We start from the raw sequence: 288358 nt of genomic DNA on the forward strand, positions 1-288358 counted from the left end.
TCAACAGGGCGTGCATATGTGATATGTGTGCCAGGTCTGCTTTCGGTCCCAGCCCATGTCTGTCTGTGTATTCCTGCCACTAACCCGGAATACGCGCCAATAACCTCTTCCAGCATTAAGACGTAATCGTATTTCCATTTTAACAATGAGTTCCTGTAAATGGACATATAGTTACCGTATATCGTTTAGATGCATGGGCACAGAAACTGTGCTATATGGCAAATATCCCAATGCCATAATTTTTTAAAATCTAATCGTAAAATTATTAAAAATGACAAATGAGATTGGCTCCAAAAATACATAGCACACCTCTCAGTGCCGAGAGCTTTGAAATGCAGTTTGAACAGAGTCTGTACGTTAAGTGGTTTGGACACAAATACAATATAAGAAGATGAGGAATAACAATATACGGTAGTGCCTGTTCAAGCATTATCATTAAATGTGTTGAATCAGGTTTATTGGGAAAAAAGTGTGGCAGTCAGGGATCATGACAGTGCTCCCATCACTGCCATCTTAGAACTCTTAGGCCCCTTGTAGACGAGCGTGTCCGGATTAGGTCCGGATGCGTTCAGTGAAAACTGCGCGATTTCGCAAGCAAGTCCATTCAGTTTTGTTTGCGATCGCGTTTAGTTGTTATCGCGTTGCGATAATGCGATTTACTGCTTTTTGCACGCGTGTGATAAAAAATGGAATGTTTACAAGCAACATCTCTTAGCAACCATCTGTAAAAAAAAAAGGCATCGCATCCGCATTTGCTTGCGGATGCGATTTTCACGCAGCTCCATTCACTTCTATGGGGCCAGCATTGCGTGAAAATCGCAGAATATAGAACATGCTGCGATTTTCACACAACGCACAAGTGATGCGTAAAAAACCAAAACACATGTACACAGCCCTATTTAAATGAATGGGTCCGGATTCCGTGCGGGCGCAATGCGTTTGCATCACGCATTGCACCCGTGCGGAATACTCACTCGTGTGAAAGGGGTTTTAGAGGCAGGACCTAATACATGCCTGTTTGTATTTCTAAACAGGCATAATACACTGAAATACCTAAGTACTGCAGTCTATTATACTAGTGATCAAGACAACTAGTGCTGAATTACAGTCGTGGCCAAAAGTTTTGAGAATTACATAAATATTGGAAATTGGAAAAGTTGCTGCTTAAGTTTTTATAATAGCAATTTGCATATACTCCAGAATGTTATGAAGAGTGATCAGATGAATTGCATAGTCCTTCTTTGCCATGAAAATTAACTTAATCCCAAAAAAACCTTTCCACTGCATTTCATTGCTGTCATTAAAGGACCTGCTGAGATCATTTCAGTAATCGTCTTGTTAACTCAGGTGAGAATGTTGACGAGCACAAGGCTGGAGATCATTATGTCAGGCTGATTGGGTTAAAATGGCAGACTTGACATGTTAAAAGGAGGGTGATGCTTAAAATCATTGTTCTTCCATTGTTAACCATGGTGACCTGCAAAGAAACGCGTGTAGCCATCATTGCGTTGCATAAAAATGGCTTCACAGGCAAGGATATTGTGGCTACTAAGATTGCACCTCAATCAACAATTTATAGGATCATCAAGAACTTCAAGGAAAGACGTTCAATTCTTGTTAAGAAGGCATCAGGGCGTCCAAGAAAGTCCAGCAAGCGCCAGGATCGTCTCCTAAAGAGGATTTAGCTGCGGGATCGGAGTGCCACCAGTGCAGAGCTTGCTCAGGAATGGCAGCAGGCAGGTGTGAGCGCATCTGGAAGATGGCCTGGTGTCAAGAAGGGCAGCAAAGAAGCCACTTCTCTCCAAAAAACATCAGATACAGATTGATCTTCTGCAGAAAGTATGGTGAATGGACTGCTGAGGACTCATCGGAGTCATATTCTCCGATGAAGCCTCTTTCCGATTGTTTGGGGCATCTGGAAAAAGACTTGTCTGGAGAAGAAAAGGTGAGTGCTACCATCAGTCCTGTGTCATGCCAACAGTAAAGCATCCTGAGACCATTCATGTGTGGGGTTGCTTCTCATCCAAGGGAGTGGGCTCACTCACAATTTTGCCCCAAAACACAGCCATTAATAAAGAATGGTACCAAAACACCCTCCAACAGCAACTTCTTCCAACAATCCAACAACAGTTTGGTGAAGAACAATGCATTTTCCAGCACGATGGAGCACCGTGCCATAAGGCAAAAGTGATAACTAAGTGGCTCGGGGAACAAAACGTTGACATTTTGGGTCCATGACCTGGAAACTCCCCAGATCTTAATCCCATTGAGAACTTGTGGTCAATCCTCAAGAGGCGGGTGGACAAACAAAAACCCACTAATTCTGACAAACTCCAAGAAGTGATTATGAAAGAATGGGTTGCTATCAGTCAGGAATTGGCCCAGAAGTTGATTGAGAGCATGCCCAATCGAATTGCAGAGGTCCTGAAAAAGAAGGGCCAACACTGCAAATATTGACTCTTTGCATAAATGTCATGTAATTGTCGATAAAAGCCTTTGAAACGTATGAAGTGCGTGTAATTATATTTCACTACATCACAGAATCAACTGAAACAAAGATCTAAAAGCAGTTTAGCAGCAAACTTTGTGAAAACTAATATTTGTGTCATTCTCAAAACTTTTGGCCACGACTGTACATAGTGGTGATGCCCAACCTACGGCCCGCGCAGTGACCGAAGGCGGAGCTTGCGCACAGTTGCAGAAGAGCCGCACCTGCGCCGCCATTCCTAATTATGCTGTGGGGCAGTACTAATATTAGTTTTGAGGTGACTGACAACCCCATCTCCCCACACCCGCCCGTACAGACCCCCTCTGGACTCTCAGCCAGGCATCAGAGCACGTCGAAAGAGAAGGTGAGGACGAGTCAGATGGGAGCAGGAGGTCTAAGGAGGATGTGACTGGCAAGGTGTGGTAGTGGTGGACGTTATTGGACCAGAGCCTATTTCTTAATATGTGATTACTATGTCTGGTGCCCGTGTGGGCCGCCTGGGTTGCTCCTCAAGACGCGCTTAGCAATATTAATGAGGGAGAGAGGACTCATAATATTGCCCCACAAGGCATTTCTAGAGTTTCCTGCATTCCACTCCTTAGTCTTGCTATTCCCAGAGATGTGTCACCTTCACAGTAGTAATGCCCAGAGATGTGCCCCCTTCACAGTAATGCTCACATGCTCCCTTCACAGTGGTAATGCCCAGATGTGCCCCCTTCACAGTGGAAATGCCCAGATGTGCCCCTTTCACAGTGGTAATGCCCAGATGTGCCCTCTTCAGAGTAGTAATGCTCACATGCCCCCTTCATAGTGGTAATGCCCAGATGTGCACCCTACACAGGGGTAATGTCCAGATGTGCCCTCTTCACAAGGGTTATGCCCAGATGTGCCCCTTTCACAGGAGTAATGCCCAGATATGCCCCCTTCACAGGGGTAATGGCCAGATGTGCCCCCTTCACAGTAGTAATGCTCACATGTGCCCCCTTCACAGTAGTAATGCTTACATGTGCCCCCATTCACAGTAGTAATGCTCACATGTGACCCCTTCACAGTAGTAATGCCCACATGTGCCCCCTTCACTGTAAAAATGCCCATATGTGCCCCATTCACAGAAATAATGCACAGATATTTGCCCCTTCACAGTAGTAATGCTCACATGTGCCCCCTCACAGTGTTTGCATTTTTTTCTGGCAAAGCTACCTGGTTCTGGCCCGCAAAATTTATACCATGTCTAGTGCGGCCCTCAGATGAAAAATGGTTGGGCACCACTGGCCTAGACCTGTGATGGCTAACCTCCGGCACTCCAGCTGTGGTAAAATTACAACTCACAAGATGCACACTTGCTTGGCTGTTCTCAGAACTCCATAGAAATGAATGGAGCATGCTCAGAGTCGCAGTTTCACCACAGCTGGAGTACCGGAGGTTAGCCATCACTGCTATAGGCGTACTTTAAAAAATAAAATAATCAAATTTAGAAAATGAAATAAAAACGTATGAAAATTATCTTCCCCATTAAAAAAGAATTCTAAACACACTGTATAAAAAAAGTATAAAAAAGTACAGATAACTGGCATCACTACATCTGTCGGGTGAAATAAAAAATAAAACTAATTTCTGCCATGGTTTTTTGGGTTTAGTTTTTATGGCATTCACTATTCTGCAGGTCAGTCGGTGATACCAAATTTCTATAGTTTTAATTTTGTTTTACTACTTTAAAAAATAACTTAAAAAAATATATATATTTTCTTTGTATCGCTATATTATGACATGTTTTTCTGTACAGAGCAGTGCGAGAGCTTATTGGGGTGAGCTATGGTTTTTACTGATACCATTTTGGGATACACATGACTTTCTTGTCATTTTTTTTTCAGTTTTTTCGTGAGGAGCAAGGTGACCAAAAAAATGGCAAATAGAGAAAATTTATAGATTTTTTCCATTACCACACAGGAAAACATGTTTGCATTTCAATAGTTTAGATATTTTCTAACGTGGCAATACCGATTATATTTTTTTAATTATTTATTTTATATTTAAAATTGAGAAAGGAGATTTGGGAGGTTTGAATTTTTTATATGGTTTAAATTTTTTATTTTTTTTTTCATTTGTACTTGTACATGTGATCTTCTGTTTGTTTGTACCATAGGTTACAATAGAATACTATTGCCGTGTATGGGATTCTGACAGGTTGCCTGCCTGCAAGCAGCTCAGTATGACAGGTCTGGGAGCCTTCACAAGGTCCCAGGCTGTCATAGTAACCAACCGGAGCCCCGCAATTTTGCAGAGGGGGCTCTGATCGGAGGGCAGAGGCCTCCCTCTGTCTAACTGTTCAGACTCCCTCTGTCTAACTGCTCAGATGCTGTGCTCGCTATTGACTGCAGCATCCGAGGCGTTAAATGACAGTGATCGAAGTTATCTCCGATCCAGGTCATTGCAGCTGAGTGCTGGCTGTAATACACAACCGACATCCGTCAGGTATGGAATGAGACCCCACTTCATTTACCTCTTTTTCCACGCTGTTGTTCAATTTCGTCAGGGGGAGCAAATGGGTTAAAATTCCTATTAAACTTTTGAGCTCTGTAATCTGCTCAATGCACTAAAAAGGCTTGGGAGTCCTCATATTCATGCTCTGGCTCTTCCGATGGGGCAGCATAAAACTGGTGACAGATTCCCTTTATTAATACGCCAAAGACCTGCAGATGTCACTCTTGCCGTAGTAATTCAGTGACAGAGACATTCATCTGGGATACTATAGCTGGCATTCGGTGTAACAGTTTATTTATAGCATTAGTTTCATTCACTAGATAAGTTTACGTGATGAGAGGACATACTAACTAGCCAAACTGAAGAACAAAACAAATTACCGGTAGATTGTGTTCACAACATCTACCATGTGTCAGAGTGGAAAATTACAGGTCAAAAAAACTGACTGCAGAGAGCAGGGTTGTCATATCTGATATCACGATTGTATATTTTTAGACAGTGTGAAAGAATGTGTCAGGGTAAGGTTTCCACTATCTACGCTGGAGTCATCTACGTAACACAGGAGCTTCTGTATAAACCCTCCATTAAGACCCTTGAAATACTCTTCTCAGGATCAACACATTTATGAAAAAAGGGTGAAAAAACCCCTCAAATCATTCTGACTAATATAGTTAAGAGTTCACAATGACATTTTGAAGTTTCATAAAATGACACTGCAGGTTAGTGCACACTAACGTATTTTCTTTCCGTGTCCGTTTAGTTTTTTTTTGTGGACCATATGTGGAACCATTAATTTCAATGGGTCCGCAAAAAACAAGTTACTCCATGTGCATTCCGTTTGCGTATGTCTGTATTTCCATTCCGCAAAGAAATAGAACATGTCCTATTATTGTCTGCATTACGGACAACGATAGGACTGTTCTATTAGGGACCAGCTGTTCCGTTCCGCAAAATACGGAATGCACACAGATGTCATCCGTATTTTTTTTCAGAACGCAAAATACATACGGTCGTGTGCATGAGCCCTTAGGGCTCATGCACACAAACATATTTTCTTTTTTCCGTGTCTGTCCCGTTTTTTGCGGACCATATGCGGAACCATTCATTTCAATGGGTCCAGAAAAAAAAAAAAATCAAAGTTACCCCGTGTGCATTCTGTTTCCGTATGTCTGTATTTCCATTCTGCAGAAAAATTGTGTTCGCATTACGGACAAGGATAGTACTATTCTATTAGGGGCCAGCTGTTCAGTTCCGCAAAATACAGAATGCACACGGACATCATCCGTATTTTTTGCTGATCCGTTTTTTGCGGATGGCAAAATACATACAGTCAAGTGCATGAGCCCTTAGGTCCCTTGCACACGGGCATCACGGTTTTTGTCCGGATGCGTTGCGGGTGCATTGCGGCAAACCCGCGTGAGCAGCTAAGCAATTTCAGTCAGTTTTGTCTGCGATTTCGTTCCGTTGTTAATTTTTTTCCGCACGAGTGCAATGCGTTTTGCAAGCGAGTGATAAAAACCTGAATGTGGTACCCAAATCCGAACCCGGACTTCATCACTGAAGTTCGGGTTTGGGTTAGGTGTTCTGTTGATTTTATTATTTTCCCTTCTAACATGGTTATAAGGGAAAATAATAGCATTCTTAATACAGAATGCTTACTAAAATGTCCATTGAGGGGTTAAAAAAAAATATATATAAACTCATCTCATCCACTTGATCACGCAGCCGGCATAGTCTTCTTTCTTCTTCATGCAAGACCTGCAAAAGGACCTTCGATGACGTCATGTTAGAAGGGAAAATAATACCGTCTACTGACTTTAATGGGGTCCGGGGTTGCTCATCCCTATTTACTACCATCATCCCCTGGCAACCATGCGTGGAAATCGCACCACATCCGTACTTGCTTGCGGATGCTTGCGATCTTCATGCAGCCCCATTCATTTCTATGGGGCCTGCGTTGCATGAAAAACGCAGTATATAGGACCTGCTGAGATTTTCACACAACGCAGAAGTGCTGGGTGAAAAACAACGCTCATGTACACAGCCCCATTGAAATGAATGGGTCAGGATTCAGTGCGGGTTCAATGTGTTCACGTCATGCATTGCACCCGCGTGGAATACTCGCCCGTCAATGGCATAAAAAATAAGTGGTATGTTATATAAGTTATTAAATGTTGGCTAAAATCTAAGTTTGATAAACCAGTCACAGAATACGTTGAAAGTACAAATAGAAGCTGCAAAAAAGACAAAGTAGAGAGCAGAAAAGTACAGGTGCAGGATGAAGACATAAGGCATGAGTCCCAGGCAGGGAGATTCACAAATCTCATGCCCAACCCACTTTGCCTGTTAGCAATAAATTAACTTGCTTCTCTTGCCCCGCTACTACTCTGCAGGTCCAGCAGTCTCTCCTGCAGTTGCTCTCCCTGGTCTTCTCCAGGCCCACGCTGCATTGTGTCATAGTGCGCACATCACGTCCTGATGCTGTACGCAGTCAGGACAGTGCAGCGTGGATCCAGAGAAGACCAGGGAGGAGCTCTCCTGCTTTCCCGGCAGCCCCTCAGCATGCAGACCCCTCTGATGCTCCTCAGCCTGGGGCTGGTCCACTCCCTCACCCTGCAGCCCCCCGATGAGTTCCTCTGGGATGGGGTCTCTCTCTTTTCCCGGGGACAGTGGTCGGAGGCCTGGGATAAACTTTGGGGGGCGGTGCGGAGCCTCCAGGAGGTGCGGAGAGTCCGGCTGAGACGCGGAGATCAATGTGGGCTCCAAGGGGCTCAACTGGAGGAGGCACTGATGGAAAGGGCCGAGTGCCTGCTGATCTGCGAGCGTCTGCAGATGGGGGAGCCCTCCCGGTACCTGCTCTGTACTAGTACTCACTATCGAAGTAGCGTAGCAGGCAGGCAGGCCGGCCGGCAGCGTAACGTCACTCACTGCATCATGTGCCTGCTCTTCCCACTTTATTAATTAAGCAGGCGCGTGATGAAGTGAGTGATGTTACACTGCCGTCCATCCATCCTGCTGCACTACTTTGATAGTGAGTAATGTACTAGTACAGTCATTGAATTTGTGCGCAGTGGCCAGCGGGGCTCAAGAGGCAGCTGCCTTGGTACCCCCAGGAGCAAATGGACCGGGGGCAGCTGCCCCTTTTGCCCCGCGTTAAAGACGGCCCTGGAGGAGGGGCGAGTACATCGCTTCACTCACCGCTCCCCCGCCTTTTCACTTTATAAGATGCACTGCGTTAACTGGCAGTGTGCCACTGGCAAGGGGGGGGGGGGGGCCTGCAATTTGGCATAGAAAGAACAACTCCCCAGATTTCTGATGAATCTACGTACATTTCTAGTAAAGAAGACAAGTCACACTCTGCCTCACCCACTTTATCTGACTTCTATGTTGCAAAAACTGGAAAAGTTGCTTCATAAATATGGAATTCATTCTGAACAGCATATTTCTCAATGTATTTACACCAGACAACTGGCATAAATGCATTGATAAATCTCCTGCTTCCCTTTACACCAGTGGTCTCCAACGACCTGGTCATGGCCCAGTATCAGACCCTAGCTGATTTGGTACTAGGGTACGGGAATGACCCGGACAGTCCGGGTTTGTGATCCTGTGCCGGGGTACAAGCCTTTCTCAGACCCGGGCACAGGATTAATTTCAAACTGCAGACAGCTGGCGGTGAGCCGCGGCGAATGATGATGACCGTGAGCGGCCGGCGTGTCAGTCAGCGGCGCTGGTGGCCGCGGCCGGCGAAAGGACAGGTGTCAGCAGTGGACGATCAGCTGAGCCTGTCACTGCCGGCGCGGCGATCAGCTGAGTCTGTGAGTGATGCTAGCAGGGCGGCGCGGTCTTCAGACACTCCCTCCCTCTCCATCTCTCTGCTAGTAAGTAAGTGAGAGGAAGTGACATCAGAGAGAGGGAGGGAGCGTGGGAGAAATCATTGTCCGGCAGCTTGCGCATGGAGGAGCTGCTCCAGCAGTTTCTTCTTCTTTTCGTCTGGGAGTCAGTAAAAAAGGTATTTAAAACATTTGAAGACAGTGTTTAATAAAAAATATTAATTGGAAGGGGGTGGGTGGCGGGCACATAAAACATACCCCAAAAATGCCACAGGTAACCAGTGACATCTTTTATGTGCAATAATACATATCGTCCAATACAGACATCCAAATTTCATGTTAGTGCAAAATCCATTTTATTGATAGTTGTCGTCTAATCGGCAAGGTCTTTTGGGGCCGTGCAGGGTCCCCTTCATCAGGCCCAGAAATGCGCTTGTCGTTTCAATGACAACTATCAATAAAATGGATTTGCACTATAGATGTGCCGAACTACCGATACCGATACTAATATCACTGCCGATACAGAGTATTTGGGCGAGTACTTGTACTCGCCCATGTAAGCCGTATACCGGGGTGGGCTCCCCAGGATACAGCGAAGTCACAGTCAAGGAAAGCGACAATGACACCAGCTTAATATGCAAGAACAGAAACTTTACTTTGGCAAAAGTAATAACACAAGTATAATCGCAACAATACAAACATGCACAGAAAATGCTATAACCCAGACCCACAGTCATTGTCCCTGCCCACTGGACAGGCCTAGCCGATGGCGGACACAGCAGAGCCTGCAAAGTCAATACAGTGCCGCAGAACCCTAACTATCTATCTAGTTTCAGGCCTAGGCTTAGTCTCTGTTGCTTCAGGCGCCACTAGTATAAAGCAAGGAGTAAACGGGTGTACTGACCTGCGTCCTTTCTGGGCCCTAAGATGCCGCTTACCCGGGATGGCCACTAAGCTCTCAGCAACCGTGCAGCCTTGCTTGATAAGGCTTTCTGTCCACACACTGGAACTGGTCTTCCTGGGACAACCTCTCTTTCACAGGACTGGATTCAGTAAGGGAACAGCTACTCTCCTTCCTTTGAGTGTCCATTCACTGCCGGATATCTGCAAGCCAGGATGGAATCGGATTCAGTCCCTCACAGCACAATCCTTCCACCATGTCAGATTAGCTCAGACTTCCTGGTTTTTAGAAGCAGCTTGCATAAGTCATCATCTGCTTTGCATATGCAGATCCCAGAGTGTGCTGACTGTAGCTGCAAAACAGTGCCCGGAATGCCAAATGACAGCTCCAATACAATCTAAGCAAACTCACACCCAAAGCTTTTCCACAAACTCACACCCAAATGCTCCGATACTTTCCCCAATATTGGAACTTCCAGTCGGAGGGAGATGTCCCTCTGACTGGCAGCGCCAAGGGAGGATACAGCCGACTTCCTTTCCAATCAGGAAGCCGGAAGGTGGGTTATCATCCGCCTCCTGGCTTCCTGATTGGCTAGGAAGCCTGCTTCACTTGTTGCTAGGCAGCCTGGCTTCCTAACCAATCAGAAAGCTGGGCAGTATGTCCTGACTTGCGTCCCGGCCTCCTGATTGGTCAGGAAGGTACGCTGCCTACAAAAAAGTGAATCCCGCTTCCTAGCCAATCACGAAGCGGATTGAAATCATGACTCGCCGCCCCTCTTCTTGACTGGTCAGTAAGCTAGGTTGCCTCTGAAGCCGCTGTTCTTTCACTTAAACGCCGTCTTCACAGGAAAGCAGGAAGCCAGGCGATGGGTCATGATCCGCCACCCACATGCATAGTGTATACTTTACCCAAAAAATTGCTGCGAGGTGCTAAAGTGTTCGGGTTTGGCTTGAAAAAAAGGTGGCAACCCTATTTGGTACTGGGCTGCGGGTAGTGAGAGGAGGAGACTACGCACAACGTGGCACATGCCATGCTTTCATCACTGTAATATAGCAGGCTAGTTTTTTAAAATCTGTAACAAAACAGATGGGCGCACCATAGGGTAATTCTGTGAGTGTATAGTAATATACGGAGAAAGATGGTAAGGCTCACCTTGTGTGGTTGTGCAAATGTAGGCACAACACTATTGCAGGTATTTTCAAACAAGCCTGGACGTCTGGATATGGTGGTCTGCAGCCACGGGACCACAAGAAATCTTCAAAAGGAGAAGCCTGGAGCCCCCAAGAAGATGATGATGCAAAAGAACAAACCACGTCCCACGGCGCGAATTACCGTCAGCCAGTCACCAGGATCAAGAAGGAATCTTTTATTGCAGCGATACAACGCGTTTCGGGGAATCACTCCCCTTCATCAGGTACAAAAAAAGCTGCACAAGGGTAACAGCACATGTGCTGTTACCCTTGTGCAGCTTTTTTTGTACCTGATGAAGGGGAGTGATTCCCCGAAACGCGTTGTATCGCTGCAATAAAAGATTCCTTCTTGATCCTGGTGACTGGCTGACGGTAATTCGCGCCGTGGGACGTGGTTTGTTCTTTTGCATGCTTTCATCACTGGCCACTCAGTAAGAGGGAGGAAGAGCATTCCTTCCCACTGCAATGCCGGCCCACCACTGCCAACCATGAAAAGGCTGAGGGCGGTTGTAATGGAGGAACTGAAGTTGCCAGCCACGGCCCCACCAATGTAAATACAGATGCGGAACCAGGGGGAGTGTCATGAAGGGAAGGGGAGAATAACCTGGGAGTTGAGGAGTCCCACATCCAGAGAGTCGGACAGAAGACATGAGTCCAGTGAGCACCAGTCCCTTCCCTAAATTACACCACTCCAGCCCTTAGTCAGCTTTGTGCAGTAAGTCAAGTAGGATTACTATGCCAGTCTGAAATAAAGGCAGGCAGATATGACTATAGCAGTCAGCAAAGCCTAGAGGTCATTTGGGGTTAATGTGGTTCATTACACCAACGTTGCCAACTTGCCAGTTTTAGTAGCCAATATGTGAGGAAATGGGGTCACCTATCATGTGAGGCACATGGTGTTTGTACTTTAGCACTCCCCCATGTCCCTCACACTAAAAGTAAGTGACCCTCATCAAGTACCTCTGCATAATGGCCAACATGGAGTTAATGTGAGGTACATGATGAGGTTACTTACTGTTAATATGAGGCACATGGGGGTCCAAATTGATAAAACAATGTTCCTCACATTAATAGCAAGTAATTCCTTCATTTACCTCCTGCATTAACCACATGTTGTCCATTATGTTAGGGTTACTAACCGTACTGTTAATGTGCCTGAAATTAATGGTGCTGACTTGTATGCAGAAAATATGCATGAAATCCACTCCAAAACACACTATTTATTGTGGTTTCAAGCATTTTTCTAAGCGGTTTTTGGTGTGGATTTGATGCAGGTTTGCTGCATATCTCAGGCTACTTTCACACTTGCAGTAGCAGGGTCTGGCAGGCTGTTCCAGCTTGTTTGCTGTGCTGCAGCTGGACCTCCGACCCACCCCCATTATAGTGAATGGGGCCGGAGCGGACTTCCGGCGGCAGGGTGGGCTAGCATTAGCACGGCTACCACAAGTGTGAAAGTAGCCTCACCCATTCAATTTACAAGGGTGAAATCTGCATCAAAATAACCCCACAAGAACAATTGACATGCTGCTGATTTCAAAATCCGCACAGTAGGTAAAATCCGCAGCTAAGAAAAAAAGAAAAGTGTGCATGAGATTTGTCTACTCTCATACTTTTTGTTCCAAAGGTCCCGGGAAAATTGTCTGGTGGCCATGTTCCGAACATAATCTTAAAGATAGGCCTCCTCACTCATTACTTATGGGGATATTCAGATATTTCATTTTCCCTTTCGTTTTTTAAATAAAAGGATGTTCTGAGACTTTTGACTTACAAAAGTATTTCAGGATTGGGAGAAGCAGTTCAGTGCCGACTTCCATCTCGCACCTCGGGTCCCATAGCAGTCACATGGTTTGCCTCTGTAACACCCCAGAGTTGTGTTACAAAACTCTTTTACCCTGCTACAATCTGTTAAGAGTATTTGTCTTGTCATCTTGTGTAAATTCACATAATATTCTCTCAAATCTGCATTGTAAAGCCTTGTTACATGTATATTGCTGTAATTTCTATGTTCGCCAGCAGGTGGCAGCAATGTTCTATCACGGACATAAGTCAGTTTAGTGTTTCTAGACTGGAATAGTTCATTCCAGTTTAGCTCCCCCCTCTGTGAGCAAAGTGGGTTGCTCTCACATCCTGCCTCATGGGGAGGGAAGGAAGTTAGAGCCAGTGTTCCAGCCACCCCGGCTAGGGGAAGGCTGTGCGTGAAGGAGCTCCCAGATATAGGGAATCAAGCCAGGATCTTCTCTCGGCTGAGACATTGATCATCATCCCCAGCCTGAGTCCTGCAGTCTCAGCTGGAAGAAGCAAGCAGATAACTCCAGAATTCTAGGAAGAAGCATACCCTGTGAAGCTAACTGTGAGTCAAAGTCCAGAGACCCAGGAGAAGCCATATTCCTCCTCAGCTAGTCAGTCCCCAGACAACAGAATATAGAAAGCGCAGAAGCCAAATTCCTGCCACATTACATTATACCCATATCCTGACCCACTGCATAATTGGCGTCCGTGTACCCGTACCACGGTCTGGCTCCATTGCACCTCTCTGGTGGGTTGGTGGGTACATCACTAGCACTCAGTGCTTTACTGAAAGATTATTCTGATGTGCCACTAAAGATGCTTCAGAGCACAGAGTGTTAAGGGTGTATTAGACTGGCAGATAGTATGCCAGAGCATTCGTAGTAATGCTCGTTAGCGATGATCTGGCAGTGTAATACTGCTGCTGATTAGCCGCTCGATTAAAAATCATTGTTTGCAGGTGGCAGATCGTGGTGTGTAATCATGATCTGCTGCCGGCAAACAACTAGTCAGTATCTGTACGAACAATGGCATAACGATCGTTCCTCCCCATGCTTTAGAGGAGATCACTACATGTAATAGGAAGAGATGGGGGGCACACAGTTTGCCTGTATGGATCCCCGGAGATTTCTGATGGCAGCCATGGATCCAAGCCTGCTTGAAGCCCTGCTGGGAAGACCGCAATCCACAAGATACAGAGCGGTGTGGAGTGGTGGCACGAAGAGGAAGCACTACAGCGTGCTTCTGTGGGATTTCGGTCCGTGCTTCTGTACTACATAAAAAATAGAACATGTTCTATTTTTTTGCAGTGCAGACAGAACATTGCAGATTGCAGACCCATTCATGTGAATGGGTCCGCATCCGCAAACGGCGGCCACATGAATGGTGCCTGTGCACAGGCACGGAGCACACATGATCGTGTGCATGAGCGCTAAGACACAGCATCATTGCTGACATCACATCTACAGGGCAGATTCCAGGAGAATGAGCAGAACACCGCCCTGAGAGGTAAGGCCACTGATGATGTGGTGTCTACAAGGCAGAGCCTTACTAGCTTTGCCGCGCCTTAGATGTAGATGTGATGTCATCGGGATAGGGAACCAACAGAGTGGAAAATGACCAGTATGGAGTGCAGGGAAACGGGGCATTACAGATAAACACTCACTATTGGTAAGTGATAATGTGTTGTTTCCTATGAATTGATGCTGAAAATTGCAAAACTGGAATACCCCTATTGTGCCTACCAATCAGCAGCATACATGATTGTAAGCCTATGGTGCTCTGTACCTTTACTGTAGAGTAGCATTTCTCAACTGAGCGTCATACAGTCCCCTGTGGGCCCCAGGATTTTCAAAGTGGGCCAAAGGTGAAAATTGATATTAGGAGGCTGCAGGCAGAAGTGAGAAGTGAAGAAAACGTGACCGAGAAAAGAGAACAAATGAAAAAAACAAAAACATAAATGAAGTAAATAAAAAACTGAAAAGTAGAGTCACCAGTGCTTCCCAGTAAATGGATTGTTACGCACACTCTGAAGAATGTCACTTCTGCTTCCTTCTCCCTCCGACGTCTGAACTCCACGGATGTACCCCCGCTAGGACAGGGGGGACACAGGAAGGAAACAAGGTTGCAAGGGGGTCAGCGTCAGAAAAAAGTTGAGTAACACTGCTGTAGGGCACCATTACCCTATTACCAATACCCAAAATCTTATCTCCCAGTCCCTGTTGCCATCACCATGAGGTTGCTTTACATGTTTCTGTATAGGGTTCTTATTGACCTGAGCTTTTTTTTTTTGCACTATAAATTATTATTGTTTTTTTTCCCCTAAGTAATAAATGTGAACATGTGTAGAACAATGTAACTAACTGCCGTCTGAGAGTAAGTAGTTGTGAAAAATTACACTGCCAAGTAATATTAAAGGGTGTCATCAGAAAATGACCTGCTGTTTAAATCACTTTTTTATATTTTATGTTTTTTATGTTTAACATATTTTTATGTTTAATCATATTTTATTATTTTGAGAAAAAATATGAAGTACGTTACAGCAAAAGAAACGCCTACACACTAGGCGCTCTTTATATAATCATAACAATTCTGAGACATGAAGGTACAATATGGGTTCACAGAAAAAACATATGACAAGTCAGTTTTCTTTTTAAATTCTTTATTTAATCACCAAGGGTGAAACAATCCGATGGGTTTACATCTTCACATGTCATTTTCATAAAGAGAGAACACAATATGAAACATATGATAGGACAGTTAGCGAGAAAATCGTCCCGTAGAAGCTTTTTCTTAAACAAGACACCAAAAAGAACAAGCACTAGTCGTGTTCCATCAAAACAGATCCGACATACTATTTTGTACGTTCCATCAAACACATTTTTAGACATTAATTGCAATTGACCAGACAAAACAGAAGACTCAGACAAAGACCAAACAACAAGGGGGGGATTAGACAAAAAAGGGGGGGGGAGGAAGGGTCAGAAGGGGGAATAAATGCTTATTGTGCCAGCAGGCCTTGGTACTCCTGTGTGCCCTGAAAGATAAGCCATTGGGTCCATGCCTTGACATGAGCGCTAGTAGTATGCCCTAAAGCCGACGTGAGCTCCTCCATTCTCCGTATCTCCTCAACCTTCTGAATCCAGTAATTAATCTGTGGGGGTGAGGACGACTTCCATCTCGCTGGGATGCAGGCTATGACTAGGGAACGCAAACAAGATTTACGTAACACCTTCATCGGTAGGTCTGAGTAAAATAGCAAGAAGAAACCCGGTGTATTCGGTATTTGGAAGGGAAACGTCTTGGCCAATGACCTCTGAACCCCATTCCAGAACGCGCGCAGCTTGTGGCACTCCCAGAAGATGTGCATCATTGTACCCGGCGCCGCAGCACAGCGCCAACATACTTGGGAGGTGGAGGGAAACATTCTCTGCAGTCGAGTCGGTACATAATACCATCTAGACATGATCTTATACCCCGCCTCCTGAAACTTGCTCTCTACTGACGATTTGTGTACCGGCAAAATCAGCTTAGGCCAGTGGTCAGAGGGGATGTCAGAGCCCAGGTCTTGTGCCCATCTGTGAATGTAGGAAGGACGGTACTCCGGATCTGGTTCGACCAGGGCTTTGTAACATTCCGATAAGGAGTGCCTGTATGTCCCTGAGCCTATGCATATCTTTTCGAAAGAAGTGAGGGATCTGTCCAAGCCACTAGGAGAAGGTAAGGTAGATAGAAAATGCACTAACTGTCTGGCCCTCCAATGACCCAGAGGGCAAGGGTCCGATCTTTCTTCTAATTCATTATATGTTAGCCATCTCCCAGAGGTCCGGAAGAACGGGGCACGACTTTTACCTAGTGTGCGCCATTGTTGGAACGGACCGCCCGAACATCCAGCTGGAAAATCTGGATGTCCCAGGATTGGGAAAAGCGGAGATGGGTTAGGAGATATCAGTGAGGTATCTCTAGACTTTTCAAATTGCACTAACGTAGGGCCTATGGTCGGATGCGTGGATAAGGTCTGGGGGAGTTTCGTCCCCGTCCAAGGGAGAAGTGCCAGTGGAGAGTTGGAGTAATGTTGTTCGATGGACACCCATTGTTTAACTTGGGTATGCCGACACCAATCAACTATTCTCTGTAATAGTGATGCCACATAGTATTTCCTAAGGTCGGGAACCCCCAGACCTCCCCTCTCCTTCGGTATATGTAACAGGGAGTGGGATAATCTATGTTTCCCCCCCGCCCATATAAATCTAAAAAGGCTACGGTGAGCCTTGTCAAAAAAGATTTTCGGCAGCCTAATCGGGAGGGTCTGAAAGAGGTACAGCACACGTGGGAGGACATTCATTTTATAAATAGCACAGCGTCCAAACCAGGTATAAATACCTCTGGACCATCTCTTTAGGTCCGCTTGGATCCGACCCAAGAGAGGCATATAATTCCGGCTGTACACCTCTCCCAGATCCCTAGGGATATAGGTGCCCAAATATTTAATTGCTCCCGTCACCCATCTGAACCTGAAGGCGACGGCTAGATCTGATTCTAGAGAAGACAAGTCAGTTTTCATGTATCCAAAAAACAATCCATAAACCCATTTGGCCTTAGATCCATAGTTTATAAAGCTAAAGGCGGAGAAGGAAAGAAAAGAAAGAAAAGGAAGAAGAGAAAGGTAAAAGTGGGAGGGGAGGGGAAAAATGGGGAGGAAAAGGATGGAGGATGGTGAGTTGAGTACATTATGGGTCTCTAGCACTTGAAGAGAGCCATACCGTTAAGTACACCGTATACTTAATAAAGTTTTATACAGCAAGAAAATCAGGAGATTCTAAAGCATTTATCCAAGACGCCCAGACCTTACAGTATTTAGTAGACAAATCATTTGCGTCGGCCGAAATTTCTTCCATCCTAGCAATCTGTTGCATTTCTTGGAACCATTCCCTCATAGTGGGGGCATGTGTCGAACGCCAATATCTAGGAATCACTGTTCTAGCGGCCGTAATAAATGTTTAACATATTTTTAAGTAATTTTTGATTATGTTATTTTTCATTTTCCATGTCACTTTTTATATTTAAACTAAAACAAAAAATCCAGCAGTTTTTGCACTGGTCACTAGGTCTAATAATTGGCACCACTTCTTGGTCTGTACAGATCACTGTACTGCAGTTAAATATCATTCTTTTTTTTTTTTGAAAATTTATTTTATTAGTTCCACCAATAAAAGAGAAATAAAAGCTTTAGTTACAAGTCCAGTAAATAGGTGTTACAATTTTCATTTTTCATATTGAAAACATCCCCCCCCCCCCCCCCAAGACCCATCCCACCCTCCCTCCCAACTGAGTCACCACTTCAATAGTCACCAGTATCAGACATTCATTCAATTGCTTTAATTACATAAAATAAACATATTGTCGGGGCAAGCGACAGCTTATCTTTCTATCACCTTATCCATCTAAATTGTCGAGAGACAATCTCCCCAACGTCCACTTAAGTGCTTCCAAGCTGTACCATTCCGTGTATTTGAACGTTTGCATGAGCCTCCCTATCTCCTCTGGGGTGAAACTATTTGTGATATAGGTCCTCCCCCTCCTAAAAAAACATTTAGTTTTTTTTATCCTTGTTTAGTTCCGCTTCTGATTTATCTAGGTACATGAAATGTGTCATCTGCGTCTTTACCTCTTGCAATTGAGGTACCTCTGTTTTCAACCACCCCTGCAATAAGCATCGCAGGGACACCACCAAGGCCGCATCTACTATTATATGAGGGGGAGAACCTGCATCTCCGTAGTCGTGAAACAGAACAACCTCAGGAGCTAGTCTCAAAGTACAACCCAGCTTATCCCTAATCCAACACCTGACCTGTTCCCAAAATCGTTGTACATGTGGACATAACCAAACGCAATGTACCAAGTCTGCTTTGTCTAACCCACATTTCAGACAAGCTACCAGGAAAGCTGTATTCTCAGACCTTCTGGGAAATGTAAAGGCATATATGGCCGAGTGCATCAATCTAAGATGCGTTTCTCTCCATACTTCGCACGGTACCGCCTTGCACACTCTGGCCCATCCCTGTAAGACTTGTTCAGCAGTTACCGCAATATTGAGTTTCTTTTCCCATTTTCTGAAAAGAGCTTGCGCAGACGCTTTGTTACTTGATTCTCGCAACTCTTGGTATATACGAGAAATGGAAAGTTTGGAATTTCCACCCCCTAATGTAAAAACCAGAGAATTACCTGTACATTCACCTGACACATCTCTCAGTCTGTCTCTACAGAAAAGGTACACCTGTTGGAAGGGGAGAGCTTGGGAGCTTTCCAGGTCATATTTCTGACGTAATTCTGTAAAAGTAAAATATCTTTTCTCAGGGATGTGAATAATATCAAGTAGGGTCCTGATACCTTTTGCTCTCCACACCCTGAACATCTTGTTTGTGTCCCCTTGTGGGAATTCCGGGTGTCTCCACAGATGCATGACCTTGGACGCTAGAAATGGTTTTTTCTACCGTGTCACGGATGATAGTGGAGTGTTTAAGGCTCCTTATCAGAAGCTGTCTCCTCGTATGAAGTAGATTGACTAACGGCCATGGACTGGACAAATGGGTTTCCAAATCAAACTTGGAGAAGTGACTAGTCCCATGTATCCAGTCCAGACAATGTCTAAAGAGACACGCCAGATTATACACTCTAATATTCGACACATTCAAACCACCTTTATCTCTTGGTAGCATTAGCTTCGTCAGTGCAATACGTGGTTTCTTCCCTGACCACAGAAATCTGGTGAACACTGAGTGAAGACCTTGGACATCGGAGTGTCGTAAAAGTATAGGAATCGTCTGTAGGGGATACAGCAGCTTAGGAAAGCACATCATTTTCAGTACATGACTTCTACCCGTTAAAGAGAGTGGGAGACCCTGCCACCTAGTAAGGTCGTCAGTAATAGTTTTAAACAGGGGGGATAGTTCAGATCATAGTGGGGTTAAATATCATTCTAATCCTGCCTGTAATGGTATCACCTCTGTGCACAGATAACACAGGATCCACCATTCACAATGGGTGATTGTCACAGCGTATCTATTCTTTCCTTGTAAAGTGACCTCTGCACAAGTCACAGAGCATGCCTAGAAGACTCTCCCATAGAAGTCAATGAGGTCCCCTCTTGTCCATTGTGTCTATGGACCATGTGGCTGCTGTAAATCAATTTTCTTAATGCTTTCTAAATGCTGTTCAGAACAGCTCAGGCAAGATGGCCGCCCCCATAATCATGTTCAGGAAATAGAATAAAAAAATCTACAATTAGAAAATAAAAAAATTAGAAACAAAGATTGTGTGTTACTATCTGGTTTTAACCCTTTAAGGACCTCTGCCGTACATGTACCGCAGAGGTCCGGTCCCCAAACATGGGGCTGATCGCATACATTTTCCCTTTCAGATGCCTTGGTCAAATATGACCACGGCATCTGCGCAGTCTGGAAGCGGAAGTCGCGCACTTCCGCTCCGCTAACAGCGTTCCCCAGCAGAGATCGGGAACCGGTTATCTTGCGCTAATAGGCTGAAGCCTCAAGCAGGCTTCAGAGCCTTTTACCTTGTTGATTCCCTTTATGTATTTAAAAGTTTCTATCATATCTCCTCTGTCTCTACTTTCTTCCAAGCTATACATGTTAAGGTCCTTTAATCTTTCCAGGATAAAACTTACCAGGAAAGATTAAAGGACCTTAACATGTATAGCTTGGAAGAAAGACGAGACAGAGGGGATATAATAGAAACTTTTAAATACATAAAGTGAATCAACAAGGTAAAAGAGGAGAGAATATTTAAAAGAAGAAAAACTGCTACAAGAGGACATAGTTTTAAATTAGAGGGGCAAAGGTTTAAAAGTAATATCAGGAAGTATTACTTTACTGAGAGAGTAGTGGATGCATGGAATAGCCCTCCTGCAGAAGTGGTAGCTGCAAATACAGTGAAGGAGTTTAAGCATGCATGGGATAGGCATAAGGCCATCCTTCATATAAGATAGGGCCAGGGGCTATTCATAGTATTCAGTATATTGGGCAGACTAGATGGGCCAAATAGTTCTTATCTGCCGACACATTCTATGTTTCTATGACTATGCCAATACAGGCCACTAGGTAGCAGCATTGTATTGATATAGTGCAAATGAAGTGTTCAATGATGTCTATATAGACATCAATGAACACAATAGGCAATCTAATGATTGCCAGGTATTGTCACCCAAGGTGACTTAAAAAAAAGTAAAAATTTTTTTTTTACAAATATTAAAAAATAAAATAAAAAATTAAATTTCAAATCACCCCCCTTTCCTTAAAATAAAAATACTTAAACAATAAAAAAATAAACATCATGGGCATCGCCGCGTGTGAAAATGCCCATACAATTTAAATATAACAATATTAAGAGGGGCAGTTTGCCAATGGAGGAGTGAGCAGCACGAGTCTCTGGCTCCTGAACGTCTCCAGCTTATTAAACGCTTATAGGGCACTATTGACTGCTAACCATCAATGAAGGGCCTGCTCCTGTGGACCGGGATTCAGGAGCCATTTCCCGCTTCTTCAGCTCGTCCGGTCAGCCCGCTGGGAATGCTGAAGTCAGCGCGTCGGCCAAGATGGCGGAGACACCACGCGGCGCAGCTTCTACACACTCCCAGCATTCAAGCTCCCTGAAAGGCGAACCACCTAAAAATCAGAAGGCAAAGATCACTGGATTCCCGGGCTCCTAAACGGCGGCAGTGTCCCAGCTCAGCAGCCCCATCCTCTCCAGCCTTATCCAGGTATGCGGCGGCTTCCTCTGGCTCCTCACCTCAGCAAGGAGGCTCACCAGCCATGACACCCAGGTCAGTGAGATCACCAGACCCCAAAGACCAAAACGGGGACTGGGACTGGAAAATGCACCTTCCCACCAAGCTTGAGATAGATGCCCTATTCATGAGATTGGAAACCTCCCATAAGCAAGATATAGCTGCCCTACATCAGGACATTAAACATGTCGGTCAGAGGGTAGAGGAGATAGAAGGGGTACAAGAGCAAGTCCTTGCAGCACTGGACTCTCACCACAAGGTCTTACAGTATATGACCATACTGCGCAAATTCAGGATATCTTAACCCATCTAGATGATATAGAAAACAGGAACCAAAGGAATAATGTCCGCTTGAGAGGACTCCCTGAATCAATATCCCCCCCCCCCCCCAGACCTAGAGTCTTGGGCACAAGAATATTTTGGCAAATTACTGGAGAGAGATCCAGGGCAACCTATAGAAATCGATCGAATACACAGAGCCTTGGGTCCCAAAACAGGAGACCTTTCTCGTCCGCGCAACGTCATATGCAGAATCTATTTTTATAAAGATAAAGAGACCATTCTTAGAGCAGCCAGAAACTCAGAAGCAACCCTTTTTAAAAATAAGGAACTCCTCGTCTTTCCGGACCTCGCAAGACGCACTTTAATGCTACGCAAGGCTCTAAAACCTCTCTTGACAAGCCTTAGGGACAACGCCATTATTTACAGATGGGGATTTCCCTCACAACTGATTGCCAAGAAATATGGAAAAACAGCTGTTTTTAAACATCTAGCTGATCTACCAAGTCTGCTGGAAACCTTCGACCTACCACCAATGGAACTCCCTGATTGGCCAAGACCACGAGTGGTATACTCTATCCCATGTCACGGCAGATATTGACGCCTAAACGCCAGAGATCTTCTAGAAATCCTCAAGCACCAGGGGACTGATAGCTTAACTGAATGCTAATATCATTTTCCTCTGTCATTTTTTGTTTCCCTTCCTTTGATTGCAGGTTTACTACTAGCTGGTAGCAGTTATCATATTCCATAACAGCCTAGCCTAAGCTGTCACCATGCAATTCTTATGCCCTGTCATTTATAGTGTTATCCACTTACTGTTTCTGGAGATTAGTATGGCTGCCGTTTAGCCCTTGACTTCTCCTTCCCCCACCTAGGGATCACAGCACCTAGTGAAGTCACTGTTTAGTATTTCCTAGAGCCGATTTGATTAGCTCTCACTTCCCCCTTTTATTTGTTTTCCTATCAATACATTTTTTTTTTGACTACTATGTTCTCATACTCCCAACCTTGTACATGTCTTTCCCTCCTTGTGTCCTCCCCACCTTTAATGTTACATTTCTGGGTAGGACATATGACCCTTCTGAAAATTGTGCTATCTACCTACCCACCATGATGGCGCCTCTCTCATTTTGCACCTATAACGCCAGAGGCCTTAACAAGCCAGAAAAACGTAGCCAGATACTATATCGTTTCCATAAGAAAGAGTCATGTTGGTTATTTTCCAGGAAACCTATTTTAAAGTCACTTCCATTCCCAAGTGTGAGAGCAGATACTATCCGACCTGGTTTCACGGTCCCAATCCAACTAAAATGGCAGGCGGTTTCTATTGCATTCCCTAAGAATTTTCGTCCTATGGTCTTGTCCTCAGATATTGACCTTATAGGTCGGTTTATCTTTCTTAGGCTCTCAGTTGACCATTCCATTATCACAGTAGCTAACGTTTATTTTCTTAACCAGGGACAGGCGACCTTCGGATCTAAAATCCTCAGGCGACTAGCCAGAATTGCAGAATGCTCTTCCATCATCTTAGGAGGAAACATGGTGATGGACCCTATCATGGATTCTTGAGCCGGTAGGTCTTCAGTCTCATCAGTGTCCTCACGCGTGTTCAGGGCTGACCTTGCGGCACTCATATTGGTGGATTTATGGTGTGTTTTGCATCCAGGTGTCAGGGACTACAGTTTCCACTCACAAGCCCACAATAGTTATGGAAGACTCGATCACATTTTTATCTCTCATAAGCTCTTGGATTCAGATCCTCGTTGCTCAATGGATGCTTTTCTATGGTCAGACCACTCGCCTGTTTATAGCTTACTGTCCCCCCATCCGACTCATTCACGCCAGTTCACCTGGAGATTAAATGATAACCTGTTAAATGACTTGGCCTGTGTGACTGAAATACGAAATGCCATCAGAGATTTCACTAAAAACCACAAATCAGACACTACAGCTCTGCCTATGGCATGGGAAGCACTCAAATGTGTGATTAGGGGTCTATTCCTATCCCATGGAGATGGACTTAAAAAAAGAACATTCACAAACTTTTCACACTTCTTATAGACCTGGATCAAAAAGAAACCCTAAACAAGACCTCCCCATCTGATCAACTTAAAGCAGATATATCCACACTGTGTCAACAAATACTTAAGATACTAGATTGAACATCCCTATGCATTCGCGACAAAATCAAACATGGTTTCTACGAATACGGAGATAAAAGTGGTAGGTGGTTGGCACTCCATCCCCGAATTTCCCTAACACGTGTGACATCTATAAACACAACCTCGAGAGGCCTAGTACACTCTTCTTTAGAGAGAACGTCTGAGTTTCAGGCCTACTACGCCAACCTTTATAACTTAAGAACTAGAGGAGATACCAACCCTGGGTCTAACCTTGAAGACATACGTCATTTTCTCAATCAGTTTTGCCCTTCATGTATTTCAGACACCTCATCCTCTGACATGGAGGAGGATTTCACCCCCTCTGAACTTTTGTCCACCATTAAAGATCTTAAAAATGGAAAAAGCCCTGGACCAGACGGCCTGACTCCCCTCTTTTATAAGATGTTTGCAGAGGAGATAGCCCGAATCATTATGACGGCATTTAATTCAATCTCAAAGGAATGCCCCTTCCCCTATCAGACCCTACAAGCCCACATCACAGTTATCCCCAAACCAGGCAAAGACGCATCCTTATGTGCCAACTATCGGCCTATCTCCCTACTTAATGTGGACCTAAAGGTATATGCCAAGCTTCTAGCCCTGCGACTGCACCCTCACATTCCTGGGTGCATTCATAGGGACCAAATGGCTTTTGTTCCAGGTAGAGAGGCTCGTGACAATACATTAAAATCCATAAGTTTAATAGTCAGATCACGGTTGATGAAAACTTCCTTATGCTTACTCGCAGTTGACGCAGAGAAGGCATCAGACAGGGTTAACTCGCAGTTCTTAGGGGAGACACTGGCCTTTATTGGATTGGGATATAGGATGATAGGATTCTTGCACTCTATTCATCTCCGTCAGCGCGGGTCCAAGTCAATGGCACACTATCCGACCAATTAATCATAAGGAATGGGACACGCCAGGGATGTCCCCTTTCACAATTTCTCTATATTCTAGTCATGGAGTCCCTAGAAAATGCAGTCAGAGCTAACCAGTCTATCAAAGGATTACAAATAGGCAAAACCGAACATAAATTATCATTATTTGCAGACGATCTCCTCCTATATCTATCCTCGCCTAGACTGGAATTACCCTCGGTCCTTCGTGAATTTGAGCTCTTTGGACGCCTTAGCAACTTCAAAGTGAATATTCAGAAGTCAGAAATACTGAACATCACTCTCCCCCAACGGGAAGTCACTTAACTTAAAGATACCTTCTCCTTTCATTGGGCCTCACAATCCATTGAGCACTTAGGAGTCCATATGCCTGTGAATCCCACTGTCATGGTCTTACCTGCTTGCTGCTCTCCTTCGTTTGACATGTGCTGGCGGCCATCTTGGGTCCTGGGTTTCTTGTAGCCTTCCACCCTGCGGCTCCTCCTTCCCCTGGGAGGAGCTGGATGCCTAGCTCATAGATAGGAGGTCTGTGGCTTCAGTTCCTTGCTTGGTCCTCTTGTGTTCACATGCTTCTAAGACTGCTGCTGCTTCTGGTTCCTGATCCTGGCTTCGTCTGACTACCCTGCTGGTTCCTGATCCTGGCTTCGTCTGACTACCCTGCTGGTTCCTGATCCTGGCTTCGTCTGACTACCCTGCTGGTTCCTGATCCTGGCTTCGTCTGACTACCCTTCTGGTTCCTGACCTCTGGCTTCGCAAAGACTCTGCTCGGTTTCACCATCCGTTTGGACTTTTGCTTTACAGCTTTATTTTCAATAAAGCCTTCTTATTTTCACTCATCTCTTGTTGTACGTCTGGTTCATGGTTCCGTGACATTAGGACCAAGCCATGAATTCTGACGGTACAGGGCCATCCTCGCTACCCACGCTGGTTGCCAGACTTGATCAGCAGGATCACCTGTTGGGTCGGTTCGCTGTGGCGTTGCAAACCCTGCTTGAACGCACGGCTCATTTCGCTCCCGTTGCCGATGGGTCGGTTGTCGCTCCTGGGCTCGCTCCTACTGCCGCTCCGGTTGTTGCGCCAGAGTCTACCCCGACACCTGTTGTTGCGCCTGCGGTGTTTCGGGGTATGACCGGTTCTGCCCCTCTTCCACAGCGCTTTGGGGGAGAGCCAACTCAGTGCCGAGGTTTCCTTAACCAGGTGGGCATTTATTTCGAGTTGCTGCCACATGCCTTTCCTACTGAAAGATCAAAGGTGGGCTTCTTGATCTCGCTGCTCTCGGACAAGGCCTTGGCCTGGGCCAGCCCTTTATGGGAGAACAACAATCCGGTGGTTGCCGAGTTTTCCGGTTTTGTTGCTTCTCTTCGGAAGGTATTCGATGTGCCGGCTCGTGCTGCCTCTGCTGCGAAGCTCCTTATGTCCATCAGACAGGGTTCACGATCCGTAGCTGAATACGCCATTGAGTTTCGTACCCTGGCAGCAGAGGTGGGCTGGAATAATGAGGCTCTGGTCGCTGCTTTCTCTCATGGTCTCTCGGATGCCTTGAAGGATGAGGTTGCAGCTAAGGACCTACCAGTTGAGCTCGAGTCTCTTATTTCTTTCCTGATTTTGATTGACACCAGACTCAGGGAGAGACCTTCCTTTAAGGAGAACCTGCGGAGGTCTTCTAACAGATTGGTGCCTACGTTTGCTGTCCCACCCGTGCCTCCCTCTCCTCCCACGCCTCCTGGGGATGACTTGTCTGGGGGTGAACCCATGCAGCTGGGGTTTGCTCGCCTGTCCGAGGGGGAGAGGGCACTTCGGAGACGCGAGGGCCGATGCATGTACTGTGGTCTCGGTGGGCATTTTCGGTTGGCATGTCCGAACCGTCCGGGAAACGCTCGTACCCTGAGATCCTGTCGGGGGCAGATCTTGGGTGGAGTCTCCTCGTCCCCGGTTTCCCGTGTTGACAAACCACTGATCACTGTTGTCCTCTCCTGGGTCGGGGGCTCGGTTACGACCCAGGCGTTGGTGGACTCTGGTGCTGGTGGTTTGTTCATTGATAGTGTGTTCGCTGCCGCCAATTCCATTCCTCTGCAGGCTCGAGGTTCCCCACTGGCTCTTGAGGCGATAGACGGCAGACCCCTTCTGCCGCCACACGTGACTCATGAGACCCTTCCAGTGGGGATAGCCATTGGTGCCGTTCACAGAGAGTCGGTCTGCCTCCAGGTTATTTCGTCTCCACACTACTCGGTGGTCTTGGGGTACCCCTGGCTCCAGAAGCATAATCCGACTTTCGATTGGAGATCGGTCGAGATCCTCTCGTGGTCACCGCAGTGTGGGGCTAGTTGCATCCATGGGTCTGTCAAGTTGCTGTGTACTTCCTCGGACTCTCTGTTGCCTCCTGAATACGAGGAGTACCGGGATGTATTCGATAAGGTGCGCGCGGTTGCCCTACCTCCGCACCGCCCATACGATTGTGCCATAGAGTTACAATCTGGTGCCGTTCCTCCTCGTGGCAAAGTCTATCCACTGTCGGTAGCGGAGAATGAGGCCATGGAGGAGTACGTGAGGGAGGCGCTTTCACGCGGACACATTCGCAAATCTTCGTCCCCGGCAGGGGCTGGATTTTTCTTTGTGAAAAAGAAGGGCGGTGAGTTGAGGCCTTGCATCGATTACAGGGGTCTCAATCGCATCACGATCAAGAACGCTTACCCGATACCCTTGATTTCCGAGCTGTTCGATCGCCTTAAAGGGGCCACGGTCTTTACCAAACTCGACCTGAGGGCGGCATATAACCTGGTAAGGATCAAGGCGGGCGATGAGTGGAAGACCGCGTTTAACACCAGGACCGGTCATTACGAATCCTTGGTTATGCCCTTTGGGTTGTGCAATGCGCCCGCAGTCTTTCAGGAATTCATCAACGATGTTTTCCGTGACCTGTTGCAGCAGTGTGTGGTAGTCTATTTGGATGACATCTTGGTATATTCTGAATCCATGGAGGCCCACATTCTGGATGTCAGACGAGTGTTGCAACGGTTACGAGAGAACAAGCTGTTCGGTAAGCTTGAGAAATGCGAATTTCACCGATCCCAGGTAACCTTCTTAGGTTACATCATTTCCGCTGAGGGGTTCTCCATGGATCCTGAGAAGGTTTCGGCTGTCTTACAGTGGCCCCAGCCCAGTGGTCTTCGTTCCCTGCAGCGCTTTTTGGGCTTCGCCAATTATTATCGGAAGTTCATCAGGGACTTTTCCATGCTGGCCAAGCCTCTCACGGATCTGACCAGGAAGGGCAGTAATTCCCAGGTCTGGCCGCTCGAGGCCATCCGAGCTTTTGAGGCCCTAAAGTCCGCCTTTGTGTCGGCTCCGATTCTGTCGCATCCCAACCCTGGGTTGCCCTTTGTCCTCGAGGTGGACGCGTCTGAGACGGGAGTAGGCGCCCTTCTGTCTCAGCGTAGAACACCAGAGGGTCCTCTGCTTCCTTGTGGGTTTTACTCCCGGAAACTGTCTTCCGCGGAGTGCAACTATCAGATTGGTGACAGGGAGTTATTGGCCATCGTGCAGGCCCTTAAAGAATGGAGGCACTTGCTCGAGGGTTCGGTGGTTCCGGTTCTCATCCTGACGGACCACAAGAATCTGACCTACCTTTCTGAGGCCAAGAGATTGACACCACGTCAGGCCAGATGGGCTCTGTTCTTGTCACGTTTTAATTACGTGGTCTCCTACCTACCCGGTTCCAAGAACATCAGGGCGGATGCCTTATCACGGCAGTACTGCGAGCTGTCCAGGGAGGAGTCGATTCCGACTTCGGTCATACCTCCGAATCAGATCCTGGCCGCCATTCGCACCAGCCTGACCTCTCCCCTGGGTGAGCAGATTTTGGCGGCTCAATCTGGTGCTCCCTCTGGGAGACCCAACGGCAGATGTTTTGTGCCTGAGGAGTTGCGCACTCGGTTGTTGCGAACCTACCATAACTCCAAGACCGCGGGGCATCCTGGAAAGAATCAGCTGTCCTGGGCTGTTTCACGTCTGTTCTGGTGGCCTTCCCTACGTTCCGACATCGCCGCATATGTAGCGGCATGCTCCGTTTGTGCCCAGAGTAAGTCCCCTCGGCACCTTCCGTTGGGCCTTCTGCAACCCATAGCCACCGGGGAGCGCCCATGGTCACACCTGGGGATGGATTTCATTGTGGACCTCCCTGCATCCCGAGGCCATACGGTCATTCTCATGATTGTGGATCGGTTTTCCAAAATGTGCCACTGTGTTCCTCTCAAGAAGTTACCCTCTGCACAAGAGTTGGCCACGATTTTTGCCAGGGAGGTCTTCCGGTTGCACGGTTTGCCTAAGGAGATTGTGTCGGATCGGGGGAGTCAGTTTGTGTCCAGGTTCTGGCGCGCCTTTTGCTCCCAGTTGGGGATTCATCTCTCCTTCTCCTCGGCCTACCACCCTCAGTCCAATGGGGCCGCAGAACGATCCAATCAGGCCTTGGAGCAATTCCTTCGTTGCTATGTCTCCGATCACCAAGACAATTGGGTTGACCTCCTGCCTTGGGCTGAGTTTGCCAGGAACACGGCGGTGAACTCTTCCTCTGGGACGTCTCCCTTCATGGCCAATTATGGGTTCCAACCTGCCGTGTTACCGGAGGTATTCTCTCCCCAGGATATTCCGGCTGTGGAGGATCACCTTTCCGTCCTACGTGCTTCTTGGGTACAGATCCAGAAGTCCCTTGAGGTCTCTGCGCAGCGCCAGAGATTCCAGGCTGATCGCAGACGAGCGCCTGCTCCTTCCTACCAGGTCGGAGACCGTGTATGGTTGTCCACCCGCAACCTCAACCTTCGAGTGCCCACTCCCAAGCTGGCGCCTCGCTTTGTTGGTCCCTTCCGAGTGCTTCGCAGGGTAAACCCGGTAGCCTATGCCCTTGCGCTTCCTCCTGGCATGCGGATCTCCAACGTGTTTCATGTCTCCCTGTTGAAGCCACTGGTGTGTAATCGTTTCACTTCCTCGGTTCCTCGGCCTCGTCCGGTCCAAGTGGGCAATCGTGAGGAATATGAGGTGAGCAATATCCTGGACTCACGCCTGGTCCGCGGTCGGTTGCAGTTTTTGGTCCATTGGCGTGGTTATGGTCCAGAGGAGCGTTCCTGGGTTCCCTCCGCAGATGTCCATGCTCCTGCCTTGCTCCGAGCCTTCCACGCACGCTTCCCTCAGAAACCGTTTTGTGCTCCGCGGAGGAGGGGCCCTTGAGGGGGAGGTACTGTCATGGTCTTACCTGCTTGCTGCTCTCCTTCGTTTGACATGTGCTGGCGGCCATCTTGGGTCCTGGGTTTCTTGTAGCCTTCCACCCTGCGGCTCCTCCTTCCCCTGGGAGGAGCTGGATGCCTAGCTCATAGATATAGGAGGTCTGTGGCTTCAGTTCCTTGCTTGGTCCTCTTGTGTTCACATGCTTCTAAGACTGCTGCTGCTTCTGGTTCCTGATCCTGGCTTCGTCTGACTACCCTGCTGGTTCCTGATCCTGGCTTCGTCTGACTACCCTGCTGGTTCCTGATCCTGGCTTCGTCTGACTACCCTGCTGGTTCCTGATCCTGGCTTCGTCTGACTACCCTTCTGGTTCCTGACCTCTGGCTTCGCAAAGACTCTGCTCGGTTTCACCATCCGTTTGGACTTTTGCTTTACAGCTTTATTTTCAATAAAGCCTTCTTATTTTCACTCATCTCTTGTTGTACGTCTGGTTCATGGTTCCGTGACACCCTCCCACCTTTTCGAACTTATCTATAAACCCATGCACACGGAGTGCAGTCCACATCTTTTGCGGCCCCATTGAAGTGAATGGGTCCGCATCCAAGCTGCAAAAACTGCGGCTTGGATGCGGACTAAAACAACGGTCGTGTGCATGTAGCCTAAAGCTGGGTCTCCATGGGATGTCCATGATGCGATGGCTGCAACTGCGCCATCCTGACACAGCCAATGGCATACAAATTTGGATAAATTATATTTGCTAGGGCTCATGCACACGACCGCTGGATGTTTTCTGGTCTGTAAATTGCGGAAATCGGCCATATGCATACTGAATTTTGCAGAACGGAACAGCTGGCCCCTAATAGAACAGTCCTACTCTTGTCTGTAATGCGGACAATAATAGGACATGTTCTATTATTTTGCGGAACGGACATATGAAAACTGAATGCACATGAGTCATTTCCATTTTTGTGCCCCCATTGAAGTGAATGGTTCCACATACGGCCGCAAAAAAACGGAATGGACATGGAAAAAAAATATGTTCATGTGCATGAGCCCTTAGCCTGTAAATCTGTGTGGTCACTGGCCAAGGTGGGTGGTCAGGATTGCGGCTGCTGCATCACTGCCCAACCATGGTGAATCAGCCTATCAAATGGGTGGTGAGACCTGCAAAGAAAGAAATCTGGCATTACAGGTCTGACGAGCTCATCCAAGACAGCGGAGTAGCAACAGAATCCAGAACCCAGTGAAATAACCATGGAGAGCAGAAGCATTGAGAACAAGTTAAGTACACAGGAACCTGGGGGGGAAGGGGGGGGGGGCATGTAACAGTATCCCCAATCTTAGGGCTCCTTCCTAAAGGAATCAACTGGCTTATGGAGGATGTCCCACAAAAAATATTCTACAGTTTTCAAATCAGCATCTAGATCTAAACACTTTTGTAATTGCATGTAATTAAAAGTTTTGTGCAGGATCTGAGTTATTCAATAACATGTATCTGTATAGCACCACCTGCTGTTTGTTCTTTTTCTTATTTCTTTGACCTGCTCACTGAGATGGCTGCACATGCTTAGTTTCATCCTTCAACTGCCCCCTGAGCTGTGATAGGTAGCGCTGAGACACGCCCCCTTAGCTGCAGAAAAGACACTCCCCTTGAGTGGTCAGCTTGATATAAATCTAGCAGAGCAATGAATGCTCACCCATATGAGGTACAGGGCTGGTTCTAGCTTTGTTAGGCTACTTTCACACTAGCGTTCGGAGCGGATCCGTCTGATGTTTCATCAGACGGATCCGCTCCGATAATGCAGACGTTTGCATCCGTTCAGAACGGATCCGTCTGCATTATAACTTAGAAAATTTTCTAAGTCTGAAAGTAGCCTGAGCGGATCCGTTCAGACTTTACATTGAAAGTCAATGGGGAACGGATCCGCTTGAAGATTGAGCCATATGGTGTCATCTTCAAGCGGATCCGTCCCCATTGACTTCCATTATAAGTCTGGACGGATCCGCTCGCCTCCGCACGGCCAGGCGGACACCCCCGAACGCTGCAAGCAGCGTTCAGGTGTCCGCTCACTGAGCGGAGCGGAGGCTGAACGCTGGCAGGCGGATGCATTCTCAGTGGATCCGCCTCCAGAGAATGCATTAGGGCCAGACGGTTGCGTTCAGGGCCGCTCGTGAGCCCCTTCAAACGGAGCTCACGAGCGGACATCTGAATGCAGGTGTGAAAGTAGCCTTAGAAAGATACTGCCATGTACTATATGATGTCTGATTTTCATTTTTTTACATTTTTTACATTAGTCATGGGATAACCCTTTTAAAGGGAACCTGTCATGGCGATATGTCATTTTTAGTTATTATAATTACCTTAAGGTAGTCCCCGATGCATCCTCCCTCTTATTTTTCAGTGAATTGGTTTTGGAGATTTTAATCTTTATACTGTGTTTTTGCCATATGCTTATTTTCCTTTTTAAGTCAAGGGGGCAGCGATTTGCTTCCTTGAAGTCACTGTTGCTGTGCCCTAATCCTGACTCCTGTACCATGTTTGCTGCTTTCCACCATGCCCACGTCATCCTGCTGCGTTGAGACATCTTATTCCGTTCTTGCGCAGGTACACTCGGATTCCTTCGTGTCCTCCAGCTGACATCATCGCTGGAATGGACATGTGCACAACAAACAAGAGTGTGAGCGTTTCTCCTGGTCGCACGCATCCCTACACTCTCGTTTGTCATGCACATGTCCATTCCAGCAAAAGCAGCGATGCCTATGGTTTTTTTTTTCATTATTTTAAATTTGTTCAATGATTTGAACTTTAAACCTTTAAAATATTTTTTTTTTTAACTGTTTCATTTTTAAACTATTTAATATTTGTTTCACTTTTTTTTTTCACCCTAAGTGACTATAACAATCAATCATTAGATTGCGAATTGTATGCTGTAATGGATATTTATCTATTACAGAATACAGCATTCTGTATATTCCAAGGCAGTGCTGCCACCTGCAGGCCTGTATTGGAATATACCAGTGATGGGCATCAGAGCCTCATTTCAGCTGGGGGAGGCTGTTATAGGTATGGGAACATGCAGCTCCTGCATTTTCACCGCTCAGATGCTGTTCTCACTGAGGTGTTGAATGTCTGCAATTGCCATTATTGGCGATCGCAGACATTAGCTCCGGGCCTCTGCTGTTTAAATCAGGAGAAACTCAGTGGCTATGGTGCTCGCTGCGCTCATGAGGCACCATATTTAAAGACCGGACTTCCACCATATATGTATGGCGGACATCCTGTAGGGGTTAATAGCATACTGTCCCACTGTAGATGACTCCTTGTGTACGAAAGCATGTGTCGCAGAATATGTATGGCCTGGTTCCTCAATCCTCCTAGACTCTGGAAGGCTAGTAACAAGAAGGCCATTGAGAACACCACCAGATGTGTGGCATGTCACCTGTAGATGCACACAGGCACAGACTGGCCCTCAGGGTTACAGGTGAACCCCTCGGTGGGCACCTGAGCAAGGTGGGCCCTTAGTCTCCCACCCCCTGCACAAGTGGCACATAACACAGTAGACTTACTGCACTACATACATATATTCAATGTACAGCACCTCAACCAGCCTGTGTTCATATATTAACTCCCCAGTTTATCATTATAGACACAATCATAGCTGATATGGCTTCTAGGTATATTTTCTCCAGAACCTACCTTCTCAAACTTGCTGCAGGGACCCCCATATTAAGTCATCTGGTAGCACCTTGCTGCTGTGTGAGCAGGTAATATTTGAATGTATCCGTATGGTGGGCCCCCAAAATAAATTTTACTGGTGGGGCCTAGGCACCCCATTCCAACACTAGATGCATAACTGCAAAAAACAATTAGCGGGCTATCCCAGGACCGCACATGCAATTCTGCTTGGGACCATGTACCAATGAGTAACTGTATTGGCTGATTCCATTCTTACATGGAAGGAGCAGATACAGTCAGGTCCATAAATATTGGGACAGCGACACAATTCTAACATTTTTGGCTCTATACACCACCACAATGGATTTGAAATTAAAGGGTTTCTACCACTTCGTTTTTACATATTTAGCTGTCAGACACTAGCGATCCGCTAGTGTCTGCTCTACCAAACCATCCTAATATAACAGCTTATTGTCCTGCCGTTTCACAAAAAAACGAACTTATATAGATATGCTAATGAGCCTCTAGGTGCTATGGGGGCGTCATTAGCACCTAGAGGCTCGGTCTACCTTCACAAACTGCCGCCGCCCAGCGCGTCCCTCCAGCCCGCACATCTCCTCCTGAATGCGATCCTCCCCGTGCGCGTCTGTATTCGGCGCATGCGCAGTGAATGTCTGACCGCTTTCTGCACAGACATCTCCACTGCGCCTGTTCCTCGGAGCACTATGACGTCATCGGCGCAGGCGCAGTGGAGATGTCTGAGCAGGGAAGCGGTCAGACATTCACTGCGCATGCGCCGAATACAGACGCGCACGGGGAGGATCGCATTCAGGAGGAGATGGGCGGGCTGGAGGGACGCGCTGGGCGGCGGCAGTTTGTGAAGGTAGACCGAGCCTCTAGGTGCTAATGACGCCCCCATAGCTCCTAGAGGCTCATTAGCATATCTATATAAGTTCGATTTTTAGCGAAACGGCAGGACAATAAGCTGTTATATTAGGATGGTTTGGTAGAGCAGACACTAGCGGATCGCTAGTGTCTGACAGCAAATTAGTAGAGTTGAGCGAACACCTGGATGTTCGGGTTCGAGAAGTTCGGCCGAACTTCCCGGAAATGTTCGGGTTCGGGATCCGAACCCGACCCGAACTTCGTCCCGAACCCGAACCCCATTGAAGTCAATGGGGACCCGAACTTTTGGGCACTAAAAAGGCTGTAAAACAGCCCAGGAAAGAGCTAGAGGGCTGCAAAAGGCAGCAACATGTAGGTAAATCCCCTGCAAACAAATGTGGATAGGGAAATGAATTAAAATTAAAATTAAAAAAATAAAAATGAACCAATATCAATTGGACAGAGGTCCCATAGCAGAGAATCTGGCTTCACGTCAGCAGAGAATCAGTCTCTTCATGCCATAGCAGAGAATCTGGCTTCATGTCAGCGCAGAATCAGTCTTCATGTCATAGCAGAGAATCAGGCTTCACGTCACCCACCACTGGAACAGGCCACTGTCACACATTTAGGCCCAGGCACCCAGGCAGAGGAGAGAGGTCCCGTAACAGAGAATCTGTCCTTATGTCAGCGCAGAATCGGTCTTCATGTCATAGCAGAGAATCAGGCATCACGTCACCCACCACTGGAACAGGCCACTGTCACACATTTAGGCCCCGGCACCCAGGCAGAGGAGAGAGGTCCCGTAACAGAGAATCTGGCCTTATGTCAGCACAGAATCTGTCTTCATGTCATAGCAGAGAATCAGGCATCACGTCACCCACCACTGGAACAGGCCACTGTCACACATTTAGGCCCAGGCACCCAGGCAGAGGAGAGAGGTCCCGTAACAGAGAATCTGGCCTTATGTCAGCACAGAATCTGTCTTCATGTCATAGCAGAGAATCAGGCTTCACGTCACCCACCACTGGAACAGGCCACTGTCACACATTTAGACCCAGGCAGAGGAGAGAGGTCCCGTAACAGAGAATCTGGCCTTATGTCAGCACAGAATCTGTCTTCATGTCATAGCAGAGAATCAGGCTTCACGTCACCCACCACTGGAACAGGCCACTGTCACACATTTAGGCCCAGGCACCCAGGCAGAGGAGAGAGGTCCCGTAACAGAGAATCTGGCCTTATGTCAGCACAGAATCTGTCTTCATGTCATAGCAGAGAATCAGGCTTCACGTCACCCACCACTGGAACAGGCCACTGTCACACATTTAGGCCCAGGCACCCAGGCAGAGGAGAGAGGTCCCGTAACAGAGAATCTGGCCTTATGTCAGCACAGAATCTGTCTTCATGTCATAGCAGAGAATCAGGCTTCACGTCACCCACCACTGGAACAGGCCACTGTCACACATTTAGGCCCAGGCAGAGGAGAGAGGTCCCGTAACAGAGAATCTGGCCTTATGTCAGCGCAGAATCTGTCTTCATGTCATAGCAGAGAATCAGGCATCACGTCACCCACCACTGGAACAGGCCACTGTCACACATTTAGGCCGCGGCACCCAGGCAGAGAAGAGAGGTCCCGTAACAGAGAATCTGGCCTTATGTCAGCGCAGAATCTGTCTTCATGTCATAGCAGAGAATCAGGCTTCACGTCCATGCCCGGTTCATTTTTATGAACGTCAGCTTGTCCACATTGGCTGTAGACAGGCGGCTGCGTTTGTCTGTAATGACGCCCCCTGCCGTGCTGAATACACGTTCAGACAAAACGCTGGCCGCCGGGCAGGCCAGCACCTCCAAGGCATAAAAGGCTAGCTCTGGCCACGTGGACAATTTGGAGACCCAGAAGATGAATGGGGCCGAACCATCAGTCAGTACGTGGAGGGGTTTGCACAGGTACTGTTCCACCATGTTAGTGAAATGTTGCCTCCTGCTAACACGTTCCGTATCAGGAGGTGGTGCAGTTAGCTGTGGCGTGGTGACAAAACTTTTCCACATCTCTGCCATGCTAACCCTGCCCTCAGAGGAGCTGGCCGTGACACAGCTGCGTTGGCGACCTCTTGCTCCTCCTCTGCCTTCGCCTTGGGCTTCCACTGGTTCCCCTGTGACATTTGGGAATGCTCTCAGTAGCGCGTCTACCAACGTGCGCTTGTACTCGCGCATCTTCCTATCACGCTCCAGTGTAGGAAGTAAGGTGGGCACATTGTCTTTGTACCGGGGATCCAGCAGGGTTGCAACCCAGTAGTCCGCACACGTTAAAATGTGGGCAACTCTGCTGTCGTTGCGCAGGCACTGCAGCATGTAGTCGCTCATGTGTGCCAGGCTGCCCAGAGTTAAGGACAAGCTGTCCTCTGTGGGAGGCGTATCGTCATCGTCCTGTGTTTCCCCCCAGCCACGCACCAGTGATGGGCCCGAGCTGCTTTGGGTGCCACCCCGCTGTGAACATGCTTCATCCTCATCCTCCTCCACCTCCTCCTCATCCTCCTCGTCCTCCAGTAGTGGGCCCTGTCTGGCCACATTTGTACCTGGCCTCTGGTGTTGCAAAAAACCTCCCTCTGAGTCACTTTGAAGAGACTGGCCTGAAAGTGCTAAAAATGACCCCTCTTCCTCCTGGGCCACCTCCTCTTCCATCATCGCCCTAAGTGTTTTCTCAAGGAGACATAGAAGTGGTATTGTAACGCTGATAACGGCGTCATCGCCACTGGCCATGTTGGTGGAGTACTCGAAACAGCGCAACAGGGCACACAGGTCTCGCATGGAGGCCCAGTCATTGGTGGTGAAGTGGGTCTGATCCGCAGTGCGACTGACCCGTGCGTGCTGCAGCTGAAACTCCACTATGGCCTGCTGCTGCTCGCACAGTCTGTCCAGCATATGCAAGGTGGAGTTCCACCTGGTGGGCACGTCGCATATGAGGCGGTGAGCGGGAAGGCCGAAGTTACGCTGTAGCGCAGACAGGCGAGCAGCGGCAGGGTGTGAACGCCGGAAGCGCGAACAGACGGCCCGCACTTTATGCAGCAGCTCTGACACGTCGGGGTAGTTGCGAATGAACTTCTGCACCACCAAATTCAGCACATGCGCCAGGCAAGGGATGTGCGTCAAACCGGCTAGTCCCAGAGCTGCAACGAGATTTCGCCCATTATCGCACACCACCAGGCCGGGCTTGAGGCTCACCGGCAGCAACCACTCGTCGGTCTGTTGTTCTATACCCCGCCACAACTCCTGTGCGGTGTGGGGCCTGTCCCCCAAACATATGAGTTTCAGAATGGCCTGCTGACGTTTACCCCGTGCTGTGCTGAAGTTGGTGGTGAAGGAGTGTGGCTGACTGGATGAGCAGGTGGAAGAAGAGGAGGAGGAAGCTGAGTAGGAGGAGGAGGAGACAGGAGGCAAAGAATGTTGCCCTGCGATCCTTGGCGGCGGAAGGACGTGCGCCAAATAGCTCTCCGCCTGGGGCCCAGCCGCCACTACATTTACCCAGTGTGCAGTTAGGGAGATATAGCGTCCCTGGCCGTGCTTACTGGTCCACGTATCTGTGGTTAGGTGGACCTTGCCACAGATGGCGTTGCGCAGTGCACACTTGATTTTATCGGACACTTGTTTGTGCAGGCTCTCTTAGAGAAGTAGTGGCGGCTGGGAACAACATACTGTGGGACAGCAAGTGACATGAGCTGTTTGAAGCTGTGTGTGTCCACCAGCCTAAATGACAGCATTTCATAGGCCAGTAGTTTAGAAATGCTGGCATTCAGGGCCAGGGATCGAGGGTGGCTAGGTGAGAATTTACGCTTTCTCTCAAATGTTTGTGAGATGGAGAGCTGAACGCTGCCGTGTGACATGGTTGAGATGCTTGGTGACGCAGGTGGTGGTGTTGGTGGTACATCCCATGTTTGCTGGGCGGCAGGTGCCAACGTTCCTCCAGAGGCGGAGGAAGAGGCCAAGGCGGCGGCAGCAGCAGCAGCAGCAGAAGAGGCCGAGGCGGCAGCAGCAGAAGATGTAGCAGGGGGAGCCTGAGTGACTTCCTTGTTTTTAAGGTGTTTACTCCACTGCAGTTCATGCTTTGCATGCAGGTGCCTGGTCATGCAGGTTGTGCTAAGGTTCAGAACGTTAATGCCTCGCTTCAAGCTCTGATGGCACAGCGTGCAAACCACTCGGGTCTTGTCGTCAGCACATTGTTTGAAGAAGTGCCATGCCAGGGAACTCCTTCAAGCTGCCTTTGGGGTGCTCGGTCCCAGATGGCGGCGGTCAGTAGCAGGCGGAGTCTCTTGGCGGCGGGGGTTCTGATTTTTCCCACTGCTCCCTCTTTTGCTACGCTGTTGGCTCGGTCTCACCACTGCCTCTTCCTCCGAACTGTGAAAGTCAGTGGCACGACCTTCATTCCATGTGGGGTCTAGGACCTCATCGTCCCCTGCATAGTCTTCCACCCAGTCTTGATCCCTGACCTCCTGTTCAGTCTGCACACTGCAGAAAGACGCAGCAGTTGGCACCTGTGTTTCGTCATTATCAGAGACGTGCTGAGGTGGTATTCCCATGTCCTCATCATCAGGAAAAATAAGTGGTTGTGCGTTAGTGTATTCTATCTCTTCCACCCCTGGGGAAGGGCTAGGTGGATGCCCTTGGGAAACCCTGGCAGCAGAGTCTTCAAACAGCATAAGAGACTGCTGCATAACTTGAGGCTCAGACAGTTTCCCTGATATGCATGGGGGTGATGTGACAGACCGATGGGCTTGGTTTTCATGCGCCATCTGTGCGCTTTCTGCAGAAGACTGGGTGGGAGATAATGTGAACGTGCTGGATCCACTGTCGGCCACCCAATTGACTAATGCCTGTACCTGCTCAGGCCTTACCATCCTTAGAACGGCATTGGGCCCCACCAAATATCGCTGTAAATTCTGCTGGCTACTGGGACCTGAGGTAGTTGGTTCACTAGGACGTGTGGCTGTGGCAGAACGGCCACGTCCTCTCCCAGCACCAGAGGGTCCACTAACACCACCACGACCATGTCCACGTCCCTTATTAGATGTTTTCCTCATTGTTCCCGTTCACCACAATTTTGAGAATGGCAAATTTGGGAATGCTTTTTCAACCCAGAACAAAAAGTCTGCTTTTACGGTCACTACAAATAACTTGACCAGCTAAAACTGTGCAGATTTGGTTGAATAGAGATGTGAGACCTGTTTTTTTTTTTGCGCTGTGTGACAGTTATAGGTTTAATCACAGAATGACACTTCTATCAGCACGCTAGCGTGTGTCTTAGGTTTTTCTGAATGATACTATCAATAACTTCAATGTAAGATTTTCTTCTTGGGGTAGATTTCAAGTAGGCCTGAAATACCACAAACTAGTTATTTTCAGAATGGCAAATTTGGGAATGCTTTTTCAACCCAGAACAAAAAGTCTGCTTTGACGGTCACTACAAATAACTTGACCAGCTAAAACTGTGCAGATTTGGTTGAATAGAGATGTGAGACCTGTTTTTTTTTGCGCTGTGTGACAGTTATAGGTTTAATCACAGAATGACACTTCTATCAGCACGCTAGCGTGTGTCTTAGGTTTTTCTGAATGATACCATCAATAACTTCAATGTAAGATTTTCTTTTTGGGATAGATTTCAAGTAGGCCTGAAATACCACAAACTAGTTATTTTCAGAATGGCAAATTTGGGAATGCTTTTTCAACCCAGAACAAAAAGTCTGCTTTGACGGTCACTACAAATAACTTGACCAGCTAAAACTGTGCAGATTTGGTTGAATAGAAATGTCAGGTCTATTTTTAAGGCGCTGGGCGACAGGCTCAACTTGCCCCTGATGTAATATATGGCCAAAAAATAACCACACTGTTGATGGTTAAATGCACTTGGGTGACACAGGCTCAGCCTGCAGCTGATGTAGTATATGGCCAAAAAATAAATCAGACTGTTGATGGTTAAATGCACTTGGGTGAAACAGGCTCAGCCTGCAGCTGATGTAGGATATAGCACAAAATAACCACACTATCGATGGTTAAATACACTTGGTGATAGCTCGTGCTGGCGCACCACAAGTCACAAAATGGCCGCCGATCACCCCAGAAAAAAAGTGATCTAAAAACGCTCTGGGCAGCCTCAAAAAAGTGAGCAAGTCAATAATAGCACTTCAATGATCCACAGCTGCAGATCGATCACAGAATGAAGTCTTTTGGAGGAGTTAATCTGCCTAATCTCGCCCTAACGTCGCAGCTGCAACCTCTCCCTATACTGATCATAGCAGAGTGACGTGCGGCGCTACGTGACTCCAGCTTAAATAGAGGCTGGGTCACATGGTGCACTGGCCAATCACAGCCATGCCAATAGTAGGCATGGCTGTGATGGCCTCTTGGGCCAAGTAGTATGACGCTTGTTGATTGGCTGCTTTGCAGCCTTTCAAAAAGCGCCATGAAAGCGCCGAACACCGAACCCGAACCCGGACTTTTACGAAAATGTTCGGGTTCGGGTCCGTGTCACGGACACCCCAAAATTCGGTACGAACCCGAACTATACAGTTCGGGTTCGCTCATCTCTACTAATTAGGTGAAAACGAAGTGGTAGAAACCCTTTAAACAAACAAGATGTGCTTTAACTGCAGACTGTCAGCGTTAGGCCTCCTGCAGACGAACGTATTTTTTTGCGGTCCGCAAAAACGGGTCCCGTTTTTCCGTGATCCGTGACCGTTTTTTCGTCCGTGGGTCTTCCTTGATTTTTGGAGGATCCACGGACATGAAAAAAAAGTCGTTTTGGTGTCCGCCTGGCCGTGCGGAGCCAAACGGATCCGTCCTGAATTACAATGCAAGTCAATGGGGACGGATCCGTTTGACGTTGACACAATATGGTGCCATTTCAAACGGATCCGTCCCCATTGACTTTCAATGTAAAGTCAGGAGTTAATATACCATAGGATGGGAGTTTTCTCCAATCCGATGGTATATTTTAACTTGAAGCGTCCCCATCACCATGGGAACGCCTCTATGTTAGAATATACTGTCGGATATGAGTTAGATCGTAAAACCTCATTTCCGACAGTATATTCTAACACAGAGGCGTTCCCATGGTGATGGGGACGCTTCTAGTTAGAATATACTACAAACTGTGTACATGACTGCCCCCTGCTGCCTAGCAGCATCCGATCTCTTACAGGGGGCCGTGATCAGCACAATTAACCCCTCAAGTGCCGCACCTGAAGGGGTTAATTGTACTATCATATCCCCCTGTAAGAGATCAGGGCTGCCAGGCAGCAGGGGGCAGACCCCCTTCCTCCCCAGTTTGAATATCATTGGTGGCCAGTGTGGCCCCCCCCCTTCCTCCCTCTATTGTAATAAATCGTTGGTGGCACAGTGTGCGCCCCCCCCTTCCTCCCTCTATTGTAATAATTCGTTGGTGGCACAGTGTGCGCCCCCCTCCCTTCCTCCCTCTATTGTAATAATTCGTTGGTGGCACAGTGTGCGCCCCCCATCGGCCCCCCCTCCCTCTATAGCATTAACAACATTGGTGGCCAGTGTGCGGCCTCCAATCCCCCCCCCCCCCCGATCATTGGTGGCAGCGGGTTACTAGCAATAGTACAATAGTAAAAGATTCATACTTACCTGGGAGCTGCGATGTTCGTGTCCGGCCGGGAGCTCCTCCTACTGGTAAGTGACAGTTCATTTAGCAATGCGCCGCACAGACCTGAGGCTGTCACTTACCAGTAGGTGGAGCTCCCGGCCGGACACGAACATCGCAGCAGCAGGTAAGTATGAATCTTCTACTATTGTACTATTGCTAAGTAACCATGGCAACCAGGACTGTAGTAGCGTCCTGATTGCCATGGTTACCGATCGGAGCCCCAGCGATTAAACTGGGACTCCGATCGGAACTCCGCTGCCACCAATGATCGGGGAGGGGGGGGGGGGGGGAGATGGGAGGCCGCACACTGGCCACCAATGTTGTTAATGCTATAGAGGGAGGGGGGGCCGATGGGGGGCGCACACTGTGCCACCAACGAATTATTACAATAGAGGGGGGGGGGGAGGCCGCACTGGCCACCAATGATATTCAAACTGGGGAGGGGGGGGGGTCTGCCCCCTGCTACCTGGCAGCCCTGATCTCTTACAGGGGGATATGATAGTACAATTAACCCTTTCAGGTGCGCACCTGAAGGGGTTAGTTGTGCTGATCACGGCCCCCTGTAAGAGATCGGATGCTGCCAGGCAGCAGGGGGCAGTCTTGTACACAGTTTGTAGTTTGTAGTGTATTCTAACTAGAAGCGTCCCCATCACCATGGGAACGCTTCTGTGTTAGAATATACTGTCGGTTCTGAGTTTTCACAAAGTGAAAACTCAGCTTTGAAAAAGCTTTATGCAGACGGATCTTCGGATCCGTCTGTATAAAAACTAACCTACGGCCACGGATCACGGACACGGATGCCAATCTTGTGTGCATCCGTGTTCTTTCACGGACCCATTGACTTGAATGGGTCCGTGAACCGTTGGCCGTGAAAAAAATAGGACAGGTCATATTTTTTTCACGGCCAGGAAACACGGATCACGGATGCGGCTGCAAAACGGTGCATTTTCCGTTTTTTCCACGGACCCATTGAAAGTCAATGGGTCCGCGAAAAAAAACGGAAAACGGCACAACGGCCACGGGTGCACACAACGGTCGTGTGCAGGAGGCCTTAATTTGAGGGTATTTACATCCAAATCAGGTGAACGGTGTAGGAATTACAACAGTTTGCATATGTGCCTCCCACTTGTTAAGGGACCAAAAGTAATGGGACGGAATAATAATCATAAATCAAACTTTCACTTTTTAATACTTGGTTGCAAATCGTTGCAGTCAATTACAGCCTGAAGTCTGGAACACATAGACATCACCAGACGCTGGGTGTCTTTCCTGGTGATGCTCTGCCAGGCCTCTACTGCAACTGTCTTCAGTTCCTGCATGTTCTTGGGGCATTTTCCCTTCAGTTTTGTCTTCAGGAAGTGAAATGCATGCTCAATCGGATTCAGGTCAGGTGATTGACTTGGCCATTGCATAACATTCCACTTCTTTCCCTTAAAAAACTCTGGTTGCTTTTGCAGTATGCTTTGGGCCATTGTCCATCTGCACTGTGAAGCACCGTCCAATGAGTTTTGAAGCATTTGGCTGAATATGAGCAGATAATATTGCCCGAAACACTTCTGAATTCATCCTGCTGCTTTTGTCATCAGTCACATCATCAATAAATACAAGAGAACCAGTTCCATTGGCAGCTATACATGCCCACGCCATGACACTACCACCACCATGCTTCACTGATGAGGTGGTATGCTTAGGATCATGAGCAGTTCCTTTCCTTCTCCATACTCTTCTCTTCCCATCACTCTGGTACAAGTTGATCTTGGTCTCATTTGTCCATAGGATGTTGTTCCAGAACTGTGAAGGCTTTTTTAGATGTCGTTTGGCAAACTCTAATCTGGCCTTCCTATTTTTGAGGCTCACCAATGGTTTACATCTTGTGGTGAATCCTCTGTATTCACTCTGGTGAAGTCTTCTCTTGATTGTTGACTTTGACACACATACACCTACCTCCTGGAGAGTGTTCTTGATCTGGCCAACTGTTGTGAAGGGTGTTTTCTTCACCAGGGAAAGAATTCTTTGGTCATCCACCACAGTTGTTTTCCGTTGTCTTCCGGGTCTTTTGGTGTTGCTGAGCTCACCGGTGCGTTCCTTCTTTTTAAGAATGTTCCAAACAGTTGTTTTGGCCAGGCCTAATGTTTTTGCTATCTCTCTGATGTTTTTTTTTTTTCAGCCTAATGATGGCTTGCTTCACTGATAGTGACAGCTCTTTGGATCTCATCTTGAGAGTTGACAGCAACAGATTTCAAATGCAAATAGCACACTTGAAATGAACTCTGGACCTTTTATCTGCTCATTGTAATTGGGATAATGAGGGAATAACACACACCCGGCCATAGAACAGCTGAGAAGCCAATTGTCCTATTACTTTTGGTCCCTTAATAAGTGGGAGGCACATATGCAAACTGATGTAATTCCTACACCGTTCACCTTATTTGGATATAAATACCCTCAAATTAAATCTGACAGTCTGCAGTTAAAGCACATCTTGTTTGTTTAATTTCAAATCCATTGTGGTGGTGTATAGAGCCAAAAATGTTGGAATTGTGTCGGTGTCCCAATATTTATGGACCTGACTGTATATGGTATCCCAATATTCTGTTTCATGATGATGGTTTAGGTCTTTCCCATTTCACTACATACAAGTATCTGTTTAAAGCAGGAAAGCGGGCAAGAGTTTTATGAAGAGTAGAGCAGAAACCACACATACATATTAGGCTGGGTTCACATCATGTTTTTCCCATCTGTTTAACCTAAACATTAAATGGATGCCTCAAACTGATGCCATACAGTAGAGTCCGTTCACTATATATATATATATATATATATATATATATATATACATACACATATATACAGTACAGACCAAAAGTTTGGACACACCTTCTCATTCAAAGAGTTTTCTTTATTTTCATGACTATGAAGGCATCAAAACTATGAATTAAATTGAATTGAAGCTCATCAAGAGAATGCCAAGAGTGTGCAAAGCAGTAATCAAAGCAAAAGGTGGCTACTTTGAAGAACCTAGAATATGACATATTTTCAGTTGTTTCACACTTGTTTGTTATGTATATAATTCCACATGTGTTAATTCATAGTTTTGATGCCTTCAGTGTGAATCTACAATTTTCATAGTCATGGAAATAAAGAAAACTCTTTGAATGAGAAGGTGTGTCCAAACTTTTGGTCTGTACTGTAGGTTGAAAAAAGATCACAGAGCCATCAAGTTCAACCTGTCAGATCAATTATACAACATTGCTACATTAATTATTAACTGAAGTGCCATAATGTCACAGGCTCTTTGCCCATAAAACAGAGGTGCACAGTACGTTACTGACAAATCTGTTCTTCTCAAGAAGATTGGTTAGTGTGAACCATGCCTTAATGCAAACAACTTTCAGAAGATCTCGAAAGATGTTTCATATAGAGACACATGAATCTGGAAAAGGCAACAAAACCATTGCTAAAGACCCGGGTGTACATAAATCCACATTAAAGGGCATCTGTAGCAGATTTGTACCTGTGAAACTGGCTGACCTGTTGCATGTGCACTTGGCAGCTGAAGACATCTGTGTTGGTCCCATGTTCATATGTGTCCACATTAAAGGGCATCTGTCAGCAGATTTGTACCCATGAAGCTGGCTGACCTGTTGCATGTGCACTTGGCAGCTGAAGACATCTGTGTTGGTCCCATGTTCATATGTGTCCACATTAAAGGGCATCTGTCAGCAGATTTGTACCCATGAAGCTGGCTGACCTGTTACATGTGTTCTTGGCAGCTGAAGACATCTGTGTTGGTCCCATGTACATATGTGCCTGCATTGCTGAGAAAAATGAAGCTTTAATATATGCAAATGAGCCTCTAGGAGCAAAGGGGGCGTTGCCATTACACCTAGAGGCTCAGCCTTCTCTGCTGCATCCTCTGCACTTTTTATTGACTTTTGGTGAAGCCAGGGCCAGGCGTGATGACGTTTACACTGCCTGGCCTTGTCAATCAAAGTGCAAAGAAAACGGCAGTTGCAGAGAGAGCTGAGCCTCTAGGTGTAATGTCCTTATTGCTCCTAGAGGCTCATTTGCATATATGAAAAAATCATTTTCCTCAGAAATACGGCATATATGAACATGGGACCAACAGAGATGCCTTTAGCTGCCAAGAGCATATGTAACATAGGTACAAATCTGCTGACAGATGCCCTTTAAGAACACTCCAAGAGCACAATGGACAATCCTGAAAGATGGAAAAAAAAGGGACATACAGAAGACTCTACAAAATAAGAACAACTCATTATGGCCCATCTCAAGCTTTGCCAAGACCATGACCATCCGAAAGTACTACAATGCTTTTAGGAAAATGTTCTATGGACAACCTATAACGTTTAACCAACTGTGAAGCCTGGTGGAGCGAGCATCATGGTTTGGCGGCAGTTTACTAACTCAGGGCCTGGACGCTTTGCGGTCATTGAGGGAATCATGAATTCTAAAGTTTATGAAAACTATTTACAGCAAGATGTAAGGGCAGTAGTCCATGGCCACAAGCAGAAGAGCTGTTGGGTGATGCAAGAATACAATGACCTAAGGCACACAAGTAAATCAACTAATGAATGGAGATGTTGTCGCATGACCTGAAGAGGGCCGTGCACCCAAGGCATCTCAGCAGGGACATGCACAGACATTTTAAAAGGCAGGGGCTTAAGTAAAAAAAAAAAAAAACATTTTCAAATAGCTGGCATTACATGTGAGATGAAAAGCTTGATTATGGGCTGGATCTGTTGGATATTTTAAGGATGACATTTTTGACATGGCCTCTTCTACACTACTCACAGCTTCCTCAGCCACATCCTCTTCTATTACTTCCTCAAGCCCAACATTAGCCACTGTTTCCCCTCCTGTGGCCTCTTCCTCTTCAACACTGACAGTGACTTCCTGATCATCTTTGTCAGGTGTAGCCTCCAAAGTCTTCTCCTGTATTTAATTTGCTTGAGGGATCTCTATCGTGTTCTCAGGTGTAACACTGTCGATATCTGGGTTATGTGTTCTATCTTGTGGTTTGGTACCTGGTTTTAACCATGCATTTAATGATCTACTACTATGGGCTGCTTTCTGGTGCTCTCTCTCCTTCATTTTCCGTATCCTCTCTGTTTTTGGCATTGTGCTGCAGGCATGATTAAAATTAATTGTTGTATCACAAGCGAGATAACCTTCAGTTTTACACAGCCAAATAATAGAACACTAAATAGCCAGCATACATTAATGTATTGATCAAAGAGACTAATAGAGAGAGAGAGAGAGAGAGAATCTGAACTCGATACAGTAATCTCCAGACGTGATGCCACACTGCCTGCCCACATATATAGGCCACACTGTCAGCAAACCCCACATTTTATTATGCCCACATACATAATCCCACACTGCCTGCCCACATACATGATGTCACACTGCCTGCCCACATACATGATACAACACTGCCTGCCCACATACATCATACAACACTGACTGCTCACATACATGATGTCAAACTGCCTGCCCACATACATGATGTCAAACTGCCTGCCCACAAATTACATGATACAACACTGTCTGCCCACATAGATGATACAACACTGTCTGCCCACATAGATGATACAACACTGTCTGCCCACATAGATGATACAACACTGTCTGCCCACATAGATGATACAACACTGTCTGCCCACATAGATGATACAACACTGTCTGCCCTCATACATGATGCCACATGGAGGGACACTTCCAGATTGTTTTGTGGTGGCGGACAGAAAATAATGTGGTGCTTATAGAACAGACTACACAGTGTAGCAGTATACTGTATATTGTGGGGCACAGTGTATTCTATTGGATAAAAGAGAATTATGTCGCTCTAGAGTGATCAGCGAACCACGTGAGGTGCTCCCCCTTGCAGATCACCAAGTCTGAAAAGGGGTTTGTATTAAATAAAATTTAGAGGGGCACACTCTAAAGCAATGGGAACAGTGGATATTGGTAAATAAACTTTTATTGATATAGCGAAATAGATATACTATTGATTCACAGTGTATTATACTTGTATATAGCAGCATAGATTATAAATAGCATGCTAAAAACCACATTGCGAATATGACGTATATAGCATATAAAAATCCAACAGTAAAAATGTCAATCCAGAAATAAAAGTAAGTCCAGAAAAATCGATCTAAAATCGATAAAAATTTTGGTTAGTAAAAGATGCCAGTCCAGCAGTAAGAATTAGTCCACAACAATCGATTTAAAATCGATAGAAATTTTGCATCTGATAAAAGCTTCAACCTTGATTAATAAACATCAGTCTCAGGTTTCTATTGATAGCACTCCAATAATAACTCTCGATTTAATGGTAGCTATACATAGAGTGGCATCCCACTCATTAGCCTGAAACAGCGGCGTCCCACTGTAATTTGCATAAGCGATCGCTAAATTTTCAAAGACAGTTCGATCTTACCAGGAGGATTTTTCGACAAAGATCTCCTACCCTCGTCTCGATGCACCTATTTGAATGTATCGGTGTTGCGGACTCGAGGGCTGTTTAGTCTTCAATGGAGACCCACGCCAGTGCCGGAAGTACACGTAGTCTCGCTGAAGGCAGGCTTCCCTTATCCAGCAAAGACCTCCTTGCAGTCGGCGTTCTCAGGGTCGTTGTAGTTTTAAAGTATTCACCTCCAAAATCGATAGATCGAAGTCTTAATTTCAAGTGCAGGGGTCCATTTACCAAACGCGTTTCGGGGTTAAAGCAGTTGACCCCTTCATCAATGGCTAGTGTTCCCCTATTTTAGCCCCTCCTTTTATAGGGCTAGTGATTATTGAAAAAACCTGGACCTGGATTGTTCGATTTTGATCTGAACTCTGTAGAATCTAATCAGAGCAAATAGTTATCATGCTGGTTTATATTTGTCCAATCGTACATCACAAAGTATTCTTAAGAACATATATTATCATTAGCAACTTAAAATTTCCAAATCTGGTACTTAGCAAACTGAGAGGAAAAAATCCTTACATACACTTGTTAATGAGTCAGTCCCAAATTGTATAGTATAAAAAACGCACCAAACACCTTGCAGTTCTTATGCGGTTTTGGTGCGTTTTTAATAAATTTCTATCAAATCCTTAAAAACAGTTAAGATGGGTAAGAGAAGTGTTAAAATGAAGATTCAACAATACATACAGTCAAAGTTATATAAGATGTTCTTTAAGCTTCATGTTTCAACAAACAATACATGCTAAGGCGTTCCCACTGGATTCCGAGTCTAAGACTTTAAGTGGGGAATAGATGGGGGCCCATCACAGAGGAAAAACTGGACAGATGTAAAAGTATTCTTAAGGACATATATTGTCATTTCTGGTACTTAGCAATCTCAGAAGAAAAAATCCTTACATACACTTGTTAATAAGTCATTCCCAAATTGTATAGTACAAAAAACGCACCAAACACCATGCGGTTTTGGTGCGTTTTTAATCAATTTCTATAAGATCCCTAAAAACAGTTAAGATGGGTAATAGAGGTGTTAAAATGAGGATTACAGCAAGACATACAGTCAAAATTATATAAGATGTTCTTCAAACTTCATGTTTCAACAAACAACACATGCTAAGGCGTTCCCAATAGATTCCGAGTCTGAGACTTTAAGTGGGGAGTAGGTGGAGGCCCATCACAGAGGAAAAACTGGACATATGTAGAAAAACTGCCCAGTTGATCATCTGCGAGGGGCGCCCATCTATAGAAAACCAAACAATTCGGCATTTAAGCCTTGTGGTAAAAGAGTATTTAGTTCGAAGATACGTTTGGTTTCTAGTCGGGACATTTTTTCTATATGGTTCCCGCCTCTCCAATCTCTATGAACTCGATCTATGGCCATAAATTTTAAGCATGTGGGGTCTTGTTGCTGAGCTATCTTAAAATGGCTTGACACAGAGTGATTTTCGAAGCCCTTTTTTATGTTCGCAATATGCTCCGCAATCCGCTTTTTAAGGGGTCTCTTAGTCCTGCCTACATATTGATAACCGCAGGGACACTCCATCACATAAATAACATCCTCCGTGCTGCATGTGAGAAATTCCTTAATTTTATGGCAGTATTTATTACTAAAGGACACTAATTCTGTTGTTTTTCTAGTGAAAGAGGTGATCTTACAACCACTACACTTTCCACAATGGAAAAAGCCCTGAATACCTGCCCAACTCTGAACAGATGGTCTTGTATCCTTCTTTTGCATGGTAGGTGCTATTTTAATATTTAAATTTGAAGATTTTGTAAATGTGATTTTAGGATCCTAGGTATTCAGTGTATTCTATATTTGTATAACAAACATATTTCACATGAAAACTTACAATTACTTGGCTTGGCCCTTGGGGATCCCGGACACCACTTCAACACTTTGGCCGGGGGCTCGGCGGAGCTGATGTGTTTTGTCCTAATGAGAAAGATTTCATAATAAGGATTTGGAGAAGGGGCAGAGGGATAGCAGAGCAGGGAGAGGCTGGTGCTGCTACTAGGGGGTCATACCATGGGGGAGTAATAAAGCCCACCATAATGCCCCCCCAGTAGTAATAATTCTCCTTATAATACACAGTGCAAAAATACCCCCTTGTAATGCCCCCAGTTGAGCTAATGTTCCCATAGTGTCCCCCATAATGTGCCAGTATAAAATACCCCTATATTGTGCCACCAGTAAATGCCCCATAGTGCTCCTCTTCCCCCTTCCTCCTAGTGCCCCCATAATGTACCAGTATAAAATGCCCATATATAGTGCCCCAGTAGATGCCCTCAGTGTCCCCCTATAATTTGCAAGCATAAAATAACCCTTCTTAGTGCCCCCATAGATGACCCCATAGTACTCCTCTCCCCCCTTCCCCATAGTACCCACCATAATGTGTCCCAGTATAAAATGCCACTGTACAGAGCCCTCCATATAACATACTCCTTCTTTGTTGCTTCAGTAGATGCCCCTATAGTGCCCACCAATAATGTGCCGGCAAGAAGTGACCCCCTCCATGATGGCACAGTGGCACTCACAGACAAGCACGACACAAGCTCACTCACAGACTGGTGAGCAGTCGCAGTCACAGTCAGCTCAGCTCCAGACATCCTGCGCGCCGCCCCACGTGACTACTACTGACTGAGTGACCCTGACTGCAGCTCTGAACACTGCTGCGTGGATGCGCCGCACGGGACTTGCGCAAGTGGGGGAAAAAGGCATTAAAGGGGCAGGAGGGGGCAGGGGCTCAAGCCCCCTTTGAGCCATATGTGTGCACGTCCCTGCATCCCAGAAATACTGATGAACTGAAACACGTTTGAAGGCAGAAATGGTTCAAATTTCTTTCTCAGCATTGTTTAAAATAAGGAAATAGCAGGCACACTCATAAATGGGATTAAAGATGGTAGTTTTATTTAAAATACTTAATTAAAATTAGGTAGGGATTTTTGGAGCATAAGGTGAGTGAGTGAGGGAATCTGGGCACTTGTTGTAGGTGCCAGATAAGGGGTGGCTGGTACCAGTTTTTTTTTTTAGGATGGATCCGTGGGAAAAAAAAAAAAAATCGGTGGTGTTTAGTCCATTAGGATAAATGGTATATAGAGTGGTGGGAAAAAAAGTGGTGAAAAAGATTAGGACATGAAAATAAAAATATATAAAAATTAAATGGTGAAAAATTATATACTTTTCCAGGATGAAAAAAGGTTGGAAAAATTAATAAAATTTAGTATTGGTGCTAATGACCATGTGTTGAGTCTTTTCTGGTGGGCTCCTGTGAATATGATATCCTTTCCCAGCACTTTGTGATCGGTCTATGTCCCTTTATTAATAGATGGATGTATAGGTTGCGCTAAAAAGGAAGAAAGTGTTGTACAGTCCTGTAAAGTATAATCATGCACAATATGGTGCCATGTGGGACTTTAGCTTGTGGATATAAAGGTAGCGCTAAAAAGGAAAAAATTAAAAGATGGGAAAAATAGCACTATCCTGTACAATGTACAATGTGGAACTTATGCTTGTGGAAAAAAGCCACAACTACCTGTGGGGGAATTGGTGTTCTGAACCTCGGTACGGCGTCCCGTGCTGTCTTAGGTTCAGAAATCACTTACCCACCACGCGGTGATGTCTTCCGTCAGTGCTCCAACCAGATGTTGCTTGCGGCTCTGTTCTCCGGCTGTCGGCGTCCCACGTGGTATCCGAGCGCGCGCGTCTGTTAGGTGTATAGCGTGCACGTGACCTAGTGTTGGTCACGTGATCGGGATCTGCCGGGCCGGTTTGAGTGTGGCAATAAAGTTAGGGGAGCGCTTCTACTTCCAGGTTCTTCTTTGTATGCTGCTATTGCTCTATTGGCAATGTTCCTCCGTACTCCTTAAACGCGTTTCGGGACTTCACTTGGTCCCTTCATCAGTAAGTGGAGGACTTGCGGCGTCTGCCTGGAATTTATTGGCTGACCCATTGTGAGTTAATCAATCAATTTAGGGTGCAGCCCATCATTTAGGGTTGATTAGAAAGTGGGTTGGTCTTTGGCTGATTGAGACAAATGTTTCATTATGAAACGTCAGGATCTGACAATGTAGAACCAGGAGTAAGATCCAGTGGGAGATAATACAGTTAGTGTTGGGGGTAAACATTGGGAATGGAGGTTAAATAAGAATTGAATATTAAAGAGTGAAGATTAAAAATAGGGACAGACTGTTGGCAGTCTTGAGGTATGATTGTACAGGGTATATGGGTTATATATAGAGAATGGATGGAGATGTAACTTGTATACGTCTTTGGAGTGGATAAGGCTGAGGGATTTGGTCTAATATAAGTGTATGTATGTATCTATGTTTCTGTGTACACATATATATAGAGAATTATGTGGCGCATGGTGATATATCTGGGTGGGTCCATGAGTCTCGACTTTCGTCCATACATCGTAAAGCTCAAAGGTGATGGAAATTTTTATTTTGTTTGTTGCCCCCAATATACTTAATTGGGGATGATGGGCATTGTGTCAGTTAGACTTCAAGGGTCTTGTAAATGTCCCATTTCGTTTGTGGGCCACAATACATAATTGATTACGGATGTTCGGACATTATATGTATTATCCTTATTGTGGGGCTTGGTAATGTGGTTATTCCCTACCAGGGGGTGGTTGGTCTTGTATTTATATCAGTCTTATATTAGGCTTCGATGGATGTTGGTCCATGTAGTGTGGGGTCTGGTGTTGATGGACTAGGGTGTATGGGAAGTGACTATCTCATATTGGAAAAGAAGTATGGACTCACTGATGGCCCCACATCTGTGTGGCATTACTGATTGTCCACACTGGTCCGTAGAACAATAGACCCAGCGTTGATTGACAGTGACCAACAGACTGTGGGGCAAAATGTGATGCCAAACTTGATCCACATAGTGAGATAGTGGAGAACCTGTTAGGAGTGGCTGGTATATCTATACGGTCATAGTGTATTGTACAGAGTATGGTATGTGAAGGAAGCAGTACTTGGTATTGTCATTATATCACACTGGAAAGTATCGAAAATTGGAAAGGCTATCAGCCCTGGGTCTGTATGGGTTAGTCGAATGTCAATGTTGATCCTGGTCTGTAGAGTAGAGGACCCAGCGATGATTAGGCAATGGCCGACAGAGTGTAAGGCCTAGCTGTAATAAGAAATCAATATGACTATACCATATGTAATGGCTATTTTAAATTAATGTGATGGTCTTATATGGGGGACTAGTGGTGTATATTGTTCTTATATGTTGTACACGTGGACAATGATTGTGACTATTAATTCCCAGTCTGATAATGGGGTAGTTGGGGATATCTGGGTGACTCTGATCGTCCATATTGCTATGGTGTGTACATATGGTCGGCCAGCCGGGTGTGACGTTTCAGAGGAAGCCAAAGATCTCCATCTCTGCGTTTAACCCGTTTGGTACAATTGAGTCGAATTCAAAAATTCTTATGGATTCTAGTCTGGACAATCTATGGATATGATTTCCGCCCCTCCAATCTTTTGTTACCTTTTCTAATGCTGTATATTTTAGTCCTGTGGGGTCTTTGTTGTGTACAAGTTTAAAATGGTTTGATAATGTGTGTGTTTCAAGTCCCTTTTTTATATTTGAAATATGTTCGGATATCCTTTTTTTCAGAGTTCTTTTTGTGCGGCCTATGTAAATCTTTTGGCATGGACATTCCAGGGCATATATAACATCGGTTAAACTACACGTTAGGAATTCTTTGATCTCCTGTTTATGTGAATTTCTCTTAGATATGACGGGTGTGGTTTTTTTAGGGAATGATGTTGTCCGGCAATTGTTGCATTTTCCACACCTATAGAAGCCTGTAATGTCCATCCATTTTTGAATTGATGGGTTTTTCTTTGAAGTCTGTTTAATGGAAGGGGCTACTTTTAGGCCTAGATTTGGGGCCTTCGTAAATGTTATTTGTGGGGTAGTTGGGATGGTGGGTCATATGATTTTATCTTGTTTGATGTGGTGCCAGTGGTTATTGATGATTTGTTTTCAGCAAACCCCCCATTGTTTAAATGTTATTTGCAGCTACAGGAAATGTTTGATGGAGGTGATTGCTGCTAAGGGGAGACTACAGAATATTACATTTAAAGGTTCACTTTTTCTCACTGTAGTGAGAATTTTACACAATAAGCTTTGTAAAAAACATGAACTGTTTTTGTGTGTTATTAGTTTAGTTACATTGTGTTTGTCTACAATTGTGACTTAGATAATGATTAGATCACATTTCATTAGTAATCGGTGAACAAAATCCAGGTCATTCCAAAGAGGTCACTTACATTTTCTTGCAGCTGTATAAAATAATAAATAAATTAGTGATCATTACTTACCTCAATGGCTCACCAAAGAGGGCAATGATTGGCTGCAGCGGTCATGTGATGTCAACGTGATATAACTGTTGCAGCCAGGTAAACAAATCACGGCCGGGAGACCTGCAGTGCAGGATCGACTAGGTCAGCAATAATCACAACTTTATTGCAGGCAGAAGCCCTGTGCCAAGGGGTTGTCCAACTTCCAAGTGTTTTTGTATGACCCCCCCACGCAACAGGGAATGGGGGTCAGGCTACTTTCACACTAGCGTTTTTACTGGATCCGGCAGGGTTCAGCAAAAACTCTTCCGTTACTGATAATACAACCATCTGCATCCGTTATGAACGGATCCGGTTATATTATCTGTAACATAGCCAAGACGGATCCGTCATGAACTCCATTGAAAGTCAATGTGGGACGGATCTGTTTTCTATTGTGGCAGAGAAAACAGATCCGTCTCCATTGACTTGCATTGTGGGTCATGACGGATCCGTAGTGCTCCGCATCCCAAAACGGAAAGCAAACCGCAGCATGCTCTCCCATATGAGAATGGAACGGAATGCATATTGGAGCATTCCGTTCTGTTCAGTTTTGTCCCCAATGACAATAAATGGGGACAAAACGGAAGCTTTTATTTCCGGTATTGAGCCCCTATGATGGATCTCAATACCGGAAAATTAAATCGCTAGTGTTAAAGTAGCCTCACTTGTGCTGCAGCAGTGACATATCCCCAAGCGGCAGGTCACTGAGGTCACCTGCTGCTTGTCATACATGTCACCACTGTGGCCAGTCATTGGCTGCAACACTGCACATGACCCTCGTCTGTACTGGGAGATTACATTTAGGCACCAAGGGTCCCTTGACAGGTCCTGCTGGGTGTGAGGAAATATAAAAAAAAAAAACACTGAAGTTTGACAACCACTTTAAAGGGTTTCTGTCACCCCACAAAACTCTTTTTTTTTTTGGGATAGTTAGATTCCTCATAGCGCGATATAGGAGAATATAATAGTCTTACTTACTTTCATGCGGCCGATTCTTTATAAAACGAAGTTTTATAATATGTAAATGAGGGCTCTACCAGCAAGTAGGGCGGCTACTTGCTGGTAGCCGCAGCAGAAAACCGCCCCCTCGCCGTGTTGATTGACAGGGCCAGCCGTGATCTCCTCCTCCGGCCGGCCCTGTCAGCAATTCAAAAATCGCGCGCCTCTGGTCATTCGGCGCAGGCGCTCTGAGATGAGGAGGCTCGTCTCCTCAGCACTCCCTCAGTGCGCCTGCGCCGATGACATCACCGAAAGAGCGCCTGCGCCGAATGACCAGAGGCGCGCGATTTTTGAATTACTGTCAGGGCCGGCCGGAGGAGGAGATCACGGCTGGCCCTGTCAATCAACACGGCGAGGGGGCGGTTTTCTGCTGCGGCTACCAGCAAGTAGACGCCCTACTTGCTGGTAGAGCCCTCATTTACATATTATAAAACTTCGTTTTATAAAGAATCGGCCGCATGAAAGTAAGTAAGAGCATTATATTCTCCTATATCGCGCTATGAGGAATCTAACTATCCAAAAAAAAAAAAAATGAGTTTGTAGGGTGACAGAAACCCTTTAAGGCTACCTGCATACAATGCAGATTAAAGTTTTTTCTGTGCCTATATTTATTCTGAAAAATCGAAGCGCAATACAGTACTAGCAAAATGTACTCATTGTTTTTCATGCAGATTTAGCAATCCACAGCATGTCAGTTGTTTATGCGGATTTCACCCTCTGAAATGCAAGCTGCAGAAAATCGTCATCAAAAACTGAAAGTAACACATACGGTTTTTAGGGCATGTAAGAGGGTGAAACAGCCACCATTGCTTAAATACGGTTTCTAATACTGTTGATGTGAATTTTTACTTGTTAGAGTTGTCATTGTGAAGTTTTACCACTAGAGGCCGCTGTTCCTCCACACAGTTAAAGAGGACCTTTCACCAGGATACATGTATTGAAATAGTTATATTACCTTACAGTGCGGCCCCTAGTGATGTCTTTCCGCTTTTTTTTTTTCAAAGGACCCCCCCCTACCTTTCGTCCGCTGTGGTCCCCATTTGTTTTGGCGCCTCATATGCCAACGAGGCGTTTCAGTTCAACTAGGCGGGGACTTGGCATTTGTCCTGGGCGCGGTTATCTTCTCCCTGGCTGCGAGTGCATCCAATCAGAGCGCCCCGCTCTTAGCCAGGAAGAGCCTATGTGATTTCGGACGGCCATGTTCCCGGCTTCTTCCCGGGGCCCCCGCTCTCTCCTCCCCTTCTATGTTTTTGCACGCTTTTCGCGTCCCTTTCGCGCCTGTTCCCGGACACGCCCGTTCCACCCTAGATCTTTTCCTTACGGCGGACAGCGGCTCCCTGGCATGCTCCGGTCTGGGGTTCAGGGAAACTCTCCCTAGTTGTACCCCCCTGGTCAGTACATTCCCTTCAGTACTACTAGATATATACAGTTGCAAGAAAAAGTATGTGAACCCTTTGGAATGATATGGATTTCTGCATAAATTGGTCATAAAATGTGATCTGATCTTCATCTAAGTCCCAACAATAGACAATCACAGTCTGCTTAAACTAATAACACACAAAGAATTAAATGTTACCATGTTTTTATTGAACACACCATGTAAACATTCACAGTGCAGGTGGAAAAAGTATGTGAACCCTTAGATTTAATAGCTGGTTGAACCTCCTTTGGCAGCAATAACTTCAACCAAACGTTTCCTGTAGTTGCAGATCAGACGTGCACAACGGTCAGGAGTAATTCTTGACGATTCCTCTTTACAGAACTGTTTCAGTTCAGCAATATTCTTGGGATGTCTGGTGTGAATTGCTTTCTTGAAGTCATGCCACAGCATCTCAATTGGGTTGAGGTCAGGACTCTGACTGGGCCACTCCAGAAGGCGTACTTTCTTCTGTTTAAGTCATTCTGTTGTTGATTTACTTCTATGCTTTGGGTCGTTGTCCTGTTGCAACACCCATCTTCTGTTGAGCTTCAACCGGTGGACAGATGGCCTTAAGTTTTCCTGCAAAATGTCTTGATAAACTTGGGAATTCATTTTTCCTTCGATCATAGCAATCTGTCCAGGCCCTGATGCAGCAAAGCAGCCCCAAACCATGATGCCCCCACCACCATACTTCACAGTTGGGATGAGGTTTTGATGTTGGTGTGCTGTGCCTCTTTTTCTCCACACATAGTGTTGTGTGTTTCTTCCAAACAACTCAACCTTGGTTTCATCTGTCCACAGAATATTTTGCCAGTACTGCTGTGGAACATCCAGGTGCTCTTGTGCAAACTCTAAACGTGCAGCAATGTTTTTTTTGGACAGCAGAATCCATTCCTGTTTAGTGTTTTACGTATCGTAGATTCGCTAACAGGGATGTTAGCATATGTCAGAGACTTTTGTAAGTCTTTAGCTGACACTCTAGGATTCTTCTTCACCTCTGAGCAGTCTGCGCTGTGCTCTTGCAGTCATCTTTACAGGACGGCCACTCCTAGGGAGAGTAGCGGCAGTGCTGAACTTTATCCATTTATAGACAATTTGTCTTACCGTGGACTGATGAACAGCAAGGCTTTTGGAGATACTTTTATAACCCTTTCCAGCTTTATGCAAGTCAACATTTCTTAATTGTAGGTCTTCTGAGAGCTCTTTTGTGTGAGGCATCATTCACATCAGGCAATGCTTCTTGTGAAAAGCAAACCCAGAACTGGTGTGTGTTTTTTATAGGGCAGGGCAGCTGTAACCAACACCTCCAATCTCATCTCATTGATTTGACTCCAGTTGGCTGACACCTCACTCTAATTAGCTCTTGGAGAGGTCATTAGTCTAGGGGTTCACATACTTTTTCCACCTGTACTGTGAATGTTTACATGGTGTGTTCAATAAAAACATGGTAACATTTAATTATTTGTGTGTTATTAGTTTAAGCAGACTGTGATTGTCTATTGTTGTGACTTAGATGAAGATCAGATAACAATTTATGACCAATTTGTGCAGAAATCCATATCATTCCAAAGGGTTCACATACTTTTTCTTGCAACTGTATATATATTATATATATATATATATATATATATATATATATATATATATCTATATATATATCAAGCACTCCAGCCAGCGCTGTCATATCTGTCTAGGTGACAGTTCTTTTCCCCAGTTCAGCTTCCAGCCTGACATATATTTAAGTGGTCTGTTCATATCTCATCTATCATGTCACAGCTGCATATGCCCCCCAGCCCGCTGGCTGACGATTCTGATGCAGAGGCTCTCCCACCTCATCCTCCCCCAGAGGTTTCTGTTGCCCTCTCTGTTCATATGTCCCGTGCAGACGCCTTGCAGCTTTCAGTCTCTGAAGCCATTGTTGCTGCTATGGGATCCATGTCTCAGACCCTCTCCCAATCTATCTCTGAGGCCCTTAGGGCTCTCCCTCCTAGGGATCCAACATCACTCCCACCTTCGGTCCCTCATGACTCCAGAAACAATCCGTTTGGTGTGCCACTAGCCACCCGTGAGAATGCGCTAAATCCGCGCAAACAAGCCTTATCCCGCCAGGCAGAAAAGGCACGGAACTGGAAATGTGCCAGAGCACAGACTAGCGCTGAGACCGATTCTGATATCGGCTCTGATGAGGAGGCCGGGTGGGAGGACCTAGAGGCACCGGATGAGTCCCTATCCGGATCGCCCTCCCATTTCCCTACCCCCATGCTGTCAGGTCCGTCCACGGGAATCTCGGTTTCCGTGCCCACACCAGCCCCAGCTGTCTCTTTAACTGACCCTTCGGGTGAGCCGCTTTTCGACCCTGACGCCCTACACCACCCCAGGTCCGCGGAGTGGATTCCGATGAACCATGTGGCTCAATATCTAGAAGCGCGGGCTCGCTGCCCTCTGAACAAGGAGGCGCGCAACAAACTATGGGCCGAATGCCCTCGTCCCCTTGTGGCCAATAAAGTGTGCGACACCCCCATTGTGTACCCCAAAATGGCCCAATTTTTATCTAGATCAGGGTGGAACCCCTGTAGGGGACTTGAGTCAGCACTCAAAGCTTGCCAGGACAAGCTCATGGACGTTTTCGGGCCATTAGCCAAAATATTTGAGTTGGCTGAGACCGCTAGAGCAGCGAATGAATTAGTAGACCCGGAAGAACTCCGGGGTTGGGCCCAGCGTGCAATCTGCATTGCCAGGAGCGTGAACACGTCACTCTCAATTGAACAACGTAAGTCCATTTTATACAAAATTGAGCCCAAGCTAGCCAACCTAGAACTCACTGAGGCAGGACGAGACGCCCAGGGTCTGTTTGGTGATTCCTTTATCAAGGATCTAGGCCGTTTCGTAGGGGCCTTCACAGCAGCTCGAGGGGCAGTCTGTCCGGCCGCTCCTCGTTCCAGACCCGCGCCTCGGGTCGAGGCTCCTTCGCCCACCGTTCGTTTGGGCATAGATCTACCTACCAGGACTCAAGACAGCTGAACAGTTTCTTCCCTTCCCGCGGGACTCCGAGCCGCAGAGGCTACAGAGGATATTCGGGCTCTCGCCGACCATTTGGTAAGTGTCATTCCTCCCCCTTCTTCCCAGGTTTGTGTAGGGGGCAGACTCAAACATTATTTTCATGCTTGGTCCGGAATTACCACAGACAGTTGGATTTTGTCCACGGTCCTCGGGTTCCACTCAGAGCTGGTGGGCCTCCCACACCTTTTTTCTCCCCCTCAGGTCCTCTCAGCGGCCTCTCGTGCCTGCTTGGACAGGGAACTTTCAGACCTTTACAACAAGGAGGCGATCGAACGTTCCCCGGACCTGAGATCAGGCGTCCTCAGCAACATCTTCCTGGTCCGCAAGAAGAACGGCCAGATGCGACCGGTCATCAACCTCCGTCTACTGAACAGGTTTGTCCGGTACCGACACTTCAAGATGGAGGGCATCGATCTTCTCAGAGACCTCCTACTCCGTGGAGACTGGATGGTAAAGCTCGACCTCAAGGACGCATACCTCACCGTCCCGGTCTCAGAGGCCTCCAGAAACCTTCTTGGTTTCCCTTGGAAAGACGAAGTTTGGCACGTCACCTGCCTTCCGTTCGGCCTTTCCTCAGCCCCATGGTGCTTTACCAAGCTCATGCGTCTGGCGGTGGCTTGGCTACGCAGCCGAGGGATTCGTTTGATAGTGTACCGGGACGACATCCTCCTGTTAGCCCAGGATCCCGCTACCCTTCTCCATCACTTGGATTCGATGGCAGCCCTCCTGTTTCGCCTGAGATGCCTCATCAATTTCGAAAAATCGGGAGCCTCTTACGCGGATTTGATTTCCTTGGATCCAGAGACCAGCTCCAGTGTTGGATCCACAACCTCGCGGCTTGGAACGGGAAGGCTATCTGCGGTCCACCACCTGATTTCACTGTGGATTCGGACGCCAGCCTCCTCGTCTGGGGAGCACATTGCGACGGAGTATCCACCGGTGGCCGTTGGTCGGAGGACGAGACCTCACTCCATATCAACGCGTTGGAACTTCTGGCAGGCTCCTTTGCCATTCGCAGTTTCACGAAGGGCATTGCCAGAGCTTTCATCAGATTACGTATGGACAACGTTGCTGCTGTCCGTTATGTGAACGCCATGGGAGGGACTCGCTCTGCCATGCTCTCTCATTTGGCCAAGGAGTTCTGGCCCTTTTGCCTTCATCAGGATATCACAGTTGTTGCGGAATACCTTCCCGGCCTACACAACATTCAGGCGGACTGGAGCTCTCGATATCTCAGGGATGGCAGCGACTGGAGATTGGACATTCAGGTGTTCTCCAACATCTCATCACTCTGGGGTCCATTTTCCATCGACCTCTTTGCCGCCCGCCTGAACACACAACTTCCCTGTTTCTTTAGTTGGCGTCCGGATCCCGACGCAGAAGCGGTGGACGCTTTCCTTCAGGTCCGATCCTCTACATTATGTCTTTCCCCCCCTTCTCCATGATTCCTCGGGTCCTCAATCAAGTTCGCTATCAGCTGGCCGAACTGGTCCTCATCGTTTCCTTTTGGAGTTCCCAGTCTTGGTTCCCTCAGATGTTGGAACTACTAATTCTTCCTCCCTTACTTCTTCCGTCGTTCCCGTATCTCCTCTTAGGCCCAGGGGTCCTTCAGCATCCACTCATCGTGGACGGCTCCCTGCGACTTCTGGCCTGCAGAATCTCGGGTGTTCCAGAGACAGCGAGGAGTTTTCGGAAGCAACTAGAAGACTTCTGGAAAATTCATGGGCCCCCGGCACGAGACGAGCCTATAGAGCGGCTTGGAGATCTTGGGCTAGCTGGGGCTTGGCTCGAGGTGTTGATCCCGTTTCAGCCCCTGTAACGGACATTCTTCATTTCCTGACATCCTTGTTTGAGGAGGGTAAAGCCTATCGTACCATAAACCTCTTCAGATCGGCAATCTCTTCGCTCCATCAGGGTTTCGAGGGTCGTCCGGCGGGCAAACACCAGTTGGTATGTCGTTTGCTTAAGGGTTCTAGGTTATCCCGTCCTCCCAGAACCCGTTTTTCCGCTTTGTAGGATGTCTCATTGGTTTTGGCTCTTTTCTCCTCTTGGCCGAACAATTCAGAGCTTTCCCTACGTCAGTTGTCAGCTAAGCTCGTCACCCTTTTCTGCCTCATATCTTGCAAAAGAGTGTCGGACATCCGGGCTCTGGACTATGACGCCAGATCCTTTTCTCCCGAGGGTGTTGTCTTTAATATCACCCGTTGGACCAAGACACATATCCGCTCTGTTGTTTATCCGAGTTTCCCGGCTGTTCCGGCTCTTTGTCCGGTGGCGTGTCTTCAAGAATACGAGGCTAGAACTTCCCCTCATCGTTCTGCCGACTCCCCGCAGTTATTTCTCTCCTATCGTCGACCTTTCGCTCCGGTCACTACTACCACGCTGGCCCAAGTGGATCATGACCTTGGCGGGAGTGGACACTTCCGTTTTTACCGCCCACTTTACGCGAGGCGCTTCCTCCACTTCTATGCTGGTTTCCGGTACTCGATTGGAAGATATCATGAAGATTGCTTATTGGTCCAGGGTTTCAACTTTTAGAGAGTTCTACTTTCGTCCTCAACATGCTTTTTCTTCTATTATTGCACAGCTTTGAACCTGCAATAGTAGCCTCCGTGTCTTGAAATAAAATTGTATGATTTTCCTAGTCTATGACGTAAAGTCATGATTTTATGAAAGACACGGAGGCGAGTATTGCCCACTTCTCTTGTGCTTCCCCCCCCCCCCCTTGTTTTTTTTTTTGTTGGGTTGTCATTGTTTATTTATCTGCATATGCCAGTAATTTCCAGATTGCACTTTTCTTACTGCGTGCTTATCTACCTCAGCGGGTGTTAACACACTCTTCATGCACTTTATATTTTCGCAGGATGAATATCTAGTCTGCTGTTCCTAAGAGGCATCCAGTCGGTTATCTGGTTCACTTCTAGTGTTCGGCTCCTGTGTTCGGTTCCGGTTCCTACAGTTCAAGTGGTCTTCTCGTTGAAGTGGTTTTTGTGTGGCATCAGTCAAGAAAGAGGTTCTCCTGGCCCATGGACACTATATAGGGGCTCAAGAGGGGTGGGCTGGTTGCCATGGTGATATGTTAATTTTCAGTATGTTTTTTCTTTGCTGCTGTGGTTGTCAGTAAAGAGAGATTATGCAATACTCGCCTCCGTGTCTTTCATAAAATCATGACTTTATGTCATAGACTAGGAAAATCATACAATTTTGTACCAAATGGAGACATGATGTAGTAGATTTGGAGGCCTCTCATGTGAGAGAACTGAGCCGCACGTGGCGATCCACAGTTGTTAGTGCCAGAGACCAACTTATACAGTTGAAATGGTTACATACTGTAGGGTGTATTATACACTTGGCAGGTTATTTAAGATGCGTAAATTAACTAGTCCTCAATGCACCCGTTGCAGATACCATAGTGGCTGTTTCTTTCACATGGTGTGGCAGTGCCCGATTATTCATAATTTTTGGACAGAGGTGCATGCCTATACAAATACTAAACTTGGCTTTCCAGGGGGTCTGCACGCCGAGAATGGGTCTCCTGGGATTAGTTAACGATGTTATCCTTACTAAATACGGTAGGCGACTATACAGGTTACTTCTACAGTATATTATGCAAGGAAAACCATCCTTCTGAACTGGAAGACCCCCAAAATACGTACTAAACAACATAGGGGGGGATCCCTGACAGTTTCCTTAAAATATGGCATCCTTGGATCAACGCTCAAACAGTAATACCTTGATTGTGTAGGACTTCTTTTGAATGGTCCCGTGGGGGACTGAGTGTTTGTTTGGATGTGTGTCTGAATGACTGTGTTTGTGAACTTTGTATTTAATATCGGGGTTTTGCTACCATTTTTCTTGAAGCAGCGCCTTATGCAAATTTAACCTTGTACAGTGATATGGACTCTGCTTAGGGGAGACCACTGGACTAACTGTGCTAGTGTGATTGCCTGTGTATTGTTCTATCTTAAGAGTTTGTTGTACTCTTTGAAATTTTATAAAAAGATACTATAAATAAATAAAAAGCACTGTATGTTCAAAATGTCCAAACATCTTCCCATTGATTTCAATGGGAAATACAAGCTCTAGAGCACATAGATGTTTATTTTTACACAGCAATTAAATAAACAACAACACACCAGAAGTGGCGTGTTACTTCCTTGAAATGGTTTTGAGTCTCCTTTCTCCATTGAAATCAATTGAAGAGTGGTATAACACATTAATGAGTGTATTTGGCGGCATAAATAGCCTGTTTTCAGCTACTGATAAGCCACTGCGTTTTCTACTGCATCTTTCACCAAGTGAACACAGCCATACACTGAAAGGAGCTTGTCAGTTAGGTGAGAGGAGAGCAATATTAAGCTTCTGAATACCCTGGACTCGTGACACTTAGGCCTCTTTCACACGGGCATCATGTTTTTGGTCCGGATAAGATGCAGGTGCGTTGCGAGAAAATGCGTGATTTTTCCGCGCGAGTGCAAAACATTGTAATGCGTTTTGCACGCGCGTGAGACAAATTGGCATGTTTGGTACCCAGACCCGAACTTCTTCACAGAAGTTCGGGTTTGGGTTAGGCGTTGTGTAGATTTTATTATTTTCCCTTATAACATGGTTATAAGGGAAAATAATAGAATTCTGAATACAGAATGCATAGTACAATAGGGCTGGAGGGGTTAAAAAAATAATAATATTTAACTCACCTTAATCCACTTGATCGCGCAGCCCGGCTTCTCTTCTGTCTTCTTCTTTGAGGAATAGGACCTTTGATGACGTCACTGCGCTCATCACATGGTCCATCACATGATCCCTCACCATGGGTCTCCATCCCGATCGTCTCCTAGCAACTGTGCGTGAAAAACGCACCGCATCCGCACTTGCGATTTTCACGCAGCGCCATTCACTTCTATGGGGCCTGCGTTGCGTAGAAAACGCACAAAGAGGAGCATGCTGTGATTTTCACGCAAGGCACAAGTGATGCGTGAAAATCACTGCTCATGTGCACAGCCCCATAGAAATGAATGGGTCCGGATTCAGTGCGGGTGCAATGCGTTGACCTCACGCATTGCACCGGCGCGGAAATCTCGTGTGAAAGGGGCCTTAGGTCTCTTGCACACGACCGTATGTATTTTGCGGTCTGCAAAAAATATGGATGACATCAGTGTGCATTCCTAATTATGTGGAATGGAACAGTTGGCCCCTTAATAGAACAGTACTATCCTTGTCCGTAATGCGGACAATAATAGGACAAGTTCGATCTTTTAGCGAAATGGAAATACGGGACCTTAGATTGTGAGCCCCATTGGGGACAGTTGGATGCCAATGTCTGTAAAGACAAAATACTGGAACACCGGATCCATCCTTCCGGTCTGCGCATGCGCAGACCGAAAAGAGGTAAAAAAAAAAAATTTAAAAAATGCTGGATCCGTTTTTCCGTATGACACCGGAAAGACGGATCCGGCATTTCAATGCATTTTTCTGACTGATCAGGATCCTGATCAGTCTTACAAATGCCATCAGTTGGCATATGTTTTGCTGGATCCGGCAGGCAGTTCCGTCGCCAGAACTGCTTGCCGGATCACTCTGCCGCAAGTGTGAAAGTAGCCTCAGTCATTTACAGAGACACTTCGGGACAATATAATAAGGGCATTTCTGGAATGGTTTAAAAAGGAATAAAAAAAGAAAGGATTGCCAACCTTATGTCAATATGTCAAAAGTTTATATATTTACAAATGGTCCCTAAGACCAATAGACTCCCTATTATTTCATGTGCCAATTACTAAAACATAACGTTCAATAAATCCATTATTAAAAGTATCCAAAAGAAAAATGAAAAAAAATATATATATTTAAAACCATCAGCTGTGTCACATGGTTTTTAGACATCTCTATCACTTAAGCATGTACACTCACCTAAAGAATTATTAGGAACACCTGTTCAATTTCTCATTAATGCAATTATCTAGTCACCAATCACATGGCAGTTGCTTCAATGCATTTAGGGGGGTGGTCCTGGTCAAGACAATCTCCTGAACTCCAAACTGAATGTCAGAATGGGAAAGAAAGGTGATTTAAGCAATTTTGAGCGTGGCATGGTTGTTGGTGCCAGACGGGCCGGTCTGAGTATTTCACAATCTGCTCAGTTACTGGGATTTTCACGCACAACCATTTCTAGGGTTTACAAAGAATGGTGTGAAAAGGGAAAAACATCCAGTATGCGGCAGTCCTGTGGGCAAAAATGCCTTGTGGATGCTAGAGGTCAGAGGAGAATGGGCCGACTGATTCAAGCTGATAGAAGAGCAACGTAGACTGAAATAACCACTCGTTACAACCGAGGTATGCAGCAAAGCATTTGTGAAGCCACAACACGCACAACCTTGAGGCGGATGGGCTACAACAGCAGAAGACCCCACCGGGTACCACTCATCTCCACTACAAATAGGAAAAAGAGGCTACAATTTGCACGAGCTCACCAAAATTGGACTGTTGAAGACTGGAAAAATGTTGCCTGGTCTGATGAGTCTCGATTTCTGTTGAGACATTCAAATGGTAGAGTTCGAATTTGGCATAAACAGAATGAGAACATGTATCCATCATGCCTTGTTACCACTGTGCAGGCTGGTGGTGGTGGTGGTGTAATGGTGTGGGGGATGTTTTCTGGGCACACTTTAGGCCCTTTAGTGCCAATTGGGCACCATTTAAATGCCACGGGCTACCTGAGCATTGTTTCTGACCATGTCCATCCCTTCATGACCACCATGTACCCATCCTATGATGGCTACTTCCAGCAGGATAATGCACCATGTCACAAAGCTCGAATCATTTCAAATTGGTTTCTTCATGACAATGAGTTCACTGTACTAAAATGGCCGCCACAGTCACCAGATCTCAACCCAATAGAGCATCTTTGGGATGTGGTGGAACGGGAGCTTCGTGCCCTGGATGTGCATCCCTCAAATCTCCATCAACTGCAAGATGCTATCCTATCAATATGGGCCAACATTTCTAAAGAATGCTATCAGCACCTTGTGGAATCAATGCCACGTAGAACTAAGGCAGTTCTGAAGGCAAAAGGGGGTCCAACACCGTATTAGTATGGTGTTCCTAATAATTCTTTAGGTGAGTGTAGCTTTTCCACTACTCAGTACCGCCAGCTATTTGAGCAGGTAGCCGGTATCCGCACGCTGATTGACGGCTCACTGCTAGCTATTCCTGTGCTGTAGCGCTTCTTATCTCATTCTACATACACATACTGTGTTAAAACTCTCAAACACTGCCCCCCGACATGTTTCAACAGTTACACCGGCGTCTTCAGGGGAATCGGGCAGAGTCATAGAAGTTGGTATTAGAAAACGAATATGTCAATAGGAGACCATTAAGCATTCCCAATCAGAGGAAGCTGGAGATACGAGACGGATTTCCAGAAAAAACTGAATGCAGATTTGCCAGATTTCAGCCTATGAATTAGGCCTCTTGCACACGAAGAAAATCAATACAATAAGGTCTAGCTCAGTGAAGGCTTATCCTGTATACTCCCAAGAGGCAAAAGAAAATGAACTGATCCCCTTGACTGGGGACAGAGGGAATAAAACTTAACATTTAATGGGTAATATTTAGAATAAATGGCACAACAAAAAATGTACAATACACACATATATGACAGGCCCGAGTGGGGCTAGACAATTGCACGGTAATACCAGTAAAGAAAAGGAACGCTCTCACCCATGATGGACACAATAAAAGGACTCGTCAGGAGGGAACCGATTCTGGACCTTGGGAAAGCGTCATCTATTTCTTTCTGGAGGCGATAGCTGGATACCATGCAGAGAGGATGTCAAGTAAGAAGTTGCTGTAGGCATGGGCAGTTGTCGGGAACGATTTCCCTAGTCAGACCCTGGGACAAGGAAGGGGCTAATAAGAACCTGCCTACCTACACGGAGTTCTTGCCCCGCAAGGAGCGACCCTGTCCGGATACCTGACCCTAGTGGGGGCCGGTATCCCTGATATACCCTAAACAGTTCCCGACGTGTCACGTTTCATTTGCATAAAACTCATCAGGGGAATATATATTTAAGGGTAACAGGCAAACCAAGCCTGCATTTAGGGGAAAAAGGAAAAATAGCAACAATAAAGCCAAAAAAGGCTTTTAGTTCTGAGCTGGGCTAGTTAGAGCTGGTGTGGCTCAGATCAGGCAGGAGGGTGGACCAGTGGGACCATCCAAGCTCAGAAACAAAACAAATGGAGTCGGGCCAGTGGGACCGAACAACAAAAACAATACAGGTCGACCTGAGGTGCCGGCGTGCCACATCAGCACAGTGGTATGCGGCAGTGAGGCGTACCAGGGTCCCTGTAAGGCCCAAAACGTTGTCCTTTTCATCGTGTCCATCATGGGTGAGAGCGTTCCTTTTCTTTACTGGTATTACCGTGCCATTGTCTAGGCCCACGCGGGCCTGTCATATATGTGTGTATTGTACATTTTTTGTTGTGCCATTTATTCTAAATATTACCCATTAAATGTTAAGTTTTATTCCCTCTGTCCCCAGTCAAGGGGATCAGTTCATTTTCTCTTGCACACGAACCGTATGCCCTCCATGATATACGGTGCGTGAGCGGCATTGATCGTGTGCACGGGAGTACACATCATCATAGATTACAATGATGCTGTGCACGTTGGGCCGATGGCAGGGCTATTGTCCTGCAGTCATAAAATCATATGAGTGCGGGACAATAGTTCCGCGGGTGGCCCGATGTGTACAGCATCATTGTATTTGTAATCTATGATGCTGTGTACTCCCGTGTGCATGATCAATGCCGCTCCGGGACATATGGCCCGCTCACGGACCGTATATCTCGGAGGGCATACGGACGTGTGCAAGAGGCCTTACAAAGATTGAAATATTTGGTGAAAATCCACATCAGGTGATATGCTGCAGATTTAAGATCCGCACCGGTCGGAAAGTCTGCAGCATATCTGACCAACGTGACACTCTCTTAGGCTTCCTTCACCCTGTTTTCAGGCTACGTTCAGAAGGCCGTGGTTTATACTTTGGAAGCTGTGGACCTGCTGGCCCTTTGAATGGAGCCAAGCTGTGGCTTTAAAAACCACTCACAGAGCAAATCGCAGTGTTGCCTCCCCTTGAAAAAATGGAAGGTGAACACCATGCATCCACTGCCGGAATTTTTGTGTGGAGTGCCCACTAAAATTCTGGCGGCATAATCCACAGTGCGAACGAATTGTCAGGGCTCTTTCATATGAGCGAATTTTCCGTCCTGATGTGATGTATGTGAACACATGACATCCGGACTGAATCCTGACCCCTTCATTTCAATGGGTCTTTGTGCATGAGTGGTTTTTCACGCATCATCTCTGTGTTCAGTAAAAAAAAAAAAAAATTATATATATTGCATATTGTGCATTTTTCAAGCAGCTCTGGCTTCATAGAAGTGAATAGGGCTTGTGGGAAAAACGGAAGGCAACCGGACGCAATGCATTTTTCACTGATGGTTGCTAGATGTTGAGTGCTATTATTCAGGAGCGTGCAATCCGGATACAATCCAGATGGGAAAAACGCACACATTGAATGCAATCACAGAAAAAAAAACATCAGTGAACATGTGTGCAAAACCCTCCGTTTTTCCCTGAACAGACCCTGACACTATCCCTATCACTAACGTGAAAGAAGCCTTAGTAGGGTTTTTTGGATGTTTAAAAAAAAAAAAAAAAAAGCCCCAGAATATATTTAGTAACATTTTCTTTTTATACAGAAATTTTTGTTGTGTTTCTTTCTGCCTGTTTTTACCCTATAGAGAAGCCAATGGGAAAAACACCTAAAAAAACAAACAAACCAAAACCTACCCAGAGCATATTGTGTTTTAAAAAGTTACACTGAAACAGAGGGGGAAAAAACTAAATAAAAAACAAAACACACACTGTAAGGAGGTAAAATCTGAAAAATGAAAAGCTTAAAGGGTTTCTATCACTTGGTATCACATATTTAGGTGTCAGACACTAGCGATCCGCTAGTGTCTGCTCTAACAAACCATCCTAATATGATAGGTTTTGGGGCAGCCGTTTTGCTAAAATAACAACTTATATCTATATGCTAATGAGCCTCTAGGTGCTATGGGGGCGTCATTAGCACCTAGAGGCTCCGTCTACCTTCATAAACTGCCGCCGCCCAGCGCGTCCCTCCAGCCCGCCCATCTCCTGCTGAATGCGATCCTCTCCGTGCGCGTCTCTGTTCTGCGCATGCACAGTGAATGTCTGACCGCTTCCCTGCTCAGACATCTCCACTGCGCCTGCGCCGATGACATCATAGTGCTCCGAGGAACAGGCGCAGTGGAGATGTCTGAGCAGGGAAGCGGTCAGACATTCACTGCGCATGCGCAGAACAGAGACGCGCACGGAGAGGATCGCATTCAGCAGGAGATGGGCGGGCTGGAGGGACGCGCTGGGCGGCGGCAGTTTATGAAGGTAGACGGAGCCTCTAGGTGCTAATGACGCCCCCATAGCACCTAGAGGCTCATTAGCATATAGATATAAGTTGTTATTTTAGCAAAACGGCTGCCCCAAAACCTATCATATTAGGATGGTTTGTTAGAGCAGACACTAGCGGATCGCTAGTGTCTGACACCTAAATATGTGATACCAAGTGATAGAAACCCTTTAAAAACCCATTTTCTACCGAAAAACATGATGTGTGAAAGGAATAAAAAGAAAATCTTAAAACAAAACATTTTTCTGAATAACGTGTTGCAGGCTGGAAACCCATCACAGTCAATGGGGTCCACCTGGTGCCGTTTATGTCTGTCGTGATGGAACCAGTGCTTCTGATCCTTTCATTGTTCTGCTCCTATAACGGAGCAGAACATACTGTAAAGGATTAGTGCCAATGTGAATTAGGGCTCATGCACACAGCAGTTGATCGGCAGTTCCGTCCATTGGGGACTGCAATTTGCGATCCCGAATGCACAGGCAACATCCGTGCAGATTCTGCAGATGGATCCAGACCCATTCAACTTGAATGGGTCCGTGGTCCGTCTGCACCGCAAAAGAGTAGTGCATGGACTACTTTTTGGCGTTGCAGAGGGACGGACAGAAACTACAGAGTGCTTCTCTGGGGTTCCGTGCCTCCGTTCTGCACTGACTTTCTGGATTGTGGACCTATTCACATGAATGGGTCCACATCCATGATGCAGGGTGCACACGGCCGGTGCCCGTGTATCGCGGACCGCAATACAGGCACGGTCGCCCAACGGACGTGTGCATGAGCCCTTAGCCTTAACACTTCACAAGCAAGGGTTAAAATAAATTAAATGTACATCTATTATTTGGTGTAACTGACGTATAGAATGTCTACAAAACCTCAGCATAACATAACTGATCTGTAGAACCGCAAGGAAGCCATAAGAGACCACAGCAATGTTCTTGAGTGGTAGCGAGAGTATTCTAAGATAGGTTGCCAGGGGCAGGAAGAAAACAGTTCAGGGCCACCACTGGGTTCTGGAGGCTGAGGTATGGTGGACCACAGGGGTCAAAAACAGTGTTGCCTGTCAAAAAATCATTGTCCAGTAAGTAAATGATGGAATTTTTAAAGGTGAACTCCGTCTGAGTTTGAGCATCCCGATATGATTCGGTCTTTCCGATTTGGTTGGCGATACTGCAGTTTCCTATGGTACTTTCAGCGGATAACGGAAAATTGTCCAGAACTTCTACTTTGATGGATTCCACTGACTGAGGAGTTACGTCGGAAGACGGACTCTGTGATGGCACCCCGCACAGCGGACTGTTCTCATCGGGGGTCTTGTTTTCTCTCTTCCTTTTGAAAGCTTTTCTTAGGGATAAATCTTCATTCATCTTTTCTGAAGAAGGCGCTAGGCCGTGAAAAATGGTGGGCAAAGCGTTTGGACGTAGAGTTCGGCCATCAGCATTTATGATAAAGCTGTCGTCGGAGAAGTGCAGGGAGCACAGGCGATACTTGTTGTATTTCTTCCGCTTGTTATCCAGGATCTGGTTGGCGATGGCGTCAATGTCGTGGAAGTGTTGCCCCAGCTGTAGAAGCCATTCTTTTATTCTCTGCAATGAGTTTGGGAAGCAGTGTAGTTTGATTTCATAGCCGTTACAATGCCGTCCTGGGACAAACGTGCAGCCGTTAATCGAACAAACCGGCATGTCTGCACTGCCTGAAAAAGAGAAGACATGTTGAAATGGAAGGAATCACTGCATGCTCCCCGTCACAGGAAACTGCTCAAGGTCCTGGGTAATTGCCTGTATAATATGCGATTTACATGGGACTATGCAATTGTCCACGGCATTGAGGCTACATGTTCACATGGCAAAAAAATCTGCAGCTGAAAACAGATTTTTTTTTTTTGTGCCGTAAACACCGCCATATACACTTCAGGTACCCCTCCAACTCATCAATGCGCTTTACCCCTTTGCCCTCGACTTCCATGGAAAAGGCAGCCTCAAAAGTGCTTCCACATTCTGCCACCTCAAAGCGGTTTGTAAAACAGCTGTGTACAACTACATGCCCACGAGCAGGCATTTCCCATTAGGATCAGTGGGAAGTTTGGCAGCGTTTTACACAGCATTTTTTTGGCTGTGTGAACACGGCCTAAGGGTAGAGCTACACGTGGCAGAAAAGCTGCAGATTTCTGTATGGAAAGTCTACAGCATGTTGACAGTAGCAGCAAAGCGGGTGACATTTTAAAGAGATATTTCCATGTCAGACATTGGTGGCATATCGCTAGGATATGCCATCTGTGTTAGATAGGAGCGAGTCCCAGAACTGGGTCTCTAAAGTGAAGGGGGGCACACCATCCTGTGCTGCTACCTTCCATTCACATCCGGAAATCGCTGAGCCAGCGCTCGGCTAATTTCAGAACTATCATAGCGGTGAAAGGAGGGTGGCCACAGGTGACTGATCCACTGTAGGTGTACCACAGCCACAAAAACCTCTTTAGAAATGGGCTGTTTTTTTTCCCCAGCAGCATCGCGGTCAGTATCACAGCAGGTCTCCTGCCGAATCGCCATGCTACAGATTTATATCGCAGGCTTGTTCCGCAGCAGGTGACTTCGCTGCTACTACAATCGCTACTGTGCATTTTCTGCAAGCATTTCTGCTGTGGAGCATCTACAGCATTTATACCCCCCGTATGGCCATACCATAGAAGATGCCATCTAAACAGCCTCTGCTGCCAGCAGACAATGTTTCTGTATGGGGACGAGCGATGCCATTAGTGATGGAGGTGATCACTGCATGTCTTCTCCACTGACGAGCAAGCGCTTTCCAGGAAGAAACCCTTCCCTCCCGACAATCATCTGCTCAATTGAGCAGTGTTACTCAGTCAGTATTTGATCAGTGATTTCCATCAGGGACTGAGCCAAAACCAGGAACAGAGGGTACACAGAACAGATACAGATTTTTCCATTACACCTTATTGTGTAGCCTCCGCTCCTGGTTTTGGCTCACAATCACTGAAGGAAATCACTGACGTGTGAATAACGCCTGATGCCGTGGATGTCCACCCCTTACAATGTAGATGGTGAAATCTGCAGCAAAATCCACAAGTAACGCGAGTATTCTGCTGCAGATTTCTCCCAACAAAACGTGTGGACGCACTCAAAGGGTCAATTCCCACGTCCGTATCAGTTTTTGCCCTGTGATACAAGGTGGCCCACGGAAAAGTAGCCCACCTCCAGCGAAAGTATGACATGATGAATGAGCAAGTGGATTGTTTTTTATTTTTTTTATTACCCACAAGTCACAAATGATGCTGAACGTGGGCACGTTGGATTATGTTGGCTGATACTGTGGATCATGAGAGAACACAGTGTGCCATCTGCATCTTTTGCGCCCCTGTAGAAATGAATAGGTCCACATCCGATCCACAAATTTGGACGACGGATGCATAAGGAAAAATATGGTTGTGTGAATGGGCCCCAAGTCTCTTGATCAGGCAGTGGATCGGCCATAGACCTTACAGGGAGATTTCCCAGTGGGCTGCCCAAGCTCTCCTGTTGGCCACAAGCCAGGTAAATAATGATCTGATGCATGATGGCCACAGGTGCCCTCCTGAACTCGGCTGGATTGCAGTCTTCAGTTGGATAATGTGGTGAGGGCGGCAGTATTTTGTGCTGTACTATGGTATAGCAGGCCCCTCCTACTTCTGTTGTTCCGTCTTCTGTCAATTTGGACTCGCCTACAGCATGGGGCCACTTTTAGGTTTTTTTCCAGTTCCCAAGCCGCCCTTGCTCTTAACCCTGGAATTTTGGCACAGATTCCATTCTCAATGGACAGGACTGAGCTGCAGTACCAGGCACTGCCACTACCAAGTGTATGGTGCTGTAACTAGTAAACAACGCAGAGGCTGTGCTGATCCTAATAGGTAAGTCCCAGAAGGCCCCAGGGTATTGTGGGGTAAGTGACTACTGTCCTGTGAAATTACTTATTACCCTTGATTGTAAGCTCATGAGCCAAGGAAACCAGAACCACTCGCCCCACACAAAATTCTCATCTCCATGCTACAACTGCTCGCTGACGAGGGCCCACAGATAATCCTCGAGGGTTGGCAATGGCATGACACAACTTTGCCTAGGCGGAAGATAAATAGTAAAGATGCCCGCTGCCCTCGGGTTTCCAACACTCACCTGGAGCCCGAGCTGGCCTAGAACTTCTGCTTCCCCTGCAGGGGGCCGCTGCCTGCAGTTCAGCGCCCCCACTCCCCTCTGCGCCCGCAGCAGTGTGCACAGAACGGGATCTCGCGAGAAGTTGTAAGTGTAACAAAATCACGCTGCCTGCAGTGCTCTGATGCTGATTGGCCAGTGACAGAACGGATCATGTTCCCGCCCCTTTTACGCGGCGCGCAGAAGAGACCGCCCACTTGTTAATTTATTCATCTATTGGAATATCAGTCACGTGTGTTGTTATGAAGATGAACATTACTGACTCGTCCGCCCCCCGACTTGTATATAATGTCCGGTTATAGGTGCCAGGATGACGGTGCACTCCACGCCATGGAACCCTGCACTCCCTGTGAGTAGCCGGCGTGTCCAGTGCGCATGTGCAGGCTCCGCCTCTCAGTCTGGGCTGTCGCAGGGAGCTGGAGAGGAGACGTCAGGTGCGAGCGTGGCTGAGGAGGCCGGGGAGCTGCTCGTCTCCAAACATGTCCTTGCACAAGTGCCAGGAGGAATGGGAAGAGCTGGAGAAGGAATTCAAGCAGCTGCAGGTGAGAGGGCGCAGTGCCTCCGGGGGTCTGTGCAGGCGGCTCCGGGGGGCGCTGTGTGCTGCGGGGCTTTGTCCTGGTGCCCAGCACTAGATGACTGGCTCAGCAGGAGGCACAAGATCCCTCTGGCCATAGGTAATGATCACCAGTCACAATGCAGACTAGATCACGAATCGTGCTTTACGGCTCCATTGCTTCTTCAGTGTAATGTTACTATTGTCCTCGCACAATCTGCTCCTGGATGGGAATAGCCTCCCATTATTATGTCGGCAGTACGTGTCCTGTGCTGGCTGAGTAGGTATACAGGGGGTGCGATAAGCTGTCTGAACACACATCCCTCATTATTTTCATGGGTAAAAAGGGGCAATTTATCAGCGCTGCAGAAAGGGAGGATTATTGGCTTTCAGGCCAAGGATGGCGGTATTTCTGAAACTGCAGTTTGTGAACGGTTCACGTGCTGCTGTGGTGAGTGTGTATTGTGAGCGGACAAATGGCACCATTCGAATAAGGGAGGCGAACGTCGGCTATGAAGAGGGGCGAGGGCAGACCGAAACTACAGAGGAGCAGCTCACCACCAAAATGAACCAGGGGCAAACCCTACTGCGCATGGGGCTCTGAAGCAGACGGATGGTCACTGCACCTCTGCTAACAAAGTTGCATCGGCAGAAAAGGATTCCATTTTCATGGCCGTATCAGAATTGGAGCTCCGCTGATCAGCAAAGGGTTGCCTTCTCCGATGAGTAACATTTTCTGCTTCATCATCTGAGGACAAACACCCTGGAAGAGCACAAGCCGGTGGTGAGCGCTTTATGCTTTGGCTAATGTTTGGGTATCAATCCTTACTTGCAGATTACACACACCCATACATGCTTATTGTTTTTCTTTGGAGCAGATTGGATCTTCCAGCAAGACAATGAAACACCTCAAATGGCTAGAAATGGCTGGCATCGGTTGGAAGAGCATGGCCAAGACTTCCAAGGACTACCCTAGACCCCTAATTCCCCAGACTTGAACCCAATTGAGCATTTGTAGGACCACGATTATTGTTTGCTCTATGGATCCTCCCCCATGCACTGCAGTCAGCATAGCTCCAGATATCTGTGACAACCTACCTGTACTGTACTGAGTCACTCAACCCGTCTAGCTGCTGTCAGTGCTGCACACGGCGGTTACTCTGGATATTGCACCTAACAAAAATATAAACGCAACACTTTCAGTTTTGCTCCCATTTTGCATGAGCAGAACTGAAAGATCTGAAACCTTTTCTACATACACAAGACCCATTACTCTCAAATATTGTTCACAAATCTGTCTAAATCTGTGTTAGTGAGCTCTTCTCCTTTGCCGAGATAATCCATCCCACCTCACAGGTGTGACATATCAAGGTGCTGATTAGACAGCATGAATATTGCACAGGTGTGCCTTAGACTTCCCACAATAAAAGTCCACTCTGAAATGTGCAGTTTGATCACATAGCACAATGCCACAGATGTCGCAACGTTTTGAGGGAGTTAGCAATTGCCATGCTGACTGCAGGAATGTCTACCAGAGCTGTTGCCCGTGCAATAACTGTTTATTTCTCTACCATAAGCCGTCATCAAAGGCGTTTCAGAGAATTTGGCAGTACATCCAACCGGCCTCACAACTGCAGACCATGTGTAACCACACCAGCCCAGGACCTCCACATCCAGCAGGTTCACCTCCATGATCGTCTGAGACCAGCCACCTGGACAGCTGCAGCAACAATCGGTTTGCCTAACCAAAGAATTTCTGCACAAACTGTCAGAAACCATCTCGGGGAAGCTCATCTGCATGCTCGTCGTCCTCATCGGGGTCTGGACCTGACTGCAGGTCGTCGTCGTAACCCGTCTGTTCAGGGCAGATGGCAGACAGCGTGTGTGGGTGAGCAGTTTGCTGACGTCAACGTTGTGGATGGAGTGGCCCTTGGTGGCGGTGGGGTTATGGTATGTGCAGGCGTATGTTATGGACAACGAACACAGGTGCATTTTATTGATGGCATTTTGAATGCACAGAGATACCGTGACGAGATCCTGAAGCCCATTGTTGTGCCATTCATCCACGACCATCACCTCATGTTGCAGCATAATAATGCATGGCCCCATATTGCAAGGCTCTGTACACAATTCCTGGAAGCTGAAAACCTCCCAGTTCTTGCATGGCCAGCATACTCAGCGGACATGTCACCCATTGAGCATGTTTGGGGTGCTCTGGATCGGCGTATACGACAGCGTGTTCCAGTTCCTGCCAATATTCTGCAACTTCACACAACTATTGAAGAGGAGTGGACCAACATTCCACAGGCCACAATCAACAACCTGATCAACTCTATGCGACGGAGATGTGTTGGCAAATGGTGGCCACACCAGATACTGATTGGTTTTCTGACGCCCCCCCCCCCCCTGTGCAATATTCATGCTGTCTAATCAGCACCTTGATATGCCACACCTGTGAGGTGGCATGGACTATCTCGGCAATGGAGAAGTGCTCACTAACACAGATTTGTGAACAATATTTGAGAGTAATGGGTCTTTGTGTATGTAGAAAATGTTTCAGATCTTTGAGTTCAGCTCATGCAAAATGGGAGCAAAACCAAAAGTGTTGCGTTTATATTTTTGTTCAGTGTAGAGGGTGGTCATATTAATGTGACTTGACTGTGTATTCTCCAATGAAAATAATTGGAACATTGCTTCATCATAAAATGTTGGTAGCCAGCCTATGCAGCGTGAAGGTGGACTTATTCACCATTACCAAGGGTTGACCTGCAATAAACTGATGACCTACTGGGACCCCCAATGATCATAATGGTGATCCCATGTCCCCTATTTGAATGGAGCTGTTGTCAGCAGGCACACTGGCACTCTGTTCAGTGTCTGTGGATTGAATGGATCAGTATTGCACATGTGTGACCACCGCTACTTTCCATTCAGAGACATGTGACCAAGTTCTTGTTCCATTCTGTGAGACTGCTCCGTTCTCCCAAGCACTCAAACCCCCGGAGATGCATTTCTTCATTATATACTGTATTTACTGCGAGACCTGAACAGCCCCTTCTAGGCTGGTTGGTAATTAGTAAGGCTCTGTTCACTCTAGGGGTGGGCGATATGGCCTAAAATCTATATTGCGATATATATTGAAATATATTTTCTTCTGTATGTATACAAATTACAAAACTGCCATCAGACATGTCCGCCAGTGCCATCAGCCCCATGACATTTGCCATCATCTGCCATCAGACATGTCCGCCAGTGCCATCAGCCCCATGACATTTGCCATCATCTGCCATCAGACATGTCCACCAGAGCCAGTGTTATCAGCCCCAAGCCTTATGTCATCTGCCATATGTCCTCCAGTGCCATCAGCCCCATGACATTTGCCATCTGCCATATGTCCCCCAGAGCCAGTACCATAAGCCCCATGGCCATCCTTTGCAAATAGATCACTCCAGCCCCCCTAGAAGAATCGCTATACTTACCTTTCCTGCAGGGTGCTCGGCGAGTCGTGGCCCTAGCCACTCCAGTACAGTGTAGAGTCGGGAGCCGGAGCCACAGAGCGGTGAGAAGCTTCTTCAATTCACTACCGCTCTGTGGTCACATCGCGGTCCGGCGATATGGACAAAATCTGTATCGTTGCACAGATTTAGATCGTCTATATCGCCCACCCCTAGTTCACACTAGAGTCTTCACTTTCATTCATAATGGAGCCATGACTAGAATGGATGGACCCCTTATTTTATTTTTTATTTTTTTCTCCAAACAAATCCTGATTGATCCCTTACATGTGAATTTGCAGGGAATCTCATCCTTTGGTGCCTTTCGGGTGAGTGAGTTCCACGCATCGGACTTGCAGCGTGAGTATGCGGCAGCTCTCGTCCTGACCTCCTAGCACTGACGTGTCACATATTATATTGATTTATGATGATGCTGTGTAACCCTTAGGCCCCTTTCACACGGGCGAGTTTTCCATGCGGGTGCAATGCGTTCACCTCACGCATTGCACCCGCACTGATTTCAGACCCATTCATTTCAATGGGGCTGTGCACATGAGCGGTGATTTTCACGCATCACTTATGTCGTCGCAATTCATGCGACTCTCCTTCTTTGTGTGGTGCCAAATCAATTAGAAGAATAAGTATGTGTACAGCATACTGCTTTATAATGAGACCAGACACTATGTGGTTTCATGAAAGCATCTTCTCATCCTCTTTGACCCATGGTACCAGAGGGCAGGCGAGAGAGCGTTTTATTCACAGTACATTCACTTAAATAGCAGACATGACATCACAAAAGGGGTGTTCCTTAAGAAGAGGCTATTGGCTCCTTAACCTGATAGGAGTGGTTTTAGAATCCCCTCTTCCCCCTCCCTCATTGACCTTCTCATACATATGGTTTGCAGCCATCTAGTGGACAGAAATGTGTACTACAGAATATTCTCATTATATATTCATAAAATCATAAATCCTTCTCTCACAAATCCCTCCTTTTGCGGGAAATAGACCAGAGGTGAACAGGCAAAAGTGAGGTACTCTCCCAACGCCCTAAACAGCGAAGAGCTGGACTTTCTTTATTGCTTCACCAGGTCCCCTCAACTCCCTTTCGGGTTTGCCTTCACCTTGTCCTATTTACACCGCAACCATCAACAAGGTTTTATTTACTTAAGGATGGAATAATCTTTGTCTTTGAAAGGGGCACAGCACATATACATAGTGTGGGCATGGATGTATTATACATTTTCAAAACAATTTTCCTAAAATGTAGAACTATATGACAGCCCATTAAAACCAAATTCTAATAACATTGTAGTCACTGAACCAGTTCCCAAAACATTATTCTGGCCATGATATTAATTTCAGAATTTTTCCCATCAGTTCATTTGATAAAGTTCATCAGTTTCTTCAGATCCTTGGTGATCCTTCTATCAGGTTCTTCAGATCCTTGGTGATCCATCCATCAGGGGCAGTGTTGTCCGGGATGTAGATGCAGCAGTTCCTGTAGATCCCTCCTTTTTCTGCTGTCAAGGACCAGTCGGTTCTGTAGAGTCATCACTGGAAAAGCTCAGTTGTTCCACCATTCTCTGCACAGCATCACAGATATAATTCACAAATCTCTGTTGATGACAATAGATATGTTAATCCAATCAAAAAAATTATTATTAATTTTTTTTTTATACTCTAATCCTGCAACTATCTGACTTTTTGCTTTAAATTAATCAGAAACTCTACTACAGACTCCTATGGCATCCATGTATCCATGTATAAACGTGAGTCAAAGGATGTAGGCAATGACCTCCTTAGTCGTGACCAGACAATGTTTTCTGATTTTGATCCCACTCAGGAGGTGAGAATAGAACAAATGGCATCAGTACCCGATCAGGACTTGATCAGGGTACATTGGCCACTTCATTCTACCTGCATCCTGGGTCGGAGTTTCAAATCTCCACACAATCACCAGATATCTGCGTTTTGATAATTTTGGTTGATAAACCAACTGTCAGAGTAAACGTTAGAGTCACTACTTGTCTTCTTCAGCTGAATTATGTAAGAACAATATCCTGGAGGGAAAACACCAAAGGGCTTTCCTGTATAAATCCTGTCTCTAAGGTCAGTTTGTCATTATATTTTAAATTTGGCCAAATATTTAATGTCAATTATAGGTAAGGATGTAGGAGCCACAGAAGCAACTAAACTTTGAGATTTCTCCCTTACCAACATTCTAAATTTGCCTAGGGGATCTTGGTCACTTACACATGCTCCTAACACATATATCCCCAAATCCTGTTGTATAGGATTTCTAATGGACAGGAACAGAGGATTACATTCATCATGTTTACAACTGTTTGGTGGTGTTCCCTTCAGGATAGTCATTCTTTGGGACAAACCTTCACCTTTACTGACTCTAGAGGTAGTTTCCACGGGTATATATTCACAACACTTCAGACTAGTACTCCATTCTTGTTAATTTCCAATTTCCACAGTTGGTATGGTCATATTTAAATACAATTACCATAGACTGGGTCAGTCCCCGTCACACAGATGTACTTATCAGACCAAAACCAAGTGTCCTATCTGTCATCTGTCTTACAGTCCACTATACTGCAAAAGTCAACTTAGTTGTTCCTGACTCATCTTGATAATATAACACCGTTGGAATTAGATTTGACTGTGATTTTCCCTTTGTACAATATGGAACAAACAATAAGGCATGAAACAACATTATGGCTCTTATAGTCCTGGCACTTGATTGCAATACGATCAGTTTCTCCTTGCAATTCGACAGCAGTGGCGGCGGTTATCAGGACTTGATGTAGATCTTCAAACCGTAGCTCTAGGACTTTCCACCCGTCTCTTGTTTCACTATCCAATCTCCTGATTGTGAAGAATGAATCGCTTCTATACAGTCTGGATTCTAGGAAACAACTAAAACTTGGAAATACACATTAGACAATAAATTGTGCAACAGACAACATCATTTTGGAAAACTACTATGCTGCATCTGGAACTATTGGGGAAATAGACACCTAATCCAGGAGCATTCCCAAAGAGTACTTCATAAGGACTTAGGCCTATCTTCCGGTTAGATGTATATCGGAGGAAGAAAAACCCCAGGGATAGGTACTCTCACCTCAGTCAGTATCTTTTAGCTGTAGCCTTTGCTACAGGCCAAATCTCCGAATATCCTGGAAAGAGATCAATACAGACACAGACATATTCACACTGTTCCAACTTTGTTCTGAATGTAGTCAATCCGCAGTCTCTGAAATGGGTAAGATGACCTTGGCATATGCCTTCCTGGAACTCCCATAGTTCTCCCATCATTATTACAGCAACTAACCTAGTGGCAGCATTGTTGAACCCAGGAGTCATCCACCACAGAACCCAATCACACCTTCTCTCTCTCGATTTGCCCATGTTCTAAATCCATCCTCTTTAGGTGGAGTGCCCTCTGAAGGAAGAGTTTATTACCAACTCTCCAGAGTCCTATTATCACTTCTACCTTTATCCTTTGTTTCCTTTCAGCCTCTGTAACCTGTATCTGAAGAAGGCAAACTTTTTGGAAATCCACTGGCCATAAGCCATCCTTTATCACACAGATTTCCACTTAGGGTAGACTTCAGGTAATAATGTAACCTATACCTTCTCAGGCAGCATCAGGGCATCAAACATCTTTCATACACTCAGCATTCATTATTGATGGGCTTACCAATGGATCAAACAAAATCTCTGCTTCACTAGATTAGACCATAACAATGAGTGATACCGAAGGCATACCTGGATGTTAGCAGTCTTACCCTCAGCCATCTTACCAACCTCAGCGAGTGTCTTCAGCTCGGTCTCCTGCACTACCATTGCTGGACGGAGTGCTTCTTTCTTGACAACATCAGATTAAGTAGGAACAGCATATCCTGTCCGAAATGATCCATCTTCCAGGAACCTGAAATGATCTACCAGAAACTCAAAAATGTGGTTATTAATTGGAGACATTAAATTTGAATTTTTATATTTTTATTTACTACTCCCAGCCTCCCCCCTTCCAGATGCAGCAGAGTGATCGGATCTAATTTTGCACACCCTTAAGACGGTGATTAATTGGTGACAGGAGTAGGAATTGCATTACTAGATGCTCCTACACATGTGATACTACCCTCAGTCATGAGAGATCATGGAACATGTTTGCTATGAGGCAATGTAATTAGATCCCAAGTGTTATATAAATAATAGGGATCCAGTATTTGATTCTGGGTTGTTAATTTCCTATGGGTGTTTCATTTGAATGGGCTGAACATTTGTCTTCCTCCCACAGGCGAGGAAGTGGGCAAGTACATACAAAGTCTTCCTCCCCCCCTTGTGGGGAGGACTGATTGGCAGCCACCCCCGCCTTAGGTCTTTGTTTGATTTAACTTTAACAATATGACATAATAGGGACAAAATTAACTTCTCTCAAGCCTAGCCAACACTAGACCTTTCTAGATAATTCTCAAGATCATACACAAAGGCAGCACTTAGGATCTTCTCATGCATAGATAAGGTAATCTCAAAAATCCAAATCCACCCAACTTTTCTGGAGTCTAGTGAAAACTTTCTCCACACTCTCTGTCCTGAGGACAATGTGACTGACTGATGATCTAAACACTTCATCACAGACTCACTAATCTTCACTATGTATTAAATCCCCAGCTCTACATTGGACTCAATTTTCCAAATCTCATAAATAATATGAGAAAACTCTCCATATTTTAACTAATTTTCTATAAAGCAGCATAAGTAAGTCCTCTGAATTGGGAATTCTATTCATCATGGCAAAATTGATGTTACTACTGGGTGTAATATATGTCATATATCATATGCAGGTACATTTTTAACTGATGGGACATACAATTGGGAAGGGTTATTTTCAGCCTAAGGAAAGAGCAGAAGGCACAGTGGGTGGTGCTGATTAGCACATTCCAGCACCTGGTGTAGAGGAGGAGCTGACAGAAAAAGCAATAGGTAGTCTTTGATGGACCACAAGACCCAGGATTACTTAGTTACAACACATGTGGTGGGGGGGAAGGGAATGCCGCATGGCCAACTCTCTTTGTTCCCTTACCACACCCAAATCCTCCATTTTACTATAGCCATATTGTCCATTCTTCTCAATTACTTTCAACTTTCCCTCTACACTTTTCCACAACTTTAATTTAATCTATCTCCTACTGCATTTGCAAACTCTAGGGGGAACTTTTACACAAAACTGCATATTTACGGATAATACCGGAAATCGCTGCTACTTAGTATGACAGAATGCTTTCAACTTTTATTTCTAACTGAAACTTTTCCTTTCTTTTCCTCGCATCAACTGAGCCGCCGTTAATATCTCTTTTCACTCTGTCCTGCAACATTAGAATTTCCCATTATTGTAGTTGCACAAAGCTCTAACAATTGCTACTTATCAAACCCGCAAACTTAAGCGTAGTTGCACAAAGATCAAACGGAATCCGATTACTATAAGTAATCGCCACCGAACCCACAAACTTAAGCGCAGTTGCACACAGCTCAAATGATATAATAGTATTGACCCCACAATCTCTCAAAGTGAAGACCCCTCGTCAATTCACCGGGATACAAAATCTTAATAACTTCCAATTGCCTATGGCAATTAGTATTAACCCTTATCTCCAGATATTCTCGTCAGAATATTGGCTGGGAAACAATCCTACGTCACAGGATATCCGGCTCAGCTGTCTAACAATTTCCGTTTAGTTTCAGCATGTTCTACCACACAAAGAAGGAATATTTCAATAGGTTCTTTCTAACAGACAGATCAGCTATAATTTGAACCCTTATATCGCGATAACACCAATTCAACTCTTGAGAACCCACAAAAACGGAAGTTACCGAGGAGATTTGTAAGAAATAAAGCTTTCTTACCTTGCCGGCATTTGATCTCGTCTGAAGGTTCCGTTTAAGTCGCTCTCGTGGCGTTTGAATCGGAAGTTACGCAAGCTATCTGCCCCACGTTGGGCGCCATTTTGTCGTCGCAATTCATGCGACTCTCCTTCTTCTTTGTGTGGTGCCAAATCAATTAGAAGAATAAGTATGTGTACAGCATACTGCTTTATAATGAGACCAGACACTATGTGGTTTCATGAAAGCATCTTCTCATCCTCTTTGACCCATGGTACCAGAGGGCAGGCGAGAGAGCGTTTTATTCACAGTACATTCACTTAAATAGCAGACATGACATCACAAAAGGGGTGTTCCTTAAGAAGAGGCTATTGGCTCCTTAACCTGATAGGAGTGGTTTTAGAATCCCCTCTTCCCCCTCCCTCATTGACCTTCTCATACATATGGTTTGCAGCCATCTAGTGGACAGAAATGTGTACTACAGAATATTCTCATTATATATTCATAAAATCATAAATCCTTCTCTCACAAATATGCGTTGCGTGAAAATCGCAGCATGCTCTATATTGTGCTTTTTTCATGCAACCATAGAAGGCCCCATAGAAGTGAATAGGGCTGCGTGAAAATTGCAATTGCGATTTTTCACGCGCGGTTGCTAGGAGACGATCGGGACCCGAGCATTATTATTTTCCCTTTAACATGGTTATAAGGGAAAATAATAGCATTCTTAATGCAGAATGCATAGTACAATCGGGCTGGAGGGGTTAAAAAAATAAAATTTAACCTGTGGTAACGTCACTGCGGTCATCACATGATCCATCGCCATGGTAAAAATCATGTGATGGACCATGTGATGAGCGCAATGACATCATCAAAGGTTCTATTCCTACTGCACAGCAAAGATGAAGACAGAAGAGAAGCCGGGCTGCGCGAACAAGTGGATTAAGGTGAGTTAAATTTAATTATTTTTTTTTACCCCTCCAGCGCTATTGTACTATGCATTCTGTATTAGGAATGCTATTACTTTCCCTTATAATCTACACAACACCTAACCCGAACTTGTGTACCAAACATGCCGATTTTCCTCACGTGCGTGCAAAACGCATTACAATGTTTTGCACTCGTGCTGAAAAATCGCGCATTTTCCCGCAACGCACCCGCATCTTATCCGGGCCAAAAACATGACGCCTGTGTGAAAGATGCCTTACAGTTCTGGAATGTATTGCATAATACTGGTTACAAAAAATCTTTACATCAAATCTTTACAAACTTTTTACATCACAGAAACCTGACATTTTAACAGGGGTGTGTAGACTTTTCATATACACTGTATATGTGAAAGAAGAAACACCGCAGCAAGTCCTTTATTCACCCACGCAACCTTTCAGTACTCTTTCTGGGACCGTTCTCAAGCAATGCATACATTGATTTGGTGCATATTTATAGAGTGTCTATACAATCACATAATCAATTAATAGTGGTTTACAAAATTTTATTCTAAGTTATGTTAAAAATTCATAGTATATTTAATCTTGCATTTTGTACAAAAATAAAGTGCATAGTGCTGTAGTCTAAAAAGTATTCTGTATAAATACATATAAAAAGCAACATAGTGTATAATTAATAATTACTGTGCATAATCATCAGGTGTAGAGGGTGGTGACCGATGGGAAACTCTGATTGCTCACCTGTAAAGAATAATCAGTCGGCATAATTGTTCAGCGTCTCAAATGTGGCACTGCGCGTCATGGTCACCTGACATGTCACATGATCTGAATAAGTATCGCGAGATCATATAAGATTCTCATGTGCCAGTATGGGCGTCACTCATGTGATAAATCACATAATCTATGTAACCATAGAAGCGTGGCGTATCCTAGTAACACGAGGTTAGTAAGTCTAGTAGTATAGTTTTATCGGAGGGGCATGCAGAGAGGGCGGGAGGAGTTGCGATCAAGCGCATCTATCCCGATCTCAAATCGGGAGGCACATGTGTCGGATAGCTTTCTGCTACCCCTCACCTATAGGCCAACCAATCTAATCTGCCTCCCACCGACAGTGATAAATAAGTAAAGTGTCTTAATCACGGACACGTTATATGAACACACTGTAGGGTACAGGATACTTCACCACATGTATAACAATATGGGAACCAACTCCCAAATTTATAAAGGGAGTTGTCAAAATACATCATTCCTGTCGTGCTTCAATATCAGACATTTTATTTCAGATCAGGCACCAAAATAAAAATATAAACAAAGTCAAAAAAAGAGAAAAACCTCTTCATTGCTCAATACTACCAACTGTTACTCTCTAGATGGTGAGACTGTCATATGTTCACCCACCGGAAAGACTCTGTGAAAAAAAAACAACGATTTGATACATATGCAAATTAGCATAAAAGTCATCTTACTTGTGTGACCAGAGAAGAGTCATATTTTCAAGCTCTGACTCATCTCAGGTTAATTTGCATATGTATCAAATCGTTTTTTTTACACAATAAAAGCACACAGAGCTATGGGGACTGGGTATTGCGGATGTGCTAGCCAGGTTATAGCCTGGCTATGAGCTGAGCGCTGGGATTGGCCAGCGCTACAGCATAGGAGAAAGAGACGCCGGCAGGTTCCCCTGGGTGGAGCCTAACTATGAACATACCGGAGGCTATAACCGGAGAACGGAGCGGCACCCGGGGATAACAGTAAGTGCAGGGGGATCCCTGGGCGCCGCTCTACACGTCTGTATAGTCAGTTTAGATACTTTATTCTGGTGAAAGGTCCTCTTTAAGATTCCTAGCTCTCCTGTAGGACATAAGTGGTTTAGATCAGAACTCTGTGACATCTGTATGGTTGCTGGCTAAAATAGACCAGTGTTTATGTATAATCTTGCTAATTAACGTACTTTTATCATTATGTCGCTATAAAAGGTATACGTTGTTTTCGATTATCTCTAACGTTTTTTTTGTAATATTTTAGATCCATCGATTGTATAAGTTTATGTTCACATAATTTTTTGAGGATAACAGCCAGCCTTAAATGAGTGTATCATTGTTAATGTTTTATCTATCATCGCTAGTGATCCTCCTAGCTCTAGTGAATTGACTGAAGGGTAGGGATTGGATCATCTTATGGGGATGTGCACTATCATACCTTACAACCGTGTTCTTGTCCGTTGGTTTAACGTATAAACTGGTATGTAGTGTAGTCCCTTGAAGAGATACCTTTACATCCAGAAAGTATCTTTTCCCGTGAGAACTCCAAAGTGTATTGTATATCTGGAAATAGATAATTTAGAAAGGCATGGAAGGACTGTGTGTGTGTGTGTATGTGTGTGTATGTATATATATATATATATATATATATATATATATATATATTGTGTGTGTCAGGTCCATAAATATTTGGACATTGACAAAATTCTAACATTTTTGGCTCTATACACCACCACAATGGATTTAAAGTGAAACAAACAAGATGTGCTTTAGCTGCAGACTGTCAGCTTTAATTTGTGGGTATTTACATCCAAATCAGGTGAACGGTGTAGGAATTACAACAGTTTGCATATGTGCCTCCCACTTGTTAAGGGACCAAAAGTAATGGGACAGAATAATAATCATAAATCAAACTTTCACTTTTTAATACTTGGTCGCAAATCCTTTGCAGTCAATTACAGCCTGAAGTCTGGAACGCATAGACATCACCAGACGCTGCGTTTCATCCCAGGTGATTGACTTGGCCATTGCATAACATTGCACTTCTTTCCCCTAAACTCTTTGGTTGCTTTTGCAGTATGCTTTGGGTCATTGTCCATCTGCACTGTGAAGCGGCGTCCAATGGGTTCTGAAGCATTTGGCTAAATATGAGCAGATAATATTGCCCGAAACACTTCAGAATTAATCCTGCTGCTTTTATCATCAATAAATACAAGAGAACCAGTTCCATTGGCAGCCATACATGCCCACGCCATGACACTACCACCACCATGCTTCACTGATGAGGTGGTATGCTTAGGATCATAAGCAGTTCCTTTCCTTATCCATACTCTTCACTTCCCATCACTTACTCACGTACAAGTTGATCTTGGTCAGACTCTCATCTGTCCATAGGATGTTGTTCCAGAACTGTGAAGGCTTTTTTTAGATGTCATTTGGCAAACTCTAATCTGGCCTTCCTGTTTTTGAGGCTCACCAATGGTTTACATCTTGTGTTGAACCCTCTGTATTCACTCTGGTGAAGTCTTCTCTTGATTGTTGACTTTGACACACATACACCTACCTCCTGGAGAGTGTTCTTGATCTGGCCAACTGTTGTGAAAGGTGTTTTCTTCACCAGGGAAAGAATTCTTTGGTCATCCACCACAGTTGTTTTCCGTGGTCCTCTGGGTCTTTTGGTGTTGCTGAGCTCACCGGTGCGTTCCTTCTTTTTAAGAATGTTCCAAACAGTTGTTTTGGCCATGCCTAATCTTTTTGCTATCTCTCTGATGGGTTTGTTGTGTTTTTTTCAGCCTAATGATGGCTTGCTTCACTGATAGTGACAGCTCTTTGGATCTCATCTTGAGAGTTGACAGCAACAGATTCCAAATGCAAATAGCACACTTGAAATTAACTCTGGACCTTTTATCTGCTCATTGTAATTGGGATAATGAGGGAATAACACACATCTGGCCATGGAACAGCTGAGAAGCCAATTGTCCCATTACTTTTGGTCCCTTAAGTGGGAGGCACATATGCAAACTGATGTAATTCCTACACCGTTCACCTGATTTGGATGTAAATACCCTTAAATTAAAGCTGACAGTCTGCAGTTAAAGCACATCTTGTTCGTTTCATTTCAAATCCATTGTGGTGGAGTATAGAGCCAAAAATGTTAGAATTGTCGGTCCCAAAATTTATGAACCTGACTGTATTATATATAATTTTTTTTTTTTATTATAATATCTCCATATTCTGACCCCTTAACTTTTTTCATAGTTATATCTACTGAGCGATGTTGGGGCTCGGTTTTTTCAGGACAATCTGTAGTTTTTATAGATGCCTTTTTAGGAGTGTGTGACTTTTTCATGACTTTTTTTCTATCGATTCTCTTACAAAAAAAAAAAAGGCAAATTGGCCATTTTGACCCTCTTCTCTGTTATGCCATTCGCAGTATTTAAAAAAAAAAAATAAATAAAAACTTTCAATAGCATGGTTATTTTGTTCTCTCTCCCCTCCCCCACTGAAAGGGACTTTAATCATGTTGGCCTGCTGGCCAAAATAAGAATTGCAGCTTAAATGCCCCGAGTATCTTCAGTGAGATCAGCGCATTTAAATTGATTACCAGCATCCTCATTGGCCGCAGAGGATGCCGGTAAGAAGCCCAGAAGCGCGAGTTTCTGGGTTTTTCACTTTATCACGGCATCTAAAGGCTTTAATTACTGTGTTTGGCATTGTTGCCAGTCGCGGTAATTAGCCGCGGGTGTCTGCTGTTTCAGCACGTTTGAGCGGGTGCCATGTTTGCCCATCATTCCAGCGAGATTGTTTTTCATGCTAAAAAGTTCAAACAAGGTGGACATTAAAGAGCCAGAACTGGAAGTAGAATACATGGTGTGACTTAGGGGTGGGCGATATGGCCTAAAATCAAATCTATATTGCGATATAATTTTAAGCATGTGCGATATATATCTCGATATATTGTTTTCTATATTGGGGGGGTTAAATTTTTATTATTTTTTTACATTTTATTTAATAACTATTAGCCTCCTTAAGGGCTAGAACCCTTGTCATATTCACCCTAATAGAGCTCTATTAGGGTGAATAGGACTTTACACTCTCCTTGCTGCCCTGTGCTTTGTGCACACAACAGCAGGGAGCTGACCATGGCAGCCAGCCTCTGATGTTGCCCCCTCCAGCCTCTGATGTGCCGCCCCCCCTGATCTGGCCACAAGGTCGTCCCCCCCCCCCATCATTGGTGGCAGCGGGCAGTTCCGATCGGAGTCCCAGCAGTGTAATGCTGGGGCTCCGATCGGTTACCATGGCAGCAAGGAAGCTACTAAAGTCCTGGCTGCGATGGTATGTTGGTGAGCAGCATTATACTCGCGTGCGCCGTGGCCACCGGGCGCTCCTTCTCATAGGTCTGTGCGGCGCATTAGCACTCCGCCGCACAGACAGAAGAAGGAGCGGCCACGGCGCACGTGAGTATAATGCTGCTCACTAACATACCATCGCAGCCAGGACTTTAGTAGCGTCCTTGCTGCCATGGTAACCGATCGGAGCCCCAGCATTACACTGCTGGGACTCCGATCGGAACTGCCCACTGCCACCAATGATGGGGGGGGGGGGAGGAGGGGGACTCTGTGGGATATGGCCGGCACATTCATTGGTGGTGCAGTGGCCACAGTCCCTCCTCCCCTCCTCCTCCTACTCTGTCCTCATTGGTGTTCAGCGGCAGCCGCGCACAGTGGGGAGGGAATCCCTCTTTCTCCACTGTGCCGTCTCATCAGGAGAAAATGGTGAGCACGATCATATCGCGGTCCGGCGATATGGCGAAAATCCATATTGTGGCCCAAATTTATATCGTATACCGCCCAACCCCTAGTGTGACTTAAAAAAATTATATATAAATCAAATTCTTGATGTAGAAAAAAAAAAAGTACATATAGGCTGCTAAAAGTGTGTGTGGGGGGGGGGGGGGGGGGGAGTTATTTTATTTTGAATTTTTGTACTTTAATGCTAGTTTGAAGTTTTGTGGTATTGAGTTCCGTCATAAGGGCTCAATACCAGGAAAAAACGCTTCAGTTTTGTCCTAATGCATTCTGAATGTAAAGCAATTCGTTCAGGATGCATCAGTTCAGTCCCTTTTATGGTATTTGGCTGGAGAAAATACCGCAGCATGCTGCAGTATTTTCTTCGTCCAAAATTCAGTAACACCGGATCCGGCATTAATATCCATTTTAAAATATATTTATGCCGGATCCGGTACCAAGTGTTCCGGAAAAAACGGATTCCGGTCTGCGCATGCGCAGATTTTTAAATCTGAAGAAGATAAATGCCAGATCCGTTTTTCCAGATGACACCGGCGAGACGGATCCGGTATTGCAATGCATTTGTCAGACTGATCCGCATCCAGAAACAAATGATATCCGTTTGCATATGGATTTCCGGATTCTTCTAACGCTAGTGTTGAAGTACCCTTATGCAGTTGAATTAACCAGATTTGGAGAGATCAAGGTTGCTGATAATAGCCCTCTGTACTTTGAGCAGCAGTTATGCTGGGTTCACACACTCCAATTATTGGTATGGAACTTTTCCTTCTTGATGAGGCCTCTTGCACACAAACGTTTTTTTTGTTACCTTTTTAGTGCTGACATTCTGCAGCGCTTTACAGGCATTATCATTGCTCTTTTAAAAAGGAGTAGCCTGCGGCTTGTACTTTAGGCCTTTCTGTTCCTTTTTCTTAAAGTAAAATAACACTCCCACCCAGAGCAACTCGCTTTTGTACTGACCAGACTTGTGTGTGTGTGTGTGTGTATATATTGTATTTATGCCATAAGGTTTTGGTGGAAAACCCAGTTGGCCTACAAGATTGTAACTTGTTCTAGATTTGACTTTTACACACAGTATTAACTGATGGCTGTTTATAAGTGACCTTTAGATTCACTGCCAAGATCTGTTTTCTGTCTTCATTAGGAAACACACAAAGTCTACAAACAGAAGTTGGAAGAACTGAACACTCTTCAAAGCTCATGCATCGGTTATATTAACAAGCATAAACGGCGCCTGGCAGATTTGAAAAGCACCCTGAAAATGTAAGAGCCGTATCCTAATTCATAATCCATATCCGAGTTCCAGAAGTCGTTTATTGATAGATGAAGTATGTTATTCATATTCTATGCCTCAATATGATTAACGCAATAATACTATATATTTTATTATTTTTTTGACTGATAGCATATATCATAAAAAAACAAGTTTAGCCCCATTCACACAACTGTATGGCTGCCATGTTGCAGACCACAATGAGTCCATGATTCCCCCTCCCTTTCCAAGATGCGGTGAAAGATGGGACATGTCCTAGCTTCTGCAGAGCGGAGGCATGAACCCGGATGCACACAGAAGGGTTTCCGTGGGCTTCCAGGTCTGTGCCTCTGCTCCGCAAAAGATGGGACATATCTTATCTTTTACCCTATCTTGGGTATTACAGACTAGGGATCGACCAATTATCGGTTTTACCGATATTATCGGCCGATATTGAGGATTTTGACCGTTATCGGCATCTATTTTGCCGATATACCGATAACGTATTGGGAACACAGAACGCGCTGCTCTCAGCGCTCTGTGTTCCCTCCGCAGCACAGGGGAGAAGGAAGCAGTGTCTCCCTTCTCCTGTGCTGCTGCTGCCGCTGCCGCCAATTAGAGGAGAGAGGACAAGAGAAGGGGAGGGGCTGTGGCCACTGCTCCACCAATGAAGATAAGTCTTTCATTAATTCCTATACAGGAGGCGGGAGCTGGCTGCAGAATCACATAGCCGGCTCCCGACCTCTATGAGCTGTAGCTGCGGTCCGCGGTAGTTAACCCCTTAGGTGCCGTGGACCGCAGCTACCGCTTAGAGAGGACGGGAGCCGGCTTTGTGATTCTGCAGCCAGCTCCCGCCTCCTGTATATGAATTAATGAAAGACTTATCTTCATTGGTGGCGCAGTGCGCCCCCCACCCCCATCCCAATAGTAAAAACGTTGGTGGTGCAGTGCGCCCCCCCCCCCCAGTATTAATCATTTGTGGCAGTGGCCACAGGATCCCCTCTCCCCTGCTCCTCCGATCGGAGCCCCAGCTGTGTAATCCTGGGGCTCCGATCGGTTACTATGGCAGCCAGGACGCTATTGAAGACCTGGCTGCCATGTTCAGCTCCATGCTGCTGTGTGCACAAAGCACAGAGCAGCAGGGACAGTGTGAGATCCTAATAGGACAAGGGTTCTAGTCCCTAAGGGGGCTAAAAGTTAGTAAAAAAAAAAAAAAAAACAACACATAAATATTAAGAATAAATGAAAAAGATTTACAAAAAATAAATAATATACACGTTAACAATAAACATAAATTTTCAGCAGATTTGTGTAGGAAAATTTTATTTTTCTCAAAAATAAAAATACCCAGAATATCGGTATAAATTATCGGCAATCGGCCTGAAAATTTACAAATTATCGGTATCGGCCCTAAAAAATCTATATCGGTCGATCCCTATTACAGACCCATTTAAGTCAACAGGTCTGCAGCACAATGGGGAATTCAGTGTTTTGCAGACCGGAGGTTTGCTGTCTGCAACATGGCAGCCATACGGTTGTGTGAGTGGGACCTACCAGTCCTGCTCACAATCTAGGACAGGTTGCTGGTGGCAATTTAAACCCATTCCAGATAAAACCCTTTAGATGCCTATTGACTGCGGCATCTAGGGAACTTCATGGCTAGGATTGGCGTTCTCTCTGTTCTGGCTGTTACACCGGGAGCCTGGCTATAGATAATGCTGGACTCCCACTGTGATCCGGATTTCTACATCAGCGCAGCCAGTCTGTCACCCACTCCAGGGTTAATGGTGCTGGCGCCAGGGACTGCCAACACTATACAGCGCACTGGTAAAAAATTTGGATTATTTGATTTTTCAGAAAACGTCATGGGGCTCTAAAAGAGTGAATTTAATTAATTTGATTAATCGCCCATGCCCGCCTTTAGGGGAACAAAAAAGCATACACTTGACAACCATTGTAAAATAAGGGTACAGGTGCACACACGTATTTTGTGGATTTTCTGCAGCGAAATTGCTTGCAAAAAAATATTTTTGAAAACCACCCCTTTTGCTGTAAGAGTGCATGCTGGCATGATTTGCAGCCACCACTTGTACCCTAATCATGCTACAAGCATGTCACATAATTCATACATTTTGACTGCCATGTCCCTTGCACCAGGTTTTGATTTGGTGCAAAGGACAAATGGCGTAGATGCCATAACAACCAATTTACTGCTTCATTTTCCCACTTTTCACTATCAGTTTTTATAAATCTCCACCTTAATGCGTAATGTTATAAATGGTGGTCAGCATTGCGGTGTAATACTCTTCTGGGTAGATAAAGCTCTGATTACATCTGTGCTTATCACGTTGGCACTTGTAGAATTCTCCTGAGATACACAAGTACAACTCACACAGCGAGGCCTCAGCTGCTTCTGTGTGCAGGAAGAAGTAATCGTACAATAAGTATTTTGGGCACATCATGTTAATGTAATTGTGGTGCAGAAGAGTCACCAGGACAACCTTCTTTAAATTGGTTTTTCTTTAAAACGCACTAGCAATACAGAATCGACGTCTGAGTGCAACCACTATATACTACCCTCATGCTTCTCCCTTCGGTAACCTGCTAGGGCTAGTAACTGGCAGTTCGGTAATTTTATGCCAGTGTCTCTATCACTCCCCCGATTTTTATAAAATATAATCACTGAACAAAAATATAAACGCAACACTTTCAGTTTTGCTCCCATTTTGCATGAACTGAACTCAAAGATCTGAAACCTTTTTTTTCTACATACACAAAAGACCCATTACTCTCAAATATTGTTCCAAATCTGTGGTAGTGAGCACTTCTCCTTTGCCGAGATAATCCATCCCACCTCACAGGTGTGGCATATCAAGGTGCTGATTAGACAGCATGAATATTGCACAGGTGTGCCTTAGACTGCCCACAATAAAAGGACCACTCTGAAATGTGCAGTTTGATCACACAGCACAATGCCACAGATGTCGCAACGTTTGAGGGCGCGTGCAATTGGCATGCTGACTGCAGGAATGTCTACCAGAGCTGTTGCCTGTGCAATAAATGTTCATTTCTCTGACATCAACGTTGTGGATCGAGTGGCCCATGGTGGCGGTGGGGTTATGATATGTGCAGGCGTATGTTATGGACAATGAACACAGGTGCATTTTATCGATTGCATTTTGAATGCACAGAGATACCGTGACGAGATCCTGAGGCCCATTGTTGTGCCATTCATCCACGACCATCAGCTCATGTTGCAGCATCTTAATGCAAGGATCTGTGCACAATTCCTGGAAGCTGAAAACCTCCCAGTTCTTGCATGGCCAGCATACTCACCGGACATGTCCCCCATTGAGCATGTTTGGGGTGCTCTGGATCGGCGTATACGACAACGTGTTCCAGTTCCTGCCAATATTCTGCAACTTCGCGTAGCTATTGAAGAGGAGTGGACCAACATTCCACAATCAACAACCTGATCAACTCTATCCGATGGAGATGTGTTGGCAAATGGTGGCCACACCAGATACTGACTGGTTTAGGCCTCATGCACACAACCGTTTGTTTTGGTCTGCATCCGAGCCACAGTTTTTGCGGCTTGGCTGCGGACCCTTTAACTTCAATGGGGCTGCAAAAGATGCGGACAGCACTCCGTGTGCTGTCCGCATCCGTTGCTCTGTTCCGTGGTCCACAAAAAAAAATATAACCTGTCCTATTGTCCGTTTTGTGGACAAGAATAGGCAGTTATATTATCAATGGCTGTCCGTACCGCTCTGCAAATGGTGGAACGCACACGGACGCCATCAGTGTTTTGCGGATCCGCAATTTGACCGCAAAACACAACAGTCGTGTGCATCAGGCCTTAAACAGATTTGTGAACAATATTTGAGTAATGGGTCTTTTGTGTATGTAGAAAATGTTTCGGATCTTTGAGTTCAGCTCATGCAAAATGGGAGCAAAACTGAGTGTTGCGTTTTATATTTTTGTTCAGTGTGTGTATAATTTTATATATATTTTTGAATAATACTTCCATTTTAACCTTTTTTTTTAATTATCTTTATTTTTTCTCCATCAAGACATAAACAGTCAGCAAGCCTAGGAGAGACTGACCTAATCCAGCAAATAGATGGCACCATTAAAGAGAGACACAATGTGTTTTTTGACATGGAGGCCTATTTGCCAAAGAAAAACGGGTAAGTTTGGAATTGTAGTTTGTATTTGATCATTTTGAGAGCGAACTCAAATTAAAGATGTATTTTCCATCATACGTTCATGGCATAAAGTGTGATCAGTCGGATTCCGGTTTCCCCTACTTATGCACCTGACATCATTATGGAATATTTATTAGAAGGGGTTTTGAAAACCTATATGCACATATAGTAAGTGGTGAGTGCATATATAATAACATTACATTAAAGGGTTTCTGTTACCTGAGAAATTAGTAAGCTGGCAGACATTAGCGATGTGCTAATGCCAGCTGAACATAACTATATTAGTGCCATCTCACTGCGTGCCGCCATTGAGAAAAACTAACTTTTATAATATGCTAATTAGCCTCAAGGAGCAGGGGGGTCGTTGCCCCTGCTCCCAGAGGCTCCGTTCTCCCACCTTTTGCCACGCCCTGCTACACTAGATTGACAGGGCCAAGCAGCGTTCACCTCCTCCTGTCGGCCCTGTGTGATTGGGAGATCTCGCACCGTTCAGTATTCGGCGCAGTGAGGAAGCTGGCAGCCGGCGAGCGCCCTTCACTCACTGCGCCTGCACCGTATACTGAACGGGACGGCGCAGGCGCGAGATTTACACTGCAGACGGGGCCGGAGGTAGGAGACCCAACTGCCTGGCTCTGTCAATCTAGTGTAGCAGGGCGTGGCCAAAGGTGGGAGAACGGAGCCTCTAGGAGCAGGAGCAACGACCCCACTGCTCCTAGAGGCTAATTAGCATATTATAAAAGTTAGTTTTTCTCAATGGCGGCACGCAGTGAGATGGCACTAATATAGTTATATTTCAGGTGACAGAAACCCTTTAAAGAATGCGACTAAGCATTGGATTGAAGCAGTAATGAGGGGGGGGGGGCAAAGGGGGGGCAAACCCCCTCCACTTGTCAAGACCTGTAAAGGATCGATTACTTACCTGCTTTCCAGCCTCAGCTACTCTCCTCTTTTCCTCCAGGCCTACAACGGTTTGCTGGGCTCCATCAACGTGCGGTTTGACATCACCGCAGCCAATCACATGTCATGGCAAAGGAGAGCTGGTCACCGCTGCAGTGACGTCAAACTGAATGTTGAGATTGAGGGAGCCTAGCGGAGCATCACAGGCCTGGAGAAGGAACGGGAAGCAGGTAAGTAATCTTTCCTTTGCAGGTGCGTGTGGTGGTGGGGGGGGGGGGGTTAATATTGTGTCGAGAACTGCCTCTGGTGGATCTTCAGCTTTTGGGTCATTAATAGGGATGAGCAAATTGACTTTGGATGCTTCATCTGAAGTCTATCTGTATAAAACTTTGTTTTGGTACTGAACGGAGCGGGCGGCCTGTACAGTATTAGAATGTATTGCTCCGATGAGCCGAAGTTATTACTTTGCGAAGTGTCGCGAGACTGTGTAATAACTTCATGAATTAATAATTACTGTAAAAATCCCTGATACCTAAGTAGAGTTCTGTTCCAAGGTACCACTTGGAACTAAACCTGAGTTCGGTATCAAGGATTTTTACAGTCCGTCCGCTCCGTTCAGTATCAAAACAAAGTTTTATGCGAATCTACTTCGGATGAAGCATCCAAAGTCAATTCACTCATCCCTAGTCATTGATATATTAGATTACTGGAGGTCTGACATACCAGTCAAGTATAAAAATATAAACTTACACATAATTGTGTAAGTACAAACCCTGGTATGAACTTGCCATCTCTTGCACACACTGCCAATAAGGTCTTGGTTGGTGCAGCGTTCATTTATTTCTAGTGAACATCGTGTACTACGTGAACCTTATCAAAGGTCAATGCCAAGTTCAGATAAGGCGAGGAGTGCTCTCAGAATGTGCTTAGTAAGACATGACTTGTCACGGTATCTGATAGTCTTAACCTGTAGGTCAAAAATATTGATTGTGTTACATATCTAAGCTAATAAAAGGGTTTTGCATTTAAAGGGAACCTGTCCCCTCCAAAACAAATTTTAAACCGACATCATTACCTTACAGTAGCCCCCAGTGTGTTCCTAATCATGTTTTTCATTCCTCCACTGGTTGTTGTATATTTTTATAAAAACGCTGTTTTAATCTTTGTTTTCGCTATACTCAGTCAGCTTGGAAGTCAAGAGGGCAAGCAGCCTCCTTGCTTCAAGCTAAGCCCGGCCCTTACCCGTCCTCTCTTCACTGTGATTGACATCCTGCTGTGAGGCTGGGATCGTGCAAGTCTCGCGCATGCGCAGTGTGCTCCTTGTCACTGTACGATCTCGGCTCCTGCACTCAGCCGGCCACTTTCCTCTCTGCGCATGCGCAGGGCTTTTCCATCGTGCGCAGAGGGTGGAAAGCAGCCGGCTTAGTGCGAGACTTGCACGATCCCAGCCTCACAGCAGGATGTCAATCACAGTGAAGGGAGGACAGGTAAGGGGCGGGCTTAGCTTGACTTGAAGCGAGGAGGCTGCTGCCCCCTTGACTTCAAGCTGACTGAGGATAGCGAAAACACTGATTTAGGCCTCATGCACACGACCGTGCCATTTTTTTGCAGTCCCCAAACCACGGATCCGCCAAAAAAAGGCCCATTGTAGACCTGCCTATTGTCCGCAAAATGGACAAGAATAGGACATGCTATAATTTATTTATTTATTTTTTGCTGTGCTGTCCGCATCTTTTGCGGCCCCATTGAAGTGAATGGGGCCGCACCCGAGTTGCAAAAAACCGCGGCTCGGATGCGGACACGAAAATCGGTCGTGTGCATGAGGTCTAAAACAGCGTTTTTATAAAGTATACAACAACCAGTGGAGGAATGCAAAACATGATTAGGAACACTGGGGGCTACTGTAAGGTAATGATGTTCGTTTAAAATGTGTTTTGTAGGTGACAGGTTCCCTTTAAGAACTTTTATAGAAATACAGATGGACCACAGGAACCCTTTAACCTCCAGTCACATTAAAATTGGAAAAACTCTCCCCAAATTTTTTCTTTTTTGTAAATTTTTAATGTGTCTGCAACTAATCTTTTTGGTGCACAACTCAGGGGACACAATTGCATTAACCCCTAAGTGACATAATTTTAGCCTTAAGGACAAATATTTTCCCCCTTTTGTGTTCTAGCAGTCATAATTTTATTTTTTACTTCCCAATTTTTTTTTTTTTGTTTAGTTGTAGTTTTTTTTGTGTGTGTGTGTGTGTGTGTGTGTGTGATCAAACTGTCCACTTAGGAAGCAACACTGAGTGACAATCAATTTCACATGCTGTTGTGCAAATGGGATAGACAACAGGTGGAAATTATAGGCAATTAGCAAGACACCCCCAATAAAGGAGTGGTTCTGCAGGTGGTGATCACAGACCACTTCTCAGTTCCTATGCTTCCTGGCTGATGTTTTGGTCACTTTTGAATGCTGGCGGTGCTTTCACTCTAGTGGTAGCATGAGACGGAGTCTACAACCCACACAAGTGGCTCAGGTAGTGCAGCTTATCCAGAATGGCACATCAATGCGAGCTGTGGCAAGAAGGTTTGCTGTGTCTGTCAGCGTAGTGTCCAGAGCATGGAGGCGCTACAGGAGACAGGCCAGTACATCAGGAGACGTGGAGGAGGCAGTAGGAGGGCAACAACCCAGCAGCAGGACCGCTACCTCCGCCTTTGTGCAAGGAGGAACAGGAGGAGCACTGCCAGAGCCCTGCAAAATGACCTCCAGCAGGCCACAAATGTGCATGTCTGCTCAAACGGTCAGAAACAGACTCCATGAGGGTGATATAAGGGCCCGACGTCCACAGGTGGGGGTTGTGCTTACAGCCCAACACCGTGCAGGACGTTTGGCATTTGCCAGAGAACACCAAGATTGGCAAATTCGCCACTGGCGCCCTGTGCTCTTCACAGATGAAAGCAGGTTCACACTGAGCACATGTGACAGACGTGACAGAGTCTTGAGACGCCGTGGAGAACGTTCTGCTGCCTGCAACATCCTCCAGCATGACCGGTTTGGCATTGGGTCAGTAATGGTGTGGGGTGGCATTTCTTTGGAGGGCCGCACAGCCCTCCATGTGCTCACCAGAGGTAGCCTGACTGCCATTAGGTACCGAGATGAGATCCTCAGACCCCTTGTGAGACCATATGCTGGTGCTGTTGGCCCTGGGTTCCTCCTAATGCAAGACAATGCTAGACCTCATGTGGCTGGAGTGTGTCAGCAGTTCCTGCAAGACGAAGGCATTGATGCTATGGACTGGTCCGCCCGTTCCCCAGACCTGAATCCAATTGAGCACATCTGGGACATCATGTCTCGCTCTATCCACCAACGTCACGTTGCACCACAGACTGTCCAGGAGTTGGCAGATGCTTTAGTCCAGGTCTGGGAGGAGATCCCTCAGGAGACCGTCCGCCACCTCATCAGGAGCATGCACAGGCATTGTAGGGAGGTCATACAGGCACGTGGAGGCCACACACACTACTGAGCCTCATTTTGACATGGGTCCTACCACTAGACTACCTACGGTGTGTGAACACGGACTGAGGTGCTAAGATCTAACTCACAGCCAAGCTCCCACATACCTCCACAGTGAGATCACTCATGCAGTGGGAGAAGAGAGCTGCAAGCCCCACCTGTAACAGGCCATGTGACACAGGCTACCAGGTGCAACAGAATGTTACCAGCAGTACGCAATGGCACATTCTAAACATAGCAAGAAAAATAACTGAAATAAAGTGATTGTCAGCTGCATATCATTGTGGTGCACCTTTTGCAGTGATGTATGTATTTGTATATTTTCATCCACACACTACTCCATCTTGTGTAGGATGCCAATGTGGTGCATGTGGTCCGCTGCCGACATCCTCCATTGTATGCATTTTTGCTAGGGATTGCTGCCAGCAACAGATCACTTGCGGAAGAATTGCTCCCCCGGTTATAAATACACTACAGTGTTTGGGGTTTTTGAGCATTTCCTCCCATTTAGGCCACTTTATTTTAGTTATATAGACTATAGTAAATTTTATTTTATTTTTTGGGGGAAATATAAAAAAAATACAATTAATTTTTTTTTATTTACGGCGTTCGCTGTGTGGTTAAAAATAACATAACTTTTATTATGTGAGTCATTACACATTTCTATATTTTTACTATCTTTCCTTTCCTCCTGCAGTCTGTGAGCTCTGCAGCTGCTCCCTCATTCTCCTCCAGACTGAGGGGGTGGGGGCAGCTTCTCATATCTCTGGATTGGTAGCAGCTAGAGATATGGGCTTTCTATTGTTTGAACACTGGCATTCCAAGCTTTCAAACTATATATTTTACTGCATGGGAAGATATCACTTTTAGAAACCGAGATGCAGTGAATGCAGCTGAAAGTAAGAGTTTTACCCACATTTATCCCCGACTCTATTTCTAAGTGATATTTCCTACTTAATTTTGGGTTAATGCTGTCATTTTGATCTTGTATGAAAGCCTGGAATCCCATGCTTCTAGCTGCTACCAATCAGGAGATATACGCAGCTAAAGCAGCCCCCTTTCCACTAGGTGAATACAAAGGCTAATGATGTTGAAACAACAACAAAAGAATGCATACACACTGGTTCAAACGCTCCTCCCTCTAGCACCACCGAGTATGCATCTTTGATATTTTAATACTTTCTCTGCCTCTCACCATTTATTTTACTTAGGCTACTTTCACACCTGCGTTAGGTGCGGATCCGTCTGGTATCTGCACAGACTGATCCGCACCTATAATGTAAACGCTTGGATCCGTTCAGATGGGATCCGTTTGCATTACCATGAACAAAATAAAATAAAAAATTGTTCATGATAATGCAAACGGATCCATTTTGACTTACACCTGAAAGTCAATGGGAGGCGGATCCGTTTCCAATGGCACCATATTGTGTCAGTGAAAACTGATCCGTCCCCATTGACTTACATTGTAAGTCAGGACGAATCCGTTTGGCTCTGCATCGTCAGGTGGACATCAAAACGCGGTGTCCGCCTCCAGAGCGGAATGGAGGCTGAACGGAGGCAAACTGATGCATTCTGAACGGATCCTTATCCATTCAGAATGCATTGGGGCTAAACTGATCTGTTTTGGGCCGCTTGTGAGAGCCCTGAAATGGATCTCACAGGCGGACCCAGAAACGCCAGTGTGAAAGTAGCCTAACTTGAACCACCCATTTAATTTCTATATATGTCCCCTTTGTCACAGACTAGTGACTGGGTAGGCAGTATCTGTCTGCAGTGTCAACCTTTAGTTAACTCCTTGACTCAAACATGCAGAAAATCATGTCTCTTTACCAACTATTTGGACAGGTTTTTCTTCTCTTTATTTGTACTATCTGTTTCTAAGTGTTCATAAAGAATGAGAAATACACAGAATAAGCAGCTGAGTGAAGGATACTGCAACCCCCTTGCTCTCAGGGTCATGGAGATTCCATAAAAGCATTTAAATGGAAAACCTCTAAGGCCCCTTTCAGACGAGCGGGTCAGACTCGCAGCATGACACCAGACCTGAACTTTCAGCACTGCCGGGGTCGCATAGCATTATATTGATTTGATGCTGTGTGGCTCAGGGTGATGCCGAAAGGGGCCTAACTGTTCTATGATATCTGCAACCCAAACAAGGGCTTGTAGTGAGAGGAAACTGCACAGTGTGAAGCCTCATGCACACGACTGTTTTGTGGTCTGCGAATCGCAGATACTGACCGAGTGCATGCTGCCATTTTTTTCAACTCCTGTTGAAATGTCCTATCCTTGTCTACAGAATGGACTAGAGTATGACCTGTTCTAATTTTTAAATGAACGGGTCCACATGAATCCTCAAAAGATGCCGTTTAAGCAGTTGGGAGTGTGTCCCTGCCCAGTCTAGTACTGGCAGCAGTGATTAGATGGTGTCAGACCCTCTAATCACTGGTACCACCCAGTTGGACCTTTGTCATAAGTCTATTCGGAATAATAGGAGAACGGCACAACATGGTTATAGGGGAAGATGCTCCAGAATTATTACATGGGCAATGCAATTAGCTACTGAAATAGACAGACATATTAGGAGAGGTGGCAGACCCTTTTTTTTTTTTTTTTTTTTACTTGGCTGCTACCGTTTCTTTTAGAAAAAATAAAATACAAATGGTAATGGCTGGAAAAACTTCACTTAGGATAATGGAATGGTCCAGGGTGGTAACCCTCGATGTTCCGTGTGTTTTTTTTTTTTTTTGTTTTTTTTTCTATTTGCATTTCTAAACATGTAACATTCTATCAGGACATATTATGATTGTATTCTACACATTGTAATAATATGGAGTTTAGAGCGTAGTCCTTTAGTTGGTTTTCAGTGTTCTCATGTGAATACGGCCTGTTACTGATTCTGACTGACTGAGCTGTAAAATACTTGTCTAATTATCCCTCTTCTAGACCTCTGCCATACATGTAATCTGGTTTTTAAAGATGGTGCCCACTCAGAAGCTGAGCGGGTGCCATATCTGCTGGGTACTGTTAGAAAGTACAACTTGTCCCACAAAAACCAAGACTGTATACAGATATGTGAATGGGAAAATAAGAGCTGTGGCTCCGGGAAGGCTGGGAGTAAAAAGCAAAAATGGGAAAACTGCACGGTCCTGAATGCAGTATTTGAGATGGATAAGGCCTCATTCACACGTCTGTTTTGGTCATTGATTGTGAGCCAAAACCAGGATTGTAGCCTCCACAGACATAAGGTATAAAGAAAAGATCTGTGCCTGCACCGTGTTTTGGCTCCACATCGCTGACCTGTCAATGAGGCATAAGTGATAAATTCTGAGTGTCTAGATCATGACGGAAATGCTTTGTCTGCATTGACGCTTTGCCTTGAGGTGTGTAACAGAATAATTTTTTATTTTTTTTATTTTAGTTTATATCTAAACCTCGTACTTGGAAATGTGAATGTCACTCTTCTTAGTAATCAAGCAAAGTAAGTATATGTTTTGCATTTTAATGCAGAAATGCATGTGTTCTGCCCATTCAGAAGATTTTCTATTGTTTGTTAACCCCTTCCTTCCCACTCCACTGACAGCCCAACCCTGTACTGTGATGCTCCATAAGCTAACGGACTGGTCCCTGTGTCGGCAGTCCAATATTTTATGTGGTGAGATTGATGGCACCGCGTGCTCCTGCAGGCAGTGTAATTTGTAGTAAAGTCCAATACTATACTGTGACCTGGAACTGAAATAATCACAGCGGTGCAGAAGCTCCTGCTAGGGAAACCTGTGCCACCAGCAATGATATCACAGGGAGGTGTGCAGAGAAGCCGCAGGCAGCAGTGATCTAATGAGGCAGGCTTATGAAGAAATGGCATGTCCCACACTAGTGTTGGTCTAAAATCTGTCAGCTTGAAATGTGCCAAATTTATTGAGAAGCTCACATTTCTTAATAAATTTGATACCTTTTTTGGTTTTTCCTTCGCCAGAAACTGACACCTACACCAGCTATAAGCTGTAATTGACCCCATGTAAATCTTTGGGGCCGCAGCTGACCATGCATGTTTCTGTGGAAGCCGTGATTGAGGTGTCCGTACCAAAGATCATTACACCCAATGAACGAGCGTTTTTCTAGAAAATTTATCTCTGACCTCTGATAAGAGTCTAAATGCCCCTAAGGTGTGTCGGGCAGAATATATTAGTTAGGCTACATTCACACGTCAGTATTTTTCTATAATCCGATTTTCTGTCCGTTTTTTGCGGATCCGTTGTTCCTGAAAAATGTTTCCGTATGTCATCTGTTTTTTGCGGATCCGCAAAAAACGGAAACATGTATAAATTTCAATAAGTAAATAAAGTTGTTTTGGATTTCTTGAAAAATAAAATAAAATAAAAATAAATTAAAATGTAATTTCCAGGAACGGATTCCGTATAAAACGGATGACATACGGAATGACATCCGTATGTCTTCCGTTTTTTGCGGATCCATTGACTTTGTATTGTACCAGGATCCGATTTTTCAGGAAAAGAATAGGACATGTTTTATATTTTTACAGGACATGCGGAACGGAACAACGGAAACGGACAGCACACATTGTGCTGTCCGTTTTTTTCCAGGACCCATTGAAAATGAATGGGTCCAGATCTGTTCCAGAAAAAACAGAACAGATCAGGAAAGAAAAAACGGACGTGTAAATGGACCCTTACAGAAACAATGATGGCTTTATGAGACTGTGCTGGCAGCACGTGCCAGAGTGGAGTATATCTTGTCCATAAGCTCTCACTTTCCCCACTGCAGCCTTGTCCTAAAAGAAAATGGTCAATCAGCCGAATGCAGGCAGGGGCAACTTGAGCTCCTATATAAGCCGGACTCTTCTCTGGCAGTGCATGACTCTTGTCCAGAAGGTTCTCAGGAACCACTTTACATTGGAGGAGAAGTTGCAGAATGAAGAAATGATTGCGTGTCACGACTTTATGCAGCTTTCAGGGACGTTCCCTCTAAAGATCCCTTTGGGTACAGTCCCCAAATGTTTTGCTGGCATGTGGTTGGTGCAGGTTTCTGATTGTTACTGGCAACAGGTTTTTCCAGTAGACCGCAGTTTACCTGCAAAATCCGAGAGAAAGTTGTTATCCTCATCTAGAAAACAGCAGCTTTGCAGTCGGCTCATAGCGTTGGTCCTCTGCTGTAGCGACCTGGACATGTCCATTAAAATAGACATTTTAAAACTAGGTCTGGCCAGCTACAAGAGAGGGGCTCACAAGACAGAATAGTGCCTAGGGAGGCCAGAGGAAGTAGAGGAAAGACCATGCTTATGTATACTGAAGGCAATTGTCGGGAGGGAAGTGTTCCCTATTTGGAATCGTTTGCTTGCTAGTGGAGGAGACTGCTATTACATGCAGCGATCTCCTCCACAGCATGGGGAGAAGTGATCGCTATACCATCGCTCGTCCCCATGCTGTATAGTGGTTTGCCGGATGCAGATCGTGATTAGACATGGTGATTTGCCACTTGCAAACTAATTATTTATATATATATTTTTTTTAAGCATGTGAAAAGATTAGGATTGCCCGATAAATGAGCATTTGCTTGTTCGTTGAGCAATCTGCTGCAGTATTACACTGCCAGATCGCTAACAAGTGGCAGGTGTAATACAGGCTTCAGAATTGGCTCTTCAAGTGCTTGTGGAGTCTTTTTAGCTCTGTAGTGAAATCCATCTCTATTTGTTCTTTCAGGTTTGCTTACAAAGATGAATATGAAAAATTCAAGCTTTACTTGACAATTATTTTGTTACTCGGAGCCATCGCTTGTCGGTTTGTGCTTCATTACAGGTGAGAAATCCCTATTCTGTATACAGATGTTCAACTGACTTCTCAGGTTGTACAAACTTTTCTGTTCAGTGTGAATTCATGCATTAATGAGATTCAATTGTTTTAGAATAGATCCAAACGGAAGACTCAATTGTATGAAACTGCATAGGCGTATTGTGGCATATGTTACCTAAACGGTTTACAGGGAACACTGCATGCTATACTAATGCCTGCCCAGCACAAGTCATACGGATACTCTTGGTATCTTTCTGTTAAAGGGAACCCTATGGACCTGTTCAGTATACGTGCTGGGAGCTTTCTGGCCCATACACCAAAGATGATATGAACAGAGCCTTGCAGCAAAGCTTCAGTCCCAGTTCTGAACTCAACATGTTAAGACCTCTTGAATGCAGCCTAGACTTTCTTTTTTGAGACTGGCTAAAGCAGATCTGATTGTTTCTACAGTCCCAAAGTCTGGAGAAATAAATTGTGCATGGTGATAGCAATCACCAGAGTTGCTGAAGTTTTTTATTTTATTATTGTGCAGTCATAGATTAAAATCTGTCTGGAGTTATGACAAACAACCATTGTAAGGAAAATGACTAGTGCCTGACACAAATTGCTTTGAATGCAAGGCTGCAGAGACTAAAGGTGGATATACATGGGCAGATTGCCAAGAAGGAACCATCCCTTCCTGACAGTTGGCCGCTTGTTCAGTTGGGGGGGGGGTGAAACGCCGCATTTACATGCAGCAATCATCTCCACTGTATTGCGACCGATCACCCTCATACAGATGCATTGTTTCTAGGCAGCAGATCGCTGTTTAGAGAGTACAATCTGCTGCCCAGAAACCTTCATTATTGCAGGCACAAAAGTTATCATTTCAGCTGATGAACAAGTGTTTTGCTCGTTCACAGGAACGTTCATTCCCGACAATTTGCCCGTCAAAATTAACCTTTAGGGCTGTATTACACCTGCAGATTAGCATTTTGATTGTCAGGGTGTAAGCGTTCCTGCTACTACATGCAGCGATCTCCTCTACAGTATGAGGAGGAGCGATCACTACTGCTTTCACTATTCCCCATGCAGAATCATTATTTGCTGGCAGTAGAGCGTGATTAGACAGCACAATCTGCTTTGCTGCTGGCAAACAATATGTTTTGGGGTTTTTTTTGTTTGTTTTTTAGCATGTATAAAAATGCAATTGCCCGATAAACAAGTGTTTGCTCCTTCATTAGGTAATCGTGGCACATTTACACAGGCTGAATATCGCTAACGAGCATTCCTACGAACGCTTGTAAGCAATGATCTGGCCAACAGTCTGCAGGTCAAAAACAGCCCTTAGAGGGGTTTTCTAAGTATTTTGACATTGATGGACTATGCTCAGGGTAGGCCATCGGTATCCCATCAGTAAATGATCTGCTGACATTGACACTGATCATTGATGAACAATCAAATCTCTTGTTCATCAGATGATTGAATCTTTCATGTGCCACAAACAGTGATTCTCTAGGGGCATGAGTGATCACAGCAGTGATTGCTTATTTGCTTGATCGGATGATTTCCACATGTAAATGCAGCTATCCCCCCTTAACAAAAAACGTATCAAGAACGATTATTCCCAAAAATTTCCTGTGTAGTTGGCCCATGTTAAAGGACCTTTAAGGTATGCATAAAGTCTTATTGTAACTGGTGGTTATTTGTGGCAAAATATAATCCCTTAAGACACTATGACCAATATATACATCATGAGCAAGGGTAAGGCTACTTTCACATCTGCATTTTTGCCATATCCGTTATCATAATACAACCGTCTGCATTGGCACAGAACAGATCGGGTTGTATTATCTCTAAAATGAACAAGACTGATCTGGCACTAAGACCATTGTAAATCAATGGGCGCCAAATCCGTTTTCTTTTGTGTCTGGGACGATGCTTGGACCCCCACGGATCTGCTAGTAATCCTCTATCCTGTGGATAGGGGATAACCTGTTATAAGCGGGATACCTCTTTAATTATGTACTGTCAAAATGGCCAGTTATACATGCGATTTAATTATAAATGATAGCATTTCTAAATAGATATACTTACACGTGACAAGGGGAAGGCATAAACCTTTTTGACTCTTTTTTTCTTTATTTTTTGTATATTTTTAAGTATCTGTTCACACTGCATTTATGGGCTTAACACAGACCATACAGTGTTGTCTGCCACCAATATGATCATGTTGCAAAGCAGTGTGTATATATATATATATATCTCTATATCGTGTAGCTGTCATGATTTTAGTGGCCTAATTTTATATTGGCAGAGGTCAAAGGGACTTTTTTTTTTTTTTCGTCTAACAGACCCTATTCCAGCATTTAGCATTTTGAGAGCTTTTCTGGCTTTCACCAAACCTGAAATGATCACACATACTGATCTCACGATTGCTTCCTAGAGTAACAGATGAAGTGTTCAACTTTTTGCTGGTCTGGTACTTCTGCACACTGACCATACGAGAAAGTATCCTCATAAGCAATGGATCAAGGTGAGTCAGTATACATTTGTGTCCAGTAAGAAAACCTCCCACTAGTTATTTGTTGAAGTCTCTGCATCTTTCATTTATTTAGTTGCAAATAATAAAAATACATTTTGACAGAGGCTGGGTGTCACATTACATTTTCACTGCATTTCTGCTTTTTATTCTTCCACAGGATAAAAGGCTGGTGGGTTTCTCACCATTACATATCTACATTTCTATCTGGGGTGATGCTGACATGGTAAGCCCGATAAACCGTAGGTATGGCATTGCAGAGCATCCATATTGAACACTAATTGTTATATCTATGTATTAATTTACAATATTTCTGCTATGTCTTTCTATAGGCCAGATGGACTCATGTATCGGATGTTCCGCAATCAGTTTCTTGCCTTTTCAATATATCAAAGTAAGGACATTGTTATGTATATCACAGTATGTGTATCTAACAGTCTCGCCTTGCCTGACATCTCTATTTTACTAAATAATTGCATTTTTCTAGATAAGTGTGCAGACGTACCCCAACTTGGTAAGGCTACTTTCACACCTGCGTTCGGGTGTCCGCTCGTGAGCTCCGTTTGAAGGGGCTCACAAGCGGCCCCGAACGCAGCCGTCCAGCTCTAATGCATTCTCAGTGGAGGCAGATCCACTGAGAATGCATCAGTCTGGCAGCGTTCAGCCTCCGCTCTGCTCAGTGAGCGGACACCTGAACGCTGCTTGCAGCGTTCGGGTGTCCGCCTGGCTGTGCGGAGGCAAGCGGATCCGTCCAGACTTACAATGTAAGTCAATGGGGATGGATCCGTTTGAAGATGACACTATATGGCTCAATCTTCAAACGGATCCGCCCCCATTGACTTTCGATGTAAAGTCTGGACGGATCCGTTCAGACTACTTTCACACTTAGAAATTTTTCTAAGTTATAATGCAGACGGATCCGTTCTGAACGGATGCAAACGTCTGCATTATAGGAGCGGATCCGTCTGATGTCGCTCCGAACGCTAGTGTGAAAGTAGCCTAATTCTGTCTGACATTGTTCATTCTTTACTGACCAGATTAGGGTCTTTTGGGCTGACTGTTTTTTGCACACAGTGTAGTTCGAGTTTAGTATGAACCTCTATGGCAGAAACTGGTATGAAAAAAAAATTGGCAAACAGAGTTTGACTTTTTAACACCTTAAGGACCAAAACGTTTTTTGGAAACTTGACATGTCACTTTATGTGGTAATAACTTTGGAATGCTTTTACTTATCCAAGCAATTCTGAGATGGTTTTCTCGTGACACATTGTACTTCATGATGGTGAAAAATTTTAGTTGATATAAATCACCTTTATTTAAAAAAAATAATAAAAAATACAAGATTTACCGAAAATTTGTAAAAATCATCTTTTTAAGGCAGTGATGAATCGTAAGAGTTATCCCTTTACATTTCCTATGTGTCCACATTCATGTTTGCATCATTTTGTAAATGCAATTCTATTTAGGATCTTATAAGGCTTAGAATTTTGGAAGAAAATTTCCAAAACCCACTTTTTTAAGGACCACTTTAATTCTAAAGTCACTTTGTGGGGCTTACATAGTGGAAACCACCCATACATGACACCATTGTAGAAACGAAAAGTTATTCAAAACTGATTTTACAAACTTTGTTAACCCTTTTGGTGTTCCACAAGAATTAAAGGAAAAAATTTGAAATTTTTGGGCAGATTTTCAATTAAAATTTTTATTTTACTCTAACACATCAAGGGTTAACGGCCAAATAAAACTCAATATTTATTATCCCGATTCTGCAGTTTACAGAAACCACCCCAAAACTGATGTTCAGTCACACGGCGGGGCGCAGAAGATAAGGAGCGCCATATGGGTTTCTCTGGGATAATTTCAAGTTGCACCCCTAGAGTAGAAACTCTAAAAAAAAAAAAAAGTGACCCCATTTTGAAAATTATAGGATAAGGTGGCACTTGTTTTAGTGCTATTTTAGTATGTCTCTTCTGAGGACAGAGTTCTTAGCGTAGACCAAATAATCAGGTAACAAGGGCAAAACTGGAACGATTAAATCGTTTTATTATAAAGGCTATGCACAGAAAGATACATTAAAACTGACAGATAAATATACTTGCCAGTCGAACAGATTGGTTGGATAGAAATAAGTAAAAGATGGAAATAAATAGAATGTCTGGAAGTTCAAAATTACTGTGTTAGAGTCCAGTAAAAGATAGTCTTTGCAAGGAATAATACACAATGGCGGGGTGCCCGTGTCCAGCGGGCGGTCGTGATGGTTGGCGAGAGGGCACTTTTACTGGGTTTTGTCAAGATAATATCAGATTGATGGATACTTAACCTGGCAGGGGGTGCTCCTAGGGCCAGGAAGAATCTTTTGGCAAGGACTTGCTAATTTTACCTCTGCTCTGTAAGCTATAGCTGGAAAGGTGAATTAACTTCTGGGTTGAGAAAGTTTTTTAACTATTTGTGTGAATGAGGGTTCTTGTGATTCTGTAATTTTAAAACTGGATGCATTCGCGATTTCTTCGGTAATCGGTATTGTCAAGATCGCAAAGCATCACACCAATTACCGGCCATTTAGGACAAGCATTCTCGTTAAATGCCACTGTGTTAGAATTTTAGGTGCAAGTGTAGTTTGACAATGCCCTCGGCACTTTCTGAAAAGGGGGTAGAGCATAAAAGGAGCCTTTTTTTTTTTTTTTTTTTTTTTTTTTTTTTTATAGAGCAGACTGGCGGACCAAAAAATGACACCTAATGAACAAAAACACCATTAGAAAGTCCTGTGTTTCATATTTCCCATAGACCTTCTGCTAACATCTGGAGCTCATGGTTTTAACACAAAGAAGCCACTAAACACAAGTGCTACCGTGGCTTCTAAACGGTTAGAGCGAGGGTGCTCTTTGTGAGATCATGGTGTGCCAGCATCTTAACATTGCAGCCTGGGGCACTTGCCTCTCTAGATGTCAGTATAGCACTGTAGAACGAAAAATAAGTTATGGGTCTTGGGATGCAGAAACACCCCCCCCCCCCCCCCCCAAAGAGTTAATAAAAGTTCTTCTTACTGTAGTAATTCTTGCGTGTTTTCTGTAGGCTGTGTACAATTTCTTCAATATTACTATCAAAGTGGGTGTCTATACAGATTACGTGCACTAGGAGAGCGAAACCATTTAGACCTTACAGTAGGTAAGTGAATGGGAGGGTGATTTGTATTATAGTATGTACTGTCATGAAATATAGTTATGCTTATGATTACTTTTTAATGAAAGGGGTTGTTTTTACAAATATCACTCCAATTTAAATAGAACTCTGACCTTCGCTGCAGGTTCGGCTTCTTTATTATCAGTGACAGGTCTGGCCAATGCTGAGCAAATGTAGTTTTACAAACCGCCATCCAAATAGGTGAACAACCAGCAATGCATGAATGGTCTGGGTCCTCTGAAGTGGAAGCCTTTCTTACACAGTGGCTCTATTCTGGCTTATAAGGCATATGGGGAAGAGACAGCCCCTTTTTTTTTAAAGGTGTTGGAACCCGAACATATGCCCTTCACCCAGGCAGCTCCTCTGAGATGAGCCCCTTAATCATGCACGGCAGGGCTTTTTCTGCAGATTCGGAGATGTACCCGGTACCTGCTAGACTTCCACCTAGCAGTGTTCCCTGTGATGTCACCGGCACTAATGGGCGGGATTTAGCCCTGCCCTTGCCTGTAATACTGGGGCTGTCTGGGTGAAAAAGGGACAACCCCTTTAATGGTCACCATTCTGCATTCCCATTTGCTTTGCTCCACTGTTTCCTAAGGCCTCCTGCACACAAACGTGTGCTGCCTGTTGCTGTATTGCGGACCGCATTTGCGGTTCCGCAATACACGGGCACCATTCCGCATCACAGATGCGGAACCATTCACTTCAATGGGTCCGCAAATCCGGAGATGCGGAACGAAGCACTACGGAGTGTTTCCGCGGGGTTTCGTCCCGTACTTCCGTTCTGCAAAAAGATAGGACATGTTCTATTGTTTCGCGGAACAGCCAGATCGCGGACCCATTAAAGTGAATGGGTTCGCGATCCGCTGCGGCTGCCCCGCGGTTGGTGTTTGTGCATTCAGGCCCGCGTTTTGCCGGCCGCAGCACGGCCACGGGGCACACACGTTCGTGTGCAGGAGGCCTAAGGCTGAGTTCACACTTCAGTTATTTCTATCAGTTATTGTGAGCCAAAACCAGGTGCTGGTCAAAAAGGAAATCTTTCCATTACTGGTTTTGGCTCGCACTCACTGATGGAAATAACCGAAGTCTGAACTTGGATCCGGTCACTGTCTTTTTTTTGGTTCTTAACCTACTTATCAACACCAGCCCCCCTACAAAGGCGTTTATCTAAACCTCATACTAGGGATCGACTGATTTTTTTTTTAGGACAGATACCGATAATTTGTGAACTTTCAGGCCGATAGCCGATAATTTATACCGATATTCTGGGAATTTTCATTTTTGAGAAAAAAAAAAAAATCCTACACAAATCTGCTGAAAATTAATATGTTTATTGTTAATGTATTTTTTTTGTTTATTGTTAATGTGTATTTTTTTTTTATAAATCTTTTTCATTTATACTTAATTTTTTTTTTTTTTTTTTACTAACTTTTAACCCCCTTAGGGACTAGAACCTTTGTCCTATTCACCCTGATGGATCTCTATCAGGGTGAATAGGATCTCACACTGTCCCTGCTGCTCTGTGCATAGTGCACACAGCAGCATGGAGCTGAACATGGCAGCCAGGGCTTCAATAGCGTCCTGGCTGCCATGGTAACCGATCGGAGCCCCAGGCTTACACAGCTGGGGCTCCGATCGGAGGAGCAGGGGAGAGGGGATCCTGTGGCCACTGCCACCAATGATTAATACTGGGTGGGGGGGGGGGGGGGGGGGCGCACTGCGCCATCAATGTTTTATACTATTGGCCGGGATGGGGGTGGGGGGCGCACTGCGCCACCAATGATTAATACTGGGGGGCTTGGGGGGGCGCACTGCGCCACCAATGAAGATAAGTCTATCGATCATTCATATACAGGAGGCGGGAGCTGGCTGCAGAATCACATAGCCGGCTCCCGACCTCTATCAGCGGTAGCTGCGATCCACGGCACCTGAGGAGTTAACTACCGCGGACCGCAGCTATTGCTCATAGAGGTCGGGAGCCGGCTATGTGATTCTGCAGCCAGCTCCCGCCTCCTGTATATGAATGAATGAAAGGCTTATCTTCATTGGTGGCGCAGCGGCCACAGCCCCTCCCCTCCTCTTATGTTCTATCCCCTCATTGGCGGCAGCAGCAGCACAGGGGGAGGAGACACTGCTTCCTTCTCCCCTGTGCTGCGGAGGGAACACAGAGAGCGCTGTCAGCAGCGCGTTCTGTGTTCCCCATACGTTATCGGTATATCGGCAAAATTGATGCAGATACCGATAACGTTCAAAATCCTCAATATCGGCCGATAATATCGGCCAAACCGATAATCGGTCGATCCCTACCTCATACAAGTTATATAGCACATTACAGTAACTTCCTCCTAATAGCTAATCGGCATCATCTAAATTACATCCTTTTTGCTAAAATACTAGTCACGCATTAAAGGAAAATTGTGAATATTCTGTGATATTTAACTCTTTACTTGCTCATATATATGTAGATTTTTAGTCTGTAGATGAAACTACTGATAAAAGCACAATGAATGCTATTAATGTTTTATTGTGTATCCTTCCTATTCCAGAAGGGTTTCAGTCTTGGATGTGGCGAGGACTCACATTTCTACTACCCTTTCTGTTTTTTGGCCATGTAAGTTGTTTTCTTATTTAAACTGCACTGTATATAAAGGGGTTGTGCAAGGAACAGATATTCTCCACTATCCACTCCATTGCAGTGGCATGACTTAAAGGGGTTGTCTCGCTTCAGTAAGTGGTATTTATCATGTAGAGAAAGTTTATTACAAGGCACTTACTAATGTATTGTGATTTTTCCATATTGCTTCCTTTGCTGGCTGGATTCATTTTTCCATCACATTATAAACTGCTCGTTTCCATGGTTACAGACCACCCTGCAATCCATCAGTGGTGGACGTGCTTGCACACTATAGGAAAAAACACTGGCCTATGTGCGCTCCCATGGTCCCGACCACGAGAGAGGCTGATGCTTTTTCCTATAGTGTGCAAGCACGCCCACCATTGATGGATTGCAGGGTGGTCTGTAACCATGGAAACTGCTGGCTGAATTAATTTTTCCATCACATTATACACTGCTAGTTTCCATGGTTACAGCCCACCCTGCAATCCATCAATGGTGGGCGTGCTTGCACACTATAGGAAAAAGCATCAGCGCCTCTGGTGGTCGGGACCATGGGAGCGCACATAGGCTAGTGTTTTTTCCTATAGTGTGCAAGCACGACCACCACTGATGGATTGCAGGGTGGTCTGTAACCATGGAAATGAGCAGTTTATAATGTGATGGAAAAATGAATTCAGGAAGCAATATGGATAATAACAATACATTAGTAAGTGCCTTGTATTAACTTTCTCTACATAATAATAAATGCCACTTGCTGATGTGAGAACACCTTAAACTTAAAGGCTTTATTATGCCAGTGACTACGCTCATCGATCTTGTGGCCTGGGAGCAGTTCAGCACCTACTGAAGTGAATGGGGCTGAGCTGCAACACCAAGTTTATCCGCTATACAATGTACGAAGCTGTGCTTGGTAAGCTGCGAGAAGGCAGCGGCACTCACAGGAGCGCTGCTGCCTTCTTAAAACAGCTGATGGGTAGGTGTTCCATGTGTCGGACCCCCACCCATCAGATACTAATGACCTATCCTGAGGATAGGTCATCAATAAAAATAAAAAAAATCTTGGAAAACTTTTTAATATTATTCTGGCCCCAGACCCTAGGGCCACCTTCTTACACTGTGCTTCCACCATATGTATCAGACTCTGGTGCCCATTAGAAACTATTGCTTCTGCATGCATTACTATATATCAGAATAAGAAGCACCAACCTGAGTCTGTCTGTCATTTGAAGCAAGCGCATAGCCCTACCTAGAGGCTCAATAGGTTGGCCTGGACCTATAGAAGTGGAAAGACTCAGATTTTCTTAAAACTACTCCCTAGACAGCTTAATCTGCTCAGAATATGACGGAGCTGGCAAAAACTTTTATTTTTTTATTTTTTATTCTCCTGTAAGGATTTTATTTTATTTCTATGCTTCTTCTACATAATGAATATTTGATTTGCTTGACTCAGACAGCAGGGTGCAGCACTGACCCACAAAACCAGCATTGGCATGTGCTGTGCTTATTGTACGACTTATGTGCTCTTGACTTGTAACTATTACAGTTTTTTTTCCCTAGTTTTGGCAGCTGTATAATTCGGTCACACTATTTGAACTGTCTAGACATGAAGCATGCAAAGAGTGGCAGGTAATGTATACATTATTATCTTCTGCACAAGTTAAAGGGGTTGTCACTTCAGCAAATAGCATTTATTATGTAGAGGAAGTTAATACAAGGCACTTACTAATGTATTGTGATTGTCCATATTGCTTCCTTTGCTGGCTGGCTTTTCCATCATATTATGCACTGCTCGTTTCCATGGTTATGACCACCCTGCAATCCAGCAGCTGTGGCCATGCTTGCACACTGTAGAAAAAAGAGCCGGCCTATGTGCGCTCCCACGGTCCCGGCTACCAGAGAGGCCAGTACTTTTTTCTATAGTGTGCAAGCACAACCACCATGAATGGATTGCAGGGTGGTCATAACAATGGAAACAAGCCGTGTATAATATGATGGAATGAATCCAGCCAGTAAAGGAAGCAATATGGACAATCACAGTACATTAGTAAGTGCCTTGTATCAACTTTCTGTACATGATAAATGCCACTTGCTGAGACAACCCCTTTAAGAGACAATTATATTTATCTTTCTAAATACATCATTATACTGTATGATTGACTGTTAAAGGGGAATACAGGAGAATGTTGTCAGGTAAGTTCAGGGGCTAATGTGATGAAGACAAGTTACTTTGTTTCTGATGTCACTTGCAGCTTCGCCATCTCTTACAGAGATACCAATCAGGAAGTATATGTGGCCTCTGTCACATTTTTGGAGGGTGCTTTTTCTTTCTACTAAAGAGGCGAGGATATGAGCATTTGTACATCGATCCCTGTACCTAATTAGGGCATTTGCTTACTGGCCCCTGGAGTGCAGAGATTTATGGTCTTTTTGGTTCTGGTCATTGTGCCACAGTGAGATGCCTCTTATATCTAAACCCGATGAAGGAGACAGGTCACTCAAGAAACGCGTAGCCCCAGTAAAGGGGTTTTGTACAACATTTGCTTGGAGACCCTCATTGCCAGTAGCATGGTCGACTCCCCCCTTCCTTTTTCTGGATACAGGGCGACATGTGGAAAAAAACCACTGGTAGATCCTTTAGGCCTCATGCACATGACTGTGCCGTTTTATTTGCGGTGCGCGGATCCGCAAAAAAACGTAAGCCACCCGTGTGCCTTCCACAATTTGCGGAATGGGCGGCCCATTGTAGAAATGCCTATTCTTGTCCGCAAAACGGATGAGAATAGGACATGCTATATTTTTTTTGCGGGGCCACGGAATGGAGCAACGGATTCGGACAGCACACAGAGTGCTGTCCGCATCTTTTGCGCCCCATTGAAGTGAATGGGTCCGCATCCGAGCCGCCAAAACGGTGGCTCGGATGTGGACCCAAACAACGGCCGTGTGCATGAGGCATTAGACTAAGAAATGGTCGGCTTCACCTATAGTGGACCCGCCAGTTTCCCGCTTGGTTAAACGTACTACCTTGCCCCATCCGCTATTGGCTTCTTTTTCTGATATCAAAGGTAAGAAGCTGGAAGCGTTTGCAAAATCTGCCTTTGAAGCAGTGGGCACAGCGCTGCAACCGTTGTTTGCCTCTACATGGGTGAGCAAGGCTATGGGAGTGGGCAAGTAATTTACATCAGGATCTCGACTCCGGAGTCCCCTCGGGGGAACTTGCAGATGTGGCCCTGCAGCTCTCGCATGCCAGTGCATATATTTGAAGCATCTTTTGATACGGCCAGGTTTATGGCTCGCTCATCAACCCTGTTGGTGGCTATTCGCCGTACCCTATGGCTCTCCTGCTGGGCTGCAGATAATGCTCCAAAGCGGACCCTGACAGCCCTCCCCAGACTTTTTGGTAAGCGCCTGGATGAGATCATTTTGGACGCTACAGGTGGTAAGAGCACCCATTTACCACAGAACAGGGGGTGGTCTAATAGGTCAAAAAAGCAGACCTGGAAGTCCTAATTTAGTTGGTGCGAGCGGTGACAGCTGTCTCCCGTTCGTTTTTCTTTGCCGCGACTTTTGGCTTTCCTGCAGTCGGGCATGGACTTGGGGCTGGCTCTCTGCTCCCTCAAAGGGCAAGTGTCGGCTCTCCATTTTTATTTTATTTTTTCAGCGGAATTTAGCTTCGCTTTCGGCGGTTCAGACTTTTCTGCAGGGGGTGGCGCATGCTGTGCCCCCCTTCCATCCTCCATTGGATCCTTGGGATCTTAATCTAGTGCTCAACGCTCTCCAATCTTCTCCATTTGAGCCTTTGCAGCAGGTGTTGCTGCGCTTCCTGTCTTTATAAGGTGACTTCTATCCGTAGATCGTTGTATAAGAAGACCGCGCTGCTGCTCACTTCTCTGAGCCTCCTTTTTTTTTTCGGTACAGAGCAAATATCTGGCATGGAAACGGCCTATCGAGCTCTACAGATGGGCATCTCTCCTCTACCCAACCGTCCTGTAGGTAATCAAGGAATCGCAACCATAGTGAAGCACTGACTTCCTCCGTACATTAAAAATGTTTTATTATACTCAAATGGAAACTTTATTAAAACATATGTGGACAATCACAGGTATCGCCTGACCCGGGTTTCGCTTACACGCTTCTTCAGGAGCGAACACCTGCACTCCAAATGACCAACCTTATAAACTCCTCATAGTCCCACCCCTTATCCACATCATTTAATCATACACAATTGGAACCACAAATCAATATAAACAAAAAATTAAAAACAAAAACATCCTCGCTAATCTATTTTTACCACCCACTCTTGTACATAATATTAGCTACAGTCCTGATCAAAAATTTAAGACCACTTGAAAAATGGCAAAAAAAATTATATTTAGCATGGCTGGATCTTAACAAGGTTCCAAGTAGAGCTTCAACATGCAACAAGAAGAAATGGGAGTGAGACAAAACATTTTTTGAGCATTCAATCTAATGAAAACAACGAATAAACTGAAACAGGCTGGACCACACCTCCAAAAAAAAAAACTAATGCACATCTGGACTCTCTGCAACATCTGGACATAGCCAGCGGCCGTTTGACGCCCCTGCACTTCCTGAAGCTCCATTGTTCCACTGAAGGAAAAAGCACCCCAGACCATTATGACGCCCCCTCCACTGTTGCGCGTAGAAAACATCTCAGGTGGGATCTGCTTGTCATGCCAGTAACGTTGGAAACCATCAGGACCATCAAGGTTAAAAAAAAATTCTCATCAGAGAATAAATCTTTCTTCCACCTTTGAATGTCCCATGTTTGGTGCTCTCTTGCAAAGTCCAAACGAGCAGTTCTGTGGCGTTCAAGGAGACGAGGTCTTTGAAGACGCTTTTTGTTTTTGAAGCCCTTCAGTCTCAGATGCCATCTGATGGTTATGGGGCTGCATTCAGCACCAGTAAGAGCCTTAATTTTGGTCGAGGATCGTCCAGTGTCTTGACGGACAGCCAATTGGATCCTCCGGCTCACTGCTGATGACATTTTTTTGGGTCTTCCACTTGACTTTTTTGTTCCATAACCCTCAGGATCATTTAAGAAATTCCAAATGACTGTCTTACTGCATCCCACCTCAGCAGCGATGGCGCGCTGTGAGAGACCCTGCTTATGCAGTTCAACAACCCGACCACGTTCAAAAAGGGAGAGTTTTTTTGCCTTTGCCATCACAACGTGTGACTACCTGACAGAAACTGGCAATGAATCCACATCTTTGCACAGATTTGGCCTTTTAAAGGCATGTGGTCCTACAATTTGGATCAGCTGAAAAACAGCCTGTTTCAGTTTAATCGTTATTTTCAATTGAATGCTCAAATTTTTTTTTTGTTAGCTATAAAGGAAATACGCCGGTATCATTCACAAAAGTAACCGGTCACCTGATGACACGCGTGATCCAGGTCACCTTACAGAATCCAACCAACCACTGCTTGGTACCACCCCTTTCAACCGAAGGTCCTACCTCAATAGCACTGCCGGTATGTATCGTACAGAACTAAATTAAGCATGGTTTCAAATCACACAATATTTAGTCCATTAGGTTGTAGTGTCCTTAGATTGTACATCCACTCTACCTCCCTCTTACTAATTTTACTCTCTTCTGATGGCATCTCGCAAAATGAATGGAAACACCATGCGTTTCTAGTCCTTTCTTTATATTGCGTATATGCTCTTGGACCCGAGTCTTAAGTTTCCTGGTGGTTCTCCCTACGTACTGGAGGCCTCTTCTATCCGTAGAGTGTTGGAACTCGCGGCTCTGTCACGTCGGTCACCCTTCCTGATCCTCCATCAGGATAAGGTGGTCCTTCGCCTTGTGCAGTCCTTCCTACTGAAGGTGGTGTCGGAATTCCATCTAAATGAGATTATTCTACCTTCATTTTGTCCAGACCGTCTCATCCTCTGGAGCAGTTGCTCCATACCCTGGATTTAGTACGCGCCGTTTCGGCTTTATCTGTCTCAGACGGCATCTTTCAGGCAGACAGATTCCCTGTTTGTGATTCCAGAGGGGCCGAGACGAGGGCTGGCAGCGTCAAACATTTTCATTTTCCGATGGATTTGTTTGGCTATTGTGCAAGCGTACTGCGTTGATGACCGGGCCGTGCCCTTCCTGGTGACTGCTCATTTGGCTCAGGCAGTGGGGGCCTCTTGGACGGTGCATCATGGGGCTTCTGCCCTCCAGGTGTGTAAGGCGGCTACTTGGTTGTCTTTGCATACTTTTTCCAAGTTTTCTAGAGTGCACACCTTTTGCGTCTGCTGAGAACTAGATTTTTGTACTTGCTGTAAAATCAGTTTCCCTTTCCGTTCATTGCGGGACACAGCCTCCACCAATTCTTTTGTTTAAGGGCCTTTTCGGGCCTGTGTGGTTCCGTGTTTGTACATAGTGTGATTTCTTGTCTCTGGCTTCTCCTACTGCTTTTGCACTAACTGATTTAGCTTGGTCCCTGTAGAAAGAGTATAGCTGAAGAGTGAGGAGCCCAATAAACGTAAGAGAAACAGATTTTACAGTAAGTACAAAAATCTAGTTTTTCCATTTAAAAAAAGTATATGGTAGTGCTGTATGGTTACATTTAGAGATGAGCAAATTTCAGGTTATGAAGGTGACTACTTCCCTGCATAACAGAAACGGAATGGATCCGTTTTGCAGCCCTTTGATTTCTATTATGCTTGAATGCCTCTAAAGGCATTCTGTCATAGAATTGCGTTATGGTCCGTGGTAATGGAATCCATAACGCAATTCACCTTTTACCAGTAAACAAAGAGTAAACGAATTTCAGAATATGAAATTCGCTCATCTTTAGTTACATTTCACAGCAGTCAGGTTTTGCTTGTCTTATTAAAGATAATGCACCCTTTTATTGGTTTAATATTGTATGATCTTTTAACATGATTATGCTTTCTATATACAATCAGTGCTGTATTTCTCAATAAAATGTGGCATATGTGAAGTCTTTAACTTTATTTTTTAGGAGACCTTTGTGTCTGAAGGTGGATTTAAAAATAGTTTTTATTGGCATTTTTCAATTTTTTTTTCTTCATTTGTGGCGGTTTTTGCACATTTTGATTCTTTCTGCCATTTTTTTTTCTTTTTTCTTTTGAAAATCACCAATTCCAGATGTTAGTTGACAGTATGGTAAATATGAAATGCAGGACATGCAATTTTATGCATATGTACAGTCATGGCCAAAAGTTGAGAATTACATAAATATTGGAAAATTGGAAAAATTGCTGCTTAAGTTTTTATAATAGCAATTTGCATATACTCCAGAATGTTATGAAGAGTGATCAGATGAATTGCATAGTCCTTCTTTGCCATGAAAATTAACTTAATCCCCAAAAAAACTTTCCACTGCATTTCATTGCTGTCATTAAAGGACCTGCTGAGATCATTTCAGTAATCGTCTTGTTAACCCAGGTGAGAATGTTGACGAGCACAAGGCTGGAGATCAATGTCAGGCTGATTGGGTTAAAATGGCAGACTTGACATGTTAAAAGGAGGGTGATGCTTGAAATCATTGTTCTTCCTTTGTGAACCATGGTGACCTGCAAAGAAACTCGTGCAGCCATCATTGCGTTGCATAAAAATGGCTTCACAGGGAAGGATATTGTGGCTACTAAGATTGCACCTCAATCAACAATTTATAAGATCATCAAGAACTTCAAGGAAAGAGGTTCAATTCTTGTTAAGAAGGCTTCAGGGCGTCCAAGAAAGTCCAGCAAGCGCCAGGATCGTCTCCTAAAGAGGATTCAGCTGCAGGATCGGAGTGCCACCAGTGCAGAGCTTGCTCAGGAATGGCAGCAGGCAGGTGTGAGCGCATCTGCACGCACAGTGAGGCAAAGACTTTTGGAAGATGGCCTGGTGTCAAGAAGGGCAGCAAAGAAGCCACTTCTCTCCAAAAAAAACATCAGGGACAGATTGATCTTCTGCAGAAAGTATGGTGAATGGACTGCTGAGGACTGGGGCAAAGTCATATTCTCCGATGAAGCCTCTTTCCGATTGTTTGGGGCATCTGGAAAAAGGCTTGTCCGGAGAAGAAAAGGTGAGTGCTACCTGTGTCATGCCAACAGTAAAGCATCCTGAGACCATTCATGTGTGGGGTTGCTTCTCATCCAAGGGAGTGGGCTCACTCACAATTTTGCCCAAAAACACAGCCATGAATAAAGAATGGTACCAAAACACCCTCCAACAGCAACTTAATCCAACAACAGTTTGGTGAAGAACAATGCATTTTCCAGCACGATGGAGCACCGTGCCATAAGGCAAAAGTGATAACTAAGTGGCTCAGGGACCAAAACGTTGACATTTTGGGTCCATGGCCTGGAAACTCCTCAGATCTTAATCCCATTGAGAACTTGTGGTCAATCCTCAAGAGGCGGGTGGACAAACAAAAACCCACTAATTCTGACAAACTCCAAGAAGTGATTATGAAAGAATGGGTTGCTATCAGTCAGGAATTGGCCCAGAAGTTGATTGAGAGCATGCCCAGTCGAATTGCAGAGGTCCTGAAAAAGAAAGGCCAACACTGCAAATACTGACTCTTTGCATAAATGTCATGTAATTGTCGATAAAAGCCTTTGAAACGTATGAAGTGCGTGTAATTATATTTCACTACATCACAGAAACAACTGAAACAAAGATCTAAAAGCAGTTTAGCAGCAAACTTCGTGAAAACTAATATTTGTGTCATTCTCAAAACTTTTGGCCACGACTGTACACTTTCAAGTTGTGAGTTTATAGCATGTTGAGCCAAAAGGCATTTAATTCAGGTGTTTTCTATCTCCTTTAAAGGGAACAAAACGCCTAAAAAAAAAGTCATCCTCAGTTAGTTGTTCAAGCAAATGCCATAAATAACATATTTGGTATGGGGAAAAACATCAGGCCGCATTCACATCAGTTTTTTATTTTCCAGTCTTCTGATCCATCAGAAGAGCAGGAAAGAAACGGACTGATCCTTTATTTGGCGCATCCATTGTGCCCATTTTGCATCCATTTGTAAGTTCTGCCAGTGATCCATTATTGTGGAAACGAAAAAGTCCTGCGAGGAGGACTTTTTCTCCCATCCAAAATAATGGATCTCTGACGAAAGTGACACAAATAGATGAAAAATGAGCAGTACAGATGCTTGAAATAAGAGCTCATGCACACAGACAGACCTTTTTTGTAGGTCTGCAATTGCGTGTCCACTAGACACTGATACCGGCTGCTTGTGTTGCGGAGCGGAATGTCCTGCCTTCTGTAGAACTGTCCTATCCTTGTCGGCAAAACTGACAAGAACAGGACATGTTCTGCTTTAGTTTTTTGTGGGGCCGCTTAAAGGGCTTCTGTCACCCCCCCCCCCCCCCCCCAAAAAACTCATTTTTGGCCATATTAAAATCCTTATTGTACGACTATTCCCTATATAGGGCTCTTACCTTGTTCTGTGGCTTTGTTTCATTAAAAATCGAGCTTTTAAAATATGCAAATTACTGCTGCATCCTCCTTTTAAAAAAACACCCCCTTCCTCCTGTTGATTGACAGGGCCAGCGAACGCTCTCCTCCTCCGGCTGGCCCTGTCAGCATTTCAAATCCTGCGCCTTACGTGTCTTCATTCGGCGCAGGCGCTCTGAGAGGAGGACGCTCGCTTCCTCAGAGTGCCTGCGCCAATGACGTCTTCTCTTTCGGGTTTAGAGCGGCGCCCAGGGATAAGTGCAGTGAGATCCCTGGGCGCTGCTGTACAGATCATGACACTTAGTTCAGAATGTTTGGACCGATAAAGTCCTCTTATAGTACTATGTCTATTTTGGCATTAACCACCTCAGCTCCCCTAGCTTAAAACCCCTTAAAGGGAACCTGTCACCAGGTTTTTTTTGCATAGAGCTGGGGACATGGGCTGCTAGATGGCGCTGCAAAATCCTGGATGCAAGTGAGCAAAAGTCCATACAATGAAATAGAAGAAAAAGTGGATTGCGCTGCAGGAGAGTATACTAGAAATAATCAAAGTCACAGAGTTATTTTCTTCCTCTGTAAATCTTCAGTCAAAAGGATTCATCCATGAACATCAAACACAAACTGGGATCTAGAATTCTGAAATAAAATAGAGACCGCACGATGGTGTAGTAACTTCAAACAGAGTGCAACCTAAATACAGGTTATACTCACAAAACTCAGATGGTAATAAGTATAGAGAGCCGGCTCAGCGCTATCAAGGACCCAGGAGCTGCACACCTCAGCTGCAGTTCACCAGACCCGACGGATGAATAGAATCTTGAATCGTTTCCACAGGCACAGGCTGGATCTCCAGGTAAAACCACTTTAGGCAGAATGTCAAACTTTGCACTCCTCAGCGTCTCAGAAGGAAAGATATCAGCCAATGGTGAAGTATATACCACAAGGTTGAATAAAAATGGATTTATTATACTCACAAACAGAAGTTTTGGAGCAAATTTAAAACAGGTATAAGGTGCCCGACCCGGGTTTCGCCATAATGCTTCGTCTGGGGCGTGTGTTCCTAATTACATGCAGCTGAATAAAAAGGATCATGAAGATCCAGAGTACCTCCCTTGTTGGGCGTCATAGAACTTACAACAAATATAGACCACATCTAAAATATATAAATAGACACAAAAATGCTGCCTCTCCCGCAAATAGACGGGTATACAACTTGAAAGAGTTGTGATTACTAAAAAACTTTTAAAATAAAGTAATTTCTCTTTTTAAAAAAATAAATAAATAAATAAACACAAATAGATACAATCATCTCGGGACCAATAGCTTACTATCATAAAAGCACAAACCTCTTGTAGAAACATCCTCAATTTAAACTATGCAAGCATTTACTGTACATCGCATTCTATATTAAGACCCTGGGGTTGGATGGTGTTTAAAAGAAACATCCATTCCACCTCCCTTTTATTCAGTATTGAAATGAAATCCCTCCCCCCCCCCGTATAGGGGTACGGACCAGCTCAATACCGGTAAAAAGGAGCCCTCTGGGATTTTTTTGGTGGTGAATTTTAAAGTGAAGGGAGACACTATGGGTCTCCAGACCCTTTTTAATATTTCGGATATGTTCTTGCACTAGGGTCTTTAAACTACGTGTGGTTCTGCCCACATATTGGAGGCCACAAGGGCACTCTAACAGATATATGACACCCACATTATTGCATGACAGATTGCCTTTTATTTTAAAACTACTACCTATTCTTTTATTAGATACTACGGAGTCCACACAAATCTTTCGATCTTTAAAGATGCTGTTTTTGCAAGGTATGCAAAAACCGCACCATGTGAATTTACTCCTATGCGCAAAAGGATGTTTTTTATTGGTAGCAAAGCTAGCGCTATGTACTAGCTTGTTTGTTAAATTGCTAGCTCTTTTAAAAACTAAAAAAGGTTTTTCTGGGAGATCCTTATTCAAAACCGGATCATTCTGAAGTATGTGCCAGTTTTTATTAATCATCTGTTTGATAAAACCCGCTTGGTTGTTGTATTGTGTTATGAACCTATATCTGGAATCTATCTTTTTTCCTTCACTATTTTTGTCCTCACTTCTTATATCACCTATAATCGGGGTAACTTGCCGCTTATCTTCTATTGCTTTTATACAGTCATCCAAATGATCTTCTTGATATCCTTTTTGGAGGAATCTAGTTTTGATCATTCTTCCCTGTTCCTTATAGTCTTCCAATTTGGTGCAATTCCTCAATATCCGTTGGAACTGACTTTTGGGGATGTTTCTGAGCCAAGAAGGATGATGGCAGCTATTCAATTCTATATAGGTGTTAACATCCACAATTTTAAAAAAGGTTTTGGTTTTGAGCCTATTGTCCTCAAAAAAGATAACTAAATCCAAAAAATCGACAGAAGTGTCGCTAATTTGGCTGGTAAACTTGAGGTTGAAAAAATTCTTGTTAATATCAACTATAAAGGACTCAAGCCCCTCTTTTTCACCTGACCAGATAAGGAGACAGTCATCGATGTATCTGCGCCAAATTAATAGGCGCCCCTTTCCCAGATCTTTGTCGAGGATTGTGTCTATTCTCTCCCTTTCCCACATGGTCATGAATAAATTTGCCAGGCTTGGGGTGAATTTCGCCCCCATCGCCACGCCAGAGTGCTGGAGATAGAACTGGTCATTATGTAGAAAATAGTTATGGGTGAGGCAGAAAGTTACACAATCCAGAACAAAGTCTTTTTGTGCTGTCCCCATCTGTATATCATGGTCAAGTGCCTCCCTCACTCCCCTTTATACCTAGATCTTGCGGTATACAGGTATATAGAGAGGAGACATTGACCGTGGCTAACCATATGGTACCTTGCAGTGATCCTATTTCTTCAATCAAACTGATGACACTAGCAGAATTTTTCAAATATGATGGGGCGATTATAACATGTTTTTGCAAAAAATAGTCAATGTATTCTGAGACTCTACTGTTCAGGGAATCAATCCCTGAAACAATGGGTCTTCCAGGAGGGTGTATGGGATCTTTATGTATTTTCGGTAGGAAATATATTACCGGCGTAACCGGATTTTTTATAGAAAGATATTCAAATTCTTTTTTGTTTAGAACATAATTCTCTAAACCTCTCAAGTATAATGTCAAGTTCTTTTTTTATAGACATTTAATGGATTATTCTTAAGTACCAGATAAGTGTCTTTGTCAGACAATAATCTGTTCATTTCTGCCATATACTGCTCTACATCCATAAGAACCACCCCCCCCCCCTCCCTTATCGGCAGGTTTTATGACCATTTGGTCATTTTTTTTTCAAGTTTTTTCAGAGCCTCTTTTTCTTTATAAGAAAGATTATATTTTATTGGTTTGCTGTTAATGTTCTCTAAACCATTTAAAAGGCTCCTCTTGAAGGCATCTATACACATTATTTTTATTCCTAGGACAGAATTTCGATTTATTTCGAAAGTCTGTGTGTACGACCCCTACCATATTTTCACTATTCTCACTATTTTTTACCTGCGGGGGCTGGATATTGAGATGATATTTTGCTATGTTCAATTTCCTAATGAATTTATGGATGTCTAGAAAGGCTAAATTTATTGATCCCACTACTAGGAGCAAATTTCAGCCCCTTTTGTAACACGTTTTTTTCTTCTTCTGAGAGCAAATATTTACTTAAGTTAAATATTCCTATTGTGTCCCTTTGCATTTTTTGCCTTTCTGAATCTGATTCCTTTCCCCTTCTGCAACCTCTGTCCTCGGTGTAGCCTCTTTTTAATGGTGTTCTTTTTTGAGGCAAATTCGATGTTACTATCATTTTTTCCATTTGGGGATCCCTCTGCACCCCTCGTATACTCTGATGGGGAAAATTTTGGCTCAAAGTTGCTGCATGGTGGTTTGAGGTGGATGGGTTTTCATCTTTAATAATCGTTGATTAGTGTTTTTAACACCTTCCTCATCCTTCTGATTTTGTTCTTTTGGCTCTATACTACTTGGTCTATTTTCATCTACACTAAGATGGTCAGATAGTCCTACTTTAGCAGGGTTAAAACCCTTCTTATTTTTAGGAGGATCTTTACAATTATTTAATCTTAATTGGTCCCTAGTAGGATAATTATTCCTATTCCTATTCTGAATAGGTGCATTAAAATGTCCCCTATGATTGTATGTATAAGGTGCTCCTGTGTTATATTGGTTATATTTATAAAATTGATAATTTTGGGTTAAAACGTGGTGTATATTCATTCTCCCACCTCGTGGGAGCATACCAATCTTTTGGCTGCTCTTCATAAAAGCTCCTATTATTAAACTCGCCATTTCCCATCAAAGATGGAGGATGTTGTGTATGACTTCTGATATTGATTCTTTCATTCTGTTTGCGGTTCCCATAAACGTTCTCAGATGTATCTACATCTACTTCTATCAATCCTTTATGTTCCATATTGACCGTCGATTTCCATTTATATATTTTGTTTTTAAGATAATCCTCACAAACTTTTAGGTATTTTTTGCATTTTTGAAGATTTACATAGGAAGAAAATAACTCTGTGACTTTGATCATTTCTAGTATACTCTCCTGCAGCGCAATCCACTTTTTCTACTATAATAGAAAATGCCTTTTCTGGTCCGCAATTGCAGGAACGAAATTGCAGATCCCGAAAATGCGGATCCAGGAAATGTGTATTTGCATCCGTTCCAGCCCCATTGAAAGTGAATGGGTCCGCAAATTGCGGAACGAATGCGGACCCAAATTACGGACGTGTGAATGGACCCTAGCTCGCGCATCGCGAGATTTCGGCGCTCCAGCTCTGTGACGTCAGCCAGCAAGGAGGAGATTCAGAGGACGCGGGGCGGTGCTGCGCTCAGAAAATTGGACTCCTCTCCGGACACAGGACTCATATCAGGTTCATTTGCATATGGATCAAAATGGTTTTTCAACACAATAAAAGCACAGAGAGCTATGGGGAATGGATATTGCAGATGTGCTAGCGGCCATGTCCCCAGCTCTATGCACAAAATCCTGGTGACAGGTTCCCTTTAATGACCAGACCACTTTTTACAATTCTGCACTACACTACTTTCACGGTTTATTGCTCGGTCATACAACTTACCACCCAAATGAATTTTACCTTCTTTTCTTCTCACTAATAGAGCTTTCATTTGGTGGTATTTCATTGCTGCTGACATTTTTACTTTTTTTGATATTAATCAAAATTGACCGAAATTGTTGCAAAAAAAATGTAATTTTTCACTTTCTGTTGTAAAATCTTTCAAATTGTGAATTTCCACATTTTGAAGCAGCTCTGACTTTCTGAGCACCTGTCATGTTTCCTGAGGTTCTACAATGCCCAGACAGTGGAAACACCCCACAAATGACCCCATTTCGGAAAGTAGACACCCTAAGGTATTCGCTGATGGGCATAGTGAGTTCATGGAAGTTTTTATTTTTTGTCACAAGTTAGCGGAAAATGATGATTTTTTTATTTCTTACAAAGTCTCATATTCTACTAACTTGTGACAAAAACTAAAATTTTACATTAACTCGCCATGCCCCTCCAAAATGGGGTCACTTGTGGGGTATTTATACTGCCCTGGCATTTTAGGGGACCTAAAGCGTGAGAAGTAGTTTGGAATCCAAATGCGTAAAAAATGCCCTGTAAAATCGTAAAGGTACTCATTGGAATTTGGGCCGCTTTGCGCACCTAGGCTGCAAAAAAGTGTCACACATGTGGTATCGCCGTACTCAGGAGAAGTAGCGCAATGTGTTTTGGGGTGTATTTTTACATATACCCATGCTGGGTGAGATAAATATCTCTGTAAAATGACAACTTTGTAATGGGAAAAGTTATCTTTTACAGAGATATTTCTCTCACCCAGCATGGGTATATGTAAAAATACACCCCAAAACACATTGCCCTACTTCTCCGGAGTACGGCGATACCACGTGTGACACTTTTTTGCAGCCTAGGTGCGCAAAGGGGCCCAAATTCCAATGAGTACCTTTTAGGAGGGCAATTTTAGACCTTTGGATTCCAGACTTCTTCTCATGCTTTAGGGCCCCTAAAATGCCAGGGCAGTATAAATACCCCACATGTGACCCCATTTTGGAAAGAAGACACCCCAAGGTATTCCGTGAGGGGCATGGTGAGTTCAGATTTTTCTTTTTTTGGCACAAGTTAGCGGAAATAGATACGGGTAATGAGAGAGATAGATAGAGAGAGATATATATATATATATACATACATACAGTGGAGGAAATAATTATTTGACCCCTCACTGATTTTGTAAGTTTGTCCAATGACAAAGAAATGAAAAGTCTCAGAACAGTATCATTTCAATGGTAGGTTTATTGTAACAGTGGCAGATAGCACATCAAAAGGAAAATCGAAAAAATAACTTTAAATAAAAGATAGCAACTGATTTGCATTTCATTGAGTGAAATAAGTATTTGAACCCCTACCAACCATTAAGAGTTCTGGCTCCCACAGAGTGGTTAGACACTTCTACTCAATTAGTCACCCTCATTAAGGACACCTGTCTTAACTAGTCACCTGTATAAAAGACACCTGTCCACAGAATCAATCAATCAAGCAGACTCCAAACTCTCCAACATGGGAAAGACCAAAGAGCTGTCCAAGGATGTCAGAGACAAAATTGTAGACCTGCACAAGGCTGGAATGGGCTACAAAACCATTAGCAAGAAGCTGGGAGAGAAGGTGACAACTGTTGGTGCGATTGTTCGAAAATGGAAGGAGCACAAAATGACCATCAATCGACCTCGCTCTGGGGCTCCACGCAAGATCTCACCTCGTGGGGTGTCAATGGTTCTGAGAAAGGTGAAAAAGCATCCTAGAACTACACGGGAGGAGTTAGTTAATGACCTCAAATTAGCAGGGACCACAGTCACCAAGAAAACCATTGGAAACACATTACACCGCAATGGATTAAAATCCTGCAGGGCTCGCAAGGTCCCCCTGCTCAGGAAGGCACATGTGCAGGCCCGTCTGAAGTTTGCCAATGAACACCTGAATGATTCAGAGAGTGACTGGGAGAAGGTGCTGTGGTCTGATGAGACCAAAATAGAGCTCTTTGGCATTAACTCAACTCGCTGTGTTTGGAGGAAGAAAAATGCTGCCTATGACCCCCAAAACACCGTCCCCACCGTCAAGCATGGGGGTGGAAACATTTTGCTTTGGGGGTGTTTTTCTGCTAAGGGCACAGGACAACTTATTCGCATAAACGGGAAAATGGACGGAGCCATGTATCGTGAAATCCTGAGCGACAACCTCCTTCCCTCTGCCAGGAAACTGAAAATGGGTCGTGGATGGGTGTTCCAGCACGACAATGACCCAAAACATACAGCAAAGGCAACAAAGGAGTGGCTCAAGAAGAAGCACATTAAGGTCATGGAGTGGCCTAGTCAGTCTCCGGACCTTAATCCAATCGAAAACCTATGGAGGGAGCTCAAGCTCAGAGTTGCACAGAGACAGCCTCGAAACCTTAGGGATTTAGAGATGATCTGCAAAGAGGAGTGGACCAACATTCCTCCTAAAATGTGCGCAAACTTGGTCATCAATTACAAGAAACGTTTGACCTCTGTGCTTGCAAACAAGGGTTTTTCCACCAAGTATTAAGTCTTTTTTTGTTAGAGGGTTCAAATACTTATTTCACTCAATGAAATGCAAATCAGTTGCTATCTTTTATTTAAAGTTATTTTTTCGATTTTCCTTTTGATGTGCTATCTGCCACTGTTACAATAAACCTACCATTGAAATGATACTGTTCTGAGACTTTTCATTTCTTTGTCATTGGACAAACTTACAAAATCAGTGAGGGGTCAAATAATTATTTCCTCCACTGTGTGTGTGTGTGTGTGTATATATATATATATATATATATATATATATTATAATTTTTTTTTTCCGTTCAGCCTCTGGGCTGAAAGAAAAAATTAACGGCACAGATTTCTTGATTCGCATCGATCAATGTGGATAAAAAAAAAAATCTCTTCCGAAAAATGTGCAAAAAAGAGAGGGGAAAGGCGTCTGCCAGGACGTAGGAGCTCCGCCCAACATCCAAACCCACTCAGCTCGTATGCCCTGGCAAACCAGATTTCTCCATTCACATCAATCGATGTGGATAAATAAATCATTGCCGGAATTATTTTTTATATACAAAGTGTTTGCCAAAGCATATGAACACCGCCCCTCAGCTCATAAGCCTCGGCAAATGTATCTTTTTTACTGCAGAGGAGAAATCTCGTCTTGCAGCGCCGCATACACAGACTTTTGTGTAATCTGACAGCAGCGCAATGCTTCTGTCAGAATGCACATCAGTGCTGCAGCTGGTTTATTGGTTTGTCCACCTAGAAGGTAAAAAAAAAAAAAAAAAAGCCTCAACACAATAAATTTATTAACTTTATATAACATTTGAAACGGAACATTAACTTTTTTGCTTACCTGCGATTTTTATTATTTTTTACCTTTTTATAGGACAAACCTCTCCTTCCCCATGGGACAATGTGCAAAGCGCAAATCGCCCAGAGATGTGGCAAAGTACATTATGCACTTTGTCCCAGGTGAAAGGAGAGGTTTGCAGCAGCTGTGAGTGAAAGCGCCCTAAGACCCCTGTGTGCCTGTCCTGTGTCATGCAATCCCTATACTAAGTGTACCTGTGTGTGGTACTTCCGGAAACACTCCCCTAAGCATAGGGCAGGGTGGTCAGGGCAGTTAGGACAGAAATAGCGGGTGTCATGCCTTATTCCACTCCTGCTACAGACACATCTTTTTCGGGCTGGCGCTTGGTTTGAGGTACCAGCAACGACATTGGGGAAATGTCGCTCGTGTAGACGGCTCACTACACTGGTGGATGGGGCCACGGAACCTCCTGGATACAGGAGGTTCTCGATCTCTTCCTGAAATTTGAGGAAGGATCCTGTTCTCCCAGCCTTACTGTAGAGAACAAAACTATTGTACATAGCCAATTGAATTAGGTATACAGACACCTTCTTATACCAGCGTCTGGTCCTGCTGGAGAGTAAATAATGAGCCAACATCTGGTCATTGAAGTCCACCCCTCCCATAAGCAAATTATAGTCGTGGACACGGGGCTTTTTAATGGTTCCAGTTGCTCGTTCAATTTGGATTGTCGTGTCTGCGTGAATGGAGGAGAGCATGTAAACGTCATGCTTGTCTCTCCATTTCACCGCAAGCAGTTCTTCGTTACACAAGGCAGCCCTCTCCCCCCTTGCAAGACGGGTGGTAACGAGCTGTTAGGGGAAGCCCCGGCGACTAGGTTGCGCGGTGCCACAGCAGCCAATCTGTTCTAGAAACAAATGCCTGAAGAGGGGCACACTTGTGTAAAAATTGTCCACATAAAGGTGGTACCCCTTGCCAAATAAGGGTGACACCAAGTCCCAGACTGTCTTCCCACTGCTCCCCAGGTAGTCAGGGCAACCGACCGGCTCCAGGGTCTGATCTTTACCCTCATAGACTCGAAATTTGTGCGTATAGCCTGTGGCCCTTTCACAGAGCTTATACAATTTGACCCCATACCGGGCACGCTTGCTTGGGATATATTGTTTGAAGCCAAGGCGCCTGGTAAAATGTATAAGGGACTTGTCTACACAGATTTTTTGCTCAGGGGTATACAAATCTGCAAATTTGGTGTTAAAGTGGTCTATGAGGGGCCGAATTTTGTCGAGCCGGTCAAAAGCTGGGTGGCCTCTGGGACGAAAGGTGCTATTATCACTAAAGTGCAGGAAACGCAGGATGGTCTCAAATCGTGTCCTGGACATGGCAGCAGAGCACATGGGCATGTGATGAATTGGGTTCGTGGACCAATATGACTGCAATTCATGCTTTTTTGTCAGGCCCATCTTGAGGAGAAGGCCCAGAAAAGTTTTAAATTCGGAAACTTGGACGGGTTTCCACCGGAAAGTCTGGGCATAAAAGCTTCCCGGGTTGGCGGCTATAAATTGAGTGGCATACCGGTTTGTTTCTGCCACGACTAAGTCTAAGAGCTCCGCAGTGAAGAACAGCTCAAAAAACCCCAGATCCGATCTGAGCTGTCTCAACCCGAACTCCAGACTGGGCAGTGAAAGGGGGAACTACTGGTGCGGCTGAAGATGGGGGCTGCCAATCAGGGTTTGCCAGCACCTCAGGGACTCTACGGGCCTGTCTGTGCGGTGGCTGCGACGGGGGAACAAATGCATATGCCACTGTACCAGCTTCAACTGCCCTTCTGGTGCTCGCCACTTCACCATGTTCTACGGCAGTGCTGGTACTAGGTCCAGGATGGGCTGCGCTGCTGGTGTATGCCTCGCCACGTAATCAGACAACGCCAGCCCCACTCTGCTGCCCTTGAAGCGGATCATGCGCAACCTGTGGTCTAGCAACACGAGGCCGGGTACGCCTGGTGGTATCGGGGACCTCATCGTCCAAAAATTTGGGTTTGTATTCTGACCCACTGGATTGTCAGATGAGGGTTCCCATTCCTCATCCGACTGGGTCAGAAGTCTGTAGGCCTCTTCAGAAGAATACCCCCTTACTTGCCATTTGGTCAACTAAATTTAGGGGGTATTCCCTGAGACTACCCAAGAAAAAAAGCAAGCCTGTCTTACAAATGGTTCGGGTTGGCAAACCCTGATTGGCAGCCCCCATCTTCAGCCGCACCAGTAGTTCCCCCTTTCACTGCCCAGTCTGGAGTTCGGGTTGAGACAGCTCAGAGGCTCCGTCTACTCACCCTGTATTCCGCCCCGCTTGTCCCTCCAGCCCGCCCATCTCTAGATTACCAGCCTCCATCTCATCCTTCGGCCTTATTCTTGCGCCTGCGCCGTGTGCGTCTGTATTCGGCGCAGGCGCAGTGACTGTCTGACCGCTCCCGAACAGACGACACCCGGCCGGTCAGACAGTCACTGCGCCTGCGCCGAATACAGACTCACACTGCGCAGGAGCGAGAATAAGGCCGATGGATGAGATGGAGGCTGGCAATCTAGAGATGGGCGGGCTGGAGGGACGAGTGGGGCGGAATACAGGGTGAGTAGACTGAGCCTCTAGGTGCTGAAAAGACGCCCCCATAGCAGCTAGAGCAGGGGTGCACAACCTTTTTTGGTCTGGGGGCCGCATTGTCACATCGTTCTATTTCAAGGGGCCGCAAATAAAAAATGTTGATCGGCGCTCATCTGCCTATTACACAAGCCAGTGCAAAGTGACTGGGGAGGAGTGATTGCTGCCACAGTCTTCCATCTTCATTTAGATTACACAGGGAGATGTGCTGCAGATAATCGGACATCTTTCATCCTGATAAAATATGCAAATCAGCCGACAAATGAGCGATTCCTTGTTTATCGACTGATCAGCTGGACGATTATACTGGCCAGATATAAGCGCTCCTATGAACACTTGTTCCCAGTAATTGTCCCAAATATCGTGCTGCAGCATAGCCCCTGAAACCGAAGAGTTATACTTACCTGCTCCCCACAGCTCCGGTCCTTCGAACTGCCTACGATGTTTACACCTGGCAGTGCATGGACAGTCATACACCACTCCAGCCAATGACTGGCTTACGCTGTGATGTGGCCACAAGCAACGTGTCACTGCTGAAGCCAGTCATTGACTAGAGCCGTGCAAGTGACCATGGCCATGCACTGTTAGGTGTAAACCGAGCAGGAATCGGAAGATCGGGGCAGCGCAGAGGACCAGAGCGGAGTGGAGCAGATAATTATGAATCTTCTATTTCAGAGGCCATGCTGCAGTTGCTGTTTAAAAATAATTTTTATCAGAAAAGTGGCGACATTTCCTTCCATCCTGCCTCCTATTTATAAATCATCTTTTTCCTTCACTGCAGAGGACAGAGCTCACTGGTTATTACCATTTCCTGCCAATCCCAAACATTACCTTGCTAGTGGGGAAGGCGCCTATTGGTTAACACTTGAATGACCAGGCCTTAATGACCAGACACTGGTCATGGTTGTAATTATCTTATTTGTTGGAATACCAAAATAATTTTTGCAACAATTTTTATTTGGGGGAAACTGTACAAAACGTTTTTAAAGTATATATATTTTCAAACTAGCTCCTTATTCTTTAAATATGCAAACTGACACCAAAATAAATTATTATAATTAGTTCCCTATTTCGTGTAGGCCGTTTTGCTATATAATATGAAAAGTTTCACGTGAATGGGGCGGTAATGGTGACCGTTTTGATTGGTGTGGGTGTTTTCTCTTTTATGTATTTTTTTTTTTTTACTTAATATATTTCTGCTACATAATATGTCCCCCCAAGAGGTCATAAAAAGACCTTGGGGGACACTGTCACTTTTTTAAATTTTGCACATTTTCCTTTTAATTTTTTACTTCTATTTGAAATGTATTAATATTTTATTGTATTTTTTATTTTTAATTTTCTATAATTTTTTTAAATATATTTTTGCCACATATGTCCCCCAAGGGGTCATAAAAAGACTGTTGTGGGACAGTGAACACTCTTATTAAGCACTTTTTCCTTTCTATTGTATTTTATTTATTATTTTAAAAAATTGTGCCACATTTTTTCTCTTATTTATATTTTATTTTTTTTAGTTTTCAATTTTTTTAAAATCATTGTAGCTTTTTTTAAATATATTTACCACAATTTGTCCCCAAGAGGTCACTGAAAGACCTTTGGGAGACAATAAGTGACTTTTTGTACCTTTTCCACTGTAACTGGAGCATCCAAAGGAGCCTCAGTTACAGGGAAACCAGCCTGCTGCGGAGGCTTTGTACCAGGGCAGCGCTCCTCTGTTCCCGAGACACCCATCGATCACGTGATCGCGGGGTCCACACAGAGAGCACTTGTAGAGGAGAAGGCAGAAGCACTAATAAAGCGCTTCTGTCTTCTCCTCGGCTTCCCCGCTCTCACTAATAGCCAGGGACCCTTTTCGCTCCTGCTACAGTGAAAAAACTGTGATCCATCTGCTGTGCGGCGCTCTGTGCAGGATCAGCTGAGTTTCTGCCCAGCAATGGGGGCGGGGGCCGCAAACCATGGCTCTGGGGGCCGCATGCGGCCCGCAGGTTGTGCACCCCTGACCTAGAGGCTCATTTGCATAGCAATAAAAAATTTTTTTTTTTTTGTGTAACGGCTGCACACAAAGGTCTTAGAATAGCATGGTTAGGTAGAGCAGACACTAGCAGATCGCTAGTGTCTGACAGCTAATTAGGTCCAATGAGGTGGTAGAAACCCTTTAAAGCTCTAACTTTAACTTTTATTTTTTCCATGATATAGTCGTATGAGGGCTTCTTTTTATGGGATGAGTTGTATATTTCAATGGCACTATTTTGGGGTACATACAGTATAACTTTACATTTTATTAGCTCTTTATGGGGGGACATTCTACCACTGCTTTTGCATTTGGCACTTTTCAGTGTACAGCACAACTAATGTTCGTTTTTTTTTTTATATGGGTCAATACAACTGCCTATAGGTTTTTGTTTTGCCATTTCCACACAGTAATAACAAATAGAAAAAAAATTGTTTTGTCACTGCATTCCTAGAGCCATAACATTTTCATTTTGCTATAGCTGTATGTTGCTTTTTTTTTTATTATAATTTTTTTGGACAAAATTGTAGATTTTATTGGTACCATTTTGGGGTACTCTGAACTGTATACCAAGGCATCATCCTGTCAATCTACAACTGACAGGCAATCTATTATACTATGGCCCTTGGCACAGCACATTCAAGGGGGACAGAAGGAGCCTTCTCTGTCTAACTATCTAGATATTGCTATTCACTATGGCATCTAGTGGGTTAAATAACCAGGAGCAACTGTACATCAGAGCTGGACTCCAACAGTAATTGGACAGGTGCAGACACCGTGCCCCTGTGATCATAATCATAACTATGTCATAGAGCAGGGATCAGCAACCTTCGGCACTCCAGCTGTGGTGAAACTACGACTCCCAGCATGCACACTTGCTTAGCTATTTTCAGGACTCCCGTAAAAGTGAATGGAGCATGCTGGGAGTCGTAGTTTCAACACATCTGGAGTGCCGAAGGTTGCTGAATGCTGTCATAGAGGCTTAATTGAAATGTTCCTCAGATGTACTGTTATTTCATGAAGGTTTAATAGATTTAAACTGCAAAAAAGCTGCATGTGAATCCAGTGTTGTGGGACATAGGGTAAGTGCTTTTCAAACAGCATTTGGTTCTGTATACACCTGCCATATACTCCATTAAAAGCAGAATAAGACAGGAAGATAGTGTGGCTAAAACCAGTATATAACTTATGAATAGGGGTATGATAGCTGCATATTTTTCTGTATTGCACTTTACATTTTTACTGCATGTCATGTAAAGCCACACAAAGGGTGTCTGTTGATTATCAAAAGTGAGTGGGGTGAGAATCTGATCCATCCAACGTCGTAAAGACTTTATTCAGCTGCTGGATACCATTAGACGTGTCCATGTTTTTAACACCAAGCACCATGACTCATTCTTCCCTGGTGCTGCTGTGGATCCAGGGAGGAGATGGCAGAGGCTGCATTATTAGAGGACTCGGGGCACACCTATCTAGTACAAACACTCAGGGTGACACGGCTGTTACACCTGCAGCCAGTAAAACCTAGAACCAGGTGTGTCTGGAAAGCTGGATGAGTAACTATACATATTGGGAGTGTGCAATTTGTGCTTTCCACATAGCAGTGTTTAGCACGTATAAGAGGCCACTGCACTGTAGTATTTAATCTATGGTTCTATATTTTACAAGATGGAGTGAAGTAGAACATTTTGGGGATTTTCAGTAGAATCATGTATGCTCATCCTGTTCTCTTCCAAGCACCTATTTGAATTAGAATGAATTCACATATGGTAGATGTTGTTGCATCCACAATTAGGTTGTGGGAGTGTAGCCTAACCTGAATGGAGGAGTTTTGGTGGCAAACAAGTGTTTCTGTAAGCCTGACTCGTATGAATTGGACTGTCGCAGACATTTTTGTAGCAAATGCACCACATTCATTCTACTGACCTCAACTTCCAGTTTGTAAGGAGATAACTCTGTGGTCACAGATACAGCCAGAAGGCCAGTGTTTAAAGGGGTTGTCCCATGACCAAAAATCTGAATAGTTTTGTAATTAAAAATGTAGTAGAACCACTGAGTTATTAACTTAAAATCTATCTGTATAGATACCTGCTGTTTGCCCTTTAACTAAAGTCTCTGTCCAGCTTACTGAGGTTGACACACATGTTCAGTGCCATCCTTCAACTGCCACTAGCTGAAGAGAAGCTGAATGCTCCTGAGCTGCCAGCTTGGAAGAAATCTAACACAGCCAACAATGAATGGGCAGATCTTGATGTATGGGGCTGGTTCTAAGTTTCTTAGGCTACTTTCACACTCACATTTGGTGCGGATCCGTCTGGTATCTGCACAGACTGATCTGCACCAATAATGCAAACGCTTGTATCGGTTCATAACTGATCCGTTTGCATTATTCATTCCCAAAAAAAAAAAATCCGTCTTGACTTACATTAAAAGTCAATGGGGGATGGATCCGTTTTCAATTGCACCATATTGTATCAGTGAAAGACTGATCCATTTGGCTCCGTATAGTCAGACTGTCACCAAAACACTGTTTTAGTGACAGTCTAAAAAAAACAAAAAAAAAACAACTAAATTGATGCATTCTGAACAGATCATTATCCATTTAGAATGCATTGGGGCTTAAAGGGCTTCTGTCACCCCACTAAACTAATTTTTTTTTTGTGTACTTATAATCCATATCCTGCAATATCTATACATTGTTGTTAATCATTTTCGTTCAGTAGATATTATAAACGTACATTTTTTGACATATGCTAATTACCTGTCTACCAGCAAGTAGGGCGTCTGTCAAAAAATGTACTTTTATAATATCTACTGAACAAAAATGATTAATAACAATGTATAGATGTCGCAGGATAGGGATTATAAGTACACAAAAAAAAAAAGTTTAGTGGGGTGACAGAAGCCCTTTAACGGATACGTTTTGGGCTGCTTGTGAGAGCCCTGAAACGGATCTCACAAGCAGACCCATAAACGCCAGTGTGAAAGTGGCCTTAGTTTGTCATGTACTATATGATGTCTTATTGTCATTTGTTTACTTTACAACTGCCACAGTGGCATACGATACATTTGGGCTAGTTTCACACTAGCGCTTGTACATCCAGCAGGCAGATATCGCTGTAGCTTCTGGCAATGCCGGAATACAGAGATCTGGCAGACTGTTCCCTGCTGAATGTACAAGCACTAGTGTGAAACTAGCCTTATGTGGAGTTACATCATGCATTAATTTTCTTTTTTTATATGAATTTTGTAGGTTTTTGTGCTGGCACTCACTTTTCTGGCACTTTTCCTGGGTAACTTTCTGACAACTTTAAAGGTGGTCCATGCCAAGTTTCAGAAAAACAAGGAGAAGAAACCTTGATGACTATGCGAACCTAGACTTGTTGACTGTTACGTAATCAATGAAATACACTACAAGTGGATTGACGCTTCTCTTCCAGACTCCACCTGTAACAGTAATCATGCTGCTCCCTGTTTCTCTGGGAGAGGCAGTGGAATTTCAAAAGGATTCCCTTGCGCTTCTAAGCAATGTGATACCATGCCCCGAGGGACAGCAAGAGCCACTCTTATCATAAGCTGCTTGCAGTGCGTACTGCACACAACGGACAATACTGTGCAAATCTGAACCACTAGGCACTGTTATCTGGACAGGCTATGAAAGGCATACACAAAGTCCAGCTACTTCAGGTGATCAACCATAAAGACAGACTCATTTTGCTTTTGATTTAATTTGTTTCTTAATTAGGGCAATTTACACTTGAATACTTGACAAGTGAATTTATGTGAAAAGGGAATACTGTTTACAGAATCATTCAATACGTGTTCATGAAGGTGAGAATGTAGGGGACTTGGCCGGGAAAATAGTAAATAAAGTTATGTTCTGTGTGTAAGAACTTTACAGCATATGGTGGGTGTCTATCAAGGGGGACAGTGGAGTAGTTGGCCATAGCCACATGGCATCTTTTTCAATGGACCTCTGAAAATTTAGCAACTGCTCTGCTTTTGCCTTGTATCAGTTTTGAATTCTCACCCATTGTGTCAAGAGCAATTTAAAATAAAAGTCATAGCCACCTACACCTCTGGTTTTTGGATAATAAAGTTTGCTTTTCCACTAACAAGTTATAGGTCCTGCATTTGACAGTCATAGGGGGTGGCTGTACAATACCATTTAAAAAAAAACAAAAAACTAACAGCCTATGTATGAATAATCTGTTAAATAGGTGGCGAATTTTCAGAATATAATTTTGTTCAGAAACAAATGTATTCTACTTCCAGTCCTGGCTCTAACTTCCTCCTTTGTTTGGACTCTTACTGCAGCCTCCTGTTACTTTCTCACTCCGACCAGAGAGGATGAGTGACTCAATTAGAGCATTATCCATTACATTGAAAAGTTCAATGCTTTTCTGTGGGCTTCTTTATCTACACCTAACAAGAGAACTGTTAAACTGTCATCCTAATTCTACACTTACTATTATACTAACTGATAACATTTTCCCCTCATAGCAGCAGTAAACTGACAATAGACTATATGGGAGTTTTATCTCTCTGCTAACGGCTAAGGATGATTAAATATATTTAGTTTTCCATAGTATAGTAGTTCAGAAACTGCTACAAATTACAAATACCCTTTTCTGACAGAAATGTCCATTGAAAGGGGTATTCCCATCTTGACAGTTGTGGTATAGTGACACACTCTCAAACAGCCCCATCTCACAAACGCTATGCTCATTGTGCCAAGAAAAAGTTTTATAGCATGTCATTTATAGATGTGATGATACCAATAAGTGGACTACTTTTTCAGTAATAAAGCATTACAAAATCAGCAGTTACATTGGATGGTACAAGCACCGCTGCTGAACCTGTGCTGTATATTTCCTATGCTCTGAGAACTGGCTCACACATTATAAAGAAGATCATCCATTCACAGTGTTATCTTTAACAGACAATGTTGGCATATCCTAATTTCACATGCAGATAGGTTTTAGCTGAATTTGTGAGCAAGAAGGGGTCTAGACTGAGTACTGTCACACCTTGTTTCTTTAGTGCCGCCCCCCCCCTAAAAAATAAAAATAAATTAATGCAGTGTTTTGTTACCCAAAGTGTCTTTTTTCATGTCCTGCACTTTTCTATAGGATAGTATACTATGAAGTCACTTCCTCATCAGTATGGGGGGGGGGGGGGGGGGGGGGGGGTGTTGCAAAGAAAACATTGAAAAATGCAACACGCTTCTTTCAAGCAGGACAAACAAATCAACGGATGTCTGTCTATGGCAGTGTTCCTCAACTCCAGTCCTCAGGGCCCACCTACCAGTCATGATTTGAGAATATCCCACAGAATGAATACCTGTGGTAAGCCCTGATGCACTGACACTATTTCACCTGCTGAATGCTAAGGAAGTCCTGAAAACATGACCGGCAGGTGGGTCCTGAGGACTGGAGTTGAGGAACCCTGGTCTATGGGACAAACATACCAGATAGTGATTGAAGAACCACACCCAAAGTATTATTTTTTTTACTTCCACATTAAATTAAAATACCAGCTTCAGATGTTAACTGCAAAAACCACAAAATGCCTCAAACACAAAATCTGTGTGTGAGACACCTTAGTATATGCAAAAGCATGTATTTTTTTTCTCTCACCAACATCAGATGATGCGTACCAGTTCTCGGACCATGCCACAACAGTAACCAGACAGACAATGATTAGGATGCCCTGTGGGGCCAAGCTTTATGCAACATTTATATAGAAGACCAATTACCAAGTGGAAAAAAAGTGGTTGATAATTTAAACAGTTTAAAAGGGAATCTGTCACCAGGGACCTCCCTATCCAACTGTTTGCATGGAGACCTAGCTGTAGTTCCCCTGATTAGAGGTTTTTCTTTTGTTGAGACAAGGCTCCCATGGTATGAGGATTTGTCCTAATATGCAAATTAGGCATTTGGTGCAAAGAGGGTATATAGCCTTTGTTCCCTCACTGCTTTGCCACTGCCTGTCCCTGTCAATCAAAGCAGTAAGGGATGGGCTGGCCAAAGAAATGAGCAAAGCTTGGGTGCACTGAGAGCCCTCGTTGTTCCGCAAGCTGTCTATTTTGCATATTTAGAAAAAAAGGTATAACTCAAGAACAAGAAGGAAAAAAAAAGCAATTTAATCAGGTGAACCACAGCTAGGTGTCTATGCAAATAATTTGATCGGGAGGGGGCTGGTGACAGATTCCCTTTAATAGCTAATGGTAGTTCTGCGCTGGCCTCCTGATTCAAAGGACTGATCAACTTTCATAGCAATAATAATATATTAAATTTTTTGCTGTATTCAGGCATCCAAATTATTATATACATGTACAGGACTATCCCACATTGACGCCACATCCTCAGATCTAAAAGTGCTGAAGCGTTCATTAATATAAGTCATATTTTTCTAAAATTTGTGGTACACCAGAACACAGGTGTCCTAAGGTGAGCCCTAGGACAGAACTGACGAAGAACTAATGTATAATGGCAGTCTTGCTGGAGAACTGGCCTTTTTTTCCTTGCCCATCAGGATGCAAGTTAAATAGAGAGGATTGACAGTGTTCTCACTTCGTGCAGTCATTTCCCTCCAACAAACGTTAAAATTTGGAATTACCCATAGTACCAGTAAAATGGAATCTATTTACAATAAAACAGTCCAGGTCCATTATAAAGTGTCATCCAAGGAAGTGTCCTGATGGCAGACAGTAAATCATGAGAAGTTCTCCTTGAAACAAAGCCTTAGAGAAGCAGGCAACTCCGTTTTTTTCTCTTCATCCTCTGCTCCTTTTTTATACCGTTAAGAGCAATCAGCGTGGCTTCTCTAAAAACATTATCTACATTCTCTTGAAACTTTGCCGAACATTCAAGGTACTCTTCAGCTTGTATACTTTTACATGTTGCTTCACCCTTTAAGAAATTACAAAAGAATATAATTAATATCACCATTGCTAAAGACTTGTAACCGAGAATCCAATTTCTGTTAATGTACAATACTTAAATAAAAAATAGCATCAGGAAAGGGTGTAGAGAACCAGATTGGAATCGCCACCTGCACTGTATGGTGAGGTCAGGCAGCACTGCGCGTTAGTCGGAAGGTGCTTGGTCTTGCGGATGTAATCCCGAAGTCTGCACAACGAAGAAAAACCGGCACTCCAATTTTCTTTGCTCAAATGGATTTATTGGTCACTCATGTGACGTGCATTTCGACACTCACAGGTGTCTTTTTCAAACAGAAAGTGAGCAGCAGTTTCCAGGCCTGCACTGTCCAGGCCACACAAGACTTACACGTGTCAATGCAAGTCATCATCCGATTCTCTATAATTGTGTGTGCCACCACTGGGTACAGCAGAATATTGAGGCTAGTAATTTGTCCAGTGTGAAGAGTTTAGAGGTGATGAAACTTTATCCAACATTGGTGCAGTGAGGAGGTCCTGGTTGCTTCCTTCCTTTTTGCAGCCTAAGCACAAAGTATGTTTTTTATTGCATTTGGGAAAGAAAAAAAAAAAAAAAAAAACAACGCCATGGACACATCTGCAATACAAGTGAAGAAAAACTGCAGTATTTCCTACTGATTTATAGGCAACATCTGGCCGCAGCATTTGTTTACTGCAAAAAAAACCTTTACATGAAACCAGCCTGCATCCATACTAGCATGTACAATTGCAGTATTCAGTTTCAGTGAAGGAACTGCTAGACCCCGCATATGCCCAAAACACTGGCACCTGTGTTTTCGCACTGGCCACTATGCCTGATAATAGGCGCCACTTCATGGTCTGTTCAGATCACTTTACTGCAGTTATCTGCTCATCTATACAAAGAGGTGATATTACAGGTAGGATTAGAATGACAGATGAGACAGGATCCACCAGTCACAATAGGTGATTGTACAAGGAAAGGATATGCTCGGACTATGACCTCTGCACAGGTCACAACAGCATGGGAAAACTCCCATAGAAGTCAATGAGATCCCCTCCTGACCATTGTGTCTATGGCCCATGGGGCTACCATAAAGCAATTTTTAAAAGCTTTCTAAATCATGTTAACAGGCAAGATGGCCACCCTCAATCATGTTCAGGAAATAGAATAAATAAATCTACAATCAGAAAATAAAAAGATTAGAAGAAAAGGAGATGTGTTGCCATCTGGTTTTAACTAGCAGAAAATAATTTTGGTAACGTGTGGTTACTTGTTTCAATGCAGGTATTGTGCTAACGCCCTGTAAGTATTTCCTACTGATTTACAGGTAACATCTGGGCGCAGCATTTGTTTACTGCAAAAAACCCTTTACATGAAACCAGCCTACATCCACACTAGCATGTACAATTGCAGTATTCTGTTTCAGTGAAGGAACTGCTAGACCCCAAATATGCCCGAAACACTGGCACTTGGTGTATCCTATTATAGTGCACGTAGCAGTATTTTGTCCATCAGGTGCCCGCGGTGGTCAGCGTATACCAGATTTGGCGATTCTCACATTCTGTTCCTTCACCAGAAAAGAATACAGGAATTATAGCCTAAAGGGGTTTTCAGAGATGATCAAAAATGTGCCGAAAGCATAACAAAAATAGGAATTCGACTTACTGGTAATTCGGTTTCCAGAGAGTCCTTCATGACAGCACAACATGGAGGATGTTCCCCCTTTGACCTTCTTGGGACAGGAAGCAGAGAGGTTAAAAAGTCCCTCCCACCTCCAACTACCAGTGTTTCTCCAGTTCACTACACCAGGATGGATGCCACCGATTTATTAAAATCTTAAGAAAATCCTTATATACCATATTTACATAGTAGTTAGTAAGGGAGGGAATGAACGTGTGCTGTCATGAGGGACTCTCTGGAAACCGAATTACCGGTAAGTCTAATTCCTATTTTCCAGTTCATCCCTCCTGACAGCACAACATGGAGACGTACCAAATTATAATTTAGGGGGGGTCACCAAGTCTAAGGACGACATCTTAGATATTTACCAATAGATAAAATTACTTTCATTTTAGAATCAGGAATAACATAAAAAATTTTTTTTCCTAAAAACTAATCTTGATGAACAATTCTAAAATGTCACTTATCTGCATCCCTGATCAACTAATCTACCTCTGTTTATAGACTTAAATGCTTAATTCGAGGAAGAATAAATTGTCTTATTAGACATCGGCCATAAAAAGGATGTCCTCTACCTCTAAGCCTAGTCTATATGGAAAGTACCATTGTGTAAAAGCAACTCGCTCTAAAACCAGATAAAATATTGTAACGTCATATATAACCCTGCACAGAGTAAAAATTTGCTGTAGACCCCCATTGCAGTTCATTCCCAAGAGCTTAATTGTTATAATATGATAAATAACTAACTTCGGAATGTCGACAAGGTATATGTAAGAAACGAGCCGTCAACAATGGCACACGGTAGGCATGGACATCAACGATGAGGTAAGAAACTGTGCCATTTACTTCCTACCGGTCCAGGACATTCTTTCGGCGCACGCATCGGGACGCACGTCTAGAGGAGCATAGGAGCCGCAGCAGAGCCCAGAGCTCCTACAGGAGAAGCGGCATCGGCTTCCCCGATACCGCTGCGATGCATGCCTATGCCAGCTCTTTCATAGAAGGGGATCCAGCCCTCTAAGGCAGTATTTCCCAACCAGTGTGCCTCCAGCTGTTGCAAAACTACAACTCCCAGCATGCCCGGACAGCCTTTGGCTGTGTGGGCATGCTGGGAGTTGTAGTTTTGCAACAGCTGGAGGCACACTGGTTGAGAAACACTGCTCTAAGGTACCGAGCTAGAGGACCCCTTCCCAGAGAGATGCTAGCTTGGGATACCGGAGGCTGAGAGGAGAGGCATAACCCCCCTGACCCAGCCTCAGCCCTTCCTAATCTTTCTTCAAGCTTCATCCCTGAGCAGGGACTCACTCTGCTCCTTATCCCCGTAGGGACAGGAAGAACACTGGTGGGTGGAGATGGGAGGGACCTTTTAACCTCTCTGCTTCCTGTTCCAAGAAAGTCAAAGGGGAACATCCTCCATGTTGTGCTGTCATGAGGGATGAACTGGAAAGAAACTATCCTCGCCCATTTAAAAAGGACATTGTGGTTACCACTTGTTATCCTTAAATCAATTGAGAAGGGAAAAGTAGCTGATCGGTGGTGGTCTGTCCGCTCACCGGGATCCCCACAATCCCATGATCAGGCGTCCCAGTCATTCTTTACAGGAGACATTTGCGTACAATACAAAATCAGATATCCCCTATCCAGTGGATACAGGAAAATCCCTAATCTTGCCACAATTCCTTGGTTTTGGCACATCTTATAACCTAGAAAAAAAATAAAAATAACTGTATGGTTAGTTTTTGAATCATAACTGACAACTTTTCATGTGTTTCTTCAAGGGCTTACAACACAATAAGGACAGATCTCTTTAATTTGCACACAACTCCCATAATCCATGGTGAGTGCTCCATAAAGGAGTCTGGATTATTTCTCCTTAGGTCTGACATATATGAGTAAAGCTGGCCTTTCACCAGCATCTTTTTGTTGCAGTTACTGCAATTTATCTCAAGCTGCAAATCTGCGTGACAGATACCTGTTGGGTTTGATTTCACCATCTACTGTACCATATGGAATATGTGGGTGGTATACAGACACACTGTACCACACTATGGAATATGTGGGTGGTATACGGACACACTGTACCACACTATGGAATTATGTGGATGGTATCTGCACACACTGTACCACACTATGGAATTATGTGGATGGTATCTGGACAAAAATCACAGAAAAAAATAATACACAACACAAAAGATGCAAGCATTATATATGGACTAAGCCCTCACTCTGATATAATAAAATCCGACCTCTCAGCCAATATATTTTGATCAAAACATCTGTACCCGCCTACCCACTTGGTGCACACAGAGGTAACTAGGAGCAGCACATTATATGTGCAGGGTCTGCTCTCCTGAATGTACAATAACGGCATAGGTAGGTTTAGGCCCCTTGCAGACGAGCGTGTCCGGATTAGGTCCGGATGCGTTACAGGTGCATTGCGGCAAACCCGCGCGAGTAGGTACGCAATTGCAGTCAGTTTTGACTGCGGTTGCGTTCCGTTCAGTTTTTATCGCGCAGGTGCAATGCGTTTTGCACGCACGTGATAAAAAACTGAATGTGGTACCCAGACTCGAACTTCTTCACTAAAGTTCAGGTTTGGGTTCGGTGTTGTGTAGATGTAATTATTTTCCCTTATAACATGGTTAGAATGCCTAGTCTGACTGAACCCGCAGCGGCCGGCCAGGAGAGGAGTCCAATGGGAGAGGGAGTGACAAACCGCTCCCAGTTCCAGGATGTTGATCGGGAGGCGGGATTCCGCCTCTGACCAAACCCCCTGGACCGTGAGGGATCGGAGAAAGCCGCCCCAACCCGGGAGACTGGCATCTGTGGTGACAATCGCCATAAGACCGGGAGAAAGGACCTGACTGACCTCAGATTCTGAAGAGACAGCCACCAAGGGAGAGATGCCCGAACCCGCAGAGACAGACGGACGCGAGCGCCCAGACCCCGAGAGGTCTTGTCCCAGAGGTAAAGGATCTCATGTTGAAGCGATCGAGTGTGAAATTGGGCATATGGAACGGCCTCGAAGGAGGCCACCATAAGACCCAGGACCCGCATGCACTCCCGAATTTTTAAAGGCACAGGGAGCGCAGGAGGTGCGACACCGCCCCCTGGATCTGGGAGAGCTTGGAGTCCGGAAGATACACTTTGGCAGCCAAAGGTATCCAGGACCATCCCCAGGAAGGAGAGTCTCTGGGAGGGGAGAGATGACTTTGGGAAGCCACCCAAATTGTTCCAGTGTCCGAACGGTGATCCGAAAGCTGTCCTCGGCCTGCAGTAGCGAGGGGGCCTCCATCAGAAGGTCGTCTAGATAAGGCAGCACAGTAATGCCCCTGGAGCGAAGAAGCGGTGCGAGGATCTTGATAAAGACCCGCGGGGCGGTTGCTAACCCAAAAGGAAGAGCGACAAACTGATAGTGCCTGTTGCCAATAGCGAAGCGCAGAAAACGTTGGCGACATTCTGCGATAGGGACGTGCAGATAGGCGTCCTGGATGTCCCCAGATGCGAGGAACTCCCCTGGAAGCAGAGAAGCAATAACGGAGCGTAGGGACTCCATCCGAAATCTCCGTACCCGCAGAAGCTTGTTGAGTAGCTTCAGATCCAGGATCGGCCGCACCGACCCCTCCTTCTTTGGGACCACGAACAGGTTTGAATAGAATCCTACTCCTTGTTCCTCTAGGGGAACTGGGGCGATAACCCCCCTGTCTAGCAGGGAAGGCGCTGCCCTTAAGGAGGTCCGAGGCCCGGGCCGGATCCCCGGAACGCGAGAAGGGAAAAAACGTTCCGGCGGTCTGGACGCGAACTCAATCTTGTAACCCGAAGTTACAACTTCTAGCGCCCAGGCGTCCTGAACATGAGCCCTCCAGACCTGCTGGTAAGAGAGCAGGCGGCCCCCCCACCGCAAGGGGTGGGGGCGTCCCTTCATGCGGAGGCCTGCTTGGGAGCAGCAGGACGGGCTGACTGCGTCTTCTGGCGCCAGGAAGACTGGGGCCTAAAGGAGGGCTTCTTGCGGGAGTCCTGAGACCCCCCCCCCCCCCCCCCCCCCCGCGGAGGAAGCCGGAGACGCCCTGTTAGGGAAGCAACGAAATGACTGGTACCGGGAACCAGAAGCCCTGGACCGAAAGAAGCACTTGGCTCTGGGCTGGGGCAGATGAGTGCTCTTGCCTCCTGTCGCGGCAGATATAAATTCGTCCAAACAGTCTGGACCCTTCAAAAGGGAAGGTGAGAAAGGGAACGCTTAGAAGAAACGTCCGCATCCCACACTTTCAACCAGACCTTTCTGCGCTGAATGACAGAGGGCAGAGATGCGGGCAAAGAGGGAACCAATGTCCCTGGAAGGCTCGCATAGGAAGATGGAAGCCTGAGACACTTGGTGAATCAGATCCAGCATGTCAGCAGATGCATCTTGTTCCGCCAGATCTTGGTGGAGGCGCTGTGACCACACTGACAGGGCTCTGGCAACCCAAGCAGAGGCAAAGGCAGGCCGCAGGGACGTGCCCGCCAGAGAGAGAATGGATTTGGCGAGAGAATCCAGACGCCTGTCCACCGCGTCCTGTAAAGAGGAGCCATCTAGGACAGGAAGGGCCGTATTCTTGGCTAATCTGGCCACCGGGGTTCCACCTTAGGGGGAGAAGACCACTTCTCCACACTATCCTCCGGAAAAGGATACAACATATCCATGCGTTTGGTGGCAGAAAACTTTTGATGAGGGCGATTCCAGGCCTTAGCTATGACCGTGGAAAATTCCCCATGGACCGGAAGCACTACCGTCCCAGGCTCTTTAGATGGAAAAAAGGGAGAACTCCCGACTAGTGGAAGGAGGAGAATACCCGTGGAGATTAAAGGTGTTACGGACAGCCGCTACCAAGTCAGCCACCAAGGTGGAAAGCTTAGGTGGGGTGTCCCGCTCCGCGACATCATCTGAGCCAGACAATTCCCCTTCAGACTTGTGCTCCCTAGGGGTGGGAGAATAGTCTGCATGCACCACTAGGCTAGGGGGGAAAGCGGAGTCAGCCGAGGATGTACGCTGCCTCATAATGGTCCAGTGTCCTCTACGGGAACCACTGAGTGGAGATGGAGTGGTTGGAGCGAAAGGATTAGCCATTGCCATACGGTCCATAAAGGACATTGCTGCCTTGGCAACTAGGGCCAAATCAGCGGTCGTGCCGGACATAACAGAGGCCCAAGCGGGTACCGCAGGCTCCATAGAGACAGGGGAGGAACTGGACTGGGTGAGAGAAGGGCGAGAAGGGCGATCCCGACTGGGGGCAGGGCAGAAGGCACAGGTACCAGAGACAGTTAAAAGGCAAAAGACACTCCTTACAGGATCCCATTGGGGTCTGAGAAGCGGATTTTGGCAGACTTAAGGGGGGCCCCAGGCTTAGGCATGATGGCAGCACAAAAGGAAGATCACTTAAAGGGTTTCTGTCACCCTGCAAAACTCTTTTTTTTTTTTGGATAGTTAGATTCCTCATAGTGCGATATAGGAGAATATAATAGTCTTACTTACTTACTTTCATGCGGCCGATTCTTTTTAAAACGAACTTTTATAATATGTAAATCAGGGCTCTACCAGCAAGTAGGGCGTCTACTTGCTGGTAGCTGCTGCAGAAATCCGCCCCCTCGCCGTGTTGATTGACAGGGCCAGCCGTGATCTCCTCCTCCGGCCGGCCCTGTCAGTAATTCAAAAATCGCGCGCCTCGCGTCATTCGGCGCAGGCGCTCTGAGATGAGGAGGCTCGTATCCTCAGCACTCCCTCAGTGCACCTGCGCCGATGACATCACCGAAAGAGAAGACGTCATCGGCGCAGGCGCACTGAGGGAGTGCTGAGGAGACGAGCCTCCTCATCTCAGAGCGCCTGCGCCGAATGACGCGAGGCGCGCGATTTTTGAATTACTGACAGGGCCGGCCGGAGGAGGAGATCACGGCTGGCCCTGTCAATCAACACGGCGAGGGGGCGGATTTCTGCAGCAGCTACCAGCAAGTAGACGCCCTACTTGCTGGTAGAGCCCTCATTTACATATTATAAAAGTTCGATTTATAAAGAATCGGCCGCATGAAAGTAAGTAAGAGCATTATATTCTCCTATATCGCACTATGAAGAATCTAACTATCCAAAAAAAAAAAAAAAAGAGTTTTGCGGGGTGACAAACCCTTTAAATCGCTGAAGAAAGAGATAAATACGTCCTATCACCTAGGCAACGCAGAGTTAACAACAGAGGAGCCGGGAGCTGCAGCGCGATGTGCACAGCTTGACAGCAGGAAGGAGCCAGAGCGGAGTGTAAGGCTCCGCCCCCAAAATGACGTCAATGGCGGGAAAAAGCGCGCGCACACTATTTGAATTGTCCTCTTCCCCAGTTAAATGCCAAGTGCGGGTGGCGGAGACCCCTTATGAAACGGGGACCCGCAGCTGACAATGCGCTGCCCAGGAAGGTAGGAGCGGGGGCGGAGCCTGCATCGGTGCCCCCGATGTAATAAAAAGAAAGTAAGATGCCCGGTCCAGCAGGGAGCAACCCCAAGATAAACCCCTGTGCCTCCAAAGCCCATCCCCAACATAAAACACCCATCTCCCAATTCACCCAGACGGCCCATAGGCAGGAAGGGGGGGGGGGGGGATGAGTACTAATCTGTCCTGAAGTCTTCTTCCTCTGAAAGTGACCAGCAGAGTTCACCTCTTCAGATGTCTGACTCAGAAGTGCAGTGCTCTGGGTGGAGGGCACCATAGGTGACCCAAAAGCTGGTGGGATACCGGAGCTAACAGGTCGAGCCCGGATCCACTTTTCTTCTGGGGGGGAAATGGAGGCGGCCAGGCAACGTCCAAAGAACGGCGGCAGGCACTCCATGGGGGACCAGGAAAGCGCCATACTGACCTATGTCCCCATCTAGAAAAGAAAATAACAAACCGGAGTAGAATAGTGAGAGTGTCAACCTCCTTCATCCAGACACTAAGCAAAGAATGAGTTTCTCCTGCTGGAGCCTGGGGGTATAGCCCGAGGAGGAGGAGCTCTTTCATTTGCATAGTGTCCCTTCTACTGATACCTCAAGCTATACCCATGGTCTGTGTCCCCCAATGGAATGTACGAGAATTTATTTATTTTTTAACCCTCAATTGACCTTCTACTAAGCATTCTGAATTAAAGAATGCTATTATTTTCCCTTATAAGCATGTTATAAGGGAAAATAATACAGTGAATAGACTGTCATCTTAGCAACCACGCACCGCATCCCCTCTTGCTTGCGGATGTTTGCGATTTTCACGCAGCCCCATTCACTTCTATGGGGCCTGCGTTGCGTGGAAAACACACAATATAGAGCATGCTGCGATTTTCACGCAACGCACATGCGATGTGTGAAAATCACCGCTCATGTGCACAGCCCCATAGAAATGAATGGGTCCAGATTCAGTGCGGGTGCAATGCGTTCACCTCACGCATTGCACCCGCGTGGAAAACTCGCCCGTGTGAAAGCGGCCTTAGAGTAGGACCTGCCTGACAGACCACTTTGGCACAGGTAAGCGGGCACAGATTTGTTCTGCTCAAAATATATTGGCTGAGAGTCTCAGATTTTATATCAGAATGAGGGCTTAGTCCATATATAAAGCTTGCATCTATTGTGTTTGCATTATTATCTGTTTTCTGTGATATTTTTTTCATAAATGTAGACATCTGCATACTCATTTATCATATAGTGCAGGATGTTTTTATCTGCTTTTTATCTTTTTTTTTTTCTGTGATTTTAGTTTATTTGGTATATGGACACACTACCACATTATGGAATATGTGGATGGTATACGGACACACTACCACACAGCAAAAAGCTTATTCATTGGGTGAAATCATTGTTTATGCGGACACCTAAATCATCATTTCTGGGAAGCAGATTGCGCTGTGCAAACAGCGATCTGCTGCTCAGAAACCATGAATCTGTATGAGGATGAGTGACAGCAGTAGCCATTGCTTATCCTCATACAGTGGAGGTGATCTCTGCATGTAAATGTTGCATTTTACCTCCACTGACGAGCAGGCAGTTATCAGGAGGAAACTGTTCCTTCCTGATAACTGCCTGCTCAGTTGGCAGTGTAAATGTGACTTTAGTCTGTAAAATGATCTATGTTCCTGCACTTTCCGTGCTCTTGAAAGTTACGGTTCTCCTTGTGGAGATGGTTGTTTCAGAGATTCATTCAAGCAATGTGTCCGGTATGCTAATTAAAAGGGTTGTCTGAGATTTCGAGATATCAGATCTGTGGGGGGTCCGACTCCAGGCACCTCGGACAATCAGTTGTTTGAAGAGACCACGGTGCTCTGGTGAGTGGTGCGGCCTCTTCCTAGGCCAGTGATATCACATTCATCGGCCACATGGCCGAGGCAGAGTTGAGTCTCATTCAAGTGAATGCAGAGGAGCTGCAATATTAGGGCTCATTCAGACGGCCGTATGCTGTCCGCAAAAATGCGGATCCGTTTTTTTGCGGATTAGATGCTGTCCCATTCACTTCTATGGGGCCCTTTTCTTCCATTGCACGGCTCAGCAAAAAAAATGAAACGTGTCCTATACTTGTTCGTGAAAATCAGGACATGGCCCTATTGAAGTCTATGGATCAGCAAAAAAACTGAATGCAATCCTTTTTTTGCGGACATGCTGAACTGTCCGCAAAAAAACGGACAGAATACGGCCGCCTGAATGAGCCCTTAACCCCTTAGGGACACAGCCTTATTTCACCTTAAGGACCAGGCCATTTTTTGCAAATCTGACCAGTGTCACTAAGTGGTGATAACACTTTGACTTATCCAGGCCATTCTGAGATAGTTTTTTCGTCACATATTGTACTTCATGACTAAACTTCATGGTAAAATGAAGTAAAAAAAAAAAAAACATTTTTATTTATAAAAAAAAATACCAAATTTACCAAAAATTTTTTTAAAATTTCAAATTTACAAGTTTCAATTTCTCTACTTCTATAATACATAGTAATACCTACAAAAATAGTTATTACTTTACATTCCCCATATGTCTACTTCATGCTTCGATCAATTTGGGAATGATATTTTATTTTTGGGGGATGTTACAAGGCTTAGAAGTTTAGAAGCAAATTTTGAAATTTTTCAGAAATTTTCAAAAACCCACTTTTTAGGGACCAGTTCAGGTCTGAAGTCACTTTGTGAGGCTCGGTAGTAAAATTAATGTTTGGTACCAGCGCTTACCAAACAAAATTAATGTTTGGTACCAGCCTCACTTTGTGAGGCTCACATAATAGAAACCACCCATAAATGACCCCATTCTAGAAACTACACCCCTCAAGGTATTCAAAACAGATTTTACAAACGTCGTTAACCCTTTAGGTGTTCCACAAGAGTTAATGGCAAATGGTGATAAAATTTCAGAATTTAGATTTTTTGGCAAATTTTCCATTTTAATCAATTTTTTCCAGTAACAAAGCAAGGGTTAGCAGCCAAACAAAATGCTATATTTATTGCCCCGATTCTGTAGTTTGCAGAAACACCCCATATGTGGCCGTAAACTACTGTACGGGCACACAGTAGAGCATAGAGGGAAAGGTGCGCCGTATGGTTTTTGGAAGCCAGATTTTGCTGGACAGTTTTTTTGACACCATGTCCCATTTGAAGCCCCCCTGATGCACCCCTAGAGTAGAAACTCCAAAAAAGTGACCCCATTTTAGAAACTACGGGATAGGGTGGCAGTTTTGTTGGTACTAGTTTAGGGTACATATGATTTTTGGTTGCTCTATATTACACTTTTTGTGCGGCAAGGTAACAAGAAATAGCTTTTTTGGCACTTTTTTTTTTTGTTATTTACAACATTCATCTGACAGGTTGGATCATGTGGAAATTTTATAGAGCAGGTTGTCACGGACGTGGCAATACCTAATATGTATACTTTTTTTTTTATTTTACACAAAGATTTCTTTTTTGAAACAAAAAAAAAATCATGTTTTAGTGTTTCCATAGTCTAAGAGCCATAGTTTTTTCAGTTTTTGGGCGATTATCTTGGGTAGGGTATGATTTTTGCGGGATGAGATGACGGTTTGATTGGTACTATTTTGGCCACTTTTATTACCTTTTTTGGGAAGTAAGGTGGGCAAAATTTAAATTTTCTCATAGTTTATTTTTTTTATGGCGTTCACCGTGCGGGGAAAGTAACATGACCGTTTTATAGATCAGGTCGTTACGGACGCGGCGATACCTAATATGTGTAGTGTATTTTTTTTTATTTATTTTTTTTATTCAGTGATAAATGTGTGTTTTTTTTACTTTACTTTTTTCACTTTTTTTGACCCAGACCCACTTGGTTCTTGAAGATCCAGTGGGTCTGATGTCTGTATAATAGAGTACAGTACACTATATAGTGTATTGTACTGTATTTTACTTACACTTTGTCTGAACAGATCTATGCCTTTAGCACAGATCTGTTCAGCACCATGGACAGGAGATGCCTGAGAAGGCGTCCTGTTGCTATGGGAATCTTCCCCGTCTGCTCAGTTGTGGCCACAACTGCGCAGACGGGGAAGGGTAAGGAGGGGGGCTCCATCCCTCTGTGACCCCATCCTGTCTGGGGGCTGCAAAGGCACAGCAGCCCCCCGATGGGAGAGGGAGGGAGCTCCCGACTGTTAACCTCTGCTCTTCCATACCGCGGTATGGAAAGGGTTAAACGGCTGACATCACAGCACAGATGTCAGCCGTTTATACCAGAGTGTCAGCATGATTATTCAAGAGGAGGCGGGCGGGGGATCGCGATCCCGCCTGCCGCACCGCCCCCCCCCCCCCCCGCCGCCGCCATAAAATCACTCAGGGGTGCAGGGAGGGTGAAAAATCTATATTTTGGGCATGTCAAAGTTTCTGATCAGAAACTGCAGAAAGCGCAGCAAACCGCAGGTCTGAATTGACCTTTCCTGAGGATAGCTCATCAATATTAAACAACCCCTTTAAGTATGCAAATTAGCTCTCCTCCAGACGACAGAAATCAATCTCTCTAGAGTTAGCCATTTGTACTTTTCCAAATACATAGCTGAAAGGTGAGAAAGCCATAGATGGTATTGTGTTACCTGGAGGTATGTGACTGGTTCCTGCTGGGCTGTTTTTAGCTTGCGCAGTCGCTCTTTGTCCATACGCAGATCTGTCTTACATCCAATCAGCACAATGGGCACGCCTCGACAAAAGTGATGCACTTCAGGATACCACTGAGAGACCAGGGATACACATTTTACAATTCAACATCCATAATTTCAGCTTTTAGCATGTGTAGTTTTTCAGACATGGGACCCTTCCCGAGGTCTGTCACAATGAACCCCAAGTGAACAACGGCTGGGCCAGCCCTACAAATCTGTAGCCTGAGACAAACATGTTAGAATTGAAAAAAACTGGGGACTATAGGGCCAAGGGCAATCTGGAGCCAGTGACATATAATAGACCAGAGAAAAGGCTTGTGCTGGGACATTATACATTGATTGTACTAGGAGGACCGCAGTAGTTATATCACCAGAGATGATAGATGGATTGTGTGCCATGTCTGACAAACCCCGGTCAAAGTGTTACTTCTATCAGTCTGCGTGCCATACCAAAGTCTCCACAATACACTCCCTAGATTCTTCCTGGTCCTAATCAGCATTTGCACTGATAAGCAGAACACGCTGGAAGCTGTACGATTAATGAGAACCCTTCAACATACTTCTGTGACGTACCACCATTTCTAATGAACATAGCTGTATATAATACATATATTTTTTGCTTCCGGTGTGTCAAGAGGACGGCTGCTGAAGAGACCCCTCAGATCTCTTGGGGCAAGACAGACAGGAGCAGAGAAAATTCATTTTACGCATCACAATTTCAGCATAGTTTAATGGGTTTCATTTTTGTGACGTTCCCTATGCGGTAAAACTAACCTCTTACATTTGTTTTCTGGGTCAGTACGATAACAGCGATACCACATTTACCGTAGATAGGTTTTAATACTTCTAAAAAAACTTTGGGGGAAAAAAAATAAAAATGACTCTTTGCATCACCATATTCTGACCCCAAAACCCTTTATATAGCTACAGAGCTGAGCAAGGGGTTATTTTTTGCAAGGCATCTGTAGTTTTTATTTAACCAATTTGGTGTGTGCCTTTTTCATCACTTTCATAAAATTTGTTTCAAATCAGCCATTTGATTTGGTTACAGCATTCACCATACAGGTAACAGTATAGGCATTTTGGCACATGGCGATACAAATGATCTTTATTATTGTTTATTAGATTTTACTATGGGAAAGGGGGCGATTTGAAAATTTTTAGAGAGCGCTTCTAAGGGGCAACTTCAGAGCGATTTTTCGACTAAAAATACACTACATAAAGTACAGTATATTACAAGGACATTTCCCATCATTGTCCCTACACATTAGAAAGAAAAAAAAAAGAATGACATTTACACTTTAAAGTTACTACCTTACGGATCCCCTGGTCCTGTGCCAGTCACTATTTACCAGGCTCCAGCTTATCAATATGTGATAGCAGCAGCCAATCACAGGCAGCTGTAGCAGTGACATGTCGTGTTGACGTGACATCACTGGAGCCTGGGAAGGTCAGGGAGGAGCGGCTGGGTATTGGTAAGTATTACTGATGTTATTTTATACCATTGTCAGCGGTTTGTCAAAAGACCATGGGGTCAGAAAACCCCTTTAAGAGCAGACTAGCCACAGCAATTGCACATGGGAGAGCCAGGTAACCGTGTCCTCACCTTTATTAAAACATTGTCAAAACTTGTGGGGCTTGTAACATCAAAACAGATTAAAACCAAATTTACATCTTGATAAGAAAGAGGACGTAGTCTGTCATAATCTTCCTGTCCTGCAAAAGAAGAGAACATGGGTTATAGGATGTTGCACATCCAGAAGGCTCTTCTCTCAGCCAACAGAACTAGATACCCGTGGAGCTGCAAGCAGCAATACCTTAGGCTTCACGTCTATAGTGGATTATTTCATCATGCCAGGTTAAGATTATTGTATTGATGGATTACAGTCATATGTATATAAGTGATGTTTTATGAAAATCTAGGTTGACAAATTCTTAAAAGGGTTTTCCAGGAGTAAAATATTGATGACCTATCTTCAGGACAGGTCCTCAATATCAGATTGGCAGGTGTATGACTCCCGTCGCCCCACCCATTAGCTGTTAGTGCGGATCTTCAGTGAGCCAGCAAGGTCACATTTATCAGTCACATGGTCTTTTTGCGGTGAGGTCACATTCAAGTGAATAGGCCTGGGCTGTGATGAAGACGCCCTAAATCAGAGCATTTGAGATACACTCTGGTGCTCCAAATCAATGTACCCCCCCCCCCCCCAGGGGTTAATATCCACGCGTGGCTGAGAGACTAGACGCTGACACAGATGGTCAATGCAATCTCTAACTTTTATTACATGGGGTAAGCGTATATACATCTTCAGAAGAGGGCAGTCCTCACTGAGGCATAAAACATTGTTTCATTAGTTAAAAAGGAAGAAGAGATAAGAGAGAGGCGATAATACACCTGCATCTGCGCACTGGGCCCTACTTTGGAATGTGAACTAATGTAAACATCTGGTTACCATCGCCATTTTGTAATGGCTTCTATTCTAACAATTCTAACAGGCAGTGAATAATATATACATATCATCGAGCCAAATGATTGGCTTATGCACTCCTTCACACTCTATATACCTCCCTTGGGACACCTGTACAAGGATGAGAAACCAGACGCTGCCCACAGCACAGCTCTTTGCCCCCCCCCCCCCCTCTCTTCTCTGGTCTTGAAACAAAGAGGGGGGTGGGCACTTGGAGAAGAAAAAGTTAACTCATTACAGTCCTAGAGATACAAAATATAGAATAAAATTCACTCATCTTTAACAGCTGCAATAACAAGCACAGCCACTATACTAAGTACGGCGATGTGCCCTGTAAATTGTGAGGCGACTGCAGCGCTCACTGGTGTGCCCAGTCTTTTCAAGCAACTGATTGATGGTGGCGCCATCCTGAGGATAGGTCACTGATATTCTCCTCCCGGAAATCAATTAAGTGGATTTTCTCATTTCCATCTGCACTTGCTGCCAGACAACATTTACCAGAGACCAGTTCTCACAAGCCGATATATAAATAATGTAGCGCAAAAACAGAAATATGTTGCAATCAAACAGATGCATTCATAAAAAACAAAAAAAAATAAAAATCAACATTTATTTGTTTTGCACAATTTTCCATCTGGGGGTGCGCACCCCCTTGTAATGGCTCTTTAACAGGTAATGAGTGCATTTGTGACAGCGTGCTCAATTTAAATGGGTGTTCCAGCTCAAATAGTAAGCAATAAAATAAACAAGCTTATACCTTGCCAGTCCCATGCCACAGCCATTCTGATGGCGCTTGTGCCCATGCTACACTCCACGGCCTGCTACAAAGCCACTCAGCCAGTCACTGGCGGTAGTGATGCCCTGCCCCAGTAGGCGGTGATTGGCTGAACAAGTTTCCCAGTCATATCCTGCTGTATCGAGACGACAGCAGGAAGTGCAGTAAAGCAAGGATCCTTGGCACTATTGGAATGGCATCAACGGGGGTGGCCGGCAAAGAGTATAAGCTAGTTTATTTTTTTAACTATTTGCAGGCCACAGGAGAACAGCTTATTGAAGAAGATTCCCTCAGGATCAGAATATATTATTCTGTAATCATGGAGACACAAGCACTGTAGAGGAGCTGTATACACAAAACGGTTGGATATATGCGAGTCAAGGTCTTCAGTTTATATTTTAGATGATGAATTAGGGCAAACATGCACATGTCCTTTAAAGCCTATGAACACCTTGCCTGGCAATTTTCATAATTGCATTTTACTAATTTGGGGTTAAAGATCATTATTTTTAAATTGGTCTATTAAATATTTAACAATTTGGGGGGAGTGGCCTGACTGGGAATGTGAGCAGACGCGCGGCGCTTGGCTCCCGGCTGAGAATCCTGTAAATTACCTCTGCCCCCACTCATCTGGGGTTCTCCTCGTTCTTGCTTGGCCTGCTGCTACTTCTCTTGTGCCCCGCATACCTCCTGCAGCATAATGAGGCGTCAGAAGGCGAAGGCAAGGGAGGAAAAAGACGGCGCTGGCGCTACTCCTGTGAAACAAAATGGCGCCGGACAGCGAAGCTGTCGGATGTGGCGGCGCGTCTGGAGCGATTCGCTCACGCTGTAGAGCCGGTTACTCCTGCTCCGATCTCAGAGGCTCAGTCTGATGTTGCCAGCCGGATCCTACCTGCACTCTTGTCCCATGATGACTCCTCAGAGGACGATCCAGAGGTCAGTGATACTAAAGGGCAAGATGGCTGACGCAGTGCCCAAGCCCACTATAAAGGATGTCTTTGCAGCAGTGGCGCAGGGCAATCTTGCGCTGGCTGTGCCTACTACAAATGTGGGCAGCCTCAAGGAGCACATTGGGCTACTTAGGCAGGACATGCGACAAGTTAAAAAGAGCGTGTGGGCAAAATGGAAGGTCGCTTAAGCGCCCTAGAAGACCAGATGTCGCCGGTTAAAAGAGACATGCAGCGGGTGATCCATAATGTTACCATGCTTCTCTCTAAAACCGATGACTTGGAAAACAGGCTGCGCCAGAATAATGTACACATGATTGGTGTTCCTGAACGTACTGAAAGTGCTGACGCTGTTCTGTTTGTGGAAAAATGGCTGACAGAAAAAATAAGCAGGGATAAGCTGTCACCACTCTTTGCTGTGGAGTGCGCACACCGGATCTTTCCTCCACCACCTGGGGCGCCACCGCGTCCTTTACTGCTTAAAGTTTTTCATTTTCGGGACCGAGGCGCTATATTGCGAAGTGCTAGAGACTGCTCTGACCTTACCATCAATGGGAATCGGATCTTTCTGTTTCCTGACTTTTCTGTGGATGTTCAGAAGAAGCGAGCACGCTTTATTGATGTTAAACGCCGATTGGACTCTGTTGAAAAGGATCTTCGCAGTGGTACCTGAACAGTTATGTGCTATAAGTGATCATGCGCATCTCTGGCGTCTACCTTTTTACTATAAGAGATGTGCAGCAGGGGGGAAATGTTCTGCCTGCTAGTAGGTTTGCAGTTTATACTCTGTTCTGTAAATGTTGGGATCCTGGGCAAATTTCTGCCTGTTAGGGTCCATTCACATGTCCGCAACTGTGGTGCGGAACGGGTGCGGACCCATTCATTCTCTATGGAGACAGAATGGATGGGGACAGCACACAATGTGCTGTCCGCATCCGCATTTCCGGAGCGCACGGCCGATCTTCCAGTCCGCGGCTCCGGAAAAAAATAGAACATGTCCTATTCTTGTCTGCAATTGCAGACAAGAATAGGCATTTCTATGGTGGCGCCGGCCGGGTGTATTGTGGATCCGCAATACACTACGGACCTGTAAATGGAGCCTTAGCGGGGTCTTCTGTTTCTCGGTTGTTCCAATTCACACAGGTTAATATACCAAAGCGGGTTATTACATGATATGCTGGTAATGCCGGGTTTAGTTGATGAGCATTATTGCCTGTTTGATATCTCTTTGGTATTACAGGGTTGACCATATTTCTTAGGTTTAGGATTTTACTTTCCCCAGTTCTTCTTTTATGTGTGCAATGCATATATTTGGTACTATATGGTTGGGTGGGGCAGGATGGGTTATGTGGGGTTTGGAGACCTTATGCTTTAGGGACAAACAGATCTATATGGGAGGCCTGTGAGAGGATGGTGGCAGACAAGTGCTTTTATGGCTCAAGTGTATAAATGGGTACCCTTAGATTAATTTCCTGGAATGTGAGGGGGCCGAATCAATCTGCTAAACGCAATGCTGTCTATGGTCTCCGAACGTACCAACCGGCAATCTTATGCCTATCTGAAACTCACCTTCTCCCCGAGTCAACGCGATTCATTCACAGGGCTTGGGTGACACAGTTTGCACTCTATTTATTCTTTCCAGTCAAGAGGGGTGAGCGTGTTAGTGCATAGATCACTCCCGTTTGTTTCTAGGGAAGTCTGTGTGGATGAGGAGGGCAGATGTGTGTATTGATTGCTCTATATCTTTTTGGTTACTTTTGGTGGCTCTTTATATACCTCCCCCATATTCCTGTGAGGTCCTTAAAGTTTTGACGTTCACTTCCAGATTTCCTGAAACACAGATCTTGATAGTGGGTGACTTTAATATGTACTTGGACAAGTCCCTAGATAGGTTCTAGCCGGATGGTGGGGTGTCTGACCCCTCTCCTACACAGTTAGCCAGGGCACTTTTGGAGGTGGATCTGTATGACTTATGGAGGATTAGAAACTCTAGAGTAAAGCAATATTCCTTCTATTTTTCCTCTCCTAATTCGTCATCTAGAATGAATTTAGTTGTGGGATCACCGGTACTGTTGGATAAGGTCCGAGATGTTGTTTATTTGCCCCGTAGCATTTCTGACCATTCCCCTACCTTGCTACTGTTAGAGTTTGGAGCTAGTACTCCTATTCTGCGGCTGACGTGGCATTTGAACCCCTTTTGGATTCAGTTAGTGGATACTGGGGATGTGTTTTCGGCTGCCCTGAAAGAATTATTTGCCACCAATGTGGGGTCAGCTAGCCCTTCCGTTGTTTGGGACACGATGAAGGCCTATGTTAGAGGGTTGTATATTAAACTGATTAGTTCCCATAAGTCTAAAAGCAGGGCCCTCATGACAGAACTCCTAGATAGAGTTCAAAATACTGAGGCTAAATATGTTGCTAATCCTACAGTGGAAAATGCCTCCAATTGGACGGAAGCACAGAATCTACTGAAAGAACAAAAACTTAGCAGGGCAGGGGACAAGCAATTTTTTAAAACTCAGCATTATTATATGGAGGGGGAAAGTGCAGGTCATCTATTAGCCACTATTGTGAAGTCTTAGTTCGGCCTGTCTTGTGTGCCTGCTCTTGTAAATGAGTTGGGTACCTTAGTAACGGGCGATGATAACATCATGAATGTATTTCACGCTCATTATGTAGAGGTGTATAAGTCCAGGTTATCGGTCACTCAGGGGGGTTAGGGAACGGTATCTACGTCAGATCCAGATGCCCAGTTTGTCAGATGCACAGAGGGAGATGCTAGATGGTGATATTCAACCAGAGGAACTGGAATTGGCAGTGCAGTCTCTTCCTAACGAGAAAGTGCCTGGTGGGGACGGTCTGCCGGGGGAATTTTATAAAAAAAAAACATCAGGAGGTCTTGCTTCCGCATCTTCTAACTGTTTTTAATGACTCCTCTAGGGCAGGTATCTTGCCGAGCTCTATGAAAGAGGCCTTGGTAGTGGTACTCCCCAAACCAGGCAAGGACCCTACTGTGGTGGATTCCTATAGGCCTATTTCGCTCCTAACGGTGGACATTAAGTTATTGGCTAAAGTACTAGCTAATAGACTTTTGACTGTTATAACCCATGTTATTCATGAGGGCCAGTGTGGCTTTATGCCCAGTAAGTCCACATCCATAAACCTTAGACGGCTATTCCTCAACCTTCAGTTGGAAATACTCGGGGAGGCGAGAAGTCCTGCAGTGGTTTCGATCGACACTGCCAAAGCTTTTGACAGCGTTGAGTGGGACTACTTATGGGCGGTTATGTTGAAGCTGGGGTTTGGTCCTGGGTTTATTAATTGGGTAAAATTGCTCTATACTCAGCCGAGAGCTAGACTTAGAATAAATGGGAAACTGTCCCCAGCGATGGCATTGGAGAGGGGCACTAGACAGGGTTGTCCCTTGTCGCCCCTTTTATTTGCCATTGCTATAGAACCCTTGGCCTGTATATTACGCTCTACCCCTATGATTCGAGGCTTGGGAAGAGGCGATGTGGTGGAAAAAGTTTCGCTATACGCGGATGATATGTTACTATATGTGGGTGATTTGGCTTCCTCCATTGACCCCATTATTTCATTAATTTCAGACTTTGGGAGACAATCTGGCTTATACATTAACTGGAACAAGTCTGTTATCCTTCCACTATCCCCCCTTCCGCAATCACTTAGCTTGGATCATATTAATTTAAAAGTAGTCTCCTCCTTAAAATATTTGGGCATTAATGTTTCGGCTAACCCCCATGTGTTTATCACTGACAACCTGCAACCATTGCTGGCGAGGTTTCAATTAAAGACGAATGCTTGGCATAAGCTTCCACTTTCTGTGATAGGTAGAGGTAACCTTCCTAAAATGATTTTAATGCCGCAGTTCTTGTATATCCTGCATAACTCACCGGTATGGATATCCATGCACCATTTTTATAAGATCCAACAGATTTTTCGCTCATTTGTATGGGGAAAGAATAAATATAGTAGAATCCGGTATGAAACCTTACAATGGGATAAAGAAATGGGTGGTTTGGCGTTGCCTAACCCCTTCCTTTATTTCCTGGCGGCTCAGTTGCAGCATTTCAAAAGTTGGAGTGCACAGGGAACGGTGGAAAGGAGTGGGGAACTGAAACTGGGTAACGGGACATCGCCCTCCCCTCTCGATCCTGGAGAGAAACATTCCTGACCCCCTAAAATCCCTCTCAATTATTAAACTAATGAGAAAAGCCTGGGGAAAAGCTAGGGAAATATTGGGAGTCCCGTGCCTATTGAATCTATCCCCTGTCTGGAACAATCCTGCTTTGGCTGAACTTGTCGGCCTACAGGGATTTTCTGTCTGGGAGCGAAAAGGGTTGTGGAATATGCGACAGCTTTATTCTCAGGGTGTCCTAAAACAGTTCAGCCAACTTTGTTCTCAGTTTGGTTTATAATCTTCGCAATTTTATCAATATCTCCAGTTAAGACATGCTTTGAACTCACAATTTAAAGAGTCCTCTGTGAGACTTGTTTATCACCCAATACTTACCAAACTGGTGGAGCAGGGCTCTATTAGGGGGGTTATTTCTGTTACGCACAAGGGAGCTACTAGGTGAATATTTGAAAAAATTCCCAATTACAGTTAAGGCAAAATGGGAAGCGGATGTCGGCCCTATCACCGATTCCCAGTGGGAGGATGTGCTTGCACTGACTCCAATAGTGTCCCTAAGTGAAGCTGCTAGATTGTCTCAACTATTTATGATTCACAGGGTCTATAAAACCCCAATCTTTTTGTGGCAGGTGGGATTTAGATCAGATTCCTCTTGTCCAAGATGCGGCTGGTGTGTTCCATATGATGTGGAGTTGTACGGCCTTACAGGTGTATTGGACGGGTGTCAATTTGATAAACAAAATTTATAGTGCTACTTACGCACTGGATCCCAGACTGTGCCTACTTGGGATATTTGATTCTGATGATCTGCAACCGTATATTACGATTGGTATTAATAGACTTTTGTATCAAGAACGTAAAACTCTGGCTGCTAAGTGGATACAGGCGCTTCCCCCGAGCATCTCTGAATTTATTGCTAGGATGAACGTGGTTATACGGCTGGAAAGGGGGATATATATGAAGCGTAACTGCCTCTCTAAGTTTGACAACATCTGGGGCCCTTGGATAGACAAATCTGGTGTATGTAGCCCATGGTTGACCCTTCATGGTGGACTCAGGGTTTCTGCTGAGCGTCCCTAGTGAGCTACTTAACGTGTGTTTTAGGATATCTATCATGATCTTATTTGCAATCCTTTTCAGTGACTGGAGTGTTAGTCTGCCATTACTTATGATCCTCCTTACTTTGGGTCTTCTGTCTATTAGTGGGGATTTTGTCCCTAGGCGTATGTTACACGCTTATTTTACCTAAAAAGTTTCTCTAGTTTTGGGGGTGGGGGGTACCTTGTTTATAACAAAATATTTGTCTGTCAATCGCTATATGTTTTGTAAACAATGATATGGTACTGTACAGACCGAAGCAATTGACGTGATGACTTGTAATACAGGCTTGTTTATTTTTAAAAAAAATCTATTAAATATTATCTGATTTTAAAAAAATAATAATAATTTCTTCTACAACTTTCACTTTCAGTGGATCTGCAGGCTATTGGCTTAATCTGTAAACCTTACCCCTGAAGCTCTGACAGCTCCTAAACACTCACTTAAAGCCAAATCATTATTAAACAGATAAGAATTTAGCTGTAATGAGTGTTTATGAGCTGTTAGGAAAGTACAGAGTAGGGCCGCAGATCAAGCAGCTCTCGGACAAACTCACTGTGAAGCAGAAAGCAACAGTCTGCAGATGCACAAAGTAAAAGCTATAGAGGAAAACTGAAATTTAAAAGTATGCAAGTCACTTACAGAAACTGATAGCATGTTATCAAAAGTGGGCAATACACACCCTGTCAAACAATACAAGACTAATTAAATGATAATGTAAAAGCATGTTACTGGCACATAGACAACTAAATCACTGCAGAGTATCCTACACTTCACAGAAGACAAAATACATTTTTTCCCAGGTATTGTCCTTTTTAACCTTCATGCACCCACAAGGGCTTACAGCACAGTTCACTGGTAATGGCAGGTTACATCCCCCCACCCTGACCGGGCTTGCACTTGCATAATTACTACTCTGCTGCATAGCGTCCTTCAAGGTTCTTGCTTCACAGATGTACTGGAATTTTAAGCACTACTTACACCAAAACACTTAGTCTGAAGCACAATAAGTTAATGGAGTGGAGCTATGTATATATATATATATATATATATATATATATATATATATATATAAAAAATAAAAAATAAAGTATTTGAAGTATTGTACAATATGTAAACTATGTGATCAGTGATAAGAAAACTATGCACCCAGATCTTCTCTACATCCAGGTCATATCAGCATGTAGATGTCCGTTTGCAAGCTGTGACTTTGTATTATTTGAATCCCATTAGCTGAGGGCTCATGTGTAGCTCTCATCTATGACCGACTGGCCTCAAACATACGGTGTAGCTGCAAGTAGCACCTCAGGGGTGAATGTCACTATAGAGGCATCAGAAACCTCTCTTCCCCATTTACTACCTTACTGGTGGAGGATAATACACAGGTCATAGTCCTATACCTGCACAGAGGCTTAGGAGAACAACCTTCTGGAGCCGACTCATGTTGATCGTGACTCTCCCAAGAGTCATTGACAACACAACTAATTTTCCTCTTATGTCTTTTAATAACTATATTTTGGAAGATCACACTTTCTCTTATAGTAGGAAAAAAAAAAATCCAGTTGTGATAACTCTGGGGCAGAATACAGTTATTAATAGAAGTCACGCAGTTGGAGTCGCTGTAGAAAATCTGGTTTTCTCTCTAACAAATCGGTAATTCTGTGACACGAAGGAATGTCCCTGAGCGGCTGTAAATATGTAAACCTACTCCTCCCCAATACTCTGCATGGTAAATATAGCATCGGGTGGTGCACCTTTTTTCGACAACTTTGCTGGGCCGTATCCAGCAATTACACTTCTACACAATAGGTTGTAATCCATCTAATCCTCTGCAGATCGCATTCATATTGTCATAGGGCAAGGTATGTCATAATGAGTAGAAAATTGATGCTATTAATACAAGACAAGAGTACTCAACCATAATCTGCATACCAATGCTGTCCCTAGTAAAGTTTTGCAAGGCAGTAGAACTGTAGCTTTCTTTTTTAGCATATTTCATATACTTTGTTAAAAAAAAAAAACAGGATCCAATCCAGTCCATGGTCCTAAATAGAAGACTCCTGCAAGGAGTGATCATATGGCCAGCGTGAACCTCAATAATAAAAGTAATTGCAATCATATAAACACTACAGTATTGTCCCATATGATATACTGATGGGTCACATGCCCAGTTTCTGTTCTTGGGGGGTTACCCCAATAGGATTTAACAGCAGCACTCATTCCTAGATGCGCCAGGCTTTCTACTTGACAATATTCTTGCTTTGTGGATTAATTCTGGATTATGCAGGTTAAGTCAATAATTTACAAATCCTAGCAGAAGCACAAGCACACCCCTAGATAAATGTGACTTCTGCACAAGGAATAGTTTAAGCAAAGAAGGACAAAATACTATGCAAATTAGGCACAATTTATGATGGCATACACAAATGCCATCAACATACCCAATCCTTTGGAGGAATGACTGTGGAGCCGACAGCCATCTAATGTGTATGGCCAGCCTTAGTCCAAAACTGAGCCCAATACTGGGAAGTGTTTGGTGATATCTGATGATCACCTTCTCAAAATCACGATTGTGTTATATCAGTCTGACCATCCAAGAAGGTGACTACATTGCAAATGTTATCTTGTGGCTAAACCCTAAAAGTCAAATACGGCTTGGGTAACATTTAACACTTCATATCCATAGGGGGTCATTTACAATGGTCCTCTACTCCAGAAACTCTTGTAAAAAGTTACAAGCCACAGGTCTGAGACTTTTTAAACTCCACTGCAATGCCATTGGAGGCTTTTTTGACCCCCAGTATGGTCAATGCGAAGCATCAAGTACATGGTATAGCTTGTATACTTTAGACCAGAGGCCCCCAAACCTTTCAGACATAAATGATACAGAATAGGGAACATAGATAAGATATGACTGATTGAGGAGACTTTTACACCAATGTTGACTACCAGTGACTGTCCAGCAACAGGTTTCAGTCACACGAAATATGACATTGCTGGAGCCACCAGCGCACAATAGTAATCCCAAAGCCACAAGACAGTTGAGAGACACTAATAATAGTAATAACGTAACAGATAGAAAAAGATAGAGGATTCAAGACTATGGGAGTGATTCACCATCTTTCTGCGCCAGAAAAGTGGCATTAAAAAGTTGCAAACACTGGTGTTTGAGACTTTTTGAAAAATTGTTGCAAGTGGCTTTTTTATGCTGCCCTCGCCACATTTCCAAAAGGGGGTGTGGCAAGGGTGGGAAGGGCGTGGCCAGTCACAGCAACAAAATTAATCCCAATTTACAGCAGTTTTTTGACGCACATGAAGCCAGAAATCTATGGCAGCTCAGGGCTACCGTAGATTTCTGTTTAGGTGCACGGACTGCCTGAGCAGGAGGCGCAGGGGATGTCAAGATCAGTGCAAAAGGCGCCAGTCTAGATAAATCTCTCTCTCTGGAAGTGCAGGTTCGCAGCATAAACGGCTACTATACTAAATAAATGAAGGGGTCACCCACAAAGTTTAAAAAAATATAGCAAAAGAATGTGATAAAATAAGACTCGCCTGCTAAATCCCACCCCGCAACAGCAGGATGCTGCAAGATTTTAAACTGCTGGGAAAAAAAACGCTAAAACACACACAAAACAGTTATAGTGCAAAGAGCAATAGCAGAATTTGGTGACAAATCCTATACTAGGGGGTGCACAAACTGTGGCCCGGGGGCCACATGTGGTCCTCAATATCATTCTGTGTGGCCCCCAACCATATGGTAACAGACATGCATGTCTATGTCTTGTGGCTGCTCACATATATTTTTCATGTATTCTCCCATTAGATGGGAATCCTGGAGTTGTAACCAGACATTTATAGCATATACTGTATTTACAATACGCTATAAATACAGAATTTCAGTTGGTAATACCCCTTTAACTTTTATTTTCGGCTCTTGGGATTCCTTCAGTCTGACAATGTGGCCCCCAACCAGGAAAGGCTGTGCACCCCTGTCTTAAGCCTCATTCACACGGTCAGGGTTTTGGTCCGTGATTTCCAGAGGTTTTAAACCAAAACCAGGTGCGGCTCTAAACACGGTGCAGGCACAGATCTTTCCCTTATACCTTATGTCTGTGGATGCTACAATCCTGGTTTTGGCTCACAATCACTGATTGAAATCCCTGACCAAAACACTGACGTGTGAATGAGGCTTTATAAATAGCCTGTTGGCGTTCATTTGTCCTTTTGTTCCCAGTTATAAAACGATATAATGAGACTATGGATCATCACTGAACAAGACAATATGTATTGTGCTAAAATACTGGCCAACAATAAAGAATGGATGAACTCACCAGACTCTGAATCAATCAATAAATGGGAATTTCCTTCCCAAGATGCTCACAGTTTTACTCATCAGATGAATTTAAGGAGGGAGGGGGTAAAAATTTATGAAAAGGTACTCAGTTTTAACCAGTTCAGGGCAGGATATATTGGTTCAGGACCAGACACATTTTAGCTGCTTTAAGCTCATGCTAGTTGAATAACTAACTTTTTTTTATAGTTTTATACTTTGTGACCAATACAGCTTTATTTTTTCATCATTTTTACATATAGCCTTAAATATACACCCATTGAGAGAAAAATAATAATGCACCAAGAAGTTGTTGGAACCGAACGCCAAGTGTGAATGTATTTTTGATATATGTAAGTGATTACAATATTAGAAAGGGTATGTTTATTTGCAAAAAATGTACACTTGAGAGGAGGCTCTAGTGCCCTGTGTGCCGGAGGGTCCCATAAATGCTCGATTGGTGATAAATCTGGCGCCTGTGCAGGCCAAGGAAGTGTTGTAATCTGGGGGAGACATCCCTGTGACCTGTGGGTGTCGGTAGGTAAGCATTATCTGGCCCTGCCATGAGAAGCAACACGTGGCTGCGGGATCTCCTGTACATAAATCGCTACTCCCCAGTGACCGACTGTCATATACTATTGCTTCCTAGATCATCACACCAGAAGTTGGGGTAGGGTGTCGCACCACAGGATTGAAGCGCTAACCATGAGGCGTCCATATTCGAACATAACAGTTGAGGGATCCCAAACAGAACCCGATTCGTTGCTAAACCCTATCTGGTTCCAGTCCTTAGCAGTCTAGGTCTCATTAGAGATCACAGCAATTGAATACTACAGTGGCTGGCAGTCAATGGCAGGACATGTAATGGGAGCAGTGACTCCAAATTTCCTTCTGCAAAGCACCTGGAAATGGTCCGAGCAGAGACAGAGGTGTGTACTGAAGGTGCCACTTGTGTCTAGATGGCAGACAACAAAACGGTAACAGGGCAGAACAACAAACTAAAGTACTGGTGTGAATACAGCCTAAGGCCTATTGCACACGGACGTTTTTTTTTCCCGTTTACTGGCAGTTTTTTGCGTTCCGTATACGGTCCGTATACGGAACCATTAATTTCAATGGTTCCGCAAAAAAAAACGGAATGTACTCCGTATGCATTCCGTTTCCGTATTTCCGTTCCGTTTTAACATAGAACATGTCCTATTATTGCCCGCAAATCACAGTCCGTGGCTCCATTCAAGTCAATGGGTCCGCAAAAAAACGGAACACATACGGAAATGCATCCGTATGTCTTCCGTTTCCGTTCCGTTTTTTGCTGAACCATCTATTGAAAATGTTATGCCCAGCCCAATTTTATCTATGTAATTACTGTATACTGTATATGCCATACGGAAAAACGGAACGGAAAAACGGAACAGAAACGGAAACAAAAAACGGAACAACGGATCCGTGAAAAACGGATCGCAAAACACTGAAAAAGCCATACGGTCGTGTGCAATAGGCCTTAGGCTTGTAGTCTGTAAAATAGTAAAAAAAAAAAAAAATATATAGGTTTCAAAAAGAATTTTTTTAAATAATCATATAGCGTCACACTAACATTAACTGTGTATTTTTATTCTCTGTGATTGAACTTGTATTTTGTTATAATATAATGTATTTAGTTATGGGCCGGTGCTAATGGACAGGGCTAATGGAGTTTTTAGGAGGGGCACTGTTTACTTAGTTTTTTTATATCTATAAAAGACCATTCCAGAACATTAGCTTACAATGACATTTCTTTTTAAGACCTTATTTTCCACTCTGCCTGGGGGCGCACAGTCAGCTCTGTCTGAGTGACAGTCGACACTGCTAGGATCTCAAGTTCAGTCACAAACATTGGGCCCCATAGAGGCAGCAGCAATGCTGCTTGGGTAGCCAACTTACTGATGCAGTAAAATATATAATGGGGCAAGTTTTAATTACCAGGACCACCCGCTGTATATTTACAGCGGGTAATCCTTAAAGGGTTTCTGTCACCTGAAAAATGGGGATCAAGCTGGCTGACATTAGCGATGTGCTAATGTCAGCTGAACATCACTATATTAGTGCCGTCTCACTGCCTAAAGCCTTTATTGAGAAAAACGAACTTTTATAATATGCTAATTAGCCTCTAGAAGCAGGGGGGGGGGCATTGCACCTGCTCCTAGAGGCTCCGTTTGCCCACCTCTTTTCACGCCCTTCTCTTGATTGACAGGGCCAGGGCAGTGCTGCTCTCCTCCCGCCAGCCGTGTCTGCAGTGTAAATCTCGCACAGTTCAGTATTCGGCGCAGTGAGGAAGCCAGCAGCCACCGAGCGTCCTTCCCTCACTGCGCCTGCGCCAAATACTGAACGGCGCGAGATTTACACTGCAGACACGGCCGGCGGGAGGAGAGCAGCGCTGCCCTGGCCCTGTCAATCAAGAGAAGAAGGGCGTGAAAAGAGGTGGGCAAACGGAGCCTTTAGGAGCAGGTGCAACGCCCTCTCTGCTCCTAGAGGCTTAAAGTGAAGAAAAATGGCTGGGTTGTAATGGAAACCTGGAGTAAAACTGTGTGTATGGTAGTTGGGATTTGAAGAGATAGACTTGCAGGCTTCTATTGGCTAATGCAGGTCATTTTTTGGGAATATCTCATAGAGAACCTTCCCGGACACCTGATGTACCTGTGTGCCAAATTTGGTGAAGATCGGTTCAGTCGTACATAAAGAACAGACAGAAAAACTCATTTTTATATAAGAGATACATGAGCTAAACAGGGTTTTGACAGTAAATTGACATCCAACAAAAACAAAATAATAACAAAAATGTCCCGGGTCTGAGACAAAAGTCGCAAATTATACCATTATTGATAAGTGTCCCTAAATTATTCTAAGCCACATGTCAAACTCAAGGCCCGCAGCCCAAATCGGTCCTGGCACGTCATTTTATGTGATCCAAGTGTGGTCTTCAGCACCAGCAGCACTCAACTAATGGCAGTAAGGGACTGAACGCTGCACTTAGAAGAGCTTCCTCCCTCCTGCAGAGTTACCTCCTCACTGCTTGCTCTACCGGAGCAGTATGCTGCTTCTACTAGAAGCCAGGCAGTGCCTGCCCCTAGTGACATCCCTAACATGTCATGTGACAATCTCACTGACACGCCAGCCACTAGCGAGCAGAGTAGCGGCAGGACTGCAATACTGCCAACCAGTGTGGGCCCCAGGGAACACAAAGATGGCCTGACCACAAGGTAGAAAGGGCTTTGTGGAGGTTGGGGCTGTATGTTGGTGGGGGCTGGGGGAAGGGAGTGATGTTATTTACATAGGACTATATGTTGGAGGGGGTTGGGGGAGGGGATTAATGTCATTTACATGGAACTATAACTGAGGGAGATGAAAGTAGGGAATAATGCTATTTACATAAGCTTGTTTGTTGGAGGGAGGGGAGAGATGTTATTTACATGGGACTGTACATTGGAGGGGCTGGAGGGAAGGTAGTGATGTAAGTTACCTGGGGATGTTATTTCCATAGGACTGCACCTAACATGGACCACATTATCTGTACTCCGAGTTATCACTGTTTTCTGTGGGGTTACATAGGACTGCACAGTAGACTCTGGTGTCTGAATTCCAGAACCTGGCTCTTTGAAAGCATCCATAATGCTGAGGTGGCTCTCCGTGAAAATGTGTTTGACACTCCTGAGCGAAGCACACAGCCAAGACACAGGAGTGGCTTAGGGACAACTCTGAATGTCCTTGAGTGGACTAGACTGAGCCTTGACTTAAATCCAATCAAACATCTCTGAAGAAACCCTGAATATGGCTCATCCAAGTTAAAAGAGCTTGAGAAGATCTGCAGAGAAGAATGGCAGAAAATTCCCAAATCCTGCTGAGAAAACCTTGTGGCATCATACCAAAGACGACAGGAGGCTGTAATCCCTGCCAAAGGTGCTTCTACTAAGTAAAGAGTCTGGATACGTATGTCAATGCATGATTTTAGTTTTTTTTATTTCCAATAAATCACCAATATTTTGAACATCCTGTTTTCACTTTGTCATTATGGGGTACTGAGTGCAGAATGATCGGGAAAAACGTGATATTTTTTTATTTTAGCACAAGGCAGCAACATAAAATGTGAAAAAGAACAGAGAATGCCCAAAGAGAGGTTTGTTCACTGTGATCAAGCATTAATTTTATTTTTCTACTTTTACGTAAAATACGCCACATTGTTAGAGACAGACCGTTGCATTCTTTACTTCCCTCCAGCTGTTCCCTGCACAGTGGACCTACCGGCCCCGAGAGGAGAACGGCAGCACAGTCAATGGATTCAGCTGCAAGTGGAAGGGGCCTCAGTACTGGTTTAGCCCGTTCATTTTTAATATTGTCAGTTGGAACAAATTTGTTTCCACTGCTATGTAACATGGTATCTATTGGCCTGTGCAAAATCATAAAAAGGAATCTTCACTATTAACGCGACCTTGCAGAGTTGCAAGCAACATTTAGCAAGAACTTGCCACACTCATCAAGCTGACCATATACTTCCTGTAGCATAGGACGGAAGCATATAGTAATGCTGGTCTGTGTGCTGTCAACCTCAGAGGCATTACTCATGGAAAGTTAGCTCAGAGTTGTCCGCGTTTGCTGAAGTGGTTTTATATTGGCTACCACACACAAAGCAACATGTATATATGGCTAGTAGTTAGGTGGTCTCAGTAGTAGTCAGCACATTACGACAAATGGAGTATGGCAGCCATCATGTTCAGTTACTGGGACTACACACTTCAGACCACAACCATTCAGCTTTGTTACTGCATCTCTTCGTACAAGTAGATGTATGGTAGGGGTGGTCCAGCAACCACTTTATCTGAGCCTCAGATGCACCCCTGGACTCCCATATGTAGCCAGAACATGCAGCTACATATGTATATCAATCTTATTTACATTCATGATATCGATTTACATTATCATTTTATTGTAAAACAGAATTACTTTTTGAACTTGCAAAATCTGAATAAAGAAAGAATTTAAACAGAACATGCAGCTACAGAGGGAGACGTATCCTAAATTGAATTTTTATTTATATTTTTTTATCACGGCAACCCCTTTTCGTGTGCACCCTTAAGGTCTATTGTGACTCGCCTATATTAGCTAGAGAGCTCTGGCTGCAGCTTCCCCCTGCAAACGCATCTGACTGTCAGGATATCCTTAAGGCCCTATGCACACGGACATAGTTTAATTCCGCTTCTGATCCATGCTTTTTATGGACCCATTCATCTCCAAAGATGCGGGCAGCACAGCAGTGTCCATTCCGCAAAAATTTGAACAAGAATAGGACTTTTTTTCTAGACATGCGTTTGTGGTCGGGGGTTTCCCGACTCCCTGATGTCAGGGGAGAGAAGGATCATGCGTGTTGGATTTCAACATGATCAAGCCTTTTCAGCCTGTTTTCACTAGAGACACCCGTCTCCATGTCCCAGGTGAGAATAATTTACTATACAGGATACATAGGCTCTTTCCCATCCATGGTAAATTCTGACAAGTTTGAAAGAGAAAAATAAAAAGTACAAAAAAAGAATGTAAGAATAAGATGTCTCGTCTCTGCAGGAAACCATCTCAGGCTGCAGACACCATAATCACTCAGTAAAGTTCCTCTTCTTTCGGTATATATCTTGACCTACTTGTTACAGTGCTTGTATTGTTAAAGCCTCCAATTCAAGGAAATGTCTTGTCTTGTACTAACTAGACAAGTGAGGTCTGAAATTAAAGATCAGCTACGGAGTAGAAAAGCCAGGAAGTCTCCCTGTGACCAGTACTTAGACAACGCAGGAAATACATGTCTAAGGAAAAACATTGGTTCATCTCCACTATGCAGAACTTCAGCAGAGGGGAGTGAGCGACACAACAGAAACATGCGTCTATTACATTATTCCTCGTCTCCATGCTTAAATAGGCGAGAGACTGGGTTATCTGATTGGTAATCGAGGGATAGACCATGAACTCTCAAAAGACCAGCAAACCAGTTATACTGTTAAATGAAAAGTTGTCAAACTGCAAGCAAGACCCAACAAACCAGTATGGCCTAAACATACCAATATAGGAACAACTTCTATGTCCAGGAACTGAGGGGAAAGTTGTCATTGGCTTCATCACCAGAAATACAGCCTTAAAGTTGCAAATAAAAAAAAATATAGTAACATTTAAACAAAAGTACACAAAAAAAGTGTACTTCCTAAAATGTAAAAGCAATAAAAAAGTTAAATATAAAATAAAAAAAATTATTCTCTCCTTTACTAAAAATAAATAAATAATAATTCTGTACTGATTATTGTCCATGTACAGAGGCTGCCTCTAAGGGCTCATTCACACGACCGTGGTTTTAGTCTGCATTCACTTCAATGGGGCTGCAAAAGATGCGGACAGCATCTCAGTTCCGAGGCCCCGCAAAAATTATGAGGCATGTCCTATTCTTGTCCATTTTGCTAACAAGAATAGGCATTTCTATAATGGGCATCCTGTTCCGTTCCACAAATTGGGGGCGGCATCCGTGTTTTGCGGATCCGCAATTTGTGGACCGCAAAACACGGCACGGTCGTGTGAACAAGCCCTAAAGCTAATGGAGGAAGATCCACAAAAAGCTAAAATATTTTTTTTGTATTTGGCGCTATAGCAATGTCACATGTTACACACTGTATACATAATTGACACAAGAGAATTAGGAGGGTCCATTTTTGGTTAAGGATTTAACAACAAAAAAATAAATGTAAAAGCAATTTTTTGTCGTTGTACAGTTTTAATAGAAATCAAGCATGTTTTCTGAGCCATTTTGGAACACGTTAAGCCACTTCTGTCACTTTCTTTAATAACACGTGCCCACCTGTGAGTTATACTTACAGCCAGGAAAGAAAGAAAAAAAATTCAGATTAAAGTCGTTTTCCGGGCTCCTGATATTCATGACATATCATCAGGATAGGTCACCAAAATCCGGTTGTTGTGGGTCCAACCTCCGGCACCCCACCGATCAGCTGTCCCCTGCAGCTTCCACCATCAGTACTAGCACTTTGAATGGAACAGGAAGCAGAGCTCCTGTCACTTGAATGGGAGCTGCAGTAACCTGGTACAGATCATCAATATCCGGAAAAGCTCTGTAAAAGTTGGCAGGTTTGAAAACGCCTTTATGTTTATGGCTATTGCCCAAACAATTAGAATTAAAGGGCTTGTCCTCCATTTTCACCCAGGCCGCTCCCTGACTTGAGCATTGGAGCAGTTCATGCTCCGATGCTCTCCTTTGCCCTGCGCTGAATCACTCAGGGCAAAGGCATTTTCCCGAGTTCCGGTGACTTAATAGGCTCTCCATGGGGCTGCCAGGAAGCCCGGTGGAGTCCCCGGCACTGATGGGCGGGCTTCAGTGCTGCCCTAGCCAGTAAAACGGCTAGGCCAGCGCTAAAGCATGCCCATCAGAGCCGGTGACGTCACCGAACACACTGCCGGGTGGAAGCCTCCGCCCAGCAGTGTGTCACTGTAAACAAAAGAACCCGTGCCCTGCGCGATGTAGCGCAGGGCAAGGGAGCGCATCGGAGCATGAGATGCTCTGATGCTAACATCAGTGGGTCTGCCTGGATGAAATTATGGGTATGTCCGGGTTGAATACTGACAACCTATCCTCAGGATCGGTCATGATAACTAACTGGTAGAGATCTGATCCCTGCACCCCTGCTGATCAGCTGTTTGACGGCACGGTGCTGTGGTCTTATCATAATATACCGAGGACACTGGCATAGATTGTATGGTAGCTGTACTTGGTATTGCACTCAGTCCCATTAATTTAAACGGGGCCGAGCTGCACAAAAGCCAAGTGATTGATGAACATCACAGGAACAGGGTGTAGCGCTCACTGGGTCAAACCCCCACTGATCAGATACTACCTATCCTAATAACAGGTCATCAATATTTAAATTAGGGGTGCACCGAAATGAAAATTCTGGTCCGAAACCGAAACCGAAAATTCAGGATGCCCTTGACCGAAAACCGAAACCGAAACCGAAACTGCCTTTTTGCCCAAATACTTTTAAAATACTTTTTTTTTAATGATTTTATTAATAATTCTTTTTCATGAATGAAATTCATCTGTGGGTGGCGCTGTTATGGAGAGGGGGATCTGTGGGTGGCGCTGTTATGGAGAGGGGGATCTGTGGGTGGCTCTGTTATGGAGAGGGGGATCTGTGGGTGGCGCTGTTATGGAGAGGGGGATCTGTGGGTGGCGCCGTTATGGAGAGGGGGATCTGTGGGTGGCGCCGTTATGGAGAGGGGGATCTGTGGGTGGCGCCGTTATGGAGAGGGGGATCTGTGGGTGGCGCCGTTATGGAGAGGGGGATCTGTGGGTGGCGCCGTTATGGAGAGGGGGATCTGTGGGTGGCGCCGTTATGGAGAGGGGGATCTGTGGGTGGCGCTGTTATGGAGAGGGGGATCTGTGGGTGGCGCTGTTATGGAGAGGGGGATCTGTGGGTGGCGCTGTTATGGAGAGGGGGATCTGTGGGTGGCGCTGTTATGGAGAGGGGGATCTGTGGGTGGCGCTGTTATGGAGAGGGGGATCTGTGGGTGGCGCTGTTATGGAGAGGGGGATCTGTGGGTGGCGCTGTTATGGAGAGGGGGATCTGTGGGTGGCGCTGTTATGGAGAGGGGGATCTGTGCACTGTTATGGGCATAACAGTGCACAGATCCCTTTCCCCATAACAGTGCACAGATCCCTTTCCCCATAACAGTGCACAGATCCCCCCTCCCCATAGCAGTGCACAGATCCCCCCTCCCCATAGCAGTGCACAGATCCCCCCCTCCCCATAGCAGTGCACAGATCCCCCCTCCCCATAGCAGTTCCATAGACCGATCCCCCCTACCCATAACAGCCCCGGCCCTGCTGCTCACAGCATCTTTATTTTACCTTACAATCGTGAGGCTCCAGTAACTAACAACTCTGCAGGCAGAGCGGAGGGCGGCGTAACGTCACTTACTCACGTGACGCACCTGCTCCGCCCACTTTATGAATGAAGGAGGCGGAGCAGGCGCGTCACGTGAGTAAGTGACGTTACGCCGGCCTCCGCTCTGCCTGCAGAGTTGTTAGTTACTGGAGCCTCACGATTGTAAGGTAAAATAAAGATGCAGTGACAAAGTAAACCGCCCGCCCGCAGATGGTGGGTGACAAATCCCACACCCCATATTTTCGGCCGATATGTAACAATATCGGCCGAAGTGGATTAGGTGCATTTTCGGCCGATATTTTCGGCTGCCGAAATTTCGGTGCACCCCTAATTTAAATCCCAGACAACCCCTTTAATCGTGGTTTGGGGCGATTGCTTTGTGTTCTATTGGCCACAATAAAAGCATTAGATCTCCCATAGACAGCTAAGCTCGAAAGACACTGGTCAACACAACATCCAACCTAAAAGATAACTGTAGACCTTTATTTTGCCTGCATATTGTTGCAACATTCATTCCAGCAGACACCCAGAGGCTATAAATCTGCGGCGGTTTTACCAGTTCCAGCCACATAATGGGCAAGAACAAACATTCTCATATCCATCATATCATATCTTCCTTTCTAAACCAGTAGCCATTAAAGGAACACTAAACCTACTTAGAAGTTAAAGGGGTTGTACCAAGTTAGAAGGTATCCCCTTTCAACAGGGTAGGTGACAACTAACTGGCAGTCCAACTGCTGGGACCCACTATCAATTCCAAAATTGGGGTCCCGTTCCCCCAACCTGATGGTGCCGCAGGTGGAGCATGTGCCCTGCTGCTCCATTCATTCTCTATAGGAGTGCCAGAAACATCCAAGTATTGTACTCCATTATCTCTGGCGCTCCCATAGAGAATGAATGGAGCGACAGGGTATATGCCCAACCCGCCACTCCATCAGATCAGGGGAACAGGACCCCTGTTCTCAGGATCTGTGGGGGTCCCAGCAGTGAGAACCCCAGTGATCAGTAAGTTATCCCCTATGCTGTGGATGGAGTTAACTTCCAAACTTGACACAACCGCTTTATATAAAACGTATAAAGCAGATAGTGTTTACCGCACGATTTATCATCTTCTGCATGTTCCTGACAATAAAAAGTCTTGTAGAAATTCTGTAAAGAACAAACCTCTTCAGCTACTGGTTGAGATGGAGTGGCTCGGGCTAGGCCCACCTATGCGTTGTGAACTCTGGCAGTCTGTTCCGCCATGCACCGCTGGATCCCCATTGACAAGAACGTAAATCAGACAGGAATGTGGACGATTTACGACATATATGCAGACTTATGCTGGACAAAAAATACTGCATGCAGCACTTGTCTGGCCAAAAGCCAGCATATATGCTGGAAATCAGCCAGATCCCATTCCACTCAAAGGGGATCCAGCTCTGCCGTAACAGACTGCCGGCATTCACAACCAGTTTGCAAACCCAGCCTATTAGCAATGTGTTTGTCCTGGGGCAGCCAGGACAAACAGGAGAAGGTGGAGCCATGGCTGATTTTCGGAGACACAGACAGGCAATTTCTTTATTCCTCAGTTGGAATGGTAATATGAAAGAATCAAGGGAGAGGAGTGGATGAAGGCAGTAACGGCTAGCATATGTTTGTGCATTTTCTCAGTTTACTTTTCTCCCAATTCACTTAAGATGAACTCTGATAAAGACATTGCAGAAGACTAAATACTGAACTTACAAAGTGAAACATATATAAAGGTATACTCATAAGCTATAGTATGTGAACCCAGGCAGACAATGGATAGAAGATATTACAAAAATTCATTTCATTATTTTTAGTATTCTTCTACATATTGTAAATCTTAAAAATAAGTAAAAATCGCTACATATACCTGCTGTGTCGTACAAGTGCAGACAGACTTCCTTGTTTCCAATTTTAATGCTTGTGGTATATTTTTCAAAGACAGACGGTGCATATTGCTGCCAAGAGAAAACAACATCCACGTCCTTAATAATGGAAGCACAATGCATAAAAACAAAAGCAATAACAAGCTCTTACACAGAATAAAGGCTCTATCAACTTGCCTTGTACAGTAATATAGCTGATATTTGGGCATCACTAGCATTGTGCACCAATGCTCTGTAAATGATAAAAACAGAATTGGAAACACACGGCCGCTATCTGTAATGGAGCCGAGATGCAAGTACCACACACAGGCCAAGAGCAGGTATGGTGAGCCAGGAATGGGCAATCCTGTCACGGCTAATAGCGTACTATAATGGCTGATGTCAAGTTTCTGCCTTCTATCTCATGCAACATTTAGAATTACCGTATGTGCAATGACCTTGTGCACTGCGAGCACTTGACATTAGATAAAAGGGGCTGTCTGAGCGAACTGAAAATTTTAAAAAGTTTTAAAAATCTTCCTATACTCAACTGTCACTCCCCAGTCAAATCCAGCACCACAGCTCCAGTCCTCCTCCCAGTCTTTGTATACAAGGCTGATGGTGACATAGCGGTATACAGCATGTGACCGCCGCAGCCAATCACTGGCCTCAGTACTGGAGCTGCAGCACTAAAGCAGGGGTGCACAATCTTTCCTGGTTGGGGGCCACATTGTGAGACTAAACCAATGCAAAAGCCTGGAAATAAAACTTAAAAGGGGTATTACCAACTGAAATATTTATGGTATATTGAGAATGTATACCATAAATGTTTGGTTACATTTCCAGGACTCCCCCAGGCTGCAGGTTGGGCACCCCTGTTTTAGAGAATAGCACCATTTGTCTCTTTATTCTGTACACACTAATCTAATGATTATATTTCTAGGTCAAAGCAAAAATCAAGTTAGTGGGGAAAAAAATATAATACAAATTATTTTTTGATACTTTTGGGCCTGGGCTGCAATACCAAGCACAGCCACTATATAATGAACAGCGCTGTTCTGGGAAAGGCTCCTTTAACATCACCGTTTCTCCTTTCAGTTCTCCGACTCCGTTGAGGAGCAGGAGAACAGAAAGGACGGATTCTGCAGAGAACTGAGCCTAAAGACATCATTCTAGTCCGTTCGGTGTCCGCTCAGAATATGATTTTTGAGCAGAGACGAGCATGCAGGACTTTAGTCTCCGCTCAAAAATCATATTGTGAGCAGACACCGAACGGACCCCATTATAGTCTATGGGGTCTTTAGGCTCAGTTAGGTCTCAGTTATCTGCAGAATCCGTCCTCCTGCTCCTCAACGGAGCCGGAGAACGGAAAGGAGAAACAGTGACGTTAAAGGAGCCTAAGCTGTAAGTGGATCAGTGTCAGCATCACACCAATCTGATATTGATGATCTATCCAGAAGTTAGGCCATCAATATTATACTCCTGTAAAAGCTCTTTAATACTGCATAATTCATCTGACAAAGATTGAACATGTAACTCTAATACTGGACAAGCAGAAAATAAAAGTTCTGCATAGAAAAGATCGGGAAAGACAGGCAATTCACAACAACCACATGAAAACAAGACACGCCAACAATGACTATACAGTGCTGCCCATAATTATCCATACCCCTGGCAAATTTTGACTTAGTTATTTATTTAACCAGCAAGTAATTTTTGACGGGAAATGACATAGGTGTCTCCAAAAAGATAAGACGATGTACAAGAGGCATTATTAAGGAAAAAAAATAAATTCTCAGCTTTTATTTACATTTGACCAAAAAATACAAGATCTTCGGTACTGTGGAAAATCTGAGAGGACGTGGTCGGAAGCCAAAAGTGACACCTGTGCTGGCCAGGAGGATAGTTAGAGAGGTGAAAAAGAATCCAAGGATCACCACCAAGGCCATCCTGGTGGCAATGTCTCAAGGCAGACAATCCAACGGACACTGCACAATGCAGACCAAGGAGGACGCCACTTCTCCAGATAAGGCCTCATGCACACGACCGTTGTTATGTTCCGTGTCCGTTGTTCCGTTTTCCGTGACTTTCAATGGGTCCGTTGAAAACTCGGCTAAAGCACAGTTGGTCATCCGCGTCCGTGATCCATGGTTTCAGTCCGTCAAAAAAATATGACCTGTCCTATTTTTTTCCGCGGATAACGGTTCGCGGACCCATTCAAATCAATGGGTCCGTGAAAAAACGCGGAGGCACACAAGATTGTCATCCGCGCGTCCATTTTTTTCCTATCATTTGCAAAGCAAACTTGACTTAGATATTTTTTTTACTGTCCTTCATGTCTGGTGATCCTCCAAAAATAAAGGAAGACACACGGAAAAGGATCACGGAACAACGGAACCCCATTTTGCGGAACGGAACACAACAACGGTAGTGTTCATGAGGCCTAAGGCACACAAAAGCTCGCTTGTCCTTTGCAAAAGCTCATCTGGACAAAAAAGTCTTCTGGTCTTCTGCGTTATGGTCAGATAGAACAAAAATGTAATTGTTTGGTCACAATGATGTTTCCTTCATTTGGCGTAAAAAAGGAGAAGCCTTCAACCCAAAGAACACCATCCCCACTGTCAAACATGGTGGTGGGAACCTAATGCTTTGGGGGTGTTTTTCAGCCAATGGACCAGGGAACCTAATCACAGTAAACGGCACCATGAAAAAAGAGCAATAGATGAGGATTCTCAACGACATCATCAGGCAGTCTGCAGAGAAACGTGGCCTTGGCACCAGTGGACATTTCAGCATGACAATGACCCAAAACACACAGCAAAAGTGGGGAAGAAATGGTTAGCAGACAACAACATTAATGTTTTGGAGAGGCCCAGCCAGAGTCCAGACTTTAATCCAATTGAGAATCTGTGGAGGGAGCTAAAGATCAGGGTGATGGCAAGAAGACCCTCCAAGCTGAAAGATTTGGAGCTCATTGCTAAAGATGAATGGGCAAAAATACCTGTGGAGACATGCAAAAAGCTGGTCTGCAATTATGGGAAGCGTCTGATTGCTGTAATAGCCAATAAAGGCTTTTCTATTGATGATTGAGAAGGGTATGAATCATTTTGGACTGGACACTTTTTGCTCAAATGTAAATAAAAGCTGAGAAATGTTTTTTTTTCCACAATAATGCCTCTTGTACATCGTCTTATTATCTTTTGGGAGACACCTATGTCATTTCCCATCAAAAAATTACTTGCTGGTTGAATAAAAGTAACTTTAAGTCTAAATTTGTCAGGGGTATGAATAATTATGGGCAGCACTGTACATACAGAGGCAGAGAACCATACACGTTCTAGAAGAACAGACTTGTAACACATCAGTTTGCTTTGGACTGAAGAGAATGTTTTATTCAAGCACAGTATGCCAAAAAGGATGGCTCGACAGCAAGCATGACACCTCCTGCAACACCTTATATAGAGACACATGCAGTATCCGGGCTTTGCGGATTGGGGCCGGATGCGTTCAGTGAAACTCGCACTATTTTGCAAGCAAGTTCAGTCAGTTTTGTCTGTGATTGTGTTCAGTTTTTTTCTGCTCGGGTGCAATGTGTTTTGACGTGTTTTTCACGCGCGTGATAAAAAACTGAAGGTTTACAAACCACATCTCTTAGCAACCATCAGTGAAAAACGCATCGCATCCGCACTTGCTTGCGGACACAATGTGTTTTTCACGCAGCCCCATTCACTTCTATGGAGCCAGGGCTGCGTGAAAAAACGCAGAATATAGAACATGCTGCGATTTTTACGCAACGCAGAACTGATGTGTGAAAAACAACGCTCATGTGCACAGACCCATTGAAATGAATGGGTCAGGATTCAGTGCGGGTGCTATGCGTTCACGTCACGCATTGCACCCGCGCAGAAAACTCGCTCATGTGAAAGGGGCTATAGTGTTTCCGGGACAGAGCACAGTCATGTAAATCGGCCCCAATACAGATGATAAATGGGAGAGCTTTAACCCCTTTAGGCTGGTTTCACACGGGCGTTGCGGATTGGGGCCGGATGCGTTCAGAGTGTGTTCAGTGAAACTTGCACTATTTTGCAAGCAAGTTCAGTCAGTTTTGTCTGCGATTGCGTTCAGTTGTTCAGTTTTTCCGCGCGGGTGCAATGCGTTTTTCACGCGCGTGATAAAAAAAACTGAAGGTTTACAAACAACATCTCTTAGCAACCATCAGTGAAAAACGCATCGCACCCGCACTTGCTTGCAGATGTAATGCGTTTTTCACTGAAGCCCCATTCACTTCTATGGGGCCAGGGCTGCGTGAAAATCGCAGCAATATAGAACATGCTGCGATTTTCACGCAACGCAGAACTGATGCGTGAAAAACAACGCTCATGTACACAGACCCATTGAAATTAATGGGTCAGGATTTAGTGCGGGTGCTATGCGTTCACGTCACGCATTGCACCCGTGCGGAAACCTCGCTCGTGTGAAAGGGGCCTAAGGACCCTCACCGTACATGTACGGCAATGATTGACGTGACTTAAGGACCAGCACAGTACATGTACGGCGGGCTGATCAGGCGGGTGCAGAAGCTGCGCCCGCCCGATCAGCGGCACGGATCCAGCAGTCACTGACAGCAAGGCCCCTGCTGCATACGCCGGCATCGGTGAAAACACAGATGCCGACGTGTTAACCCCTTGTATGCCGCAGTCAAAGCTGACCGCGGCATGCAGAGGGTTCGTGGAGGGTACGGGTGCCTTCCATAGGCATCGGAGCTTGCCTTCTAGGGAAGCCTGTGAGATCCAGCCCTTAGGCTGGATCTCACAGGCAGGCTGTCAGCATAAAAGCTAATGCATTATAATACAGGTAGTATTGTAATGCATTGCAGAGGGGATCAGACCTCAGAGTGGGACAAAAATATAAAAGTGTTTTTCATAATAAAAAAAATAAAGTTTAAAAAAAAAAATATATATATATTATTATATTGGGTATTGCCCCGTCTGTAAAAACCGGCTCTACAAAAATATCACATGATCCACCCCCTCACCTGAAAAAATAAAATAAAACCGTGCTAAAACAATAAAAAAAATGTGAAACACCAAGTGATCAAAAAGGCGTATGCCCCCCAAAATAGTACCAAACTGTCACCTCATCCCACAAAAAATTAGCCCCTACATAAAACAATCAGGCAAAAAAACAAATAAATATGGCTCTCGGAACATCAAGTCATTAAAACATGATTTATTTTAGTTTTAGATTTAGATTTAGTTTCAAAAACGCTGTTATGGTATAAAACGTAAATAAAACTAAAAAAAAAAAGTATACATATTAGGTATTGCCGCATCCATAACAACCTGCTTTATAAAAATATCACATGACCTAACCCCTCAGGTGAACACCGTAAGAAAAATAAAAAAAAACATTGTCAAAAAAGCCATTTTTTGTCACCTTACATCAGAAAAAGTATAAGACCAAGCAATCAAAACGTCATATGCACCCTTAAATAGTACCAATCAAACCATCATCTCAAAAAAAAAAAAAAAAAAAAAAAAAAAAGAGCCCCTACATAAGACAGTCGCCCAAAAAAATAAATAATAATTCTCCAAAAATGCTTTATTATGTAAATTTGCATATTTGGTATTGTCGCTTCCGTAACAACCTGCTCTATTAAAATACATGATCTAACCTGTCAAATGAACATTGTAAGAAACATAAAATTAAAACTGTGCCAAAACAGCAATTTTTTTGTTACCTTGCCTCACAAAAAGTGTAATCAACCAAAAAAAAAAAAAAAAAAAAAATCATATGTACCCTAAAATAGTACCAACAAAACTGCCGCCTTATCCCGTATTTTCCAATATGGGGTCACTTTTTGGGAGTTTTTACTCTAGGGGTGCATCAGGGGGTCTTCAAATGTGACATGGCAACTTAAAAATTATCCCAGTGAAATCTGCCTTCCAAAAACCATATGGCACTCCTTTCCTTCTGCACCCTGTTGTGTGCCCGTACAGCGGTTTACGACCACATATGGGGTGTTTCTGTAAACTACAGAATCAGGGCAATAAATATTGAGTTTTGTTTGGCTGTTAACCCTTGCTTTGTTACTGGAAAAAATGGATTAAAATGGAAAATCTGCCAAAAAAGTGAAATTCTATGTCCATTTTCCTTTAATTCTTGTGGAACACCCAAAGGGTTAACAAAGTTTGTAAAATCAGTTTTGAATACCTTAAGGGGTTTATTTTCTAAAATGGGGCCATTTATGGGTAATTTCTATTATGTAAGCCCCACAAAGTGACTTCAGACCTGAACTGGTCCTTAAAAATTGGCTTTTGGAAGTTTTCTAAAAAACTTTTGCTTCTAAACTTCTAAGCCTTCTAACGCCCAAAAAAAGAAAATGTCAGAAAAAAAAAGAAAAAAAAGATCCAAAACATGAAGTAGACATATGGGAAATGTAAAGTACGGTAATAACTATTTTAGGAGGTATCACAAAAGCAGAGAATTTTTTTTTGTAAATTTGGTATTTGTTTTATAAATTTAGGCTACTTTCACACTTGCGTTCGGGGTTCCACTTGTGAGATCCGTTTGAAGGCTCTCACAAGCGGCCCCGAACGCATCCGTCCAGCCCCAATGCATTCTGAGTGGATACGGATCCGCTCAGAATGCCTCAGTCTGGCTCCGCTTGGCCTCCGTTCCGCTCAGCAGGCGGACACCCGAACGCAGCTTGCAGCGTTCAGGTGTCCGGCCTGGCCGTGCGGAGCCAAACGGATCCGTCCAGACTTACAATGTAAGTCAATGGGGACGGATCCGTTTGAAGTTGACACAATATGGTGCAATTTTCAAACGGATCCGTCCCCCGTTGACTTTCAATACAAAGTCTGGACAGATCCGTCAGACTAACTTTCACACTTAGATTTTTTTGTGAAATATAATCCAGACGGATCCATTCTGAACGGATACCAATGTTTGCATTATAGGAGCGGATCCGTCTGTGCAGACACCAGACGGATCCGCTCCGAACGCAAGTGTGAAAGTAGCCTAAAATGAAATATTTTGACTCAAATTTACCACTGTCGTGAAGTACAATATGTGACGAGAAAATGGCCTGGATAAGTGAAAGCGTTTTAAAGATATTACCATATAAAGTGACACGTCAGATCTGCAAAAAATGGCTTGGTCCTTAAGGTGAAAAGTGGCAAGGTCCTGATGGGGTTAAATCTACTTCGGGTAGTTATACTGCAATATGTATGCCTACTGTTAAAAAAGTATCAACCAATAAGGAAAATATATATATATATATATATATATATATATATATATATATATATATATATATATATATATATATATATATATATATATTTTTTTTTATTTTTTTTTTTAACTCCATCCCATCTGGATTATAACTAACGTTAAAAAAGAGCAATAAAAAATAAAAAAATAAAAAAGCATTGAAAAATAGAAAACTGAAGCGTGTGTTGTAGCCAGGGATGAGCAAATCGACTTCAGATGCTTCATCCAAAGTCAATTTGCATAAAACTTTGTTGTAATACTGTACGGAGCGGGAGCTCCGTACAGTATTAGAATGTATTGGCTGCGATGAGCTGAAGTTATTAGTTTGCGAAGTCTCGCGAGACTGTAGTAACTTCTATCCTGCATAACGTCCCAATTCCGTTATGCAGGAGAGGACTCTCCTGCATAACGGAAACAGGACGGATCAGTTTTGCAGCCCATAGACTTCTATTATGATGGAATGAATAACGGAATGCCTCTAAAAGGCATTCCATTATGCATTCCGTGATAGCATTGCATTATGGTCCGTGGTAATGGAATCCATAACGCAATTCACCTTTTACCACTAAACGAATCGTGAACGAATTTCAAAATATGAAATTCGTTCATCTCTAGTTGCCCTATCACCCATGTGTACAGCTACCATTGCCAGAGTTACTACCACACCCACCCTCCACTTGCTTCTCCTGGGCTCGCTACGCTAAAACATTAAGTAATATAATAAACTGAATGTGTAGATATGGTCCAAGCTAAGCTAAAGTAAACTGAACAAAGCATGGGGTCCAGGTGGATAAGAACTATAAAGGTCCTAAAGAACTCGGCTCAGTTACTGCTGTTCATAATTTCTAGACATTTTCTAGGCAAGGCAAACATGGTGCTCATTTTCAAAAGGGCTCTAGGTTTTACCCCAGGTAAAGGGGACCTACCACCTCTCCTGACAGGTCTGTTTTTCTGTAATAACAATTATGGAGCATCTATTCTTGTGACTTTATGTTGTACCATTCCTTCATAATTTTTTCTTCACGTTATGAATTGCTTACAGTTTGCAATGAAGGTCCAGATTGGCGTTCCCATTTGGGCGTGTGTCCTTGCACAGTCTCACTGCCAGCACTGACTAGATGAGGTCAAACTGGGTAGGGACACAACCCCAACCAGTAACACTCAGCAGGAACACTGCAAACATCTGGTAATTCATAACTTCTAGCAGTAATAATATTGTAATGGTGCTTTGCAGCATCAGAGGCGAGATGCTGCAGAGCTGTTATTACAAGGGGGGTGCAATTAGTTGGTAGAACAGACATGTCAGGAGAGGTTACAGGTAGAGATGAGCGAACTTCTGTTTTAAGTTCGGCGTCTAAAGTTCGGCTTCCGATTAGCAGAGGATCCCGAATTCCGTTGTGGTCCGTGGTAGCGGAATCAATAATGGCCGATTATTGATTCCGCTACCACGGACCACAACGGAATTCGGAATCCATATCGGGATCTTCCGCTAACCGGAAGCCGAACTTTAGACGCCGAACTTAAAACAGAAGTTCGCTCATCTCTAGTTACAGGTCCAATATCAATATGTGACCGGTGGGGGTCTGTCTCTCACCTCCCTCCCAAGCGCTGCAACCTCTTCCTCAGCATGTGACGGAACATCGTAGGACATTCTGTGGCAGAAAATCTGTCTCATATCCTGCATTGCAGTTATGTACCAGATACAATGGGGTTTATTTATCAAAACTGGTGTAAGGGAAAACTAGCTTAGTCCATGGCAACCAATCTGATTCCACCTTTCATTTTTCAGAGCTCCTTTGGAAAATTAAAGATGGAATCTGATTGGTTGCTATGGGCCACTAAGCCAGTTTCCTTTACACCAGTTTGATAAATCTCCCCCAGCTCCACTATAATGGCCATAAATACTTCCGTTGCTACTGCTGATGAGAAGACAAAATAAGCCTCGTGTGGAAAGACAGCCATTAAACTTAGAAAACCTGGCAGCTTCATTTCCATTTCAACAACCAAAAGCAATTAGGTCAAACACGCTGACACAAGATTCAAGGGCCTAGAAACCTGGGAACAGAAGCAGCAGCGTAATAAAAAAAAAAAAAAAAAAAGGGAACCATTCACCATGTAGTGCAGTCCATGGGCAGCATGGTATAGAGCAGGAGAAGGATTCAGTAGGACCAGTCATTTCTTTATGGAAACCTCTTCTCATCCTGGGCTTAGTGGTCATGGGACAGTCCTACTGACTGGCAGCCTTCCTTGCACGAGTGTATATATGAAGATAGCTGTCAATCACTGAACAGGACCGCCCACTGGACACCAAAGCCCAGTAGGAGCAGAGCCTTCGGTGAATTATCACTCGGTCTACTGAATCTTTTCACAACTAGACCAGAACACCACAGGTCACATGAAGATGCTTCCTGATCAGGGTAGATCCTCAGAACCGCTATAATATTGTGTTAGATATCCTTACTGCCATTTCTGGTTGCTCAACACATATTGTCTAGGCCAGGGCTCTGATGGCTAACCTCCGGGACTCCAGCTGTGGTAAAACTATAACTCCCAAGATGTACACTTGCTTAGCTGCTCTCAGAACTCCATAGAAATGAATGGAGCAGGAGTCGTTTCACCACAGCTGCAGTGCCGGAGGTTAGCCATCTAGGGTCTAGGGTGTGGGAGATTGAGCATAGAAGCATCTCTGTACACATCTGAGCAGAAATTGTATGAGAAGACTGTGGTCAAAGCAACAGACAGTGACAGGAAGTTCTTGTAGCTTTTCGTCATTTCAGATGAAGATCTTATACTTGAAGACTGCTGGCAACCAAACTACAGCGTGCACTACAAATATTATAAGAAAAAAAAAATTCTAAGTTCTTGCTCACATTGTACTCTGGAACAAAAGCTTAGTGAACGAGAGCTAATAAGCCTAAATGTATCCAGCTAGAATGCTGAAAATAGAATTGTTACCAAATGGTTAACTGGTGCCTTATGGTCAATGTCTTCTCAACGGGGAAGGAACAGCTCTTATGAAAGCGGATACAGTTCCTCCTCTAAAAGTTGACTTTATTACTACAAATATCACAGAAAAGAGAAAAAACTAAGATAAAAACATCCTGCACGATATGATAAATAAATATGCGGATGCCCCTGGCTACATTTATGAAAAAAAATAAAATAAATGATAATGCATTAACAAAATAGATGCAAGCATTATATATGGACTAAGCCCTCACAGATGTAATAAAATCTTAGACTCTTAGCCAATATATTTTTATCAAAACACATCTGTGCCCACCTACCCCCGCCGAGGTGGTCTGGCTAAACCTACCTATGCGGGGAGACCACCTTGGCGGGGGTAGGTGGGCACAGATGCGTTTGGATCAAAATATATTGGCTAAGAGTCTTAGATTTTATTACATCAGAGTGAGGGCTTAGCCCATATACACTCACCTAAAGAATTATTAGGAACACCATACTAATACGGTGTTGGACCCCCTTTTGCCTTCAGAACTGCCTTAATTCTACGTGGCATTGATTCAACAAGGTGCTGATAGCATTCTTTAGAAATGTTGGCCCATATTGATAGGATAGCATCTTGCAGTTGGAGATTTGAGGGATGCACATCCAGGGCACGAAGCTCCCGTTCCACCACATCCCAAAGATGCTCTATTGGGTTGAGATCTGGTGACTGTGGAGGCCATTTTAGTACAGTGAACTCATTGTCATGTTCAAGAAACCAATTTGAAATGATTCGAGCTTTGTGACATGGTGCATTATCCTGCTGGAAGTAGCCATCAGAGGATGGATACATGTTCTCATTCTGTTTACGCCAAATTCGGACTCTACCATTTGAATGTCTCAACAGAAATCGAGACTCATCAGACCAGGCAACATTTTTCCAGTCTTCAACAGTCCAATTTTGGTGAGCTCGTGCAAATTGTAGCCTCTTTTTCCTATTTGTAGTGGAGATGAGTGGTACCCGGTGGGGTCTTCTGCTGTTGTAGCACATCCGCCTCAAGGTTGTGCGTGTTGTGGCTTCACAAATGCTTTGCTGCATACCTCGGTTGTAACGAGTGGTTATTTCAGTCAACGTCGCTCTTCTATCAGCTTGAATCAGTCGGCCCATTCTCCTCTGACCTCTAGCATCCACAAGGCATTTTTCGCCCACAGGACTGCCGCATACTGGATGTTTTTCCCTTTTCACACCATTCTTTGTAAACCCTAGAAATGGTTGTGCGTGAAAATCCCAGTAACTGAGCAGATTGCGAAATCTGGCACCAACAACCATGCCACGCTCAAAATTGCTTAAATCACCTTTCTTTCCCATTCTGACATTCAGTTTGGAGTTCAGGAGATTGTCTTGACCAGGACCACCCCCCTAAATGCATTGAAGCAACTGCCATGTGATTGGTTGACTAGATAATTGCATTAATGAGAAATAGAACAGGTGTTCCTAATAATTCTTTAGGTGAGTGTATAATGCTTGCATTGTTATTATTACAACTGATATTTTAGGCTACTTTCACACTAGCGTTTATTGCTGGATCCGTATGCTGCGGTTTGCTCTCCGGAATGAGAACGGAATGGAATGCATTTTGGAGCATTCCGTTCTGTTCAGTTATGTTTTGTCCACATTGACAATGAATGGGGACAAAAACAGAAGCATTTTTCCTGGTATTGAGACCCTATGACGGATCTCAATACCGGAAAACACTAGTGTAAAAGTAGCCTAAGGCTACTTTCACACTCACGTTTTGGGAGGATCCGTCATGGATCCGCAAGACGGATCCGTTACAATAATAAAACCGCATGCATCAGTCATGAACGGATCCACTTGTATTATCTGTAACTAGGGATCGACCGATTATCGGTTTGGCCGATATTATCGGCCGATATTGAGGATTTTGAACGTTATCGGTATCGGCATCTATTTTGCCGATATACCGATAACATATTGGGAACACAGAACGCGCTGCTCTCAGCGCTCTGTGTTCCCTCCGCAGCACAGGGGAGAAGGAAGCAGCGTCTCCCTCCCCCTGTGCTGCTGCTGCCGCTGCCGCCAATAGGAGAGAACATAGAGAAGGGGAGGGGCTGTGGCCACCGCTCCACCAATGAAGATAAGCCTTTCATTCATTCATATACAGGAGGCGGGAGCTGGCTGCAGAATCACATAGCCGGCTCCCGACCTCTATGAGCGATAGCTGCGGTCCGCGGTAGTTAACTCCTCAGGTGCCGCGGATCGCAGCTACCGCTCATAGAGGTCGGGAGCCGGCTATGTGATTCTGCAGCCAGCTCCCGCCTCCTGTATATGAATGATTGAGAGACTTATCTTCATTGGTGGCGCGGTGGGGCCCCCCCCCCCAATATTAATCATTAGTGGCGCAGTGCGCCCCCCACCCCCATCCCGGCCAATAGTAAAAACATTGGTGGCGCAGTGCGCCCCCCACCCAGTATTACTCATTGGTGGCAGTGGCCACAGGATCCCCTCTCCCCTGCTCCTCCGATCGGAGCCCCAGCTGTGTAAGCCTGGGGCTCCGATCGGTTACCATGGCAGCCAGGACGCTATTGAAGCCCTGGCTGCCATGTTCAGCTCCATGCTGCTGTGTGCACTATGCACAGAGCAGCAGGGACAGTGTGAGCTCCTATTCACCCTGATAGAGATCTATCAGGGGGAATAGGACAAGGGTTCTAGTCCCTAAGGGGGCTAAAAGTTAGTAAAAAAAAAAAAGCATTTTTTGCAGCTCTATGGAAATGAATGGGTCAGCATACAAAAAATATGGAAGTGTGGATACACCCTTGTGCCACCTGCACACGTTGCAGTTTTTCTGCGCGGATTCCAGTACCAGCAAAGTATCAGATTACCCAAATCTCATGTACACTTTGCGGATTTCCAAATTTCTAGCAAGTCAAGTATGTTTGTGGTTTTAGCTGCAGATTTTACCCTTTTCAATGGAAGGGCGAGATCTGTGGGAAAACCGCATCAAATCCGCACCAAAAACCTTGGTTAGGGTACTTTCACATTAGCGGCAGGACAGATCTGACAGGCTGTTCACCCTGTCGGATCCGTCCTGCCGCTATTTCGCCGTACCGCTGGACTGCCGCTTCGTCCCCCATTGACACTAATGGGGATGGGGGCGAAGCTCCGGCGCAGCGCAGCGAAAGGCCGCCGGACTAAAACTACGACATGTCCGACGGCCTCTCGCCGTGCTGAGTTGGAGCTCCGCCCCCTTCCCCATTATGGTCAATCGTGACGGAGCGGCAGTCCGGCGAAATGGCGGCAGGAAGGATCCGACAGGGTGAACAGCCTGTCGGATACGTCCTGCCGCTAGTGTGAAAGTACTCTTAGACATTGCGGATTTTGGTGCGTATATGCTGCAGAAACGCACACATATCCACATATGTAAATTCATGTGGCTCTTATGTGTGTTCACACGCACTCGTGTGCAGGTGGCCTTCACATCTATATACCATATGTCCAGGACGATAAGACACACCCCAGGTTTAGACAACAAAAATAATTTGTACTTATTAAATCCTGGAGGTTTAATAAAGTGGAGGGGTCAAGATTAACAACTTTGGGGTCTAGAGTAGAGGAGGTTAATCGTTTTGGTAAGCTGCTGCATGCAGATATGGACAGCCCATGGGAGTAAATGGATGGGAAGAGGAATATTCAACAGACATTTGTTTTTAGAGTCAAAGGGCACAGAGCAATGCAGCAGCGAATACACAGAGGAGTAACTCATTCAGATAACAGGCGCAGCCTTTACACGGGCCTGTAGGACAATAACAATCATTGTGGACTGGAAGCCATGCGCCGGTGTTCTAACAAAAAGCCTTACTACAGGCTGTGCTGACCCTTACAACTTCATTGTAACGTGGCCCATTCTGACATCTGTACCTGGGACACGTAGCTGAAGGGGCCATAATGTGCTGGGGACTTCCAGTCAAGAATAAAGCAGCAGGGCACATTCAAGGTGACAGAGGAAGGTGGGAATCTCCTCTCCTGCCTGCACCGATCTCACACAGATCTGTGTCGGGCAGCGAGAGAGAAACATGCAGATGCACCGCTCTCTCAAAGATCCACCAAAGTGCTGTATGAGCAGCACTCTGCCTGATCATTTAAAGAGGTTCTGTCACCTGGTGTAAGCATATAGCCAGGTAGGGCTGATCATGCTGACAAAAAGCATACCTTTCTTCTTCTTCTTCTATTAGGTCCGGTTTGGCAGGAAAATCAACTGTTACAAATATGCTAATAAGCAAAAGGAGAATTCGGAGACGGGCTTATGCCTTCCGAGCACTGCTTCTGCAAAGCCCTTGTAATTATACTGCCGCCCTTATTCTAATAATCACACCCCCAATCCCTTTGACTGAGATCCCGCGCATCTATGACGGTGCGTGCGCACTAAAGGAATAAACTAGTCAAGAGGAAGGGGAAAAGTCCAGTGCGCACGCGCTGTCTCAGGGATCTCGTCTAGCGCTGTCAGTCAAAGGGATTGGGGGCTTGATTATTAGAATAAGGGCAGCAGTATAATTACATGGGCGTCGCAGAAGCAGTGCTCGGAAGGCATAAACCCGTCTGAGTGCTCCTTTTGCTCATTAGCGTATTTTTAAAAGTTGATTTTCCTGCCAAGCAGGATCTAATAGAAGAGGAAAATGTATGCTTTTTGTCAGTGTTATCAGCCCTACCTGGCTACAGTTAGGTCCATATATATTTGGACACTGACACAAATTTTGTTTTTATTACCCGTTTACTAAAACATATTCAAGTTATAGTTATATAATGGACATGGACATAAAGTCCTGACTTAGCTTTCATTTGAGGGTATCCACATAAAAATTGGATGAAGGGTTTAGGAGTTTCAGCTCCTTTACATGTGGCACCCTGTTTTTAAAGGGACCAAAAGTAATTGGACGATTGGCTCAAAGGCAGTTTCATGGGCAGGTGTGGGCAATGCCTTCATTATTTCATTCTCAATTAAGCACATAAAAGGCCTGGAGTTAAGTTGAGATGTGGTGCTTGCATTTTGAAAATTTTGCTGAGAAGTAAACATGTGGTCAAAGGAGTTCTCCAAGCAGGTGAAGGAAGCCGTCCATCTTCGAAAACAGAAGACTGCATGAAAGTAAATACAGAGTGTTCACTGCACGGTGCAAGCTACTCATAAGCCTCAAGAATAAGAAGGCTAGATTGGACTTTGCTAAAAAACAAGCACACTTCTAGAAGAACATTCTTTGGACAGATGAAACCAAGATCAACCTCTACCAGAATTAGGGAAAGAAAAAAGTATGGCGGAGGCATGGTACAGCTCATGATCCAAAGCATACCACATCATCTGTAAAACACGGCGGAGGCAGTGTGATGGCTTGGGCATGCATGGCTGCCAGTGGCACTGGGTCCCTAGCAAAGAAGTGGAATATTCTTGAATGGCCAAGTCAGTCACCTGATCTGAACCCAATAGAGCATGCATTTCACTTGTTAAAGACTAAACTTCTGACAGAAATGCCCACAAACAAACAACAACTGAAAACCGCTGCAGTAAAGGCCTGGCAACGCATTAAAAAGGAGGAAACACAGCGTCTGGTGATGTCCATGAGTTCAAGACTTCAAACAGCCATTGCCAACAAAGGGTTTTCAACCAAGTATTAGAAATTAACATTTTATTTACAATTATTAAATTTGTTCAATTACTGTTGTTCCCCTGAAATTAAGGGATTGAGTTTAAAAAAGGCTTTAGTTCCTCACATTTGAATGAAATCAATTTATTCAACCCACTGAATTAAAGCTAAAAGTCTGAACTTCAACTGCATCTGAATTATTTTGTTCAAAATCCATTGTGGTAACGTACAGAACAAAAATTTGAAAAATTTTCTCTATCCAAATTTATTTATACACTGCTCAAAAAAATAAAGGGAACACTTAAACAACACAATGTAACTCCAAGTCAATCACACTTCTGTGAAATCAAACTGTCCACTTAGGAAGCAACACTGAGTGACAATCAATTTCACATGCTGTTGTGCAAATGGGATAGACAACAGGTGGAAATTTTAGGCAATTAGCAAGACACCCCCAATAAAGGAGTGGTTCTGCAGGTGGTGACCACAGACCTCTTCTCAGTTCCTATGCTTCCTGGCTGATGTTTTGGTCACTTTTGAATGCTGGCGGTGCTTTCACTCTAGTGGTAGCATGAGACGGAGTCTACAACCCACACAAGTGGCTCAGGTAGTGCAGCTTATCCAGGATGGCACATCAATGCGAGCTGTGGCAAGAAGGTTTTCTGTGTCTGTCAGCGTAGTGTCCAGAGCATGGAGGCGCTACCAGGAGACAGGCCAGTACATCAGAAGACGTGGAGGAGGCCGTAGGAGGGCAACAACCCAGCAGCAGGACCGCTACCTCCGCCTTTGTGCAAGGAGGAACAGGAGGAGCACTGCCAGAGCCCTGCAAAATGACCTCCAGTAGGCCACAAATGTGCATGTGTCTGCTCAAACGGTCAGAAACGGACTCCATGAGGGTGATATGAGGGCCCGACGTCCACAGGTGGGGGTTGTGCTTAAAGCCCAACACCGTGCAGGACATTTGGCATTTGCCAGAGAACACCAAGATTGGCAAATTTGCCACTGGCGCCCTGTGCTCTTCACAGATGAAAGCAGGTTCACACTGAGCACATGTGACAGACGTGACAGAGTCTTGAGACGCCGTGGAGAACGTTCTGCTGCCTGCAACATCCTCCAGCATGACCGGTTTGGCATTGGGTCAGTAATGGTGTGGGGTGGCATTTCTTTGGAGGGCCGCACAGCCCGCCATGTGCTCGCCAGAGGTAGCCTGACTGCCATTAGGTACCGAGATGAGATCCTCAGACCCCTTGTGAGACCATTTGCTGGTGCGGTTGGCCCTGGGTTCCTCCTAATGCAAGACAATGCTAGACCTCATGTGGCTGGAGTGTGTCAGCAGTTCCTGCAAGACAAAGGCATTGATGCTATGGACTGGCCCGCCCGTTCCCCAGACCTGAATCCAATTGAGCACATCTGGGACATCATGTCTCGCTCTATCCACCAACGTCACGTTGCACCACAGACTGTCCAGGCGTTGGCAGATGCTTTAGTCCAGGTCTGGGAGGAGATCCCTCAGGAGACCGTCCGCCACCTCATCAGGAGCATGCACAGGCGTTGTAGGGAGGTCATACAGGCCCGTGGAGGCCACACACTACTGAGCCTCATTTTGACTTGTTTTAAGGACATTACATCAAAGTTGGATCAGCCTGTAGTGTGTTTTTCCACTTTAATTTTGAGTGTGACTCCAAATCCAGACCTCCATGGGTTGAAAAATTTGATTTCCATTTTTAATTTTTGTGTGATTTTGTTGTCAGCACATTCAACTATGTAAAGAACAAAGTATTTCAGAAGAATATCTAATTAACTCAGATCTAGGATGTGTTATTTTTGTGTTCCCTTTATTTTTTTGAGCAAATATATATATATATATATATATATATATATATATATACACACACATACACACACACACATATACATACATACACACATATACACTTAACTGGATATGCCAAGTAGTTCTTTAAAGGAAGAAGTCAGGAAGGTCTGGCACTCCTGGACCACCCTGCCTGTGGAAAGTCACTTTTTTAGCAATATTTTTCTAGCTAAAATGCATCTTATAGTCTAAAAAGTATGGTGTATATATACAAGTGAAAAGGTGTTTGTTCTTTACCTTGAAGGATCTCAACCAAACTTGATACATATACTCTTTATAAGCCAACTTAAAATACTGCGGGGGGAGGAGGTGTCAAGTCCAGCCGACAGGGTTCTGGAAGGTTCTAATAAAGTTATGGTTTTTTTTTTAGCAGCATGCATTAAAATGTACACAATAATGTGACTGCCGAGGCACTGCGTCTCATCTCCTCTGCATTACAGGCTACTTCTCACTCTGCCTCATCTCCCCTGCATTTCCATCTACTTCTTATCTCGCTACATTTGCTCTCTAAAAGACAAACTGTTGCCCATAGCAACCAATGATGCAGCGTGAATTTTATGCACTATGTAGGAAGGTACAAAGGGTCGTCATTGATGGTAGGTATGTGAGCCGGTATTTTCATGCGTCAGAGGCAGCTAATGCTAATTGTTTTTCTGTGTGTGAACAAGCACCAAGCCTGAAAAGTGACTATTCACACTTATAACATAACACAACAAACACTGAAGAGTAATTTACAACCTAGTCCTTTGCCTCTATACTGCGTCCGCTAACCTGCCTACCAGAGTGAATCCCCACAACTAATGTAACCAACTACTGAGGCACTGCTTCTCACTCTGCCTCTCATCTCCCATCATGTGCTGTCTAAGGCTACTTATACACTCGCATTTTGTGCGGATCAGTCATGGACGGATCCGTTCAGAACGGATCAGTTTGCATTATCTTTAACATAGCCAAGACGGATCCGTCTTGAACATCATTGAAAGTCAATAGAGGACGGATCCGTTTTCTATTGTGCCAGATAGCTGCAAGCAGCGTTTTGGTGTCTGTCTCCAAAGCGGAATAGAGACTGAACTGATGCAAATTGAAGCATTCTGAGCAGATCCTTTTCCATTCAGAATGTATTAGAATGCAAACGGATCTCACAAACGGAAAACCAACACGCGAGTGTGAAAGTAGCCTAAAAGGCAAACTGTTGCCAATAAGAACCAATCGTGGCACAGCTTTCATTTTACTACAGTGCTTCTTACAATACTGTAGACCTATGTTTCCCAAACCTGTGGCTCTCCAGCTGTTGCAAAACTACAACTCCCATCATGCCCTGATGGCTCCAGGCAGTTTTGCAAAAGCTGGAGAGCCACATGTTGGTAAACATAAAAGTCTACAGTATTGTAATAAGTGAAGTAGTAAAATGAAAGCTATGCTGTGATTGACTTATAAGGGCAATATAAAAGCTGTACTTTGGTTGCTACAGGCAACACAGATTGTCTTTCAGACAGCACATGCAGGGAGATGAGAGGCAGGCTAAATATGCAAGACCCAACAGACTCTAAGCAAAGGGGCACTCCCAAAACAGATGCAAAATGTTTTCTCCGTAAATGGGCAACTGGGGCGCTAACAAATTTTGCCAAAGTTCTAGAGCGGCCACACACAATCAGTCTTGCCTGACTCCCTCCCCGCTTCCCCATACACATTCGGCTCTGCGAAATGTGTATAAGTATTTAATGGGGGAGTAGAGAACGCTGCTGTCAGAGACTTATGGTGGCAGCTGATCTCCCTGGTGAACAAAAAGATTAGGCAAAAATATTAATTTCATCTAATCCTTCTCTATCCCGACACCTGTTCGAAAACAGGAGCTCCCTAAAAATGTCGGCCGAACCTGACATTCTTGGCGGGTTTGGCCAACAATACACTAATGTGTATGGGGGCCTTTAACCCCGTATCATGTAGATGTATATAGCATTAATGGATGAATAATGGGGGTCCCGGGTGTCAGACCCCCACCGATTAGTACTGATAACCTATCCAGAAAATAAGGTCACCTTCGGGAGCAATATATATATATATTTTTTTATTATTGCATTGTACTCATTTTGAAGTAAACCAAATTGGTCCTCATTAAAAATTTTGAACCACTGTATTTGTTCAGCCTTGACTAGTAGGATCTGTTCTGTCAGACAGCTCAGCTGATGGCTCCTTATCTCAGCTTTCCGACATTACAAACACTCATTATAGCTCACTACTTATCTTACCGATAAGAATGTGGGTTAAATAAGTGTTTGACCTTTTGGTAGTTTAGAGATGAGGTTTATTAGACAACCATAACAAAGTGAAACTAGGATTCACACAGCTAGACAAGCAGTTAACCCTTTGTGACAGAACGGCTCAATATTTTTAACAAAAGACCAATTTAATTTTTTTTTTAGCCCAAAATGAGTTAGATGCGATCATAAAATAAGTTGCCCCTGAAGGTGTACATAGCCTTTAAACCTTTATCACTCAGCTACTAAAAGTTCAGTTAGCACTAGGCAGTAAGCATTTTTCTCTTGGCATCCACCTAAGGGCTCATGCACACGGCCGTTGCCCCGCGTGGCCGTATTGCGGCTTGCATACGGCGGGTCCACAATACACGGGGCACCGGCATTGTGCACCCCGCATCACGGATGCGGACCCATTCACTTGAATGGGTCTGCAAAACTGGAGATTTGGTGCGGAAGCACGGATCAGAACCCCACGGAAGCATTACAGAGTATTTCCGTGGTGTTTCTGGCCGTGCCTCCGCACCGTAAAAAGTTAGTGCATGCTCTACTTTTTAGCGGTGCAGACGGTCGGTTGTGGATCACATTTAAGTGAATGGGTCTGCGATCCGCATGCAGCTGCCCCATGGTCGGTGCCCGTAAATTGCGGACCGCAATTTGCCCGGCCAGCTCGGTCGTGTACATGAGCCCTAAGGCAGACTTCTCCCTCTGGCTGCAAGAAAGTGAAGCGTGATCCACAGTGCAGATGGTCTGATGAGACAAAGATAAACTTAATTGGTTCAGATGCTGTCAAGCGTGTGTGGCGGCAAAAAGGTGAGGAGTACAAAGACAAGTGTGCCCTGCCTACAGTCAAGCATAGTGGTGGGAGTGTCATGGTTTAGGGCTTCATAAGTGCTGCCAAGTGTGGGTAGGACAGTTCATTGAGGGAACCATGAATGCCAACATGCACTGTAACATACTAAAGCAGAGCATGATCTCCACCCTTCGGAAACTGGGCCGCAGGGCAGTATTCCAACACACCTCCAAGACGAGCACTGCATTGCTGAAGAAACTGAGGGTAAAGGTGCTGGACTGGCCAAGTAGGTCTCCATACCTAAACCCTATTGAGCATCTGTCAGGCATCCTCAAATGGAAGGTGGATGAGTGCAAAGTCCCTAACTTCCATCAGCTTTGTGATATCGTTATGGAGGAGTGGAAGAGGATTCCAGTGGCAACCTGTGAAGCTCTAGTGATCTCCATGCCCAAGAGAGTTAAGGCAGTGCCGGAAAATAATGGTGGCCACACAAAATACTGACACTTTGGGCACAATTTGGCCATTTTCACTTAGGGGCGTACTCACTTTTGTAGCCAGCGGTTTAGACATTGGAGTTATTTTGAGGGCACACCAAATTTACACTGTTATACAAGCTGTATCCTGACTACTTTACATTGTATCAAAGTGTCATATCTTCAGTGTTATCCCATGAAAAGATTAAATATTAAGTCCCTTACCATGAACAGGTGTAAATCCTAGATGAAACATATATACCATCTACTACCTTTCCGGTCACTGGTTTACTATATACATCTTAGGCTACATGCACACGACCGTTGTTTTGGTCCGCAACCGAGCCGCAGTTTTTGGATGCGGACCCATTCACTTCAATGGGGCCGCAAAAGATGCTCCGTTGCGTGGTTCGCAAAAAAATATAACCTGTCCTATTCTTGTCCGTTTTGCCGACAAGAATAGGCAGTTATATTAATGGCTGTCCGTGCGGTTATGCAAATTGCGGAACGCACACAGACGCCATCCGTGTTTTGCGGATCCGCAATTTGCGGACTGCAAAACACACAACGGTCGTGTGCATGTAGCCTTATGGAGATGTCTAGAAAAAAAAAAAAAGGGGGGGTCAGTCAGCACATACCAAACCGCAGAAGCACATTGTTATGGCAGGGAACAACATTGAAAGACAGAAACATGCAATGCGACAATTAACTGCAATAGAGTACAAAATTGCATAATAATAACAAGTGCTACACTATAAGTGCGAGATACTTGGCAAATCATTCAATTTCAATGTTGTTCCCTGCCATAGCAATGTGCTTCTGCGGTTTGGTATGTGCTGACAGACCCCCTTTTTTGGTTTTTCTTTGCAGTTTGTACTGGAGGTGTGGCTGCCTCCTCAGTCATGCACTCCTGACCACCCTGTCTGCCCTATAGGCCTCATGCACACGACCGTTGTTGGGTTCCGTGTCCGTTGTTCCGTTTTCCGTGATTTTCTGCGGACCCATTGACTTTCAATGGGTCCGTTGAAAACTCAGAAAATGCACCGTTTGTCATCCGCGTCCGTGATCCGTGTTTCCTGTCCGTCAAAAAAATATGACCTGTCCTATTTTTTTCACGGACAACGGTTCGGGGGACACATTCAAGTCAATGGGTCCGTGAAAAAACACGGAGGCACACAAGTATGTCATCCGCGTCCGTGATCCGTTTTTTTCCTATCATTTTCAAGGCAAACTTGACTTAGATTTTTTTTTTCACTTTTCATGTCTGGTGATCCTCCAAAAATCAAGGAAGACACACGAAAAAAAAACAAAAAACACGGATCACGGAACAACGGAACCCCGTTTTGCGGACCGTGAAAAAATACTGTCGTGTGCATGAGGCCATAGGCTGATTTTAACCACCTCAGCCCCCAGTGCTTAAACACCCTGAAAGACCAGGCCACTTTTTACACTTCTGACCTACACTACTTTCACCGTTTATTGCTCGGTCATGCAACTTACCACCCAAATGAATTTTACCTCCTTTTCTTCTCACTAATAGAGCTTTCATTTGGTGGTATTTCATTGCTGCTGACATTTACTTTTTTTGTTATTAATCGAAATTTAACGATTTTTTTGCCAAAAAATGACATTTTTCACTTTCAGTTGTAAAATTATGCAAAAAAAAAAAAAAAAAAAGACATCCATATATAAATTTTTCTCTAAATTTATTGTTCTACATGTCTTTGATAAAAAAAAAATGTTTGGGTAAAAAAAAAAAAAAAATGGTTTGGGTAAAAGTTATAGCGTTTACAAACTATGGTACAAAAATATGAATTTCCGCTTTTTGAAGTAGCTCTGACTTTCTGAGCACCTGTCATGTTTCCCGAGGTTCTACAATGCCCAGACAGTACAAACACCCCACAAATGACCCCATTTCGGAAAGTAGACACCCTAAGGTATTCGCTGATGGGCATAGTGAGTTCATAGAACTTTTTATTTTTTGTCACAAGTTAGCGGAAAATGATTTTTATTTTATTTTTCTTACAAAGTCTCATATTCCACTAACTTGTGACAAAAAATAAAAACTTCCATGAACTCACTATGCCCATCACGAAATACCTTGGGGTGTCTTCTTTCCAAAATGGGGTCACTTGTGGGGTAGTTATGCTACCCTGGCATTTTAGGGGCCGAATGCGTGAGAAGTAGTTTGAAATCAAAATCTGTAAAAAATGGCCGGTGAAATCCGAAAGGTGCTCTTTGGAATGTGGGCCCCTTTGCCCACCTAGGCTGCAAAAAAGTGTCACACATCTGGTATCCCCGTACTCAGGAGAAGTTGGGCAATGTGTTTTGGGGTGTCATTTTACATATACTCATGCTGGGTGAGAGAAATATCTCGGCAAAAGACAACTTTTCCCATTTTTTATACAAAGTTGGCATTTGACCAAGATATTTATCTCACCCAGCATGGGTATATGTAAAATGACACCCCAAAACACATTGCCCAACTTCTCCTGAGTACGGCGATACCAGATGTGTGACACTTTTTTGCAGCCTAGATGCGCAAAGGGGCCCAAATTCCTTTTATGAGGGCATTTTTAGACATTTGGATCCCAGACTTCTTCTCACGCTTTAGGGCCCCTAGAATGTCAGGGCAGTATAAATACCCCACATGTGACCCCATTTTGGAAAGAAGACACCCCAAGGTATTCAATGAGGGGCATGGCGAGTTCATAGAATTTTTTTTTTTTGGCACAAGTTAGCGGAAATTGATATTTATTTTTTCTCACAAAGTCTCCCTTTCCGCTAACTTGGGACAAAAATTTCAATCTTTCATGGACTCAATATGCCCCTCAGCGAATACCTTGGGGTGTCTTCTTTCCGAAATGGGGTCACATGTGGGGTATTTATACTGCCCTGGCATTCTAGGGGCCCTAAAGTGTGAGAAGAAGTCTGGAATATAAATGTCTAAAAAAATTTACGCATTTGGATTCCGTGAGGGGTATGGGGAGTTCATGTGAGATTTTATTTTTTGACACAAGTTAGTGGAATATGAGACTTTGTAAGAAAAAAAATAAAAAAATTCCGCTAACTTGGGCCAAAAAAATGTCTGAATGGAGCCTTACAGGGGGGTGATCAGAGAGTCTATATGGGATGATCACCCCCCTGTCATTGATCACCCCCCTATAAGGCTCCATTCAGATGTCCGTATGTGTTTTGCGGATCCGATCCATGTATCCGTGGATCCGTAAAAAAACATACGGACATCTGAATGCAGCCTTACAGGGGGGTGATCAATGACAGGGGGGGTGATCAATGACAGGGGGGGTGATCAGGGAGTCTATATGGGGTGATCACCCCCCTGTAAGGCTCCATTCAGACGTCTGTATGTGTTTTGCGGATCCGATCCATGTATCAGTGGATCCGTAAAAATCATACGGACGTCTGAATGGAGCCTTACAGGGGGGTGATCAATGACAGGGGGGTGATCAGGGAGTCTATATGGGGTGATCAGGGGTTAATAAGTGACAGGGGGGGGTGTAGTGTAGTGTGGTGCTTGGTGCTACTTATTACAGAGCTACCTGTGTCCTCTGGTGGTCGATCCAAACAAAAGGGACCACCAGAGGACCAGGTAGCAGGTATATTAGACGCGGTTATCAAAACAGCGTCTAATATACCTGTTAGTGGTTAAAAAAAAAAAAATCGCATCTCCAGCCTGCCAGCGAACGATCGCCGCTGGCAGGCTGGAGATCCACTCGCTTACCTTCCGATCCTGTGAACATGCACGCGTTCACAGGAAATCTCGCGTCTTGCGAGATGACGCATATATGCGTGACTCTGCGCAGGGCTGCCGCCTCCGGAACGCGATCCTGCGTTAGGCGGTCCGGAGGCGGTTAATTAGTGTTAGTACATAGTCAGGCCAGCTCCCCTTCACTCACTGAAGCCATGGCACCAGGAGTGGGATAGTTTGTGGACTCTCACTGCAGTCCTTGGTAGCCATCTGGCGCCGGTGATGTCGTGGAGTGGGCCTGCTGTGTAACCTACACTCCCTGAAGTGTATGGTAGCCGTCATGGCACCTAACAGGTAGAATTTAGCGTAGGAACCCGTCTAACAGAGATCGCCTTGACGCTCGGCAGACGGGCTCAAATAATTTTGTACAAAACGATTTGCCAAGTATCTCGCACTTATAGTGTAGCACTTGTAATTATTATGCAATTTTGTACTCTATATTGCAGTTAATTGTCGCATTGCATGTTCTTATGGAGATGTCTGGAACACCTACACAATAAATACAAGGTATAATTATATACTACATGTGAATATGATTGAGAGATTATGTAGATATATATATATATATTTTTTTTTTTTTATGTTCCCTTGGTAAACGTCTAGAAGATTAACAAGAAAGTCTTCTGCAAAAGATGTACAATGGATCAGCGAGTCCTGCAGGAAGACAGACACACGGGTCTGTAAGAGATCCTAATTTGTATTCTCCGGAAATAAATGGTTCACTTGCTGCCCAAACCTGCTGCACAACTTTCCAGCAGCGGGCAGAACACAAAGTGCCAATGTGCGCGGCATCAACAACCTGATTCCTGAATGTCAGGCTTTGCAGTAATTATCACACCAAAGCAATGACCATGATAGCTCTAATATTTGCATTCTTCAAATTCCTACCTGTATAATAGACACTAGGAGTTCAAGACCTGAGGCCGAAACTTCAATGAGTACAGGTTGTGATTAGAGCCTTATCTCTAGCAGCAATGAACTTTGCTTCCTACCAGTCTCAGTACTAATCCATGCAAATATCAGGCTCCAGTATGTATTGTTCTCTTAGAACGAGCCTACATTACCTGAAACGCGGTGGGACCATAGCATTACAGTTACAACGCCCGGGCGCTCAGTGTCTCTACCATTCCCCTAGATGACCCCAGAGCCAAACATCTCTCTATGTATTTTCAAGGCCTGGAACCTTGCAAATCCAACATTTGCCTCACAGTCATCTACAAGATGTCTTACAGCGACCCAGCCTGTATGCCATGGATGTCAGTGCCAGGATATGGTCACTGGTGCTTAGGCTACTATCACACTAGCATTTTTTGCGGATCCGTCATGGATCTGCAAAAATGCTTACAGATCCGGTTGCATTAGGTCTTCTATAGCCATGATGGATCCGTCTTAAACTCCATTGAAAGTCAATGGGAGACGGATCCGTTTTCTATTGTGCCAGAGAAAATGGATCCGTCCCCATTGACTTACATTGTGTGCCAGGACGGATCAGCGGACAGCAAAACGCTGCAGGCATCCAGAGCAGAATGGTGACTGATCAGAGGTAAACTGATGCATTCTGAGCGGATCCTTTTCCATTCAGAATGCATTAGGGCAAAACTGATCCGCTTTGGACCGCTTGTGAGGGCCCTGAACGGATCTCACAAATGGAAAGCCAAAACGCTAGTGTAAAATGGATTCCTATATTAAGGACCTATCCTCAGGATAGGTCGTCAATATCTGATCGGTGGGGGTCCAACACCGGGCTCTTCAGCTGTTTGAAGAGGCCACGGCGCTCCGGTGTGCACTGAGCCTCCTTACAACTTACCAAGCGCACTACTGTACATGGCATAGTGGCTGTGCTTGGTATTGCCACAGGCCTATTTACTTCAACTACAACTCCCACCATGCCCTGCTGTAGGCTGTCCGTGCATGCTGGGAGGTGTAGTTTTGCAACAGCTGGAGGGCCGCAGGTTGGGCATAAACGTGACATCACTGGGGGTGCCAGGAATCAGACCTCTACCAATCATACATTGATCCTGAGAATAGGTCGATATATGAATACAGGTAAACCCAATTAAGGGGTTGTCTTTGCTAAAATCTCCCTCAGGCAAACTACAGGGAGGCTGGTAACATACAACAGCCGACATTTTGCAACTTTACCATTGGATTATACCTACCTGTAAAGCCTATGTAAGGCAGTTTATTTAATTCCCACATATTAATGCAAGTTCTCACAGTGGTATCCTGTACGTCACAAAACGAAGGTGGCACACTGAAAGCACAGTGTTCTAGAACAGACACCCACAATTGCAGGTCATGCTGGGGAATATGAAAGAGGCACTTGCCTGCCACATCATAAACCTCAGTTCTGACAAGGCCGGAGCGGGATCCCAGCTGAGAGCTGTGCACTTTGTATAGGCGTCTTTATACCCGACGTCTCTGTGCTTCACTAACCACATACAGTACGGCACAAAGCGCCCAACCACCTACAGCGTGGCGCTAAACCTACACGGGAAATGTAGATTTAAAGCATTCCTGAGGCGGTAAAGAAGGCAGCTAAATTGTTCTCCCGAATACCAGCAATTCTCTAGGTGTTAGGCTGTGCTCTGCAGCTAGTTTAACTCTTCCTATGCCACCCCATATCATATAAAATACTATTCTAGAAGGATGTGCAGGCTCGTGCAATTTAGTTAAAATTATGCCGTCATAGAAAAGTTTGTGTATGACCACCTCCGTGGCATGAAGTGTACAGAGGGCACCCAAACACTGCCCGGGATAATCATCTTTGGGTCCAATCACACGTCCGCACCCATTCCGCAATTTTGGGGAATGGGTGCAGACCCATTCATTTCAATGGTGCTGCAAAAGATGCGGACAGTACACTGTGTATTGTCTGCATCCGTAGTTCTGTTCCGCGACCCGCAAAAAAAGATAGAGCATGTCCTAATCTTGTCCACAGCCACGGCCAAGAATAGGCATTTCTATCATCGCGCTGGCCACGTGCGGACTGCAAAACACTTGCGGATGTGGGTTTGTGACCACGGGGTAAAAGATCATAACTACACAGGTGGTATGAAGAGTTCTGCCCGCACCACGTTCATACCGGGGTTGTGAAGTCTAATCCAAAGTTCTGACTCCGACTCCTGCACTTTATCACGCTCCAGTTCAGATGACCAATAATCCAGTAATAAGTTTACTGTGGTAAAATGGAGACATCAGGATTTTTCTTACTATCAGGTAAGTAATCAGGCTACTTAGATGTTACTTCAGCTATATCCATTGCAATATTTTCTGAAATTTTCTAAATTCCTGTAAGTAAATATGCAATGCACTTAAAGGGGTTCTCACTTCAGCAAACAGTATTTATCATGTAGAGGACGTTAATACAAGGCACTTACTAATGTATTGTGATGGTCCATATTGCTTCCTTTGCTGGCTGGATTCATTTTTCCATCACATTATACACTGCTCGTTTCCATGGTTACAGACCACCCTGCAATCCATTAGTGGTGGTCGTGCTTGCACACTATAGGAAAAAGAGCCAGCCTCTCTGATGGTCAGGACCATGGGAGCGCTTTATCCTATATTGTGCAAGCACGACCACCACTGATGGATTGCAGGGTGGTCGTAACCATGGAAACAAGCAGTGCATAATGTGATGGAAAAATGAATCCAGCCAGCAAAGAAAGCAATATGGACAATCACAATTCTCTACATGATAAATGCCACTTACTGAAGTGACAACCCCTGTAATAACTGGAAAACACTGTTGTATCCCTAATTTAAGAACTCCATTAATTTGTCCTCTGAAAGAGTTAGAAAAGCTATGTATGTACGTCCTGGAAATGCAGATAAATCATGTGCGAGTCTAAGCTCACAGTAGCTCTGGGAGACAGAGGATCAGACTACCGGAGCTCACCTTATCCGGCATTGCCGTCAAAACCATGTACCGCCAGATCCGCACCGACTAGAATGGGATCCAACCAGTTTCCAGCATAAACACTATATGCAGAGGTTTTTGTCCAGCCGATAGCCTGGCCGCCTCATCATGTATTAGGCGTATCCTCTGGCAGTCTGTATGCTTGGGGTTAAAAACGACTACACTCACCAGTTTCCAGGCATGAATGTGAATTTGCTCAGCCCCAACAAGCCCCCGCCACTCCCCAGCATGCAACTACATTTCGTTGTACGGGAGGTTTTTTTTCGCAAAGTGACCCTCAATATGTTTTTAAGCTGGAGTCGGTACATTTTTTCCTGACTCCGAAGCCCAGGTGGCAAATCTCCACAGGTAAACATAGTATCCAGGGTGCCACCATATGGCACTTTATTACAATGTTCTCCTCTACAATATCCATTTAATACCGCATCTGATGGAACATTCTGGCAGATTCTAACCTCCTGCGAGTGGTGTATCACAGCTCCCGTCTGATTCCATTGCCCCTACACATGTATTATACATTTTTTTATACATTTCTATAAAGTAAGGACAGATAGTGGAGAACTTTACAGGGATGGGTCGATCATGGTGAAGCTCTGAATCCCATTCCCCTGTTTACGACACTGACCGTAGTAAAAGGGGCATTCACACGCTGCAGATTTTGTTCCATTCATCTGAACGAGTTGTTTTGGCGTCGATCACATGGATTTCTGCAAGTCTCATTCAGATGAATGGAAGGAATTTTCAGTCACAGAAACGTTCTGCAGCAAAGTCTTGCGCGCGTGAGGGCGTCCGAAGGCTTTTCATGAGGAACAACTGTGCACAATACCGCGCCAGTGAACTGAGCGAGATTAGAAAAACCTCCTGGACACTTGGCTTTTCTTTCCGCGTGGAAAATGATATTATTTACAAATGCGTAGCAGGTCAACTGTTTGTCCGATATTTCTGCGCAATATAAAGGGCGAGATCGGGACAAATCCACAAGCGACACGTGTGGATTTGGGGTGGAAATGCACAGAATCTGCGGAATTTCTGTCTTGACGTGTGAGAGAAAACCACAGACAACTGCCCACAATGAGAAGCTGCTCTGATCCCAGTCCATGAGCCAGTCCATGTACAGGGATCCCAATTCTTGGGCTGCAAAACATAGAACATGTGCAAATGCCGACCACCGACGTGCAAAAAATGCAGATGTCACACACATAGTGTCCGTATTTACCCGATCGCAAAATACATATGGTCTCGAATAGTGAATGGCTTCCCATGAAATGATATCAGCATGTTATAATATATAGAGGGAGGCACAGTAATACAGGTGCCTCATTGTGTATACAGTCGAATGGTAGGATATAGAGACATGCTAGTGATAGATATATACACCCTACAGGGGTAATACAGGGATGTAGAGACACACTAGTGATAGATATATACACCCTACAGGGGTAATACAGGGATGTAGAGACACACTAGTGATAGATATATACACCCTACAGGGGTAATACAGGGATGTAGAGACACACTAGTGATAGATATATACACCCTACAGGGGTAATACAGGGATATAGACACACACTAGTGATAGATATATACACCCTACAGGGGTAATACAGGGATGTAGAGACACACTAGTGATAGATATATACACCCTACAGGGGTAATACAGGGATATAGACACACACTAGTGATAGATATATACACCCTACAGGGGTAATACAGGGATAATACAGGGATAATACAGGGATATAGAGACACACTAGTGATAGATATATACACCCTACAGTGGTAATACAGGGATATAGAGACACACTAGGGATAGATATATACACCCTACAGGGGTAATACAGGGATATAGAGACACACTAGGGATAGATATATACACCCTACAGGGGTAATACAGGGATATAGAGACACACTAGTGATAGATATACACCCTACAGGGGTAATACAGGGATATAGACCCATATACACCCTACAGGGGTAATACAGGGATATAGACCCATATACACCCTACAGGGGTAATACAGGGATATAGACCCATATACACCCTACAGGGGTAATACAGGGATATAGACCCATATACACCCTACAGGGGTATTACAGAGATATAGACCCATATACACCCTACAGGGGTATTACAGAGATATAGACCCATATACACCCTACAGGGGTAATACATGGATATAGACACACACTAGTGATAGATATATACACCCTACAGGGGTATTACAGAGATATAGACCCATATACACCCTACAGGGGTAATACAGGGATATAGACCCATATACACCCTACAGGGGTAATACAGGGATATAGACCCATATACACCCTACAGGGGTATTACAGAGATATAGACCCATATACACCCTACAGGGGTAATACATGGATATAGACACACACTAGTGATAGATATATACACCCTACAGGGGTATTACAGAGATATAGACCCATATACACCCTACAGGGGTAATACAGGGATATAGACACACACTAGTGATAGATATCTACACCCTACAGGGGTATTACAGAGATATAGACCCATATACACCCTACAGGGGTAATACATGGATATAGACACACACTAGTGATAGATATATACACCCTACAGGGGTATTACAGAGATATAGACCCATATACACCCTACAGGGGTAATACATGGATATAGACACACACTAGTGATAGATATATACACCCTACAGGGGTATTACAGAGATATAGACCCATGTACTTGCGCCTGTCAGAGGATACAGTCATCAGCAGAGTCTTCCTCCCTGTCTACACCACACATACTGTATCACACTGCGTCCTGACAGCTACCAACATACAGATAGTGTCATGTAAGTGCCATCGGTTACTGGGCAGTGCCAGGCTGATACCCACCTCAGGAAAGGAGCCCTTGGCATAGACCATGAGCAGAGAAGTTTTCCCGCAGCCTCCATCTCCCACTATGACAATCTTGACCGCTTTCTGGCCCTTGCTCGGCTGCCGGATGCCATTGCTGACGGCCCCGTTGGGTTGTTGTGTCATACTGCTGGAGCTCAGTCCATGAGCCCGAATCTCACAAGCGTCCGCAAGCCGTCCGTGCTCCGGAGCCTCTCACTGCTGTCTGCAAGCGCCTGCAGAGGGATCGATACCGCCGCCCGCCCGCCATTGGCTGGAAGTAGTGCCACGTGATACTCAGACACGCCCATCTGCTAATATTGAATGTACTTCACGGGTATCTGTAAAACTTTAGATCCGGCGGGAAGGTGTGAACGGTGCCCTGTCGCAGCTTCTGTAGCGCAGTGCCGGGACTGTGCGTTTGCCATTATATGGGTCATAAATCCTTCTTTTTTTTATCATTCAGTTATTACAATGAAAATAATGATAAACTTGATGGAAAAGGTGGGCCTGGGTTGTTGAAGGAATGAAGCTAACATTTCTCCTCATGTCATGTTGACATTATTTCTTGGTATTCTGTAAAAGCAGAAAAAGGGATGCAAATGTGCTCGTAGCAAGCGCTTGTATCCATTCTTCCCAGAATACCAGAGGCGCTGTATGGCGTATAAGTCTCCTCACACCGACTAAGGCTACTTTACTTCTGCCTTTTGCTGGACCCATCATGGATCAGCAAAAACGCTTCCGTTAGGATGATACAACCGCCTGCATCCGTTATGAATGGATCCGGTTGTATTATCTTTAACATAGTCATGACAGATCCGGCACTAAAACCATTGTAAGTCAATGGGGCATGGATCTGTTTTCTTTTGTGTTTGAGAAAACTGATCTAGCACCATTGACTTACACTGTTTCATGACGGATCCGTCTTGCTCTGCGTCCCATGACGCACTCAAAAAACACTGCTTGCAGCGTTTTTGTTTCCGCCATAGGAACGGAGCGGAATACATTCTGGTGCACTCTGTTCAGTTCCGTTTTGACCCCATTGACGATGAATTGGAACAAAACTGAAGCGTTTTCCTCCAATATTAAGATCCTACGACGGATCTCAATACCGAAAAGGAAAAGCACAGTAGCCTAAGACACTTTCCACAAGAAGAGATAGTATCCCCAAGAAACTGACTTAGGCTTCTCACCTAGTTAAGCCGGTACTCTCTGCTCTACACTGATGAGGGGCAATCACCCCGAAACAGCTGTCTGCAGATGAGGTGCTGTCTTATTTAACCACCTCCGGACCGCCTAACGCAGGATCGCGTTCCGGAGGTGGCAGCCCTGCGCACAGTCACGCATATATGCGTCATCTCGCGAGACGCGAGATTTCCTGTGAACGCGCGCACACAGGCGCGCGCGCTCACAGGAACGGAAGGTAAGAGAGTGGATCTCCAGCCTGCCAGCGGCGATCGTTCGCTGGCAGGCTGGAGATGTTTTTTTTTTAACCCCTAACAGGTATATTAGACGCTGTTTTGATAACAGCGTCTAATATACCTGCTACCTGGTCCTCTGGTGGTCCCCTTTGTTTGGATCGACCACCAGAGGACACAGGTAGCTCAGTAAAGTCCCACCAAGCACCACTACATTACACTACACCCCCCCCCCCAGTCACTTATTAGCCCCTGATCACCCCATATAGACTCCCTGATCACCCCGCTGTCATTGATTACCCCCCTGTCATTGATCAACCCCCTGTAAAGCTCCATAAGACGTCCGCATGATTTTTACGGATCCACTGATAGATGGATCGGATCCGCAAAACGCATCCGGACGTCTGAATGAAGCCTTACAGGGGCATGATCAATGACTGTGGTTATCACCCCATATAGACTCCCTGATCACCCCCCTGTCATTGATTACCCCCCTGTAAAGCGCCATTCAGATGTCCGCATGATTTTTACGGATGCACTGATAAATGGATCGGATCCGCAAAACGCATCCGGACGTCTGAATGAAACCTTACAGGGGCATGAGCAATGACTGTGGTTATCACCCCATATAGACTCCCTGATCACCCCCCTGTCATTGATTACACCCCTGTCATTGATTACCCCCCTGTAAAGCTCCATTCAGACGTCCGCATGATTTTTACGGATCCACTGATAGATGGATCGGATCCGCAAAACGCATCCGGACGTCTGAATGAAGCCTTACAGGGGCATGATCAATGACTGTGGTTATCACCCCATATAGACTCCCTGATCACCCCCCTGTCATTGATTACCCCCCTGTAAAGCTCCATTCAGATGTCCGCATGATTTTTACGGATGCACTGATAGATGGATCGGATCCGCAAAACGCATCCGGACGTCTGAATGAAGCCTTACAGGGGCATGATCAATGACTGTGGTTATCACCCCATATAGACTCCCTGATCACCCCCCTGTCATTGATTACACCCCTGTCATTGATCAACCCCCTGTAAAGCTCCATTCAGATGTCCGCATGATTTTTACGGATCCACTGATAGATGGATCGGATCCGCAAAACGCATCCGGACGTCTGAATGAAGCCTTACAGGGGCATGATCAATGACTGTGGTTATCACCCCATATAGACTCCCTGATCACCCCCCTGTCATTGATTACCCCCCTGTAAAGCTCCATTCAGATGTCCGCATGATTTTTACGGATGCACTGATAGATGGATCGGATCCGCAAAACGCATCCGGACGTCTGAATGAAACCTTACAGGGGCATGATCAATGACTGTGGTTATCACCCCATATAGACTCCCTGATCACCCCCCTGTCATTGATTACACCCCTGTCATTGATTACCCCCCTGTAAAGCTCCATTCAGACGTCCGCATGATGTTTACGGATCCACTGATAGATGGATCGGATCCGCAAAACGCATCCGGACGTCTGAATGAAGCCTTACAGGGGCATGATCAATGACTGTGGTTATCACCCCATATAGACTCCCTGATCACCCCCCTGTCATTGATTACCCCCCTGTAAAGCTCCATTCAGATGTCCGCATGATTTTTACGGATGCACTGATAGATGGATCGGATCCGCAAAACGCATCCGGACGTCTGAATGAAGCCTTACAGGGGCATGATCAATGACTGTGGTTATCACCCCATATAGACTCCCTGATCACCCCCCTGTCATTGATTACACCCCTGTCATTGATCAACCCCCTGTAAAGCTCCATTCAGATGTCCGCATGATTTTTACGGATCCACTGATAGATGGATCGGATCCGCAAAACGCATCCGGACGTCTGAATGAAGCCTTACAGGGGCATGATCAATGACTGTGGTTATCACCCCATATAGACTCCCTGATCACCCCCCTGTCATTGATTACCCCCCTGTAAAGCTCCATTCAGATGTCCGCATGATTTTTACGGATGCACTGATAGATGGATCGGATCCGCAAAACGCATCCGGACGTCTGAATGAAACCTTACAGGGGCATGATCAATGACTGTGGTTATCACCCCATATAGACTCCCTGATCACCCCCCTGTCATTGATTACACCCCTGTCATTGATTACCCCCCTGTAAAGCTCCATTCAGACGTCCGCATGATGTTTACGGATCCACTGATAGATGGATCGGATCCGCAAAACGCATCCGGACGTCTGAATGAAGCCTTACAGGGGCATGATCAATGACTGTGGTTATCACCCCATATAGACTCCCTGATCACCCCCCTGTCATTGATTACCCCCCTGTAAAGCGCCATTCAGATGTCCGCATGATTTTTACGGATGCACTGATAAATGGATCGGATCCGCAAAACGCATCCGGACGTCTGAATGAAACCTTACAGGGGCATGAGCAATGACTGTGGTTATCACCCCATATAGACTCCCTGATCACCCCCCTGTCATTGATTACACCCCTGTCATTGATTACCCCCCTGTAAAGCTCCATTCAGACGTCCGCATGATTTTTACGGATCCACTGATAGATGGATCGGATCCGCAAAACGCATCCGGACGTCTGAATGAAGCCTTACAGGGGCATGATCAATGACTGTGGTTATCACCCCATATAGACTCCCTGATCACCCCCCTGTCATTGATTACCCCCCTGTAAAGCTCCATTCAGATGTCCGCATGATTTTTACGGATGCACTGATAGATGGATCGGATCCGCAAAACGCATCCGGACGTCTGAATGAAGCCTTACAGGGGCATGATCAATGACTGTGGTTATCACCCCATATAGACTCCCTGATCACCCCCCTGTCATTGATTACACCCCTGTCATTGATCAACCCCCTGTAAAGCTCCATTCAGATGTCCGCATGATTTTTACGGATCCACTGATAGATGGATCGGATCCGCAAAACGCATCCGGACGTCTGAATGAAGCCTTACAGGGGCATGATCAATGACTGTGGTTATCACCCCATATAGACTCCCTGATCACCCCCCTGTCATTGATTACCCCCCTGTAAAGCTCCATTCAGATGTCCGCATGATTTTTACGGATGCACTGATAGATGGATCGGATCCGCAAAACGCATCCGGACGTCTGAATGAAACCTTACAGGGGCATGATCAATGACTGTGGTCATCACCCCATATAGACTCCCTGATCACCCCCCTGTCATTGATTACACCCCTGTCATTGATTACCCCCCTGTAAAGCTCCATTCAGACGTCCGCATGATGTTTACGGATCCACTGATAGATGGATCGGATCCGCAAAACGCATCCGGACGTCTGAATGAAGCCTTACAGGGGCATGATCAATGACTGTGGTTATCACCCCATATAGACTCCCTGATCACCCCCCTGTCATTGATTACCCCCCTGTAAAGCTCCATTCAGATGTCCGCATGATTTTTACGGATGCACTGATAGATGGATCGGATCCGCAAAACGCATACGGACGTCTGAATGAAGCCTTACAGGGGCGTGATCAATGACTGTGGTTATCACCCCATATAGACTCCCTGATCACCCCCCTGTCATTGATTACACCCCTGTCATTGATCAACCCCCTGTAAAGCTCCATTCAGATGTCCGCATGATTTTTACGGATTCACTGATAGATGGATCGGATCTGCAAAACACATACAGGCGTCTCCCTGGAGCCTTCCAGGGGGGGTGATCAATGACTGTGGTGATCACCCCATATAGACTCCCTGATCACCCCCCTGTCATTGATCACCACCCCTGTCATTGATCACCCCCCCTGTCATTGATCACCCCCCTGTCATTGATCACCCCCCTGTCATTGATCACCCCCCCTGTCATTGATCACCCCCCTGTAAGGCTCCATTCAGACATTTTTTTGGCCCAAGTTAGCGGAATTATTTTTTTTTTTCTTACAAAGTCTCATATTCCACTAACTTGTGTCAAAAAATAAAATCTCACATGAACTCACCATACCCCTCACGGAATCCAAATGCGTAAATTTTTTTAGACATTTATATTCCAGACTTCTTCTCACGCTTTAGGGCCCCTAGAATGCCAGGGCAGTATAAATACCCCACATGTGACCCCATTTCGGAAAGAAGACACCCCCAGGTATTCCGTGAGGGGCATATTGAGTCCATGAAAGATTGAAATTTTTGTCCCAAGTTAGCGGAACGGGAGACTTTGTGAGAAAGAAATTAAAAATATCAATTTCCGCTAACTTGTGCCAAAAAAAAAAAATTTCTATGAACTCGCCATGCCCCTCATTAAATACCTTGGGGTGTCTTCTTTCCAAAATGGGGTCACATGTGGGGTATTTATACTGCCCTGGCATTCTAGGGGCCCCAAAGCGTGAGAAGAAGTCTGGTATCCAAATGTCTAAAAATGCCCTCCTAAAAGGACTTTGGGCACCTTTGCGCATCTAGGCTGCAAAAAAGTGTCACACATCTGGTATCGCCGTACTCAGGAGAAGTTGGGGAATGTGTTTTGGGGTGTCATTTTACATATACCCATGCTGGGTGAGAGAAATATCTTGGTCAAATGCCAACTTTGTATAAAAAAATGGGAAAAGTTGTCTTTTGCCAAGATATTTCTCTCACCCAGCATGGGTATATGTGAAATGACACCCCAAAACACATTCCCCAACTTCTCCTGAATACGGCGATACCACATGTGTGACACTTTTTTGCAGCCTAGGTGGGCAAAGGGGCCCATATTCCAAAGAGCACCTTTAGGATTTCACAGGTCATTTACCTACTTACCACACATTAGGGCCCCTGGAAAATGCCAGGGCAGTATAACTACCCCACAAGTGACCCCATTTTGGAAAGAAGACACCCCAAGGTATTCCATGAGGGGCATGGCGAGTTCCTAGAAATTTTTATTTTTTGTCACAAGTTAGTGGAAAATGCAGATTTTTTATTTATTTATTTTTTTCATACAAAGTCTCATATTCCACTAACTTGTGACAAAAAATAAAAACTTCCATGAACTCACTATGCCCATCAGCGAATACCTTGGGGTCTCTTCTTTCCAAAATGGGGTCACTTGTGGGGTAGTTATACTGCCCTGGCATTCTAGGGGCCCAAATGTGTGGTAAGGAGTTTGAAATCAAATTCTGTAAAAAATGACCAGTGAAATCCGAAAGGTGCTCTTTGGAATATGGGCCCCTTTGCCCACCTAGGCTGCAAAAAAGTGTCACACATCTGGTATCTCCGTACTCAGGAGAAGTTGGGGAATGTGTTTTGGGGTGTCATTTTACATATACCCATGCTGGGTGAGAGAAATATCTTGGCAAAAGACAACTTTTCCCATTTTTTTTATACAAAGTTGGCATTTGACCAAGATATTTATCTCACCCAGCATGGGTATATGTAAAAAGACACCCCAAAACACATTCCTCAACTTCTCCTGAATACAGAGATACCAGATGTGTGACACTTTTTTGCAGCCTAGGTGGGCAAAGGGGCCCATATTCCAAAGAGCACCTTTCGGATTTCACAGGTCATTTTTTACAGAATTTGATTTCAAACTCCTTACCACACATTTGGGCCCCTAGAATGCCAGGGCAGTATAACTACCCCACAAGTGACCCCATTTTGGAAAGAAGAGACCCCAAGGTATTCGCTGATGGGCATAGTTAGTTCATGGAAGTTTTTATTTTTTGTCACAAGTTAGTGGAATATGAGACTTTGTATGAAAAAAAAAAAAAAATCATCATTTTCCACTAATTTGTGACAAAAAATAAAAAATTCTAGGAACTTGCCATGCCCCTCACGGAATACCTTGGGGTGTCTTCTTTCCAAAATGGGGTCACTTGTGGGGTAGTTATACTGCCCTGGCATTCTAGGGGCCCAAATGTGTGGTAAGGAGTTTGAAATCAAATTCTGTAAAAAATGACCAGTGAAATCCGAAAGGTGCTCTTTGGAATATGGGCCCCTTTGCCCACCTAGGCTGCAAAAAAGTGTCACACATCTGGTATCTCCGTACTCAGGAGAAGTTGGGGAATGTGTTTTGGGGTGTCATTTTACATATACCCATGCTGGGTGAGAGAAATATCTTGGCAAAAGACAACTTTTCCCATTTTTTTTATACAAAGTTGGCATTTGACCAAGATATTTATCTCACCCAGCATGGGTATATGTAAAAAGACACCCCAAAACACATTCCTCAACTTCTCCTGAATACAGAGATACCAGATGTGTGACACTTTTTTGCAGCCTAGGTGGGCAAAGGGGCCCACATTCCAAAGAGCACCTTTCGGATTTCACAGGTCATTTTTTACAGAATTTGATTTCAAACTCCTTACCACACATTTGGGCCCCTAGAATGCCAGGGCAGTATAACTACCCCACAAGTGACCCCATTTTGGAAAGAAGAGACCCCAAGGTATTCGCTGATGGGCAAAGTGAGTTCATGGAAGTTTTTATTTTTTGTCACAAGTTAGTGGAATATGAGACTTTGTATGAAAAAAAAAAAAAAATCATCATTTTCCACTAATTTGTGACAAAAAATAAAAAATTCTAGGAACTTGCCATGCCCCTCACGGAATACCTTGGGGTGTCTTCTTTCCAAAATGGGGTCACTTGTGGGGTAGTTATACTGCCCTGGCATTCTAGGGGCCCAAATGTGTGGTAAGGAGTTTGAAATCAAATTCTGTAAAAAATGACCAGTGAAATCCGAAAGGTGCTCTTTGGAATATGGGCCCCTTTGCCCACCTAGGCTGCAAAAAAGTGTCACACATCTGGTATCTCCGTACTCAGGAGAAGTTGGGGAATGTGTTTTGGGGTGTCATTTTACATATACCCATGCTGGGTGAGAGAAATATCTTGGCAAAAGACAACTTTTCCCATTTTTTTCATACAAAGTTGGCATTTGACCAAGATATTTATCTCACCCAGCATGGGTATATGTAAAAAGACACCCCAAAACACATTCCTCAACTTCTCCTGAATACAGAGATACCAGATGTGTGACACTTTTTTGCAGCCTAGGTGGGCAAAGGGGCCCATATTCCAAAGAGCACCTTTCGGATTTCACAGGTCATTTTTTACAGAATTTGATTTCAAACTCCTTACCACACATTTGGGCCCCTAGAATGCCAGGGCAGTATAACTACCCCACAAGTGACCCCATTTTGGAAAGAAGAGACCCCAAGGTATTCGCTGATGGGCATAGTTAGTTCATGGAAGTTTTTATTTTTTGTCACAAGTTAGTGGAATATGAGACTTTCTATGAAAAAAAAAAAAAATCATCATTTTCCACTAATTTGTGACAAAAAATAAAAAGTTCTATGAACTCACTATGCCCATCAGCGAATACCTTAGGGTGTGTACTTTCCGAAATGGGGTCATTTGTGGGGTGTTTGTACTGTCTGGCCATTGTAGAACCTCAGGAAACATGACAGGTGCTCAGAAAGTCAGAGCTGCTTCAAAAAGCGGAAATTCACATTTTTGTACCATAGTTTGTAAACGCTATAACTTTTACCCAAAGCATTTTTTTTTTACCCAAACATTTTTTTTTTATCAAAGACATGTAGAACAATAAATTTAGAGCAAAATTTATATATGGATGTAGTTTTTTTTGCAAAATTTTACAACTGAAAGTGAAAAATGTCATTTTTTTGCAAAAAAATCGTTAAATTTCAATTAATAACAAAAAAAGTAAAAATGTCAGCAGCAATGAAATACCACCAAATGAAAGCTCTATTAGTGAGAAGAAAAGGAGGTAAAATTCATTTGGGTGGTAAGTTGCATGACCGAGCAATAAACGGTGAAAGTAGTGTAGGTCAGAAGTGTAAAAAGTGGCCTGGTCTTTCAGGGTGTTTAAGCACTGGGGGCTGAGGTGGTTAATATCCAAGTCATGTCTCAAGGCCTAGTTAAAGGGTCAAACTTTGACTTATAGGATAGCTATCACAGTCCCTCTCGTGACAGGTGAGAAGATCGGATAGACTTGCTGCACGTGAGGCTATCTGACAGGTCTCTCTGTTTTCCTCTTTGTATGTTGTTTGGCAGGATCTCACCTCTCCTCAGGTTCTGCTTGTTATCAGTGATGAGGCTCTATTCAGGTCCGCCTCACACGGCTGACCATGTGGTTGATATTTCCTCTTGCAGTTGCTAGAGCTTGTTTGTCTTGGATCTCCTGCTTCTCCATACATCTTAAAGCTAAGTACTAGTTGCCTTTTCTGTTTGTTGTTCTCTGGTGTGTTTTGGTTCTAGGCCTCAGGGAGGCGCGGGTTTCTTCATCTGGGAAGGAACCAACTGTCTCAAATCCTGCTACCTATCCTAGGGCTTATCCGTTTTAGCAGGGCATAGGTATCCGGCGTATGAGCATTTCCACCATCAGGATCTGCTCATACTGGCAGGAGTTAGGGAAAGGCCTAGGGATTACTAGGAGGTCACCATCCCTCTTCCTTAGCTTTTGAGGTCTAGACTGTTGTCTATTTTCTTTTGTGTGTATCTGGTATTTTCCTCTTCCCCATTACCCCTGAGATTATCAACCGCCCAAAAAACTGTTATTCTTATGCTATTTCTGCACTGGTCGATCGTATGCAGGGGCTGTCTTTGGAGGTAGCTGACCTCCGTATGGCCGTTGCACAATTTCAGAGACCACAGGCGGTGGGTTCCGCTCTCCCGGATAGGTTTTCCGGGGGAAGTGACAACTTTGTTCGGTTTAGGGAGTCGTGAAAATAATATTTTAGACTACGTCCTGACTCATCTGGGGACCAGAGTCAAAGAGTGGGGATTATTATTTCATTACCTAAAGGTGACACTCAGTCTTGGGCTTTCTCTTGCCAACCGGATCACAATCCCTCCGGTCGGTAGAGGAATTTTTCAGAGCTCTGAAACTTATCTACGATGACCTAGATCGGGTTTCCCTGGCCGAATCTAAGTTGCGTGGTTTGCGGCAGGGAGAGCGTTCTGCAGAGTCACCCGGACCAGGTGATAAAAACTTTAGGGTTAAGAAAAGACTTTGCTTTTTCTGTGGTAAAGGAGAACATTTTGTTAACGTATGTCCTTATGTTAAACATCAAGGTGAAAAGAGGGGGGGGGGAAACAAATGTGTTCAGTCCTCTTCTCACTCTTGGTAGTGTGGGTGGGGAATCTGAGAATGTACTTTTGTCATTTACCGGTAGTACCCGATTTCTCCTGCCTGTCAAGGTGGCGCTAGACTACAAAACTGTGGAAATGGAAGTATTTATTGACAGTGGGGCAGGGGTTATCCTAGTGGATGGTCAGTTTGTCCGTATGCATGGTTTGACAACAAGCGCATTAGACAAAAATATTTCTGTGTTTGCGATTGATTCCGCCCCTCTCTCTCAAAAGTGTCTGCCTCAAATGGTGCAGGACATTCGCCTAAAGGTGGGAGATTCTCATATTGAATCCATTTCGTGTTTTGTGCTGGGGGGTTTGCCTGCTCGTCTGGTGCTAGGTTTACCATGGTTAACCAAACATAACCCTACCATCGATTGGCAAGCGAGACAGATTCTCGATTGAAGTGAGAACTGCCTTGACAACTATCTCAGCACGTCGCTTTCTGTTGTAACTACTAAAATGTTTCCTCCTTTACTTTTGGATTTTTCTGATGTTTTCTCTTAGGGTGGAGACCAGGAGTTGCCTCCTCATCGGGAGTATGATTGCCCCGTTAACCTTATTACCGGAGCTAGAATACTTCCACCTTTGAGTTTGCCCTTGAGGCGAAGAGATCCACTTCGGGATTTCCCCATCTGTCCACCACCATCTGGAACACGTCTTCGTTCAGGGACCATTCTGTCTGGTCTAGCCTGTGGCGACTGAGGAAATCTGCTTCTTGGTTTAATACATCCTTGAGGTGAACCGCTGAGATGGAGCTCACCTTTTGCTCTGCCCAGGTGAAGATTTTGGATGATAGTGACTGAAAAGCTGCTGACCGTGTCCCACCCTGGTGTGAGAGATAAGCGATGGATGTTGTGTTGTCTGAGAGGATCTTCACATGGTGACCCTGAAGAATCCTCTCCGTCACTTTTAGGGTCTCCTAGACCGCCATCAGCTCCCTGTAATTTGACGATTGTGACTTGATTGATTGGGGCCAGGTCCCCTGAAACAGATTGTCTCCTACCTTCGCGCCCCAGCCTGAAAGACTTGCATCTGTAATGACTTGAATGTAGGGAATCTTCTGCCACGGTGTCCCCTTGGACAGGTTTGAGGAGAACTTCCACCAATCTAGGGACTTCTGTACTGGCGGTAGGATAGGCACCTTGCGGTCTAGCAAAGATTGTCGTTTGTCCCAGATCCCTAGGATCCAGTTTTGTAAGGGTCTGAAGTGATTCTGACTCCAGAGTACTGCTGAAATGCATGAGGTTAATAGACCCAACAGGCTCATCGCTTCTCTTATTGAGCATGTTCTCTTCCCCTGGAATGTTCTGATTTTCCGTTGCAGAGCTGAGATCTTGTCCTGGGGAAGAAAAGTAGCCTGGGCCTCGGAGTCTAGGATCATTCCTAGAAAGCGTATTCTTGTGGAAGGTGAAAGGACAGACTTGTTCCTGTTTACCATCCATCCCAGCCTGTCTAGTTTTGATAGAAGGGTGTCTGAGTCTAGTCTCATCTGACGTGGACTGTCGCTGATTAGAAGGAAGTCGTCTAGGTACGAAACTAGCGTCAGGCCCGCTTTCCTTAAGAACGCCACCATTTCCACTACTAACTTTGTAAAGATCCTTGGGGCCGAGGAAATTCCAAACGGGAGTGCCCTGAACTGATAGTGATGGATTCGGCCTCTGTCGTCTCTGATGGCAAACCGGAGGAACTTTTGGGAGTTGGTATGGATTGGGACGTGATAGTATGCGTCTCGTGGATCTATCGTACACATCAGGACATTTGGGTTACACAAAGGTATTGTCAACATCAGGGACTCCGTCGTGAATTTCCGATACAAGATGAACTTGTTTAAGGGTTTCAAATTTATTATCATGCGGAACAACCCCTCCTTTTTCTTTACCAGAAAAAGGTTCGAGTAGAATTCCTTTCCTTGATGTAGTATGGGAACTTGAGTAATCACGTTTTTTTTTAGAACGTCTTGAATTTCCTGCCATAGATTCGTCTGGAAGCGCGTTATTGAAAATCTGTTTGGGGGTTTTGAAGACAGCTCTATCCTGTATCCTGAGCCTATGATCTCTCTTGTCCAAGCATTCTGGGAGATCAATTCCCAGGATGTCAGGAAGTTTGAGAGCCTTCCCCCCCCCCCACTGCGGCGTCATTGTTTATCGTTTGATTTAGAGTGGGAGGTAGGGAAACCTCTTCCTTTATCCCCTTTGGGATAGCTCCAGCGCCCGGTCTTCACTTTCCCCCTGTAAGATCTGTCCTGATTTGAGGAGGAACGAAAGGGATAACGGCGTTTATAGGGCCGATCTTCAGGAAAACCCTTCTTTTTATCAGAGGCTTTTTCTAAGATTTTATCCAATACATGCCCGAACGCATACTCTCCCGAGAATAGTATGGAGCAGAGTTTCATCTTAGATATGTTTTATCCCCTGACCAGCATTTCATCCAGAGCGCTCTTCTGGCGACGTTGGAGAGTGGCTGATTTGAGGAGGGGTAGGGAATTTAGGATCTCCTCCCTAGGGGTTTTATTTTTAATATGGTCCTCTAATTCATTAAGCCAGAGGAACATGGATCTGGCCACGGAGGTTGCCGCGATATTAGACTTGATGTTAAACATTGTGGCCTCCCATGACTTCCTTAAGAGGCTGTCGGCTTTCCTGTCCATGGAAGCATCCCTTAACTGGGAAGCATCTTCAAAAGGAAGGGATGTTTTCTTATTCACCTTTGCCGCCTGGACATCGATCTTAGGGATCTCATTAAAATATTTGGACTCCTCAGGATCGAATAACAATCGATTTTTGAAGGCAGTGGAGACTCCTAAACGTTTTTTCAGGGTCAGACCACTCCTTCAAAATAATGTCCCTAATATTCTCGTTAAAAGGGAACACACAGGTTTTCTTAACCCGCAAGCCTCCAAACATTTCCTCTTGGATAGAATGTCTTTTCTGTACCTCTTCCACCCCCATAGTTGATCTAACAGCTTTTAGGAGATCCGAAATGTCCTCCATGGAAAAATAAAACCTACGGTTACTGTCAGATGATCCTGCGTCCGAGTCCCACTCCCCCTCTTCCTGCGATTTGACCGACGGAACGTCGTCTAACACAGCCTCAGAATCAGAGGATGAGGGGGATCTAAGCCTCTTCTTTTTGGGGTGGGGAGTGTCCACAGGATTGGAAGATAAATGAGATAAAGATGACCGTATCTCTTCTTGAATCATTGTCCTAAGTTCATGTTTCAGAGAAGGAGCTTCATCACGGACAATATTGGAAATGCAGGCTTTGCATAACTTCTTGGAGTAATTATCAGGAAGCCGGGCATTACAGGAAATGCACTTAAGGGATCTTTTGATTTTCTTTTGTGCCTCCTTGGAGACCTAAAAGAAAAAAGGTATCCATGAGGAATAGGTATGGGGGGGGGCCCATTATAGGCGCTAAAAAATACTGCCCATATAATCTCTCAGCAAGATGAGAGGGGGATCAAAGAGACTCCCTGACCATCCTAATCTAGGAACTTTTCCCACAAGGGAAACTCACGGTTGGTGGCAGTAGCGGGTCCGACTCCTTCGGTGAGCGCGTCTCCGTTCCAAACATTCTGAGGCCGAGCACTGCTGCTAGGTAACAACTCCAATGTTCAGCTGGGTGCACGGCTCCGACCAGACCCTGTGTTCGGCTTTTAGCCGGTCAGAACGCTGCATGCCTGCCCGTGTCACTTCCGTCCGACTGAGACTTCTGGTATACCTGAAGAGGAAAGATTCTCCTCTTCGTTGTTATCTATTTGGCGGAAAATTCAAAACAACTTAAATAAAATGGGCAAAAAGTATAAACGTATGGCTGACAAGAGACGTATGAGTGGTCTGGACCCGAGAGTGGGTGATTCTGTGCGACTGTCCACAAGAAACATTAAGTTGAAGGTACCCTCTTGGAAGTTGGGACCAAGGTTTATCGGGCCATACAAGATCTCTGCCATTATTAATCCAGTGGCTTTTCGTCTTGAACTTCCACAGGCTTTGAAAATTCATAATGTGTTTCACAAGTCATTGCTTAAAAGATATGTCAAACCTGCTGAACCATCCTCCCTGCCACACCCTCCTGTCATGGTGGATGGTATTCTTGAGTTTTCGTATTCTTCGTGGATCTCTTCAGTATCTCGTGCAATGGAAGGGTTACGGTCCAGAGGAAAGAATGTGGGTTCTGGCGACCGACGTGAATGCCAGTCACAGGGCACATTCTGATAAGGTCGATCCTGGGTGTCCGGAGGTTACCCGTAGAGGGGGGGGCTACTGAAAAGATCGGAGGTGAGAAGATCGGATAGACTTGCTGCAGGTGAGGCTATCTGACAGGTCTCTCTGTTTTCCTCTTTGTATGTCGTCGTTTGGCAGGATCTTACCTCTCTCTCCTGCTTCTCCATACACCTCAAAGCTAAGTACTAGTTGCCTTTTCTGTTTGTTGTTCTCTGGTGTGTTTTGGTTCTAGGCCTCAGGGAGATGCGGGTTTCTTCATCTGGGAAGGAACCAGCTGTGCCAACTCCTGCTACCTATCCTAGGACTCGTCAGTTTTAGCAGGGCATAGGTATCTGGCGTATGAGCATTTCCACCATCAGGATCTGCTCATACTAGCAGAAGTTAGGGAAATCTTCCTTAGCTTTTGAGGCCTAGACTGTTGTCTATTTGCTTTTGTGTATATCTGGGGTTTTCCCCTCCCCCATTACCCGTGACAGCTGCCTTACATCTGGTGGAATTAGCGGCGGAGCTCACTAAGAGCTCAACACTGTACATGCAGCGCTTCATTTCCACTTAAATGCTATGTACACGGTTGTGGGCATTTTTTTTTTTTATTATTGCATTGTACTAATTTTGAGCTGAAAATCTTTTTTTTTATTGATCTTTATTCAAAATTTTGAACCACTGTCTTTGTGTAGCCTTGAGTTTCTCTAGTAGCAGGATCTGAATTTTCTCTCTGTTCTGTCAGGCTGCTCAGCTGATGACTCTTTATCTCTGATCTCTGACCTTATAAACACTCATTATAGCTCAATCCTTATCTTACTGATAATAATGTGGCTGTCACGGGGTGCCAAAGGCACACTCGGTCTCCCATCAGCCGCAGACCTGCTGCTTAGCTTCGGGAGCGAGGATCTGTGTTTGGCCTCGTTCCCAGGGCGGCTTTGCTAGCTGGGAGGCTCCCTGCTCCTAGGTCTGCCTTGAGCGCCGAGCTGATCACTCGGTGCTCGACTTGTCTGTCTGTCGGTCATGTGACGCTGGCCACGTCACATGACCCTCAGACCCCACTATAAATACAGGCAGCCTGCTGGACACAGGTTGCCTGTTAATTCTAGGTTCCTGGCTATTTGTTGGACTACTGATTACTCACCTGATCCTGTTCCCTGACGATCCTTTGCCTGCTCCTCCTGTACTGTGCATCCCTCCTGGTATTGTGACCTCGGCTCCCACCTGACTACTCTTTGCGGACTCCTCTGGTACTTCTCTACTCTCCTGGTATTTGACCCCGGCTTCTCCTGACCATTCTTTGTTTAACCCTTTGTACTGCGTAGCTCTCTTGGTTCTGACCCGGTCCATTCACATTCCGTTATTTGTCTTGTCTGTCTACCCAGCACGTATCCTAAGTTAGGGACTGCCGTCTAGTTTCCCCCTGTCATTAGGACTTGCGAGGCAAGTAGGCAGGGCCAGGGGTGAGGGTGGAGCGCAGTGGTCACTATCCTCCCCCCTGTGTGTAGTGTACGTGACCGTCACAGATTAACAGGCCGTAACCTAACTACTGTATCATGAATCCTCTGGTGACCCTGACTGACCATGTCTCTAACCTGACGCAGATGGTGCAGGAGCTAGGGGAGAAACTCTGTTCTTTTGAGCTAGGACAAGGTACTTCCATCCCTCAGGCCTCCAGTCCACATTTAGAGCCCCAGATTAAGCTTCTTGAGCCCTTTTCTGGAGATCGGAAGAAGCTTCTTTCCTTTAAAGAAAATTGTAAACTTTTTTTCCGTTTGCGCCCCGTATCCTCTGGCCCCGAGAGTCAACGCGTGGGCATTGTCATTTCCCGGTTACAGGGTGATCCCCAGGACTGGGCATTTTCTTTACCTGCTGACGCCAGTTGTTTAACATCAGTGGAGGTTTTTTTTCAGGCCCTGGGTACCCTGTATGATGAACCAGACAGGACACTGGTAGCCGAGACTGCTCTAAAAGTTCTGGTTCAGGGCGATCTACCTGCAGAGGAGTATTGCACCCAATTCAGAAGGTGGTGTGTTCCCTCAGGATGGAATGAACCAGCACTTAAGAGTCAGTTCAGGTCAGGTCTGTATGATAACTTAAAGGATCTTCTAGTGAGTTATCAGCTTCCAGAGACTCTAGAGGAGATGATGACCCTTGTAGTCCGATTTGACCGATGGGTTAGAGAGAGACGACAGGAACGACAGTTCTCTTCTCAGATGATAAGATAAGATGCCTTTATTGTCACTGTACAATACAATGTAATACAATGTACAATACAATGAAATGTTGTTTGGAGCAATCATAGATGCCATGGACAGAGGAACAAGAACTGACATTTAAACTAAAGTATTACACTAGAAAAAAACAACAACATTGCACTAGAAAGCATTACTATTCACAGTTCACAGCATATATATAGCAAGAGCAAAGTAGGAAGTGCTTATGAGTATATATACACACTGATCGGACACCACTGCAGACAAGAGATCATCATGGGTTCATGAATGCAGCAGTCACTTTCAGTCTGTGGTAGATGGTGGTCCAGCCAGAGGTCTATCCCAGAAACAATGCTGAGGTCTCTTCCGAGGAACCCATGCAGGTCGGCATGACTCAAGGGAATCTGCTCCGCAGACGTATAGTGTGTTTTTACTGCGGAGATCCTGACTATTGGATCAACCTGTGTCCTAAGAAGGCCCTCTCCGTTAAGTCTCCCAAGGCAAGGCAACCTAAAGACCAGGTACACCCTGATATTATGAAATGTAAGCTTTTGGTACCTATAACAATATCTCTGGGGGTTAATAAATGGCCGGGTAATGCCTTTATTGACTCTGGTTCAGCGGCCAGCTTTATTGACTCTGAGTACGCCATTAGACTGGGTATTCCAATTTTTTCTCTTCCTACACCTATCCATGTCATGGCTATTGACGCCACTCCCCTGGTAGGTGGTATGGTGAGGTCATGTACCTCAGATATTTCTTTAACCGTGGGGGCGTGCCACTCTGAGAAATGTTCCCTCTTAGTCCTGGAGAACTTACCGGTCGAGGTGGTACTGGGTTTGCCTTGCTCAGATTACACAACCCCACTATTGATTGGTCCAGGGGGGAGTTGGTGAAATGGGGACCTAAGTGTGACTCGTGCTTGTCTGTAGTACAAGCTGGGGTCTCAGTAGAATCTGATATATTACCCACGGTCATTAGGGAATTTTATGATGTGTTCTCATCACCTACCCCGGAGGTTCTACCACCCCATAGACCTTATGATTGCGCCATAGAGTTAGTAGAAGGTGCCAGGTTTCCTAAGGGGCGTATTTATAATCTCTCTAAGCCCGAACGCAAGGCCATGGAGGATTATATTAAGGAAAGCCTTGGTAAGGGGCACATTAGACCTTCTGTCTCTCCTATGGGAGCGGGGTTTTTCATCATTAAGATGAAAGATGGTGGTCTTAGGCCTTATATCGTTTACCGGAAATTGAATAAGATGACTAAAGTAATAACTGGAATGGGGCAACTACAGTACCCTGAAAGATTATCAAAATTAGGGTTATTCACTTTAGAAAAAAGACGACTGAGGGTAGATCTAATTAATATGTATAAATATATCAGTGGTCAGTACAGAGATCTATCCCATCATCTATTTATCCCCAGGACTGTGACTGTGACGAGGGGACATCCTCTGCGTCTGGAGGAAAGAAGGTTTGTACACAAACATAGAAAAGGATTCTTTACGGTAAGAGCAGTGAGACTATGGAACTCTCTGCCTGAGGAGGTGGTGATGGTGAGTACAATAAAGGAATTCAAGAGGGGCCTGGATGTATTTCTGGAGCGTAATAATATTACAGGCTATAGCTACTAGAGAGGGGTCGTTGATCCAGGGAGTTATTCTGATTGCCTGATTGGAGTCGGGAAGGAATTATTTATTCCCCTAAAGTGGGGAAAATTGGCTTCTACCTCACATTTTTTTTTTTTGCCTTCCTCTGGATCAACTTGCAGGATAACAGGCCGAACTGGATGGACAAATGTCTTTTTTCGGCCTTATGTACTATGTTACCATGCTACTATCCAGAATAGATACTATCTCCCATTGATTCCGGATTTATTTAACCAGGTTCTGGGAGCAACCTGGTTTTCTAAGATTGACCTGAAAGGGGCATATAATCTAATCCGAATCAAGGAGGGAGACGAATGGAAGACGGCGTTCAATACTCCGGCAGGACACTTTGAATATCAGGTTATGCCTTTTGGACTCAGCAATGCCCCAGCTGTGTTCCAAAACTTTATGAATGATATTCTTAGAGAGTTTTTAGGTAAATGTGTCATTGTCTATCTTGACGACATTTTGATATTTTCCCCTGATTTCAAATCTCATTTATGGGAGAGGCTTACCTGTGATGAGGGGGGAAGCGCTTCCCCTGACCTAGCTGGCTGTGTTGTGCCGGAAGCCAGGAGCGAGGGTAAGCCTAGTAGTGGGCGTACCCTAAGGGGAGTGTTTCAGAACAGGGGGGGTGGGTGGGTATGAACAGAAGCGCCCTGAGGAGCTGGGGGCTGGAGCTTAAGAAGGTAAGAAGCCCCTCCCACAAATTCAGGCTGACTTTTCAGCCTTCCACTTATGGGAGAGGCTTACCTGTGATGAGGGGGGAAGCGCTTCCCCTGACCTAGCTGGCTGTGTTGTGCCGGAAGCCAGGAGCGAGGGTAAGCCTAGTAGTGGGCAAAGATAGACGAGGAGAGCAGAGTAGTGACCAAAAGCCTTTAATTCCGCTCAGAGAGCAAGACTACAAAACGCCTGGGAAATCTCTACATTCGGGTTCGGGATGTATCTCGTGAAGCAGGAAGAGCGCCAACGACCCATGCATTTGATCACGTGTGCCGGGACCCCGTTTTTTGATTCTGAGGACGCGGCCCTGATTCGGAGTGAGTGTCCTGTGATGGCCAGTGGGTTATAGCCGAGACCTGAGGCCAGCATTCTGAGGTGGGACACGAACTGGATTGACGTCAGGGGCCCCCCACGCCAAGGAAGCAGCGGGGCATCTGGTGGGGCATCTTGCAACAGGGCTAGCAATTGATGGAGGACCATGACCGGGCACCAATCGTTGGAGGTTTTAAAAAACCTGACCTCCGAGGGTGGCCCATACTGATTGGCCTTCGTGGAAGGGAGCCAGAGGACAAAATGGTCATGGGCCCAGGACAACTGCCACACCTGCAACCCCTGACGTTTAGGGGAGGTGCCTGAGGAACCCGTAAAACCCGAGATACATGGCTGCCTTAATAATTAAACTAGGAGAGTGCCCAAAAGGAAGTCCATCCAGAGCGGACGAGAGTCTCCTGAACATCTCGCCGGAGACCGGCTGCCTATGGGCGGGAGGGGCGTCCTCGCACTTCTGGATCCCCCTAAGGGCCGCTTTAACTGCCTGCACTGAAAAAATAGAACCCCCATTCGGGTTCTGAAGCATGGCGCAGTGCTGTATCCCTGCTAGGTACAGCTTGATGGTGTTAAATGACAGCCTAAGATTGCGGTGACAGTGGGCTATAAACGCCAGGGTGTAGGAGACATCGTCCAAGCCACCTTGCGGGTGGGACCTGGCAAAACCTTCGTAAACCTTGACGCCGGCTTGGTAGTTCCTGACGGTATTGGAGGAGAGGGAATGCTGAACCAGGTTCCTGGCGTGGCCAAGGAGGGACTCTAGTCCATCACTAGAGACTGGAAGACCGGAAGGGGGAACCCCGAGGGGTCCGCTCCTGGCAGCACCTGAAAAAAGAGGGGGAAATTAAATCGGGACAGGGCATCTGCCACCACGTTCTCGACCCCCGGGATGTGGCTGCAGAACACATGGAAATTATAAGTGAGGGAGAGCCAAACTAGTCTGCGCATGATCCTGGGGGATTTGGCCCGACCTCTTGTGATGATGTCCACCAACGCTTGGTTATCGGTGATGAACATCACCGGTGTGTTCGCCCAGCGATGACCCCACACTTGGGCCGCCGCCACGATGGGGTAAAGCTCTAAGAGGGAAGACGAACTCAGATTTTCGGCGACTGACCGGATTTCTACGGGCCACTGGCCAGCCATCCAATGGGACTCAAAAATAGCGGCATACCCCCGGGACGCAGCAGCATCCGAGAAAATGGTGGGGTATGACGGTGCCCATGACGGCACGAAAAGGGAGATCCCGTTCCAGGAGGATAGGAACAGGGACCACATGGCCAAGTCCGCCCTGGCATGGCTGTCCAAGTGGACGATGCTGCTCTGGTCAGGAGCCGAAGGCAACAGCTGGAGCAACCTGGAGGTGAAAGCCCTGCCCTGGGGCATAATTCTGGAGGCGTAGTTGAAACACCCCAGCAGGGATTGGAGCTCCACCCTGGACAGGTAGCCCACGGACATGGCGTGGGAAATTGCCGCACGGCAACTCGCCAGTTTTTCCTCCGGGAGGCTGGCCTCCATCCGGATGGAATCCAGGGTGATGCCGAGGAACGTCACCCTATGTGCGGGGCCCTCAGTTTTTGCGTGGGCTATCGGGACCTGCAGGCTGGAAAAGATTTGGAGAAGAGTAGCCAGGTTGCCCGACCCGCCTTGTGCACCCTCGATGATCAGGAAGTCATCGAGGTAGTGGATGACCGTGGGTAATCCGCCATGGTGGACGAGGATCGAGTGCAGGGCCTTGGCAAATTGGTCGAACAACCATGGGCTACTCTTTGACCCAAACGTGAGCCTGTTCGCGAAATAATAGCGATTGGCCCATTTAAACCCGTAGTAACCCCACAAGTGCGGTTTAACGGGGAGGAGCTTGAAAGCGTCCGAGATGTCTGCCTTTGCCAACCAGGAACCCCTGCCGGAGTTTACTATGTCTTTAATCGCCTCGTCTATAGAGGAATATTTAATGGAGAACTCCTCGGATGGAATGAGCGAGTTGAGACTGGGGACGGCAGAGGCATGAGGCGCGGACAGGTCATAGATTAACCTCTTTTTATTTGAATTTTTCTTGGACACCAGGCCAATGGGGTTGATGCGCCAGGAAGTAAACGGTATCGACTCAAGCGGCCCGATTAGGAAACCTTTGTCGACTTCCGCCTGGAGCTACTCCTCAACCGCTGCCGGGACCTCAGAAGCCGACCTCAGGTTTCCGCCTTCCCAAGACGTCTGCGGCAGGGCGATGAGGCCCGTGTGAAAGCCCTCTGCAAAACCGGACAGCAAGAATTGCACAAACCCCATGTCGGGGTGGCCCTGCAGAAGGATTCCAAGGAGGTCGAGGTCAATGTCGGATAGTCATAGCTGCCTCGCAGACCTCCTGGGACAGGCGGGACGCGGGTGAGCCCTGAAACACAGCGAGCAGATATGGAGGGCCCTTCAACTATTGAAGCCGCAACCGTTCATGTTATAATTGTTACAGACCTGGCTCTTGCCCAGGAACACGATGGGCCTGCCCAGTTTGTCCACTCTGGGGGTGCCCAGTTGGAGACCTGAGGGGCCGGGCAGGGACCTATCCTGGACAGGGTTGACCGTGTTCGGACACCAGTCCGAGGAATGAAAGATGGACTGGCACCCTGAGCAATACGGGGCCCTGAGACCCGCGAAGTGGCTGCAGAACAATTCCATGTCTATATTTGCCCAGTTGGTGACGAACTGGAATTGAGCCAGGGCAGCCTTAGCCTTAGCCGAGAAGGAGCGGTGATAGTCATAGAATGACGCGCCACCGTACTTATGCCCCAGATCTATGACCAAATAGAGGTAGGAATCTAATTCCTCCCTTCTTGTAGGCTGGGCCGAGCACACGATATCCCTGAACAGGCTGAACGCCAAAACAAATTCCGGGATGGTGAGCTTTCGGTTCAGCCTTGCGTCCTTGGCCCTCAGGACAAGGGAGATGTCACCACAGTTGATGACCCTGTTCTCAGGGAGGACCTACGGGGGCCGTCTGAGGAACCACGGACTCGGCCGGAGGGTAGGGCGCCTGGGGGGGGGGGGCCGTGGCCCGGGACTCCAGTACCGAAACCCTGGACTGGGCATCAGTCACCATGCCGACCAAGGAGTCAATGGTGGCTTGCAGATGCCTCAATGCCTGTTGAGTGTCCGTGGTGCCCGGCTGGACGCCTGACGGACCCGGGGTGGTCATCAGCCGCTTGTATAACTCTGCTTTGCGGGCAGAGGCCGGGTGAGGGATGCCCCTCCTATTGAGTTCAGCGATGAGCCTGGGAACCGTCCAGCTTCTCAGGGACGTGTTGCCCACCTGGCCTGAGACGGACGTTCCAGGGAGGGACATGGTGTCCTCCACGTCTGAAGCATGTGACATGCTTAAACCTGTAAAGAAAGAAATGGTCCCGAATAACTATATATGATCGGGACGTAGTACGACTGATGCCTACGAGAAGGCTTGAGTCGGTCTGGGCAACGTACCTGGGCTTAGAGGCTACTACCTGTACTGATGTGTTGGGTCACCTGACCTTGGTCCAAATATCACACGAGTGAACGGTCTGGGCACGTTTCTGAGAGGACAATTCATAAGGTTCGGAAGAAAAAGGGAACATAACTGAGGAGGGTGACGGGCCTGGGTGAACCAGGAGACAGAGGTAGGTGTGAGCCTGGGCGAACCAGGAGACAGAGGTAGGTGCGTGCCTGGGCGATCCAGGAGGCAGAGGTAGGTATGAGCCTGGCGAACCAGGAGACAGAGATAGGTGCGTGCCTGGGCGATCCAGGAGGCAGAGGTAGGTATGAGCCTGGGCGAACCAGGAGACAGAGGTAGGTGCGTGCCTGGGCGATCCAGGAGGCAGAGGTAGGTATGAGCCTGGGCGAACCAGGAGACAGAGGTAGGTGCGTGCCTGGGCGATCCAGGAGGCAGAGGTAGGTATGAGCCTGGCGGACCAGGAGACAGACATAGGTGCGTGCCTGGGCGATCCAGGAGGCAGAGGTAGGTATGAGCCTGGACGAGCCAGGAGACAGAGGTAGGTGCGTGCCTGGGCGATCCAGGAGGCAGAGGTAGTTATGAGCCTGGGCGAACCAGGAGACAGAGGTAGGTGCGTGCCTGGGCGATCCAGGAGGCAGAGGTAGGTATGAGCCTGGGTGAACCAGGAGACAGAAGTAGGTGTGAGCCTGGGCGAACCAGGAGACAGAAGTAGGTGTGAGCCTGGGCGAACCAGGAGACAGAAGTAGGTATGAGCCTGGCGAACCAGTAGAGGAGACAACAGCATATAATGTGAAAGTACATACATATAACACATGACAGTGACGCCCCATGGAATAGATGACTGTAGTGAGCATTGTGACCGCTGAATGAGTATGGAGTGTGATGATGACCTGGCCCACTCGTAGTGAGACCCCCAGTTTCTTTTGAACACTGTACTGGAACTAGCGCCCTTTCAGCCCAGCGGGGACCCTCCTTAAATGAGGAAACGGGGATGACCTTGTGAGCTTGTGGTTGGGCCCTACTGAGTTTTTTTTTTTTTTTGCGGCTGTTTGTGGACGTGGCCGTTGTTGCCCAGGGGCTAGATACCCCCACTACGTATGGCCTGTTTTGACGGGGGTGCCAGGCTTGCCTGGGAAAATGTGCAGGGGGGGTGACCATGCGGACCAGCAGACTGGGGGGCGGAGACCACCCGTCCTAAGTAGTACGTAGGGCGGGAGACCTGGTTGTGGGGCCAGAATCAGGTGTGTATCAAGAGGGGGAGGGACCCAGTGGGGACCGGATTAACCCAGGCTGGAGCCACCGCACTGGAGCCGCCACGTCGCATGAATCTGCCAGGCCTGAATGAAGATTCCGGCGTGCGTTCCACTCTGGAACGCACGCCGAACACGTGACCAGGCCCGGCGGAGAGGGACTCCGGCGTGCGCTCCAAGCTGGAACGCACGCCGAGCACGTGACCCGGAGCTCATGCCTGGTGGCGGATTTCCGGCGTGCGCTCCACGCTGGAACGCACGCCGGGCTGCAGCGGAGCCCTAAGTAAGGACGGGACGGGGGAGGCTGTGTCGAGGGGGGGACCCGCGGGCCGGAATCTGCCCCCCCTGCTGTCTCGGGAGGGAGTTGGATGGGGAAAAGGAGACAAACAAATACGGAAAAAAAACACAACTTGGGGCAGGAATGTGTATAGGCATGCGTTCCACGCTGGAACGCACGCCGACTCAGGGAGCCGCAAGTATGGCACAGACTTTACCTCTCCTGAAGACGTGAACGGCAGTGTATGAAACGAAACGAAGTAGATGAAAGCAACTCACGACGTGCACGGATGCAGTACTAGAGCAAGCGACTCCTTATCCAGCGTATGAACAGAAGCGCCCTGAGGAGCTGGGGGCTGGAGCTTAAGAAGGTAAGAAGCCCCTCCCACAAATTCAGGCTGACTTTTCAGCCTTCCACTTGTCTCATGTTAGACAAGTATTAGAGGTGTTGAGGGAGAATCAGTTGTCCGCTAAAAAAGAGAAATGTGTCTTTGGTGTCCGGGAGATACTGTTTCTAGGGCATGTCCTGACCCCTCACGCCTTCAAGATAGATCCTGGTAAGGTATTAGCTATTAAGGAATGGGTAAGGCCTTCATCCTTAAAAGCATTACAACGGTTCTTAGGTTTTGCCAATTACTACCGTAAATTTATTAAGAGTTTTTCAGTAATTGCTAAACTGTTGACCGACCTTACTAAGAAAGGGGCGGATTTGGAGAACTAGTCTACTGAGGCCATTACTTCGTTTGAAACACTAAAAAAGGCATTCAGTAGAGCTCCCATTCTGATCCAGCCAGATCAGGAGAGACCTTTTATTGTGGAGGTGGATGCGTCTGAGGACGGTGCAGGAGCAGTCCTTTCACAAGGTCCTGCTAGTCTAACTAACCTGAGACCGTGTGCATTCTTTTCCAGAAAATTTTCTTCCACCGAGAGAAACTACGACATAGGGAATCGGGAGTTGCTGGCCATTAAGTGGGCATTTGAGGAGTAGAGGCATTTTCTGGAGAGGGCAAGGCATTGTGTAACTGTTGTCACTGACCATAAGAACCTTATGTTTCTCGAATCTGATAAGAGGTTGAATCCCCATCAGGCTAGATGGGCACTGTTTTTTACTTGTTTTGAATTCTCCATTACTTTCAGGCCTGGAAGTAAAAACGTGAAGGCTGATACAATATCTCGGAGCTTCCATGCTTTTCAGCCTACAGAGGCACCGCCTGAATCCATCCTACCAGCAAATATCTTCGTAGCAGCCTTAACCCAAGATATCTCGGCTCTCATTAAGGCTGAACAACATCTGGCACCGGCAACCACCCCAACAGATAAGTTGTTTGTCCCCATACAATTTCGTCTCCAGCTATTGTGTAAGTGTCATGATTCTGCCTTTTGTGGACATCCTGGTTTTGAGGGCACTAGAGAGCTGGTTTCTAGATCTTATTGGTGGCCCACTCTATTTAGGGATGTCAAGTGCTACGTGTCAGCCTCTGAGGTTTGTGCTAGGTCTAAGACACCTAGGACTCGCCCTGCTGGTAACCTATGACCCCTACCCATTCCCAGTAGACCCTGGTCCCATATCTCGATGGACTTTATTACTGACCTGCCGCAGGCGGAGGGTAAGACTGTGGTTTGGGTAGTGGGCGATAGGTTTAGCAAGATGGTTCATTTCATTCCTCTGTCTAAACTCCCGAATGCCAAGACCCTGGCGTCTATTTTTGTGAAAGAAATTGTACGGTTACATGGTATCCCGGAAAATATTGTATCTGACAGTGGTGTGCAGTTTGTGTCCAAATTTTGGAGGGCTTTCTGTCAAAGATGTCAGATTTCGTTGTTTTTTTCCTCCGCCTACCACCCTGAGAGTAATGGGCAGACTGAACGCCTTAATCAGTCTGTGGAACAATTCCTGAGGTCGTATGTTGCTGATGACCAGCAATTATGGGTTAAATACCTTCCGTTGGCAGAATTTGCTTTGAATAACCGTGTTAATTCTTCTGCTGGGGTCTCCCCTTTCTTTTGTAACCATGGTTTTCATCCCCGTTTTCATTCTGGGTCGTCCGTCTCCTCCTCTAACCCTGAAGCGGATAAACTCTCCTCCGAACTGTGCACAGTTTGGGCCCGGGTTCAATTGAACCTAGAAAAGGCTCAAAGTTCCCAAAAACTCAAGGCCGATAGGAGACGTTCCAAGGGGGTAAACTTTCAGGTTGGGGATAAAGTATGGTTGTCCTCCAAGAATCTATCTCTCAAGGTAGCTTCTAGAAATTTTGCTCCTCGTTTTATTGGACCGTATAAGATCACGGAGGTGATTAATCCGGTATCGTTTAAGTTGGAGCTGCCCGAGTCGTTCCACATTCATAATGTATTTCATAAATCTCTACTTAAAAAATATTTTGAACCTGTTGTACCGTCGAAAGCCTCGCCTCCGCCGGTTCTTGTTAATGATGCTGTCGAGTATGTGGTGTCTAAGATAGTGGCTGTCAGGAGAGTGCGTAATTCCTTACAGTACCTGATTCACTGGAAGGGGTATGGACCCGAATAGAGATCTTGGGCTCATGCTAGGGAGGTTCATGCTCCTAGACTGGTTCAAAAATTTCATTTAGAACACCCTGAAGTCTTGGGTCCGGTGGCCCCTCGTAAAAGGAGGGGTACTGTCACGGGGCGCCAAAGGCGCACTCAGTCTCCCATCAGCCGCAGACCTGCTGCTTAGCTTCGGGAGCGAGGATCTGTGTTTGGCCTCGTTCCCAGGGCAGCTTTGCTAGCTGGGAGGCTCCCTGCTCCTAGGTCTGCCTTGAGCGCCGAGCTTATCACTCGGTGCTCGACTTGTCTGTCTGTCGGTCATGTGACGCTGGCCACGTCACATGGCCCTCAGACCCCACTATAAATACAGGCAGCCTGCTGGCCACAGGTTGCCTGTTAATTCTAGGTTCCTGGCTATTTGTTGGACTACTGATTACTCACCTGATCCTGTTCCCTGACGATCCTTTGCCTGCTCCTCCTGTACTGTGCATCCCTCCTGGTATTGTGACCTCGGCTACCACCTGACTACTCTTTGCGGACTCCTCTGGTACTTCTCTACTTTCCTGGTATTTGACCCCGGCTTCTCCTGACCATTCTTTGTTTAACCCTTTGTACTGCGTAGCTCTCTTGGTTCTGACCCGGTCCGTTCACATTCCGTTATTTGTCTTGTCTGTCTTCCCAGCACGTATCCTAAGTTAGGGACTGCCGTCTAGTTGTCCCCTGTCATTAGGACTTGCGAGGCAAGTAGGCAGGGCCAGGGGTGAGGGTGGAGCGCAGTGGTCACTATCCTCCCCCCTGTGTGTAGTGTACGTGACCGTCACAGTGGCTTAAATAAGTGTTTATGACATTTTAGTAATTCAGATATTAGGGTTATTAGATGACCGGCACAAAGTGAAATTGAAGGTAGGATTCACACAGCTAGAAGAACCGTTAACCCGCTGTGACAAAAGGGCTCAATATTTTTAATAAAGACCAATTGAAAAAAATGAATTTTAGCCCTAAAATCACTAAAATACAATCATAAAAAAAAAATTGCCACCAAAGGTGTACATAGCCTTTAACGAGCATCCAACTGCTGGGAAGGAGTGCTTTCTTCCCGACAGTCGGCTTCTCTTTGCCCAGTGTAAATACACCTTAAGTTCTCTATCAGTATGTCTTTGGAGTGTAGGAGGAAACCCACGCACACACGAGGAGAACATACAAACTGCAACATGCAGATGTTTTCCTTGGTTGGATTCAAACCTAGGACCCCAGCGCAGCAAGGCACCAGTGCTTACCACGGACCCCCCTGCCTGCTTAGATGTGACCATACATCATGGAATCAGAAAGCTGCAACATATCAATAACTGTTAAGTTATACAGTGGAATAATAGGCTCTCACTGTAAAAAAAATAACAACATTATTACACTGCCACAGAAAAAAGGTCTACAGAGCGGAACCCCCTTTTTTTTTTTGCTCTGTTGAGTAGATCTATCTGCCAAATGTCGGCTGCATGCAGGACTTTTTTCTCCACTAAAAAAAGTGGACTCATTAAAATAAACCAAGTAGACCCCATCATCGTGAGTGGGATTTATTTGGCTCCGTTGCTGTCAGTTATGTGCTGAACCACAGATAAGAGGATGGCACTACCATAGCTTCAAATAGCAATGTAGTACCCGTAATTGCTACTGTCACGTGTTATGCAAACATGCCATCCAAAAAGAATGCATGGAACACACCATACTGTAAATGCTTATCTTTATTTCTTTAGCAGATACTTTGTATGTGGACAAATCAGGTGACGGACGTTTCATGCACACCTGCTTTTGCCTACACAATTACTTAAGTCCCTTATCCAATTTACAGCTACATATATGAGGATAAAATATGCAATATGTTGTCCTAATGCCTGAGTTCCTATTCTAATCTTAGTTTCCTTTCGTAAAACTTCTCTGTGCTTATCCCCCCTGTTCCTGATAGAATTCTCACTAAACCGAGTCTGGCATCCCCCCTCTTACTAAAGTCAGAAATAAAGCATTCTGGCTTTAGTTCCACAAAATCTTTGATTATGTCCTCCATGTATCACTATATACAAGAAGATGTATAACCTATATAACATACAGGAAATGCCCAGGTAATACCAGCATGCTCCATATCACTAAATACATGAAGCTGTATAACTTATACCAGCTGTACATATATTATTATATACAGAAGATGCCCAGGTTATACCCGCATGGTCCATATCACTATATACAAGATGTATAACTTCTACCAGCTTTACATATATAATTATATACAGAAGATGCCCATTTTATACCCGCATGGTCCATATCACTATATACAAGAAGATGTATAACTTATACCAGCTGTACATATATAATTATATACAGAAGATGCCCAGGTTATACCCGCATGGTCCATATCACTATATACAAGAAGATGTATAACTTCTACCAGCTTTACATATATAATTATATACAGACAATGCCCAGGTTATACCAGCATGGTCCATATCACTATATACAAGAAGATGTATAAGTTATACCAGCTGTACATCTAAAATTATATACAGAAGATTCCCAGGTTATACCCGCATGCTCCATATCACTACTGTATATACAAGAAGATGTATAACTTCTACCAGCTGTACATATATAATTATATACATTTATACAGGAGATGCCCAGGTTATACCCCCGCATGGTCCATATCACTATATACAAGAAGATGTATAACTTATACCAGCTGTACATATATAATTATATACAGAAGATGCCCAGGTTATACCCGCATGCTCCATATCACTATATACAAGAAGATGTATAACTTCTACCAGCTGTACATATATAATTATATACAGGAGATGCCGGGAATAGCGATTCCTGGTTGGCTGTCCTAAGAACGCAGATGAAGTTGAAATTTGTGGTGCCGTCACAATAGTTTGGTGGTAAAGACTGCTGCTGATTACAAGAAGACCTGATGAATTAAGGTGTTGAGAAACAGACTTTATGATATTCTTCGAAAGCACAATGATTGAAGCAACTCAGCTTTTAGCTTTTCGTGGATCTAAAGGCCTGTTCACACGGGTCCACTGACCAGGCAATTATTGGGCCCAAAAATTGTCCCATGTAAAGTTACTTTAAATAAGAAAAAAAGGATGTTATGTTAAAAAGACTGAGTGAATGTGAATAGCGCAGAGATTACTCATATTATCAAAGGAGGGCTACTACGGGAATTTGTCAGACACTAATGCAAACATCTCACCGGGAAAAAGTGACAATGAGATTTGGGTTAGAGCATGTGAACATGAATGAATCATACCTACTGTATTTACACTGTGTGCTGTACTTTCTGGGCTCAACCCAGTTGTGTAGTAAGTATCATGGGGCCTGAATAAAAATACAATAAAGCCCCAGTCACCCATAACCAACATCAATAATTCCCAGAAATAGAAAGGTTATAATTATTATGGTCTTCTCTCTCTCTCCCTTGTTCTTGCCAGAAAAGACCAGGTCGAGGAATGTACACCTCTGCTCTTTATGTAATGTTCGCAAACAGATATCTTGAAAATATTGAGAATTTGAAATACTGTGGACTAGAATGAATATGCATACGGTCCACCAAAAAAAAATGGAGCAGACACGGAAAGAAAATACGTTCATGTGCATGAGCCCTTACTGATAGGCCTTGGGCACTCCAGTCCAACACTGACTCCAGGGTCACTCCTACTGATTCCTATTCAACTTACTTTCCTTGTACTCCTTGTCCTACCAAAAGCCTGAATAGAAAGCAAATTTTGGGAAAAGGTACATCTTCGGCTACATGCACACAACCGTATGTGTTTTGACGTTCCGTATGGCATCCGTTTTTATAACAATGCCTATGCTTGTCAGCAAAACATGAATGTGGCCTAATTAGGAACAGATTCTTATACCAACAAATAGAAGGTAGCTATAAGGCTGACCATACACAATTAGGTCCATCATTGAGATCACCACTACTTGCTGGTCCGCGTCTGTACATGCTATTTGTTTCTAGTGCGGACTGTTAATTACTGGTAATCTGCATGTGGACCCCACTGCCAGACCGCATTGTGTACGGGCAGCTTTACTGGTATCACAAACTTAGCCTCCTTTTAAGGCCTCTTGCATACGAACATTTTTTATTTCCGTTTACATTCCGGTTTTTGCGTTCCGTATACGAAACCATTCATTTCAATGGATCCGGAAAAAAAAAATGGAAGGTACTCCGTATGCCTTCCATTTCCGCTCTATTTAGATCCGCCTCACACTGCTGAACATGCGGTTGATAGTTTCTGCCTGGAGTTGCTAGTGCTGGGTTGTCTTGGATCTCCTGCTTCTCCATACATCTCTAAGCTAAGTACTTGTTGCCTTCGCTGTTGCTTATTATCTGGTGTGTGTTGTTTCTAGGTCTCAGGGAGACGCAGGTACCTTCCATCTGTAAGGAACCAGCTGTTGCATCCCCTGCTACCTATCCTAGGGCTCGTCAGTTTTATCAGGGCTTTAGGTATCTTGTGTATGAGTATTTCCACCATCAGGATCTGCTCATACTGGCAGGAGTTAGGCCTCATGCACACGACCGTGCCTTTTTTTGCGGCCCATTGTAGAAATGCCTATTCTTGTCCGCAAAACGGACAAGAATAGGACATGCTATATATTTTTTGCAGGGCCACGGAACGGTGCAACGGATGCAGACAGCACACGGAGTGCTGTCCGCATCTTTTGCGGCCCTATTGCAGTGAATGGGTCCGCACCCAAGCCACAAAAAATGCGGCGCGGATGCGGACCACAAAAACGGTCATGTGCATGAGGCCTTAGGGAAAGGCCTAGGGATTACTAGGAGGTCACCATCCAAATTCCTTAACTTTTGAGACCTAGATTGTTGTCTATTCGTTGTAGTGTCTTCCCTTCCTCTTAACCTGTGACAGTAAAGCACCCTTTTGACCCAATTTGCTTCAATGTAAATTACCGCTTAGGTTCTAAATATTATATTGGATTCATTATAGTATTCATTATACTTTTCATTTTACACTGTACAATTCACATAGTAATAATAGAATTGAAATTGTCAGAATTTACAGATACATTTTCCGTTCAATAGTCATGGTTATTAATAGTCAGTAGCTGAAAACAGCATGCGGTGATTCATATGCTGTAGGCTACATGCACATGATGGTTGTGCGTTTTGCGGTTCTCAAACTGCGGATCCGCAAAACACGAATGGCATCCGTGTGCGTTCCGCAATTTTCGGAATGACACGGACAGCCATTAATATAACTGCCTATTCTTCTCTGCAAAACGGACAAGAATAGGACAGGTAATTTTTTTTTGCGGACCACAGAACGGAGCAACGGATGTGGACAGCACGTAGACTTTCTGTACAAAGTACATTTTTTGTTTGTTTTCCGAGGTCACCTTTTAAATATGTGAAGTGCAATGTCTCCTGAAAAGGGCCGTTCCATAATTATTCACTTCTGATAAAATGCTTTATCACAGGTGATTCACAGTGTATATTGACAGACACTTTCACTAGCTAATGAATAAATGTACTGACGGATAAAATGCTATGTCAAACACCTTGACCTTTTCGGATTGTAGTGGCATTTTCTGCAGTTTTATTTTGTGATAAAAGCACCAGCTGCAGGTCTATGGGAAGTATGAAATGCAGGACACCAAGGGCCACATTTATTAGGACCGGCGTTTTAGACAGGCCCTGTCATAAATTAGACTCATTCTCTGGCATTCCATGCGGATGACTCATGGATGATGCATGGCCACACATGTAGCACACCTGATCAAAGAAAAAAACGTTTTTTTTTTTTGTTTTGTTTTTAATGTTGACTAAATTGATCAAACACTCTAAGGCCTCATGCACACAACCGTTGTGTGCATCCGTGGCCGTTGTGCCGTTTTCCGTTTTTTTTCACGGACCCATTGACTTTCAATGGGTCCGTGGAAAAATCGGAAAATGCACTGTTTTGCATCCGTGATCCGTGTTCCCTGTCCGTCAAAAAAATAGGACCTGTCCTGTCCTATTTTTTTGACGGACAACAGTTCATGGACCCATTCAAGTCAATGGGTCCGTAAAAGAACACGGATGCACACAAGATTGGCATCCGCGTCCGTGATCCGTGGCCGTAGGTTACTTTCATACAGACGGATCCGAAGATCCGTCTGCATAAAAGCTTTTTCAGAGATGAGTTTTCACTTTGTGAAAACTCATATCCGACAGTATATTCTAACACAGAGGCGTTCCCATAGTGATGGGGACGCTTCTAGTTAGAATATACTACGGACTGTGTACATGACTGTCCCCTGCTCGGCCCCCCCTCCCTCCCTTTATTGTAATATCATTGGTGGCCAGTGTGCGGCCTCCTCCGCCCCCCCCCCCTCTATTGTAATATTATTGGTGGCCAGTGTGCGGCCTCCCCCGCCCCCCCCCTCTATTGTAATATCATTGGTGGCCAGTGTGCGGCCTCCCCTCTACCCCCCACCCCCTGCCCGATCATTGGTGGCAGCGGAGAGTTCCGATCGGAGTCCCAGTTTAATCGCTGGGGCTCCGATCGGTAACCATGGCAACCAGGACACTACTGCAGGCCTGGTTGCCATGGTTACTTAGCAATATTACAATATTATTGCTAAGTAACCATGGCAACCAGGCCTGCAGTAGCATCCTGGTTGCCATGGTTACCGATCGGAGCCCCAGCGATTAAACTGGGACTCCGATCGGAACTCTCCGCTGCCACCAATGATCAGGCAGGGTGGGGGGGGGGAGAGGGGAGGCCGCACACTGGCCACCAATGATATTACAATAGAGGGAGGGGGGGGCGGGGAGGCCGCACACTGGCCACCAATGATATTACAATAGAGGGAGGGGGGGGGGCGGGGGAGGCCGCACACTGGCCACCAATGATATTACAATAAAGGGAGGGAGGGGGGGCCGACGGAGGCCGCACACTGGCCACCAATGATATTACAATAGAGGGAGGGAGGGGGGGGCCGGGGGAGGCCGCACACTGGCCACCAATTATATTACAATAGAGGGAGGGGGGCCGGGGGGGCCGCACACTGGCCACCAATGATATTCAAACTGGGGAGGGAGGGGGGTCTGCCCCCTGCTGCCTGGCAGCCCCTGATCTCTTACAGGGGGCTATGATACACACAATTAACCCCTTCAGGTGCCGCACCTGAAGGGTTAATTGTGCTGATCACAGCCCCCTGTAAAAGATCGGGTGCTGCCAGGCAACAGGGGGCAGTCATGTACACAGTTCGTAGTATATTCTAACTAGAAGCGTCCCCATCACTATGGGAACGCCTCTGTGTTAGAATATACTGTTGGATCTGAGTTTCACGATGCAACTCAAATCCGATGGTATATTCTAACATAGAGGCGTTCCCATGGTGATGGGGACGCTATAAGTTAAAATATACCATCGGATTGGAGAAAACTCCGATCCTATGGTATATTAACTCCTGACTTTACATTGAAAGTCAATGGGGGACGGATCCGTTTGCAATTGCACCATATTGTGTCAACGTCAAACGGATCCGTCCACATTGACTTGCATTGTAAGTCAGGACGGATCCGTTTGGCTCTGCACGGCCACGCGGACACCAAAACGACTTTTTTTTCATGTCCGTGGATCCTCCAAAAATCAAGGAAGACCCACGGACGAAAAAACGGTCACGGAAAAACGGAACCCATTTTTGCGGACCGCAAAAAAAAACGGTCGTGTGCATGAGGTCTAAATGTAAGGGAGATGTTACGCGTAGTGGTGGTGTGCCACGTAAGGTTTTTGGCTGTCCGCATCCATTCCTGCCCCTTAGGGCTCATGCACACGACAGTATTTTGCGTTCGGTATACTGGACGTTTTTTGAGTTCAGAATGCGGTACATATACAGAACCATTCATTTCAATGGTTCAGCAAAAAAAAAACTGAAGTGTCTCCGTGTGCATTCCGTTTCCGTATTTCCGTACCATGAAAAGATAGAACATGTCCTATTCTTGCCATCAAATCACTGTGCTTGGCTCCATTCCAGTCAATGGGTCCACAAAAAAAACGGAACACATACGGAAATGCATCCGTATGTCTTCCGTATCTGTTCCGTTTTTGCTGAACAATCTATTGGAAATGTTATGCCCAGCCCCATTATTTCTATGTAATTACTGTATACTATATATGGCATATGGAAAAACGGAACGGAAAAACAGAAAGGAAACGGAAACACAACGGAAACAAAAAATGGAACAACGGATCCATAAAAAACGGACCGCAAAGCACTGAAAAAGCCATACTGTCGTGTGCATGAGCCCTTAGAGAATGAATGGGTCCGCACCCGTTCCTCAATTTTTCCCATTTGTTCAATGTATACAAAAAACATATACAGTGGCATCCGTTAACCACAGAGTTCGATTGTTTAAAAAAAATACTTTGCCGTTATCCTGAACTTACCAACTGCAACCATAACATCCACAGAGGAGAGAAGGTCGGGACGCACCCACAGAACTGGGATGGCACTGAACAAGGTGCTGTCGGCCGCTGAAAAGCTTAAAGAGTTTGCCCAGTCTGATTTCCAAGATGGCGCAGGCCCCGGCCTCCCGGAGTGCCTCTCCTGCTCCCAGTGAGGACCTTGCGTCAGATACCGAACCCTCCCTCAAGCAGGTGACCGATCAATTGCTCCAGGCTATAGCTACCTGTCGCTCCTCTCTCTCTGGGAAGATGGAGGAGGTTAAGATAGACATTGGTCTCCTGAGGCATGACATGCAAAACATGCGTGATCGTATTAAGGAGGTGGAAACCCGTGTGTCCACAGTGGAAGATCAACTGAACCCATTGCCGGCTCGTTTGGCTGATTTGGAAAAGAAAGTGGATTATTATCAGCAAAAGTGCGACGACTACGAAAATCGCACACGCCGCAACAACCTACGTATAGTGGGACATCCTGAATGTGCAGAGGGAAGTAATCCGTGTGAATTTGTGTCTACATGGCTGCGAGCCACTTTACCTGACGCCACTTTTTCCTCTGCCTTTATTATTGAAAGGGCACATCGAGTACCGGCCAAACCATTGCCTCCTGGAGCACCTCCGCGGCCGTTATTGGCGCGACTACTGACGTCTGTAGATCGAGACCTCATACTACAATTGGCTCGTCGCAAGCAGGAGCTTCGCTTCGAGAATGCAAACATCATGCTCTTCCCGGATTTCTCAGCAGAACTCCAGAAACGCAGAGCGACATTCACAGTGGTGAAGAGATGCCTCCGGGACTTAAACCTCCCATACTCAATGGCCTACCCAACCAGGCTACGGGTAGTGGACGGAGAGTCCGTCAGATTTTTCAACACTCCTACGGAGGCTGCGGCCTGGCTGGAGGGAAAGTCGTCCAGCGAGATCCCCGAGATAAACACTCGTCACAAATCCTGGATGCTGTTTTTTGTTAAGGATTTCACCGTTGATCTCAGGGATTTTTGAAGATATGCTCTGCCATGTGAATGCTTTGTTCATCTTATATCTTGGTGCTTCTTATGGTCTGTCCTCCTAATATCTGATATTCAATGTTCATTGCATGTTGTTGATGGTGCTGGCTGTGGTAAAGCAGCACTTATACCAAGCTTATTTTGTGATATAATAAATAGTGGTAGGTTGTGGTGGCTCACTAGCAAGTAGTTAAGGTATGGTGCTGCAAGCTCATATAGAGGGAATCACCCCACCCTCTCTTAAAAGGCAAATGTAGTAATAGGAAAATGAGCGAGCACTCACCCAGATTGACATGTGCAGAAAATATTTATTAAATCCCCATAAAATACAAGTAATAAAATTTATAAGAACAATGTAGCAATAATATACAACATTACAGTCACATATATTGTGGTAGATATTATCGATACTATATTCAATAAAAATATATTCGATAGAAATATTCGATAAATTGAATGGTAGAAAATTTAATGTTGAAATATTCGATAGAATATTCGATACCACTCAATAGTGTCGATAAATTCAATAATATATATCAAACCAAAAAACTTCAAGTATATGCTGTTATTTGGGAAAGAGGGGGTATTATCTTCTAGCACTCTATCCCAATTTGGGAAACTGAATGTCACTGAAAATGTTGTAGGTGTATTCACTGGGAGCGCAATATGTTCATAAAGTATCCACAGGAATCCTGATAATGTGAAAAGTCTCTTATAGCATATCCTTTTAAGGTCGATATGAGCTTTGAATTGAAGAAAACTTTAAATCGATATTTGGCTTACCGTCTAGCGTCTGCTGTCTCCCTATTGCTTCAATGGAGCTTTAAATATTTGCCGGCTTATTCAGTCGCTCCATACAGCAAGCTGGTTTAAATTTCGCGGGAGTTCCAAAGATCGCGGGAGTTGCCACTCTGTTCCGCAATTTCCTTTGGTGCAGCTTTCGACGATAAGAATAGTTAATCCTTTACTGTAGAAATTTTCTTCTGTATGGCCATACAGTATTATCGGAGGCTTTTCAATGCAGATACATCACTTATTTCACCATACTTATCTATGTACTATCATATCACGTGAGGTATTCGAAGAAGTATAACTGGAGGTGGGCGCATGTATTAGAGAGTAAGGAGCGTCATGTCTATTTTAAGATGTTACAATGGCAGATATACGGGTAATGTCTTGGAATGTTAGGGGCCTTTGGAGTGTCAGGAAGCGTACCATGGTGTTTTCAGTGGTCGGTCAATTTAACCCTCATATCTTGTGTCTACAGGAGACTCACCTACTTCCTGACAAGACTAGGAGGTTGTGTAAGTCCTGGGTTCAATGGTCTCGCCATTCATGTTACTCAAACCTAGCTAGGGGAGTCTCCCTGATGGTCCACAAGTCCCTGAGATGGGAGGTGGAGAAACTACAGATAGACAATGCGGGAAGGTACATTTTTGTGGCAGCATATATTAATTGCATATTATATGTTATATTGGGGATTTATATCCCTCCCCCTCCAAATAATTCATCAAGCGATATGTTTCGCAGCTTCATTTCCTTCAGCAAGGATTATTTGTATGGGAGACCTTAATATGACCCTATATCCTTTGCTAGATAGATTCCATGGTGATGAGCGGCCGCATGGGAGTGCTCAGCCAGAATCATCATTGTCCAAATTGATGACGGAGGTTGGGTGGGAGGACTTATGGCGCCTTAAAGGGACACTGACAGGCCCAATAAACATATTTAGATATTCCTATGCAGTCATAGGTCTATTAAAGTGTATTCCAATGATATAAGAGTACCCCCTGTCCGCATTTTAAACCATGTAAAAACAACTTTATATTCACCTTCCTTTATGCCCAAGGGGCGGTTTTTCTCCTACCTTTGTACCCAGCCGCGCCCCAACTGTCGTTCCCTAGCGCCGCCCAGCTCATTATTATTCACTGCGCTGGGCGGCTTTTACAGTGCCCGATCCTTGGCGAATGGGAAATCCCCTGGCCCAGATGGGCTACCCCTAGAAGGGTACATTGACCAATTAACTCCTCCTCTACTACAAATGTATCATGACTCCTTCTCGAAGGGTATCTTGCCGCCTTCACTGTATGAAGCTACCATTGTGATACTCCTCAAACCAGGCAAGGATCCAGTTCATTGTGGATCATACAGGCCCATATCACTATTAAACTTGGACTACAAAATCTTGGCCAAGTATTTAGCACAGCGATTGAACAGGGTTATTCTAAACCTTATCCACCCGGATCAGTCTGGATTCTTGCCTGGTAGGTCCACAACGAATAATATTCGTAGAGTACAGGTAGTTACTCAAATAGGCCTTCAGTGGGGGAGGCGATGGGCCTTGGCGTCTCTGGACACTGCCAAGGCCTTTGACTCAGTGGAATGGCCATACCTACTAGCCGCCCTTGACTGCTTTGACTGCTTTGGGATTGGACCCACATTTATTAGATGGATATCAATATTGTATAAACGGCCTATGGCTGGTATTCTGGTGAATGGTATGTGTTCTACGAACTTTGACCTGGGCTGTGGGACTAGGCAAGGGTTCCCGTTGTCGCCACTGCTATTTGCCTTAGCGATCGAACCTTTCGTCATACGCATTAGGTCTGATGCACAATTCAAGGGAATACCTATAGGTGATAAAGAGGATAGAGTGGGACTATACGCAGATGACATGGTACTTTTTATGTCAGATGTGGAATCCACGTTGCCCCGAGCTACTGCTCTCATTGAGACATTTAGTCAATTTTCCGGTTTAAGGATAAATTGGTCTAAGTCTGTTCTATTTCCGCTGTACTCCTTACCCTCATCCTCTCTCAATACCGAGCTACCTATAGTCTCTGAATTTAAGTACCTAGGAATCCATATCACTAAAGATGCGGCCTCTTTTCATAGCCTTAATATACAGCCTCTCCTGAACTATAGTGCAGACAAGTTTAGGGTCTGGGGTGGTCTCCCACTGTCCGTGCCGGGACGAATAAATCTGATCAAGTTAATTATTCTACCCAAATGGCTATACGTGTTGGAGCATGCACCCTTTATTGTTCCCCAAAAAAAATTCCAACGTTGTAAGTTGCTAATGTCTCCATTTATCTGGGGCAATAACAGACCGAAGCTCTCCATAGATGCACTATGTTGTACTAGAGGGAACGGAGGTATGTCCCTCCCTGACTTACATTTATATTACCTAGCGGAACAGTTAAGACAGCTGAGATCATGGGTCTCCCCTGGTGGCGGACTGGATAGGGCAGAAAGACAGCTTGCTGCGTTTTTGAACCTTTCCTCTTTGTGGCCAGTGCTGGAACAACCACAACCATAGGCGCGCGCACGGGGTGTGCCTGGGCACACCCTAATCAAGCCGACTTGAGGTTTACAATGTGCGGCACTGCAGGCAGCAGAGCAATACAGCTGATGCCTGAAATCTCCAATAACAGAGCTCTGTACATTACAGAGCTCTGTTATAAAGGAGGAGGCTGCTGATTGGCCAGTATCAGCTGGCTGCCCTGCTATTGGCTGATCCTCTCACACCCCCTTCTCTCGGGAGCTGAACACAGCAGCAGTAGCTTCCTTTTCAGTAATTATGAAGACAGGAAGCGCGCCACCCCTGCTGCTGATGAAGTGCCAGGGACAGCATAGGAAGGGAGCCATCCCCATGTGCCCAGGTGAAGTGCCCATGTGAAGTGTCCTGCAGGCTTCTATCTACTGCTGGGTGGGAGCTCCATGTGGAGCTTTATGAATTGAAAAACTAATAGCCAAGACAGAGGCTAAAAAAACCTGCTTCTGACCCTTATGTTAAAACATAACTTTCATTTGATTGCTTTAACACCTAATGGAAAAAAATCATTTTAAAAAGCTGCTGTTTCTCTAGATGACATTATAGTAGTGGTAATAGAGTCTCAGGGGTCTATAAAAGCAGCTACACTATTTTTACAGACCTTTGAGACTCTATTAACACTACTATTAACATAAGGTCATCTAGAGAAAAAGCAGGGTTTTTTTTAATCTTTTTTTTTTTTCCGTTTAGGTGTTAGAGCAATCTAATGAAAGTTATGTTTTAACACCTAAAGGAATTTTTTTTTTAAAACCTACTGTTTCTTTAGATGACCTTATGTTGATAGTAGTGTTAATAGAGTCTCAAAGGTTTGCAAAAATAGTGTAGCTGCTTTTATAGACCCTTGAGACTCTATTACCACTACTATCAACATAAGGTCATCTAGAGAAACAGCAGCTTTTTAAAAATTATTTTTTTTCCTTTAGGTATTAGAGCAATCAAATGAAAGTTATGTTTTAACATAAGGGTCAGAAACAGGGTTTTGTTTAGCCTCTTGGTTATTAGTTTTTCTATGTAAGTTCTCTGGATCAATGAGATTTTTCCCCCCGTATGGTTTTATATATGGAGAGCAATGTCCAGTGATAACAGAGAGGACTATACTGTATATTGTACGGGATGGTGCAGGGGTTATACTGTATTGTACGGGATGGCGCAGTGGTTTTTATGCTCTTTGATGTGACAATTATCTTAGGTTTTCCTATCGCCCACCTTTGATGGCGCTGTGCCCAGCTCTGAGCCGATCCCGCTCAGCAGCTGCCAAGGCTTAGAGGAAACACTGGTTCTGTCACCCCCGTGCTGCACTTTTTCGCCCCATAAGATGCATATTTTCCCCCAAAAGTGGGGGGAAAATGCCCCTGCGTCTTATGGGGCGAATACTAATCAAGTTATTAGTACCAGAGGGCCAGGAAGCGCTATACTCACCTCTTCCTGGTCCTCATGCGCTCCACTGTGAAGGCTGCGCACAGTGTGAGGCCGCGCTGTGACCTCACACTGTGCGTGCCCACACAGCATACTGTACAAGAGGATTACCGAGCGCGAGCGGTGAGGAGCGGCAGCGTCCGGAGCAGGAAAGTGTTTTTTTTTTTTAATTTTATATGGGGCACGGGGGATTGATATGAGGCTCTGGGGGCTGATATGAGGCACTGGGGCTCTTATCTGAGGTCTGATTGGGGGTCATTCACATTGGGGTCTGATCTGAGGTCTTATTGGGGTCTTATTGACATTGGGGGTCTGATTGGTGGTCTGACCTGAGGTGTAATGAATTTTTTTTTTCTTATTGTCCCTCTCTAAAACCTTATAGGGCGAATAGAGCGTCTTATAGGGCGAAAAATACGGTAAGTTTAAAAATGATTTCTTCTCCCTTCATTATATTGATAGTGCGGGTCTGTATGTATACAGAGTGTATTTGTGTATATATATGTGTGTGTATGTGTATATAATATATATATACATACATACACAGGTGCGTGCGCTGCGTCTGTGTTTGTGCTTTAGGGTGCACACCCTAATGCAATAGGCTGCGCACGCCTATGACCACAACTCTTTTCCCGAGCACTGCTACCCATCCATAAATTAGCTATTCAGGTTTGGGACACTAGTAAACGGCTACATTCTTATGTAGTAATGGCTCCCAATATACCCTTATGGGAAAACCCTATGTTCCCCTCTCTCCAAGCTGGGACGGATAGGCAATTTTGGAAGGATCATGGGATTACCGTTCTGGGTGACCTATTTACTAATAATGTGTTTAATACCTTTGAACAATTGAATGCAATATGGGATATTGTAAACTACTTTTTATCTTTCTTAGGGCTCATTCACACAACCGTATGGCCGTCGTGTCTGTGTTGCAGACCGCAAACAGCGGGTCCTCAATGCACAGGCACTGGCCATGTGAACTGCATGCTGCGGATGCGGACCCATTGACTTGAATAAGTCTGAGATCAATAAAATATGGCAAAGGATAGGACATGTCCTATCTTTTGCGTAGTGGAGGCACGGATCGGGAGCACACAGAAACACTCGGAAAGCGCTTCCGTGGGATTTCAGGTCTGTGCCTCTGGACCACAAAAGATATGACATGTCCAATCTTTTGCCATATTTTGCGGATTGCAAATCAAATTAATTGATTCAAGTCAAGGGGTTCGCACCGCAGTATAAAGTTCACACGGCTGGTACCCGTGCATTGAGGACCGCACGGTGACCACATGTTTGTGTGAACGAGCCCTTACCCTATTATCATCTAATGTGTTTTTTTCCCAGTATAAACTTTTATAACATGGCAACAAGATCTAGTCCCTTTAATTATCTGATACCATAGCAAAACATATTTTCAAACAAATTTCCATTAGTACAGGGATCAGCAACTTTCGGCACTCCACTACTACAATTCCCAGCATGCCACCATACTCGTCTGTCATTGTAACTCCCAAAGTAAAAGGAAGATTCTGGGAGTTGTAGTTTCAGAACAGCTTGAGTGCCAGAGGTTGCTGATCCCTGCATTATTACTTCCACAAAAGAAGGACAGAAAATATAACAATGAGAACAAACAAATGCAATAACAACATTGACATATGTATTAGTAAGAATCTAAGCTAAAGACATTACTCTAAGTTCCAGGTTGGAAAATTATTTAACTATGTGGTTTCCAGTAGCAAAATTATTTGAAAACAGTTGTTAACTGTCTATGTCCGCCACTGCCCTGCTCTCCCCTGCGGGCATGATACTCGTGCTACTTACCATGCTGCTGCCTTAACGCTTCTGCTTTATGCTCTTATCTCTGTCTCCTTAGGGCGCACATGCTCACCTCTGGTCTCTTAAATGGCTAATGCACATGTGCTTCCTGTCAGGCGCATACATCGCTGCTCCCTGTGTGAATTGGAACCAGTGCTCCGTGAACTTCCTTTCAGCACTTCAAGAGTTAGGCCCCATTCACACGTCCGCAATTTCGTTCCGCATTCTGCAGAACGGAATTGCGGACCCATTCATTTCTATGGGGCCGCACGAAGTGCTGCCCGGATACGGAATTGCGGACCCGCACTTCCGGTTCTGCAATTCCGTTCCCGAAAAAAATAGAACATGTCCTATTCTTGTCCGCAATTGCGGACAAGAATAGGCATATTCTATTAGTGCCGGCGTTGTGCGGTCCGCAAAATGCGGAACGCACATTGCCGGTGTCCGTGTTTTGCTACGGACGTATGAATGGACCCTGAATCTTTTCCTCTTGCACCCTGTCCAGCTGCTGATTAAGGTGCTTATCAGCCTTCCTATTTAAAGGGGTTGTCCGGGTTCAGAGCTGAACCCAGACAAACCTCTATTTTCACCCAGACAGCCCCCCTGACTTGAGCATCGGAGCAGTTCATGCTCCGATGCTCTCCTTTACGCTGCGCCAAATCAAGCAGGGCAAAGGCTCTTTTGTTTACAGTAACACACTGCCGGGAGAAGGCTTCCGCCCGGCAGTGTGTTTGGGGACGTCACCGGCTCTGATGGGCGGGCTTAAAGGGACACTGACAGGCCAAAACAGCATATATAGTTAGATATATCACATTACAGGTCTTATACAGTCTTTTAAAAGCATATAAGTATCCCCCCTGTCCACCTTATAAAGAGCGAAATATAAAGTTTTATAACCTGCTTCTCCTGTCAGCAATCTGCCCAAGGGGCGGCGTTTCATGTGAAAATGCGCCCAGCCAGCCTTCCCAACTGCCGTTCTTAAGCCCCGCCCAGCTCATCATTATTCACTTCGCTGGGCGGCGGCTAGAACTCTCCCCAGTCCCGATCCTGCGCCTGCGCAATTCAACCCTCCGGGCATCGTTCATGCCCAATCTTCTGCGCCTGCGCCCCGCCGTGCCGTTAGATCGCGCCTGCGTACACACACCAGCCTGCGTCTTCGAGGCAGCTGCAGCATATCTAACTATATATGCTGTTTTGGCCTGTCAGTGTCCCTTTAAGAGCTGCCCTAGCCGTTTTACTGGCTATTGCAGCGCTAAAGCCTGCCCATCAGTGCCGGTGATGTCACCAGGCGCCCTGAGCAGCTAAAAGACGAGGCTTCCTGCAAGGGACCCGGTACGTCACCGAGTCTAAGAAAACAACACTTCCGGCGAATAATTTCCTATAAGAAAACGGGGCTTTAGAAACATGTGGAAAAGGTAGGACATGGATGCATGTTATGTGTATGTCTGTCTTGTACTAATGGAACAAAGTCCTCAATCCCGGACAACCCCTTTAACTGGGCTATAGACCCACCTCCTCACCTGAGTTTTGAGGTTTTCTAGTCTCTATTAACCAGTGAAGGTGTGATCTTTTGTCTCACTACCTGTGTGCCGTACATTGCCTGTCTATCGATTCTGCTCCTTGCCACCTGCCCCAACCTTGGAACTGCTACCTGGACTGGTGAAGTCCAGATCTCTGCACAGGGATTAAAGGTTAAATACCAGGGAACTGCCAGGACAACATCCTTAGGTTTAGCCCAAAGTCAGACTGATTAGTTGGCACAGTAGGTCCACACCCACTGCCCGTTATACTTCCAATTTACTACCCATCCAATGGCTTGGGGTACCTGGGTATTTAAGGTAACCTGCCCTGTCAGAGGGTGCCTGAGCTTTATATTCCCTGGTGACCAGCAAAGGTGGTTTTATACCAGCATGTACCTGGTCTGTGTTTTAGCACTCTCAATTTTGTCTATGTTTTAGTTAACTAGGTCCATCTGCCTCATCTGCCTGCCCCTCTGTATCTTCACTATCAAAGTGCCTGCCTGTTTATACTGTGTCCCTCACCATTTATGGTAGGCTTCAATTATGTTGTCTGAATTTCAGAAACCTGCAGTTAAGCTTTAAAGACTGTTCAGACTATACTATTTTGGTTAGTTTTCAGTATCTTGAGCTTCTGGTGTGTGCAATAGAGTCCCTGTCCCCTGTGAGGCTCCTGCCTCAATGCTTCTGCCTTGTGCTCCAACCCCCATAACTTTTTTATAGTTATGTCTACTGAGCTGTGTGGGGGGCTCATTTTTTTGCAGAATGATCTGTAGTTTTTAGTAATACAATTTTGGAGTGTACAAGTCTTTTTGATCACATTTTATCACATTTTTTTGGGGTAAGAGAAGCGATGAGAAAATGGCAAATACGCCATTTTGATGCTTCTTTCCATTACGCCATTGACAGCATTGGAAAAATAATTTTATATTTTAATAGTGGCCATGATTTTTTTTTTATTATTATTTCTGTATTTATTTTTGTATTCTAAGGAAAGAGGGTTGATTTTAAATTTTAATATTTTTTTTTTACATTTAAAAAAAAAATTTGTAGCCCCTCTAGGAGGTTATAATGTCCGCTAGTTTATTATATTAAGATTGTTACTATACTCCTGTGAGAGTATAGTAAAATCTCTAATTGCTGATCTCCTATGTTGGTCTGCCATCTTCTGGCCAACATAGGAACTGCAGCTCTAATATGCTGGGTCTCTTCAGAGAGACTCAGCGTATTAGAATTAATGACTGGCATCCCCAATCGCCACACAGGGATGCCGGTCTTAACCTGGAAGCGTGCACTTCTGGGTTTTTAAGTATTTCGATGCCGTCATCACACTTGAATACGGTATATAAAGGCTGTAATGACCGCAATTGTCATTCTTGCCATTTGCGGACATTAGCCGCGGACATCTTCTGTTTGAAACAGCAGAGACCTGTGAGCGGGTACCATGTTTAAAGACCCTACCAGCACCATACATGCGAAGGGTTTAAAAGAGCTTCTCCAGGAATATGATTGTTTTATCAAGTTCCTGCAGACTCTGTAAAAAGAAAATTCATACTCACCTGCTCCTAGCCACTCCGGTCCTCCGCGATGCCTCTGCTGTGTTCATGGTTCGGTCCCCAGCTTATTTTCTTCTGGCACTGCAGTGACTGGTTTCAGTAATGATGTTTTGCTTCCCATTTAAGGACCAAGCATAATGTTTCAAATCTAATATATAAATTAGAAATGAGCGATGTGAAGGGGATTTTATTTCCGTTTTTTTATTTTTGCCATTGAAAAGCTTTTTTTTTTCAATGTAATTTTTTTTTTTTTATGTGAAATTTTTCTTATTTAATAAAACTTTTTAAAATATATATATATATATTTTTAAAGGATCTTGGATCTGGGGTAGCAGGGTGCAGTCCAAGTATGCCGCCACCTGCTGGTTCAGGTTCTGCTCCATGTCTTGCTGCTGTTGGTGCTGGTTGGTTTCTTTCATCTCCACTACATACTGCCACGATGTGTGGGGATTATCTGCCTGGCTTTCCTCTTTGCCCTCCAGCTCCTCTTCTGTCACTTATGCGGATAAACCACCCATTTATGTATACATTGCTTGTGATTGAATGTCCTCCTTCTCTGCCAGTTCACCCCCCACAGGGCTCAGGTGGCTGTGAGATGTAGGCGCCGCTCCAGGACGTGAAGAAGTGGAATAACATAGTTCTTCCAGTAGTCCTGGTGACTGACAAATAAAGTGGCCTCCTCAAAGGGCCTGAGCAAACGGCAGGTGTCACGCATGAGGGTCCACTGGCTAACGTCGAAGTTACACAGGGTAGTACTCCTGTCCTCCTACATCATCAAGAAATCATTCACAGCTTTCCTCTGCTCATATAGTTGGTCCAATGTGTGGAGGGTGGAATTCCAACAGGTGGAAACGTTGCATATGAGGCGATGTTAGGGAATGCTATTCTGCCTTTGCAGCTCAAGGAGGGTGTGTTTTGCAGTGTAAGAGTGGCTGAAGTGCATGCACAGTTTCCTGGTCATTTTCAAGATGCCTTGCAGTTGAGTGGAAGACTTCTGGAACTGCTTTACAACCAAATTAAAGATGTGTACCAAGCAGGGCGCATGTGTCAGCCCTCCTTGACGCGGTGCTGACACAATGTTCTTCCCATTATTCGTGACCATGGTTCCGATTTCAGTTGGCGAGGATTCGATTTTTTCTAGAAGAATGCGGAGCAGTTCCTCCCCGGTGTGACTCAGTTCGCCCCCAGACAAACTAGGTGCAGAACAGTGTGACACCGCTGTGCCCTGCATAGTTGGTATGCTGAGGAACACTCCGAATTGTGCCTGCAGCGGACGCCAAGGCCAATTGGAGGATGAGGAGGACATTGGCGCAGGACTCACAGCTTGAGAACGTGGAGGATACACAGCTTGAGTAACTGTAAGTGTAAAATGGCCAGAATCAAGGTTGAATATTTAGTGTCCCACCAGGTAAATGTGGGCACTACACAAGGGTCAATTGGGCCACGTTGTTCTCCCCCTCCTGTGGAACAGGGCCATTGTGTCTTATATGTCATCTTGATGCATAATGTCACTTTATTCATGTTATTTATGTGCATTTTCCCTGCTTTAAATGACTATCAGGCCTGTTAGGGTGTAATTCCTCCTCCAAGACAGTAGAGGGAGCTAGGGAACCCCTAATATAAATAGCCAGGTCCTGTTCAGGCAAAGGGTGTGTAGAATCAGAAGTGAGTATGGACTTTAGCTAGGCAGCAGCTGAAGTGAGCTTCTGACATGCAGCTAGACTGCCCAGGCTTCTAGATGCTAGCAGGGGAAGAGTTACATCCTGAGAAACCTGCAGTTCCTACAGAGTACAGTACAGAGCAGAGCAGAAGTGTTTCCAGCCAGACAAGAGAGCTGAAGGGCAGAAGAGTCTATTTAATGCAAGGAGATATATACCTGAGGAAGTTTCTTTACCAAGGATAAAGCTACCAATAGGGCATATGGGCCTTGGGATCAAGACAGACAGGAGTTCTGAGGAATAGTGCACAGGATTTCTGAGAAAAAGGTGCAGCCTGATCTGTGAGTGTGTTTAACCCTCTGAGTATCTTGTAAGAACATTGTTGCCTGCCATTATTGTAAAAGCCTGCTTGAAACTGCTTCTGTCATATGGAACTGAACCTAAAGAACTGTATATAGTTAACTGTTCCAGTAAAGAAAGTTTTGGTTCACTGCAAACTGTGTTCCTCACTTATTACTGCTATCAATCGGTGTGCCACCGTTACCAGCACTGGCGTCACGAATCTTAAAGGGATCTTGCCACAGGCACATTAAACCTGCAACACCTAGGGCACCTCACCTACCACCGGCCTGGTCCCTATACACTGAGAGTGCCCCAGAGGACTTCTGTGCCAGCCTCTCCATCACTGCTGTACGCCTGCCCAGGGTCTCCTATAAACTGTGAGTAACCAAGAGCAACCCTCGTTTGCCTAGTAACCGTGACCTCACTATCGCAATACATACTGCATATTTTGGTGTCACGAACAGGATGCGATCATTCCTACGCCATTGTGGAATATAAACTGTGTGCCAATATTGCCCATAAAGTGATAGAGCCCTATCTGTTTATTTGAAAAATTGCTGGGCCAAAGAACTGTAAAAACCGCGGTGTGAAAATCGTATTTTATGGACTGTTTTCCCTTTTAAAGTCACCGCTTGCTGTCAGTGAATAGACAGCCCTATGTAGAAAGATGACCGCTTAAGCTTACTGACTGATTTATTGCTGCGCCATCTCTGCATTTTGTTGGCGGGAAAAATTGGCGCCTTCTGCTAAAAGTGCGGAAAAGACTGTATGTCCGCGCCACCGCCTTATCTTGAAATTTGCATGTCTGCCAGTATGGACTCCGCCTCCCCTATGTTGGAGTACCTGGGGGGCGGCCTCCCAGAGCAATGGGAGGTCTTGTCTGGAATAATAGGTGCCGCCCTGTAGCTCGTCAGAGAAGGATCGAGCATGTTGATGAGTAAAGACTGCTCTGAGGTGATGTCTGCACCAGCCATCCAGAAAATGGAACCTGACCAATTGGAGCAAGAAGAGGCTCCACCAGCTTACACTCCGGGACCGGAGAGACCCACCAGCCTGCCGCCAGGATCACAGCCTGAGCCCTACTTTGGCTCATGGAAGGACTTTGCTAGGCCCAGTATGCAATGGTCTGCACTGATGGTGGAGGTGCGGGAAGCTGCCATTAAAAAGACCACTCGCCAGAAAATATACTTTGAGGAGTTGGCCAAGACCGTATATGAACGCCACGCCACTACGCAACCCCGCCTGGAAAGGAAAATGGGGGTAGTGGTGACTTTTGACAAGGACCGAGGCTTCGGTTTTATAAAGGATTATACAACTGGCAGAGACTTATTTGTGAACCGGAGGTCAGTTAAACGCAACTACCTACCCGACCATCTGCACAACCTCCGCGAAGGAGAGGAAGTGGAGTTCACCCCTGCCGAGGGCCTGAGAGGCACCTACGTCCCAAGCCGGGAGCCGAAGATTGGGAGGAGCCTGATGAACCTTCTAGTCCGGAACGTGAACCGGAGCGCCCGATGGAGCCGGCGCATAATACTTACCAAGAGCGGGCCTCTTTCACCGGCCCCAATGTCTTTTGGCAGCCAACTGTGCTGGAGAAATGGGTGAGTCCTTACCCCTCACCTGAGCTGCCCCACAGAGAAAGGACTCTGAAAGAAATGGAGAACTTAGAAAAGTTCCATGCAGCCCTGGATGTCATACGAAAAGGAAAAAGTACAGACCCGGCGCCGGAACCTGCATCGACCGCACCGGAGAGTGCGGATCCCTTACCTGAGCCTGCTGTAATTGTGACGGATCCCTGCAGTGACACAGCGCCCGAGAAACTGGAAGACCAGATTGTCAGATTGGAACTTCACCTTCGTAGTCTGCGCCAACTTGCTGCATCCCGAGTGGCGCCTCCGTCACCTGAGAAGAAGGATACAACAAAGGACTCAGATGCCCCCGAGCCAGAGGTAAGGGTGCCTATCTCTGCCCATCGAGCGACCCCTGTCACTACGCATGCCGTTGCGGCACCGGAGAGACTTTCTTATTGAAGGTGTCGGGTCCGCCGCTTGCAGCCAGCGCCACCCAGACCCGCGGAGCCTCCTGCCGTGATTACACCTAGGCCCATGGAGCCTCCTACAGTCTTCACCCCCAGACCAATGGGGCCTATACCTGTGAGAGGCCCATTTATGTTACAATTACCCGCTAACACTATTTTGTGGGCCCATCCATATATGGATCCTCGTGTCAGGCCCAGTCTGCCAGCAGAACCAGGATGTACCACCAGTGACGACCCTAGTGAATATAACACATACCTGTGAGTAGGCCTCCCAGGCCATGATTTTGATATTTGCTGAGGGACCCTTACAAGTGGATTTAACCCTTACAGGACAGGAGTCCTTTGTTTTGGCACTATTGAACTACTGCCAGTTCCCCACGGCCCTGTGGTAGCTGGAGACCACTGAGAAGTCCAAAGGCTCTGCTGCCATATTGTTTACAGGACTCCCTGCCTGCCTCAAGCACTTAAGCCAAGTTGTGCCTGTTGTTCATTTTTTCACCTTAACCCTTTTAACCCCCTTTTCAGGTTGAATAGGGACATTGCGCACTATTTTATATGCCATTTTAATAATGTGGACTTTTCTTGCTGTGACTTTTATATGCAAATCATAATTTCAAGAAATGTGCCCAGAGATTACCCCAACGCCTGAGGGCCTCTGAGATGCTGTTTTATTATGGACTACTGTATTTAATAATTATGGACTATCCTGGTTATCCCAGATACGCTGCACCAGGTCAGCGCCCCCTGTTCCCTATACTATCCTGAGTGAAGAGAACGACGCCCCTTTTCACCGGACTTGCTCCATTGCCAGCGGAGCTGCCTGATATATATATTTTTGTGGTCATGGTTACGGCCAAGAGATATCCGAAGAACCCTAGGGAGAGAAACAACGGGAACAACCTAACTGAGCTAGACGTGTCTTAGCTGACCTGACTAAATGGCTTGTTGTGTGCCCTAAGCCATGATCGTGGGTAGGCCTGTAAGTGGGAATACCCTGTGGAAATGAGAAGATAAGGGAGGGAGGGTGGGGCACCTGAGAACACACGCCTGTGAGTGAGGCTGTGGCTCGTATATGAAGAGCCTCCGCCCCTCCCACAAATGTAGGCTGACTAATCAGCCTTACCAACTTGTGGTCATTGCTACGGCCAAGAGATATCCGAAGAACCCTAGGGAGAGAAACAACGTGAACAACCTAACCGAGCTAGGCGTGTCTTAGCTGACCTGACTAAATGGCTTGTTGTGTGCCCTAAGCCATGATCGTCGGTAGGCCTGTAAGTGGGCAAAAAACCAAGCCAAGTAGGGTAGAAAAGGAACTCTAATGGCATGTGCAAACTAATCCCCAAGCCAACTGCAAGGCGTCAGGGATCTAGAGCGAAAAATTCGGGGTGTATGAGGCAAGGCCAGAAGGAGACCTACAACCCATCTTGTGGATGACAAGGCCAGAGACATGATGCTCAATATTGCGGATACTGCCCCAAAGCGGAATGGAGGACCGGGAATACATTGTGAAATGGATCATGAATACCAACTGAACCTTGTAAAGTTTTGGTTCTAGGGAGTGCTGGCAATGCCCTAGCCTCAGGAGATCGTGGGACCGAAACCTAACTGCCTAGACTATGCAGGAATGAGGGCCAAAAAGAACTATGTAGATAGGAAGAGAATCCTTGAATAGTTCCCCAGACAACAGCTATCTGCTAGCCGTGGTCCGCACGTTGTTCTACTGTGTGCCCCTGAGAATTGTTTTAACGCTTGAGACGTGAAGACCGACCTACTATCTGAATCTTCTACTGTGAGGAAATGCTGAACCTTGTCCAAAACACGATTTAACGTGGTTGTAGAGAGTCTGAGGTTAGTGCAGCAAGAAGCTACGAAGCCATAATATACAAGATTCTGTCTATGCCCTCCCTTGAGTGAGGGAATGCAATGCAATGAAGCTACCGGCGAAAATGAATTCCTGGTCGTGGTAAAAAGGCAAAGACTTTGCGCGGGGACCTGGTTGACAAGATATGGTCGACTACGATTGGAGACTGAAATGCTAGAGGGAATTACCCTACTTGTTCCTCCTCTGGCAGGACCTGAACGAAAGCATGAACAATTAAAGCAAGACAAAATATCTGCGTAAGACACGACAATGATGCTGTAGGGCGAACCGGACCAGTTTGCGGTCAAAACATAAAGTGAGCAATCAACATGGATTATTAGGAAATTAGGGAAGCAGGTATATATGTGATACATACGGGCCAAATCAGCCCAGATGGACAACCAACCAGGCAATCAGCCCAGCAGGACTGAAAACAGTCATCGGGCCCCCGAAGCCATGGGGCCGAAGCAGTCATCGGGCCCCCGAAGCCATGGGGCAGAGTTGTTGTTTTTTTTGTTTTTGTTTTTAAATCAAGGAATTATGACTATAATAAGTGACCTGAATAAGGTGCAGGTGAAATTAAACCATGAGAATGACCGATGTGGCAGGCGATACCTAAGATAAACTACGTGGCCTGAATAACATGCAAGGCGAAATATCGTTAGGAACGAGACCTGACCGACGTGGAAGGTGACCCCCAACATGAATTCAACTGCATGACCTGAAAAGACGAAGGGAAACGTGACAGAAAATGGAGATAATAACGGACATTAACTAAAATGAAACCTAAATAACATAAGTTGGCAAGCAGATAAAGATGTGAGTCATTCAAAACCAAAAGCATAGCTGCACAGGTGGACAGACAACCATTGGTCGGACCCCTGAAGCCATGGGGCCGAAGCAACTACCAGGGGCCCATGGGGCCGGGCAGCCGCCGGGGTGCGAACCTTAGAATTGAGGACGGCTGGGGAAAAGATTGGGGCTTAACCCGACAGGTTTAGTAATCAACCGGGACTCGATAACCTAGAAAGACAAAAACATAGGGTAAAGCTTCTTAATGAAATGAGGCTGAAATGAACCGCAAGTACTAATCTGTAAAATATAAATGAACAAAAGAAAACTTCTGAAAGGTGTGCCATGGAAAATAGTATCAGATGGCCGTATGACCTACCAATGTCGATGACAATTGTGAAATCCTCTAAGCCAAGAGCCACTCCAGCGAGTCCCTTATGGCGGGAGCCATGCGTGCGAGTCCCTTATGGCGGGAGCCATGCGTGCGAGTCCCTTATGGCGGGAGCCATGCGTGCGAGTCCCTTATGGCGGGATCCATGCGTGCGAGTCCCTTATGGCGGGAGCCATGCGTGCGAGTCTCTTATGGCGGGAGCCATGCGTGCGAGTCTCTTATGGCGGGAGCCATGCGTGCGAGTCTCTTATGGTGGGAGCCATGCGTGCGAGTCTCATATGGCGGGAGCCATGCGTGCGAGACTCTTATGGCGGAAAAAAGTATCAGATGGCAGTGCGAACTACAAGTGTCAGTGCCAATCGTGAGGTCCTATAAGCGAACAGCCACTCGGGCGAGCCTCTTATGGTTTTTTTTTGTTAGTTTTTTTTAAACCACTTATGCAGCACCAGAATGCCTTGGGGACTCGCATAGCCATGACCCCCTCCAACAGCAAACCTGGGACACTAACCAGCCTACAACCATGTCGTACCCCTAACAAACAAAACAAAACATGAAAAACAGTCAAGGGGCCCCCGGAGCCATGAGGCCGGATCAATCATAGGGCCCCCGAAGCCAGAAGGATGACGTTGCGGTGACGATAAGTAATTAAAACGTAAGCTGGACCTGATAGGATATGCAGAGGCTTGAATGATTGGATTGGCTAGAAGGTGGCCTAAGGAACATAACTGCCAACAGGCGTTGAAAATATAGACATTAGAAGTCTGAAGCACGTGCATACATAAGGCTACTTTCACACTAGCGTTCGGGGCTCCGCTTGTGAGTTCCGTTTGAAGGGGCTCACAAGCGGCCCCGAACGGATCCGTCCAGCCCTAATGCATTCTGAATGGATGCGGATCCGCTCAGAATGCATCAGTCTGGCTCCGTTTGTCCTCCGCTCCGCTCAGCAGGCGGACACCTGAACGCAGCTTGCAGCGTTCAGGTGTCCGCCTGGCCGTGCGGAGGCAAACGGATCCGTCCAGACTTACAATGTAAGTCAATGGGGACGGATCCGTTTGAAGTTGACACAGTATGGCTCAATTTTCAAACGGATCCGTCTCCCTTTGACTTTCAATGTAAAGTCAAAACGGATCCGTTTGCATTATCATGAACAAAACAAAAAAAAAAAATATTTTTTTTTTTTTTTGTTCATGGTAATGCAAACGGATCCGTTCTGAACGGATCTAAGCGTTTGCATTATAGGTGCGGATCCGTCTGGGCACATACCAGACGGATCCGACCTAAACGCAGGTGTGAAAGTAGCCTAACACTAACCACTGCGAACCATAAACGTAAACATGAAATTGAAACAGAGATGGGAGAAAAACAAGAGAATGAGTCATTGCAAGTTCGCTAAGAGAAGTCTCTTATCGTGACAAACAAATGAACAGCTTGTGAAAAAATAGCAAGAAACTTACTCCTATTGGCCGACTGACCTCCGCTGAGGAGCTGTTTGGTGAACTAGGGCAGGAGACCAATCTAAGTAAATACGAACCAGAAGTAAAAGGAGACCAGTCTGAGTGAATATGAACCAGGATTAAAGAACCAGAGCGGTGGGTGCAGGCTGCCCCGGTGAGACTATTGAGTAAAACCATGACGTAGCAATGAACAGGAGAATGCAGCTTTGAGTGGAAGCAGAGTACAACACATGATGTAACAACAAATGGGTGAATGGAGCTTTGGATGTGAGTGGTACCTAAAAAACATGGTATGGGCGCAGCTCCGAGTATGGGTAGCGCATGAAAAGCATGGTATAAGCAGACGTATGAATGCAATTTGAAAGTGAGCAGAGTATTGACGTGATGCGAAAGCAGACACGTGAACGCAGCTCTAGTAGTGAATGGAGTATAGGACAAGATGTAAAAGCAGACATGCGGACGCAGCTTTGGATGTGCACGGAATATTAACTTGATGTGACAGCAGACATGGAAAGAGGCTTTGGTGAGTGGGGTATATGACCTGGTGTAGCAGTATAAGTGTGAACACAACTCTGGGTATAAGCAGAGCATGAAATTTGGTATAACAGCAGCTCTGGTTGTGAACGGAGCATAACATAGATGTAACAGCGACATGAATGCAGTTCTTGAAATGGGCCTGGAAAGAACCTGTAGTAGTATAGGACGTGTGAACGCAGCTCTGGGTGCGAGTAGAGTAAACCCGATATACCGATAGAGTGGGGTATGGCAGAGACTTATTCTAACAACAAAACATGACATATAGCGTAGTATCAGCAGCGGCTGAACCTGACGGTCCAGTTGTCACCCAACATTTAGCTTGTCCTGTGCGATCCAGGTAACAAGACAAATGACATAGCATGGTATCTGCAGTAGCTGAACCTGGGCGATCCAGGTGACATACAACATTTAACTCGGCCTGGGCGATCCAGGTGACATACAACATTTAACTCGGCCTGGGCGATCCAGGTGGCATACAACATTTAACGTGGCCTGGGTGATCCAGGTGACATACAACATTTAACGTGGCCTGGGCGATCCAGGTGACATACAACATTTAACGTGGCCTGGGCGATCCAGGTGACATACAACATTTAACCTGGCCTGGGCGATCCAGGTGACATACAACATTTAACGTGGCCTGGGCGATCCAGGTGACATACAACATTTAACCTGGCCTGGGCGATCCAGGTGACATACAACATTTAACGTGGCCTGGGCGATCCAGGTGACATACAACATTTAACGTGGCCTGGGCGATCCAGGTGACATACAACATTTAACGTGGCCTGGACGATCCAGGTGACATACAACATTTAACGTGGCCTGGGCGATCCAGGTGACATACAACATTTAACTCGGCCTGGGCGATCCAGGTGACATACAACATTTAACTCGGCCTGGGCGATCCAGGTAACACATTACATGTAACTCGGCCTGGGCGATCCAGGTAACAAGACAAATGACATAGCCGGTATCTGCAGTGGCTGAACCTGGGCGATCCAGGTGACATACAACATTTAACTCGGCCTGGGCGATCCAGGTAACAAGATAAAAACATATAGTATCAGCCGTGGCTGAACCTGGACGGACAAGGTAACATGCGGCCTGTGCACCTGAGAACACACGCCTGTGAGTGAGGCTGTGGCTCGTATATGAAGAGCCTCCGCCCCTCCCACAAATGCAGGCTGACTAATCAGCCTTACCAACATGTACTGCAAATGTAGATGTGTGTTCCTGCTTTGCACTTTTTGTCTTTCAGGTGACAGTTTCCAGCTGGGCAGGGCCCCTTGAGTTGCGCCGAGGATGGTCAACGTTAAAGCAACGGGGTATGTAGTGTCCCACTAGGTAAATGTGGGCACTACACAAGGGTCAATTGGGCCACGTTGTTCTCCACCTCCTGTGGAACAGGGCCATTGTGTCTTATATGTCATCTTGATGCGTAATGTCACTTTATTCATGTTATTTATGTGCATTTTCCCTGCTTTAAATGACTATCAGGCCTGCCTGTTAGGGTGTAATTTCTCCTCCAAGACAGTAGAGGGAGCTAGGGAACCCCTAATATAAATAGCCAGGTCCTGTTCAGGGAAAGTGTGTAGAGCATGGGTGTCAAACATGCGGCCATGCGGCCCTGCAAAGATATTCATTGCTCTGGTTACGCTTCCATAGCAGGCAGAGCGGACGGCACCAGTAACGTCACTCACTGACGTCGCGCGTCTGCTCCGCCTGCTTCATTCATAAAGTGGGCGGAGCAGGCGCCAGTGAGTGACGTTACTGCTGCCGTCCGCTCTGCCTGCTATTGAAGCTTAAGTAAGTGCTTTATTTATAAACGTGAATCCTTATCCTGTTATTAAGTTGAACTAACGCTGCCCTCTCCCATGTTCCCATGTTCCCCTGTATCCCCATAGCACTTACTTAAGCTTCAATAGCAGGCAGAGCGGACGGCAGCAGTAACGTCACTCACTGACGTTGAGCGCCTGCTCCGCCCACTTTATGAATGAAGCAGGCGGAGCAGACGCGCGACGTCAGTGAGTGACGTTACTGGTGCCGTCCGCTCTGCCTGCTATGGAAGCGTGTTCGTAAGTGCTGTGGGGATACAGGGGAACATGGGAACATGGGAGAGCGCAGCGTTAGTTCAACTTAATAACAGGATAAGGATTCACGTTTATAAATACTTCGGTGAGCAGAGGGCCGGTGTATTGGGGGACACTGTTATGAGGGGGATCTGTGGATGACATATAGCAGTGTCATCCACAGATCCCCCCCATAACAGTTCCATCCACAGATCCCCCCACCTCATAACAATGCCATCCACAGATATCCCACCCCATAGCAGTACCATCCACAGATATCCCACCCCATAACAGTTCCATCCACAGATCCCCTCACCTCATAACAATGCCATCCACAGATATCCCACCCCATAGCAGTACCATCCACAGATATCCCACCCCATAACAGTTCCATCCACAGATCCCCCCACCTCATAACAATGCCATCCACAGATATCCCACCCCATAGCAGTACCATCCACAGATATCCCACCCCATAACAGTTCCATCCACAGATCCCCTCACCTCATAACAATGCCATCCACAGATATCCCACCCCATAGCAGTACCATCCACAGATCCCCATAACAGTGCCATCCACAGATCCCCCATAACAGTGCCATCCACAGATCCCCCATAACAGTGCCATCCACAGATCCCCATAACAGTGCCATCCACAGATCCCCCATAACAGCACCATCCACAGATCCCCCATAACAGCACCATCCACAGATCCCCCATAACAGTGCCATCCATAGATCCCCCATAACAGTGCCATCCACAGATCCCCCATAACAGTGCCATCCACAGGTCCCCCATAACAGTGCCATCCACAGATCCCCCACATGACAGTGCGTCATCCACAGATCCCCCATAATAGTGTCATGCACAGACCACCATAAATTCAAAGCCCACCAAAAGCACAACTTTTGGTTAAATTTTTTTTTTTCTTATTTTCCTCCTCAAAAACCTAGGTGCGTCTTATAGTGAAGTTTAATATTTGTATATATATATAGGTCTCACTTGTGTTATTGGGCAACGGGATGTTGGGGGTCAGCAGTCATGAAACAACAATGTTGTTCTATGAAAATGTACGATTTTTTTTTTTTTTTTTTTTTTATGCGGCCCACATAAACTTAAATTTTGTTTTTTTGGCCCATGTTAGCCTTTGAGTTTGACGTGCTTGGTGTAGATTTAGAAGTGAGTATGGACTTTAGCTAGGCAGCAGCTGAAGTGAGCTTCTGACATGCAGCTAGACAGCCCAGGCTTCTAGATGCTAGCAGGGGAAGAGTTACCTCCTGAGAAACCTGCATTTCCTACAAAGTACAGTACAGAGCAGAGCAGAAGTGTTTCCAGCCAGACAAGAGAGCTGAAGGGCAGAAGAGTCTATTTAATGCAAGGAGATATATACCTGAGGAAGTTTCTTTACCAAGGATAAAGCCACCAATAGGGCATACAGGCCTTGGGATCAAGACAGACAGGAGTTCTGAGGAATAGTGCACAGGATTTCTGAGAAAAAGGTGTAGCCTGATCTGTGAGTGTGTTTAACCCTCTGAGTATCTTGCAAGAACATTGTTGCCTGCCATTATTGTAAAAGCCTGCTTGAAACTGCTTCTGTCATGTGGAACTGAACCTAAAGAACTGTATATAGTTAACTGTTCCAGTAAAGAAAGTTTTGGTTCACTGCAAACTGTGTTCCTCACTTATTACTGCTATCAATCGGTGTGCCACCGTTACCAGCACTGGCGTCACGAATCTTAAAGGGGTCTTGCCACAGGCACATTAAACCTGCAACACCTAGGGCACCTCACCTACGACCGGCCTGGTCCCTATACACTGAGAGTGCCCCAGAGGACTTCTGTGCCAGCCTCTCCATCACTGCTGTACGCCTGCCCAGGGTCTCCTATAAACTGTGAGTAACCAAGAGCAACCCTCGTTTGCCTAGTAACTGTGACCTCACTATCGCAATACCCTGCAGGGCTGCGTACTGCAAATAGATTTACTTATGTATAAAAGAACATGAACACCCCAAAAACAGTAGTATCAGGCCGCAATTTAACCTTAATTACAGGATCAAGGATTAATGGATTTACTTATGTATAAAAGAACGTGAACCCCCCCTCCCCCCAAATCTGTAGTATCAAGCTGCAATTTCACCCCAGAATCAAGGATGAATGAAATTACTTATGTATAAAAGAACGTGAACATCCCAAAATCTGTAGTATCAGACCACAATTTCACCCCAATTACACAAACAAGGATTAATGGATTTACTTATGTATAAAATAACATGAGCCCTCTAAAAACTGTAGTACCAGGCCAAAATTCCCAGAATGAATAGATTTAGGCCTCATGCACACGACCGTAGTTATGGTTCGCATCCGAGCCGCAGTTGCTGTCCGTATCCGTTGCTCCATTTCGAGGCTCTGTAAAAAAAATATAGCATGTCATATTCTTGTCCGTTTTGTGGACAAGAATAGGCATGTCTACAATGGGCCGCCCGTTCCATTCCGCAAATTGCAGAAGGCACACGGGCAGCTTTCGTTTTTTGTGGATCCGCGGACCACAAAAAACGGCACTGTCGTGTGCATGAGGCCTTACTTATGTATAAAAGAAACCTACACCGACGACTTATGAGGGCCACATATATTGATTAAATCACAACCTATAACACTATGTGCATACCCAGATCACCAAAGAAAATGCGACCATATGTAAGCAAAAAATATATACTTTATTAGAACAACACAATAAAACACATATAATGGAGTCTTACATCATTGGAGTAAAACAGGTATAAAAGAGGGACACAGGGGGAGGGGACCGATAAATGTGAATACATATAGGGGAAGCAGCAAATGTAATTAAATAAATACACAAGTGTAAAAGATACCCCAAGTTAGTAACAAAAAATGAAGGAAATAGATACTACAGCAGGTTTCCACACACAGGCAAAGAGCCTAGTAAGGTACATAGCAATAGTGCTATGAATGGTTTATGTTTTTTAAAATATGTATAATTATATGGTGTTATAATGTAAATTCCTATGTACTGTAGGTTTATATAGTTGCAAGAAAAAGTATGTGAACCCTTTGGAATGATATGGATTTCTGCACAAATTGGTCATAAAATGTGTTCTGATCTTCATCTAAGTCACAACAATAGACAATCACAGTCTGCTTAAACTAATAACACATAAAGAATTAAATGTTACCATGTTTTTATTGAAAACACCATGTAAACATTCACAGTGCAGGTGGAAAAAGTATGTGAACCCCTAGACTAATGACATCTCCAAGAGCTAATTGGAGTGAGGTGTCAGCCAACTGGAGTCCAATCAATGAGATGAGATTGAAGGTGTTGGTTACAGCTGCCCTGCCCTATAAAAAACACACACCAGTTCTGGGTTTGCTTTTTACAAGAAGCATTGCCTGATGTGAATGATGCCTCGCACAAAAGAGCTCTCAGAAGACCTACGATTAAGAATTGTTGGCTTGCATAAATCTGGAAAGGGTTATAAAAGTATCTCCAAAAGCCTTGCTATTCATCAGTCCACGGTAAGACAAATAGTCTATAAATGGAGAAAGTTCAGCACTGCTGCTACTCTCCCTAGGAATGGCCGTCCTGTAAAGATGACTGCAAGAGCACAGCGCAGACTGCTCAATGAGGTGAAGAAGAATCCTAGAGTGTCAGCTAAAGACTTGCAAAAGTCTCTGGCATATGCTAACATCCCTGTTAGCGAATCTACTATACGTAAAAAACTAAACAAGAATGGATTTCATGGGAGGATACCACAGAGGAAGCCACTGCTGTCAAAAATAAACATTTACAGTTTGCACAAGAGCACCTGGATGTTCCACAGCAGTACTGGCAAAATATTCTGTGGACAGATGAAACCAAAGTTGAGTTGTTTGGAAGAAACGCACAACACTATATGTGGAGAAAAAGAGGCACAGCACACCATGGTTTGGGGCTGCTTTGCTGCGTTAGGGCCTGGACGGATTGCTACCATTGAAGGAAAAATGAATTCCCAAGTTTATCAAGACATTTTGCAGGAGAACTTAAGGCCATCTGTCCACCAGCTGAAGCTCAACAGAAGATGAGTGTTGCAACAGGACAACGACCCAAAGCATAGAAGTAAATCAACAACAGAATGGCTTAAACAGAAGAAAATACGCCTTCTGGAGTGGCCCAGTCAGAGTCCAGACCTCAACCCGATTGAGATGCTGTGGCATGACCTCAAGAAAGCGATTCACACCAGACATCCCAAGAATATTGCTGAGCTGAAACAGTTCTGTAAAGAGGAATGGTCAAGAATAACTCTGGACCGTTGTGCACGTCTGATCTGCAACTACAGGAAACTTTTGGTTTAAGTTATTGCTGCCAAAGGAGGTTCAACCAGTTATTAAATCCAAGGTTTGACATACTTTTTCCACCTGCACTGTGAATGTTTAAATGGTGTGTTCAATAAAAACATGATAACATTTAATTATTTGTGTGTTATTAGTTTAAGCAGACTGTGATTGTCTATTGTTGTGACTTAGATGAAGATCAGATCGCATTTTATGACCAATTTGTGCAGAAATCCATATCATTCCAAAGGGTTCACATACTTTTTCTTGCAACTGTATATACCTGTCTATGAATGTAGACTGTAGAATATATGTAGAGGTTATGTTTTCACTAAGGTTCATATTTATTGCTACATGATCTGAGACATCCATCTTAGATGTATTTATCTCTATGCCACTTCGTTTTAACACACCAGTATTATGGCGTTTATCCAGTTGTTTATAATTCAGTCTTTAAAATGTTTGTAGGTCTGTGTCACACAGCACACTGCGTTCTCCTAATTTGGGCATAGTTTTAAAAGATTTTCCTGTTTCCTTGTTTCTATTAGATTACTTGTCTGGCCATGTCCGGCGCCTCATTTAATTAGGGGTCACCTGACCTGTTTCGGTCACATGACTTAGTCACGTTATCGCAGGTCCTTTGTATGTTGTTTGTGTATTAAGAAGGTCTTTACTAGTGAAGGACCTTTTGACTATGGGTCATATGACCTGCTGTGGTCATGTGACTCAGTCACGTGATCGCAACTTCTATGTATACTGCCTGTGTACTAAGAATGTCTCCATCGGTGAAGGACCTTCCGCACCTCCCTCTATGATGTAGAGTGGAGGATCTCGTGTTGCAATTAAACAAGTGGTCATGTGACAATGAGCCGGATACATCAAGACCTGTGCACCAATGAACGCTTAGATTTAGCGCTCATGTGTTGGGGAGTGGGGCATGTGGTTTGGCTTTAATCACTCCCCTACTTTCCTCTTCAAGTTTCAAATGGATGCTTCTAGGGTTTCAGGATTCTTTTTGCCCTATTGATTACATGCTGGGAGGCGTGGCTGTGTGCCCACATGACTCGTGAGTTTCAGACGCCGTACAGGTGTCTGTAATTCAGCATTATGTACTGGATATAAATAAGACATCCATCTCGCTGCTCCTCACTTTCCCCGACGAAGCCATCTGGCGAAACACGTAGGGTAAGTGAGGGACACTGGATGGGTGATGTGACCGTTAATACGTTTGTTTACAATTGAATGAGCTACTATATGTGGTTCCTGATCTACCTGAGGCACTACTGCTATGTACTTTACAAGGCTCTTTGCCTGTGTGTGGAAACCTGCTGTGGTATCTATTTCCTTAATTTTTTGTTACTAACTTGGGGTAGCGTTTACACTTGTGTATTTATTTAATTAAATTTGCTGCTTCCCCTATATGTATTCACATTTATCGGTCCCCTCCCCCTGTGTCCCTCTTTTATACCTGTTTTACTCCATCCAATGATTTAAGAAAGACTCCATTATATGTGTTTTATTGTGTTGTTCTAATAAAGTATCTATTTTTTGCTTACATATGGTCGCTTTTTCTTTGGTGATCTGGGTATGCACATAGTGATATAGGTTGTTATGTATAAAAGAACATGAACAATCGAAAATCAGTAATTTCACCCTAATTACAGAATCAAGGATTAACGGATTTACTTATGTATAAAATAATGTTAACAACCCCAAATCTGTAGTATCAGAAGGCAATTTTACCACAATTACAGAATCAAAGATGAATGGAATTACTTATGTAAAATAACAATGTGAACCCCCCCAAAATCAATAATAGGCCACAATTTCACCCCAATTACAGAATCAAGGATTAACGGATTTACTTATGTACAAAAGAACGTGAACACCCCAAAATCAGTAGTATCAGACCACAATTTCACCCCAAAAATAGAATCAAGGATTAATGTAATCACTTACAGTTGTGTTCGAAATTATTCAACCCCCACTGAAATTGAGTGTTTTGGCCAGTTTGACATTGATTTTGATCATTTCAGTCATCTTGTTTACAATTAAATCAAAGAGGCACTTGTAAGTCAGACAAATATAACATAACATTTATAATGAAATAACCACAAATGTCTTTTCTGTGCTCACATCATTATCAGTTTTATTCAGCCCCCAAGTGACATTCAATCTTAGTACTTAGTACAACATCCTTTTCCAGTTATAACAGCTTTTAAACGTGAAGCATAGCTTGACACAAGTGTCTTGCAGCGATCTACGGGTATCTTCGCCCATTCTTCATGGGCAAAAGCCTCCAGTTCAGTCACATTCTTAGGCTTGCGCGCTGCAACTGCTTTCTTTAAGTCCCACCAGAGGTTCTCAATCGGATTTAAGTCTGGTGACTGCGATGGCCACTTCAAAATGTTCCAGCCTTTAATCTGCAACCATGCTCTAGTGGACTTGGAGGTATGCTTGGGATCATTGTCCTGTTGAAAGGTCCAACGTCTCCCAAGCCTCAGGTTTGTGACGGACTGCATCACATTTTCATCCAATATCTCCTGGTACTGAAGAGAATTCATGGTACCTTGCACACGCTGAAGCTTCCCTGTACCTGTAGAAGCAAAACAGCCCCAAAGCATGATTGACCCCCCGCCATGCTTCACAGTAGGCAAGGTGTTCTTTTCTTCATAGGCCTTGTTCTTCCTCCTCCAAACATAGCGTTGATCCATGGGCCCAAACAGTTCTAATTTTGTTTCATCAGTCCACAGAACACTATACCAAAACTTTTGTGGTTTGTCCACATGACTTTTGGCATACTGCAGTTGACTCTTCTTATTCTTTGGAGACAGCAAGGGGGTGCGCCTGGGAGTTCTGGCATGGAGGCCTTCATTACGCAGTGTGCGCCTTATTGTCTGAGCTGAAACTTCAGTACCCACATCTGACAAATCTTTTTTCAGTTCCTCAGCAGTCACACGGGGACTTTTCTCCACTTTGCGCTTCAGATAGCGCACAGTAGTCGAAGTCAGCATCTTCTTTCTGCCACGACCAGGTAGCGTTTCAACAGTGCCCTTTGCCTTGAATTTGCGAATGATGCTTCTTATGGTGTCTCTTGGTATGTTTAACATCTTTGCAATCTTCTTATAGCCATTGCCATTCCTGTGAAGAGAAATCACCTCTTCTCTTGTCTTCCTGGACCATTCTCTTGACTTCACCATGTTTGTAAACACACCAGTAAATGTCTAGAAGGAGCTGAGTATCACAGTCCTTTTAAATCTGCCTAATTGGTGCTTATTATGCTTGATTGCTGCTCCTTGACATCCACAGGTGTTTTCAATACCTGATCGAAAACACTTGAATGAACCTCTGTTCTTAAGAGTGGTAGTCTTTAAGGGGTTGAATAATTGTGTCAATGAAGAAATCACAAAAAAAAAACATTTAATACTGTATTACATAAAAGTCCTTGTAAGATTTCATTCTGAACACAATTACAAATGTACACTAAATTCCCTAAAACCCTTTACAGCATTGGGGGTTGAATAATTTTGAACACAACTGTATGTATAAAAGAATATGAACAACCTAAAATCAGTAGTATTAGAACGCTTTTTAAACCCCAATTAGTGCAGCAAGGTGTAATAGAATAGCTTCTCTATTAGCCAAGCATTACACTGCTCATTTTGCCCCTGCTCTCTCCCTATAATATGAATAAAGTCTCGCTATTATATCCCTAAAACTGTCTCTAAGCTGTCCCTGAACTGTTCAAAAGAAATATTATGCAAATCAAGTTTTTCCTAATCACTGTCCCTAGCGCTTGTCAAATCTCTTCCTGCATTAAGTTCACTGGAAAATGGCAGAGACTCGACAGGACGAGGCTTTTTTTTTTATAGGGCTGTAAGGAAACAATGGATCCTATTTCATGCTCAAGAAAACCGAAGCCTACTCTTTTCGACAATAAAGCTTCCTTAGCTCCTTCTTACCTCTTTAAACAGCTCTTGCTAGCGGCCCGTTTGTTAATTCCCAAATATTGGCTGCAAACAATTGTTCCCACAATGGAACAATGGAGGCTCAAGGTAGACCAAATACACAGGTTCGAAGAACTAGCATCATGGGAGTCAAGAACACACTCGATTTTTATGAAGAGATGGGCCCCATGGACAAAATATAGATTCCATCCTCCTGTTTTAAATTCAGCTTAGATAAGAGATCCTAAACGCACGAGATCACACTGAATTCCCCTCTAACCTCTAGAAATGTCTATTTGAAATCCTAAGTATTGAGATCCACATCATAACCTACTCCCTTCATGAAGATCCGTAGTGTTAGTCCTTATGGAATCCTGAACCTTCTTTCTCTTCTTCTTCGCTATGTATTGCTTGAGAAATATTGAACATTTGGGCTGTGTTTTTTGCATACTGAAATGTAACAGTCCTTTGTCTAACTCTGCACAGTCTAAATTATTAATGCTTTGTATTTGTCCGGTACCACTTTACACCACTGTTGGTGTTGTTCAAGTTGTATTTTCCTCAACTGAAAATAAAGCTTTTAAAAACTAAAAAAAAAAAAAAAAAAAAAAGAAAACCGAAGCCGATGGAATCTTAAGATTAATCAATGAATCTTCTTTATTGTAGATGTAGCAGATAAAATACAAGTATACCTGATGAAGGGGGCTTTAGTACCCCCGAAACGCATTGTATTTTATCTGCTACATCTACAATAAAGAAGATTTATTGATTAATCTCAAGATTCCATCAGCTTCGGTTTTCTTGAAATAGGATCCATTGTTTCCTTACGATGTTTTCTTGAGGGATTGGGCACTCTCTTCATCAAGGATTTTTTCCTATGGCAGCATAACTGGCCTCTGGATAACGGAATCTCTGAGTCTACAATAGGGTTGTGCCTATATCTTGCACAAACCCAAAAGGTGAGCCTTCACTTTTTGTTTGATTTTTAGTGAACAAAGAACGTACTACCCCATTTTGCGCTCTCTCTCGTATGTCCAGGTTTTCTTGGACACGTCCAATAGTTTTTTATAGGGCTGTGATATCACAGGGACTGGCTATCTGCTGATTGGCTGGCTGCACGGCATTATGCGTGATCTCAGATTCCCGGGCTTCTTACTTTCACTTTGTAATATGTGCAGCGGCCATTTCAGATAAAACCTGATTTGTTTTGACGAACCGCGAGGAAAATCGGCTTAGTGACAAATCTAATTTTTCCTGAAACTCGGATCTAATTCCACTTCGTCAACTTCAATTCACTCAACACTAGTGTCAATTTATGTGGTAATATCTTTGGAATGCTTTTAGTTATCCAAATGATTGTAAGATCGTTTTGTCATAAAACACTGTACTGTATGTTAGTGGTATATTAGGGTAAATATTTTTTTTAGCTTTATTTATAAAAAATCCCAAATTTATGGAAAATTTGGAAACATTTACAAAATGGTTATTAATTAACATTCACCATATGTCTACTTTATGTTGGCATCATTTTGCAAATGTCATTTCATTTTTTAGGATGTTAGAAGGCTTACAATTTTAGATGCAATTTTTCAGATTTTCAAGAAAATTTCCAATACTGACTTTTTAAGTGACTTTAAGGCTTACACAACAAACGACCTATAAATTACACCATTTTAGAAACTAAACCCCTCAAATTATTCAAAACTGATTCTAGAAACTTTGTTTAGAAATATTATGTGTTCCAAAGGAATTAAAGCAAAAATTTCATTTTTCGTGCAGATTTTTTATTTTAATCAAATTTTTCCTGTAACACAGCAAGGGTTAACAGCCAAGTAAACCTTAAAATTGATTACCCTGATTCTGCAGTTTACAGAAACCCCCTATATGTTGTTGTAAACCGCTACATGGGCACACTGCAGGGCTCAGAAGGGAAGGGGTGTCTTATGGTTTTTGGAAAGGCAGATTTTGCTCGAATGCTTTTTGGCCACCATGTTACATTTAAACAGATCCTGAACTACCCCTACAGTAGAAACCCAATTTTGGGAATTTATTGAGGACTGTATTTTGGAGAGAAGATTTTGCTGGAATGGTTTTCAGATTATAAGTAGCATTTGAAGGGGTATGAATACGTTTTCAAGGCACTGTATGTCTATTTTTTCATTTTTTATTTTAGTTTCTGTGTAACCATTTTCTGGGAGTTTTTTTTTTTTCCCCCTGATGATAGTGTTGTGTGAGGGCTTGTTTTTTTCAATTTGAGGTGATGTTTCTGGATCAGCTTGCAGGATAACAGGCTGAACTGGATGGACGTATGTTTTTTTTTTTAAGCCATACAAACTATGTTACTACATTTTTAATGGTACCATTTAAAGGCGCATACGACTTTTTGAATGCTTGATGACTTTTGGAGGGAGAGATGACCAGAAAATGGCTGTTCTGGCATATTTATTTATTTATTTATTTATTTTTTACAGCATTCACTTGAGGGGGTAGATCCTGTGATAATTACTGATGCGGCGATACCTAATGTCTATTTATTTATTTTTTAAAATTGTAAATACAATTGTACATGCTGTATTGTACCGCGTTGAAACTGTCAGTTTCAAACTGACAGTTGCCTATGAGACCCTGCCTGTGGGCTGATCCTCAAAGACTTCCGTGCATGGCAGACCCAGGGGCCTTTGTGACTTCCTGATGCCATGGCAACCATTGTCACCTCACGGCTGCATTACAGTGAACCAATAGCGTTAGAGAGGGAGCTCCCTCTGTCTGTATACCCCTTAGATGCCATGGGTAATGCTGGTTAATCCACCAGCATCAGAGTTTTCAGTGATGCTGACAAATACAGCAAGGGCCTGGCTGTTAGTACCAGCCAGACCCCTGTACTTAACAAGAGGGCACAGGGGCTGTACGGAGTAGTACAAAGCATTTATTTTACTCACTTATATAGCGCCATGATCATCACTTGCTGTCCCCTAAAGATCTCACCAATTGCATGGTCCCTAAGGCCCAAAACAGGCTGGTCACTAATTGGTGAAATTATTAGCAAATTGTTTAAAGTACACCAATCAAAAAGAAAAGTGGCCTCTTTAATAACCCCTCTAGCAAGTTTTCTACCATTTTAGATCGAAATAATCTTTTACCTATTTGTTTATAATTTAGGAAAGGTAGCAGAAGGATACAACATGTGGCTCCACAACCTCTCCTTTTGTGGGCTGTCAAAATTGCATTCTAGATAATATTTTCGAGTTTACTACACTTCCTCTTTGCAATGCATGATATTTGTTTTTCTTTTTAGAAGCAGTATCTCATATTGATGTGGTCTTTGTCTGTAGGATGCATATTTCTCTAGGCCCAAGGTACTCTAAGTCATCTGTAATAAGATGTGGATATGGTCTTCACCTATAGTAACCATTGTTCTTTTGCACTAGGCCCCAGGTACTTAAACAGATCTCTAAGAAGATGATGTGGTCTTTGTAGAACCCATCAGTCTCTTAGGTCTGGCTTAGACCTTAAACACATCTCTAAGAAGATGTTGATGTGATCTTCATCTACTGGACACACTTGGGAGATTTATCAAAACTGGTGCAAATGGAGACTAGTTTAGTTGCCCAACCAGATTCCACCCTTCATTTTTCAAAGTTCCTTTGGAAACTGAAAGGATCAGTCTGATTGCTAGAAGCAACTAAGTCAGTTTTCCTTTGCACCAGATTTCATAAATATCCCCCACTGTTCTTTTGAACTTGGCCCCAGGTATTTAAACATAGCTCTAAAAATATGTTGAAGGACATATTATTCTCCTGAAATGGGTCCAAGGGCCCCTTTATAGGCTATGTACACCTTCGGGGGCAATTTTTTTTATGATTGCATTTTAGCCATTTTTGGCTAAAAATTATTTTTTCAATTGGTCTATTAAAAATATTGAGCTGTTCTGTCACAAAAGGTTTAACTATTTTTCTAGCTGTGTGAATGCTACTTTTACTTACCGCCTGGCATCTAACAACCATGATCTGTTATCTAACCCTGTAAAAGCAATAAACGATAGTGACAACCGACAATCGGTAGATTTTTCGTTGGTTTGATCGTTTGTGTGGGCACAAAAATCATCATTGGACATTAATGATTTTATACCTGTAAACAGGAATCGTTCACTGCACGCATGATTACAGATGATTACACCAAGTTATCAAAATTTCCGTAGGAGGAACTACGTGCACTCGTGAAACTTTTGAACTTAGGTTCGCCAGAGAGATCTTTTTTTTTTCTTTAATTTGTCCACAAGACTAAACTCATAGTACAGCGAGCAAAAAATCGCTTTGTTTAAATGCAACTGTCTGCTTTAAAAACGATGGATCAGCGACTCTAAAGAGTAACTGTTGAAACGTTCCCTACACCAAGAAAAAACTCGTTCATTGCCCAATGGTACCCGTCATCTACTCATGTAAAGGTACATAAACACTTACTTTAAGGCCCTATTACACAGGCAGGTTATTGGTAAGATGATCGCTAATGAGCGTTCGTATGAAACGCGCTAGCCATCATCTGGCAGTGTAATACTGCTGTCAATTACGGGTAATTGGGGTCTTTTAACATGCTAAGGAATCCTGGTTTGCCCGCGGCAGATCAAGACGTGTAATAGCAACTATTCTGCCGGCAAACAATGAGACAGTATAGGGATGAGCGATGCATTAGTAATCGCTTGTCCTTATACTGTGGAGTAGATGGCTGCATGTAATAGCAGCGGTCTCCTCCTCTAGCGAGCATGCGATTGACAGGAGGGAATGCTTCCATCCCGACAATTGTCTGCTCTATCTGCCCATGTAATAAGGCCTTAAAGCCACATTCTTATCAGTAAGATAAGAACTGAGATATAATGAGCGTTTATATGGTCAGAGATCAGGAGCCTGTCAGCTCCCTGCCTGACGCAACAGAGATGAAAAAAGCAGGAAAATGGCTCAATATTTTTCATAAAGACCAACTGAAAAAAAGATTTTTAGCTAAAAATCAGTACAACGTAATAATAAAAAAAAATTGCCCCCAAAAGTGTACATAGCCTTAAATCCTGGCACAACCCATTGAAATTATTAGCAGATTGGGTAAAGTACACCTAACAAAAAAAAATCCTCCATAACACCTCTATAGCCATCCAGCTGTCACCAGTACACCAGTGTCATGATGTAAGGGGAGGGGAGGAACACCAGAATGACAACAGAAGGAAAGAAACCAGCGTCTCCCTGAGGCCTAGTAAACAACGAGCAAATGGGAACAACAAAATACAAATAGAAGTACACTTATCTACAATAGAAAATGCATGAGCAGGAACTCTGATGAGGAGCACACACCAGCTCTTCCAACTCCAGGCAGATAATATCAACCGCATGGTATGAAGTGTGAGTCCAGAATAAATAGAGGAGCAGTAATGACCACAAGCTGATTCTGACAAGAGGTGTGGTCATTACCAACAACAACACTGAAACAAGTGAAAACAGAGAGACTGTCAGATAACCTCACGTGCAGCCAGTCTCTCAGATCTTCTAACCTCTGTCATGGGAGGGACCGTGAAAACCAGTGTAAGTGATTTTTATACCATATGAGGTAGAAATTATATTTTACTTATGATTTAGGAAAAGTAGCAGAAGGATCTAGCATGTAGTCAGTGCTGAACTAAACAACTATGTCCATAATGTAGTGGATGTAGCTGGTTACTGCAGCACTACTCCCCACCAGTCAGATATTGACAGCCCATCAAGACAAATCACTTTGTGCAATACACTGGGTCCTGTAGACTGAACAGAAGGGATCAGATATGGGTCTCAGCGCTGCGAAAATGTTTACATAGAGCAGCGCTCAGGTCCAATTAAGGAAGAGAGATTTATAAAACAAAAAATAAATACATTTAAAATAAACTAGCAAGTAACTGAAAAGCCCCATGAACAAAAGAGCTCTGATTCTGGCAGGTAACACCTTGGATTCCACAGTCAATAGCGACTGCTGCATCTACATAATTTAACAATGGGAGGAGGTTCTCTCTGTCACCTATCAGCAGCCCTTGATTGCCATGGCAGCTGCCTTGGCTACATGCCTATTGGGCTACTTTCACACTCGCGTTTTGTGCGGATCCGTCATGGACGGATCCATTCAGATAATGCAGCTGTCTGCATCCGTTCTGAACAGATTCATTTGTATTATCTTTAACATAGCCAAGACGGATCCATCTTGAACACCATTGAAAGTCAATGGAGGCCGGATCCGTTTTCTATTGTGCCAGATTGTGTCAGTGGAAACGGATCCGTCCCCATTGACTTACATTGTGTGCCAGGAAGGATGCGTTTGGCTTAGTTTCATCAGACGGACACCAAAAAGCTGCAAGCAGCGGAATGGAGACTGAACTGATGCATTCTTAGTTGATCCTTTTCCATTCAGAATGCATTAGAATGCAAACTGATCTGTTTTGGACCGCTTGTGAGAGCCCTAAACAGATCTCACAAACGGAAAGCCAAAACGCGAGTGGGAAAGTAGCCTTAGACTGTCTCTTCAACAAATACACTGATTTTCAGTTTACTACCGACAGGCAATAATAATGCTTTAATATTCTAAGTATGTACTTAGATGCGGGCCGCAATATGGGCACACAACTTTTGTGTGCAAGTGACCTAAGAGGTAACAACTGTCTTCCATTGCACTTAATTACCTGGTATCGACACTTGGGTACGAGCACAAGGCATGGTCATGTCGTGGTTGCAACACGGCCACTTGGCATTTGAGTATTCGCAGCTGTACGAGCTTCAGCAAGCTCTAATTAAACTATGACTGCACTGTTTAGTTTGGCCACGCAACACCCGCAATACTACATGACCATTAACAATACAGATTGACTAAACAGTATAGTTATAATTAGCGTGTTCACGCCTACACGAGAGACTGTGGTTGTAAGGGATCTCCTGGCACCCCGACCGGGTACCTCCGTCGAATTATGCTCCTAGCGCTTCCCGAGGACTCCAAGCACTCCACTTGACACCATAACCGCCACAGACCGCACGAACCGCCAAAGCTTGGTTGAGGTCTCGCCGTCTCCTACCCACCCTGGACCTACGTCAAGGCTCCAGGCTCCAGTGGGTGAACCTCTCCTAAATCCAGAGAGCAGGAACAGCTCTTACAAGAGCTAGTAGTTATAGCCAGGGGAGTATAGCAAAGCTTCAGCGTATAGCAATCCCCAGTGTCGATCAGTTACCCAAACACCAGCCTCAACATGATGAAGGGTAAAACAGGAACTCTTTATTGAACACGCAAGCATTGACTTATACACATTTTCCAACAAGGTTACCACCCACCGGGTTTTGTAAAAACAACCAATAAACACATACAATACAGTAAAACACTCCCACACAAAATCCTCCCAATGTCTTCTGTCCTGGAGACAACCGAGGAGTAATTCAATTATCTCTCAGGACAAAGGGAAATCGCCAATACACACGTGGAGACAATAGGACAGACATCACTACTCAAATATACAATGTCCCACCCTTTACAGTACACATAGACATTTAACATATCCCAAAATGGCACAAATTAGACCAGGGGTTCAAAAGTTTAGAATGGGCTGATGAGAGGGCCCATAATCCTGGGGCAAGAGGCTGGCAAACAGGCCCCTCCAAAACCCAGTGGCGAGGTTGGTTTCGCCACAGTGGTTATGTGCACTTTCACCACTAGTCCCTCTATTGCTTCCCTTTCATTAATAAATTGCATTGAATGTACAGTTTAGTATCAGCACTGATAATAGCTGTCTTCTAAAATCACTTTGTACATTGCCCCAAAAATATTTTGCCAGATCCCTGGCATCCTCAGTGGTTTATGGGCAATGACACTATATACGTGGCATCGTTTTCTTTAATATTTACCAGAAAAAAATAACGCGAAATAGGGATGGTCAAGGCAAAAGAAGGGGACTGAAGATGGGTACACAGCCCTGGGCCTATGATACATTTGATTGGCCCCTGGTGAAAACAGTTTTTCATGGGCTAAATGCATGCTCTAACTATGCTTTGCATAACTGTTTATTGCAAATTTCGATCACATATTTGTGTAGCAAGTTGCCTATATATGCAAAACCAATCAAAAAAGAAGAAAAAAAAAGAGACTGGCACTACACCATCCACATTACACCTTTCAATCTATCATTTCTCTTTTTCAGAGAGCAGAATTTATAGGGAACACTGGACAGCACGTTATATTGCCGGCCCAGGCTCAG

At 44.9% G+C, this 288358-nt stretch overlaps 3 protein-coding genes across 3 annotated transcripts; 1 reads left to right on the forward strand and 2 right to left on the reverse strand.

The window, feature by feature from the left end:
- Positions 1-71263: 71263 nt before the first annotated feature.
- On the reverse strand, positions 71264-75375 carry LOC120988585. Its single transcript, XM_040416134.1, has 2 exons — positions 75245-75375; positions 71264-72774 (listed from the first exon to the last, which is right to left on the reverse strand). The coding sequence occupies exon 2, from the start codon at positions 72761-72763 to the stop codon at positions 72041-72043; it is 723 nt and encodes a 240-aa protein (XP_040272068.1). The 5' UTR covers positions 72764-72774; positions 75245-75375; the 3' UTR covers positions 71264-72040.
- A 244-nt stretch (positions 75376-75619) lies between these two features.
- On the forward strand, positions 75620-142242 carry TMEM120B (transmembrane protein 120B). The gene is made up of 12 exons (XM_040416133.1): positions 75620-75822; positions 92880-92998; positions 97061-97177; positions 105018-105077; positions 107317-107412; positions 109832-109921; positions 110088-110153; positions 110260-110321; positions 113003-113095; positions 115657-115721; positions 117285-117353; positions 141509-142242. Exons 1-12 carry the CDS (start codon positions 75760-75762, stop codon positions 141614-141616), a joined length of 1008 nt encoding a protein of 335 aa, XP_040272067.1. The 5' UTR covers positions 75620-75759; the 3' UTR covers positions 141617-142242.
- Positions 142243-143761: 1519 nt separating this feature from the next.
- On the reverse strand, positions 143762-214663 carry RHOF (ras homolog family member F, filopodia associated). The gene is made up of 5 exons (XM_040416135.1): positions 214421-214663; positions 182588-182675; positions 159584-159693; positions 157915-158049; positions 143762-145169 (listed from the first exon to the last, which is right to left on the reverse strand). Exons 1-5 carry the CDS (start codon positions 214565-214567, stop codon positions 145002-145004), a joined length of 648 nt encoding a protein of 215 aa, XP_040272069.1. The 5' UTR covers positions 214568-214663; the 3' UTR covers positions 143762-145001.
- Between the last annotated feature and the right edge of the window lie 73695 nt (positions 214664-288358).

This window comes from Bufo bufo, chromosome 2 (genome assembly GCF_905171765.1).
Source record: "Bufo bufo chromosome 2, aBufBuf1.1, whole genome shotgun sequence".
Taxonomy (NCBI): domain Eukaryota; kingdom Metazoa; phylum Chordata; class Amphibia; order Anura; family Bufonidae; genus Bufo; species Bufo bufo.

Excerpts from the sequence above, each read along its gene's own strand:
- RHOF (XM_040416135.1), bottom strand. The coding sequence starts at position 214,567 with ATGACACAACAACCCAACGGGGCCGTCAGCAATGGCATCCGGCAGCCG. Across the intron at positions 182,676-214,420 it reads CCAAGGGCTCCTTTCCTGAG|CAATATGCACCGTCTGTCTT; the intron begins GTGGGTATCAGC and ends TTCTCTTGGCAG. Across the intron at positions 145,170-157,914 it reads AACCAGTCACATACCTCCAG|GGTGAAGCAACATGTAAAAG; the intron begins GTAACACAATAC and ends AATTTCTTAAAG.
- LOC120988585 (XM_040416134.1), bottom strand. The coding sequence starts at position 72,763 with ATGCCGGTTTGTTCGATTAACGGCTGCACGTTTGTCCCAGGACGGCAT.
- TMEM120B (XM_040416133.1), top strand. The coding sequence starts at position 75,760 with ATGTCCTTGCACAAGTGCCAGGAGGAATGGGAAGAGCTGGAGAAGGAA. Across the intron at positions 75,823-92,879 it reads AGGAATTCAAGCAGCTGCAG|GAAACACACAAAGTCTACAA; the intron begins GTGAGAGGGCGC and ends TGTCTTCATTAG. Across the intron at positions 109,922-110,087 it reads CTCATAAGCAATGGATCAAG|GATAAAAGGCTGGTGGGTTT; the intron begins GTGAGTCAGTAT and ends ATTCTTCCACAG.